Source organism: Callithrix jacchus, chromosome 10 (genome assembly GCF_049354715.1).
Source record: "Callithrix jacchus isolate 240 chromosome 10, calJac240_pri, whole genome shotgun sequence".
Taxonomy (NCBI): Eukaryota; Metazoa; Chordata; class Mammalia; order Primates; family Cebidae; genus Callithrix; species Callithrix jacchus.
Window position 1 is genome coordinate 83075679 of NC_133511.1, and position 268304 is coordinate 83343982.

The 268304-nt window shown below is 40.1% G+C and overlaps 3 protein-coding genes, 4 non-coding genes and 3 pseudogenes across 21 annotated transcripts; 4 read left to right on the forward strand and 6 right to left on the reverse strand.

The window, feature by feature from the left end:
- Window positions 1-12288: 12288 nt before the first annotated feature.
- RPS13 (ribosomal protein S13) lies at window positions 12289-15817 on the reverse strand. Its single transcript, XM_009007742.4, has 6 exons — window positions 15769-15817; window positions 15582-15630; window positions 15334-15412; window positions 13345-13514; window positions 12994-13094; window positions 12289-12367 (listed from the first exon to the last, which is right to left on the reverse strand). The coding sequence occupies exons 1-6, from the start codon at window positions 15789-15791 to the stop codon at window positions 12334-12336; spliced, it is 456 nt and encodes a 151-aa protein (XP_009005990.1). The 5' UTR covers window positions 15792-15817; the 3' UTR covers window positions 12289-12333.
- LOC118145880 (small nucleolar RNA SNORD14) lies at window positions 13664-13753 on the reverse strand. The gene has a single exon (XR_004731367.1). It is a non-coding gene; the product is annotated as a small nucleolar RNA SNORD14 (small nucleolar RNA).
- Window positions 15818-19772: 3955 nt separating the features above from the next.
- Window positions 19773-141458, reverse strand: PIK3C2A (phosphatidylinositol-4-phosphate 3-kinase catalytic subunit type 2 alpha). 3 transcript variants are annotated; one of them, XM_054241452.2, is made up of 34 exons: window positions 141320-141458; window positions 113170-113311; window positions 103852-104986; window positions 90027-90130; window positions 84162-84319; window positions 81671-81791; window positions 80819-80930; window positions 79193-79272; window positions 79003-79066; window positions 69386-69529; window positions 68050-68098; window positions 67755-67965; window positions 65242-65364; window positions 62969-63136; window positions 57891-58002; window positions 57394-57539; window positions 54719-54907; window positions 54153-54246; window positions 53569-53663; window positions 52762-52942; window positions 49913-50017; window positions 48367-48459; window positions 46224-46353; window positions 40367-40503; window positions 37927-38096; window positions 37186-37342; window positions 35675-35784; window positions 32538-32745; window positions 29880-30004; window positions 28118-28235; window positions 27955-28027; window positions 27503-27612; window positions 27290-27415; window positions 19773-23113 (listed from the first exon to the last, which is right to left on the reverse strand). In XM_054241452.2, exons 3-34 carry the CDS (start codon window positions 104914-104916, stop codon window positions 22931-22933), a joined length of 5061 nt encoding a protein of 1686 aa, XP_054097427.1. In that variant the 5' UTR covers window positions 104917-104986; window positions 113170-113311; window positions 141320-141458; the 3' UTR covers window positions 19773-22930. The 3 variants fall into 3 exon arrangements, with proteins under 3 accessions (XP_054097427.1, XP_002807364.1, XP_054097428.1); XM_002807318.6 differs by lacking the exon at window positions 113170-113311; XM_054241453.2 differs by lacking the exons at window positions 62969-63136; window positions 113170-113311.
- Window positions 43987-44054, reverse strand: LOC118145977 (U7 small nuclear RNA; annotated as a pseudogene).
- On the reverse strand, window positions 51224-51335 carry LOC118145904 (U6 spliceosomal RNA). The gene has a single exon (XR_004731389.1). It is a non-coding gene; the product is annotated as a U6 spliceosomal RNA (small nuclear RNA).
- Window positions 81903-82580, reverse strand: LOC100399953 (ribosomal protein L29 pseudogene; annotated as a pseudogene).
- Window positions 125189-125327, forward strand: LOC118146004 (small nucleolar RNA SNORA8). Its single transcript, XR_004731474.1, has one exon. It is a non-coding gene; the product is annotated as a small nucleolar RNA SNORA8 (small nucleolar RNA).
- On the forward strand, window positions 125371-125977 carry LOC118145833 (large ribosomal subunit protein eL29 pseudogene; annotated as a pseudogene).
- On the forward strand, window positions 131156-131263 carry LOC118145925 (U6 spliceosomal RNA). Its single transcript, XR_004731409.1, has one exon. It is a non-coding gene; the product is annotated as a U6 spliceosomal RNA (small nuclear RNA).
- Window positions 141459-195911: 54453 nt separating the features above from the next.
- NUCB2 (nucleobindin 2) lies at window positions 195912-255392 on the forward strand. 13 transcript variants are annotated; one of them, XM_078340700.1, is made up of 16 exons: window positions 195912-196001; window positions 200295-200414; window positions 202196-202350; window positions 205005-205102; window positions 214940-215080; window positions 215698-215805; window positions 220546-220672; window positions 228322-228425; window positions 229883-230068; window positions 230249-230339; window positions 231691-231749; window positions 231856-231948; window positions 235287-235376; window positions 253672-253842; window positions 254419-254500; window positions 255251-255392. In XM_078340700.1, exons 5-16 carry the CDS (start codon window positions 214940-214942, stop codon window positions 255256-255258), a joined length of 1260 nt encoding a protein of 419 aa, XP_078196826.1. In that variant the 5' UTR covers window positions 195912-196001; window positions 200295-200414; window positions 202196-202350; window positions 205005-205102; the 3' UTR covers window positions 255259-255392. The 13 variants fall into 13 exon arrangements, with proteins under 13 accessions (XP_078196826.1, XP_054097431.1, XP_035121808.1 ...); XM_054241456.2 differs by lacking the exon at window positions 205005-205102 and having other exon boundaries at window positions 195912-196021; XM_035265917.3 differs by lacking the exon at window positions 200295-200414 and having other exon boundaries at window positions 195912-196021.
- Window positions 255393-268304: the final 12912 nt, after the last annotated feature.

The window sequence follows — 268304 nt, forward strand, 5'->3', positions numbered from 1 at the left end:
CAATACAATAATAGCTGGAGATTTCAACCCCCATTTTCAGATTTCTGGACAGATCTTCCAGACAGAAAATAAACAAAGAAACATCAGACTTAATCTGCACTATAGACCTAATGGATCTAACATATTTACAAAACATTTTGCCCAATGACTGCAGAATACACATTCTTTTCCTCAGCACATGGATCATCCTTAAAGACAGACCATATGTTAGGTCACAAAACAAGTCTTAAAACATTGAAAAAATATTGGCTGAGTGCTGTGGCTCATGCCTGTAATCCCAGCACTTTGGAAGGCTGAGGTGGGCGGATTACTTGAGGTCAGGAGTTCAAGACCAGCCTGGCCAACATGGTGAACACTCATCTCTACAAAAATACAAAAATTAGTCAGGCGTGGTGGTGTGCATCTCTAATCCCAGCTGCTTAGGAGGCCAAGGTAGCAGAATCCCTCGAACCCAGGAGGCGGAAGTTGCAGTGAGCCAAGATTGCACCACTGCACTCCAGCCTGGGTGACAAGGCATCATTCTCTCTCAAAGAAAAAAATAGAAAAAAGAAAATTGAAATAATATCAAGCATATTCTCTGACCATAATGGAATAAAAATAAAAATAGAAATTAATAGCAAGAATAATTTTGGACACTATACAAATACACAGAAATTAAACAATGTTTCAGATGTCTTGGAGCACTGAAAAAAAAAAAAGAAAGAAAGTAAACAACATGCTCCTGAATGACCAGTGAGTGGTCAATGAAGAAATTAAGAAGGAAATTGAAAATTTTCTTTATCACTGAAAACAAATGATAAAGAAAACACAACATCCAAAACCTATGAGACACAGCAAAAGCAATACTAAGAGAGAATTTTACAGCTGTAAGTGCCTACATAAAAAAAAAAAAAGAAAAAATCTGATGCCTCTTAAGAACTAGAAAAGCAAGAGCAAACCAAACACAAAATTAGAAGAAGAAAAGAAATAATGCAGATTAGAGCAGAAATAAATAATGCAAAAGATCAATGAAACAAAGAGTTGGTTGTTTGAAAAGTTAAACAAAATTGACAAATCTTGAGCTAGACTAAGAAAAAAAGAGAGAAGGGGCAGGCATGGTGGCTCATGCCTATAATCCCAACACTTTGCAAGGCTGAGGTGGGTAGACTACTTACTTGAGGTCAGTACTTCGAGATCAACCTGGCCAACATAGAAAAAACCCATCTCTACTAAAATTACAAAAATTAGCCAGGTGTGATGGCATGTGCCTGTAGTCCCAGACACTCAGGTGGCTGAGGCACAAGAATTGCTTGAACCTGGGAGGTGGAGGTTGCAGTGAGCCAGTCACACCACTGCACTCCAGCCTGGGCAGCAGAGCAAGACTCTGTCTCAAAAAAAAAAAAAAAAAGTAAATAAATTAAAAATAAAAAGAGAGAATATCCAGATAAATAAAATCAGAAATGAAAAAGGAGACATTACAACTGACACTGAAGAAATTCATAGCTACTATGAGCAACTATATGCCAATAAATTGGAAAATCTAGAATAAATGGACAAATTCCTAGACAGATACAACCCATCAATATTGAACCAGGAAAAAAATCCAAAACCTGAAAGATTAATAACAAGATCAAAGCTGTAATAAAAAGTCCAGCAAAGAAAAGCCCAGGACCTGATGGCTTCACTGCTGAATTTTACCAAGCATTTAAAGAAGAACTAATACCAATCCTACTCAAAGTATTCCAAAAAATAGAAGGGAGGGAATATTTCCAATCTCATTCTATGAGGCTAGAATGATCCTAATACCAAAATAAGACAAGGATACATAAAAAAAATAAACTACTGGGTGTGGTGGCTCACGCCTGAAATCCCAGCACTCTGGGAGACCGAGGCAGGTGGATCATGAGGTCAGGAGTTCAAGACCAGCCTGGCATGGTGGCAGGTGCCTGTAATCCCAGGAGGCTGTACTGAAGGCCTCCTGTACTCAGGAGGCTGAAGCAGAGAATTGCTTGAACCCAGGAGTTGGAGATTGCAGTGAGCCGAGATTGTGCCACTGCACTCCAGTCTGAGCGACAGAGTAAGACTCCATCTCAAAAAATAAATAAATAAATACTACAAGCCAATATCTTTGATGAATATTAATGCAAATATCATCAAGAAAATACAGGCAAATTTAACAATACATTAGAAAGATCATTCATCACGGCCTAGTGGGATTTGTCCCTGGGGTGAAAGGATGGTTCAACATATGCAAATCAAACAACATGATATGTCATATCAACAGAATGAGAAATAACAATACGATCACTTCAACTGATGCTGAAACAGCATTTAATAAAATTTAACATCCCATCAAGATAAAAACCCTTAAAGAACTGGAATAGAAGGAATATATCTTAATATAATAAAAGCACTATGTGACCCACAGCTAATATCATACTAAGTGGGAAAAAACTGAAAGCCTTTCCTCTAAGAACACAACAAGGATGCCCACTTTCATCACTGTTCCTCAACATAGTGCTGGAAGTCCTAGCTAAAGCAGTCAGACAAGAGAAAGAAATAATGGGCATCCAAATTGGAATGAAAGAAATCAACTTAACTTTGTTTATAGATGATATAATCTTATATTTCAAAAAAACCTATTAGAAGTGACAGATTCAATAAATTTGCAAGATACAAAATCAACACACAAAAGTTAGTAGTATTTCTATATAGTAACAATGAACAATCTGAAAAAGAAAAGGTAACGCCACTTACAATAGCCACAAATAAAATCAAATACCTTGGAATTCATGTAACCAAAGAAGCTGAAGATCTCTATAATGAAAACCATAAAACACTGATGAAATAAACTAAAGACACCAAAAAATGGAAAAATATTTCATGTTCATGGATTGGAAGAATCAGTATTATTAAAATGTCCATACTACAAAGCAGTCTACAAATTCAATGCAATTCCTATCTGAACCCCCTCCTCAGTGAGTGAGAGTGTGAGTTCAGGCAATGCTTCTTGAACTTTAATGGGCATCAGAATTCCTTGCAGTTTATTAAAATACAGATTCCCTTCCCTTGATTTTGGGCATCTGTGTGAGGCCTGAGATTCTGCTTTTTTGGGGGAGACAGGGTCTCACTCTGTCACTCAAGCTGGAGTGCAGTAACATGATCACAGCTCACTGCAGCCTCCATCTCCCAAGGCTCAAACAATCCTCCTGCCTCAACCTCCTGAGTAGCTGGGACTACAAGCGTGCACCACCACGCCCAGCTAAACAATTCTGCATGTTTAATAAGTTACATTCCCACCAGGTGATTTTGTTGAAGGCAGTTCCAGACCACACTTTGAGAAATCCTGCTCTAAGAGAACATGTCAGGCATCTGGAAGTTCTGAGAGATGCAGAAGGGAGCAGGTGACCCGAGGTGCATATGTATAACATTTCTAGAAAAATATGCAGAAAACATTGTTAGCTTCTGAAAAGGAGGCTAGAGGGTCTGGTGTAAGGATAAGACTTGTTTTTACATTTTAAAAAACTTTATAGTTTTCCGCCTTAAGCATGTACAACTTTCTTAATTAAAAAACTAACTTTAGAAACATTTAGCACATTGCGCAAGAAAGAGTAGGTGCTCAATAAGTAAAAGTTCCTTTCTTTTTTGTCCTCTACCCAAACATTTGCCACCCTTTCTTTTCCTCATTTCCTCTCCACTAGCAGTATTCCCATTTATGCATTTGATTAATAAATATCAATGGAATACATATTGTGTGCTAGGCACTGTTCTAACAGTATAGCTACATACAAACAACAGACACAGTTCTTGTCTGCAGGGACCTTATATTCTAGTGCTCTCTCATCCTCACCTCAGCCCATTTTGATTCATGAATTCCTGCCTCCTTAGCTTTATACAGGACATGCCCTCATACAAACCTAAAGTACGCTTTTCTCCCCTCCTTCAGAACAGGACCCAAATTCTCCCTGAAGCTTCCCCTGACCCCCAGTGACAAACCTGCAGGAGGCTTGATGGGAGCTCTGGACCAGGCTCCTGCTGCCCCCTGGTGGGGCTCCCTGGTGGCTCAAGGGCCTGCTGCCTCTTCCTCACCTGGCATCTATGTACTCTTGGGTGGGCCAGGCCCAGGGGATCTGTGTACCCAGAGTACACTGGCTTCCCTGGACCCAGCTCACAGCTGCGATCTGTGTGTCCCTAACTCTGAACCAGACAGACTGTCCCTCTAAAGGCCACTGTCTTTGTAGAGGCAATCCAATCTGGTATGGGACTGTAAGTAGTGCCACTGCCTGGGGGTGCTGGTAGTCGGGGACGGAGTAGGGAAGTTGGGGAGGAGACACCGAGTAAAATAGCTTTAACAGAATTTGCTCATCCTTTCTTTTCTTTTTTCTTTTCTTTTTTTTTTTTTTTGAGAAAAAGTCTCTCTCTGTAGCCCAGGCTGGAGTGCAGTGGCATGATCTCGGCTCACTGCAACCTCCACCTCTTGGGTTCAAGCGATTCTCCTGCCTTAGCCTCTCAAGTAGGTAGGATTACAAGCATGAGCCACCAGGCCCGGCTAATTTTTGTATTTTTAGTAGAGGCAGGGTCTCACCATGTTGGCCAGGCTGGGCTCTAACTCTTGACCTCAAGTGATCAACCTCATATGCCCTCCCAAAGTGGTGGGATTATAGGCGTGAGTCACTGCACCTGGCCTTATCCTTTCTTTTATTCTTTGTTTTTATCTTGTGCCAAAAGCAATTCATACTCTTAAAGAAACATCAGAAAATAGAAACATGCAAAAGAACGATTCAAACAAATCCCGTAATCCCACCTACAGACAATTTGTGTTCACACCTGGAGCAAGAACAAAGAGGAAAGGGCAACTAGGCCAGGAGATAGGAGGCCTAGACTCCAGTCCTCACCATCCCTCCCATTGTGTGACCCTGAGCAAGCCCCTTTTCGGAGTCTAACTCGCATGTACACAAAATGAGGACTGAATTAAGTATGTTCTGGGTTTACTCCTCTGTGATTCTAAGTCAGTGGTCCCAATCCCAGATGCCTCTTAAAAATACAGATGCCTGGTTCCCCACTCTCAACCCACTCCCCATCCTAGCAGAACTCTCCTTTCCCAGACAGAGCTCAGGAATCACTATTTTATCATTATTTTCTTCTTCTTCCCTTTCTGGAGTAAAGGAATCAATTAAAAAAAAAAAAAATATATATATATATATATATATTTTTTTTTTTTTTTTTAGAGACGGAGTTTCGTTCTTATTACCCAGGCTGGAGTGCAATGGCAGGATCTCGGCTCACTGCAACCTCCGCCTCCTGGGTTCAAGCAATTCTCCTGCCTCAGCCTCCCGAGTAGCTGGGACAACAGGCAAGCGCCATCATGCCCATCTAATTTTTGTATTTTTAGTACAGACGGGGTTTCACCTTGTTGACCAGGATGGTCTCGATCTCTTGACCTTGTGATCCACCCACCTAGGCCTCCCAAAGTGCTGGGATTATAGGCGTGAGCCACCGCGCCCGGCTTAAAAAGTATTTTTTATTGGCCAGGCACAGTGGCTCACACCTGTAATCCCAGTACTTTGGAAGGCCGAGGTGGGTGGATCACCTAAGGTCAGGAGTTCAAGACCAGCCTGGGCAACGTGGTGAAATCTTGTCTCTACTAAAAATATGAAAATTAGCTGGGCATAGTGGCACACGAAACACAGTCTTGCTCTGTAGCCCAGACTGGAGTGCAGTGGTGTGATCATCACTCACTGCAGCCTTAATCTCCCAGGCTCAAGCAGTCCTCCCATTTCAGCTTCCTGAGTAGCTGGGACTACAGGCATGTGCTACCATGGGTGAATAATTTTTTAATTTTTTGTAGAGACAGAGTCTTACTGTGATGCCCAAGCTGGTCTCGAACTCCTGAACTCAAACGATCCTCCTACTTCAGCCTCCCAAAATGCTGGGATTACAGGCATGAAGAAGTCAGTATTTTAGGTTGGGCATGGTAGCTCATGCCTGTAATCCCAGCACTTTGGAGGCTGAAGTGGGAAGATCATTTGAGGCCAGGAGTTCGAGGCTAGCCTGGCCAACATGGTGAAACCCCCTCTCTAATTAGCCAGGCATGGAGGCATGCACCTGGAGTCCCAGCTATTTGGGAGGCTGAGGCAGGAGAATTGCTTGAACCCAGGAGGGGGAGGCTGCAGTTAGCTGAGATTGCACCACTGCACTCCAACCAGGCCAACAGAGTGAGACTCTGTCTCAAAAGACAAACAAAAATAAACAAAAACAAAAACAAAAGAAATCATTATTTTAGGCCTGGAGTGGTGGCTCACACCTGTAATCCCAGCACTTTGGGAGACTGAGGTAGCTGGATCACCTGAGATCAGGAGTTCAAGAGTAGCCTGGTCAACATGGTGAAATCCCATCTCTACTAAAAACACAAAAATTAGCCCAGCACGGTGGTTCACACCTATAGTCCCAGCAACTCAGGAGGCTGAGGCATGAGAATCACTTGAACCCAGGAGGCAGATGTTGCAGTGAGCTGAGACCATTCCACTGCACACCAGCCTGGGCAACAGAGCAAGACTTGGTCTCAAAAAAAAAAAAAGGAAATCAGTACTTTTAAGTCTTCTGGGAGTATCCCAATGAATGTCTCCTGGTCAAGAAGCATTGGTGGATATCTTTCTAGATATTTGTAGGTGCATAATTTTTTTACAAAAATGGAATTGTGTATATATTAATATTGAGGAATTTAAGCAGCCCACTAATCAGTTAGGCAGTTCCAACTTTGTACTATTACAAATATTGGAAAAACAGTAAAAGTGGGCTAAAAACAAATTAGAAATAATTAGGAAAACCCCTGAAAAGTTCAGTAAAAGGACAAAAATGCTTAAAAACTTAAAGCATTGAAAATCGCTTTATGAAGCATGAAAATGACTAACATTATTAAAAAAAAAAAAACCCCAGCAACTGGGAAATACTCATATTCAATCAAATCATTGTTTCAGTCAGAATGTTGTATTCACCAGAATGCTTTCAGAAAAATTGCTTTCAGTCCAATCATATGCCTCTGTGGGAGGCAGCCAGCAAGAGCTTCCTTCCAGCTCCCACGAAGTTCTTGGAAAAGGTTTGGGATCCCCACTGCTGGCAGTTCTAACCAGGAAATAAACATTAGACCAACTGCTGTGCACGCATCCAGCAAGGATCTGCCGATTATCTTATGTGCCAGGCCCTGTCCTGGGCACTGGAAATATGAGGCAACCAAGACAGTTTCTGCCATCCTCCCCCACAGGGGCTCACAGTTCAGTCTGATAGAGCAGACAGACACATCCACAGGTAATTCCACTGCAGGCTGAAATGAGAACTGGGAGGCATGGTCAATGGGGAGAGGCAAGTGAAATCTTCCACCCTGTCCCTCCAGCAGCCGTGGGGCCATAGAAACGCAGCCTCTCCCTCCTCAGCAACTTTCTCGTTACTTTTGCTGTGAAACACATTATCCCAAAAACCTAGTGGTTTAAAACAATCATTTGATTATGCTCAAGGATTCTGTAGGTCAAGAATTCAGAGCTGAGCGCAGTGAGTGGCTCATGCCTGTAATCCCAGCACTTTCTTTGGGAGGCCTAGGCAGGAGAATTGCTTGACCCCAGGAGTTTGAGACCAGCCTGGGCAACATAGTGTGACTCCTGTCACTAAAAAAAAATTTAGAGTACTACAGAAATGGCTTCTCTACTCCAAAATATCTGTAGTCTCAGCTGGGAAGATCCAGTGGCTGGGGTGACTCAAAGCTTCTGGAGGCAGGAATCACGTGGCGGTAACTTCACTCATGAGCCTGGTGGTTAGCGCTGGCTGTCACCTGACCTCCACCATGGCTATTTTCCAGATCACCCACACACGGCTGAGGCCTCCTCACAGCATGGCAGCCTCAGGGTGGGTTTCACAGCAGCTCAGGCCCCCAGACATGAGTGTCCCAGGCAACAAGGACTTTTCTGCCCTGGCCTCAGAATTCCTCAAATGTCAGTTCAGCTGAATCCTACTGGTTACAGCCAGCCATAAGCCTGCCACGTTGCTAGGGAGAGGAATTAGACACCACATCTTTATTGGAGAGCAGTAAGGTTCTAAGACAAGTGAGACAGATTTTTTTTGTGGTCATTTTTTTTCCTACAAACAGTATCTCTCTGTCCCAATCATAGCTCACTGAAGCCTCAAACTCTTGGGTTCAAGTGATCCTCTCACCTCAGCCTTTCAAATTTTGGCAAAAAAAAAAAAAAAAAATCCAGCTAACTTTTAAATTTTTTGTAGAGATGGGAATCTCACTATGTTGCCCAGTCTGGTCTCAGGAGGTCTTCCTGCCTTGGCCTTCCAAGGTGCTGGGATTATAGGTATGAGCCACTGCATCTGGCCTGTTGTGGTCATACAATCTACCACACCCAACGTGGACCCAGGCACACCATTTACTGCCAGGAGGGCAGGTCTGAGAGGGGCCCAGCTAGGTGCAATGGAGGAAAGATGGGAAAGAAGCTGGACTCTTCCGTCCTTAGGCAATTTCATGTGACCATGGCTTCACTTTCTGCTCCTCCATGATGACTTTTTTTTTTTTTTTTTAATAAGACCGAATCTCTCACTGTTGCACTGGCTGGATTGCAGTGGCACGATCTCAGCTCACTGCAACCTCCACCTCCCAGGTTCAAGCAATTCTTGTGCGTCAGCCTTCAGAGTAGCTAGGATTATAGGTATGAGCCACCATGGCTGGCTAATTTTTGTATTTTTAGTTGAAACCGTCTCTACTAAAAACACAAAAAATTAGCTGGGAGTGGTAGCAGGTGCCTGGAGTCCCAGCTACTCCAAAGGCTGAGACAGAACCCAGGAGGCAGATGTGGCAGTGAGCTGAGGTCAGGACATTGCACTCTAGCCTAGGCAATAAGAGCAAAACTCCATCTCAAAAAGAGAGTTGTGTAAAAATATTTGGTGTTTATTAGAGATTCAAGGGGGGATGCAGAATAGCAGATGCACACCTAAGTCTGGAGTTTAGGGAGGCTCTGCCCTGGTGGTACGAATTTGAGTGTAGTAGCCTTAAAGAGGGCATGGACAGTCATAGACTAGATGAAGTTACCACGAGTTAAGATGAACAGAAAAAAATGAAGTCCAAGGAGTGAGCCTTTTGTTAGGGACTGCTAGAGGTGGTGTTTCCCACATCCTCCAAAAGGGAGCAAACCAAGAATGAGGAAGACGGCAGATAAAGGAGAAATTTGATCTTGGAGGCAGAGAGAATCTTCGGACTGATGGCCCTGGAGGCCTCTCAAAGGTCAGGAGTTTGAGACCAGCCTGACCAATATGGTGAAACCCTGTCTCCACTAAAAATACAAAAATTAGCTGGACATGGTGGCACACACCTGTAATCCCAGTCAGGAGGCTGAGGCAGGAGAATCACTTGAACCTGGGAGGCGGAGGTTGCAGTGAGCCAAGATTGTGCCACTGTGCTCCCAGCTGAGTGACAGAGTAGGACTGTCTCAAAAAAAAAAAAAAAAAAAAAAAGGAATGAAGTACTGACACTTGCTGTGTTAATGAACCTCAAAAAACATCATGCTAAGTGAAAGACTGTGAGACACAGAAGGTCACATACTGTATGAATCCACTTGTATGAAATATTCAGAATAGGCAAATCCATAAAAACAGAAAGCAGATTGGTGACTGCTAGGGGTTAAGGGGAGTAAACAAAATGGTGATAAATGCTTAATGAGTATGGGCTTTTGTTTTTTTGAGACAGAGGTCTCACTATGATGCCCAGGCTGCTCTCAAACTCCTGGGCTCATGTGTTCCTCCCATCTTGGCCTCCCCAAATCCTAGGACTAAAGAATGTGGGGTTTTGCTTCAAGGTGATGAAATGTTTTGGAATTAGATAAAGGTGGTGGTTGTACAATATTATGAATGAACAAATGCCACTGAATTGTTCCTTTAAAATGGGGAATTTTGTAATGTGAATTTCATTTTTTTAAAAAAAATAATGTTACTTAGAAATAAGAAGGCATATTATATACCAGAGAAACAGCTACATATTTAAAGTGGTTGCCTTCATCTTCAGGAAGGTGGGGCTGCAAAAGGGAAGAGACTGTTTTTAGTTATGTCTATTTTTTTTTTTGAGACGGAGTCTCACTCTGTCACCCAGCCAGGAGTGCAGTGTTGCAATACTGGCTCACTGCAACCTCTACCTCCTGGGTTCTAGCAATTCTCCTGCCTCAGCCTCCAGAGTAGCTGGGATTACAGATGTGTGCCACCACGCCCGGCTAATTTTTTGTGTTTTTAGTAGTGATGGGGTTTTCTCATGTTGGCCAGGCTGGTCTCAGAACTCCTGACCTCAAGTGATCCGCCCACCTCAGCCTCCCAAAGTGTTGGGATTACAGGTGTGAGCCACTGTGCCCGGCTTTAGTTATGTCTCATAAAATGATACAATAGGCTGGGCACAGTGGCTCACACCTGTAATCCCAACAATTTGGGAGGCCGAGGTGGGCAGGTATCTTGGGAGTTTGAGACCAGCCTGGCAAAAATGACAAAACCCGTTTCTACTAAAAATAAGAAAATTTGCCATTCATGGTGGTGGGCACCTGTAACCTCAGCTACTCAGGAGGCTGAGGCACAAGAACTGCTTGAATGGGGGAGAAAGGTTGCAATGACCCAAGATCATGCCACTGCATTCCACAGCCTGGGCAAGAGTGAGACTGTCCAAAAAACAAAACCACAGATATGTCTAAGTTTAATAATAAGTCCAGTCTAGTGCCTTTGGAGATATGGAAGAATTAAAAAATTACCTGGGCATGGGACCTCATGCCTGTAATCCCAGCTACTTGGGAGGCTAAGGCAGGAGAATCACCTGAACATGGGAGGTGGAGGTTGCAGTGAGCCAAGATTGTACCATTGCACTCCAGCCTGTGCAACAAAAGCAAAACTCCATCTCAAAAAAAAAAAAAAAAAAAAAAAAAAAGATGGACACCTACCACTTGAAAAGATGATTTTTTCAAGGAAGATAATAGTTGTTGAAGGAAACCTACAAATTCTATGTTCTCACATGGATAGATTAGGACAAATGATGTACGTACATTGTCTCCAGCTGGGTCAAAGTAGATGTTACAAAGAAAAAGCTAATGGAAAGTTTTTTTTTTTTTTTTGAGACAGTCACCCAGGCTATAGTGCAGTGGCATGATCTCAGCCCACTGAAACCTGCACCTCTTGGATTCAAGGAGACTCAGCCTCCCAGAGTAGCTAGGATTACAGGCGCCTGCCACCACACCCAGCAAATTTTTATATTTTTAGTAATGATGGGGTTTTACAATGTTGGCCAGGCTGGTCTCAAACTCTGGACCTCAGGTGATCTGCCCGTCTGTAATCCCAAAGTGTTGGGATGACAGGTGTGAGCCACTGCAGGGTCTTTATTCTGAAGGATTGTGCCTCTGTAAACAAGCACCAGCTAGACATGCAGCTTAAGCATTTATTAGTCTCACAACCTTCAACCACTCCCTAGGGTTATCTGAGATTTTACTATTCAAGCAGCAGACCCATGCACCACATTAAGAATATAACATGGCCAGGGGAGGTGGCTCACACCTGTAACCCCAACACTTTGGGAGGCTGAGATGGGCAGATCACAAGGTCAGGAGTTCGAGATCAGCCTGGCCAACAGGGTGAAACTGTCTCTACTAAAAATATAAAACAAAAATCAATTAAATAAAACATAATACCAAGACAAGTTAAATTTTACTTTAACCCATCTAAAAAATTTTCAAATGCCAGGGACCCAAGCTCATTTCAGATATTCTTCCTAAACCCCCTGTGCTCCAGACGAGCTGTGCCTGCTTACTAACCCCTAGATCCCTTCATCTTTAACCCTCACCGTAAGATCCAGTATCTCTCCATAGCAAAGTTTCCCCTCCCTCCAGTGACACTTAGGCATCAGGTGGTGCAAAAGTAATTGCGGCTTTTGCATTTAAAAAACTGCAGTTTTGCAGCAACCTAATATTATTTCTGATGCTACAAGTGGTTAACATCTGCCAGGGATCTATCTCAGTCTTTAACATTAAATGTATCAAAAATACTTAGAAACATTTTTGCCATGACACCAAAACAAACAGAAAGGCATTCTTTTCTAGTGTCTTCCAGTTCTCCATGTTTATAGCAACCACCTATGAGGTTATAAGCTGCTCAACTGGTTTAAGGGGCCAGTTAACGGATGTGATAGACAGTATCTTACTGCTCCCTGGAATCATAACATCACTCACCTAAAACACTCACCCACCATCAAAAAGATCAACACATAGGAACCACTGATAGACACTGAAATACAAAACATGCTTTTAGTTAAACAATCATGTTTATTGCTTGAGCACATAGACAAATTTATGCGACCAGGGCAGAGGCTGTAGATGATTCACTAAAAAAGAAAAAAGGGGGGAGGAAAGAAAATCAGGATTAATACTGGTCCCTCCACATTCATTAACAGAATTTCCCCACTAATGGAGCTATTTCCAAACAGTTAATAAATCCAAACTACATAAAATGCACCAAATTACTGAATTGCTGAACCAGCTCATTGTGTTTAAGCATAATGAATGAAGACGCTCACTCAGACATCCAAGGAAGAACTGGCCAACATAAGGAAAAACCTTTCGGGTGGAAACTGCAAATGTCTGGCAATCAATCATAGTGAGCAATTCATGCAAAAATTAATTCAAACATCTGAGGGCAGAGATATGAAAGGAAAATTTACCTACTATCTAAGTGAGTCAAGGGCTTATTATTCATGGTCTAAATCTGGGGTCTGCAACTATGGCCCTGTGCTTGTCTTTAATACAGTTTCAGTGACACACAGCCACACCCATTTGATTATGTATTTCCTGTGGCTGCTTTCCCATTATCAGACCAGAGCTCAAAGAGCAGTTAACCAAATGGCCGCAAGGCGAAACATATTTACTACTAGGACTTTACTCTAAGATTTACTATTGGCTGACTCCTATTCTTGATAACAACAACAACAACAACAAAAAAGCTGATACTTACTATTTCCAATTGGGAGGGAGGACTCGCTTAGTCTTATAATACCGAGCCAAACGATGAATCCGGCTCTCTATCAGAATCAGACGGAATTTAGCATCCTTATCCTAAAAACAAAATTTGATGCAATTCAAGAAAACCACCCAAAATGACCAAACATTAATTTAATAAGAGAATGTAGAGCTACCATGCACTTTCTCTAATTAAAATCTCTTTGGGTAGAATTTTAACTTCAAAGCAACACTGAACTATACTAGTTTGTGTACTAACCCACCTTGGATAATTCAGACGCATTGTATTTTACTGAAAAAACTTAGTAAAAGCAGTCCTATTTAGCACCAGGTTTTATGAGCTTACCTTTCTGTTCCTCTCAAGATGCTTTCGAACAGCGACTGCTTTCTTAATTAAATGGTAAAGATCTTCAGGGAGATCAGGAGCAAGTCCCTTAGACTTAAGAATTCTTAAGATTTTATTGCCTGTCACAAAACGTACTTGTGCAACACCATGTGAATCTCTCAGGATCACACCTGAAAGGGGATAATGTTTAATTTTCAACAACAAACACAAACTAGGGAATATGATGATGTCAAGGCTCAGATATCAGGGCATAGTTTCCTATCTGGAAAAGAGGGTCTTTTATACAACATGGAAACCAACATGGGAATGCATATAAAGCTCCCTCAGACATCCAAGGAAGGTTTACCCAACACTAAGGAAAACCCTTCTGGTGGAAACTGCGAATGTTGGAAAACCATCATCACAGTGAGCTTGCTGGAATACAGATGACCAAAGGAATTCATGAGATTCCAGTATGTCTATCTGTTCTATAATTAAAAACAGCCACCAGGCACGGTGCCTGTAATCCCAGCACTTTGGGAGGCCAAGGTGGGTGGATCACCTGAGGTCAGGAGTTCGAGACCAGTCTGACCAATATGGTGAAACCCCGTCTTTAAAAAACAGCTAAGATTTTATTGAGAACTCTGATCAGTCTTCTAAAAACTTTACACATTATTTTAAACCTCTAATGAGTCCTGACTACTTACAATCTATGACATATTTTCTTTTGGTGTGTTATACCTCCATGAGACTACAAGCTCCAGGAGTGCAGACATTTTGCACCCCGTGCCCCCTTTTAATTAGTAGGGTCAGGTGCGGTGGCCCATGCCTCTAATCCCAGCACTCTGGGAGGCTGAGGCAGGCGGAGCACCAGAGGTCAAGAGTTCGAGACTAGCTTGGCCAACACAGTGAAACCCCATCTCTACTAAAAATGCAAAAATTAGGCAGGATGCGGTGGCTCACCCCTGTAATCCCAGCACTTTGGGAGGCCGAAGTGGGTGGATCACTTGAGGTTAGGAGTCTGAGACCAGCCTCAACATGGTGAAACACCTCTCTACTAAAAATACAAAAATTAGCTGGGCATGGTGATGTGGCCTGCAGTCCCAGATACTACGGAGCCTGAGTCAAGAGAATTAATTGCTTGCTCGAACCCAGAAGGTGGAGGTTGCAGTGGGCCAAGATCCTGCCAGTGCACTCCAGCCTGGGCCGCAGAGTGAGAATCCGTCTCCAAAAAATAAATAAATAAATAAATACACAAATTAGCCGGGAGTCTGTAATCCTGGCTACCAGGGAGGCTGAGGCAGGAGAATCGCTTGAACCCGGGAGGTGGAGGTTGCAGTGAGCCGAGAAAACGCCATTGCAGGCCGTGCTGATTTTTTTTTGGGGGGGGGGACAGTTTAAAAAAAAAAGGGGGGGTGTCTCGCTCTGTCACCCAGGAGTGCACTAGCTTCATCACAGCTCACTGCAGCCTGGGACTTCTTGGCTCAAGCGATCCTCCCACCTTTGCATCCCGAGTATCTGCGACTACAGGCACACTGCAGCTGGCTTTGTGTGTGTGTGTGGAGGGGAATTTAGTTGTATTCTCAGGCCCCAGAACCATCTTCAGAACCTAGCAGGCAAACATTTGCTGAACGAAGCCACTTGCAAGAAGTCACACGCAGCTGAGAGTCAAACCACCCCTAACTGTAAGGAACTGGGTCAAGCGCTCTGCTGAGCCAGTTCCAACTCCTCCACTTGATAGCTGTGTGATTTGGAGCTGTGGTTAGTATCCAGCTGCACTGTGCCTCTGTTTCCTTAACTGTACACTGGGGGGAAAGCTACGAAGATTTGCTTCAAAGTATTGACGTCAGAATTAAACGAAATCAATACATATAAAATGCTTACAATGATGCCCCTAGCATGATGCTGAGATCACAGTTCTGGCGATTTTTAAATAACTTTACCGTCGACTAGACCCTACAAGTCACAGGAGGGCAAGCGCAAGAGGCTACATTAGACACAAAGACTCACCGATTTGTGAAGGAGTCAGGCCCTTCTTGGCCAGTTTGTAAATCTGCTCCTTCACGTCGTCAGATGTCAACTTCAGCCACTGTTATGGAATTGAAAGCAGCCTCAGGATTAGAAACCAGGAATGGCGCCGAAGCACAGCGGCCTATCCAACCGCAACGCCGCTCCTCATATACGCCTCCTCGCCCCGGCGTCGCTTAACCCAAGACAAAGTAACACAGGCTTCTCCCCGGTCCCCGTGCGCTACTTACCGTGGGGACGCTGCGGCGATAGGGCAAAGCCGACTGGGACAGGCCCTTCCTAGGGAGAGAAGCAGTCGGGGTGAGGTGGCGGCCCGTGCCACAGCAGCCCAGAACATCATCCCCTCGGCCTGCTGCCCACACTCCCTCTCTTCCTCCCACCCGCGCCCCGCAATCCGGTTCGATGCCCCGAGCTCACCCGGGAGCATGCATACGACCCATGATGGCGGCGGTCACGCAGCGAAAAGAAAGCGAGGCTAGAAATGCCGCAGGAAGCCACCCAGCACGCAGGAAGTGACCTCACACGTCCCCGCTTCCTCGCACGCAGTAGGCGAAGTTACGCCTCTCAGCCACCGCCGTCTGTGTGACTACAACTCCCGAAATGCATTTCAGCGTCGCACACGCCTCCTCCATCGGCCGGGCCTCATCTCGGCGTGCATCTTTGGTCAGCCTTGTGGCCAGCGCAGGAATTTGAGGCTGACTTCTGCTTGCGTTGAAGTTCCCTGCTGCAGACGCCGAGATCTTCAAAGATTTGAGTGCTGCGCTGGGGGTGGGCATGGAACAGGTAGATCTGGAAGGATCAGCCATACACAGGTGTTTGTTCATTCGCCACTGCCGAGCTTTGTCCCGCCACTAGATTCCTCAGAGTCCGCCCTGCGCCTAATAAATTCACAGATACAATAGCATGTGATGAGGACCACACGGGAAACCATGGCAGCGGCTACCGCCCAGCCACCGTTTTCATTTCTCATCTCTTAATCCTACCCTTATCTGTCAGGAGAGAGTCACTGACGGTAAAGAGTTGAACCAGGTCCCCGCGGACGCCCGTACCCGGCCGCGCTCGAATTCCCCTGCTCAGGGCTTTGAGGCGCGCTGGGCTCGTCGGGGAGAAGGGTTGGGCAGAGGCTTGTTCTGAGCAGAGAACAAGTGAACCGAGCTGTGTTCCCAAGTGAGAGAGTTGACGGACAGGGAAGCGCCCTGGGAGCAATATTGCAAAGGCCTAGAGGATGAGAGATAAAATTAGGCAATTGAATTTCCTGGGGAAAGGGAACGGTCAAGGAAGAAGCTTTTTGTTTCCGTGTTTTTTTGAGGCGTGGTTTTGCTCCTCTTGCCCAGGCTGGAGTGCAATGGCGCGATGTCGGCTCACCGCAACCTCCGCCTTCCGGGTTCAAGCGATTCTCCTGCCTCAGCCTTCCGAGTAGCTGGAAATTACAGGCATGCGCCACTACGCCCTGGTAACTTTTTGTATTTTTAGTAGAGACGGGTTTCTCCATGTTGATCAGCCTGATCTCCAACTCCCGACCTCAGGTGATCCGCCCGCCTTGGCCTCCCAAAATGCTGGGATCACAGGCCTGAGCCACAGCACACGGCCTTTTGCCCATTTTTATTTTTTCTTGCTCTGTCAGACACCCAGGCTGGAGTTCAGTGACATGATCTTGGCTCACTGCAACTCTGCCTTTCGGGTTCAAGCGATCTTCGTGCCTCAGCCTCCTGAATAGCTGGGATCACCGGAGCCTGCCACCGCAACTGGCTTTTTTTTTTTTTTTTTGTAGGGGCAGGGTTTCCCCATGTTGGCCAGGCTGGTCTCGAACTCCTGACCTCAGGTGATCTGCCTGCCTCAGCCTCCCAAAGTGCTGGGATTACAGGCATGTAATCCTGCCCGGCCTTTGCCCATTTTTAAATTGGGCTTTTTGTTGAGTTGTAAAAATTGTTTATATATTCTGGATACTATTCCTTTTATCATGTACAATATTTGGAAATATTTTTTCCCATTCTGCGGGTTGTCTTTTACTTCCTTAATAGCATCCTTTGATGCACAAAAGATTTTAGTTTTACTGAAGTTCCAGTTTATCCATTTTTTTTTTTTGTGGCTCATGCTTTTAGTGTCCCATCTAAGAATCATCAAATCCAAGGTCACAAAGATGTATATACACCCATGTTTTTGTTTTCTTCTAAGAGTTTTATCGTTTTGGCTTTTTTTTTTCTTTCTCCAGAGACAAGGTCTCACTCTGCCACCCATGCTGGAGAGCAGTGATGCAATCTGGCTCATTGCAGCCTCTTAACTCCTGGGCTCAAGGGATCCTCCCACCTTGACCTCCCAAAGTACTAGGATTGCAGGTGTGAGCCACTGCGCCCAACCAGTTTAAGCTTTTATGTTTAGGTCTTTGATCCATTTTGAGTTAATTTTTATATGTGATGTAAGAGTCTTAACTCATGCTTTTACATGTGGTTATCCAGTTGTCCCAGCACCATTTGTTGGAAAAACCTTTTCTTTTTTTGAATGGTCAAAAAAAACCCACAACTTTTTTTATTTAAATAGTCTTGACAGTGTTGTGTGTCTGTCCTGGATCATGATTCAAACAAAAAGAACCAAATAGTAATTCTTGAAATGAAAAAATACAAGAAATACAAGAAAAATACAGCTAGGTGTGATGGCTCATGCCTGTAATCCTAACATTTTGGGAGGCCGAAGTGGGCAGATTGCTTGGGCCCAGGTATTTGAGAGTTCGAGATGAGCCTGGGCAACATGGCGAAACCCCATTTCTACAAAAATACAAAAAGCCAGATATGGTGGTGTGTGACTATAGTCCCAGCTATTTGAGAGGCTGAGGTGGGAGGACCACTTGAACCCAGCGAGGCTGAGCTGCAGTGACCCATGATTGTGCCACTATACTCCAACCTAGGCAAAAGATTGAGACCCCGTCTCAAAAAAATAAAATACAATAACCAAAACTTAAAACCTAATGGATAGGTTAAACAGTTGGAAGTAGTGAATTGGAAAATAAATTATTGAGAATGCAGGGACAAAAAAAGAGAGACATGAAGAGAAGACATGGAAGAGAGTGGAAAGGTCTATTACACATTACACATTTAATCAGAGTTCCAAAAGGTGGCAGACAAAATGTTTGAAACGATAATGGCTACCACGTATTCAGAACTGAAGAAAGCTACTGATCCACAAGTTTTTTTGTTTTTTGAGATGGAGTCTCGCTCTGTCACCCTGGAGTGTAGTGGCACAATCTTGACTCACTGCCAACCCCAATTCCTGGGTTCAAGCAATTCTCCTGCTTCAGCCCACCACCATGCTCAGCTAATTTTTATATTTTTAGTAGAGACAGGGGTTTCAACGTATTGGCCAGGCTGGTCTCAAACTCCTGACCTTGTGATCCACCTGCCTTGGCTTCCCAGAGTGCTGGGATTACAGGCATGAGCCACTGCACCCAGCTCTAATCCACAGTTTTAAGAATCTTAAATAGGATAAATTAGCTAAGATACCTATACCTAGGAACAACTTAATATAGAGCAAACAAGGTTAGTCCTAAGGTAATAACTATCAAAGCTCCGTGATGGATTCACTCATGGAGTTCATTACGCTGTTGTCTAATTTTGCATATGCTTAAGATTTGCATAATGAAGTTTTTCAAAAAAGGAAGGGTGAAACAATTAAGTTACTGCTTTCATGGTCTCCGGGCCCTTTCACCTGTTATCTTAGGGTCAGAGAACCACAGTTTCACACTGTTATCATTACAGGAGGAAGGTACTGTATTAGAAGAATCTACACAGTTCTGTAGATATGTCTATAACATAAGTGTTGCTGGACTACTTAATATCTTAAGTACCAAAGGCCAAGTACTCCACTCACAGAAGCATTTCCCTTCTAAAACATAGTGATGGGACTATAGCAAAGTGGTAGCAATCCAGACCTTCAAAGAGTAACACTCAGGCTAGGCACGGTGGCTCCCACCTGTAGCCCAGCATTTTGGGAGGCCGAGCGGGGCAGATCACTTGAGGTCAGGCATTTGAGACCAGCCTGGACAGCATGGCAAAACCCCATTTGTACTAAAGATACAAAATTAGTCAAGCATGGTGGTGCATGCCTGTAGTCCCAGCTACTCAGGAGGCTGAGGCAGGAGAATCGCTTGAACCTGGGAGGTCAAGGCTGCAGTGAGCTAAGATGGCACCCCTGCACTCCAGGCATGGGAGACAGAGTGAGACTCTGTCTCAAAAAAAAAGTAACATTAAGAAGTCAGAATCTCTATTTGGACATTTTTAGGGGCAACTGACAGGCTAGTTTTGAAATTCAAGATTACTGAACCTAATAAACTCCTGGGTGAGATGCAAGGAATATCAAGAATGAGCTCAGCAAAGTTTGGAACCAGAAATGTTAGTACCTCAATAAGGAATGAAATGATAGCAGAGTTCTTTTATTCCAGAAATATTTTAATACAATTGTAGTATAGTTATGAAGTCACATTCAATCCACTGAATATAATATTAATAAAAATATTATACATCTTTATTCACTACCTTAATATAATTAAAGTATTTGGTTCTTATAGATGAGACTAATTACCATATTCATTCATATATGCACTGCTAATCAAACAACATGGAAATAAATTTATGGATTATGATAGTGGGGTTTCAGTCCTTTTTGATGTGAAGTCTTAAGTTTCAAAAGTGAATGTTTTCTTTTGTAAATGCCATAATATATGAATCCTAGAAAGAACAGACAACTAATTTTAAGGCAAGATATTGAAACTTTTATACAACTTTAATTTGAAAAAAGAAATTATCAAAGATCATACATGCCTTAACATTTGGATACCTATAGATTCATATAAAGGCAGTAATAAAAATATCAGTGCAAGTTCTACATTGGGTTCCTCAGTAGAGAAAATAATAGGTTCTTCAAGTGAACCATTATCTTCAAATCCCAAAACATGGCAAGAAGAAAGAATTCTTCTGATGCAGGACTTAACATGTAGCATAATTTAGTCAATATAAGATTGTGATTATACATAAAAATTAGTGTCTTGGCCAGTAAAACTTTTGTTTTTCAGTTTTAATGTGAGCTTTTAAAAAAATGCTTAAAAATCCAACTGATTTAAAACTGATTGATAGTAGTAGTGCAAAGAGGCTCTCCTCTTTTTATTTTTATTTTTTGGTATGGGCTGAAGAGTAGCATTTAACAAAGAAATAATATATGTTAAACCATATGTAAAATGTATGTGTGTTTGAATAAGTAAAGAAGGCACAAGATGAGTTAAATTAAAACATTACCACTTGTTCTGAACTCTTAACTGTACAGCATTATAATACACACTTTTAGATATGAGTCCAGATTTCTTATCATTGACGTGACAGCACATTTTTTAGCTCTATTATTTGTGCCAAATGACACTGCCGTAACAGACTGCAAAAAGGCAGCACATGTTGAGTCCAATTAACAATGACCTCTATTAAGACAGTGTCTGCTGGTTTGTTTTTAAATTAAAATGGCTAAGACAACTGGTGGAATGGAATTAGGTCTCAAAAGCTGATGTGAAAATTGCTAGTACATTTGCATTTGCAAAGCTACTTACATACTTTAAGGAAATGTTATCGATCTGTGGAAAAAGCAAATGGTGGTGCTTTCATCTGCATTTTAATTAACTTATTAAATAGACAACACATTTTAACATTTAAAAAAAAGACATTCATATACCATACTCATGGGTTTAACTACAAATGGACCATTAGTGTTATGCACCAAAACTTTCAAGTTTTTCCCCCACCCCATCCCACTGATATATTATCAACTCTTCTATTTCTTCTTGGTAGGTATCACCATTTACATTAAACATTTGTGCAGTTCATAAAAATTCTGTTCTGGGCAACTGAATTGGCGATTGTCCTGCCCCTCTTCGTATTCTTTATTGCATATTTTTAGTTTTCTCACAGCAACCTGATAGGTACAATCTCTATTGCCATTTTTAAAGCATCTGAATTTCTATTCTAACCATGAGAGTTCTTATATATATGTATTTATCCCAACTAACCAAATTGTGTCTAAAGTTGATAACTAATAAAAATAATGAATTTTTTTATTATTTTTTTTTTGAGACAGAGTTTCACTCTTGTTGCCCAAGCTAGAGTTCAGTGGCATGATCTCGGCTCATTGCAATCTCTGCTTCCCAGGTTCGAGCAATTCTCGTCCCTCAGCCTCTCAAGTCGCTGGGATTACAGGCGCCCACTACCATGCCCAGCTAATTTTTGTATTTTTGGTAGAGATGGGGTTTCACCATGTTGGCCAGGCTAGTCTCCTGACCTCAGGTGATCCGCCTGCCTTGGCCTCCCAAAGTGCTGCGATTACAGGTGTGAGCCACCCATGCCCTGCCAAATCTTATTCTTAATGGTTACTGTAGAATACTTTCAATCCTGTCCCTTATGATTCTGAATCCCATTATATAAAGGAAAATAACTTTTCATGTGAATGTACAATGTTTATACATGTCAGTAAGACAGTTTACAAGACAAACTAGTCTACATAGACAAAAGGTCTATACTAAAGTTTAATCTGGACCCTAGAACTGTCAGGGGCCTCTTGTGAAGAGTCTGCCCTACTCAGGAATGGGCACATGGATGAACAGTTATTCTCTTGTATACTGAGGGAGTGGAGTATAGATGTAGGGAGGTAAAATTACCACTCCTGGAATAAATGTAGGATTATAATGGAATGATGGAATTTACTGTACAATCACATTGATGAGTCTTGTTCAGGGATTGGGCAAAAAAAATGTAAACAGCTTGACCATTTAAATAATTATTTCATACATCAGAATTAGAGAAAATGATTTTCTGTGGGAAAAACATTAGTACATGTACATGATTTCTTGTCTTTAGTAAGCTGAAAGTGAGTGAAAATTATGTACTAATTATTTATCAAATCAGGAAAAAAACCAGAAATGAAGTGCCAGGGAAGCATACAAAGTTAAGGCACCATTATTTACAACATCGGTGATTGGCACTTATTCTGAAAAAGGCTTTAAAGACATGAATAAAAAGCAACATTATGTTTTTACCTACTTCTGTAAACTACTTAGTAGTTCTTAACATAGCTGTCTATTATTTGTGCTTTGTTTTTCAGCTCCGTGAATAAGCAGCTGCGTTTTATGGTAACATCCTGCATCTTTCCTTTACTTTGGTGTTTGTGAACATTACACAGTGGTAAAGGCTATAAAAGGTGCACAACAGGAAAACACATATGCCCTGCCTCTTCATAGAAACCAATGCAAAATAGGTGGCTGAACTGACATAGTACTGTCTCAAAGTCATTTTCAGGAATTAGTATAAGGTTTAGGGTTTATAGCATTCTGCATAATGACTAAAACAGCAATGGCTTCCAAAAGTTCAAAAAGGTTAGTTATGTGACCGTTGGTCCAATAGATGTGTTCAAGTGCAGCAAGTATATTTAACTATATAAGTTCCATCCAAGTATAAAATACTATACAAAATTCACAAGTGTGTCTGGGTGTATGTGCATGTATGCATGCATGTTTATAACTGTCCTTGCTTCCAAAGCTGAGACATTCACTAGTTTACAAGTATGTTGCTGCAGTCAGCTGATACCATTTAACTGTCTCTTTGCTCAAGTTGAAATCTTTCAAAGGCAGAGTTACTCCACCCAAGAAAAAATTCTCCCGCAGAGATTCTGCACTCAGCACACTTAGTTGAAGTTCTCGCTGTCTTAGGGTTTCTTTGCTATACCCACTGTACACAAGCTACAACAAAGGAAAAAAGAAACAGTAAATTACAAATCAAAGTTTGTTTGGTTTCTTGGAACATTTCAAGTGAAAACGTGAGAATATTAGCTGAAAAGCGACCATAATGAATGACATTTATTATGACACATCTGGTAGGTTTTGTCTCAATACTTTAGAAGGACATTTTTTATTTCAGGAATCTTGGATTGTACTATTATTCCTGTGATTGTCTGACAGAGAGAGGTACAAAGCAGGACTAATCATTAGCTAAAAAATAAAAATTAGAGGCTGGGTGCAGTGGCTCATGCCTGTAATCCCAGCACTTTGGGAGGCAGAGGCGGGTGGATCACCTGAGGTTAGGAGTTCAAGACCAGCCTGGCCAAAATAGTGAGACTCGTCTCTACTAAAAATACAAAAATTAGCTGGGTATCGTGGCAGGCTCCTGTAATCCCAGCTACTCGGGAGGCTGAGGCAGGAGAATCACTTGAACCTGGGAGGCGGAGGTTGCAGTGAGCTGAGATCTCCCCACTGCACTCCAGTCTGGGCAACAAGAGCAAGACTCTGTCTCAAAAAAAAAACAATAAAAATTAAAGATAGAAACACAGTTTTTCTGAACTGAATGTGATGGAAAAGGGAAAAGAAATTACACTATACCATAAGATGATCTAATAGCTGGGGGAAAAAATGAATGGAAAGAAGCAAATTGGGAGGTAATTATAATTATTCTGCCAAAAAGGAAAGATTAAAATTTCCTTTTGTTGTCTTTTTTTCTGTTGGAGTTTTTATACCATGAAATAATTTGATTATTCATAATTAAATACAAAATCACCCAACAAAAAAATACAGTTTGCAGCAAGTCTGGAGTGTTACAAAGTTATTCTGTTTCAAACTCACATCACATTGAACACTTAGAATTTTAATTTTTCCAGAAAGCCTCATCATAAATTTTGAGAAATATCTCCTTAACCTAGTCCTCATTCTTTGGCTAAAATAACTTAAAATGGCCAGGCGCTGTGGGTCACGCCTGTAATCCCAGCACTTTGGGAGGCCAAGGCAGGTGGATCACCTGAGGTCAGGAGTTCGAGACCAGCCTAGCCAACGTGGGGAAACCCTGTCTCTACTGAAAATACAAAAATTAGCCAGGCATGGCAGTGGGTGCCTGTAATCCCAGCTACTTCGGAGGCAGAGGCAAGAGAATTGCTTGAACCTGAGAGGCAGAGGTTGCAGTGAGCCAAGATAGTACCATTGTACTCCAGCCTGGGCAACAAGAGGGAAACTTGGTCTCAGAAAAAAAAAAAAAAAACATACCCATTGGTCTTTACCAAGCATTGTATATGCTTTTAAAGAAGTCAAAGAAGGGCCGGGCGTGGTGGCTCACGCCTGTAATCCCAGCACTTTGGGAGGCTGAGGTGGGTGGATCACGAGGTCAAGAGATCGAGGTCAACATGGTGAAGCCCCGTCTCAACTAAAAATACAAAAAATTAGCTGGGCACGGTGGCACGTGCCTGTAATCCCAGCTACTCAGGAGGCTGAAGCAGGAGAATTGCCTGAACCCAAGAGGCGGAGGTTGTGGTGAGCCGAGATCGCGCCATTGCACTCCAGCCTGGGTAACAAGAGTGAAACTCTGTCTCGAAAAAAAAAAGAAGTCAAAGGATTGGCCAGACATGGTGGTTCACGCCTGGAATCCCAACACTGTGAGAGGCCAAGGCAAGTGGATCACCTAAGGTCAGGAGTTTGAGACCAACCTGGGCAACAAGGCAAAACCCCATCTCTATTAAAAACACAAGAAACAGCTGGGCATGGTAGCGCATGCCTGTAGTCCCACCTACGTGGGAGACTGAGGCACGAGAATCGCTTGAACTGGGAGGCAGAGGTGCAGTGAGCCAAGATTGCACCACTGTACTTGGCCTGGGTGACAGAGTGAGAATCTGTCAAAAAAAGAAAAGATAAAGAGGCCAAAGGATTTTCTGTAGGTTTTAATAAATTTATAACCTTAATGAGAAATCAGAATTACCTGCTTCCAATCTCTAATCAGACATTGTGTGGATATACAAAAGATGTGTTTATCCTAAAGAAGTAGTTTAGTAAGAGAGAAGTGGGGGGAACTTTACCATGTTTTAATAGGTACTAAGTTTACAAGTTGACTGAGTCACTCAACAAGGTCACAGTTATACTCCATGCAATTCAGTTGATACTTTGCTTATTGCTTTGATTTTTTTTTTTTTTTTTTTTTTAAAGAGGCAGTGTCTCACTCTGTTGCCCAGGCTAGAGTGCAGTGGCACAATCATGGTTTACTGTAACCTCAAACTCAAGGGCTTAAGCTATCCTCCAGCCTCAGCCTCCTGAATAGCTAGGACTACAGATGCATGCCATCATGCCAGGTTAATTTTTTAATGGTTTGTAGAACAGGGTCTCACTATGTTGGCCAGCCTAGTCTCAAATGCCCAGCCTCAAGCAATCCTCCTGCCTCGGCTTTCCAAAGTCCTGAGATGAGAGATACAAGCCACCACCTGTGGTCCTGCTTTCTTTTCTTTCTTTCTTTCTTTTTTTTTTTGAGACAGAGTCTGGCTCTGTTGCCCCTAGGTTGCAGTGCAGTGGTGCAATCACAGCTCACTGAAGCCTCAACCTCTGGGGCTCAAGTGATCCTCCCACCTCAGTCTCCTGAATAGCTGGGACAACAGGTGCATGCCACTATGCCGGGCTAATTTGTCATATTCTGTAGTGACAGTGTCTCACTATGTTACCCTGGCTGGTCTAATACTCTTGGGTTCAACCAGTCCTCCTGCCTTGGCCTCCCAAAGTGTTGGGAGTACAAGCATGAGCCACTGTACCTGGCCTGCTTTCAATTTTGAGTACCCTTAAGAGGGTTACTAAAAGAAGAAAACAGGCTGGGTGTGATGGTTCACACGTGTAATCCCAGCACTTTGGGAGGCTGAGGTAGGTGGATCACCTGAAGTCAGGAGTTCGAGACTAGCCTGGCCAAAACAGTAAACTCCAAGTCTACTAAAAATGCAAAAATTAGCCAGAAGTGGTGACGCTCACCTTTAGTCCCAGCTACTCTGGAGGCTGAGGCACAAGAATTATTTGAACCTAGGAGGTAGAGGTTGTGGTGAGTTGAAATTGCACCACTGCACTCCAGGCTAGGCAATAGAGCGAGACTCCATCCCCTCCAAAAAGAAAAAAAGAGGAAAACATCTGAAGGAGAATGGTTTTGAAACTATATCCTATCAAATTAATTAAGTTATGTACTAGATATTTTAAAAGAATGGGAAGGACATCTGAACTTTAATTATCTGAAAGGGCTACCACATGGAAGAGTAGTTCTGTATGGCCCCAACAGGTATAAGTGAGACCCCACAGATGGCATCAGAAAATCAAAATTTTAGCTTTGTATAAAAAATATTCTAAGAAGTAGAGCTATCAAAGACAAACCAAATAGCCTGGAAGTAATTGAGCACAGAGTAGACAACCACTTTTTGTGACTATTATAGAGGGGGGTTCACACACTGGCAAAGTAGTTGAATTATGGCTCCTAAGGTCTATGAGGGTGCTATTCTATATCATTTTGTTAAATACTATTGGACTGTTATTGGTGTACATTGTATAACAAATAGTTCAGCAACTGATACCTAACAATTTATTTTTGAGACAGGGTCTCACTCTGTTGGCCAGTCTGGAGTGCAGTGGCATGATCATGGCTCACTGTGCCCCTTGACCTCCTGCAGTCAAGCAATCCTCCTGCCGCCTAGGACTATAGGTGTGTGCCACCATGCCTAACTAATTTTTTTTATAGAGATGGAATTTCACCATGTTGCCCAGGCTGGTCTCAAATTCTTGAGCTCAAGTGATCTACCTGCCTTGGCCTCCGAAAGTGCTGGGATTACAGGCATGAACCATTTTGTCTGGCCTTAAAATGTTTTAAAATCTCAGAACAATGGACACGGGGAGTGGGGGGAACAACACACACTGGGCCCTGCTAGGGAATGGGATGGGGGAGGGATAGCATTAGGAAAAATAGCTAATGCGTGCTGGGCTTAATACCTAGGTGATAGGTTTATAAATGTGCAAACCGTGATGGCATGTTTAGCTATGTAACAAACCTGCACGTCCTGCACATGTGCCTCAGAACTTAAAAATGAAAATTAAAAAAAACTCAATAAACCAAGGAAACTTTTAGAAATGATTTTAACTTACCATTTCATTGAATGTCGGATTTCTCGTTTTTCGTGAAATTTTGGTTTTACGTTTGGATGTTTTGTGGATATCTGGAAGTAGGTACGTTTTGACATATGGATTTGGGTCAGCCCCATCTTCAGTAACCTAAAAAGAAAAGCAGTCCCTTAACAGTGATGCTTCCTACCAAGGTAAGGGTTTCCTTTACAACCATCATTCTTTGCAATCACTCACAAGATCTTTGATGTGCATCACCATGATGAAAAGAGTACCATTTCGGTAAGAGATGGATAATTTCACAGCTCCTCCTATTTGGCCTGGAGTAGGACTGAAGGGACCTGGATCTGAAAATACAAATAGTTTCATCTTTATTTATCTTGGTTGTAGGGATTCAAGCAAATCAAAGGATTTTGCTTTATTTTCAAGACCATCACATGTGGGGCAGACAGAAGGGAGGGGAAAAAAGAAGTAAACAACGTGGTTAGGTCATTGATTTATACTCCTTTAGTAATCACATCTATTAGGAAAGTTATATTTATTCAGAAATAGACTGGCTTAGAAAGAATATTCTCCTCTCATTCTCAGACTACAGCTAGTAAGCCCACTATCATTCTACCATACTCACTGAGAAGTTACAGACTTACAGATCATGAGTTACCAATAAAGAGGAAAAAAAAAAATCTCACCTGCAGACCTAGCTATTCCTTCAGCTTTCTCATCACGAAGTAAAGGGTGGAAGAAAGTACAAACAAGATCACACTAAGATTAAAGAGAAAACAATTCATTAATTTAAATATTATATAACACAAAAGATAAAGGATGTTATTAGTTCTTATTTAGTAAGTTCACCTCTGCTACATCGGTTGAAGCATTCATCAAACTCTGTAAATAACTGTTTAACTCAATTTTCCTTTTGGCTGCTACATCTTTTATGTGTGTTCTTCCTAGAACCATCCTATTAGGAAAGCTACAAAAGAAAAATAAAAACAAGTGGGATTTAAATAAGTGCAGTATTTCCTTAGAAATAAACTTTTTTATATATATACTTAAAGACAGAGTAAAGTCTTAATCCATTATGAAGTACTATTTTGTGGCTGGGCACAGCGGCTCATTCCTATAATCCTAGCACTTTGGGAGGCCAAGACAGGCGGATCATTTGAGGTCAGGAGTTCGAGACCAGGCTGGTCAATATGGTGAAACCCTGTCTATACTAAAAATACAAAAATTACCCGAGCATGCTGGGAGGTGCCTATAATCCCCCTACTCAGGAGGCTGAGGCAAAAGAATCACTTGAACCTGGCTAAGTCACTTGCACTCCAGCCTGAGTGACAGAGCAAAACTCTGTGTCAAAATAAAATAAATAAATTTTTGTGATTTCTCTTCAAAGTACTGGAGACAACATAGTTCAATTACCCATTATCCTTTTATGAGCTTGATAGAAAAGGTATATAGGTTGATTTCCTATATTTATTATTAGGTTGGTTCAAAAGTAACTGTGGTTTTTGACATTAAAAGTAATGGCAAAAACCACAGTTACTTTTGCATCTACCTAATACTTATTTTCTACTATTTCTTCTCAAGTTTAATCCCTCATAAATATTTTATCCATATCTGATCCCTAAAAAAAAAAAAAAAAATCACTACTCAATCAGCAGCAGCTATTATATACACAGTAAAATCTATAAACAATAACATAAGGCCTAAGTAAAGTGCTGAAAGGATAATCTTAATTGCACTTATTTTGGTAGCAGTGGAAAAATGAAACTGTACCTGGAAACAAAACTCTAATACCCACTTCACTTCCTCCTTACTTTTGAAATCTAATCTGAAGAAAATATGAACAACTCAACACAAGAAATCTACTGGTCATTGCGCTACATTAAAACTGAGGACTCCCAAACCATATCCGATACAAAACTAAGATTTTGATTGACAGTCTTGATGGTATTTGCTTCAGTTTTTTATCAGAGGATAAAATGCTCAGTATGTCCCATGATAAATTATTTCTGCATTGATTCTTTTGTGAGACAGGATCTCACTCTGTTGCCCAGGCTGTACTGCAGTGATGTGATCTTGGCTCCCAGCAACCTCCACCTTGTGGTATCAATCAGTCCTCTCACTTCAGCTCCTGAGCAGCTGGGATTACAGGCATGAGCCACCACACCCAGCTAATTTTTGTTTTTATAGATGGTGTTTGGCCATGGTGACCAGGCTAGGCTCAAACTCCTGGACTCAAGCTATCTCCCTACCTCGGCCTCCCAAAGTGCTAGGATTATGAGCATCTGCGCCACCATGCCCAGCCACATATGAATTTTTTCAAAACCAAGATTCCAAATTATTATCTTGTGTTGCTTACTATGGTAGAGACAGCAAAGTTCAAGCCTCAATAAAAGTTAGAAGTCTAGAAAATCATATTTTAATATCCTGATCATGTATTCATTCAACAAAAACTTACAGTTCCTTGTTTATGTCTACTTTTGTATTAGGTCCTTGTGATACAAAGGAAAATAAGCCACACATGGCCCATAATCTTAACACAAAGCTTTTCACCTACATTTGATAACAACTTGTTGCCTACAAAAAGGATTAATGTACAAGGATGGATACATACCCTGGTAACTTCCAAAGTGGAAAAATAATACTGAGCTTATTGTGAAGTTCCTGAAATTCGTCAAATGTTCGGAAGACGAAAGATGGTTCAATCTGTCCTTCCCTCAAAATTCGGACTACATAAATCTGAAAAGAAATCACACCACAAACACATAAAATTTATATTTAAAACATTATCTCCAGGCTGGGTGTGGTGGCTTACGCCTTTAATCTCAGCACTTTGGGTGGCCGAGATGGGTGTATCACCTGTCAGGAGTTTGAAACCAGCCTGGCCAACATGGTGAAACTCTATCTCTATTAAAAATATAAAAATTAGCTGGGCATGGTGTTGCATGCCTGTAATCCCAGCTACTCGGGAGGCTGAGGCAGGAGAATCACTTGAACGCAGGAGGTGGAGGTTGCAGTGAGCAAAGACGGTACCACTGTACCCTAGCCTGGGCAACAGAGTGAGACTCCGTCTCAAAACAAACAAACAAAACACAAAACCTTCTTTCCTATATTGATCTTAGCCAACAGACCAATAAAATCTCCTTTTCTAACAGAAAAGAAATGTATAGCTTGTTATATATAGTTCAAGTACTTTTATCTTGGTAATCTATATGTCATCAATAGGAAAAAGCAAATATAAGTCATTGTATTTATAGCACATGTAACTACATTTTTAAGAGTTATCATAACCACCCTGAGATATATAAACTAGAACTTAAAAGTGTAAGCTGGCCACAGTTACTCATGCCTATAATCCTAGCACTTTGAGGGGCCAAGAAGGCTTCAGCCCCAGAGAAGAGACCAGCCTGTGCACATAGTGAGGCTCTGTTTCTACAAAAAATACAAAAATTAGCCAGGTGTGGCAGGACACACCTGTAGCCCCAGCTAATCAGGAAGATGAGGTGGGAGGATCAATTCAGCCCAGGTGTCAAGGCTACAGTAAGCCAAGATTGCATCACTGTACTCCAGTCGGGGTAACAGAGTAAGACTGTATCTTAAAAAGTAAAAATAAAAATAGGCCAGGCATGGTGGCTTATGCCTGTATTGGGAGGCCGAGGCGAGTGGATCACTTGAGGCCACGAATTTGAGACCAGCCTGGGCAACATGGCAAAACCCCATCTCTATTAAAAATACAAAGATTAGATGGGCATGCTGGTGGGTACCTGTAATCCCAGCTACTCAGGAGCTGAAGCATAAGAATTGCTTGAACCTGGGAGGCACAGGTTGCAGGAGCCAAGATTGTGCCATTGCACTCCAGCCTGCATGACAGAGTGAGACTCTGCCTCAAAATAAAATAAAATAAAAATACAGCTGGGCGCTGTGGCTCACGCCTGTAATCCCAGCACTTTGGGAGGCTGAGGTGGGTGGATCACCTGAGGTCAGGAGTTTGAGACCAGCCTGGCCAACATGGTGAAACCTCATCTCTAAAATAAATAAGTAGTCAGTTGAAAAAAAGGCAAAAGGTTTGTGAGAGGGTGGTGAAGGAAAACTTGTTTTGCTGGCTATTTAAAAAAAATTTTTTTTTTGAGACAGAGTCTCACTCTGTTGCCTAGGCTGGAGTGCAATGGCACACTATCAACTCACTGCAACCTCCGCCTCTTGAGTTCAAGTGTTTCTCCTGCCTCAACCTCCCAAAAGTAGCTGGGACTACAACCACATGCCACCATACCCAGCTAATTTTCATATTTTTAGTAGAGACAGGGTTTCATCATGTTGGCCAGTGTGGTTTTGAACTCCTGACCTCAGGTGATCACCTGCCTTGGGCTCCCAAAGTGCTGGGATTACAGGTGTGAGCCATTGTGAGCAACATATTTAAACTTTTATAAACTTAACAATACTTTAAAGACTATAATACTGGTGTCAAGTCAGATCTATCTGTAGAAGGCCGGAAACAAATTTGGGGATCTATATATAAATTTAAAGGTATAAAAAAGATCTATATATTAAAATTAAAGGTAGTAGTATATTGGGGAGAGAATAGACTAGGCAATAAAATGGTGTTAGGATAACTTAATAAACATACAAAATAATACTAAAATTTATTAACAAAATAGATGAAAATTAAAACAATAGTGAAATAGCTTTTTAAAGTCTATCATTTTCCCAAAAGTTTAAAAACTGGCAGTTCTGGAAAGTATTATCCAACAAAAAAGTTAGCACAAGGGTGAAAAGTAACAACAAAAAAGAACATTATAGTCTCGAAGGCGAAAAAGCACGCTGAAGATCCTGTATCTGTTCAAAGACAATGTGTGTGTTTTGTATTACAGACTGGAATAGGAATTTTGACTTTTTACTTTATATACGTCTATACTGATTGAATTTGTTACAACAAGCACACTTTAAGTAAAAAAACTGACAAATGAACAAAAAACCAAATAAATAAAAATAAAAAAATTGAAGAATGAGAAAAATCAGAATAGCACCATCCTTTTAGTTTTATCTCTAAAAGAATATCACTTGGTCCTTATTGTTTGAAGCAAATACAGCAAGAATTAAATACCAAAAACATTTAGGGATGCTTCAGGTACATTTACTTATTTATGGACCATTCATGAAAGAAACAAGCATGAATAGAACAAATGCTTGGAATTTCAGCAGAGTCAGCAAGGGAAGTAGGAAGGACAACAATAATACATGCATGACTGTTTACAGATATTGAAATCAAACTTACATAATGTTTATCTGGGTTGTATTTCTTATGATATGTGAAAACAGAGACTTCCTTGATTCGACCATCTTGTCTAAAGGAGTATGTTTTAGGTGAAAATGAAAGGATGGGCTCATCATTAGAAGGAATACCAGAAAAACGAAGCTGAGCAAGGTTGTGAATGAAGAAGTTAAACTTCGTGGCAATGCTTCCCAAACTTGATTCAATAAGCCTACAAAGTAATCAGAAAATTCATTAATAATAAATGAGAGCAAATGGTAAATTCTTTCAATGTAATAAATGATGAAAACTACTTTCATTCCTTTAAAAATATTACCAGTTTGCCACTTTGCCAAGGATTCCCTTTGTTCCACAGGCCAAAGATTTGTTAAGATACATCTCACCCAAACATAATCATTTAGCCCAAGAAAGAAATTATGCTTGGTTTTCTTGAACCCTGTAAGGTCCCCAAGACTAATTAAAGAGCTATTTCAGATAGATGATAATTGGTATAATGCTAAAAAGATGACTTCAGGAATTTATTCCCTTTTAATAAAGGAGAAAGATGACAAATAGGTGTGAAAGAAAGTAATCCAAGGGCCGGGCATGGTGGCTCATGTCTGTAAATCCCAGCACTTTGGGATGCCGAGGTGGGCAGATTATATGATGCCAGGAGTTCGAGAACAGCCTGGCCAACAGGACTCTACTAAAAACAGAAAAATTAGCCAGGTGTGGTGATGCGCGCCTATAATCCCAGCTACTCCAGAGGCTGAGGCAAGAGAATTGCTTAAACCCATGAGGCAGAGATTGCAGTGAGATGAGATTGCGCCACTGCACTCCAGCCTTGGTGATGAAGCAAGACTGTCTCCAAAAAAAAAAAAATCACAAAAACAAAAGAAGAAAAAGTAATCCAAATTTTAAAAATTCTCTTCTATCAAACAGTAGAATTGCAGAATTCAGTGTCAGACTTCTTCAGGTAATCATATTTTCATTCAGTTGGGAAAAGAAGTTTTGACAGGTTGGAGAGTTTGGAAGGTAGGCCTGGATAGAACATTTTGGGCAAGCAAAGGAAACAAAAAGTCTCAGAAACAAGGAAGCAAGAAAGAAGGGGAGGTTCTAAAAGAGAAATGAGAGAATCACAAACACAGGCTTTTGCCTCACTAGGGACTGAATGTTTGTGTTCCCTGAAATTCATATGTTGAAGCCCCAACCAACACAGCGCCTGTATTTGGAGATAGGGCCTTTATGGAAGTAATTTAGGTTAAATGAAGTCAGAAACAGCAGAGCCCTAATCCAACAGGAGTGTCTTTCTTTTTTTTTTTTTTTTTGAGACGGAGTTTTGCTCGTTACCCAGGCTGGAGTGCAATGGCGCGATCTCGGCTCACCGCAACCTCCGCCTCCTGGGTTCAGGCAATTCTGCCTCAGCCTCCTGAGTAGCTGGGATTACAGGCACACGCCACCATGCCCAGCTAATTTTTTGTATTTTTAGTAGAGATGGAGTTTCACCATGTTGACCAGGATGGTCTCGATCTCTTGACCTTGTGATCCATGCGCCTCGGCCTCCCAAAGTGCTGGGATTACAGGCTTGAGCCACCGCATCCGGCCAGGAGTGTCCTTCTAAGAGGAGATGAGAGAGCCAGCTCTCCCCACCATGTGAGGACACATTGCAAAGGTGGCCATCTGCTGCAATCTAGCAAGGGAGCCCTCACCAGTGATGTAATTGGCTGGCACCCCGATTTTGGACCTCCTGGCCTCCAGAACTGTGAGAAAATAACTATCTGTTGTTTAAGCCACCAGTCTATAGTATTTTGTTATGGAAGTCTAAGCAGGTAGACAAATACATGCCTGCTTTGTAGTTTTGCCCAGAGGAGCCAATGAATCTCTTAAAAAACAACGAAAAGAAAACCCATCAATACCTAAATTGTCAGGATTAGTTTGAAAGGCTATAAAATTCAGATTCCTTCATGCATTTTCAGCCCAGACTCTTGAGACTTGGAAAGTCCAGTCAGTGTTTTTTTATACCTCTTCTCCACTGAGAGGAAGAAGGCAAGAGAAAAGGAGAGAAAAGAACATGAGCTCAGGTATCCCTCCCTGCTATGGTATGATGATGATGTGGCAGCAATAGTCAGTAACCAATTTGATCACCAGACCTTTAGAACATATTTGTCAGGAAGACCTGTTTTTTTTTTGTTTTTTTTTTTGAGACAGAAAACTCTCTCTTGTTGCCCAGGCTGGAGTGCAGTGTCATGATCTTGGCTCACTGCAACTTCTGCCTCCTGGATTCAAGCAATTCTCCTGCCTCAGTCTCCTGAGTAGCTGGAATTACAGGGATGTGCCACCAGGCCTGGCTAATTTTGTATTTTTAGTAGAGACAGGGTTTCTCCACGTTGGTCAGGCTGGTTTCGAGCTCCCAACTTCAGGTGATCCGCCCACCTAAGCCTCCCAAAGTGCTGGGATTACAGGCATGAGCCACCATGCCCAGCCAGAAGATCTGTTTTTAAAGCAATAACAAATTCAAGTACCAGTCATTGGTGTATGTGTTTCAAGTACTATGCCATATTCATAGTTTACTTGCAGCAGTGACCCAGAGTTTGCTGTATTAAGAACACCTAAGGTCTTCATGTAAATTGTTATAACAAAATGCTGAAAAATAGATTAGTACAGTTATCATTTTAGATAGAGACTTTAATTAGCTGAGCTTAGTGGTGCATGCCTATAGTACCAGCTACTCCAGAGGCTGAGAGAGGAGAATTACTTGAACCCAGGAGGCCGAGGTTGCAGGGAACCGAGATTGTGCTACTGCACTCTAGCCTGGACAAAAGAGCAAAACTCAGTCTCAAAATATAAAATTTAAAAAGACTTTAAAATGGTACATGGCAGCACTGTAGAAAAATACATTTTTATCATTGAAATTACATATTAAATAAACCTTGAGAAATTTTGAGACAAATGAGTATATTTTAAAAAATATTATTGCAAATCCTTTGTACTTATTCAATAAATAAACTTTTGACAGCCTATTATGTGCAAATACTATGAGTTAGAATTTGTTCCTATAAATCAGAATTTTGATTAATAGCATTGTATTTGTTTAAACTAAGGTAAAACAAATAAAAAAAAAACTGTATGTTCCTTCTGCAGTATACTTAAATATGCCTTACCTAGTAAAGAAAATTGTAGCTTCTGCATCTGTAGTTTGGGGTTGAAGTGCATCTCTAACATATTTCAAATCTTGAATACTTGTAAGTTCTGGTAACCCTGAAGGAATCATCTGTAGAAGAAAACAAAAATTTCTGTGAGTTAAATTTTTTAAAAAGTTTGTTCCCCACTCCTTCCTGCAGGTAAGTAATCAGAACTAAAGCAAACAAAAACAATCAGTTTTGAGGGGTTCAGTAGTATATTGGGGACTTAAGTGATTATCTTACACATAAGGAAATGGAGGGCAAGGAAGTTCAAGCAATTTGTTGGAGGTCACAAACCCAGTTTAACATGAGAGCCAGACCTCCTTTTGTCTAGGCTCTTTTTTTTTTTGTTGCCCAGGCTGGAGTGTAGTGGTGCAATCTTGGCTCACTGGATCCTCTGCCTGCTGGGTTCAAGCAATTCTCCTGCCTCAGCCTCCCGAGTAGCTGGGATTACAGGTGCGCGCCACCATGCCCGGTTAAATTTTTTGTATTTTTAGTAGAGATGGGGTTTCACCATGTTAGCCAGACTGGTCTTGAACTCCTGACTTCATGACCCATCTGCCTCGGCTTCCCAAAGTGCTAGGATTACAGGCGTGAGCCACCACGCCCAGCCTTTTTTTGGTATTTTTGATAGAGATGGGGTTTCACCATGTTGGCCAGATTGGTCTTGAACTCTTGATCTCAAGCAGTCCGCCTGCCTCAGCCTCCCAAAGTGCTGGCATTACAGGCATGAGCCACCGCACCTGGCCTCGGCCTCTGTTTTTACTTTTATAGATTTAGGGGGTACAAGTTCAATTTTGATACAGGTATGTATCACACAGCGGTAAAGTCTGGGCTTTTAGTGTATCACATGAATAGTATACATTGTACCCACTACAATAACTTCTCATCTCCCCCAACCCTCTTCCTACACTCCCAAGTCTCCAAAGTCTATTATTCTACTCTTTATGTTCATGTGTACATATTATTTAGCTCCCACTTATAAGTGAGAACACTGAATATTTAACTGAGTTATTTCACTTAAGATCATTGTAGCCTTATGTTTATTACCATATCAATTTTATTCATAATAATCATAGTGAGTTTTTGTTTTCTTTTTGCTTAACTATAATAAATATCCACTGAAGTACAGAATTCTTCATCATATAGCTGAGTGAATGTTCACAATTTGCACCCACATTAATACACAAAACATTCATTAGCATCTCAGATGCCCATCTCAAGGTCCAGTTACTAATTCTTTCCATCCCAAGGGCAGTCACTCTACTAACTTATTTTTTGTATTTTATACAAATGGAGTCAGACAGTAGGTACTCTTGTGTCTGGCTCATTTCACACAGCAGTAAGTTAAAAATTTTTGAGCAATAATGTATCTGACATTTGTGACTATATCAAATCTTATTCCAAAATCACAAAATAATCTTTTTTAGGTATGGAAACATAGATGCATTAATATAAAAACTATTTAAATGATTATGAAGAATAGTTACCAGTGAAAGGAGGTTAAGAAAAAGGTTTGTCTGCTTTCTTATCAAGTTGTAGGCCTGACAGCAGAGGTCCACAAACAACTGAAAACGAATGGTGGGCTTTTCACCCCCATTAATGACATATGCCATATCAGAAGTCAGCACAAAAGGAGCCCGATCCCTATTTAAAATGAAAGTACATACAAAATATTATTTACAGAAGATACTCCAGTAGTGCTATTGCATGATTATTAAACTATCTGAGGTACAGCGATTTCCAACTAGGAAACTTAATACCACACACTTTTGAATTTCTGTAATTCTTTAAAATAACATTTTTCAAGAAAGCTATCACATAATAATCTCTTTATTTAGAGAGAACTTATATATGAATTTCCTTATATATGAAAATAAGGTGGTATTTATAAATCCATATATCTAAAGAGAGATCAAACAGTAGTTACTAACATAGAAAACTACTTACTGTCATTATACACATGAAACCATTTCTAAGAGTTACTGCTAACTAGATGAAAAAAATTTTAGGTATTCTAATTCATTTCAACAAAGTTTATACAAACACTCATTCTTGTCTGCTATGTGGTAAGGGTCACATCTTTCAGCCTTTTTCATCCCAAGTTATGCTCAAATACAGCCACAAGAAAAAACACAGAATGACAAAAGGCAAGGGTTGGGACAAACCTTAATTTGTACAACAAGAAGTGCCTCTTTTCTTTGGCAACAGCAATAATAACAATATTATACCTTTTGAAGCTGCCAAACATCTGTGCATGTCCCAAAAACTTTCCAAAGTCAATGTGAAACATATGTCCTGTGCTTCGAAGCATTATATTGTCATTGTGCCGATCACAGATGCCTAAAACATAGGTGGCTACACAGCATCCAGCACAGGAATAGATAAAGTTCTCTGAAGCCTATAAAAAAATATATACAATTATTTTAGAAAATGAATTATTTTTAAAGGAGGCAGGGTTTATAAAGATTAAAGTAGTCTATCACTCTTTAAAAACACTATTGCAATTCACTCTCAATAGCATACAAACTGGGATATAGTAATAAAAGCTGACCTTTTCATATTTCAAAAACAAAAACACTCTTTTAAAGGTGGTTACTGCCCCTTCTCTAGCTTTTCTCTTTTAAAAGTCTGGGAGCCCTACCAGTCCATATTTAGGTATGTGCTGCCTTTGAACAGCTTTTAAGCATCATGTTTGTGGAATCCTGCACCTCACTGACTCTGATGCTTAGAGCTGGTGAGGTGCAGGATTCCACAACTATGATGGCAGAAGATTTTTGCTTTTTTTCCTTTCTGCCTGTAGTGAGGACATGTGTAAGGATAATCAGCTTTTATCTGAAAATATGCAAGAATACGAGTAATGTATTTTGTTTCCCATTTGGTGATTCCCTGTGTGCCATCTTAAATCCTGCCTCTCCTAGGGATTATTAAAATTACGAATATAATATCATATAGAAGGATACAGCAAGACGCAGACAATGAGGTTTCTCTTTAAAACACGTGTATTAGTTTATTTATATAAAAGACTATATTTCTGAGTGGTACATTCATTTGGCCTGACTTGCCCATGTAGTTAATTCTATTCCATAATTCCCCAGAAATCATTAACAATGATAATAATAGCAAGTGTTTATACAGCATTTAGTACAAACCAGGCACTTCTCTCTCTCTCTCTGTCTCTCTCTCTCTGTGTGTGTGTGTGTGTGTGTTGTGTGTGTGTGTGTGTATGATATGAACTCATTCTTTTTTATGGCTGCAAGCCTTTAAAAAAGTTATAGTTTTCAACCTTTGACATAAGAAACCAGCTAGCAATTGTTACTTTCAAAAAAATTCAAGTCTGCCCAGGCGCAGTGGCTCACACCTGTAATCCCAGCACTCTGGAGGCCGACGCAGGTGGATTACTTGAGGTCTGGAGTTTGATTGAGATCAGCCTGGCCAACATGGTGAAACCTCGTCTCTACTAAAATATATATTTAGAAACTCACAACAAATAAATGACTTAGGTATGAACATCATAACCACCGTACAGATGGAAAACTGAAACAGAGGTTGTTTGCCCAAGATCACATAATTGTTAAGTGGCAGAGGGAGGATTCAAATCCAGGGAATATGACTTCACTAAGTTATATTCCTTCTTACCTATTAAATGCATTAAAAAGCCAAATGCATAAAAGGTACTTAATATGCGCTATTAACAATTATTTCCTTACCAATAATCACAAAAGGGCCAACATTACTAAAACAAGTATTGGCTTCTGCTGCACTGCTTTTTTACCCCAGATCACAAATAAGTAAGAAAAGGGGGTGATTTCACAGTTCAAAAGATCAAAGGTCAAAATTCCCCTGCATTAGCTTTTAGGTCAACAGATGACACATGTATATCCATAAAGGTGATCCATTAATGAAACATAAACCAGGCAGCTCCATGACATTAAAACAGGAGTTTTCTTCTATCACCACTCAGTGTTCTTGGGTCTTTCTTAGGCCACATTAACATCATTAGAGGCCTTATGTCCTGAGAGATAGCCCCGTCTTCATATGTAATTAAAAATAATAGTAAAATAGAAAATTGATGTTTCCAATAAGAAAAAGAGCTATCAATTATACAATTTACACTATGCAGTGCTTTATATATATTAACTCACTTAATTTTCACAAAAATCCTAATGATGCATATGTTTACAGCCATAATATGTGCTATACCATAATATATACAGTATTTAATAGCAGAGGTCACTGAGGCACACAGATGTTAAATAATTTGCAGAAGGCCCTGTTGCTGTTGAGTGACTTGGGACCTAAATTCAAGCCCAAAGAGTTTGGCCCCTAATTTATGTTCTTAACTATCACATGACACAGCCCATTTTACTCATTTCCCTAACTTCTTCCAAGATCTTTGGGAAATATAACATTTTGGGTTAGAAAAATGCCTCTGTTTCACTGGCCTCTAAGTATGTGTTGGAATGCGTTTTTTCGGGTAAGTAAGCATCAGTTTCACTCAGATTCCTGCCATTAAATGCATTCTGTTTTACATTCTTTCCTATATGTAGAAAAAGATGCTCTTTTCCTGACTTAGACTAAATGACTATTTAGTTGGAAAATGAAAGCACTTAAAACCTTTGTAATATATTTTTGACAAAGTTTTTTAGAATGAGGAGACCTGCTAATTACCTTTTCATATTCTTCTTCAGAGGGATTGTATTTTCTTAGCCACTCTGCAAGTGGTTTATCTTTAAATGATCCTGTCACACCATATTCCACTTGGATTTTCCTGAGGGTATCGGAAGCGGGAACCAGCTCCACCATGCCTTCAATGACAAAATATTAAGCTATATAGAACTGTCTCCCCAAAGTAAGCTTTAAACATTTAAAAACTTATTACTTTTTAAATTTAAGTTCTGGAATACATGTGTAAAATATGCAGGTTTTTTACATAGTTATACATGTCATGTGGTTTGCTGTGCCTGTCAACCCATCATCTAGGTTTTAAGCCCTGCATGCATTAGGTATTTGTCCCAATGCTCTCCCTCCCCTTGTTCCCCACTCCCCAAACAGGCCCCAGTGTGTGATGGTCCCCTCCCTGCCACCATGTGTTCTCATTGTTCAATTCCAACTTATGAGTGTGCACATGAGGTGTTTGGTTTTCTGTTCCTGTGTTAGTTTGCTGAGAATGATGGTTTCCAGCTTCATCCATGTCCCTGCAAAGGAAATGAACTCATTCTTTTTTATGGCTGTAAGCCTTTTAAAAAGTTACGGTTTTCAATCTTTGACGTCAGAAACCAGCTAGCAATTGTTACTTTCAAAAAATTCAAGTCTGGCCATACAGAGTAGCTCATGCCTGTAATCCCAGCACTCTGGGAGGCTGAGGTGGGTGGATTGCTTGAGATCAAGAGTTCAAGACCAGCCTGGCCAACATGGTGAAAGCTTATCTCTACTAAAAATATAAAAATTAGCTGGGTGTGGTGGCAGGTGCCTGTAATCCCAGCTACTCAGGAGGCTGAGGCAGGAGAATTGCTTGAACCCAGGAGGCAGAGGTTGCAGTGAGCTGAGATCATGCTACTGCACTCCAGCCTGGCCAACAGAGCCAGACTCTGTCTCAAACAAACAAAAAAAATCAAGTCTTGCTGGGCACGATGGCTCATGTCTATAATCCCAGCACTTCTGGAGGCTGAGGCTCCAAAAAAAAGTGAGGGTGGATTACTTGAGCTCAGGAGTTTGAGACCAGCCTAGCCAACACAGTGAAACCCCACTGCTACTAAAAATACAAAACTTAACCAGGCATGGTGACACATATCTGCAGTCCCAGCTACTCAGGAGACTGATGCATGAGGATCACTTGAACCCAGGAGGCAGAGGTTGCAGTGAGTTGAGATTGAACCACTGCACTCCAGCCTGGGCAACTGAGTGAAACCTTATCTTTAAAAAAAAAAAAATCAAGTCTGGCCACCAATCAAAATTATTCTTTATTTTCAAAAGTATCCAACATGTAAACATCAATTTTGTATATTTGAGACTCTAATCTGTACAGCCATTTGCCAATCCCCAAAGGAAAACTAGCTGAGATCATAGGTGGCTGCCAGCATGCCCAGCTAATTTTTGTTTTTTTTTTTTTTTTTTTTTTTTTTGAGACGGAGTTTCGCTCTTGTTACCCAGGCTGGAGTGCAATGGCGCAATCTCGGCTCTCCGCAACCTCCGCCTCCTGGGTTAAGGCAATTTTCCTACCTCAGCCTCCTGAGTAGCTGGGATTACAGGCATGCGCCACCATGCCCAGCTAATTTTTTGTATTTTTAGTAGAGACGGGGTTTCACCATGATGACCAGGATGGTCTCGATCTCTTGACCTCGTGATCCACCCACCTCGGCCTTCCAAAGTGCTGAGATTACAGGCGTGAGCCACCAAGCCCAGCCTCTGACTAATTTTTTATACTTTTACTACAGGTGGGGTTTCACCATGTTGGCTAACCTGGTCTCGAACTTCTGGTCTCAAATGATCTATCCACCTGCCTTGGCCTCCCAAAGTGCTGATTTGGCACTTCTTGGTTGTACCACCAATTTTTTAGTTCACAGTAACATCCTTTTTCGGTGAGTACCTCCATCCTGATTCTGTGACTCAGCCAATTAATACATACAAAACATCAAGCCACGTGTAGTGGCTCATGCCGGTAATCCCAACACTTTGGGAGGCCAAGGTGGGCAGATCACCTGAGGCCAGGAGTTTGAGACCAGCCTGACTAACATGGAGAAACCCCATCTCTACTAAAAGTACAAAATTAGCTAAACATGGTGGCACATGTCTGTAATTGTAAACTGGGATTACTGGAATGCCTATAATCCCAGCTACTTGGGAGGCTGAGGCAGGAGAATCGCTTGAACCCAGGAGGTGGAGTTTGCAGTGAGCTACGATCATGCCACTGCATTCCAGCCTGGGCAACAAGAGCAAAACTCCATCACACACACACAAAAAAAAACAGTGGACCAAAATTCATAGGTCATTTAAAGTACTAACATCTAGATAAGAAAGTCCCAACCCTGAGGGATCCTATAATCAATCCAGTGAGGAAGATATAAAACATGCAGAAAGAAAAATTAAGTAAGGTAATATAAAATAAATGTCTGGTGAGTATTAAAGACAATTGCTGAGTTCAAAGGGAGAGATTATTACAGGCTGAGGTGTTTGTCAAAAACTTCACAGAGAATGTGACTGTGATTTCCTCTTCCTCAGGTGAAAAATAAGGATACAGTGAGATTGACACAGATGAAAAGCTTAGCAAAGGCAAGACACACAGTAAACAGTCAACCATTAGTTAGAAACAACATAAAGGGAATCTGATTGGATTCTCTTTTTGGAATTCCAAAATGAGAAGAGGAAGTTCAATTATGAACTTTATAAACCAAAGTTCGGTTTATTAAGAAAAAAAAAACTGAGATGATAGACTCGTACTGAGGAGCTGTTATTTTTGTTGTTGTTGTTGTAGTTTTTGAGACAGGGTCTTTCTGTCTCACAGGCTGGAGTAATGTGTGATCTCGGCTCACTGCAATCTCTGCTTCCTGGGCTCAGGTGATCTTCTAACCCAGTCAAAGAGTCTTCCTGATAAAACTTCCATCTTATATGATTTATATAAATAATAACCAGCAAGAATTCTTAAATTGACCTGACTTCCTTTTTGACAAGATAAAGTTTGCACATCCAAACTTGAGCAAGGAAAGTTATAAGGCTCCCATACTGTCCTGATAGACAAACTGAAGAAATGTGAAATAGTCGATAATACAATGAAGATGAGTAAGGAAAATGCTGCACTTGATTTAGCAATCACCTAAAGGGAGGTCCTTCCTTAATAGCGTGCCACAGGAGTTGGCTCTTGGCCCTTGTTTGGTAAACATTTTCCCCAATGACTTAGCAGAAGCTATAGAATATACGACTTTCAAATCTGTTCATGATACAAACTAAGAAGTTCAATGACAGATAATAAAAATCAGATTTTATTTTATTATAATATATATTTTAATAGGAGGTTCCTGGAAAAGACCAGAAAATCTGCTACACACATTTTTTTTTTTTTTGAGACAGAGTTTCGCCCAGTCTGGAGTGCAATGGCTTGGTCTCGGCTCACCACAACCTCAACCTTCTGGGTTCAAGTGATTCTCCTGACTCAGCCTCCTGAGTAGGTGGGATGACAGGCATGTGCCACCATGCCTGGCTACTTTTGTATTTTTAGTACAGACAGGGTTTCTCCATATTGGTCTCGAACTCCCAACCTCAGGTGATCCACCTGCCTCAGCCTCCCAAAGTGCTGGGATTACAGGAGTGACCCACCATACCCGGCCTCTGCTACACAAATTCTAAAAGAGCTGTAACACTCAAAAATCAAGTTTTAAAAAGAACTCAGCAAACTGAAAAGTAATGTATCAAATATAACAAAGTTAATACCTAACACCTTACACATGGGTCTAAGATACAGTACATAGCTGGGCACAGTGGTGCAAGCCTACATCCCTGCTACTTGGGAGGCTCAAGTGGAAGGATTGCTTGAGCTGAGTTTGAGGCCAGCATGGGCAACATAGTGAGACCCCTGTCTTTATGAAAAATTTTAAAAATTAACCGAGTATGGTGGCATGTCACTACAGGTGCATGCCATCATACCTAGCTAATTTTGGGAGGCTGAGGGAAGTGCATTGTTTGAGCCCAGGAGTTTGAGGCTGCAGTGAGCCGTGATCACACCACTGCACTCCAGTCTGAGTTACAGAGTAAGATTCCATCTCTGAAAAAATGGCCAAGACATGGCTTAGCAGGAGCTGGTATGATCATGGTACTGATTTTGTGAATAGTTTCACATGTGTGACACTATGTCCACCTTTATGTATTCTATAAAATCCAGGTACCATTTTTAGAGACAACAGATTACCTGTTGCAAGGAGAATAATAAGGTAATTTAAAGTAATCTTTCACAAATGGCTGAAGAATCTGGAATTCAGAATCTGAGGCCACAATATTGTTCAGAGTAAAGAAGGATTTAACTTAATTATATGACAGTCTCTGAGCAGAATTGGAACTAATGGGTAAAAGACAGCAGAACTTAGTCCCCATTATTCACCTGAATAGGAAAAAGAAATCTATAGCCATCAGAGCTATCCAGAATAAAATGAACTGCCTTGAAAAGCAATGAATTCCCTTCACTATAGGGATTTAAGCATAAATTGAATGGCAAATATTGAAGGCTGATTAAGATAATCTTTCAGGTGACTTCCTAGTGTCTATGCATAGAATCTGTGAAGCATTTCTCATTTCCATCAACAGCAGATGATCTTTCTCTCCTTTAAAACCTGACAGTATTGCTTTTATAACTCTCTTAGAGCTTTCAGCTTATTAAAGCATACTCTGATTACGTGTACATATTATTGCTTCCTTCTAAAATGTAAGTACCACATATTCTTAGCATTTTATAGATGGTGAATGAACATGTGTTGACTAAGAATAATGATGGCTGCTATTTATTAAGCACACAATACATATCAGATATCAGGATGTTTTACATTATTTCAAAACGTAGTCAATAAACATTAAGATAGAAATCTGCTATTAGTAGAAAGGAACTTTGCATGATTTTATGTTACAAAAATGAAATCACAGTTGGTTTAATTTAGATATGGCCTTATTTATTTATTTATTTATTTATCTATTTTGAGACAAGGTATCACTCACTGTGTTATTCAGATTGGAGTGCAGTAGCATCATCACGGTTTATTGAAGCCTTAACCTCTCAGGCTCAAGTAATCCTCCCACCCCATCCTCCAGAGTAGCTGAGACTACTTACTTCTTTTTGTAGAGACAGGGTCTCCCTATATTGCCCGGCTGGTCTCAACCTCCCAGACTCAAGTGATCCTCCTGTCTCAGCCAAAATTCTGGGATTACAGGTGAGAGCCACTGCACTCAGAGATACAGCCTTATTTTTAAGTTTAAAAGCTAAAGACCATAAAGTCCTCACTGGGTCAATTAATGGACACCTCTGGTTACTGCAAAGTGTTTATTTAGGGTACTCACTAAGTTATTTTATTTATTTATTTATTTATTTTGAGACAGAGTCTTGCTCTGTCACCCAGGCTGGAGTGCAGTGATTCAATCTTGGCTCACTGCAGCCTCTGCCTCCCAAGTTCAAGCTATTCTCCTGCCTCAGCCTCCCAAGTAAGTGGGATTACAGGGACACACCAACACACCCAGCTAATTTTTGCATTTTGAGTAGAGACAAGTTTCACCATGTTGCCCAGGCTGGTCTGAAACTCCTGACCTCATGTGATCCACCCGCCTCAGCCTCCCAAAGTCTTAGGATTACAGATGCTAGCCACCATGCCCAGTCACTAAGTTATTTTTAAGAGACTTAATTATGAGCAACTGAATCAATAAAGTAACACCAGATTAAAGTAAGAAACAGCTGTGATCCCAAAGTATCTGAATCAGGACCCTTAGGGCAGGTACACTTTAAGCTAAGTTCAAGGAAAAAAAAAAGATATCAAGACACAGCTAATAGACTTACCTCGATCTCTGCCAGTTGAGAGACATTTGAAAATTACCATCCTCAGATCTAGTCCTTCTTTAAGCCAGATCTTATCCATAATCTTTATCATCTGTAAAGCTAACATATCTTGCCGAAGATCTTCACCAACCTTGAAATCAAGGAAACAAAATGAAACTTGTACATTTCCAAAAGACTTAATAGACTACATACTATGAAAGCTGGCTGGACACGGTGGCTCACGCCTATAATCCCAGCACTTTGGGAGGCCGAAGTAGGTGGATCACCTGAGGTCAGGAGTTTGAGATCAGTCTGGCCAGCATGGCAAAACCCCACCTCTACTAAAAACACAAAAATTAGTTGGGCATGGTGGCACAGGCCTGTAAGATGAACAGAACTGCCTTATTATTTTTCTGCAGCATTCTAGGGAAAGATACTTAACCTCTTCATGTCTCGGTTCCCTGAAGTGTATACTTTAAATGCTTTACTTTTATGTTATGTGAATTATATTCAATTCTTTATTTTTATTTATTTTTTGAGACTGAGTCTCGCTCTATCGCCCAGGCTGGAGTGCAGAGGCAGGGTCTTGGCTCACTGCAACCTTGGCATCCCAAGTTTAAGCAATTCTCCTGCCTCAGCTTCCAGAGTAGCTGGGATTATAGCTGCCCGCCACCACACCAGGCTAATTTTTGTATTTTTAGTACAGATGGGGTTTCACCACATTGGCAAGGCTGATCTCAAACTCCAGATCTCAGGTGATCTGCCTGCCTCAGCCTCCCAAAGTGCTGGGATTACAGGTATGTGCCACTGTACCCAGCTTATATTCAACTTTTTAAAAAAGCAACATGGAGAATCTTTGTGATGATGAAATGTTCTGTATTTTGGCTGTATCAATGCCAACACCCTGATTGTGATACTACACTACAGTTATACAAGATGTTACTATGAAGCAGAGTACATAGGATTTCTCTGTACAGTTACAATTGCCTATGAATCTATAATTATCATATAATGAAAAGTTTACTTAAAAAAAATTAACTCTCCCAAAATGAATTATTTTTTAATAAAACCTGAACAAGTTTTCATTTTTTTTTAAACTGAATAAAATCATTTAAAAATGCAAACAATGAATACATTCTGAGACTAGCAAAGAAAATTATAGAACAGAGTAAGGAGAACTTGCCTAAAAAAATATTAAAACTTGGCCAGGCATGGTGGCTCACGCCTGTAAACCCAGCACTTTGGGAGGCTGAGGTGAGTGAATCACCTGAGGTCAGGAGTTTGACAACAGCCTGGCCAAGATGGTGAAACCATGTCTCTACTAAAAATACAAAAAAATTAGCCAGGTGTGGTGGCACATGTCTGAAACCCCAGCTACTTGGTAGGCTGAGGCAGGAGAATCACTTGAACCTGGGAGGCAGAGGTCGCAGTAAGCTGAGATCACGCCATTGTACTCCAGCCTGGGCAACAAGAGCAAAACTCCATCTCAAATAAATAAATTAATAAATACTTAACACATAAAATTCCTGTATTCAAAACAGATGTCACCAGTTTAGGAAAAGGCACCTACATCAATAAAACAAAATATAGAGTTCAAAACCAGATCTGAGTACACAGGAATTTATCACATATATCAAAGGTGGTTCAGAAGAAGCAATCTTTATGAACCTCCACATATCCAACACGTTGAATTAACTAAAATTCTTCTTCCTTTCAAAATATACAAATCATGATCAAAACACATAAAATTTTTGGCCAGGTACAGTGGCCCATGCCTGTAATCCCAGCACTTTGTGAGGCCGAGGTGGGCAGATCACCTGAGGTTAGGAGTTCAAGACCAGCCTGGCCAACACATGCATTTTTAGTCTCTATTACAAATACAAAAATTAGCCGGGCATGGTGGCAGGTGCCTGTAATCTCAGCTACTTGGAGGCTGAGGCAGGAGAACTGCTTGAACTCAGGAAGCGGAGGTTGCAGTGAGCCAAGACCGCACCACTGTACTCCAGCCTGAGTGTGAGAGCAAGACTCTGGCTCAAAAATAAAATAAAATAAAATAATTTTAAAAATATTAAATAAATAAAATCACCTTTGCAATTTTGAAAAGTAATTTGATAATACAATTTCTAAATTGCCATTAAAAAAAATAGTAACATTATTTACTCACCTTAAACATGACATTAATTTCTTCTCCCATAGGGTCAGCATTCACCATTGTGACTTTTAGGGGGACAGCATTGGAACTGAAGAAGGAACAGGACTGCAAATACATGTTAAGCATTAGAAAGATAACATAAATAAAAATTAATTTAGAAATTTTTTTGTCCCAGGCATCTCCCCTTTCACTTGTTCCTTTGTGTCTTGTTTTTAAATTTATTTTTAATTTTTATTTCTGTAAGAGACAGGGTCTTGCTCTGTTACTCAGGCTGGAATGCAGTGGTGCAATCATAGCTTCCCACAACCTTTAACTCCTGGGCTCAAGTTATCCTCCTGCCTCAGTCTCCTGAGTAACTGGGACTACAGTATGTACCATCGCACCCAACTAAACGCTTGTTTTTTTTGAATTACAGCAAATGAAATACCACGAGAATTGCTTTTTCATTTTATTTATTTTTTTGAGACAGAGTTTTGTTCTTGTTGCCTAGGCTGGAGTGCAGTAGTATGATCTTGGCTCACTGCAACCTCTGCCTACTGGGTTCAAGTGATTCTCCTCCCTCAGTCTCCTGAGTAGCTGGGATTACAGGTGCCTTCCATTATGCTCGGCTAATTGAGAATTAGCTCTCTGGCAGATAACAGATATACAATATACAAAAATACTTTTTGAAACTTAAAATATCATCTCACTAGGCAGAGAAGCAAAACCTTAAGACACAAACTTTTAAAGTTTGAGCTTTGTAAAAATCTCAATCCATCAACAGAACACAAAGTCTTGTGATACGCTTTTCCATCTTCTAAATCACTTTGATCTGAGATGAGATCTCCACTTCTTCTGTTTATGTACTATTTTAATTAGCCATAGAAGTACTGACAAAACTTTTAAAATTTCATTAGTAAAGATCAAATCTTACTTTTAAAATAAAAGTGACTAAAAAGCTAATTTAAGACAGTGAGACCAATTTAAAAAAATGAAGCCCAAGGCAGTAAATAATTTTATACTTTTTTTTTTTTTTTTTTTTCAGAAAGTGGTGGTTAGGTAAAAAATATGCTAAGATACATATGGATCCTGGTTAGGTAAAAAATATGCTAAGATACATATGGATCCTAATCACAACCATCCATGCTTATAATAAACCTCTACAGGTTTTTGTTTTGTTTTTGTTTGTTTTTTTTTGAGACAGAGTTTCGCTCTTGTTACCCAGGCTGGAGTGCAATGGCGCAATCTCAGCTCACTGCAACCTCCGCCTCCTGGGTTCAGGCAATTCTGCCTCAGCCTCCTGAGTAGCTGGGATTACAAGCATGTGCCACCATGCCCAGCTAATTTTTTGTATTTTTAGTAGAGATGGGGTTTCACCATGTCAACCAGGATGGTCTCGATCACTTGACCTCGTGATCCACCCGCCTTGGCCTACCAAAGTGCTGGGATTACAGGCTTGAGCCACCGCGCCCGGCACCTTTACAGGTTTTACCTTCATTTGCCTTAAGCATACCTGCCCACTGCCTTCTTCCTATTACTTTCAAATGTAATATGAACTTATAAGTATGATATGTGTCACCTTAATATTTAATTCTTTTGCCACTAGACTTGGCTTGAGAGGGAGACGGCATTTATTTTTCTGAAAAAAGGACTGTACTCGTTCCATACTTCTTTGGAGAACAACCTATAGAAAGAGATGTGATACTGTTAAGTACATAATGAAAATAAAGATCTATTTTTCAGACAAGTTATGCTGTGGATACAATTTATAAAATACTCAGTTGTCAAATGGTCAAAAAAAGGTTGTTGCTAAAGAGAGTTAATTTTTACTATAAAACTGGAATGGTCAAAGGCTATAAATATAGGGGGCAAACGTACATTTGGCCAACCAATGCATATAAAAATTTAAAGTTCACTAATAATCAAAGAAATAGAAACCAAACAAAAATGAATGCATCTTTTCATTTATCAGATTAAAATTTAAAACAACATCCAGTGTTAGGAAACAATTTCATAATCCATTGGTAGGGAAAGAGGTGTATGTAGGCGTAGTTTCTTTTGTAGAGGAATGTAACAACTATTATAACTAAAAATATATGTGGCTCTTGATTCAGCTATTTCATCTATAGGAATTTCCTGTAAAGAAATACTAGCAAAGAAGTAAAAATGTGCATACCAACCAAAGTTCATGGAAGCATTGTTTGGTAAAGGGAAAATAGGTAAACAATGTATATAGAGGTAACAGTTTATAATTAAGATTGTATGTAACATTTCCCCAAATTAATCTATAGTTCTTATCAAAATTCCAACTGCCTTTTTGCAGAAATGGACACACGGATCCTAAAATTCATGAAATTGCAAGTGTCCCCTGAACAGCCAAAATAATCTTGAAAAAGAATAAAGAATAAAAGAAAAGAATAAAGTAGGAGGACTCACATTGTCCAATTTCAAAACTTACTTTAAAACTATGGTAATCAAAAAAGTATAGGCTGGGTGTGATGGTTCACACCTGTAATCCCAGGATTGTGGGAGGCCAAAATGGGAGGACTGCTTGAGCCCAAGAGTTCAAGACCAGCCTGGGCAACATGGCAAAACCCTGTCCCTACAAGAAAAAACAAAAATAAAATTAGCCAGGCATGGTGGCAAACACCTGTGGTCCCAGCTACTTGGGAGGCTGAAGCGGGAGGATCACTTAAGCCCAAGAGGTTGGAGCTGTGGTGATCTGTGATCACACCACTGTTCTCGAACCTGGGCAACAGAGAGAGACCTCATCTCAAGGGGAAGAAAAAAAAAAATGTATAGCATATGGACAGACAAACAGATGAATGAAATAGAATTGAGAGTCTAGAAATAAACCCATATGTGTGGTCAACTAAATTTTTTTTATTAAAAAAATTTTTAATGGAACACTTTATGAATCTGTATGTCATCCTTGTGTAAGGGCCATGCTAATCTTCTCTGTATCATTCAAATTTCAGTATATGTGCTGCCGAAGCAAGCACAGCATCAACTAATACTTGACAAGTATGCCAAAACCATTCAAGAGGAAGGAGGGGGTCACTTTAACAAATGGTGCTAAGACAACTGGATAACCTAATTCAGAAGAATGAAGTTGAACCTCTACTTCATACCACATACTAAAATTAATTCAAAATGGATCAAAGCCCTAAACATAAGAGCTAAAACTAGAAACACTTCAAAGAAAACACAAGTGTACATATTTATGGTATTAGATTTGATGATGGATTCTTACATATGACACTAAAAGCATGAGCCACAAAAGAAAAAAATAGATAAACTGGACTTCATCAAACTTAAACATTTTTGTATTAATATATTAAAGGACGCTATCAATGAAGTAAAAAGACAACTGCAGAATGAAAAAAATACTTGCAAATAATGTATTTTATAAAGGTCTAGTATTGGAAATATATAAATAACTCTTACAACACAACAACAAAAAGACAGTCTAATTTAAAATGGGCAAAGGACTCTGAATAGATATTTCTCCAAATAAGAAATACAAATGGCCAACAAACACATGTGAATGTCCTCAGTATTATTAGTTACTAGGGAAATCCAAATCAAAACCACAATGAGATACTAACTTCACATCCACTAGAATGGCTATAATAAACAACAGAAAAAAACAATATGGGTGAGAATGTGGAGAACTGGAACCCTTCTGTATTGCTGGTGGGAATATAAAATGATATAGCTGCTACAGATAATAATTCTATGATTCCCCAAAAAGTTAAGCACAGAACTACCATATGACCTAGCAATGCCATTCCTAAGTGAAAAGAGTTGTTTAAACAAAAATTTATATATGAATATTCTAGCACCATTATTCTTAATAGTCAAAAAGTGGAAACAACTCAAATGTCCACCAATAGATGAACGGATAAACAAAATATGGACTATCCATACAATGAAACATTATTCAACCAAAAACGGCAGGTAATCAACATGCTAGAACATAGATGATCTCTGAAAACTTTATGCTAAGTGAAAGAAACTAGATAGAAAAGGCCATGAAGTGTCCAGAATATCCATATAGAAGTATAGAAGTATCCATATAGAAACAAAACGGTTTAGTGGCTGGGAGGAGGGGGAAATGGTAACATGCTTTCTTTTTGGTGTGATGAAAATACTATGGACTTTGATAGTGTAGGTAAATGAATTCAAAAAAATCAATTTTGATCAGAAAGGAATAAATAAGCATGGGAAAAATCATTGATTTTAATAGGTTGTGAAATATTTTCCTATGTATTTTAAACAATCTTTGAATTTATCTGCCCCAAATAGCATGGGTATAGTTAGAGTTCCATTGGGAGTCTACCAATAGAGTGGCTACTTAATTAGTCAGTACCATAAAGATCCTTCTTTAACATTAACACATTTATATTACCTTTTATGGGTACATACCTGTCTGGCTGATCCACTAGCCTGCCTTACTTTTTCTGCTGCTCCTCCTAACAGCTGTACAAGCTTCGCCTGCTTTAGAAGTTCTTTTCTAAGTCGTTTTCCTCCTACTGAGAGGAGAGCACCCAAAACGTGTTCGTATCGGGTACTAAAGTGTACATCATGCAGGGCATCTTTGAGAAGCCTAATACAGCAAAATATTTATGTTAGTCACTTCTGAGAACTGGGTGAATCAGTGAATCTCCCTGAAAAATAACAAGTCCAATTTTTTTTTCTGTTTATTTTTGAGACCAGGTCTGCCTCTGTCACCCAGGCTGGAGTCCAGTGGCGTGATCCTGGCTCACTGCAACCTTTACTTCCCTGGCTCGAGCAATCCTCCCACCTCAGCATCCCAACTAGCTGGGACCACAGGCACACACCACCCCACTTGGCTAATTTTTTGTATTTTTGGTAGAGATGAGGTTTCACCATGTTGCTCAGGCTGGTCTCAAAATACTGAGCTCAAGTGATCTACTAGCTCTGGCCTCCCAAAGTGCTGGGATTATAGGCATGAGCCACCACATCTCAATTTTTGATGACCAGAAATTTATTTTAAGCTATATAAGCAAATGAAAACCCACGCATTATTATAGAGCTATAAGATACCAAATTTTTGCAATAGAGAGTATATTTAGCTCCTTTAAAATATGCCTTCAATAAAACATCTGGTATTCACAATAAGTAGTGTGGCATGCCATTTATATATAGAGTATGCCAATTCTATAAATTTTAGGAATGGAAATACAGTAATTAATAAAATTTAAATCTTACCAATATAAATTGTGTGCTATCTGGATATTTCCCAATGCCCTGGACAGAAGGAAGTGCACTAATGAACTATTCAAGTAAATTTCATATTTCAAAGCCTACACATAAAAGAAGGTAAGAATTATTAATGGTCAAACCCATACTAAATTGTTCCAACAAAACTATCAAAAGAGAAACTATATAAAGCAAGTATTACTCTTACTGATGAAAGATGACACTTATAAAAATGAAACAGAAACAAATGAATTATGCCAAATTAGTGAAATCAAGCACAAAAGTATAGAATGAATAACTATCATTAGCTATGTTGAACTCACCAGTAAATAAGAATCAAGGAAAAGCTCAAGTCTAGTTTGTTCTAAAAAGTCTGAAAACTAAAAATATAGTTACCTACATACAATATTCAAATGGGGCAGATGACAATAGTGAGAAAAAATTCACACTAAATCCAAATGCAATGTCCATCAATGTTCCCACACTAAAAAACTACTTGTAATCTAAACAGAAGGGGGATACCTAGGTAAGTTCCCATCAAAAACTAGAGAGAAAGTGTAAAGGGAGGTTATCTAGTAAACAAAAAAACTCACTTGTACAAACTGTGGAAGAAGATCTGTTAGCTCATCATCACTAATAGCCTCAATCCAGGTCACGGCTAGAGATCTTACTTCCTGATCAGCAAATCTAGAAGAATACCACAAAACCTAGATTTGACAGTGAGTTCTTTCCAGTGAAACTATAGTTCCTGAAAACAATCTCAATCTGTTCCTGAAAAGGAACAGTAAGATATCTCTTTTATTCAAAAGCAACGTGTTTTTTTTCTTTTTGTAAGATGATAATCTTATTGTGCTATACAGATTCAATTTGGGGATTATTTAGGAATCTTAAATTTATGAAAATTAATTTCGGCCCACATCATAAAAATATAAATTATTCAAAATTTACAACCTAACCCATTCTTTAGGCTAGTTTTAAATGACATGAAATGCTTTATCGACAACTTCAATGCAGAAGATATGTTTGTATAAATATACATTAAAACTTTTGGATTATATTGAATTGCTTTCATGTTAAAAGGAAAGTAAATACTCCTGACAACATACTTTACTGGAAAAACTAATAATAAAACAAGAGCAAATAGATGTATTTTACTTACTTTGAATCAAGAAGTTCCAATGCTGTTAATGGGTACAATGGAGGCCACTGGTGAAGCAATGAGTAAGTTTTGGCAAGATTAGCCCACTTCCAGTTTGGGGTACTCGCTAATATTTTAGGAAGACAATTGGGGTATTTGAAGCAATAATAACGTTTCTCCCATAAAAAAGCTTTATCTTCTTTAGAAAGTCTGCATATATAATAGAATTAAATTACTTCTCAGTGACAGCATAATTATATAATCTCAATGATTAAAAATACAAAGAAGAAATTTATTTATTTGATATGGCTACTTCTTGGCAAAATCATTAATACTAATTTGGAATAGAAAAATACAATGTACGGCAAATGTCAGTAACTAATGCTAATCTGGGAATGGAAAGAAATGATTCTGTCTTGATAAAAGAAACTTAGTTATGAAAAGAAGGATAATTCAGTACAATAAAAATTTATTGCGCTCTAACTAGATGCCAGGCACTAGAAATCAGAGTTGAAAAAGCATATCCCACTCTAAGTGACAGCAAGGATTTCATCCATTTTATACAAATGAAATCAAATGCTCTGAAAAAAATGCTACTATAAAATTTTAGAACATATATAGTTCAACTGAGAAATATTCAAAATGAAAGAACTTGTTTTGAAGATCCTAATTGTTTTATTTAAGTTTAAACTCTAATGTTTATGTGAATGAAATATTTCACTATTTTACCATCCATCCATATATATATATACACATGCACTGAAATTTATTCATTTCATGTGGAGTAATGAAAAAATTCAAATACTGCAAAAGGTATATAATGAAGTATCTCTCCTTCCAATTGCCTTCCCAAGAGGCAACCACCTAAGCTTGTATGCTCCTTCAGAGACAGTCTATTCATACAGAGGCACACATGTGGGTATATGTAGATTCTCTTTTTTCCTTTATTTTCATGGTAATACACTGTATACATGATTTTACTCCTGGCTTTCTTCAGTTAACCTATTTCAAAAATTAGTATATACAGCTATAATCTCATTTTTATTTATTTTTAAATTTATTTATTTATTTATTTATTTTGATATGGAGTCTTGCTTATTGCCCAGGCTGGACTGCAGTGTCACCATCTCAGCTGGCTGCAACCCCGCCTCCCAGGTTCAAGCAATTCTCCTGCCTCAGCCTCCTGACTGAGCAGCTGGGATTACAGACGCACGCTACCATGACCAGCTACTTTTGTGTTTTTAGTAGAAATGGGGATTTCACCATGTTGGCCGGGCTGGTCTAACTCCTGACCTCGTGATCCGCCCATCTCAGCCTCCCAAAGTGCTGGAACTGCAGCTATGAGCTACTGAGCCCCGCCTGTAATCTCATTTTTAATAGTTGTTACATGGTTCTCTACCAGAAAAGTGTACCATAATTTAATCTGTATTGATGGACATTTCCAGTCAATTTTTCTTTTTTTTGAGATAGTGTATTACTCTGTTGCCCAGACTGGACTGTGTGATGAGATGATGGCTCACTGCAGCCTTGACCTCTCGGGCTTAAGCAATTCTTTCACCTCAGCCTCCCAAATAGCTGGGACTACAGACACACAACACTGTGCCTGGCTATTTTTATTTTTTTGTAGAGATGGGGTCTCACTATGCTGTCAGGCTTGGTCTCAAACTTGTGGGTTCAAGCAATCCTCCCACCTCAGCCTCCCAAAGCATTGAGATTACAAGAATGAGCCACCATGCCTAGCCTCCAAACAGATTTTCAATAATCCAAATAAATTATGCAATGAACATTTCTGTCTCCATAAGCAAATATAAAGAGTTTATCCTTTTTTGCGAACTGTTCCAGGAACAGAATTTGTATGTGATGAAGTCCAAAGATAGAGAAGTTTAGTTCCACATGTTAAAAACCTTCATGAATGTAAAAATACTGTGATTTTCATTTTAAAAATTAATTCAAAATTTGCAACACATGGTAATGAATTTTAAAAGTTAGTATCAACTAAATAAAAAGATTATTTTTAAGAATATATCAGAAGGATATACACATTATAACTTTGTAGATTTTGCCAAATTGCTCTCCAAAGGAAATGTAGCTTTTTGTAGTTCTGCAAATAGTATAATTTCTATTTTATGTATTCTTAAAAACACTTTTAATAAGGTATCTTAATTTTTGCCACTCTGATGTGTGTTAGATATCTTGAATTAATTTATATTTCCTTGATTACTGAGAAATTGAACATCTTTTCAGATTGTTTAAAAGCATTGTATTTCCTTTCTAAAAAATTGCTTGTTCATACTTTGTCTCGTCTCCTTGACTACTGAGTTGTTTTCTTATTAATAAGAAAAAGTTATTTACGGTTAAATAAAAAGTCTCTTGATATTTACTGTAAAATAGAGTTTCTAGTCTATTGTTTGCTGTTTGTTTAAGTAAAAACGTTTGACTTGACAAATTTCTAAACTTTTATGTAGTCATGTAGTCTTTTATATAATTTTAAAAACAAGTTAAATATTAGCTGGCCCTCAAGACAAAAAAACTTGTAGATTATTAAAAAAAAAGGAAACAAAGTAAGTTAAATAGAAACTTTCCACACCAAGAAAGCTGATAAGTCATGAACAGAATCAGGGCATTTAACACAAGCCTTAACTTGACTTTTACATTACAGGAGATACTTAGCTCAAAACAGAATAAACAGAGCATACCCAAGTGATGAGTCTTTATGAAGAATATCAAGAAGTTTCCCTTTTACATCATTCTCCAGTGTTTCTAAGTTATGTTGCTGTATAATGCTTCTGTCAACTTGAGGAGTTGTATAAATAATATCAAATGCAGGAGAAGGAAAATCAACCTTTAACAGAAGTTGATCAAATTAGTTTATACATTTGCCATATTAACTTTCTCTTTAATAGATTTTTCTTAACAATCGGGGTGTATTTACATTGAATATTAAATTAATGCTTCTTGTTGCAATTTATTACCATTGTTGGTAATTCTCAATACACATACATATTTATTGGGATGAGCACAGTACATATTTTACTGCTTCTCAGAAATATTGATAATATAACATAATTTAGATCCTGAGATTAAAACAAGATCAATTAGGTTTCTTTAACAAACCCAAATCATGGTATAGGCACACACATTTTATAAGGAAATGTGAATTTACACCTCTGTACATGTCAAGAAGTACCATTACCTGTAGCACTATTCTTTCCATGACATATCCTTTTTTGGGAACTGTTCCAGGAACAGAATTTGTATGTGATGAAGTCCAAAGATACAGAAGTTTAGTTCCACATGTTAAAAACCTTCATGAATGTAAAAAGAATACTGTGATTTTCATTTTAAAACTTAATTCAAAATTCACAACACATGGTAATGAATTTTAAAAGTTAGTATCAACTAAATAAAGATTATTTTTAAGAATCTATCAGACGATTCACTCTCCACATTGAAATCAAATTTTATAAATAGGAAGGTTAAGAATAGCTTTTGAAGATTTTCTACAAAGAAATACATCTCAAGGTGGTGATCTGGATTACAAAACTGCTTCCTGACTTTAACCATTAGATCAAAAATACATGCCAAACAAAACAAAACAAGTTTTTTTGTTTTTTTGTTAAAGATAGGCTCTTGCTGTCACCCAGGCTGGAATGCAGTAGCACAACTATGGCTCAGTGTAGCCTTGACCTCCCTGGGCTCAGGTGATCCTTCCACTTCAGCCTCCCAAGTAGCCAGGACTATAGGCATGTGCCACCATGCTCAGCTAATTGTTGTTTTTGTTTTTTTTTTTGTAGAGAAGGAGTTTTGCCATGTTGCCCAAACTGGTCTAGAACTCCTGAGGCTCAAGTGATCCACCTGCTCAGCTCCCCAAAGTGTTGAAATTACAGGCCATGCCCAGCCAGAGATGCCATGCCCAGCCAGAGATGAAAAGTTTCATCTGTCTCCTAGATTACAAGTCAGCCAACTTTCTCTATGCAGAGCCAGACAATATATACTTGGGGCTTTGAGGACCATACCATCTCTGCTGCAAGACTCCAATTCTGCTGTTATAGATGAGAAGTTTTATCTGTTTCCTAGACTAGGAGTCAGCCAATTTTTTCTATACAGAGTCAAACAGTAAATATATTGGGCTTTGTGGACCATACAGTCTCTGCCGTATGGCCTTTGTGGACCATATAGTATCTTGACCATACAGTCAAGACTCAATTCTGCTGTTGTAGTGCAAATTAGCCATGAACAACACATAAATGAATATGCATGCTATGCTCTAACAAACTGTATTTGTATTTATAAAAACAAGTAATGGGCTCAAGTATGCTGACTCTTGCCCTAGACTACTAATTTATGGCCTACTCAATCAAAACATTCTTTCAAAGATACTGACATATCTTTACACTTAAGAAATTTCTGAAAAATAATATATATAAAAGCAGAAAACTATAAACTTTGTCAATCTTTGTTCATTTTATTCAAACAGCAAATATCTTTTTTGTTTTTGTTGTTTCTGAGACAGAGTCTCACTGTGTTGCCTAGGCTGGAGTACAGTGGCACAATCTCTCAGTTCACTGCAACCTCTGTCTCCCAGGTTCAAGCAATTCGTCTGCCTCAGCCTCCTGAGTAGCTAGGATTATAGGCATGCACCACCACGCCTGGCTAATTTTTGTATTTTTAGTAGAGACGGGTTTCACCATGTTGACCAGGCTGGTCTTGAACTCCTGACCTTGTGATCAGCCCACCTCAGCCTCCCAGCGCTGAGATTACAGGCATGAGCCACCGCACCTGGCCCCAAACAGCAAAATATCTTTACCAAAATCAGACTCCAGTTTTAAGATTTTCTCTTGACAGATAAATAGGCTTTGAATCCTTGATACATTATAATCCATCATTTATTTATTTATATTTTTTAGGGACAGGGTCTCCCTCTGTTGTCTAGCTTGGAACGCAGTGGTGTGACCATAGCTGACTGCAGCCTTGAACTCCTGAGCTCAAACAATCCTCCCACCTCCCGAGTTGCTGGAATTACAGGTGTGAGCTACCATACCAGGTGGCTCAGAACCACCCATACCTCCGACTAGACTTAAGACAAATCCTGATCATATTATTTCATCTATAAATGCTATATCTCTAAAAAATAAAGTTTCCTATAATAAGTACAATACCATTATTACTCCTAAAATAATAATTACTTAAGATCATAAAATATCTAGTCACTATGTAAATTTCCCTAATTGTCCCATAAATGATTCACTTTTTAACAGTTGGTTTGCTTAAAACAAGATCCAAGCAAGGTCTGACACTTGCATCTAGATGTCCTTTTTTTTTTTTTTTTTTTTTGAGATGGAGTCTTGCTGTGTTGCCCAGGCTGGAGTGCAATGGTGCGATAAATTTGGATGTCTTTTTAACCATCTTTTAATTCAGGGTCAGCAAACTCCAACCTACCTTTACAAAGTTTATTTAAAAGCCAAGTGTAAATAAACAGGCCTTTACACCTGGCTTCATAAGTAAACTTTTACCAGACAAAGCCATGCTGATTTGTTTATGTACCGCCTATAACTGCTTTTGCATTTGTGATAGAGTCTATACGGTCTGCAAAGCCTAAACTACTTCTATCTGGAACCCTTTACAGAAAAAGTGTGTTAACTCTTGTTTAGTCTCCTCTTTTCTTCTCCACTTGCTATGTATTTGTTGATGATACTAGGCCTTTTCTTCTGCAGAATTTTCCATATCCTAATTTTTGCTGGTTATACTGTTCTGGTGTCATTTAACATGTCCTCCTGCATTTTCCATAAAGAAGTTAGACCTAGGGGCCTGACTTGATTCAGGTCTAGTTCTTTTGCAAGAATACTTACTATTTTGCAGTTGGTATTGTAAACTACTTCTTTTTTTTTGAGATGGAGTCTCGCTCTGTAGCCCAGGCTGGAGTGCAGTGGTGTGATCTCAGTTCACTGCAACCTCTGCCTCCCGGGTCCCGGTTCAAGCAATTCTCCTACCTCAGCCCCCCTCCCAAGTAGCTGGGATTACAGGCATGAGCCACCATGCCCAGCTAATTTTTGTATTTTTTAGTAGAGATGGGGTTTCACCATGTTGGCCAGTCTGCTCTTGAACTCCTGACCTCGTGATCCACCCACCTCGGCCTCCCAAAGTGCTGGGATTACAGGTGTGAGCCACCGTGCCTGACCTGTATACTACTTATTATAGCAAATAAAAAGATATACATTGTTTGGATTATCTCTCTCTCTCTGTGATGTTACTATTGATCAGTTTAGTTCAAGTGCTATCAGTTTAAGCCATCAATTATGAAGTTGCAGAAAAACTAATGGTTTTAAGAAGGCATTTTCACAGACTGTAAGGGTATAAAACAAAAAAACAGAAGGCACTCATGATCACTGCTTAGATCAATGGTTCTGAATTGGAAGTGATTTTCCTCCCAGCAAACATTGGCTAATTTGCAAACAATTTTGGTTGTAAACTGAGGTAGTACTACTGGCATCTAGTGGGTAGAAGCTAGAGATGCCACTAACATCCTACAAGTAATGCACAAAACAGTCTCCCCCAACAAAAAATAATTTGGCCTGAAATGTCAATACAGTCAAGATTGAGAAACCCTGGCCAAAATCTATTATTTCAACATGGGTTGCAAAATTATAATATTCTAATTCTATCATTCCTTCTGCATCTAATAGCTATAGATTTTTTCTTTCTTTCTTTCTTTCTTTTTTTTTTTGAGACGGAGTCCTGCTCTGTCGCCCAGGCTGGAGTACAGTGGTGCAATCTCGGCTGACCGCAATCTCCGCCTCCTGGGTTCAAGTGAATTTCCTGCCTCAGCCTCCCAAGTAGCTGGGACTACATGCATGAGCCATCACACAAGGCTAATTTTTTTGTAGTTTTAGTAGAGACAGGGTTTTGCCATATTGGCCAGAGTTGTCTCAAACTCCCGCCTCAGCCTCTCAAAGTGCTAGGATTAGAGGCATGAGCCACTGTGCCCGGCTGAAGATTTTCTGTAAAAAACTTTGTCATATCAATACTGCCAGGTGTGGTGGCTCACGCCTGTAAGCCCAGCATTTGGGAGGCGAAGGCAGGTGGATCACTTGAGGCCAGGATTTCAAACCAACCTGGCCAACATGGTGAAACCGTGTCTCTACCAAACACACAAAAATTAGCCAGACATGGTGGCAAATATTTGTAATCTCAGCTACTCTGGAATCTGAGGCTTGAGAATCATTTGAACCTAGGAGGCAGAGGTTGCAGTGAGCCAAGATCATGATACTGTACTCCAGCCTGGGTGACAGAGTGAGACTCTGTCTCAAAAAACAAAAATAAAAAATCATTTGCTAACACTCAGAAATAACTGTAAAGGAAAGACAGGTTAACTGCTTAATTATGTTTATGTACCAGTTTTCAGACAAATGAGTTAAGAACCCATTTGTGCTCGACATGGTAGGTCACGCCTATAGTCTGGGATTGGAAGGTGGGAAGATTGATCAGTTGAGGCCAGGAGTTTGAGACTAGCCTGGGCAAAATAGTGAGACCCCATCTCTACAAAAATAATAATTTTTTTTAAAGACCTCATTTGTTATTAAAGCTGACTGAAAGGGCTTTGAGTCATTTGGCTTCAATACAGTGACCATTAGGTCATATGAAGATTGCACCTTTAACAGAAATTATTTCATGAAGAATTTCAAAACTAGGATTACTAGTCATAACACATTATGTTAACTCAACTATATTATACACTTTGTTTCTCTACATTAGTATATAGTAATAATATCTCTTATTAATAATCATGTCTCTTAATCATCATCTCCCTTAATTTCTGAGTATTCCTTGAATGTGAAGTCCTAAAATCACCTAGATTATCTGCACTACTTAGCACCTATCGATTCTCCAAAATTGGAGAAGAGTAGGAATGAAATGGGAAAAGAAAAAATGAAGTTTTTTGATTAATATCAAGGGAACTTAGAAGACTGTGATATTATGTCAATAATATAGCACTTTATATAAACAACAGTCATTGGCTGCTGCTTTTCTCCATGGAACAGTAAGTGGCAAACAAAGCTGTGCATACCTATTCAGATATGTTCAGACTATAGCAGAATAACTTTGATTTCCTCTGATCTGTGTCTCTGAACTGACCTCCTTTCATCACATTAGAAAAATTGAAGCAGCTCATTTACTCGTCTATGTTCCTCCCCTCACCTCCTTGTCACCTAGCCAATTCTGATGTGCAGAAGTGTCCACAGTGACTCACCATTACAATTCAGTAATACTTACCGTTTAAAGTCAAAAAGAGGTAAAGAAACTTTGCCCAAAGCTTCTGGCCCCTTTCTCTGCTTATTAGAATCAGGGGAACTTCCACTGCTCTGATTTAAAATTCCAAAAAGAGTAAGGTGAAGAAGTGATTCTAATGGCAATTGTGATATCTGGATGGGAAAAATGATTCTATGGGGGAAAAATGTATTAATAGAACAAATTAGATTAAATGTGAAATTTAACACTTTAATGAGACTGACAATTTTAGGTATTTTATTTGATCTTTCAAATAATCTTTATTTGGTTTCTTTTTAAGATGGCATTTTTGCTCTGTTGCCCAGGCTGGAGTACAATGGCATGATCTCAGCTCACTGCAATGTCCACCTCCTGGGTTCAAGCGAGTCTTCTGCCTCAGCCTCCCAAATAACTGCGATTATAGGCACCTGCCACCAAGCCCAGCTAATTTTTGTATTTTTAGTAGAGAGGGGGTTTCATCAAATTGGCCAGGCTGGTGTTGAACTCCTGACCTCAGGTGATCCACTCCCCTCAGGATCCCAGTGTGCTAGCTAGGATTACAGGCGTGAGCCACTGCACCTGGCCTCAAATAATCTTTAGTACTGAGTAACCTTTAGCTAAATGTAAGTCTAGCTAACTTGTCCTATTAAATTTTTTAAATAAATTTTAGTAACAATAATATTTCAAAATATGACATTTCTTTCTTTAAAGTCTTGCAAATGCCTTTGAGATTTGTAGTGTTAATTTTCAGGCAAAATAATATTAGTCATTTTTATTTCCCTTTGGAAAAACTAGATGAATGTTTATGAGCATTTCTGTTTTGGGATGTAAGAATGCACACAAATAGACATATATAATAAGTATATACACAAACAGCCTTCCTTCCCCCTTCCTTTTCTCCTTCCCTTCCCTCCCATGTAAAAACAAAACAAAACAAAAAGCATATACACCAAGACATATGATTACTAATGCATTATTTTGTTTAAGTCTGAAAGAACACTTGAAGTCAACAGTAGTCACTGTGAGATAGCAAATGTTGAAAATAGAGTAACACTTTCCGCTTATATGAACTTTTGTATTATTTGATTGCTTTCAGATACGTATTATTTTATAATATAAAAGATAATAAAATAACAGGAAAACATTTAATAGATGTGGAACAAATAGTAAAAAGTTCCACAACTGCCTATCTGCCTAAATAATAAGTTCCCTTAATTTAAAAACATTAGGCCAAGGGCATGGTGGCTCACACCTGTAATCCCAGCACTTTGGGAGGCCGAGGCGGGTGGATCACCTGAGGTCTGGAGTTCAAGACCAGCCTGGCCAACATGAAGAAACCCTGTCTCTACAAAAAAAATTGGCCAGGCATGGTGATGCATGCCTGTAATCTCAGTTACTTGGGAGGCTGAGGCAGGAGAATTGGCTGAACCCAGGAAGTGGAGGTTACAGTGGGCTGAGATCGTACCACTGCACTCCAGCCTAGGTGACAGAGTGAGACTCCATCTCAATAAAATAAAATAAAATAACCACTATTTTTAAAATATGAATAGTACAAAATATCATCTTGTACATGGATTTAACATATTTTTTGGTTAAGTGTTGATTAATATAAGAGCCAGAATTGTTATATACTGTTACAGAATAAATACTAAAGTAAGCAATGCTATAAAATACCATCTTTTTATAACTTTCGTTACTTTCAGTAACTATAAATGTTTATCTTTAACTTGACAAAGTCTAAAACGAATTAATGGTATGTTTTTGCAATTTAATAATATGACAGCTTAAAAGGGTCTTTTCTTTGTTTTTTTGAGACAGAGTTTCACTCTTACTGCCCAGGCTGGAGTGCAATGGCACAATCTCAGCTCACTGCAACTTCTGCCTCCCGGGTTCAAGCGATTCTCCTGCCTCAGCCTCCCAAGTAGCTGGGATTACAGGCACCCACCACCATACCCAGCTAATTTTGTATTTTTAGTAGAGACGGGGTTTCTCCATGTTGGCCAGGTTGGTCTTGAATTCCCAGCCTCAGGTGATCCGCCCTCCTCAGCCTCCCAAAGTGCTGGGAATACAGGTGTGAGACACTACTTCCAGTGTATTTCAAAATTTTTAATGAGAATTTCAGTCTGTTCTATAAAATCATATCTAGAAGAGATCTTAAGACATAAGAAGTTAATGAATTTCAATGAAAATGGTAATAAAATTAAAGCTAGGATGCATATACTGGAAAAAGTAAAGAACAGGGCACACTGAAAGAATAAAAAGCCAGAAATTTCACTTACAGTTCATCCCATTTAATAAGATAGAAGAAATTCTTGTAAGTGCCAACCTTCTTTGACTGAATAGGTTTAAAAAGATCCTTTCCATTGTGAGACAGCGAACATATCAAGTAGTATTTTTCATAACTGAGAAAAGAAAGTTTAACTTGATTTCTATCTTGATAATACAAATTAGTTAACTAATACAAGTACACTAGCAGTTCTTTCTCCAAAGAGACTAATATCTGAAATAATCTGGTCACCTTTCATTTGAATTTTTAGAAATCCATCTGAAATTTAAACATTGCAAATTCTATGAAAATAGAAAAGAGGTTTGGCAAAGGGGATAAAAAGGGAAATGTATGTTCCTAGGTCCCAGTTTAAAGCATGGTCATAATAACACCAGCTGGATAATTTACTTCAGTTTTGTGCTCAGTTAGTTACTAGCTTCAGATTTTAGTTTAATGACACTGAATAATGTATTCGTTCATTTTTAGGTAGAAAGAGTACAAACATTACCTTCCCTTGGTGCATTTTCCTTTGCTAAACTACTGAAATAGAGTCAGCTAAGCATATTAATAATATATGTGCCTGACTCACATTGAGCTAATCTTCCTAGTCTATCAGGAGTCTTCAGTGTATGGGGACAGATGATATTGTATTCTTTCATTAGACAGCAGTGACTCAGCCACTAATTGCCAAGTACACAGCTGGTTGGATACAGACATATAATCTTGTAAAGTAGGAGTCTTAGATTCAAAAAAGTTGTATTCTACTTAATCTAACTTATCACTAGCCTTACATGTTAACCACTTTGTTCATATATACAATTTATTTATCAGCCTGAATTTATTTCAAATCAAATTTCACTGGTTCACATATTACCTAAACTGACTATTTGGTTATTTTTCTCAGCTTTATTCCATTTTCCCCTATTGAGCATTTTATTAATTTACTCTCTGTCTTTTTTCTTTTTCTTTTATTTATTTATTTTTTCTTCTGCCCCATTGTAACTGAGATATTAAGCAGCCTTTACTCTTCATCTTTATCATTGTTTTCTGTATTGTCTTCAACTGGGTAGTTGTTCACCTCATTAGTGTCCCTACATATATCTGTGTGTATCTATGTACAAATGTGTGTGTGTATGTGCCTATGGAGAATGTGGAGATTTTTATCCCTGTAATGAAATACCTTCAGATACCACCAGTAGAGTATCCATTTAAAAGCAAGTTCCAGGAGAGTACAGGTTTTTTGCTGCCTTGTACTACTGAATCCCCAGTACTAAGAACACTGCCCACGATGGTGCTCAATAAATATTAATTGAATAAATTAAAACATCACTTTCAAGTCACTAAATTATTATATTTTAATCTAAAACCCAATTTAAGCAGAGCTTATGTTTGATATTTCTTTGCTAGACTTTTAAAAATAGCATTAAGCTATTCTAAAACAATTTCACTATAATCCCAGCACTTTGTGAGGCCAAGGTGGGCAGATCACTTGATGTCAGGAGTTTGAGACCAGCTTGGCCAACAAGGTGAAATCTTGTCTCTACTAAAAATTCAAAACTTAGCAGGGCATGGTGGTGTGTGCCTGTAATCCCAGCTACTGGAGAGGGGAGCTGAGGCATGAGAATCGCTTGAACCCCGGAAGTGGAGGTTGCAGTGAGCTGAGATCGCACCACTGCACTCCATCCTGAGCAATAACGTAAGACTCTGTCTCAAAAAAAAGAATGAATGAGCAGCAGTCTTAAATTGCGTAATTTATTAACTGACATTTTCTCTGTTTTTCCGCTTTATTTTCCTGCTTTTTTTGCATGTAAGAGTGACACATTTTTTTACTGGAAGAGTTTCAAACACCACTGTAATTTTTATGACAACCACAAAGGTATTTGCTGCTTTCTTTATCAGTCATTTAAACATCAAGATAACAGTGGATGCTGACATTTTACAAGATCAGAATAGTTTCTAGGTAAAGCTGCACATATTTTCTTTTCTTTTCTTTTTTTTAAACCCAGGAAGGTCAGCAAAGGGGATGCACATATTTTCTTTTATGTTATTTTTCTTTTTTTGAGACAGGGTCTTGCTCTGTCACCCAGGCTGAAGTGCAGTGGCATGATCATAGCTCACTGCAGTCTTGATCTCCTGGCTCGAGCAATCCACCCACCTCAGCCATCTGAGTAGCTGGGACTACAGGGGCATACCACCACTGGCTAACTTTTTTTTGTTTGTTTTTTTGAGATGGAGTTTCACTCTTGTTGTCCAGTCTGAAGTGCAATGGTGCCATCTTGGCTCACAGCAACCTCCACCTCCCGGGTTCAAGCAATTCTTCTGCCTCAGCCTCCCAAGTAGCTGGAATTATAGGCAGGGGCCACCATGCCCAGATAATTTTGTATTTTTAGTAGAGATAGGGTTTCTCCATGTTGGTCAGGCTGGTCTCCAACTCCTGGGGTCGAGCAATCCTCCCACCATGGTCTCACAAAGCACTGAGAATACAGATGCAAGCCACCATGCCTGGCTGCTTAAACAGTTACTTACTTTGATACCCAATTACTTGAAATTCCATGAGCAGCAAAAATAGTAAACTGTAGCTGTTCTGTTGTAGACCATGCTTCCTTGACACTCCTGCTACTTGGAGCACAGTCTGTAGGACTCCTACCAGAATTTGCATGGAGTCTGAGAAGGTCATAAATTGCTGCAGTTAATTGGTCCATGCTTACTTGAACAGGATTTTCAGGATTCAGTGAGCCTAGATATATATATATATATTTAAAAGTTAATATATTCTCTTAAAAAGTGATTATTGCTAAAATTTAAAGACTTAAACACATACCCCTAGTTGAACTCTTGCTAGTGTCTTCTCCTTCAGACAAAGAAGTCACCTACATATGCACACAGACAATAGTCAGAAAATTGCCTATGACATAACATAAAATGTCATATACTATGTCAAAGAAACTCTTTCCAGGGGGAACCTCCCAAGTATCTACAGAATTAATAAAACAATAAATAAATAATGCAAAAAGAAAGGGTGAACCACAAACCAAGATTATTTTTAGTATTAAGATAATCAGAATAAAAATTACTGAAAAATATCACAGAAACACAATAAAATCTCCTTTGCTAATATTAATTTGAAATCTAGAAGTATGTACAGTACTTTTTTCCATTAGTTGTTCTAAAACAACATGATAAGAATATCCTTAAAGAAAAAAATCTAGAACTCTATTTATTACCATTTGGTGCCTCAAAAAAGTGCTTATAATTATCTAAACTGACTCCCCTCCCATCTACTGTCTGCTCCTTTATCCAGCATATGGGTAAAATAAATAGAAGCCTCAGACAAAATTAGGTCCATGGTAGTTGATTACCTCCAAGTAATTTCATATATATATATATATATATATATATATATATATATATATATATATTTTAGTTTCTAAAAAGAAGCACACAAGAAAGTAGAAAAAAAAGAAACCCTATCTCTATATACCATATGGATAGGATCTCTCTGAGAATGCATGTATCTTCTAGATATCGAGGGGGCACACCATCAACATAATTTTTCTATCCTTGATATTTATTGTGGCTTGTGAGAACCACCCCTTCTTTCATCCTTGCAATGAAAGACTTAAACATTCCTATAAAGCAAGTTAATTAAATCCCCTTGGAAATACCATGAGGGGCAACTTTTATTAAAAGTAACAGTATGACGTAAAAGAAAGGCCCCTAACTTGGCAGCTTCTGAGGCATTATAGCTGAAGCCCTTGATCTTTTCAATAGGGAGAGTATTATCCAAAGTAGAACTTCCCCTACTGGTAATCAGGACACTTCCACCCCAAGGGAGAAGTGATAGCTATTACCTTTCAGGTCCTCCAGGTTCAGTATCTAGCTTTAAACCCCAAACCAACTCATTAATGCCAGAGGTCTTCCTCTATACACAAAGGGTTCACAGTTTGACATCCGCCTGTTGCATATCAGCGCTCATAAAGCTCTTCCAAGGCAGCCCAACTTCTTACCAAGGAATCCCCACATAACCAAGTCAGTGATTCAACGCAAAAGTAAAAGCCAAAGTTAAAATGACAATATTTTGTCTAGCAGAAAGCAAAAATCTCTTGTTTAAGTACATATTTGCATGTAATAAAATGCTAGTTACCAAAAATACTCACATCAGTAGTTTTATTCCTGGGAAGATTAACTGCCCTCTTTAGCTTCTTAACTGATTCTGTAATGGCAAGGGTCTCAACACCATCTAAAGCACTACAGATTTTTCTTACAGCTTTAATTACTTGATCTACTGCTCGGTGCTGGTTCTTTAAAAATAAAAAATAAAATAAAAATAAGTAGTTGCAATTTTAAGGACCAATTCCAGAGACTAAGTCAGAAACTAGATATTTTAGATAGCCCTAACAGATACCCTCTACTCTTTTGTAATGAAAAAGAAAAGAAATAAGATAGCTTTTTCATTGCATAGTTTATTTTGAAGTGGGAAAGGCAAGGCCTGGTTAATTTTCACTTTGTCTGACACAATTATTCATTTGCAAATTGCCATTAATTTCATATTAGAATCAGAAGTAGAAGCATAAATTAGTAACAAATCACTAAAACTAGAGCTACTTTTTCTTATCCTCATTTGGAAATAATTTCCACATTAAAAATAACCCTTCTCTTCCTCCTGCAAAAGTTTGGTATCAAAAACCAGGTTCTTCAGAGGTTGATCACATATTAATAAAACTGAACAACATTTACCTGAGAAGTGCATAGCTCATTAAGAACATTCTTATATAATGTATGAATTCGTAAAACATTTATGCCAAACTTTTATGTCAAGTACTGTTAGAATGGGCTGAAACTCAGTACTATACCACGCCTTAAAAATTAAAATTTTTCCACCCTTAAGCCTTGGCTACTATAAACCTTCACCTTCAAACTTAAATGAAACCACCGAATTTTCTCAAATACCGAATTACCCTGCAGTCCTCGGGGCCTGTTTTCTAGCTCCCCATTTTTGCTTATTTGACTTGTATTTCCTGCTTCATTTTATTTCATCTTGATGCAAAAACCTTTCCAATTTTGAAGGTCATGCCATTCTCCTATATTACTTTGTATTACTCCTTTTTTTTCTTTTTGAGACAGAGTCTCATTCTGTTGCTCAGGCTGGAGTGCAGTGATATGATCTTGGCTCACTGCAACCTCTGCCTCCCAGGTTCAAGAAATTCTCCTGCCTCAGCCTCCTGACTAGCTGAGATTACAGGCATCTGCTACCATGCCTGGCTAATTTTGGTATTTTTTTTGTAGAGACAGAGTTTCGCCATGTTGGCTAGGCTGGTCTGGAACTCCTGAACTCAGGTGAAATGCCCACCTCAGCCTCCCAAAGTGCTGGGATGACAGGCGTGAGCCACTGTGCCTGGCCTACTTTACTCTTTAAGTGCCAGTTATCAATTTATTGTCTATCAGTTCCAAATCCACCCTTCCTCTGCTCTCCTTTCTGATACTAGAGCTAAATTCTATAAACATTTCTCTTTGCCAAGCTAGCGCATTGTTAGGTTTTGTCAACTGAACACACAGAAAGGACAATTCAAGGAAAGAGCATTAGGAAGATACCTCCCATTTGGGTTCCAGCTTTCTCATTTTTTTTTAAGTCTTAATTTTATTACTCAAAAAAAGCTTCACTTTTCATTTAGCTTTCTGACTCTGTGCTTGTGCCTTCAACATTTCCATAATGATTTTCTGCTCCTTGATAAGGAAAGCGCACTTGATCCTGTCACCAACACATTTGGCACACATGGAATCACCACAGGCCCTGCTGACATGTTTGTTTTGGACAATCTCATAAGAACTTTAGGTCTCACAGCACGAACCTCTCAAATTCTACCTGGATATATACCACATGCAGATTTTGCTGCTTTCCCAACCTTATTGGTACAAAGATACAGACAGTTTTGTTAGCGGCTATGTTGTAGGAAAGCCTATGAGGGTATGCCAAATGCCTCAGAAGAGGAAAAAGCAGCCAGCCTTCTGTTTTTGTGTTGTTTTTTTTTAATTCGGTGTGAGAGCTCAGTAGTCCTCAAAGACTACCTACCCCTAGCTGCATCCTCAGGCTATGTTCTGCCTGACAGCTCTAGCTAAAGTCCTCCAAGAGGTTTCTTTGCTACAGGCAACTATGTATTCCTGTGATAGCCATACTCTCTTCAAAAAGGCTAAATTTCAGTCTAAGGTTGGGGGATAGACCTTATCATAAGTCCTTAAAGTGGTTCACTATCCTTTCTTCCTCGGCCTAGAGGTGACACCTGCTTTTATGCACCTGCTAACTCTGGACCCTTTAGAGGAGGGCTGGCAAACTTTTCCTTTAAAAGGCCAGTTAGTAAATATTTTAGGCTTTGTGGGCCACACAGTCTCTGGCCCCAATTCAACCCTTCCATTAAAGTGTGAACACAGACACAGACAATACATAAACAAATGACCAAATGACTGTCACTATGGTCCAATGAAACTGCAAAAATAGAGAGCAGGTCAGATTTGGTGTGTGAGCCACAGTATGCCAATTCCTGCCTTAGAATCCTCTTTTATACCTTGAAACAATTAATTATCTTTTACTAATAATTATTTAAATTTTTCTTTTCTTTCCTTCTTTCTTTTTTTTTTTTTTTGAGACAGAGTTTTACTCTGTCACTCAGGCTGGAGTGCAGTGGTGCGATCTCGGCTCACTGCAACCTCCACCTCCTGGGTTCAAGTGATTCTCCTGCCTCAGTCTCCCGAGTAGCTGGGATTACAGGTATGTGCCACCATACCAGGCTAATTTTTATATTTTTATTAGAGACAAGGTTTTGCTATGTTGGGCTGGTCTCAAACCCCTGACCTCAGGTGATGTGTCTGCCTCGGCCTCCTAAAGTGCTAGGATTATAAGCATGAGCCACCAAGGCCAGTTTAAATTTCCCTTTTCAAATAACTAGTACAGTTTATGTCTCCTGACTGGCCCACATTGATACATCTCACTACTGTCATGGTCATTTCCCCCACTGTATGCCATATTTTGGCACTGGATATTCATCTAACTTTCTACCCTACATTCTGTAATAAAAGCCTCAGTTACAAAACATACATGTGGAAAATTCATAATCTATTCAACTTCCAAACTTTACCCTATTGGAACCTTAACCACAATATTATATCTGATTTCAACCCCCTTTGCTCCCAGTCCTCACACCCTCATTCCGACTAAACTCCCTTCTGTCTTCCCTGCCTCATTCCGACTAAACTCTCATCTGCTTCTTCTACCACGCAGCTGAGCACTTTCAGGAAAATCTTACAGATTCAACAGTCCTCAATTTCAGCAGGAACTTCCATGGCACCCAAAATTCCTTTAATTTGCCCTTGGTCAGCTCTCCTTCCCCTTCCCTAGAGGATATTAAACCAAACCATTATTACTTGCCTCAAAAGCCCTACTGCCATCCTAACTTCATTTTAGCAAAATGAATTAATATTTTATCTTCAGAAGACTAAAGGCTAGGAATAACCAAAAATTCTGCAACTTCCTAGCTGGGGCATAGTGGTATGTGACTGCATTCCTAGCTACTTGAGAAGCAGAGGTGGAATGATCTCTTGAGCCCAGGAGTTTGAAGCCAGCCTGGGCAAGACAGTGAGACCTCCATTTCTTTAAAAAAGATAAAATAAATAAACATTTTTTAAAAAGCTTCTGCAACTTCTTGATCGCCCCCTAAAATCCATCCAAAAGAAATTAAAACGTATATCCACAGGCTTATACATGAATTTTTATAACAGCATTATTCATGATAACCCAAAATTATAAAGTTTAAGTCCCAATGTTAATCATTTGGCAAAGAAACGAAATGTGAGGTAGCCTGGATTAGTATTCAGCAAGAAAAAAGAGAACTACAGATACCTACTACCACATGGATGAACCTCAAAAACAGTACGGTATGTTAAAGAAACCAGATGTAAAACCCTACATAGTGCATGATTCTGGACATTTCATGTCCAGAAGGCAAAGCTATAGAAATAGGAACCAGATTAGAAATTGTTTGGGGCTGGGACTGAGAGTGAGGATGGACTGCAAATCAGTGCAAGGAAACTTATTTGGGAGTGATGAGAATGTTCTAAAACTGGACTGTGGTGATAACTGTACAACTCTCTCCATTGGCTAAAAATCACTGAATTGTGTGCATATAATGGGTATATTTTATGATATATAAATTATACCTCAGTAAAGCTACAAAAATAAAGGGGGAGGGGAATAAGTATAAGAGAGTTACTTTTTTAGATAAGATGGTGAGTGAAGAACTCTCTGGTGACATTTGGGCATTGACCTTAAAAAAGTTTAAGATAAGCCATGCAAATGTCTCAGGGAAAAGCATTAGAGGGAACAACATGCATAAGGGTCCCCAGTGGGGACCATACTTGGCAGATAATCAAGCAGAAAAAAAAGAAAGGAAAGTTATAAGAAGCCAGATCAGAGAGATAGTGAGTCATACTGTGCAAAACCTTGAAGCTACAATGAGAGCTTTGAATTTTACTAAGTAAGACAGTACACAGAATTCTCAGTGAAGGACTGACATGATCTAACACTTTTTAAAGGATTTATAAACTTTATCTTTTCAAAGCCCTACCTTCTGGATTTGATTTTCTCTTTGTTTGCGTTCTGCTCTTTTCTTTCTTCTTCTTTTTTAAGACAGGTCTCAATCACCCAGACTGGACTGTAGTGACACAGTCTCGGCTCACTGCAACCTCTGCCTCCCAGTTTCAAGCAATTCTCCTACCTCGGCCTCCAAAGTAGCTGGGATTACAGGTACACACCACCACACCCATCTAGTTTCTTATTTTCTTTTTTTAATTTTATTGGCCAACTCACTGAGCATAGTTTTCTTATTTTCATTTTAAAAATAAAGTTTTTTACTTTTTAATAATTTTAAATTTATAGAAAGTTATAAAAATAATACAAAGTTCCCACACAATGTTGGAAAACTAGGCTAAGTAAATCTTATATAAACCACGTTACATTTGTCAAAGCTAAGACATTAACCTGGTATATTACTATTAAATTAATTTCAAACTTTATTCATATTTCACCAGTTTTTTCACTAATGAGGTTTTTATCTTCCAGAATATAATTCAGGATGTCATACTGCATCTAGTGACCTATTGTCAAAAGATCGGTTTGGTTGCCTGTGGAAGATATACTGTAGAAGGCAGGGGTAGTCAGACACGGTGGCTCATGCCTGTAATCCCAGCACTTTGGGAGGCTTAGGCAGATGGATCACGAGGTCGGGAGTTCAAGACCAGCCTGGTCAAGATGGTGAAACGCCATCTCTGCTAAAACTACAAAAATTAGCCAGGCATGGTGGTGGGCACCTGTAATCCCAGCTACTCGGGAAGCTGAGGCAGAGAATTACTTGAACTCAGGAGGTGGAGGGTGCAGTGAGCTGAGATTGCACCACTGCCCTCCAGCCTGGGTGACAGAGAGAGATTCTGCCTCAAAAAAAAAAAAAGAAAGCAGGGGTAGACACTGGGAGATTAGTAAGAAACTACTGCAAGTGATTAAAGTGCTCACATTCTAAATGTATTTTCAAGGTAGAGCTGACTGGAATTAGACTGAATGTGGAATGTATAAGACCTTTTACTTGAGACATCAAGGATGACTTCAGGGGTTTAGCCTGAGCAAATGGAGGACAAAGCCACCATTTATTAAAAAGGGAAGTACTGAGGTCAGGCTATTCATGTGTAAGAAAAGGAGTATATGAGATAATCTCTGCACCTTCCTCTCAGTTTGCTCTGAACCTAATCTTGCTCTTAAGAAATAAATTCTTAGGCCAGGCACGGTGGCTCACACCTGTAATCCCAGCACTTCGGGAGGCTGAGACGGGCAGATCACCTGAGGTGAAGCGTTCGAGACCAGCCTGACCAACATGGTGAAACCCCATTTCTACTAAAAATACAAAAATTAGCTGGGTGTGGTGGTAAGCACCTGTAATCCAAGCTACTTGTGACGCTGAGGCAGGAGAATCGCTTGAACCTAGGAGGCGGAGGCTGCAATGAGCCAAGATTGCACCACTGCATTCTAGCCTGGGCAACAGAGCAAGATTCCATCTCAAAATAAATAAATAAATAAATTCTTATAAAGAGAAAGGGAAGACGAATGGATGAATAGATATGAAGGATAATATTAAAACTTCAGTTTTGTACATCTTAAATTTGAGATATTTATTAATTAGACATTCACATAAAGATGTCAAGTAATAGATATTTGAGTCTGGAGTTACGGAAAAGGTTAAGGTTAGACATATAAATTTCAGAGTCAATCAGTATAAGGATATACTAAGATCAGCTAGGATGTGAATAGAGAGAGAAAAGGTCCTAGAACTGAGCCCTGGAGATATTCTATCGTTTAGCAGTCAGGAAGATAAGGAAGAAGCCACAAGTAAGAGCGAGATAGAGCAGCTAATAGAAATAAGGAAAGCAAGAAAGTGGTATCCCAGAGGCCAACTAAATATTTCAAAAAGAAAGACATGATCAACTATATAAAAAAATACAGACAAGGTTGAGAAGAATAAAGATGTGGTGGGTGCAGTAGGTCACATCTGTAATCCTAATACTTTGGGAGACCGAAGCAAGACCGTTTGAGCCGAGGAGTTCAAGACCAGTCCAGGCAACATAGGGAAACTGTGTCTCTACAAAAAATATAAAAATTAGCTAGGCATGGTGGCATGTACCTGCAGTCTCAGCTGCCCAGGAGGCTGAAGTGGGAGGATTCCCTGAGCCCAGGAGATTGAGACTGCAGTGATCTGTGATCATACCACTGCACTCCAGCCTGAGCGACAGAGTGACACCCTGTCATCCAACCATCCAACCACCCAACCATCTATCCATCCATCCATCAATTAGGAACTAACTACCGAATTCAGGATCATGGAAGTCCAACTGATTGAAGTGGGTATATAAGAGAATGGGAAGAGAGAAAATTGAAGCAGCAAAACCACTCAACTTTCATAAGTTTTGCTGCAAGGAGAATAGAGAAACGGTGTGGTTCCTGCAGGGCGGCAGGGCATTAATTTTTTTTTAAGATGGGTAACTCTGTTCTTCTTCATCTACAATGATTTTCCTGTTGACCTCACCCTGTCTTATGGCTGCAAAATACCATTTATATTCTGATGACTCCCAAGTTTATTATCTCTAGCCTGAATACTCCATACAAAACTCCAGATTCTAGTAAACTCCAGTTTACTAAAGATATTCAATAAATATATTTGAATAAATGCATTTATATGCTGGTAAGAATGTACTAGTAGATAAAAACATGGAAGCCATCCTATACTCACACTCTTTCCTCTTCTCTCACATCTCATCACCTATCAAAATCTTTTCAATTTTATTTCCTAAATATTGTTAATCAGTTCTCTCCTTTTTAACTTCTCCATGTTCTTTATCTTTCACTTGGACTACTATAAGAACCTTTTTAAATAGTCTCTCTGAAACCAATCCCAACCTGAAATCTAACTTCCACAATACAGCCAGAGTGATTTCAGAGCACAGGACTCAACAATTCACCCAACCCACCCTAGGCTAAAAACAACTTAAGTGGCTAAAGCAGGAGTCAGCCAACTTTTTCTGTACAGGGCCAAACAGTAACAGCTTATGTTTTGCAGAATATATGATCTCTGTTCCAACTACTCAACTCTAGTGTTGGAGCACAAATGTAAATGACAAGAGACAATACGTAAAAATAAAACGGGATGGGGCCAGGTGCAGTGGCTTGCCTCTGTAATTCCAGCACTTTGGGAGGCCAAGGTGAGTGAATCACTTGAGTTCAGTTCAAAACCACCTTGTCCAACATGGTGAAACCCTGTCTCTACCAAAAACAGAAAAATTAGTCAGTCATGGTGGCACACATCTGTAATCTCAGCTACTTGGGAGGCTGATGCCGGAGAATCATTTGAACCCAGGAGGCAGAGATTACAGTGAGTCAAGATCAGATCACTGAACTCCAGCCTGGGTGACAGGATGAGAATCTGTCTCAAAAAAACAGGGGTGTGGTTTCGTTAATTTTCTTTTATTTACAAATTAGAAAGTAGAATGGATATGGTCTCCTGACCTATCGGATAAAGCAAAATTCCTTAATATGGATGATAAGGATAATAATCACATAGCTATCTCCAATGTCATCTGCCAATCTACATTTCATACTTTGTACTCTATCACAGAATTGCTTATACTTCCATGTAACTATTACAGCGATCTGCTTTTGTTTATATACCCTTCCAAATTTTCTTCTGTCTAACTCATACTGTATAAGAGGGTTGGCTCAGGCAACACCCCTTCTAAGAGGCCTTCCTTGAACCCTTAACTTAGGTAAGGTGCCCTTCCTTGATCCCCCAAAGAACTCCAAGGCATACCTCTATAATACATTTTGCTATACTATATTGAAGTTTTATTTAAATCCCTCACCACTAATTTTTAAGTTCCTGATAGGTGGGGACTAGCTCATTCATTTTCATAACTCTAGTATTCAGCATATAGTAAGCATCCAATAAATGCTTTTAGAATTGAACTGAAAGTTCTTCTTAATAACAGAGCTGAAGTGACAATAAACATGTTAACTTCAGTATTACAGAAAATTTGAGATCAGTTAGGTCCAAAAACAAAACACGAAACATCAGTGTCAAGAATGTTTGACAATGAACATCAATGTCGAGAATATTTTGGCTGGGCACAGTGGCTCATGCCTGTAATCCCAGTACTTTGGATGGTCAAAGCAGGCGGATCACTTGAGGTCAGGAGTTTGAGAACAGCCTGGCCAACACAGTGAAACCCCATCTCTACTAAAAATGCAGCCTGGCCAACATGGTGAAACCTATCTCTACTAAAAATACAAAAATTAGCCATGTGGTGGCACATACCTGTAATCCCAGCTATTTAGGAGGCTGAGGCAGGAGAATTATTTGAACCTAGGATGCAGAGGTTGCAGCGTGCCACTGTGCTCCAGCCTGAGCAACACAGGGAGACTCAGTCTCAAAAAAAAAAAAGTCTTTAAGCTTTAAAGACTGCCCTGTTGGATTTCGGACTCACACGGGGCCTATAGCCCGTTGGTTCTGGCCAATCTCTCCCCTTTGGAATGGCTGTATTTACCCCATGCCTGTACCGCTCTTGTATACAGGAAGTAACTAACTTGCTTTTGATTTTATAGGCTTAATAGGTGGAAGGAATTTGCCTTGTCTCAGATGAGACTCTGGACTTGAACTTTTGGGTTAATGCTGGAATGAAGTAAGCGCTTAGGAGACTACTGGAAGGACATAATTGTGTTTTGAAATGTTAGGACATGAGATTTGGGAGGGGTCAGGGGCAAAATGATATGGTTTGGCTCTGTGTCCCCCCACCCCCCAACAAATCTCACCTTGAATTGTAATCCCCACATGTCAATGGCAGGACCAGGTGGAGATAACTGAATCATGGGGGTGGTTTCCCCAGTGTTGTTATCATGATAGTGAGTGAGTTTTCATGAGATCTGATGGTTTTATATGGGGTCTTGTTTGCTCAGCACTCATTCTCTCTCACTGCCCTATGAAGAGGTGCCTTCCTCCATGATTGTAAGTTTCCTGAGGCCCTCCAGTCATGCTGAACTGTAAGTCAGTTAAACCCATTTTCTTTATAAATTAAAAATATATATAGTCTTAAAAGTTCTAAAATATTTAATTCAATGCCAACACTAGCGTTTAAGAGAAAGAAGAAACAAAAATCTTTAAGTCATTATGCCAAAATGTGAATTAAAACTTACTTCAATTTGAAGAGCTAGTTCCACTTGGTTGTGATAAGAATCTAAGAGTTCTTCAACAGGGTGTCTGAAAGAAACAAGTTATTGTGGCTGAAGGATGCTACATGCAAAATTATTGTTTTAATCACCAAAATAGTATTTGTATCCAAAAACAAAGTCTGAAAACCTGCAATTAATAATTTAGATTACATACCTTGTCATGACTTCTCTGTAAGGTTTTTCTATTTGATACAGGTGCTTGTTTAAATCCACAGGTGTTTCATCATCTTCTGTCTAAACAAACACATATACACAAAAAAATCAAATCCACTCTTTGGTCTTTCTATTGTCTAAATATAGTTAAGTATATGATAAAATCTCAAAACTACAGTGTTTTTCTGAGAACTGAAGATAAAATTCTATCAGAATTAAATATTATTTCTGATTCAGAAATAAGTCAACATCCTGAAAAAAATATGCTAAATGGAAAACATAAATGCTTTCAAGTCTAGTTTCAGATATATAAATAGCTTTTAGAGAAAAAACTACTTCTGTTCTATATATATAGAGCGCTAAAAACACTTTTATGGCTGATAGCCAACTGAATATGGGGTAGAAAACAAATGGGGTAGAGGACATTTAATATTCTACATTATTTTTTCTAATGATAATTTTCCCCCCACTACTCGTCATGAACAAGGTACTCGTCTCTTCTACTATAATTCTACATTATGCGAGTGTAGTCAGTAACACATCATTCCTGGTCGGGTGCAGTGACTCATGCCTATAATCCTAGCACTTTGGGAGGCCCAGAAGGCCGAATCATTTGAGGCCAAGAGTTTGAGACCAGCCCGGCCAACACACTGAAAACCAGTCTTTACTAAAAATACAAAAATAAAAAAAATTAGCTGGTGGATTGGTGCATGCCTCTAGTTCCAGCTACTCCAGAGGCTGAGGCATGAGAATTGCTTGAGCCTGGGTGGCAGAGGTTGCAGTGAGCCAAGATCACACCATTGCACTTCAGCCTGGGCAACATAGGAAAACTCTAACTCCAAAAAAAGAAAAAAAAAATCATTCCTTAAGAAACTGAAAAGAAATGTTACCAATGACTGCCAAAATGTACTAAATTTTGTGAAATAGTCTTTACCCAATTGAAAGAAATTCTGCCTAATATAAAAGCAAAACTCAAGAAAAAAAGAAAGTAGACATCACTGATATTTCTCCATCAAAAATTCTACCAAATGAAGAATAACTTTCTTTAGAGATTAAAAATTAAATTATAAGTTCATCAAGTGTTCAAAGAGTAAAACAAAATGGCTAAATTTCCTGCATTCTATTTTGCTTTAACCTCAAAAAAAAAAAAAAAAAAAAAGCACTGAAAGCATTGTTGTTTTTTTTTAAAAGAGCATCCACCTACTGAAGTACTGAACTTCTAAAACAGAGAATTAGTTTTCATTTTGTGATGAATAATTTATTTTCCTCAGTTTGGTACAAAGGTCAATGTGGATTTTCTTTTCAACCCCGACCCATATTTAGTATTCAAAATTTTTCCTTCTTCCTCATTTTTCCTTAACTCACCCTCATGTTTTCATTCTTGTATAGCTATTACAAACCAAACTTTTAATTTCTCCACTTTGATTTTCAAATATGCCTCTACCTCTGAGGAATATGTTACCTAAACCTCCGTGATTGAAAATCTCTCCTCATTTGCTAGCAGGTTCCTGTTCATCATCCCATTCCAACCATGAAATCATGAAATATGTACAAGTTGAAAATTGGCTAATTACCAGAATTATTCAGATTCAAACAAATGCAATTCGTTTATAAGTTACACACTTACTGTTCGGGCCAGATTTTGACACATTGCATTGTAGGTCAAGAGTTGTAGTCTAATTTCTGTGTCCCATTTTCGACAGTTTTGAATATGCTCATGACTTCCAAGGCAATGATTACTGTTAAAATATATTAATTATTCACTATTATTTTATTCAAATTAGAAATTATAAAGGTGAGGGTAAAATCGAAATTGCACCTGCATCAGAAATTAAAGAGAATGGTAAAATATAGAGACAGTCTTAAAATCAAGTGTGAGCATTTAAACAGAGAAATTATTCTGTACAAGAAGAATCAATGTAAAAAAGAAAGAAGATGAAGACAAAGATGAAGAAGGAAGTAAGAAAAATAGGGACAGGGTATTTCTAGAAGCCTAGGAGAATAAAATCTGTAAAACAACTAGACTAAATGCTAGCTATAATAAATTACCTGGATAAGAAAAAGGTTCATACAATGATTATTTCAGGCAACTAAAAGGAAATCACAGCTGACTACTGTGCATAAAGTAACAGTGCATGCTGCAAAAGGAAAATAGAGTCTATAATGATGTGACTATTGACTCTTTATGGAAAGAACAACCCATTACATCGCTTATTAACCAACTGCCTGCAATTCCTCCTGTAAAAACTACAAGCTCCTTAAGGGAATACAATGTCTCACTTATCTCTGAAGCCCCACCACTGTCCTAGACATGATATCTTAGACATCGTATATTTCAATACAAGTTTACTGATTCAATAAATCAATTCAATAGTACCAAATGTATTTCTGCATTATAAATTTAAGTTGAAATTTTTCTAGATTAAACCATTAAAAATGAAATTTCCAAAGATGTTGCTCAGTAGTTAAATAAACTTACTTCTGCAGCACTTCCTCTTGACCGCAAACTTTCAGAACATAGCTGCCAACATCTACTTGATTCAAGTCATCATGTACCCAGCAAAGCGCTTGCATTATAATAATTTCTACAGTAGAACTCACTGTAAAAGAGTTAGTCATCATTCTCACTTGCTCATATGTACTTATTCAAGACTGTATTACTTATAATTTAAGACAGCACTATTCAATAGAAATATAATACAATCCACAAATGTAGGCCACATTTATAATTTCAAATTTTCTTTTTTTTTTTTTTTTTTAATCCTGCCTCAGGTTTATTTGTACAAATAGCACAGGAGGACCCCAGCCCCATGCAGATGGCAGCCCCAGGGGAGTTACACCAGTCCTTCTGTCCTCGCATTGGCAGACAAAGATATCTATTCTGAAGCCTTTGTAGGGGCCTGGGCACCTTTGAGAGCCTGAGCTGGAACTGAAACTGGAGCTGAAGCCTGGGCCTTGGTTTGATCCTTGGCCTTGGCCTTGACCTTGACCTTTGGCCGGCAGAGCCTGAGCCCCTTGGCAATGCGTGCCCGAGCACGCTTCCCAAGCTTGGGGTGGGCAATGTAGGCAAGTCGATCGAGCTTGCGGCTGACACCCTTTGGGATCTTGGGCTTAACCTCCTTGGGCTTTACGAGGGCCTTGATGGCCTCAGCTCGTGCACTCATGGCCTTGGCATTGTTGGCCTGCATCTTCTTTAGGCCCTTCTTGTTGTGCTTCTTGGCAAAGCGCATGTTCCTCAGGAACTTGGGGTCCACCCCCTTAAGAGACTCGTATCTTTGTGATCGGGGTTTCTTGATACCATTTCTGTGCCATTTTCGGGACTGGTTGTGTGTGGTGTGGTTCTTGGACTTGGCCATGTCTGCACCCAAGCCGCGGTTCCCGAAGCTCCTAGGACCGGAACTATAATTTCAAATTTTCTAATAGCCACATTGAAAAAAGTAAATGGAAAAAGGTAAAACTAATTTTAATATGTTTTATTTAACCTAATACAGTTGGCCCTCTATATATGTGGGTTCTGCACCTGTGGATTCAACAACCATGGAAAACACATTTGAAAAGAAAATAAGTGCACCTGTACCAAACACGTACACACTTTTTTCCTTGTCATTATTCATTAAACAATAAAGTACAGCAAATATTTACATTGCACTAGGTATTATAACTAGAGATGATTTAAAGTATATGGGAGTATTAATATTGTATTCCTGTATCAAAACATCAAGTTAACCCTTCTTTGATGCTTTAAAAAAAGATCACATGTACTCCATTAATATATATGTGTGTGTGTGTATGTACACCTACCATGTACCCATACAAGTGAAAATTTAAAAAATTAAACCAAAAATAAATAAGGTATACAGGAGGATTTGCATCGATTATATGATAATACTATGCCTTTTATATCAGGGATTTGAGCATCTTGGCATTTTGGTATCTGAAGGAGGTCCTGGAACCAATCCCCCACAGATGATATTTAGCAGTATCCAGCACACAGTGATTTAAAATAAATTATAAGAAAAAGATTCACCATTTTAAATGTTTGACATTTGCCTGGCAAATTTTCCAAAGAAAAATAAAAATACAGCAGGTAGGCTATATTTTTGAGATGGGGTCTAACTGTCACCTTCACTGCAGTGAGCAAAGATCAAGCCACTGCACTCTAGCCTGGATGGCAGAGTGAGAAGAGTAAGACTCTCTCAAAAAACAACAACAACCCACAAAACTTTTCCTTTAACAACTAAAAGAGTAATTGTTACAGTTAGCTAATGTTTTTCTGTTTCAGATTTATATTTTTTCAACCAGCCTTCAAAAGTACAAAGCTGGAAAGAATGTATCTGAATATTAGACACATTCCTAGTCATAACCATTAAAAAAAAAAAAGGCATAATTCTTAGGCCAAAGTACAGTAGAAATACAGGGATCTCATTCCTCAGCTGGAATCCCATTAAGATTACATACATTATGAAATACAATAAACTCTGCAAGGAAATAAAATTAGTTTTTAAAACTAAGAAAAAATATCCTACAGACTTAGACATCTCTAGATAGGATACTCATACCATTTTTGGAAGAAAGAATTAAACCAAAAGAGAATTATCTTCTCCTTAGAGAAACCTAGCAAGACATCTGGAATTTCAATTTCACTGACAGTTCTTTATATGCAAACATGCTTCCTGTCATAAAATGAAGAAGAAAAATAAAAAATTATATTGTAATGAGTTTTTCTATCTAATGCTTCTGGGTCTTGGGCCAAGAGCCACTGATTAACAAAAGTTACTTAGCACTTTTCAGAGAATTATGTATTTATAAAGGAAACCTGTTTCCCCATTAGTTCTAACCAGAAAACTATCCATATGAATGCCAAAAAGACACGATAACAAAATTGGTTTATTAAAAGAATGATAATATTGATATTTTAAACATTTCCCCCAACAGAGCAAAACAAGAGGCTTGGGAAACTATAAACCTACCATCGCAGGTAAAAGTAACTGGTAGCTGAAATCCTTCAATTTCAATGGAGACCTTCACACTAGCATTTTCTCCACATATGTTTCTTTGCAGTGTAACTGGACTTAACAAATAGCCTGGATTTGTGCGGTGATTGGTATATGGAAATTTGGTCTTCAATCTGTTCACAAGAAAGAAGAAGTTAAATTCTTTTTTAGAAAGCTTCATTTGAAGGCTCTGAACAAGGCTTTACATGTTTACAGCCACTCAGTTCTGTGTCTTTGTCCAACTCTAAAGTAGATCATGAACTGCAATGAATGAACTCCCGTTGAAACTCCAAATACCAGCATTTTCCTTTTAAATAAAAGAAACCCAAGGAAAAGGAAGAGATTACTGCCAGGATCTCTTTGATAACATTATCAACACCACCCAAGTACATGCTTGGATGAACGGCATTAAATGAGGTCTTCTGCTTCAAATTTTTTTGCCACACAGTATAATTACAAAAAACGGTACCTTTTAAATTATTGTATAGGCAATGTAGATCTAAAACTGTAATGGTCAAAAGGATAAAACGTTTGTTGCCTTAAAAATTTTTTTCTTCTAAGGTCCTTTTTCCTACAAATGTTATTTTTGGCTGCTAGATGATGAACAAAATATAGACAATGGGTTTTTTTACAATGCTATAAGACCTTTCTTCCCTCAAAGTGATCTCTAGAACTTAGGGAATTGAAAGAACTGCCTGTGAAGGTATTCACAGGAGCAACACAGTTTAAAATTAAATACATGAATGTGGTGTATTGCTCATCTCCAACCAGCAATGCTGTTATAAGACAAAAAGAGATCTAATAACTTCTTTATGCTTGTGAGCTCTTTTAACTGACTTTTTTCTAGAGGTTAGAAGACAGGTGCCAGTCTTCCCATCTGCTTTTCATAGGGCTATGAATAGAATGAATGCTAGAAGTATTGTATACTTGATTCTCTAGAGATTAAAATAATCAAGCCACAGAAGTAGAATAAAACAGCTTGAGCTGACAGAAAAAGGCTCTGGAGAGGTAGCAAATGTAACCATTAGTACACAGACTCTAGAGCTAGACTACCTTCGTTTGAATCCTGAATATACTACTTATTAGCTGTGTGAACGTATGAAAGTTATTAAATTTCCTTGTTGCTTCAGTTTTTTCTTCTATAATCTGGGGGTAATGCTACCATATATCTGATAGGGCTGTTGTGAGAATTATGTGAATTTAGTTCACAAAGCATTTAGAACAGTGCCTAGTACATGGTAAGTGCTTTAACCTTGTCAAACAGATGAGTTAGTGAAGGAATAAAACTGGCTTTTGCACAGAAATCTTAAGCAACACAAAGGATCCAATATTAAAAATATAATACACCTTTTCTTAGACTCAGGTATTCCTTTATAGCAATACAAACACTAAGACAGATGCTCACATCAAATCATAGAATTAATTGTACAAAATGTTAGAGAATGTTTTTACATCTAAGAAGCTTTCAATTTTTAGAAACCCTTAAGGATGACAAAAGTAAAAGCAGAAATTCTTGATGATAGCTCAGACAAGAATTTATTAGACAAAAATCCCAGTGATAAAACTTAGCTTTGCATTTCCCTTTCTTAAAATATAAGTCCTTTCTTTTATACAACAATATGAATGTAAATATGTCACTGAATTGTACACTTAAAAACAGTCAAAATGGTAAATTCTGTTATGTATATTTTATCACAACTTTAAAAATGTTTTTATAATGAGTCCTTTTTATATTTACTTGGCACCATGGAAGATACCAGGTCCAGAAAATTAGTATATTTCCTTTTTCTATAAAATTGACTTTCTAATCTCATGGTTTGTCTGCTTTATAAAAATTGACAAAAAACATAAAACACCTAAGATGTAACATTCCTTACAATTGAGGTTTTTTTGTAACAAAATGTTTAAACTTACAAAATCAAATTAAATTATTAAATGAATAACTGCTGTCTGAGTAAATTATTAACTTTAAATAAGACCAGATAAGGTATTTTTATGGATCCTCTAAGCCACACACAGTTTGGTGTTCTTAAGTAGCTACTTATAAAGAGTATCTTTTTTTAAACTCTAATTTATTTTCTCTAAAATTTCTATTTTCCTGTCACTCAAATAAAAGTCTTTATCTGTTTAATATGGCTCTGCAGTTCACAAAATTCAGTATCTCTATGCAAAAACAAAAATCCTTTATGGAGCCACGTGTGGTGGCTCACATCTGTAATCCTAGAATTTTGGGAGGCCGAGGCAGGTAGATCACAAGGTCAGGAGTTTGAGACCAGCCTGAGCAACATGGTGAAATCCCATCTCTACTAAAAATACAAAAAATTAGCTGGGCATGGTAGTATGGTCATTTAATCCCGGCTACTCAGGACGCTGAGGAAGGAGAATCACTTGAACCCAGGAGGCAGAGGTTGTGGTGAGCCAGGATTACACTACCGTACTCTAGCCTGGGAGAGGGAGTGAAACTCTGTCTCAAAAAAAAAAAAAAGGCCAGTCATGGTGGCTCAGGTCTGAAATCCCAGCACTTTGGGAGGCCGAGGTGGGCAGATCACCTGAGGTCGGGAGTTCAAGACCAGCCTGACCAACATGGAGAAACCCCATCTCTACTAAAAATACAAAATTAGCCAGGCATGGTGGCACATGCCTATAATCCCAGCTACTCAGGAGGCTGAGGCAGGAGAATTGCTTGAACCTGGGAGGCGGAGGTTGCGGTGAGCTCAGATAGCACCATTGCAGTCCAGCCTGGGCAACAAGAGTGAAACTCCATCTCAAAGAAAAAGAAAAATCCTTTATGGTTTATTTTTCTACTTTTGTGTGCTCAATCAGACTAAAATTCTGCACAGATAATCAGTCATGCAAAATCAGAAAATAAAAACAGATAAAAATGAGGGTTTTGAAAGATTTCAACTGAATTAACACTATTCTATAGGAAAGTACAGTCAGCACTCTTTAGAATAAAATTAACCAAAAGCAGAGCTGAAGTCCTTCAAAACATATAGGAAGTTCTTGGGGTCAAGATACTATTATAGGATATAAATATTATATATATTGAATATATGAATATTATATATATGAAGAAAAGAGACCAGAAAGCTATTCAGAAAGACAGGTATAGTGTGAGTTTCTCATTTTATCCTAAAGGACTACAAATAAAGTGGCAATAACTTCTACTGGTATTTAATACTATTAGAAGAACTTTCTCGACCCAGTGTGGTGGCTCACGCCTGTAATGCCAGCAATTTGTGAGGCCAAGGTGGGAGGATCACCTGAGGTGAGGCGTTCAAGACCAGCCTGGCCAACATGGTGAAACCACATCTCTACTAAAAATACAAAAAAATTCTCGGTGTGGTGGGACAAGCCTGCAGTCCTAGCTACTCGGATGGCTGAGGCAGAAGAATCGCTTGAACTCGGGAGGCGGAGGTTGCAGTGAACTGGGATCACACCACTGCACTCCAGGCTTGGGGACAAGAGCAAAACTTTGCCTTAAAAAAAAAAAAAAAAAGAAATTTTTCAGCACCTATAACTAGAAGATATAGCAAGCTTTGTCAATTACGGTAGGTGTAAAAGAAAAAAAAAAGGAAACAACATGTTATAGAATCTTAAGCTGAAAAAGGTCCTTGAAATCACTAGTCCAATTCTTTAATTTCACAGATGAGCAACAACAACAACAACAAAAACCAAGACCTAGACCTGGCACTAAATTCCAAGTCTGCTTTATATTTTACCTTAACTATAAACAAATATCATTCTGACAGCCTGACACTAATTTCATAGCTGAATTTAAATGAATAAAGAATATAAAAAGTAAACAATTGGCTTTCCAATTAAAAGCCTTAATACTTGAGTTTTTTTGAGACAGAGTTTTGCTCTTGTCACCCAGGCTGGAGTGCAATGGTGCAATCTCAACTCACTGCAACCTCTACCTTCTGAGTTCAAATGATCCTCCTGCCTCAGCCTCCCAAAGTAGCTGCAATTACAGGCACCCGCCACTATGCCCAGCTAATTTTTTTGTATTTTTAGTTGAGACAGGGTTTCACTGTGTTGGCCAGGCTGGTCTTGAACTCCTGACCTCAGGTGATCCACCTGACTTGTTTTCCCAAAGTGCTGGGACTACAGGTGTGAGCCACCATGCATGGCCACCTCAATACTTGTTTTAAAAATCCCCTGCAAAATGAACATATTAGAAAAAACAGAGCCACTAATCTCAAAGGACATCTCACCTCAATCTCCAAGGTCACCACAGGGAAACAAGAGAAGTTTCCAGAACATGGCTTCAAAAAACCTGTACTACTTCTTTCTGTTCTAATATCTGTTGCAATCATAGTCTACTAATGAAAATAAAATTACAAAAAGAACTCATTCTCTCTTTAGTCCATTTGTAGTTTCATATCACATAAGTGTGCTTGTGTGTGTGTGTGTGTGTGTGTGCGTGTAAATAAAAACAATCATTTTCAATTAGTGGCATAGTTTGTATAAATAGCTCTAAGATTCAAATGGGAGAAAAAGGTATGTCTCAGAGAGCCTAACTTTTCAACTTGCAAAGCTTAAATGTAGTAGTTACTTAACATGGCCTAACAGAAAAATACAAGGCCTGTTTGGGGAGAGTAACCTTTGCCAAGAAAAAATGACTCTACAGATAATATTTTTTTTCCTAAGGTATTCTGAAGAAAAGAAATGTTGGTTAAAAGGTAACATAAAGGAAGGCAGAGTTTTAATAAAATATCATCAATGGTCCAGAAAGTCTCATTAAATATTAAGTCCTTTAACATTAAAATAATGTACTCAAAATAATCAAAAATGATCTGGGAACCCCAAATCCTGCTATACTTAAAGTAGACCACACTGAAGACAATGCTGGATTCAGATAAAAAATCTCCCAGTGGTGATCTACTTCCCTTTTTTAGATAACAGATCTCTCATCCTCTTGGCCACAAGATTTGTTGTTCCACTCTTTTCTCCTGTGAAATTTTCCTGTCTGGCTAGCTAAGGGGACTCTTTTTTGTCTCTGCTACTGAGACCATTAAATTGCATGGAGGAAAGGCACAGGAAGAAAAGCGAAGAAAGAGAAGGAAAGGAAAGGGAGTGGACAAGGAGAATCGAAGGAAGGAGGGATGATTTATAGCAAGTGAATTCCTGAATCTTGCTGTTAATGAACTCTGCCCCATCCTTCCTCTTCTTGCTATTTGGATTTGTGAACCAAGACATGACCCTTTTTAAGGTCAAGATGGGTCTCTAACACTTGTAACAGAAATCATGACTAATATAGTGCTATAATGGGCATGCTTAACCAGAAGCAAAAGAGAGTTGGTTCTATTATTGATATTACTGAATAGCCAAGTAAACTTCGTTAGGTTACTTCTCTGAGTCTCAGTTTCCTCATCTATAATGAATATTAGACACATTTAAGATTGAGAATACTTTATACATGTGTTTGTCTAAACTTCAGAAAATATATCTGCTCTTGTAAACTTGCCTATTATAATATCAGTTCTTAAATATGTAGAACAGTATTTTGAATGCTAGAAAGTTTATAGCAAAATTAAGTCTCTCTAAAACAAAAGTAGGCATTTTTTAAGTGTACTGAAACTTACAGGTAGGTCATATTTTCACTGGTTATTATAGTATCAGTCTACGGTCTGACCTCAATTTTTTCTTCTAAACATTAAGAAACCTAAGAGAGAAGTTCAACTGTAGTTTGTGGTAACATTCCAATTAACTCTTTGACTTGAAATTTTAGCCACAAGAAGAAAATAATTAAAATTTTTAAAATTTTAGAATTATTAGCACTAGATTGGTTTGCAAGTCAATTTTTCAAACAAACATTTATAAAGAAAAATTCCTTACTTTGTAATGGATTGACAAAAAGCCGCCATCTCCTCATTCTGTACTTCAACTTCCTGAAGAAGAGAACTTGAAGTTGGCAAACTACTGGTCCCATTTGGGTCTTTCTGTAATTAAAAGTGTTTTTATTTTAAAAGTGGAAGATGCACAAAATGCTACACAGCAGCACAAACACATTTTTATGAAAATATGTACAAAGCTATGGAGGTTAAAAAAATATATCAATAACAAATGTTTAAATTGTGTATTTCCATCTTTGTAAAAGTAAGGTATATTAAGCCTTATTTTACTTCATTGGTTTTACTTGCTTAGTAGTAGAAACGGGCTGTATTGGTCAGTAAGAATGGAATGCTAAAAGCCTTTCCATTCAAAATATTCCTAAAATAAACACTTTAGAAATTTTACAGCTAAATGAAATTAAAAGACTACTCTGTTTTAAGAAAATGAAGAGATCAAGCCCATTTGGGACTCTTCTAATAAGCCAGAAATACTATATATTCAAGTAGGCCCCAAATTCCAAGAAAGCAGATGGTTCTTTATGTAAGAGAGAATGGGCATTTTCTAGGTTGATAAACTTATACAAATATACTCACAGTCTCTCAAAAGTTAAGTCTACATCTGGTCAAAAACTGTTTACAACTTTTAGGGATACCAATTCACCACCCAAGCATACAGCAGGGTCCATTAAGAGTGTTTTGATACTACATAAAAGTATTTGATTTGGTGCAAATTTCAAATATAAATTTCCTTTAAAATTAGAATTGGAACATTCTCAATTGAAAATTCAGTGAGAACGAAGTGCAAACCTTTCAAGAGCTGTAACAGATTTCAGTGACCATGGCGCGCGCGCGCACACACACACACACACACACACACACACAAATTTTTTTTGAGACAAGTACTCATTCTGTCACCCAGGCTCACTGCAGCCTTCACCTCCTGAAGTCAGGTGATCCAACTCAACCTCCCAAGTAGCTGGGACTACAGGCATGGGCCACCCCACCTGGCTAATTTTTCCATTTTCTGTAGATACAGGGTTTTGCCATGTTGCCCAGGCTGGTCTCAATCTCCTGGGCTAAAGCAATCTACCTGCTTCAGCACTCAAGATGATTCTGTGTCAGAAAATTAAACTGAAAATTTAGGGCAACAATTCCTTTATGAGTTTCCTTCTTTTAATATATGTCAGAGCCCTTTCTGCTAGAATATGATATACACATTTGGAGAAAAAAATAAATACCTTGAGTTCTACAAAACCCCAATTAAAAGTAACAAGTCTCTTGGGGAAAAGAGAGTTAAGGCAGACTACTGAATTATCAATGTAGCCAAGTATGGTATTGCATACTTGTCCCAGGTACCCAGAAGCTAAATTAAGAGGGTCACTGGAGCCCAGAAGTTTGAGGCCAGCGCAGGCAACATAGTGAGACCCCATCTCTAAAAATAAAAATAAAATAAATTTTTGTGTCAATATAACTCTGTAATCAAGGCCCTAACTAAAACAATAACATGTCCTTATAAAAATACTAGCACAGCTAAATGTCTGCTCCCATTTGCACCAAGCATTACATCCTCTGAAGCCTAAAACTCTGGGGCTCTTGTTTCTCATTTGAGATATGAGTTCTTTAGGGTATATGCTTCTAGTCAACACCAATTGCAATGAAGTTAGAAGTACAGTACCACTGTGGGAAGCTGAGGCAGGTAGATCATCTGAGGTCAGTATTTCAAGACCAGCCTGGCCAACATGGTAAAACCTCATCTCTACCAAAAATATAAAAATTAGCTGGGTGTGGTGACAGGAGCCTGTAATCCCAGCTACTCGGGAGGCTGAGGCAGGAGAATCACCTGAACCTAGGAGGCAGAGGTTGCAGTGAGCCAAGATAGCACCACTGCACTCCAGCCTGGGCAACGAGCAAAATTCTGTCTCAAAAAGTTATACAGAATTCTTAGTGTTTTCCTAATATCTTCATATAGTGCTTGAGGTTTCTCTAAGGTTGTAGGAAGTTTGTTTCTGATTATTTCAAAAAAGTTAATATGTTGGGAAAGATTATGTCTGAACTATTGCTACTTCCCCATTATACTGACAGCAGTCTCATAGTTACCAATCACATATCAATCAATTAGTATTACAGAAGCAACCACTGTGGCAAACAGACTATATTACTCTTAAGAATGGGGTTTTATATTTCCTAGCAAATCCTCTGGTTTCACACTCCAAATCTGCCACAATCTAATCCAATCTTATTTCCCAGAACTTCCCTAAAGATTTCTACGTTCCAGTTAGCTTGAATCATATCCTGTTCCTATAAAACACAAATTGAGCTATCCTGCCCCTGGACCTTTCCTTTCACCTTCCTCTTAAACTTCCCTTACCATATGTGTCAAAAATCTATTAATTTTTTAAGGTCCAACTGAATGCAACTTCATCTACAATGCCCTTCATGATTACTCATAATGAAGGAATTCTTCTCCCTGTACTTCTAAGTACTTAGTCTGAACCAAACATCGTATTGCTATATCCTGTTTTATATTTGTCCTAATGTGAAAACTCCTTGAGAACATGAATAGCATTTCGTCGAATTTTGTAGTTTTGTATCCAGTTTAGAAGCATTCAGTAACTAGTTCAGTGTGAACTTCTGGTTCCCCAAAAACAACTTAAAATTCACTTACATATGTAACAAAACCAGTGAATTTGTCATAGAAATCATAAAATCAAAAAAGCTCTATTAGGTAGGAACTACTATAACTTCCATTTTATGAAAAAAAATGAAGAACAGATTAATTAACTCACAAGGTCATATAGCTAATACAGGCAGAGTGTGAATTTCAACCCAGGCAGTCTGGTTTCAATGCCACATGTTTAATCACCATGTCAATCTGTCTCTCAAAATAATATCCTAAAAAAATTCCTAAAAACACAATGTGAAAAATAACATTGTGACCTTTGTGGGAGCAGTGCTGTGGAAAACCTGAAGCTTTGCTTGACCCAAGAATCATCTGTCCCTGAAGAACTGTTCTTCATGTTTTACTTACTTTAAAAACAGATTCTGAATCTCCTTAGATGGCATCTTAGGATTAAAAAATAATAATAATAGTTGCATTTTTTGCAGTGTCTCTCATGAATTAGGTCCTTCCTTTCATTCAAGTTACGAGTTTGAATTGACAAAAACTGAATATAATAATTACCTAGTCATACATCAAGGTAAGAATAGAATCTGGAAAGTTAACTCAATTGTTTTGTCCATAAAGGGTAAAAAATAGCTAGGCAGCCAATTTCACCTCAAACATTAACAGTTTCAGGTTTTTCCCTCTACTCTTTCTGGAATAAAAAATACATATATTTTACATCCATCCCCTTAACCCATATTCCAATTCCACCCCCAAACTCCACACAAACAAACCAAAGCATCAAATCTCTTTTCTCCATAGATCTTACAGACTTTTCTGCTGTGGCACTCAAGACTTTCTATTTTGTACTGCATTTATACGCAATCACATTTTGTCTCCCCTTTCTAGCCCAAGTTATTGAATGGTGAAGTCTACAAATGACTAATATTTGCAATCCTCACATTGTATACCCACACAAATTTTTTAACAAATAAAGGAGGTATATAAGGCCAGGTGTGGTGGCTCATGTCTGTAATCCCAGCACTTTGGGAAGCCGAGGTAGGTGGATCACAAGGTCAAGAGATTGAGATCATCCTGGCCAACATGGTGAAACCCTGTCTCTACTAAAAATACAAAAATTAGCTGGGCATGGTGGCACACACCTGTAGTCCCAGCTACTCAGAAGGCTGAGGCAGGAGAATCACTGGAACCCAGGAGGTGGAGGTTGCAGTGAGCAGAGATTGTGCCACCGCATTCCAGCCTGGCAACAGAAAAAGGGGGAGCGGTAGGAAAGGGGGAGGGGAAGGGGGAGGCAGCCTGGCAACAGAAAAAGGGGGAGGGGGAGGGGAGGAAAGAACGAAAGATATATGATAATAAGAAAACACTACCAATGTCATTAGCCAATATATGGAACAAAGAAAGAAGTTTGCAGGGGAAGATACAAAGTTCTCGTCTCATTCTGACGCCAGGCTAGAGTGCAATGGTGTGATCTCAGCTCACGCAACCTCCGCCTCCCGGGTTCAAGCAATTCCCCTGACTCAGCCTCCCAAGTAGCTGGGATTATAGGCACGTGCCACCAAGCCCAGCTAATTTTTTGTATTTTAGTAGAGATGGAGTTTTACCATGTTGGCCAGGATGATCTTGATCGCCTGACCTCATGATCCGCCCACCTCAGCCTCCCAAAGTGCTGGGATTACAGGCGTGAGCCACCATGCCCGGCCATTATGCTGTGTTTGAAAATCCATGTAGATGTTTAGGTCATCATTTAGAAATGTTCTACTCCAGAAATATTATATTCTAGAGCTAGGGACAAAGATTTAGGGATCATCCAATTTCTGTAATTTTTTACAGGGAACTCTCTCTCTGTCTGCTAACTGCCATCAGCATCCATCAGGATCACTGAGAGCAAATTCTCAGTCAAAGCGGTCTTTGCCTTAAGCTCCGTTAAGAGAAAACAGTCTCTTGGGAAGCTAAGGGAGACTTAAGGGCCTGTATCTGTGAGGCACAGAACTGGGACATCTCTTTATTTTCATATATATGGAATGGCTTATGCAATTATGAGCTGACAAGTCTCCTCATCCGCACTTGGCAAGCTTGAGACAAAGGAGGGCCAAGGACATAGTTGCAAAACTCAGGAAGGGCCAATGCTTCCGTTTTAGTCCAAAGGCAGGAAAAAAATTGATGATCCAGCTTAAAGGCAGTCAGGCAGGAGGAGTTTCTCCCTTACTCTTGGGCGGGTCATTCTTCAGGCTCTCAACTAATTGGATGAGGCCCATTCACATTAAGCAGAGAATTTGCTTTACCTAGCTGACCAATTCAAACATTAATCCGACCCCAAAACACTCTCATAGACATAAGCAGAATAATGTCTGATCAGATATCTGGACACCCCATAGCCTAGTCAAGCTGACACATAAAATTAACCATCACAGCATCTCAATCATAGACAGCCAAGGAGTCACATCACTGCAAGAGTCTAGATCAGGAGCTTTCAATCCAAGTACATTGGAACCTCAAGAATAAAGCACTGGCCAAGGGAAAACAAGTAAAGAGTTATTAAAGACAACCAAGAACAAAACTTTTGGATGAATGCCTATGTTTAGCTAGATAAAGAAAAAGGAGTCAAAAATCACAGGAAGAAAAATAGGAAGTAGATCTACCCAGGGAAACAGAATAGAGTTTCAAAAAAAGGATATGGTCAATTTTTAAAAAATAAGCAAAAGGGCTCGATGGTGAATATGGTCAAAGGATTGGCAATTCTGCAACATAATGGGAATAAGAGGAGGAGAGCAAGAGACTAGAAAGACAGTGAGTACAAATTCCTTTTTAAAGGGTAGTAACTTTAAGGTCAGGTGTGGCAGCTCATATCTGTAATCCCAGCACTTTGGGAGGAAGGTGGATAGCTCTAGTTCAGGAGGTGGAGACCAGCCTAGGCAATATGGTAAAACCCTGTCTCTACTCTATACAAAACTTAGCCAGGTATGATGGCGTGTGCCTATAGTCCCAGCTACTCAGGAGGTTGGGGTGGGAGGATGGCTTGAGCCCAGGAGACAGAGGTTGCAGTGAGCCAAGGTTATGCCACTGCACTCCAGCCTGGATGACAGATCAAGACCCTGCCTTTAAAAAAAAAAAAACAAACACACACACACACACACAGTAATAACTTTGGGGAGGACAAGAACAAACAGGAACAAGGAAAAAAGTGAAAGAGTTAAGTTTTGGAAAAGGGAAGGAACATCTCTTTCTTTCAAACCAGAAAGATGAGGAAAATGTGAGGTGGGCAGTTCATACATGGATGGTCTTGACCTCAGTTTAAAAGAAAAAAAATGGTACAGAGTTGGCAGAGGTGAATTTGGAGATTTAAGGAAAGTGGTGAAGGTTTAAAATAATTCACAAAAATTTATCAATGAATACTCTGAAAAGTAGTTACAAGAATATAAGGAAGCTTTATTCCTATACAAGTTCAAGGTTCATGCCATATTACCCTGAAATTATATGGAACCCAACACCAAATTTTCAGCAAATGTACTTTAAACATTAAACACATGTTGCTTGTCAGAAGGAAGTTGGTTATATCATTATTTTGACTTTTTTTTTCCCAAAGAAACTTACATGTACTGTTCAAATATACTCAGCCAGACCATGAAAATCACATTTTATTTAACTTTTCCCCTTCATTAAAATTAATAATAGACATTTTGCCAATGGGGATATGTTTAAAATGTTAATACAATTAACTTTTAGAAAGAGTTAACAACCACAGAACTTTACAAAGCCACTTCTATGAAAATAATTTGATCCATTACTAAAATTCTTTGAAATCTGCTCTAAGTAGTTAAATTCATACCTATTAACTAAAAGCCTGATTTAAACTTAAATTGTCAAAAGACAGTTTTAAGTAGCATGTCTTTTCCTGGTTTTGGTCACAAAAAAATTTGAACTAAAGTATTTAGATTATTATTAAGAAAACAAAGGACACTAGATGGAAACAGGAAGTAAACTTGCTGAGGGAGAAGAAAAATAAATACCCTCTGTGTTTTTACCACAAAGCATAAAATTCTTACAGAAAATGAACACTGAAGCATCTACGGTAATTATAAAGCATTGCAATATTACTTTCCAATAAAAAATATGAAGGAAAGGTTTGTATACAGAGATGAATGGTATGTGAAAAATTAAAAGCTCTGTGACAATGAATTGTGCCATGGATTTCCAAAGTCAGCCTATTACCAGTGTCAGTTTATCTCCCTACTTTGGTCTACATCAAACCAAACTTTATCTTCCTGTACACAAACAAAATGATGAAATCTTAGTACTAAGAAGAAGGCTTAGAACTTTTTCACATAAAAATCCTTTCTGAGCTGGGCTCAGTGGCTCACACCTATAATCCCATCACTTTGGGAGGGATCACCTAAGGTCAGTTCAAGACCAGCCTGATCATATGGTGAAATCCCATTTCTACTAAAAATACAAAAATTCACCGAGTGTGGTGGCAGGCACCTGTAATCCCAGCTACTTGGGAGGCTGAGAAAGAAGAATTGCTTGAACCCAGGACATAAAGGTTGAGGTGAGCCAAGATTGCGCCACTGCACTCCAGCCTGGGCAAGAGAGTGAGACTCCATCTCAAAAAAAAAAAAAAAAAAAAAATCCTTTCTGTAGCATTTATAAGAGGTAAATACCAAGCCTCTGAGTAAATGTCTCAAATAATTGTGTTTACAAGTCTTAAATTTAGCTAAAGCTGCCTAACATATTTTAAGTTCGGCCTAATGATTTCGATTTCTGCACATACAGGGAACTGTAACATACTAATTGGATGTGTAAACAAACTGTAACCTACTCTTGTGCCAATCACCAAGTTTCAGCCAATCAAGGGTGGCTAACTGTTCAAAACACATTCAAATAAGGCAAATGTCAAGCCATAACCAATCCAGCTGTTTCTGTACTTCATTTCCATTTTCGGTATGCCACTTTCCTTTTCTGACCATAAATCTTTCACCACATGGCTGCAATGGAGCCTCCCTGAAGCCATTCTGGTTCAGGGGCTACCCAATTTGTGATCTCTTCTTTGCTGAATTAAACTATGTTAAATTTGTCTAACATTCTTCTCTTAACACAACCTGAGAGCAACCATCATGAAATGTCTTTTTATAAGTTCCTTTGTAGTTATTTAACCATGAAACCTGCCTCCTGAATTTTCTTCCCCATTGGTTCTTGTTCTCCTTTTTGGGACAATGAACTTTAAAACTGAGCTACTAAAATGAATTCTCCATTCACAGAAAAAATATACATAAACAAATAGGACTTGTCTGGCCAGGCAAGGTGGCTCACGCCTATAATCCCAACAATTTGGGGGACTAAGGTGGGTGGATCACTTGAGGTCAGGAGTTCGAGACCAGCCTGGTCAATACAGTATAACCTCATCTCTACTAAAAATACAAAAGTTAGCCAGGCGTGGTAGCACACACCTGTAGTCCCAGCTACTCGAGAGTCTGAGCCAGGAGAATCACTTGAACCCGGGATGTGGAGATTGCAGTGTGCCAAGATTGTGCCACTGCACTCCACAGCCTGGGTGGCAGAGGGAACAAACAAACAAATAGGACTTGTTTAATTTTAAGCTTTTCTATGCAATATATTTTAACCTTCAGCCCTAACTACTAGTTATTTCTCTTTATTTTTTAGAGACACGGTCTGTAGCCCTGGCTGGAGTACAAAGGCCTTATCATCACAGCTCACTGAAGCCTCAAACTTCTGGGCTTAAGAGATCCTCCCACCAAAGCCTCTTGAGTAGCTGGAACTAGAGAAGAGCTGTAGTCCCAATGTGCATCACCACACATAAAGAACTTTTTTTTCCATAGACACAGGTCTCCCTACATTGCCCAGATTCGTCTCAAATTCTTGGCCTCAAGCAGTCCTCCCACCTTGGCCTCCCAAAGCACTCGGTTTATAGGCATGAGCCACCACACCCACCCTAGTACCAGTTGTTTCTATTACAATCTAACACCAATTGTCATCTAATGTAACACAAAATAGCATACTTAATATATTTAATATACTGTTTTATACGAGCACCATGACTTTCAGGTATTATACTTCCTGAATTGGTTTAAAAATGTATGTCCAAAATACAAAATCTTTAAAAATAAAAAAAAAAGAAAGAAAAGTCTACTTCCTCTTTCAAATGACGACTTCCCAAATTTTAACTATTATTTCTGAAAGGGATCTAGTCTAGCCAATTTTATTTCATAGGTGAAGAATTTTAGATTCAGTGATTTAACTCCGATTAATACTCTCTTCTTCAGGCAAAATACCTCCAACAGGGTTGGCATAGTGGCTCATGCCTATAATCCCAGCACTTTGGGAGGCCAAGACAGGCAGATGGCCTGAGGTCAGAAGTTCGAGACCAGCCTGGCCAACATAGTGAAAACCTGTCTCTTCTAAAAATAAAAAAATTAGCCAGGCGTAGTGACAGGCGCCTGTAATCCCAGCTACTCAGGAGGCTAAGGCAGGAGAATTGCCTGAACCCGGGAGGCAGAGGTTGCAGTGAGGCAAGATCGTGCCATTGCACTCCAGCCTGGGGAACAAGAGCAAAACTTAGTCTCAGGAAAAAAAAAAAAAAAAAAAAAAGAATACCTCCAACAGTTCCTTAAATGGCATAAGTTATAGACCTGAAAACTATAGTCTTCTCTTTTCAAGACATACTTTTGGCTAGGCACAATGGCTCACACCATAGGGGAGACCTCATCTTTACAAAAACTTAAAAAATTAGCTGGGTGTGGTGGAGTGCACCTGTAGTCAGTCCCAGCTACTCAGAAGGCTGAATTAGAAGAATCATTTGAGCCTGGGAGGTAGAGGCTACAGTAAGCCGTGATCACACTGCTGCACTCCAACCTGGGTCAAACAGTGTGAGATCCTGTCTCAAAATAGACATACTTCAGTTTCCTTACTGGTGGCCCCTCTTAGGATATACTCAAACAAAATTATTAGATGGGGTTTGATTAGAGTATAATGGAATGATGAACACTTCCTCAGTCATGCTGCAGTTAAATTCCCCTAAGACTGGCAAGCAGCCTAAGCCACGTCAATTCAGATAATTCAGATAGCATGCTATCAGTAAAGCTATTGACGTGCTACACTGTAGTAATCTAGCTCCAATCTCTGATTGATCAGCTGATCAAGTCATATTATTGCTTACCTAGTCTCTAACTCAGATCTCTCATAATCCATTTGCTTACTACTCTAATTCTTCCCCTATACTGTAAGATCTAGGAACATGTTTCTGCTAAAACTAATCCTGTCTGGAAGCCTAGTTAATTAATTTCTAGAGTCTGAGCCACTAGCAGCTCTCTGTAACAACCACGTGACTGAATACCCAGATCTTGCTAGGTAAACTTCTTTCTATCTTTAGGAAACTACCCATCCTCATTATTCCTCCAAGATATTTTTTTAAAGCACCCCAAATAAGGAAAATACCAAGATGGTACTGTGACAAATATTTTAGATAAGCAGGAAAAGATATATGTAGGGAGACTTACATGGGTGTCACACCTCTGCCCCACCAAAGGAAAGGGTGGAGAACACATGTGTTGAACTAGAAGTGACCAGTCTAAACTAAAAAGGTCAAGCTGAAGCAGGAAGTTGAGTTTTGCAATGAAAGCATTAGCAACCTATGCTTTGGGTTTTGAGCAGAAAAGAAACTGTTCCCAGGGTACTCTGTTTTTATACTTTGCTATTTGTCTTGTCATTTTCCCAACTTTATAGGCTCCTAAAGTATGAAGAAACTTTAAAGTTATCTAGTCAAGAGATCCCAAATGTGGGTCTAAGGGAGTAACACATTTGCTGCATCAGAGTCACTTAGGGTAAGTTTTAAAAAAACAGGTATCTTCCCCCTGAAATTTCATACTGTCTTTTGGCACCCCTTCCCCGAAATGAGGACTGAGTAGGCCTAAACTCCATAGGACACTGCGACATATAACTAAATTTGGGAAGCCATTTGAACCATATTTGAATATCTCATATGACAGGGAACTTACTCCTTCCAAAATAACATGTTGTATCACTGAAGGGCTGGCTGGGATCAGTGGCTCATGCCTGTAATTCCAGCACTTTGAGAGGTCGAGGCAGGCAGACCACCTGAGGTCGGGAGTTCAAGACCAGCTTGACGAACTTGGAGAAACCCCATCTCTACTAAAAACACAAAATTAGCTGGGTGTGGTGGTGCATGCCTGTAATCCCAGCTACTCAGGAGGCTATGGCAGAAGAATCACTTGAACCTGGAAGATAGAGGTTGCGGTGAGCTGAGATCACACCATTGCCCTCCAGCCTGGGCAACAAGAACGAAACTCTGTCTCAAAAAAAAAAAGGGACGGCTTTTAAAGTCAGATGGGTTTGAATGTCAGAACTTTGCTTCTTACAAACAGTTCCGTGGCCCTCTCTTTGACCTCCAACTTGTTATGGCAATTTTCAAATATACACGAAGTAGAATAATAGAATAAACACCCAGGTATCCATCATTGGCTTCAACAATTATCAACATAGAGCCAATCTTCTTTCATCTATAAGCCCTCCAAACCCCAATACCTAACTTGATTTTATTACATTTCATTTGTAAATGCTACAGTATATATCTCTAAATATAACTCATTTAATTATTTAATTAACTGCAATACCATTATTATACCAAAATATTAACAATAATTCCTTTTTTTTTTTGAGATGGAGTTTTGCTCTTGTTGCCCAGGCTGGAGTGCAATGGCGCAATCTCCCCTCACTGCAACCTTCATCTCCTGAATTCAAGCCATTCTCCTGCCTCAGCCTCCCGAGTAGCTGGGATTACAGGTGCCCGCCACCACACCCGGCTAATTTTTGTATTTTTAGTAGAGACGGGGGTTTCACCATGTTCGTCAGGCTGGTCTCGAACTCCTGACCTTGTGATCCGCCCGTTTTGGCTTTCCAAAGTGCTAGGATTACAGGTGTGAGCCACTGCACCCGGCCAATAATTTCTTTTAACTTCTTTACAACTTAGCTTCCTCAACTGTAAAACAGGGATAGGGATAGGTCATACTTTGGCCTCACAGGATTCTTGTGAGCATTCTGTCTCAGTGAGTTTTTTTTTTTTTTGAGACAGAGTTTCGCTCTTGCTACCTAGGCTGGAGTGCAATGGCGCGATCTCGGCTCACCGCAACCTCCGCCTCCTGGGTTCAGGCAATTCTCCTGCCTCAGCCTCCTGAGTAGCTGGGATTACAGGCACGCGCCACCATGCCCAGCTAATTTTTTGTATTTTTAGTAGAGACGGGGTTTCACCGTGTTGACCAGGATGGTCTCGATCTCTTGACCTCGTGATCCACCCGCCTCGGCCTTCCAAAGTGCTGGGATTACAGGCGTGAGCCACCACGCCCGGCCCTTCAGTGATTAAAAAGAAAAAGAAATGTAGAAGAAGTCTTTGGCTTTCGCCATGGTGGTAAAAAATAATAATAAATAAACAATTTGGTTTGAATATGTACAACATAAATAAAAATCATGTAAGTTCTTGGGTTCCGAATCCCAGTCTTGGAGCTTTGGACAGTAAATAACCCACCTACCCAGAAATCTCAACCTGCTTAAGATAATGACTACATTATATCTAGAATGGTAATGTCAGCTCAGCTGGGATAATCTATTTCTTTCAGTGCCTAAATGACTTTTCAACAATGGGAAGTTCAGAATTTAAGACATAATTAAATTAATCAAGGTTATTTACAAACATCTCTATTAACTTCAAGACAATCTATTTATTGTAGCTACAATGCATTCATTGTGGGGCTCTGCCTTCTACCAGTGCAAGGGTTGAGACCCAGCTTAGCTCCCTACAGAATAAGAGGCTTCCTTTTCTTTGATAGCAAGACTGCAACTTTTCATAGCCCCAGTCAGTCTTTAGGTTCTAGGCAGTTGCCCTTCCCAAACAATTATAAATAGCTGACATCTCAAATCCAGACTACATCTCAAATCCTGACTCTAGGCAGTAAACACAGAATTCATTTCTCTCATGATAAATCTATAAAATGGAGATTCACAGTTGGGGAGTTATTGCCCTATTTGAAATTGACCCAAATATGAATCCAGCAGTGACCTGGGCCCTGTAGGATGGGAAGATCAGGGGGACCACCCTAATGGGTTGTCTTCCCCCACTGCCCTTTTTTTTGGAGACAGGGTCTTGCTCTGTCACCCAGGCCGGAGTACAGTGGTGCACTCATGACTCATTGAAGTCTCAACCTCCTGGTCTCACATGATCCTCCCACCTCAGTGTCCCAAGTAGCTGGAACCACAGGAGTATGCCATCATACCTGGCTAATTTTTTTGTAATTGTGGTAGAGACAGGATCTCATTATGTTGCCAGGCTGCTCAAACTCCTGGGCTCAAGTGATCCTCCCTTAGTCTCTCAAAGAGCTGGGCTTATAAGCATGAGCCATCATGCTGTCTAAACCTTAACACCTATTTTTCTTCCTCCCAGACTTCTAAAATGGTTTTTTAAAGTCAACAATTCAACATAAACCCATCCAAATCATACAAAATCTGTTCCTCCTTCCCCATCTAAACTCTAGTTAACTCCCAATGACAAAATAGTAGTTTGGTACTGATCTAATTAGCGGAATGATATAATTCACACTAAAGTAAGAATGAGGCTTAAACATTCCCAGGATACACAGATATAAGAGCAAAACACAAATCTGCAATGATATTATTTCATTCTTCACTTTTATCAATACAAGCATTTAAAGTGACAGTCCTTTAAATTGCTCTTCTCTCTCTGCGGTTATTTTTTCCTTCATTGATTTATGGTTAAAAACGACAAAACAAAATGTGTGAGAATATCTGTAATGGGGCTAAAAACCAAAATTCTTTACTTCTGTTGAAAAAAATAAAAGGAATAAGGAAGAGAAAGAAGGGATCATGTGTAATGAGGAGACATGGAGAGATAATTTAAAATATCTTAAATGCCTCTCATTGACAGCCAGATCGTTCATTAGAGGCTTTTTACTTACAATCCTAGAAAAATATTAATAACAGGCAATTTTTCAATTGCCTAATCACATTTAATCCTTTGCCACACAAGCAAAGAATCAAAGCACACTTGAGAGCAAAGAAAAACAAAACGAAAAATAAAAAATATTCCTTTTTCTTAACAATTTACACACACAAACATGAACTCTGTGTTATACTAAGTTTGAGAAGTTAGTAAGAAAGACTATACCTGAAATATATGGCTCTGGACTTTTGCAAGCTGAGATGTTCGAATATTTAAAGACTGGCTTCTTGTTACAGTTGCCACAGAAAGGGATTTTCCATTCACCTTTCTTTCAAGATGACAATTTGCTGGGGATCTCTCTTCAAGAAGAACAGCATCCCAAGGATCCTTTTCAAGCAAACTTGAAACATTTTTCTCTTCTTCATGGTCTAATACCTCCACATTATCCACTTTAGGCTTACTTAGAGGATCCAAGTCTAACCAGTCAAATTTACTGATATCCTCAGACTTTGGAGATACCTGTAGATTGCTGACTTTTGAATCTGTTATCTCCAAATCAGTCCTTGCTTTTCCATTTTTTAAAAATTCTGATGTACTAGCTATTTTGTCAAATAGTTTTGCCATGTCAGGACTGACTACTGGACGACAGATAGGTAAGCTTCCTTGTGGATGAAAGGGTGTGGCAGATGTCAAAGGATATGAGAAATAGGGAGATTGTCCCGGAAGACTTAAATATATAGGTTCTGTAGATGGAAAAGTGGGCATTCTTGGATTGAAGCCATTCTGGAATGCAGCCTGTTTACTGTAAGTAGAAGGATAAATAGAAGGTAAAGCGTAAGTGGAAGGCCCAGATAATCCAGGTGGCCACTGTCCTCTCTGAATAGTAGGTCTAAAGTAGAGCTGTGCTGAAAAAGAAGGGCTCAGAACAGGAGTAACTGGCAATACAGGCGTTTTTCTAGTCTCGAAACTGTCATCCAGCAATAGTTTCTCAAGTTCAGCTTGAGTGAGCTTTTCTACATCAATATCTAATGTTCTTTTTTGGGAATCTGATTCAGGAAACACCATGAGATCATAATCCTGTTTGTTATAAACCTGTGTTTTTTGTCTGGTGCTACTTGACAACTCAAAGCCTCTCTGATTGTCAGTAACTTGTCTATCCTTTTGCAGTTTTGCTAAAGCCTCTGCTTCCATCTGTAATGCTTCTTCTTTGTCCACATCTTTTGCTCTTGTTGGTTCCAGATGTGAAGATGGACACTGTTTAACTCCACTGTTGCTGGATATCTGAGCCATGTCCTCTAAAAAGACCAAACCTTTTTTTCCCCAATCTATTTTTTTCTTGTAGCTTCCAAAATAGCAAGACCTATACATAAAAATAAACATAACACTCAATTAGATTTCTAAACATATTTTGTTTGCAACTTACCCCATATAAGTCTTAAAGCCACTTAGAAAAATATACTATAAAATAAACAAAATAAAACAGTTGGATGAAATCTTGGTGAAGGAACACAACACCTCATACAGTATGGGTTACAGAAGATATTCAGATATACATTACTTTACCCCATTTCCTGATCTAACTGGAAAGCTGACACAGTAAATGAAATTTAGATGCTTTCATTTTAGCAGCCACAATGGCTGCCATTAACCAGTGGTACTTCTGGGAGAATTCTTAATGTGAAATGACTTTGAAATACTAGTCACATATTTCAAAGAGTTCAGACAGGGTTTACCGTTATGCAAAAATAGAAAGTCAAATGGTTTTTGAACTTTTGCTATTTATCAAATTGCTCAAAAGTCAATTAGCAATAAAAACATCCAATACCTAGTCAATATAATAGGAAACTATTATTTTGTCAAAATACTTATGTGCAAAACTGATTAAAATTTTATAATCCTCCAGAAATATTAAAAATATATAATGTAACATGGATTTAAGTAATAGGACTAGAGTGTTAAGACTATTAGAAGTTCTGAGGTAATCTTCCAATCAAATTATAGCAGAATTGGTCATAGTTTTAATTACATTTCTATTCTGATTATCTGAAGTTAAATCAATAGTTATAATACCAAAGTTTCTCCTTTTCAAAATCCTTAAATATTTATTTCATGGAAAGACAAGAAGATAATTTTTAAACTTTCTCATAGATTAGCTTATAAAAATTTATACTCCTCTATTTAAGACACTTAATTCAGACCAAGATTACCCTGTGAAACAATAAAACCAACTGAAAGGTTGCTTAGCTGCTCTGTATCACAGGGCATGTTTCCTGCTTCTAATCAATATGATGCAAGGGTTAAATATGGGTCCCTTCCCTGGAGTCACGTCACCTTAGTTTAAGAAGGTATATGACCTTGGGCAAATGAAAACTTTTCTGTATGTCTTAGTTTCCTAATTTTTTAAATGAAAAACTATCAATCTGAATTAGTATACAGGCTAAATGAAATAATACATGTAAAAGTGCTTTTACTGGCCTTGAGCATTAGCACTAAATAAGTGGTACATATTATTAATCTAATCTGGTTTGTGATATATCTAATTTAAGTACCTAGAAAGAAAGAAAGCTCCTGTTTACATTCTATGGTCTTTCTAGCAAACACAATGCTTATCTACAGTATATGCTCAATATATGTGTGATGCAAGGAGGTAGGAAAAAACCCAAAATGAATTCAAATTAATATAATACAAATGAAAATCCTAAGTGTAGAGGTAATACTAAACAACAACAAAATTAGTGGATAGGACATGAAGAAAGAGGAATTCAAAGAATGTCCTTGGAATGTTCTTGGAGTATTACGTTGTAATTCCTTCATACAACTATTTTCCCTTCTGTGGTAGACTACAAAGCATGGGCACAATGTATATTTATCAAAAGAAAAAGCTGTAAATATTGAACTACTGCTAAATATGTACCAAATACTTAGAGGAAAGAACTAATTTCTACCACTTATTTTTGTTGTTGTTGTTTAGAGACGGGGGTCTCTCTATATTACTCAGGCTGCTCTTGAACTCCTGGCCTCGAGCAAGCCTCCTACCTCTGCTAGGATTATAGGCATGATTCACTGTGCCTGGCTCTCCTCCCATTTCAACACACATACTCTCACCCCATGGGATGTTATTTTGTTGCTCCTGCCATACAGAGGAGGGATCTATTTCTTTACTCTCTAGAGTTGAGTGGGCCTTGTGACTTGGCATTTACTAATAAAATGGAAAGAAGTGACACTGAGGGAATAGGAGTTCCAAATCTAGGTCCTAAGAGGCTTTACTACTTCAGCTCTTTGTCTCTTGAAATCCAGCCACTACCACGTGAATGCTCACTGAGGATAATAGAGGCCAACTAACAGCCAGCACCAACCACCAAATATGTAAGTGAAGCCACCATCTTAGACCATCCATTCACACACAGTTATGATGACCACAACTTATGAGTTTCCAAAGTTGAGACCAGAAGAAGAAATCACCCAGCTGAGCTAAGGCCAAATTGCTAACCCACAGAATCATTTTGGAACGGTCTGCTACAAAGCAATAGAAAACAGATAAACTTTTTCTTTTACTCTGAGAAAATAAAATGCAAGCCACTTTACTATTTAGCAAATTTCTGTTTCAACTTCTAGCACCACCACCACTACCACTGCTACCACCACCTCCACCACTGCTGCCGCCACCACCACCACCTTCCTTCACTTATCCTCCAACAACAAATGGTTTTCTTTTCCTTTCTAAGGCGACCTCAGCCAAGTATATCCTTAACCCCACTGAATTCCCCTCCACTTATCAATGATTACCTCCTTTGCATTGTTCATTTATTTACTTGTTTAGGATCCTATGCCACAAAAATACTTACATTTTCTCCATATTGAAGGGGGGCAGGGAAATACTAACATTCCTGTTTAGATTCCAGTAGCTTCGATTTTAATTTTCTTTTTTCACTGCCAAACTTCTCCAAAGAGTGACCTAGAAAATCTTTTCTTTACACATTCTGCCTTGGAAAAACTCTACTTGTCCTTCAGGGCCAATTCAAATACTGCCCTCTCTCTTTAGCTTTCCCTAAGCAGCTCTTATCAGAATTCATCTTTTTAGATCAACCAAAACATTTTTATCACAGCTTTCTCTTCTTCCATAGACCTTTTGCTGTTTTTGCCTATTCAACATCTTTGCTTCTGGTTGTAGAATGTACAGCCTCCGTTTTGGAGACTGATATCCCTTTATTCCACAAAGTTAAAATAGAACTGGCTATCTCTGCCCTTGTCCTCTATCCCCATCCACTCCAGAGGATCCAAATCTGGCCCATCAGAGTAAATTCCTGGACTTCTGCTGAAACTATTTGGAAATAAAATTTTTATTTAAGCTTACTAAACTCAGATATAAGCCTGGCCTTGCTGCGGCCATCTTTGTCACTACCTGAGGAGATACTGCCTAAGAATATGTCCAATCCAGAAGAAAACAGAGCTAAGGTAAAACGAAGAAGGACAGATTCTGGCTAATATTACATTAAGCATCTGGATCCAACCAAGGCTAGTCTTTCATTTATGTAAGCCAGTAAGTCTCCCTTTTAGCTTAAGCCAGTTTAAAATGAGTTTCTGCCATAACAAAAAATGTCCTGATTCACAAAGAACCTGTGAACCTATGTGTCTACCCAACAGACTAAAATAAGCTTAAGTGCAAAGGCCAACTTGTTCATTTTTGTAGTTCCCTACAACATTTAAAAGTACCTTGCTTAATGAATAAGAAACTTAATTTACTGAACATGTGGGGGTTTGTTTGTTTGTTTTAGATAGGATCTCATTCTGTTGTTCAGACTGGAGTGCAGTGTCACCCTCTCGGCTCATTGCAACCTCCGCCTCCTGGATTCAAGCAATTCTCCTACCTCAGCCTCCTGAGTAGCTCGGGCTACCACTGCACACCACCACACCTGGTAAATTTTTGTAATTTTAGTAGAGACTAAAAGGTTTAGTAGAGACCAATAGGGTTTTGCCATGTTGGCCAGGCTGGTCTTGAACTCCTGACGTCAAGTGATCCGCACACCTCAGCCTCCCAAAGTGCTAGAATTAGAGACGTGAGCCACTGCACCTGGCTGAACATACATTTTAACAAGGGGAAGGCTACTGGACGTTCTTAAGGCATTTCCAATGGCACAAGAGCATGGATATATGGTAGGAAAAATAAATCAAGTATAATCACTTGCTGTGGAACACCATAGTATACTGGCTGTTTTTCACAAAATCAGGTGTATTAAAACAAAATAACAGCCAGGCACAGTGGCTCATGCCTGTAATCCCAGCACTTTGGGAGGACAAGGCAGGCAGATCACCTGAGGTCAGGAGTTTGAGACCAGCCTGGCCAACATGGTGAAACCCCATCTCTACTAAAAATACAAAACTTAGCTGGGTGTGGTGGTACTCGCTGGTAATCCCAGCTACTCAGGAGGCTGAGGCAGGAGAATCACTTGAACCCAGGAGGCAGAGGTTGCAATGAGGCAAGGTAGCCACTGGACTCCAGCCTGGGCAACGAGTGAAACTCTGCCTCAAAAAATAAAAATAAAAATAATAGCATTTTACAAAGAGAAAGCCTACTTAGATAGACTTCATCTTCCACAATACCAACTTGTTATTTAAGTATTCTCCTTGTTGCTGTATTTGGTAATAAACAATACACGTTATTCTGAAAGAAGGATCTAGATTCTTTAAATGAGTTTGCAATAGTTTATTCACTGGAGAATACACTTGTTCTAAATATTTCAAATGATTGTTAACTCTCATTTACTGACAAAGGTATAAAATGAATCCAATTTGAAATATATTTTAATAGTAAGTATGGGTTTTTCTCACATCACCAATTTATTTCCTTGCTCTATTTCTAATACCAACACCCAAAGTAGTATATGCTAAAGTAAATTCAACTCTAAATAGTAAAAGTGAACTGACTGCTAGCACCTAAGTTACCAATTTTAGTTTTCCAAGAGGTTATCATGCATGCATACTCAAATGGCAAATGAAAGGACTTAACAGATTGTCCAAAAGTAACCCTGTGCTTCAGCTATTCTTCTGGGGCTGCTACATTGACATGCTCCATTAATTTTTTAAAATAAAACTTCATTTGATGACAAACATTTAGCAGGAAATAATTTCCTACATGATCATTCAAAATGAAGACTTCAATGCTAATGTTCCCCTAATTCAATCTGAAAAAGACAATATAACTAGTATTTGAATGAGGACTGCATATCATCTGCCAAAATTTTCCCAACATAAAGTAACCCAGTGAAGATCACAAGGCTTTTACTACTTTAAAATTCTTCAAAAGAGGGCAATTAAACTATTCAGTTAAACGTTTGGACACCATTTGCATACTCCAAAACAGAAGAATTAATTTAAAAGTTCTTGGCTTCTTCTGTGTTAGACATTCATTTACAATTTAAATTTAAATCCCAGAAAACAGAAAAAAGCAAGCTGGTGCTGCCACCCATCTAAATGTTTCCTGGTCTTAAAATTTCAAGACAACTAAGAAAATGAAAAAATAATTATTTGAGTTGAATAATACAGATATTTGTCCTCCAAAATGAAAATAAAACTTAAAGGAAAATAAATTATAGTACCTCCATGGAACTGATTTTTTTTGGGGGGGGGACAGTAATTTGAAGTTTTGTTTCACATATGAATTTTTATGAAGCATGTACATTTTATAGTATACTTAAGTAGAGGTTGAGCATTCCTTATCCACAATGCTTGGGATCTGAAGTATTTAGGATTTTAGATGTTTTTGTTTTCTAGAATATTTGCATTATACCTTTATTTACTTATTTATTTATTTAGAGATGGAGTCTCACTCTGTTGCCCAGGCTGGAGTGCAATGACACGATCTCTGCTCACTGCAACCTCCTCCTCCTGATTCAAGTGATACTCCTGCCTCAGCCTCCCGAGTAGCTGGTATTACAGATGCCTGCCAACATGCCTGGCTAATTTTGTACTTTTTTTTTTTTTAAGTAGTGATGGAGTTTCACCATGTTGGCCAGGCTGCTCTCGAACCCCTGACCTCAGGTGATCCACCCGCCTTGGCCTCCCAAAGTGTTGGGATTACAGGTGTGAGCCACCAAGCCCAGCAAAAACTGAGTATTATGCCACCATTAAAAATAAAATTGGCTGGATGTGGTGACTCACACCTGTAATCCCAGCACCTTAGGAGGCTGAGGTGGGCGGGCCACCGGAGGTCGGGTGTTCGAGACCAGTCTGACCAACATTGAGAAATTCCGTCTCTACTAAAAATACAAAATTAGTTAGGTGTGAGCACATGCCTGTAATCCCTGCTACTCAGGAGGCTGAGGCAGGAGAATTGCTTGAACTCGGGAGGCAGAAGTTGCAGTGAGCTGAGATTGTACCACTGTACTCCAGCCTGGGCAGCAAGAGCAAAACTCCATCTCAAAAAATAAATAAATAAAATAAAATCATGGGCTGGACAAGGTGACTCTTACACTTTTAGGAGGTAGAGGTGGGAGGATTGCTTGAGTCCAGGAGTACCAGACCAGCCTAGGCAGCATGACCAGACCCCATCTCTATTAAAAAAAAAAAAAAAAGATTATGGGCTGGGTGTGGCAGCTTAGGCTGGGAAACACAGCAAGACTCCTACCTCCAAAAAAATAGGGCCAGGCTCAGTGGTTCATGCCTGTCATCCCCACACTTTGGGAGGCCAAGGCAGATGGATCACAAGGTCAGGAGCTCGAGACCACCCTGGCCAACAAGGTGAAACCCCATCTCCACTAAAAATACAAAAATTAGCTGGGCATGGTGATCCTAACCCATAATCCTAGCTACTCAGGAGACTGAAGCAGAAGAATTGCTTGAACCCGGGAGGCAGAGGTTGCAGTGAGTTGAGATCGTGACACCGCACTCCAGCCTGGGGGACAGAGTGAGACTCTGTCTCAGAAAAAATAAAAAAATCGGGCCAGGTGCGGTGGCTCACACCTGTAATCCCAGCGCTATGGGAGGCCAAGGCAGGCAGATCACAAGGTCAGGAGTTCAAGACTAGCCTGGCCAACACAGTGAAACCCCATCTTTACTAAAAATACAAAAATTAGCTGGGCATGGTGGTGCACACCTGTAGTCCCAGCTATGGAGGAGGCTGAGGCTGGAGAATCACTTGAACCCCGGAAGCGGAGGTTTTGCTGAGCCAAGACTGTGCCACTGCACTACAGCCTGGGCAACAGAGAAAGAGTCTGTCTCAAAAAAAAAAAAATTATCTGGATATGTTGGTATATGCCTGTAGTCTCAGCTACTCAGCAAGCTGAGGTGGGAGAAACACTTGAGACCAGGTGTTCAAGGTTACAGTGATCTATGACTATGTCATACTGCACTCTAGCCTGAGGGACAGAATGAGACTCCATCTCTAAAAAATAAAACAAAAACCAAACCCAAATAAAATAATTGCAACTTCAGTAACCATGGAAAATATTTGATAAAACTATAGTAAATATCTGCATATCTCAATGTATATATATAGATACTATATGCCCAACATTGCTTTAAGAAATGTATTAACTAATTTAACCCTCACAAATTTTATAAAGTAGCTCCTATTAGTATCCCTAGTTTACAAATGAATAAATTTAAGCATACAAGTTATGTAATCTTCCCAGTCTCACAGCAGCTAGCAAGTGGTGAAATCAGGACTCAAATCCAGGCAGTACTAACTCTCCACAATACACTTTAATGTTATCTGGAATCAGTAAGTGTCTAAATTAGTATAATTTATCCACGATAAATATCAACTTTCATCTTCAATCATAGGGTTATTTTTTCTGCATTAATAAATTTGTTTCTTTTAATTCTATCATGAGGTAATTAATGCTGCCATTTAGTTATAACAGATACCAATTTATCAGTTAATTTATCATCACCAGATGACTAGTGAATCTGTAATTTCACTGAGGGCAAGAACTTTTTTTCATCTTCTACTCTCAAACTTCTAACGCAGTTGAATGAATACATAAATGACTAAAGAACATAAGACACCATTCATTTTATCAAAGAGAAGCTCAAATTCTGAAGCAGAAAAAACAGGCTAAAATAACTCATTTATTAATAATTCAAACTTTACTAAAAAATAACATGGTTGAATTTAAAATAAACAAATAGGGTAGGGGAGCAGATTATCTTAAAGCCTAAGAGGGAGATGGTAATAGAAAACTAAGTTAGTTGTTCCATCTGTGTTAAAAGGAGAAACCTCGGTACATGACAAGATAATATTCTATCTCTACTGATCCATGGAAGGAGAAATCCTCATCTGATGAAAGAAACCAAGTACTCTGGTATTAGGAACTGTAAAAATTTGTCACAAAGACAAAAATAAAAGAATGTCCAGGTATTTGGTGTGATTAGGTTAGAGTAACACTATCCAAAAGAAACAGAATACGGACAGGTGCGATGGCTCACGCCTGTAATTCCAGAACTTTAGGAGGCCAGGGCAGGTGGATCACCTGAGGACAGGAGTTTGAGACCAGCCTGGCCAGCACGGTGAAACCCTCTCTCTACTGAAAATACAAAAATTACCTAGGCAAAGTGGCAGGTGCCTGTAATCCCAGCTACTCCCAAGGCCGAGGCAGGAGAATTTCTTGAACTCAGGAGATGGAAGTTGCAGTGGGCCAAGATCCCACCACCACACTCCAGCCTGAGCAACAGAGTGAGCCTTCATCTCAAAAAAAAAAAAAAAGAAATCGAATGTTACATATAATTTAAAATTTTCTACAGCTACATTAATGAAATAAACAATATATTTAATCTACTATATCAAAAATATAGTCATTTTAACAGGTAATCAACATAAAAACATGAATGAAATATTTTATGGTTTCAAATAATGTGATGTCCTTGAAATCTGCTGTATATTATGCATTAGCACATCTCAATTTGAACTAGTTACATTTCAAGTGCTCAACAGCCAAAGGTGTCTAATGAACAGTACAAGGTTAGAGCTCATGAAGAAAGAAACAGGAACAAAAACCCTGGTGAACAAGTATCATTGTTTTCTGGGTCGTAAGAAAAAAATCTGTCTTCCTAACAGTCATCTCTTTCCACATGCCAGTAAAATATCGTAAATATTCTGGAGGAGAACAAAATTTTCTTTTTATTTTTTTAAGTCCCACAGATAACTTACTGTCTTCACTTACTTATTTTTTATTTACTTTTTTTGAGATGGAGTCTTGCTCTGTCACCCAGGCTTGAGTGCAGTGGAACAATCTCAGCTGACTGCAACCTCCACTTCCCTGTTCAAGCAATTCTCCTACCTTAGCCTCCAGAGTAGCTGGTATTACAGGCACTAGCCACAACACCTAGACGATATTTGTATTTTTAGTAGAGGCAGGTTTTCACCATGTTGGTCAGGCTGGTCTCAAACTCCTGACGTCAGGCGATCTGCCCTCCTTGGCCTCCCAAAATGCTGGGATTACAAATGTAAGCCACCAGACCTGGTCTATTTATTTATTTTCAAGACAGGGTCCGCAGGCTTAAGTGCAGTGGCTCAATCATAGCTCACTGTAACCTAGAACTCCTGGGTTCAAGCAATCCTTCTGCCTTAGCCTCTTAAGTAGCTGGCACTACAGGTAGGTACCACCACATCAAGCTAATTTTTAAATTTTTTGTAGAGACAGGGTCTCACCATGTTGCCCAGGCTGGTCTCAAACGCCTGGCTTAAAACAATCCTCTCACCTCAGCCTCCCAAAGCACTGGTATTAGCGGCATAAACCATCACACCTGGCCAACCTACAGTCTTTAAATGAGGTCTTATCCTTTATACATTTTAAATATTTCAAGTACATACTTTCTAATTACCTTAATATTCTAGATTTAGAAAATTGTTAACATTTTAGAGAGAAATGTGTTCACAATCAAAATCAAGGATAAGTTAGAAAAATATTAAATTTTTAAAAAAAGAGACAAGGTCTCACTCTGTCACTGAAGCTGAAATACAGTGACATCATCACAGCTCACTGTAATCTCAAACACCTAGAGGCTCAAGTGATCCTCCTGCCTCAGCTTCGTGAGTAGCTGAGATTACCAGTATAACCAGGCCCGGATAAAGTTTTAATCTTTTGTAGAGACAGGGTCTGGCTATTGCTCAGGCTGATCTCGAACTCCTAGCCCTAAGCGATCCTCTCTCCTCAGCCTCCCAAAGCACTGAGATTACAGTGTGAGCCATTGTCCTGGCTCTAAATAAGTGTGAAGAAATTGAATCATGAAAACAAAAGGCAACATAGAATTCCTTTGTAATTGCAGCATAAAGGCCTCTAAATATGACTCAAAATCTAGAAGCCATATGTGAAAAGATTCAAGCACATAAACATCTTTTAAAATAACTTGTTTGGCAAAAAAGCACCAATGAATGTATTCATTTCCTCAGTAAATATTTATTGGTACTATAAATACCTCAGTAAATATTTATGATACTAAGCATAAGGTACTGCTGTAGGCAATGAAAAACAAAAATAAAAATAACTGAACCAAGCCTGGGCAACATGGTGAATCCTTATCTCTATAAAAAAAAAATATATAAATCAGCAGGGTGAGGTGGCACATGTTACTCAGGATGCTGAGGTGTGAGGATCGCTTGAGCCCAGGGGGTCAAGGTTACAGTGAGCTATGATCATGCCACTCTACTCCACCCTGGGCCACAGAGCTAGACTTTATTTACATAGCTATAAATAAATAAAAACAATAGAACCATAAAAATGTCAATGGAAAGCAATAAATAGAGCAAAAATTTTTGCTACTCATATCACAAAGAACTAATCTTTCTAACACATTAAAAAGAACTACTAGGAAAAAAAAGACTGGGCGCAGTGGCTCATGCCTATAATCCCAGCACTTTGGGAAGCTGAGGCAGGTGGATCACTAATGTCAGGAGTTCAAGACCAGCCTGGCCAACATGGTGAAACCCTATCTCCATGGCTAAAAATACAAAAATTAGCCAGGTGTGGTGTGGTGGCACATGGCTGTGATCCCGGCTTCTAGGGATGCTGAGGCAGGCGAATCTCTTGAACCCGGGAGTTGGTGGTTGCAGTGAGCCAAGATCATGCCACTGCACTCCAGCCTGGGCAACAGAGCAAGACTACTCTGTCTCAAAAAAAAATACTTTATCCTAAGTATGTACATATAGGAAAAAAACACAGTAATGTACCACATGATATTCCAGCCAAGAGCAGACCATATATATGGCAGTGGGTCCTCAGGATTACAATGGGCCAGGTTCGGTGGCTCACACCTGTAGTCCCAGTACCCACTCTTTGGGAGGTCAAGGAGGGAGGAATGATTAAACCTAGCAGTTCAAGACCAACCTGAGCAACACAGTGAGAACCCTCTTAAAAAAAAAAAAACCCAGGCATGGTGGCACGTGCCTACAGTCCTAGCTACTCAATTTCAACTGTTCCGGAGGCTAAAGTAAGAGACTCACTTGAGACCATGAGTTTGAAGTCACAGTGAGTTATGATCATACCACTGCACCTCTAGCCTGACCACAGTGTAAAATCCTGTCTCCAAAAAGAAAAAAGTTTAGGCCGGGCTTGGTGGCTCACACCTGTAATCCCAACTTTGGGGAACCGAGGCAGGTAGATCACAAGACCAGCCTGGCCTACATGGTAAAACCCCGTCTCTACTGAAAATACAAAAATTAGGCATGTGTGGTGGTGGGCACCTGTAATCCCAGATACCTGGGAGGCTGAAACAGGAGAATTGCTTGAACCCAGAAGGCAGAGGTTGCAGTGAGCCGAGATTGTGCCACTGCACTACAGCCCAGGTGACAGAGCAAGACTCCACCTCAAAAAAAAGAAAAAAGATGATAATGGAGATGAAAAATTCCTATTACCTAGTATTTCCTATACTACACTTTTCATTGTTACTTAAGAGTATGCTCCTTCTACTTAAAAATAAAAAATTAAACATAAAACAGCCTTAAGTAGGTCTTCAGGAGGTATTTCATAAGATGGCATTGTTATCCTAGGAAATGACAGCTCCATGCATGTTACTGCCCCTGAGGACTTCCAGTGAAACAAGATGAGGAGGTGGAAAACAGCTATATTGATTATCCTGACCTTGTGTAGACCTAGGCTACGATATGTGTTTGTGTCTTAGTTTTTAACAAAAAAGTTTACAATGTTAAAAAGAATTAAAAATTTAAAAAATAAAAAATAGCCACTTATGGAATAAGGATATAAAGAAAGTATTTTTGTATACTTGTATAATATTCTTACATTATTACAAAAGAGTCAAAAGTTAAAAAAAATTTTAAGTTTATGAGGGGGAGGTGGGGAGGGATAGCCTGGGGAGAAATGCCAAATGTGGGTGAAGGGGAGAAGCAAAGCAAAGCACACTGCCATGTGCGTACCTACGCAACGGTCTTGCACGCTCTGCTCATGTACCCCAAAACCTAAAATCCAATAAAAAATTTTAAAAAAAAAATTTAAGTTTATAAAGCAAAAAGGTTACAGTAAGCTAAGGTTAATTTATTACTTAAGAAAGAAAAATGCTGGGAATGGTGGTTCATGCTTGTAATCCCAGCACTTTGGGTGGCCAACAGGGGAGGATCCTTAAGCCCAGGAGTTCAAGACCAGCCTGGGCAATGAGCAAGACTACCTCCCCTAACTACAAAAAATTTAAAAAATAACTAGCCAAGTGTGGTGGCTATATTCCCAGCTATATTCCCAGCTAATCAGGAGGCTGAGGTGGGAGGATCATTTGAGCCTGGGAATTCTAGGCTGCAGTGAGCTGTGATCACACCATTGCACTCCAGCTTGACCAACAAGTGAAACTGTCTAAAAAAGATCTTTAATTAAAAAGAAAAAAATACATATTTTTACAAATTTAGGATGGTATATATACAGTGTTTATAAAATCTACAACAGTATACAGTAATGTCCTAGGCCTTTGCATTTACTCACTAGTCACTCAATGACTCACCCAGGGCAATTCCCAGTCCTGCAAGCTTCACTCATAGTTAAGTGCCCTATACAGGTGCATTTTAAAATCTTTTATACCCTATTTTTACTGTAATTTTTCTTTGTTTAGATATGCAAATACCTACCAATTGTGACAATTGCCTACAGTACTAAGTACAGTAACTTGCTATAGTAGGTACAGTATTTAATATATTTAGTACAGTAATATGCCATAAGGTTTGTAGCCTAAGAGCAAAAGGCTATACTACATACCCTAGGTGTATAGTAGACTATATCATCAAGATTTGTGTAAGTACTTGCTATGATGTGCACACAATGACAAAATAGCCTACTGATGGATTTCTTAGAACATTCCCTGTCATTAAGCAACACATAACGGTATTAAAGAGTTTGGTACTATCCGAAGTTTTAGGCATCCACTGGGGGTCTTGGAACATATCCCACCAAGGATAATGAGGGATTACTGTAGTAAGATATTACAATCAGTGAGGGAAATGATTATACACTCTCACTGTTTTATGTATATACCAGTACATTTATTTTTTCTTTCTATTATATTAGAAAATCCTAATTCGATTATAACTTATCAGGAAGGCAACAATGTTTAGTCATCACCGTATCAGATACTTAACGGAAACTTATAGGCTCTATCTTCAAAATATTTCTGAACCTAAACATTTCTTCATTATGTTCTCAATACCATCCTAGACCAACTAATCATCTCGTTCTTTCCTGGATTATTGAAATAGCCTTCCCCAAACTGTCTCCCTGCTCTGTTTACAACCTCTCCACTCCCCTTCTTTACACTATCTTCATCACTGTAGCTGGAGTAATCTTGAAAAAACCTAGAACTCGTCACTCCTCTGCTCAGAATTTTCAATAGCTCCTAACTCATTCAGAGTACAGGTACAATCTTTACAATGGTCCACCAGGCACACTAATATTTGCCCCCCACCATTACCTCTCTCCTGTAACTCTATACTGCTTCTGTCACATTGGCCCCCTTGTTCCTCAAATACCTTATGCTCCCAACTCAGGGCCTTTGCTCTTCTGTTCCCTCTGACTAGACTGTTCTTCCCCTGAATCACTGAATAGCTTAATCCCTCACTTCCTTCAAGTCTTCATTGAGAAGGTGACACCTGTGTAAAGTCCTCCCTGATAACCAAGTTAAAGGTACAATTTTCTCCAATCCCAGTGCCTATCACCTTACCTTAATTTTCTCCTTGGCATTTACTACCATCCAGTATACTATATATTTACTTATTTATTTTGTTTATTGTCTGCATTTCGCCCTCTAGGCTGTAAATTCAATGAAGCTGGGATTTACTTTTCTGGTTTACTGCTATATTCCCAGCACTCTAGTCCTGGAACAACAAAGCTTTCATTCAAATATTTGTTAAACAAATAGGTAAAATTAAATCTAATATGGAACAAAAACATCACATTCAAAATGAGTATTTTAACCTAAAAGATACAATAGATTTTTAACCCACTCTTATTGTATTCATTTTTAAAGTATTTAGAAGCCATCTTAAATGTGCCAAATAATATGCTATCAATTTCTTCCTCTGAGGGAAGAAAATCCATATATGTATCTCAGAATTGTTCTTCAGACCCACATGGCCCTTTTTAGTCAGACCAAAACACATTCCTATTTTGAAGTACTTGTGAGAAATATAGTTCATGTCTGCTTAGGGATAGAAATACTGGCCTTGGCTGGGCATGGTGGCTCATGCCTATAATCCCAGCACTTTGGGAGGCCAAGGTGAGTGGACTGCTTGAGCCTAGGAGTTCAAGACCAGCCTGGACAACATAGTGAAACCCCACCTCTATTAAAAATACAAAAATTAGCTGGGCATGGTGGTGTGGGCCTGTAGTTCCAGCTACTCAGGAGTCTGAGGTGGGAAGATTGCTTGAGCCAGGTCAAGGCTCCCTGGTACCACTGCACTCCAGCCTGGGTGATAGAGCAGATCCTGTCTCAAAAAAAAAAAAGAAGAAATACTGGTCTTGGGCTCAACAGAGCAATTTGGCTATAGATAAATCTTTAGGCATTATCTATGTACCGCTGAAGACCTGCAGTCATGGAAGTAGCTGAGATTGCCCTGGGAGAATGTGTATAGTGAAGATAAAAAAGAAACAAGAAAGAATTCATGAGACCCATTAGTACATGAAGACTGGTATAAAATAAATACAAGGAATAGAGTATTCTTAGTAGGAAATGGTTAATATTGTCAGAAACTACAGAGAGATAAAGGACTGGAGAAAGCATTACATCTAAGAACTCAGTGATGTTTACAATAATAGCTTTACTGAGATATAACTCACTTAATATAAAATTTACCTTTTTAAAGTATACTATTCAGTTGTTTTTAGTATATTCAGGGGTGGGTGATCATCACTACTACCAAGTTTCAGAATACTTTCATCACCCCATAAAGAAACCCTGCAGCCATTAGGGGTTTCTAATTAGCAGAGTTTCACATTTCCCCTCCCTAATATCAGAGATTTTAAAAGACAACAGTTTTGGAGAAATATGAAAAACTAAAAGTAAGGAATTATAAATAACAAGGGTATATTATTCTTTCAAAGGGAACTAGGAAACAGGTAAACAGGAGGAGGTGGTATCAGGAATGGCTGTTTAAAATGGGAAAGCCATCAACATGCAATAGACTGAAGGGAGGATTCAGGGAAAACATCTGAGAGGCACAGAGAAGATATATACTCCTTCAGAAACTGGATACAGTTGAATAGGATACAATCAGAAACACAGATGGAAGGGTTTGACTTAGGAAGAAATGTCTTAGGGGAACTATGGTGATAAAAGGAAGACACTACCAAATCAATAACTAAAAACGAGGGACTGCTGGGAGCCAATGGTATGAAGAAGATTTGCTTTTTGCTAAATTTTGGTAGTTTTTAAATTTTTCATCATTTGCATGTTTTACTATTTCAAAGTAAAGATGATAAATACAGGGATTTAGGGCCAGGCACCAAGGCTCACACCTGTAATCCCAGTACTTTGGGATGCCAAGGCGGGTTGATCAATTGAGGTCAGGAGTTCGAGACCAGCCTTGGCCAACATGGTGAAACCCGATCTCTACTAAAAATATAAAAATTAGCCAGGCATGGTGGTGCATGCCTGTAATCTCAGCTACTAGGGAGTCTGAGGCAGGAGAATCACTTGAACCCGAGAAGAGGCGGTTGCAGCAACAGAGTGAGACTCTGTCTCAAAAAAACAAAGGAAAAAAAAAAAGAAATGTCACAGAGCAGAGGACACACAAACACATAATGAATTAAATTTCAGAAAGTGATAGCCCTTTAAGAGGAGAAAGAGAGAGGCCCATCAGTACAGCAGCACCAGGAGAAAATGTACTATTGACAGGGTAAGAAGAAACAAGCCAGACTCTTTAATTAAAAATTTAAGAAATTTTTAATGCCAAATACAGGCTAGCATGACAGATTAAAATTCCATGGAATGGTGAAGGCAAAGCTCATTAGTCTAAAGTGCTGAAATAAGAATTACAAAGAGCCCCAGACATGGAACCCATCTTTTCTAAATACACAGGTAGCACATTGAAAGCTGAAGACAGGTCAGAAGAACTGAAAGATCCCATTTGAAGTAGGCCTCCCTGAAGTACAAGGCAGTTATCTTCCAAAGGAGGGTTGGCAAGTGAGCAGACAGAAATCCATCTGAGGTACTCCAAGCTTTCAGCTACCAAAGGCCGTGGAGAGGCAAGGAGAGCTGAGAAAAAGCCCTCCAAGGTATTCCAGGCCTCCACAGAATGTAAAACAGCTGCCCTTCTGAGGCAAGGGTAAGAGGTCTCCTGAGACACAAAAAGGCAAGAAGCAGGACTAAAGAACAAAGAGAACCTCCCAGCAACCTAAAAAGCTGGCAACTCAGCCGGCAAAACAGATCTCTGAAATCATGTCAGTGCTTAGATCCCAAATCCTGTTGAGAAGAAAGTCGTAATTCTGCCCCGAAGTATTTGAACCCAGTGGTAAACTGAATCAAACTATAGCTGCAACAAAGTACAAGTTCATCTTACTTATAAATTAGACTGACTCAATTTAGTGGCCAGACAGAATAAATGGCATTTTGGAGGTAAATATTAAGTAAAAAATAAGTAAACCTCAGGTTCTCCTTTTGTTTTATAGAAGTTGTCTGGTATACAGACCAGGCACAGTTGCTCATTCCTGTAATTCCAGCACTTTTGGAGGCCAAGGAGAGTGGATCACCTGAGGTCAGGAGTTCAAGACCAGCCTCCCAATATAGTGAAACACCACCTCTATTAAAAAATACAAACACTAACCAGGTGTAGTGGCATGAGGGAGGCAGAGATTGCAGTGAACCGAGATCGTGCCACCGCACTCCAGCCTGGGCAACAGAGCAAGACTCCGTCTCAAATGTATATATGTATTAAATGATCTAGTAGAAAAGGCAAATAATATGTATGAAGTAATGAGGCATTTCAACAGAGTAATAGGAACTATAGAAAAGAAATACTGGAAAGGAAAAATATATTCAAAATCAATAATTAATTAGATGGGGACTTAGCAGAAGAAAGGACTGGTAAACCTGAGGACAGATCAATAGAAAATATCCAAACTGAAACGAAAAAAGAACAGGGAAAGGGATATAACAGCATGTCTAAATTCTATGGGACAATTTCAAATGGTCTAATGTAATGTATTGGAGTCCAAGAAGGAGAAGAGAGAGAATGAAACAGAAGAAATGTTTTAAAAGGAAATGGCCAAGAACTTTCCACAAGTGAAGAAAGACATCAGACAAAACCAAGAAGCTCAGTAAAGCCCACGCAGGATAAAAATCTACCAGAGGATTCACCTAATGAGGTTGTAATATAGTTTAAATGACTACTTGAAAGAAATGATGTCAGTTCTTATTAATATACAGAGTTATGTCAAATCCATCTATTTTCTAGAGAGTTTGTTCCTAAAGAAACCATGGAGGTAAGTTTTAATTTTACATCCTATCTAGTAAAGAACTTAGCCTTGCCCAAAGACAGGTGCCCTCTGCTCCTGAGAAGTAATCTATGTCATACCTGATAGGAGTGTCTTTCTGGGCAAGGCTGACTAACTAGAAAGGCCAACATGTGATTTAGAATGGAGACTTTGGGTCACCTGGTATCAGTCTGAATCCAACCTGGAGACTGAGTTCAACTATGTGGGCAATCCATCAATCAAACATGCCTATTAAATGAAGTCCTAATTTGAAAATCTGAAGGCCGAGAGCAGTGGCTCATGCCTGTAATTCCAGTACTTTGGGAGGCCCAGGCAGGCAGATCACAAAGTCAGGAGCTCGAGACCAGCCTAGCCAGTATGGTGAAAGCCTGTCTCTACTAAAAATACAAAAATTAGCCAGGCATAGTGGTACATTCCTGTAATCCCAGCTACTCAGGAGACTGAGGCAAGAGAATCACTTGAACCAGAGAAGCAGAAATTGCATTGAGCCAAGATCACACCATTGCACTCTAGCCTGGGACACAGAGCGAGACTGTCTCAAAAAATAAAAAATAAAAGAGAGAAAGAAAATCTGGACACTGAAGCACAGTGAGCTTCCCTGGATGGCAGTACTTCATGCATACTGTGACATATTGATATCGAGAGAGTAGTAACACATTCTGACTCAATGGGGAGAGAACAATAGATGCTTCAACATTTGAAACCCTCTTGAACTTTGGTCTATGGGCTCCTTGCCTTGATTTTAATCTGTATCCTTTTCTTGAAAAAAACTGTAACCATGATCATAATAGCTCTTAGCAGTGAGTTCTACTAGCATCTTTTTAGTAAGTATCAAACCTCCCCAGCTCCCAAAGACTTGCAGTTGGTGTCAGAAGTGAAAGTGGTCTTATGGAAGACTGTATGCTCAAACTTTGTAGTTTAGTTAATTCGGTGCAGATCTCCATAAAAGCTGTAGGTTCATTTAATGATGAAAGCTAGCTAAAAGTTCAGGCTTCGCTGGGTGTGGTGGCTCATGCCTATACTCCCCACACTTTGGGAGGTCAAGGGGAGCAGATTGCTTGAGTCCAGGAGTTTGAGACTGGCCTGGGCAACATAAGGAAACCCTGCTTCTACTAAGGAAAAAAAAAAAGAATACAAAAATTAGCCAGTGTGGTGGTACATGATTGTAGTCCCAGCTAGTCAGGAGGCTAAGGTGGGAGGAAAGCTTGAGCCCAGGAAGCAGAGGTTGCAGTGAGCTGAGATTGAACCACTGTACTCCAGCCAGGGTTACAGAGTGAGACCCTATCTCAATAAATAAATACATTAATTAATTAATAATTCGGGCTTAAAAAAATGCATGAATCCTCCTATTATTTGTTTAATCATGTGTTTACAGTTGACACGCTTGCTCTTTGGGGAATATTGCTGATATAGTAAAGTTATATTCTCCAAGCTAAATCCAACATTGTGGTTCAATCTAAATCAGAACAAGAGACTTCATTCAACAAGCTGAATAAGCTACATTACTATCCTATACATCTCCATCTCATATTTTATACAACTCTTTTAACATATGAAAAAAATAATAGCTCTTGGTCTAACAACTACAAAGAATCCCCACAAAAGAACTGTTTTGCTTTGTATTTTTGAGAGTCTTGCTCTAGCACCCAGGCTGGAGTGTAGTGGTGAGATCTCAGCTCACTACAGTCTCTGTTCCCAGGTTCAAGTGATTCTCATGCTTCAGCCTCCCAAGTAGCTCAGACTACCGGTGTATGCTATCACACTCAGCTAAATTTTGTACGTTTGGTAGAGACGGGGTTTCACCATGTAGGCCACAAAAGTCTCAAACTCCTGACCTCAAGTGATCTGCCCACCTCAGCCTCCTAAAGTGCTGGGATTACAGACATGAGCCACCATGCCTGGCTACAAACAACTGTTATCGAAACCTCATCACTCATCAGCCTTTTATAGCAAATACATTATTTGACTTTGAACATTCAGCCAATTATTATGTGGTAACTATGAAAACAACTATGGTTTTAATGTTCTCTCCAAAACTCATGTTGAAATTTAATTGCCATTGTGATAGTATTAAGAACTGGGACCTTGAAGAGACGATTAGGTCAGGAAGGCATAGTCCTCATGACCATAATTGTGGGAGTACACTCATACAATGTCATATTTGTGGGATTAATGCCATAGCTGTGGGAATGAGTTCCTAATTAAAGGATGAGTTGAGCCAGATTTCCTCTCTCTCTGTCATATGTGCTCACTTGCACTATGTTATGACACAGCAAGAAGGCCCTCATCAAATGCCAAGCAGATGCTAGTACTACCGTGCCCTTGGACTTCCCAGCCTCCAAAACTGTAAGCCAAATAAATTTATTTTCTTTATAAAGTATCCAATCTGTGGTATTCTGTTACAGTAGCAGAAAATGAACTAAGACATTCTTCCAATAAAAACTAATCCTGAAATAAGAGGTTTTTACCCATAGTTAGAAACTGAAATTCCCTGAAGATTTCCTTAGAAATCAGCTTTGTTATTCTACCAAGTTTTATATTTGAAAATTATTTTCTTGAATTAATTGCTTTAATTAAAAAAATAAAATTATTCTTAAATAAAGGCATTAACAGAAATTCAACTTAAAATTTGCTAAATATATTGCACTGCATGGTATCTGCACTCAGCTGTTTATTCCTGCTAGGGTGTTCAAAGGTCAGTGCTATAGAAATTCAGTATCTGGCATCGTTGGTTTTCTTGGCTTTGTGCTTGTTAAACCTGGTATTTCTATTGATACAGTATTTGAAAAAAATAAAAATAAAAAAATTGCTAAATATAGCTTCCGGTTCTAGGTGCTTCAGGAGCTGCAGCTTAAGGTGCAGACATGGCCAAGACCAAGAATCACATCAAACACAACCAGTCCCGAAACTGGCACATAAATGGTATTAAGAAACCCCAATCACAAAGATACGAATCTCTTAAGAGGGTAGACCCCAAGTTCCTGAGGAACATGCGCTTTGCCAAGAAGCACAAGAAGGAGGACCTAAAGAAGATGCAGACCAACAATGCCAAGGCCATGAGTGCACGTGCTGAGGCTATCAAGGCCCTCGTAAAGCCCAAGGAGGTTAAGCCCAAGATCCCAAAGGGTGTCAATGACAAGCTCGATTGACTTGCCTATACTGCCCACCCCAAGCTTGGGAAGCATGTTCTTTGCCCACATTGCTAAGGGGCTCAGGCTGTGCTGGCCAAAGGCCACGGCCAAAGATCAAACCAAGGCCCAGGCTGCAGTTCCAGCTTGAGTTCCAGCTCAGGCTCCCAAGGGTACCCAGGCCCCTACAAAGTCTTCAGAATAGATATATGTCTGCCAACATGAGGCCAGAAGGACTGTTGCGACCCCCAACCAGGGCTGCTGTCTGCATAGGGTTGGGGTCCTCCTGTGCTATGTGTACAAATACACCTGAGGCAGGAAAGGAAAAAAATAATGCTAAATAGGCATCACAAACTAACAGATGATGAGAACTCTGAGTTAGAATACAAAAGAAAAATTGAGATTTTTTTCCCCAGCCCTATTATTATTAATTAGTTATAACTTGAATAAAACAGTTCACCTCTCTGAGCTAAAGTATGTAAAGTTGTTAGATATTGGATGATAATTCTAGCTGGGCGTGGTGGCTCATGCCTATAATCCCAACATTTTGGGAGGCCGAGGTGGGCGATCACCTTACGTTGGGAGTTTGAGACCAGCCTGACCAACATGGAGAAACATCATCTCTACTAAAAATACTAAATTAGCCGGCATGATGGTGGACACCTGTAATCCCAGCCATTCAGAAGGCTGAGACAGGAGAATCACATGAACCTGGCAGGCAGAGGTTGCAGTAAACTGAGATGGTGCCACTGCACTCCAGCCTGGGCAACAAGAATGAAACTCCATCTCAAAAAAAAAAAAAGATTCATTCTAGCTCCTAGATTTCTATAATACTAATTTGACTTGTAAAGTTTCTTTTTTCCAAATTTACGGGATTTATTTATTTTTTGTTTTTTTTCCAAGATAGAGTCTTGCTCTATTGCCCAGGCTGGAGTACAGTGGCATGATCTCGGCTCACTGCAACCTCCGCCTCCCATTTTCAAGCGATTCTCCGGCCTCAGCCTCCCAAGTAGCTACAGGTGTCAACCACCATGCCTGGTTAATTTCTGTATTATTAGTAGAGAGGGGGTTTCACCATGTTGGCCAGCATGGTCTCAATCCCTAAATTTCATGATCTGGCTGTGATATATTTTTCTATAAAAATTAGAAACATGGCCAGTGTGGTGGCTCACACTGCAAACCCAGCACTGTGGGAGGCCAAGGCGGGCAGAGCACTTGAGGTCAAAAGTTCAAGACCAGTCTGACTAACATGGTGAAACTCCACCTCTACCAAAAAACACAAAAATTGGCCAGGTATGGTGGCATGCACCCGTAATCCCAGTTACTTAGGAGGCTAAAGTAGGCAGGTTGCTTGAACCCGGGAAGCAGAGGTTGCAGTGCGCCAAGATCCCGCCACTGCACTCCAGCCTGGGAAACAGAGTAAGATGCTAGCTCAGAAAAAAAGAAGAAAAAAAAAACAGCTATCACATTTGGAATTAAGAAAAGAAAGAAAACAATTAGAAACAAGTTAAAGGCCGGGCGCGGTGGCTCAAGCCTGTAATCCCAGCACTTTGGGAGGCCGAGGAGGGTGGATCACAAGGTCAAGAGATCGAGACCATCCTGGTCAACATGGTGAAACCCCCGTCTCTACTAAAAATACAAAAAATTAGCTGGGCATGGTGGCGCATGCCTGTAATCCCAGCTACTCAGGAGGCTGAGGCGGGAGAATTGCTTGAACCCAGAAGGCGGAGGTCGCGGTGAGCAGAGATCGCGCCATTGTACTCCAGCCTGGGTAACAAGAGTGAAACTCCGTCTCAAAAAAAAAAAAAGAAGCAAGTTAAATCACTAAACTTAACTTGTTTAAGAGAGATATCTCCAAAAATCAGAGATATCTCCAAAAAAAACTTAAAATCTCCATCTATCAATAAAAGCTTTTTAAAATTATTAAACTTAATATACCTCCAAGGAAGGAGGGCACTATACTCAATTTTAGGTATAATAGGAAGCCAAGGGCAAATTTCAGACAGAAAGTCATGTGATCTGCTTTACACTGCTCAAGATCCCTATTGTTCTGTGGGAAATAGGCGTAAGAAACAAAAATGAAAACTGGGAGACCAATTAACAGGTAGCTGAAAAAATCTAGAATAATGACTTGGACTAGGAACAGCAATGGAAATGTTAAGAAGTGATTTGACTCAAACAAGCAAACAAAATTATACATATAGACAGTAAAAGAAATTGGAGAAAAAAACAGTAATGTGAGAGAGAATGATTTGGTTGGGGAGGCTACTATTTTTAATAAGGTATCAGGGAAAAAAAATTGGAGCCACAACCTGGACATAAGAAAGAGTGAGCCATGGGAAAAATGAAGAGGAGAGTCTTCCCAAGCTTCATCACACATTTAAAGACAGGTGAGCCTGGCCGGGTGTGGTGGTTCACACCTATAATCCCAGCACTTTGGGAGGCTGAGGCTGGCAGATGGAACAGGTCAGGAGTTCAAGACCAACCTGACCAACATGGTGAAATCCTGTCTCTACTAAAAAACAAAAATTAGCCAGGTGTGGTAGCAAGAGCCTGTAATCCCAGCTATTCAGGTGGCTGAGGAAGGAGAATTGTGTGAACCTGCAAAGCGGAGGTTACAGGGAGCCGAGATCGCGTCACTACACTCCAGCCTGGGTGACAGAGCAAGACTCTGTCTCCAAAAAAAAGAAAGAAAGAAAAAAAGGTGAGCCTAACCTGGCTCCCACACCATTCTTCTTCTTCTTCTTCTTTTTTTTTTTTTTTTTTGAGACAGGGTCTTGCTCTATTGCCCAGGCTGGAGTGCAGTGGTATGATCTCGGCTCACTCCAACCTCCACCTTCCAGGCTCAAGTGATCCTTCCACCTTAGCCTCCCAAGTAGTTGGGACTACAGACACATGCTACCATGTCTGGCTAATTTTTGTAGAAACAGGGTTTCACCATGTTGCCCACACTGGTCTTGAACTTCTGGGGTCAAGAGATTCACCCGCCTCAGCTTCCCAAAGTGCTGGGACTACTGGCATGAGCCACCACACATGGCCCCCACTCCATTTTTATTTATTTGTTTATTTATTTTGAGATAAAATCTCGCTTTGTCGTCTAGGCTGGAGTTCAGTGGCTTGATCTCAGCTCACTGCAACCTCCACCTCCCGAGTTCAAGCAATTATCCTGCCTCAGCCTCCCGAGTAGCTGGGACTACAGACACATGCCACCACGCCTGGCCAATTTTTGTATTATTAGTAGAGACAGGGTTTCACCATATTAGCCAGGATGGTCTCGAACTCCTGACCTTGTGATCCACCCACCTCAGCCTCCCAAAGTGCTGGCATTAAAGGCGTAAGCCATTGCACCCAGCCAGCCCCCACTCCATTCTTTAGCCTCCATACTAAGTCTATTAAAACAACTATCCACTGCACAAGCACTACAACCACATTAATAAAGAACTTAATTCTATTTTGACAAAAAGCAATGGTTGCACTGCAGTTTAATATACATTAGTAGTCATTATCCCACCTTCAGGTCTTGGAAACAACATTCTACAAATAAGAGATTCACAACTAAGGAATCCAACCAGGACAATTTTCTACGTCTACCTATGTCTATCACTATACATATGAGGGAGGGGGACAAGTAAAGGGCATACAGTCACAGCAGGACGTTCCTATTGAAAGACATTTTGCTGACCAAGCAGTTTTTCATTTAACTCAGAATCCCAACAGTAGTACTGCTTTGTGGAGATAATTACTGAACTTTGATCTACATCATTGTTCATTCATTTGACATGAATCACTAAATAATCTTTGACGTCACCCCAATTCCAACATGACAGATAACAGTAAGGCTTCTGTGTTAAATGTTACGACATACACCTGCATTTAACATAGCTTAACGCAGAAAAAAGATAAAACTGAGTTGCAACTGAGAAACCCTCAATAGTGAATAATGATAAATAATGAAAAACTGACATGAATGCTTCTGGAATTTTTCCCCAAACTCCATCAATTTCTATGACTCAAAAAGTCTTGCTTTCACATGACATCAACATGTGGATAAAATTCTTAGTTTTGTAGAACAGTGATAACAGAGAAGAAAGAACCATGTAGCAGCAAGCAAATATCAGACTTCTCTGTTATAAACTTTCCGATTTTTTTTTTTTTTTTGAGACGGAGTCTTGCTCTGTCGCCCAGGCTGGAGTGCAGTGGCGCAATCTCCGCTCACTGCAACCTCCACCTTCAGGGTTCAAGCTGATTCTCCTGCCTCACCCTTGAGACTACAGGCACGTGCCACCACACCTGGCTGATTTTTCTATTTTTAGTAGAGCCAGGGTTTCACCATGTTGGCCAGGCTGGTCTTGAACTCCTGACCTCATGTGATCTGCCTACCTTGGCCTCCCAAAGTGCTGAGATTACAGGTGTGAGCCACCATGCCCGACCAACTTTGTGATTTTTCATTTACTATTATTATTTTTTTGAGATGGAGTCTCACTCTGTTGCCAAGCTAGAGTGTAGTGGAGCAATCATGGCTCACTGCAACCTCCACCTCCTAGGTTCAAGCAATTCTCCTACCTCAGCCTCCCGAGTAGCTAGGACTACAGGTGCATGCCACTATACCCAGCTAATTTTTGTATTTTTAGTAGAGATGAGGTTTCACCATATTGGCCAGGATGGCCTCAATCTCTTGACCTTATGATCCACCGGCCTCAACCTCTTAAGTGCTGGGATTACAGGCATGAGCCACCATGCCTGGCCCCACGTTAACATAGTGTAATTTTTGAAGCAAATTACTTGATCTCCCTTTGTCTTTAGTTTTCTCATCTGTAAAACACAGATAATATAGTGTTTTCAGAGTTAAAAGAAACTTATACAATAAAATGCTTAGCATATAATAGGGATTTTTAAAATACAGGCTTCCGTCCAATTATTTTTCTTTCTTTTTTTTATACCCAATGAAACCCATATTTTTCATTTTTTAAAATGTTAATATCACCCTGTCTTGACCATTATTGAAACAAACATCAATATGTTGCTACCATTAGCTGCACGGTGGCATGCACCTATAGTCCCACCTAATCTGGAGGCTATGGCAGAGGATCATTTGAGTCTGTCAGTCCAAGGTTGTACTGCATTGATTGCCTCTGTGAATAGCCATTGTACCCCAGACAGGACAACACAGCTAGACCTCATTTTTTTTTTTTTAAAAAAAGCCACCTTAGGCCAGGCATGGTGGCTCATGCCTGTAATCCCAGCACTTTGGGAGGCCAAGGTAGGTGGATCACTTGAGGTGGCCAATGAAGCACTGTCTCTACTAAAACTACAAAAATTAGCCAGGTGTGGTGGCAAGCACCTATAATCCCAGCTACTTGGGAGGCTGAGACAGGAGAATCACTTGAACCCGGGAGGCGGAGGTTGCCGTGAGCCAAGATTGCACCACTGCACTCCAGCCTCAGCAACAGAGCAAGACACCATCTTAAAAAAAAGAAAAAAGTGCTCGCTTCAGCAGCACATATACTGAAAAATTGAAACGATACAGAGAAGATTAGCATGGCCCCGGTGCAAGGATGAAATGCAAATTGGGAACCATTCCATAAAAAGTATAAAAAAGGAAAAGAAGCCATCTTATTATAAATAAACACATGAAGAGATACTCAATATCACTAGTGAACCTACTAGAATGGCTATAACTAAAAAAAAAAAGAAGAAGACAACAAGTGGTGGCAAGGATACTTTGCTGCTAGAGGAATGTAAAATGGTACAGCCACTTTGGAAAACACTTTAGTGTTTCTTCAAAAAATTAAATGTGGAATTACCACAACCTAGCAATTCCACTCCTAGATATATACCAAAAAGAACTGAAAACAGTATACTAATACTCAGAGAGCATTGTTTATAATAGCCAAAAGGTGAAAACAAATGTAGTATCCATCAATGAATGAAAATACAAAATGTGGTACATTAAATATGATTAAGTCATAAAAATGATACATTCTACAACACGTATAAACCTTGAAAACATTACACTAAGTGAAATAAGCCAGACACAAAAGGCCAAATATTACATGATTCCACTTACACGAAGTATCTATAATAGGTAAATTCACAGAGACAAAAATTAGAGGCCGGGTAAGGTGGCTCACGCCTGTAATTCCAGCACTTTGGGAGGCCAAGGCAGGTGGATAACGAAGTTAAGAGATTGAGAGCATCCTGGCCAACATGGTGAAACCCCATCTCTACTAAAAATACAAAAATTAGCTGGGCGCAATGGCACGCACCTATAGTCCCAGCTACTTGGGAGGCTGAGGCAGGAGAATCCCTTGAACCCAGGAAGCAGAGGTTGCAGTGAGCCGAGATCACACCACTCACTCCAGCCTGGTGACAGAGCAAAATTCCGTCTCAAAAAAAAAAAGTAGATTAGTGGTTACCAGGGGCTGGTTCAAGAAGGGAATGGATAGTCACTGCTTAACAGGTACAGAGTTTCTTCTATTTGGGATGGTGAACAAATTTGAAAGTACATAATGGTGATGGCTGCATAACATTGTGACTGCAATTAATACCACTGAAATGTACAGTTAAAATGAATTAAATGTTATATATAATTTACCACCATGAGAGTCATTAGAGGGCCAGGTGCAGTGGCTCACACCTGTAATCCCAGCACTTTGGGAGGCTAAGGTGGGAGGATCACCTGAGGTCAAGAGTTCGAAACCAGCCTGGCCAACATGGTGAAACCCCATCTCTAATAAAAATATGAAAATTAGCCAGCATGGTGGAGCCTGCCTGTAATCCCAGCTACTCGGGAGGCTGAGGCATGAGAATTGCTTGAACCTAGGCAGAGGAAGTTGCAGCCAGCTGAGATGATGGCACCACTGCACTCCAGCCTAGGTGACAGAGCAAGACTACATCTTAAAAAAAAAAAAAAAGTTATCATCTTGATCAAAATCTTCACACTGTTTCCCATTTTCAATAAACTTAATTCTAGAACCCTGCAGGTTTGACAATTAGCAAAAATTAGTAGTTTACGTAAATTAAAAAATAGGAGAAATTAGGTCCAGGGTTTAAGAGATTTCTCTATACTATAGTTACAAACTTTCTATAAATCATAACTTCACGATTTTTTAATAAACTCTCTAAAAAATAGTTTATTGATAAAAAGAGAAACCTTGTTGAATCTCAAAAGTGTTATGCTAAATGAAAGAAGCCAGATTCAAAAGGCTATACACTGGGTGATGTCAATTTATATGACATTTTGGGAAAGGAAAAACTATAGGAATAAAAACCAAATGAGCTGTTGCCAGGGAGTGAGGAGTGGGCAGAAGGGATTTACCTCAAAAGGGCATAATTATGAAAATTTTTGAAGTGACAAAAATATTCTTATAACTTAATTGCAGTGGTTACACAAATGTCACTGTTTTTCATAATTCATCTGTTTTATCAGAATTACATAGAACTATACACCTAAAACAGATAAATTTTACTATGTGTAAATTATACCTCAATAAGTTTGACTTGTCAAAAAGAATCCTTAACAACTGTAGTATCATGTAATGCATTTCAATACACACAGAATTCTAGCCTAATAAATATCATTATGAGATCTAGTCAGATAAAACTAGGCTATTTGGGCCAGGTGCAGTGGCTCACGCCTGCAATCCCAGCACTTTGGGAGGCAGAGGCGGGGCAGGGGGGATCACTTGAGGTCAGGAATGTAAGACCACCCTGGACAACATGGTGAAACCCTGTCTCTACTAAAAACACAAAAATTAGCAAGGCATGGTGACAGGTGCCTGTAATCCCAGCTACTCAGGAGGCTGAGACAGGAGAATCTCTTGAACCCAGGAGGTGGAGGTTGCAGTGAACCGAGACTGCATCATTACACTCCAGCCTAGGTAACAAGAGTGAAACTCCATCTCAAAAAAAAAAGGTCAGGCACAGTGGCTCACACCTGTAATCTCAGCACTTTGGGAGGCAGAGGCAGGCAGATCATGAGATCAAGGATTCAAGATCAGCATGATCAACATGGTGAAACCCCCATCTCTACTAAAAATACAAAAATTAGCCAGGCATGTGGTGCACGCCTGCAATTCCAGCTACTCAGGAGGCGGAGGCAGGAGAATCACTTGAACCTGGGAGGCAATGGTTACAGTGAGCCGAGATCCTGCCACTACTCCAACCTGGGCAACAGAGACTCCGTCTCCAAAAAAAAAAAACAGGCTGGGCATGGTGGCTAACATCTGTAATCCAAGCACTTTGGAGGCCAAGGTGGGCGGATCACCTGAGGTCGGTAGTTCAAGAACAGCCTGACCAACACAGTGAGACCCCGTCTTAAAAAAAAAAAAAAAAAAAAAACTAGGCTATTCCATATTCCAGGAGCCAAAGAGCACCTTTTCGCAACTCAGTTGTGTCAAGACATTTAATTATATTATGAATACATAGAAAGTAACAGTATATAAATCAATGTAGGTATGACACTTATAGCACTATGATTTTGTTTATAGGAATAATTAGTTCTCCACTGCTCACCTTGGGGTAAAGAAATACATGTTTCACATAATCCCCCAAACTGTAAATAAAACATAAAAAAAAAAATCTCCTGTTCCTTAATTAGACAAGCATTTTCTAAACTGTGTTTCTCCTTCCTATCAATATCCATGGTTTTTTCCCATCTCACCAGAAAGTACCTACATTGATGTCTTTCTCTTCTCATTCATTTCCCCCATCCCTTTATCCTGAAAGAGCATTTTGTCGTGTTTTTTCCTCTCATTGTACAGTAGAACTTTAATAATACTTAATTTCTTCCTATTTCTATTGGTATTTTCTGAAAGTAAACTGCCAATTTTTTTATTTTAAAAATATTTTAGTGACCTGTTACAATTAGGATTTCTCATACTGTAAAATTTAAAATCTATTTTCTGGCCAGGCACAGTGGCTCATAATCCAAGCCCCTTGGGAGGCCGAGGTGGGCAGATCACCTAAGGTTAGAATTTCAAGACCAGCTTGTCCAACATGGTGAAACCCCATCTCTACTAAAAAGACAAAAATTAGCCAGGCATGGTGGCACACGCCTGTCATCCCATCTACTCAGGAGATTGAGGTGGGAAAATCACTTGGACCCAGGAAGCGGAGGTAGCAGTGAGCCAAAACTGCACCACTGCACTACAGCCTGGACGACAGAGTAAGATTCAATCTCTAATTAATTAATTAATTAAAATAAAATCTACTTTTTTTAATAATACCACCTATTCCTTGCTCTTCTCACAGTCAAATTCCTTACCGAGTCTCTAATCATTTCACAACAGGAACCACCATTACATTGTTCCTCATTTATAGTCTCCTCTCCAGCCCTCTCAACCTTCCATTTTGCCACACTACTCAAGTCCCAATGAAATCATGGCACTGAGATTTCCTGAATCATCAAAATAATATAAAAGTTCTAACCATTGGTTTATAAACTCTTTACGGCAGATGTGTATTTATTCACATCTCTTCCTTCACCTCTATCCTGTCCCCATCATTTCAAATATGCCTTGAAGGCTGGGCGTGGTGGATCATGCCTGTAATCCCAACACTTTGGGAGGCTGAGGTGGGCAGCACCTAAAGTCAAGGGTTCGAGACCAGCCTGGCCAAAATGGCAAAAACTCCACTTCTACTAAAAATACAAAAATTAGCCAGGTGTGGTGGTGGGTGCCTGTAATCCCAGCTACTTGGGAGTCTGAGGCAGGAGAATCACTTGAACCTGGGAGGCAGAGGTTGCAGTGAGCCAAGATCATGCCACTGCACTTCAGCCTGGATTACAGAGGGAGATTCCATCTAAAAAATAAAAATAAGCCTTGAAAACCCTTCCCTAACCCTACATTTTATGTTCCTTTAGCTAAGTTTTCCCTTAAGTTATTTTCTGTGCATTGAAATAACACTATCCTTGACACCTCATCATCTTCTTCCTATAGTAAAGATTTACAATCTAAACTCTTTACTCAAAAATCTTGTCTAATTAATTATTACCTATTTTCTATTTGACTATATTATCCCTTACATCTTTTCTTTCCTGTTAACAGTTTGTTTTAAATAACTGAAGTACATTTTGCTACATGGTATATAGTCAGTCAGTCTCTCCTAGTTGGAATATAAACTTCCTAAAGGCAAGAAGTAACCATTTCTTTATTACACACTCCAAAAATCTGGTTTGTATCATGTATCTCAACATTCAAATGCCATATGAAGAGATGCAATGAAAAGAATACTGGGCTGGACATGGTGGCTTATGCCTGTAATCTCAGCACTTTGGGAGGCCAATATAGGCCCAGGGGTTCGAGACCAGCCTGGGCAATGTGGCAAAACCCCTTTTCTACAAAAAAACACAAAAATTAGCCAGGCGTAATAGTACGTGATTGTAGTCCCAGCTACTTGGGAGGTCAAGGTAGGAGGCTCACCTGAGCATGGGAGGCAGAAGTTGCAGTGGGCTAAGATGGAGCCACTGCACTGCAGCCTGAGTGACATAGCAAGAACCTCCCTCAAAAAAAAAAAAGGAACAGAACATTGGGCTTAGCATTATAAGACCTGAGTTCAACCAATGCTTCTAATGTATCATGCTAAGTAAGTCTCAACACCTTTGGGCCTCAGCAAAATGAGAATACTTGCTGTATTTACTTCACAGGTAATAAGATCTTGGAGGAGAAAAAAGTGTTAGCTAAGCTATAACCCTCAGTCAGTACAAGTGTAAAGATGTATTATTGTTAGTCATAATGCATTGAGTTTGGCTAAAAAACACTATTGTCTAAAATTAGCCACTAGTGTTTTTTAGCCAAACTCAATGCATAGCAAATTAACTGTGGCAACATTGAACATTATTTAGTCATATCAATAATGTAACTATTATATTGTAAGACTACCAGAAAGCCTTATGTTTAATAATAAGCATGTTAACACTCTTAATGCAATCTCAAGGTTAAAAGATAAATACTTGCTACTAAGCCAACAATAACTGCCTTCAAATCTATTAAAAGAGGATTTATAAATCCCATTTGGTTTGTACCCAAATAGCTACATTTAAAATTTTAAGAAATCCAAGAAGGAGTTTAAAATTGTATAAATGTACTTTTAGCTTCCTAAAATGTCCATATGCACTCTTTCATTGTGTTTTGAATCCATCATGTTAGAAAAACAGACTGCAGGCGGGGGCACAGTAGCTCATGCCTGTAATCCCAGCACTTTGGGAGGTCAAGATAGGAGGATCACTTGAGGCTGGGAGTTCAAGACCAGCCTGGTCAACATAGTGAGACACAATTTCTGTTTTTAAAAGAAAGAAAGAAGGAAAGAAAGAAAGAAAGAATGTACATACTGCAGAAAAAAGGATACAAAGTATACATTAATGAACAAAATAAAGATAAAAATATGATTTGGTTTGTACTATGTATCTAAACACTCAAATGCCATATGTAGAGAGGCAATGAAAAGAATACTGTGCTGGACATGGTGGCTTATGCCTGTAATCTCAGCACTTTGGGAGGCCAAGGCAGGCCCAGAGGTTTGAGACTACAGAGGCAGAGAAAACAAATAAGTTTCTTCTAGTCTCAACCAAAATCCTACGAACAACCTTAAAGATACTTACAGCAATATTTCCAAGTATGACTATAATTCTCATCAAAAGAATATCATATACAAGTACCATCAAAATGATTACAAATTGTAAATTACCAGTAATAAATTTCTCATAGGAGTTCCTTTTCCTTTTTTTTTGTTTTTTTGAGACCGAGTTTTGCTCTTGTTACCCAGGTTGGAGTGCAATGGTGCGATCTCGGCTCACTGCAACCTCCGCCTCCTGGGTTCAGGCAATTCTCCCACCTCAGCTTCTTGAGTAGCTGGGATTACAGGCACGCGCCACCATGCCCAGCTAATTTTTTGTATTTTTAGTAGAGATGGGGTTTCACCATGTTGACCAGGATGGTCTCCATCTCTTGACCTCGTGATTCACCTGCCTTGGCCTCCCAAAGTGCTGGGATTACAGGCGTTCCTTTTCCTTTTATAAGCAGGGAACCAAGAAAGAATAGCCTCTAGATTTTTTTTTTTTTTTTTTTTTTTTGAGACAGTGTCTCACTGTCACCCAGGCTGGAATGCAGTGGTGATCATAGCTCACTGCAGCCTCAAACTCCTGGGCTCAAGAGATCCTCCTGCCTTGATCCTCCAAAGCACTGGAATACAGGCATGCACTACCGCACCCAGCCTCTAGATCTATACTGTCCAATACAGTAGTTACTAGTTACGTGGAGCTATTAAGTGCCTGAAATGTGGCTGTTCCAAATTGAGATGTGTCAAGCGTAAAATATGCACCAGATTTAAAGATTTAGGGGAAAAAATAATGTAAAATATCCTACCTATGTGACTCCCATTTGTGGCTCACATATTTCTAATGTACAGCACTGCTTTATATATGTAGTCGAATCTTGAATAAGGAAAATGGATACCAGAAGTATTAAGCAGTTTTCTCAACATCTCACTGCTTGATAGAAGCAGAGCAGGGCCTAAACCTGATCACTTTAATCCATCCCGCCCTTATGAATAGACAGAATTAATCTTTTAAGACTCAACTTGAGCATCACCTTCTTTCTCAAACCCACTCATTCCCTTTCCACATCCCAGCCCAGGTGACCACATCCTTTTTAGCCTGCCCTTATAATTATACTGTTATAAAATGTGTGTTTCTCTTCCAAATGGATGAGAACTTTTTGACAGCAAGCACTGTCTCATTCATTTTTCTTATCCCTGGGAACCTTTGTAGTGCCAGGCACCCCTGCAGGCCCTCTGGCACTCTCAGAGTTTTGAGTGTTAATTTTTAGCCCTATGCAGGTACAACTACTCAAATGAAATCACCTATGTGATGCACGACCCAAAAACATTTACCTTTATCATTTACCTGTTTTAAATTATTTTTGGAATATGCTAAATTGATACAATGTATAGGCCAGGAATGGTGGCTCATGCCTGTAATCCCAGCACTTTGGGAGGCTGAGGCAGGTGGATCACATGAGGTCAGGAGTTCAAGACCACTCTGGCCAACATGGTGAAAGCCCATCTCTACTAAAATACAAAAATTAGCTGGGCATGGTGGTGTGCACCTGTAATCCCAGCTACTTGGGAGGCTGAGGCGGGAGGATTGCTTGAACCCAGGAGGCAGAGGTTTCAGTGAGCTGAGATAAACCACTGCACTTCAGCCTGGACGACAGAGTTAGACTGTCTCAAAAAAGAAAAAAAAAAGGGAATAATTCATACTATCAAACAAAGACAAGTTACAAAGCATGCTTTAAAAGTCCTTTGCACTGTTGTTACTCTGATGCTCTGATAAGAACTCTTGAGTTCTTAGGAAACTCAACACTCTCTTTAGGTATAAATTCACTTACTGAATGTGCTTACTAAATGCAAAACTTTGTGCTAGATTAAAGAAAGATTTCTGGACATGGAAATTGATGCAAGCAATCTTCAATTAATTGAAAATTTTAGAACTATTAATCACATACTTAGTATATAGCTATTTACTACAGAAAGTTAGTGTCTAAAATTCGTCAATGCAAACAACAACTTTTGTATTCTATAAAACAGAAAAAACTGCCAGGTGCAGTGGCTCAAGCCTTTAATCTCAGCACTTTGGGAGCCAAGACAGGCAGGTCACTTGAGGTCAGGAGTTTGAGACCAGCCTGGACAACATAGTGAAACCCAGTCTCTACTAAAAAAAATACAAAAATGAGCCACGTATGGCGGCACATGCCTGTAATCCCAGCTACTCAGGAGGCTAAGGCAGGAGAATTGCCTGAACTGGGAGGTGGAGGTTGCTGTAAGCTGAGATCGTGCCATCCAGCCTAGGCGACAAAATGAGATTCTGGCTCGGAAAAACAAAACAGAAAAAACTGTAAAACCTGTGGATGAAAACATTAAAACGTGTCATTTGCAAAGAAAACTGCAAGAAACACACATATAAAGCACAAATATAGCAAGAGACTTTGATAAGAAAAAAATCTGCTTTAGAATGTATTAATTTAGCCAAAATGTATGGAATTTGTGGAAGAAACTCCATATGTGCTTTGTACCTATATAAAATCAAAATTTGAGTTAACAAATCTCTCTATTCTCATTCAGTTACAATTGTTTTCAGTATGCAACCACTGTCTTGATATTAAACAAATATCTTGTATAAAAATAAATATAAAATTTGTATACCTCAACTGAGGTCCTTTGGTCTAATATGCTACCATGAATAAGAGCACCATCCCGTCCAGATAAGGTTAGATTATACCTAAAAAAAAAAAGCACCATTCTGCTGGGCAAGGTAGACCAGCCTGGGCAACATAGTGAAATCCCATGTCAATTAAAAAAACAAAAAAAAACAAGAGCACGAACCCCAACTATGGCAGAGCTGCTAAAGGAGTCTCTTGTGGAGACCTGAACCAAAAGCCAAGGAGGCAAAGGTACAAAGTCTCTCCTGGAATTAATTCCTGAACTTCTGGGCAGCCTTCACCCAGAAGTTTTTTTGTGTGTCTTCACCTTTTTACTATGTCTTCACCACTCCCCCACAAACAGCTTTCTTTCTCTTGCATCTCTTCTATGCTGTGGCCTTTGAAGCTACAATATATTTAAATATTTTCCCAACAGAGCCTTCCTGCCTGACACCCACCAGGAAAGATTTCAGGACATCTCTTCAACAACTAATCTTGTTCAAAGACGAAGATGTCCTTCGTTTCACTTAATTCAAACCCCCACTGTTCAGAATAAGAATATAATTATAACCTCAATTTCTATCAGGCCAGTATAGGAAAAGAACTACCACAGGCTCTCTCTTCCACGTTCTTTATCTCCAGACTTTTTTCCTCACTTAGTTTCTCCTTCTTATTTCCCTCCTTAATCCCTCCTCCCCGAAAAAAATAATTCCACAGCTGGAGAATCTCATTTTTAAAGCCAAAAATTCAGTGAGGAAAATAAGTATGTGCCTCTTTCTTCAATTATTTATTATTCCTCCGTCACTCGGGAAGAGTTAAGCAAGTATTTTTTTAATCTGACCGCCCTCACAGAAGGATGATGCGCTAAATAACACACTGAAATACGTCTTCCCGAAGCAAGTGGATTCGCGGCTAAAAGCAACGCGGTGGGAGTGGGGGGATCCGGGGAGAAGTAAAAGGATCCTTGGCCCCCGGAGCCAGAGATGGGACAGGAGGTGAAAGAAGGGGCCATCACTGAGAAGTACAACACACACACTTGCCAGAACGAACAATCTGCCGAGAGAATAGGACTGGCCACTGCGGCTCGAGCCCGGTCCCGTGGGACAAGACAGGGGGGCGAAGGGGGAGGAGGATGCCTGCCTTTCTTCTGTGGGACAAAACTAACTCCCAGGCGCACCTCCGCTCCAGACAAGAGGGGCCTGGTGGGGACGCGGGATCCTTGCACCCCCAGCGCAGCACTTGCCCACGGCCTGGTTGGAAGGAAGGCCCGGAGAGAGAGGAGTCGGGCTGGGCAGCGCCAAGAGCACGGGATGGAGGGTCAGAAGCGGGCACCCGAGGCACTGGGGGCCGCTACCAGGGACCCTTCCAGCACCGGAACCCCGGGGCCCCTCTCCACCCTTGCAGAACAGGATCCCGAATATCATCCCCAGCCGCCCCAACCGCTCCTCACCTCACACTGCGTGAGCCTCCGCCTCTACCACAACCTGAGCCGCCGAAGCGGACACAGTCCGAGCCATTTTTCCCTTCAGCTGGCTCAGCCGCCGCCGAATGCTACGGCCGACTCCACAGCCAGCCAAGCGCCGCACGTCACTTCCGGCCAGGGAAGAACCGCCTTCCCCGCCCAAGCTTGTTGTGGATTGGCTGGCGCGGAAGGCCTACCTGAGCTGGCGGGCGGGGCTTGGATGACCCGTGGGACGTGAGGTGGGGCGCTGGGGATCTGGGGCCTAAGGGCCCTGGGGGCCGGCGGCCGGGGGCCGGCTCCCTCCCGGGAATGCTGAGCGGTTTCTGGGCGCCTCTCCGTGCAGACCTCAGACCCGAGGAGAGGAGCGCCCCGGACACCCCAGCTGGCCACCTCTCGGTCTCGGCGTCCGAAGCCCAGCCAACCCGGCCGGGACACTGAAGTACCCTATTGTTCTCCTCCCCTTTGCCGGGACTCCGCAGCCTCCTCCATCTAGGTTGAGGTTCCCAGATTTGTGGCTTGGCCCCAGGGGGCGCGGAGATTACTTTGTGTTTGGAAGACTGAAAGGAACAGGCAATGCAGAAACTCGTCCACTCTAGCCAGCATTTACCGAGACCGCACGGTGGGTCAGGTGGTGCAGGGCCGGTAATTAGTAGCCTATCACGTGGGTTGTGTAAAATGCTTGATAACACATAAAACGCTTTCAGGTCAGCGTCTCATTTCATCCTCACAACAACCAGGTAAGGAAGATGTCCCCGTGATAATAACTCACAGCCAGACGGCTCCTTCTACATTACAAAGTATTTTCACATACAGTCTCCATGATGATACCTTCATACTGAGAATTGAATGAGATTATGCTTGTAAAGCATTTGGTCCTCATGTATTAGATTTAAAAATTACATAACCGGCCGGGCACAGTGGCTCACACCTGTAATACCAGCACTTTGGGAGGCCAAGGCGGGCGGATCGCAAGGTCAGTCGACAGGCCTGGCCGACATGGTGAAACCCCAGTCTCTACTAAAAATATACATATGTGCAAAAATTAGCCTGGTATGGTGGTGTGCGCCTGTAATCCCAGCTACTCGGGAGGCTGAAGCAGGAGAATTGCTTGAACCCAGGAGGCAGTAGTTGCAGTGAGCTGAGATCCGCCACTGCACTCCAGCCTGGGCAACAGAGGAAGACTCCATCTCAAAAAAAAAAAAAAAATTACATAACCATGGGTAGCAGATAGGAAAATTACCCCCATTTACAGATGGTGCTGCTGGGTAACAAAGATGCTCTGCCCTAAACATCTTCGTGCCCTTAACACAAAGATGTTAAGGGCAAAAGAACGATTCCTAAGATTGTCCTTTAAGTAGTAGAAGAAGGGAATCCCCATTATCCAGACGTTCACAATCTAATGTGGCAGACTTAGGCTGCAATTATCAGGCTAAATAAAAAGTAATCATCCTATATGTATACACACATAATGAGAAGGCTCTAACAGAAGTTGAAACTTCAGCAAATAATGGGAAAGAAAGAAATTGGTCTCATTTGGCTGGGAGGGGGCGTTGGAGAAAGGGGGCTAGGGCAGTGAGGACTGTGGAGTGGATGAATCCCTCATAGTGCTGTAATAAATATGCCTACACCTCCCTAGGGGTGGGAAGATTGGATGAAGTTTCTATTCTATGGGGAATTCTAGAAGCAAATATGTGATTATTTCTTATGGCTGTAGCGACCGGCTCTTATTGGAAGGCTAGGAGTAGGAAGGCCACACCCCCTTCCTACTCCTAGCCTTCCCCCAACCCCTCCCCACCTCCATGCACACACATTTCCAGGCAGGCTACACACTCTAGAAGAATGTCCCTTAGAAATCCACTTAGTTCCGTAGCATTGTGCTGTTTTATCTTCTGATCAAAGAAGGAATTTTAAAATTGGCAGCTGTTTCACAAGGTCAAAAAGGGGTGGAGAAAGTGATTTATCTCAGAGTAGTTTCCTACCTTCTGCCCCAGAACTGAGTGTGCCTTCAGAAAAGAAGGAAGAGGCCTTGGGAGAACACAGTCTTCAGGGAAAAGTAACTATTTGTCTCTCTTTCTTTTATTTTCTTCCTTTTCTTTCTCTTTCTTCCTTTCTTTTTTTTTTTTGATCCAGGGAAATAGACTGGATTTTTTTTTTCTAATTTTTTTTTTTAATGAAAAATATTTCCGCTGAGTCCCAGCAGCAGAGGGCCCTGGTCTTAAGTCACTTCCTTGTTGCAGTTCTGACTTCATTATTTTATTATAGCTTTTGGATGGCTGCTACACGGTAGGCTCTGATCAACTAAAAGGTTCTCAATAAAGTGAAGAGAAAGAAAAGGAGTTTGATGGTTTTCCAGATTCAATAAAAAGCAGCTTTCAAAATTGCCAGGTGTCAAGAACCTGAAAAGGTAGCCCTGTCTTAGCAAATGTCCTCTGTCAGCAATGGCTTGTAAAGATGAATGTGTAAACACTAGGAACACAGGCTTCTGGGAGACAGTACTAACTGGTGCTGCTGTCGTTTAGAACCAACTAGAACACAGCTGGCAACCATTTCTCCTCTTTCCCTTCTTCCACTGGCTTCACTTTTAAGTCCTAAAGTGGAAAAAAGGATTGAGGAACAGGCCTTACTTTTTTTTTTAAGACAGTGTTTTTTTCTCCTGGACCATTAAAAATAAATAAATAAAGACAGTGTTTTGCTCTTGTTGCCCAGGCTGGAGAACAATGGTGCCATCTGGGCTCACCGCAACCTCTGCCTCCCAGGTTCTAGCAATTCTCCTGCCTCAGCCTCCCAAGTAGCTGGGATTACAGGCATGCGCCACCATGCCTGGGTAATTTTTGTATTTTTAGTAGAGACAGGGGTTTTCCATGTTGGTCAGGCTGGTCTGGAACTCCTTGGCCTCCCAAAGTGCTGGGATTACAGGCGGAGGCCTTATATTTTTAAATGTTTCAATCATAACTTCCCACAGACAACTTCCTAGTACCACAAATATTCCCCAGCCTCTTCCAGTACCACAACAGAAATGGGCAATCTGTTTTTGTTTTTTTTTTTTTTTAACCACAGATAAAATATAGTTGCTTATAATGATTGAGCATTTGCTAAGGCTGGGTCCTGTTCTTAGTGTTTTTTGAGTCTTATCTCATTGATTTCCTCCAACAACCTTCCTAAAAGGTATAATTATTATATCCTAATTTTATAGCTGAGAAATTTGAGGAATAGAGAGGAAAGTAACTTGCCCAATGCTAGTTACAACAGCTACTAAATAGTAGATTTGGGATCCAATACTGGGTCTGCCTGCACAACCCATGCTCTTTTAATCTCACAGTTCCCCCAACAGGGCAAGGAGATTTTAACATCTACAAAAGGTCATTAATGAGTGTAAGAGTTAGGTTTTTCTTTCCTTCCCCAGTGCTATATCCCCACCCAAGTAGGACTCTGCTGGGTACTATACCAAACTATTTATTTATTTATTTATGTTTTTTGAGACAGAATTTGACTCTGTTGCCTAGCCTGGAGTTCAGTAGGGCAATCTCAGCTCGTTACAACTTTCATCTCCTGAGTTCAAGCCTCCAGAGTCTGGGATTACAGGTGCACACCATCACACCTGGCTAATTTTTTGCATTTTTAGTAGAGATGGAGTTTCACCATATTGGTCTGGAACTCCTGGCCTCAAGCAATTGTCCCATCTCAACCTCCCAAAGTGCTGGGATTATAGGCATGAGCCCAGCCCCAATTATTTAATCCCAATTATGAAAAGTAGTTTGAAGGAAAACTACAGTGTTCTTTGATTTAGAATAGAGGGCAGGAAGGCCTTCCCTGAGAAAGTGACATTGAGCTGAGATTTAAAGGATAAGTAGAAATTGAGGATGGGGGGGAAACCATACCAGGCAGAGGGAACAGTGTGTGCAAAGACACTGAGAAAGGAGCATGGCTCAGCTAAGGAACTGAGAGGCCAGTGTTGTTGTTATACTGAAAAGAAGGAGGGAGTATCTTTGTTATTAAAAAAATATATATTTTTCTAGACATGGGGTCTCACTATGTAGTCCAGGCTAGTCCCAAACTCCTGGCCTCAAGCAATCCTCCTGCCTGCCTCAACCTCCCAAAGTGCTAGGATTATAGGTGTGAGCCACTGTGTCTGGCCAGAAGCATCTTGGGTATTGTAGTGAGAAAGGAAGATAATGCCAGGCCTGGGAGACTGTATTAAGAATTTAGGTCTTTATCTTAAGAATGAAGAGAAAGATTTTAAGCCTTCAAATGTTCAAAGTTGCATTTTTAAAAGATTTCAAAGTGCTAGGAGGAGAAAGAATTAGAAGGGTCTAGAGAATTTGGGTAGCCCAGTCTGGAGTTTGTTGCAACTAAGTAGGGAAATGATGATGATGCCTTGAACTTTGGATAACACACAATAAATGTGTGGTTGGGCATGGTGGCTCACGTCTATAATCTCAGCACTTTGGGAGGCCAAGGCAGGTGGACACCTGAGGTCAGGAGTTCAAGACCAGCCTGGCCAACATGGTGAAACCCTATCTCTACTAAAAATACAAAATCAGCCAGGGGTGGTGCACATACCTTTAATCCAAGCTACTCTGGAAGCTGAGGGAGGAGAATCACTTGAACCCAGGAGGTGGAGGTTGCAGTGAGTCAAGATTGAGGCATTACACTCCAACCTGGGCAAAAAGAGCAAAACTCTGTCAAAAAACAAACAACAACAGAAAAAAAAACCTGATAAATGTGAAGCTGACTGAGCCAGGGTTCCTGTCTTTACAGACAGTCCAGTAGGGGGAAGCAACTTAGAAATAAAATAGTGTATTGTGCTATGAGCATTACTAGAAGTAATTCCAAATAACTCTGGAAGCTCGGAGAAAAGATAGAGGGAAGATGGAGGGTGTATTAGTTATCTATTGCTGCATATCAAATTACCCCAAAATTTAGCAGCTTAAAGTAATACACATTAACTAGATCACAATCTCTACAGTTTCTGTGGGACAGGCATGTTGGCATGGCATAGGTGGCTGTTTCTGACTTAAGATCTCTCACACGATTGCAGTCAAGCTGTCAGCTGCCAATCTCATCTGAGGGCTTGAATGGGGGGAGATCCACTTCCAAGTTCACTCATGTGGTCGTTAGAAGGCCTTGATCTCTCCCAACATAGGCAGCCCTCTCCCTAAGGCTTCCTCACAACATGGCAACTGACTTTTCCCAATTTGAGTGACCAAGAAAGAGAGCAAGAGAACCAAGAGTACATGAAAGAAAGTGCCCATGGAGAGAAGCCACAGTCTTTTTGTAACCTAATCTCAGAAATGGTCTTATCTCTGTCATACTCTGTTTATTAGAGTTTAGTCAATAAATTCAGTCCACATTCAAGAAAAGGGAAATACACAAAGGTAAGGAATACACAAGGGTGTGAAGAGCAGGAGGTGGGTATCACTGGGTTTTATTTTAGTGGCTGCCTACCACAGAAGGTTCCACAGAGGAGGCAGTACTTGAAGTAGTTGTATTGGAGTAGATACAGCAAACCACCATGGTACATGGCACATGTATACCTGTGTAACAGACCTGCACATTCTGCACATGTATCCCAGAACTTAAAGTAAAATTAAAAAAAAATAAAGAAGTGGGGAAGAGCTAGCTTAGTGATTTTGGTATGAAGTGTATTTAGTCTGCACAAAACTAAAGTTAATGTCTATGTTTTTCTCTTCTCACAGCTTCCCCACCCAGTCTCTCCCCCTTTAACCCTTACTCATGTAACTTCCCTCTCTCCCTTAACCTTACACCTTCTCCAGCTTCTGCCTTCTTCCCAGTTTCCTACTATAATGAAACTCAAAAGAACTACCTATACTTGCTGACCCTACTTTCTTACTCTATTGGGATTTTTGTCTTCTCTGTATACTGAAATGTCTCTTATCAAGTCACTAATGACCCACATCTTGCCCAAGTCCAGTCAAGTCTCTGTCCTCATCTTTCCAGACCACTCAGCCGTGTTTGACTTTAGTTACCATTCCTTCCTGGAAGCACTTTGTTCTCAAGGCTTTTATGACACTAGGTCCCCCTAGTTTTCCTTCTACCTCCCTGCTTACCACTTAGTTCCTTCCTTTCTATCAGACCTCCAAAGGTAGAAGAGCTCTAAGACTTCATCTTCAGTTTTTTTTCTTTGATTTTATGATTCAACTAGGTGAGTTCACCAAGATCCATGGTTTTAAATACCATTCCTAGGTCAATCATTCTGAAATTTTATAACTCCAGCCCCTGACTTGTCTATTCCATCTGGATGTTTGATAAAAAACTCATAATTAAAATGACCACAAATTGAGAACTGCCAATTTATCAGCCTGTATCTCTTACCCACTTCTCTATCCCCTCATCACCCCCAAGATTTACCCTGCTAAATAATTGGCACCATCAGCCCAGCTACATAGGCCAGAAGGTCAGGAGTCATCTTTGATTCCTCTTATTCTCCCATATGCCAGTCAATACTTCCTACTGGCTGTCTCAAAATACATCCTAAAGCCAAACCTGACCCTACTTGCTCTAAAATACATCCTAAAGCCAAACCTGACCCTAGTGGCTCTATCTCTGAAATACATCCTAAAGCCAAACCTGACCCTACTTGACAGAGTTTAGCTCTGTCACCCAGGCTGGAATGCAGTGGCACGATCTTGGCTCCTGCAACCTCCACCTCCTGGGTTTAAGCGATTCTCCTGCCTCAGCCTTCTGAGTAGCTTGGATTACAGGCGCATGCCACCACACCCAGCAAATTTTTTGTATTTTTAGTAGAGATGGGTTTTCGCCATGTTAGCCAGGATGGTCTTGATCTTCTGTCCTTGTGTTCTCTCTGCCTCAGCCTCCCAAAGTGCTGGGATTACAGGCATGAACCACCACACCTGGCCTGAAGTATTTTTTTAATTCAGTTGTGAGTTACTATATAAAACCTAAAATTAAGTTAGAAAAATTCCAACGAACTTTCAACTGTTTCTTTTAAGTGCTTTTAAAAAGGATGTCTATTTTGTGCATCATAAAAGTATAATGTGTAGGCTGTGACTCACAAGAGGAATAGCTAACCTACTCTTTTCCTCTCTTCCTCTTTCCTCCCCAGAAATATCATAAAGAAACAGGTAATAGGTACTTGGAAGAGCAGCTAACATTTGCTGAGAGCTTGCTATGTGCTAGATATTTATTTTATTTTGAGACAGAGTCTCATTCTGTTGCCCAGGCTAAAGTGCAGTGGCGTGATCATGGCTCACTGCAGCCTTGACTTCCCCAGGCTCTCCCACCTCAGCCTCTCAAGTAGCTGGGACTACAGGTGCCCACCACCACACCCAGCTGATTTTTGTATTTTTTTGTAGAGTTGGAGTTTTGCCATGTTGCCCAGGCTGGTCTCGAACTCCTGGACTCAAGTGATCTTCCCACCTCAGTCTCCCAAAGTGCTGGGATCGTAGGCATGAACCACTGTGCCTGGCCAACATTTAATAGATTAACTTATTTAACCTTCAGAACAACCTTATGAGGGATGATTATAATTCCCATATAACAGATGTGAGGCACAGAGAGGTTAAGTGACTTGCCTGCATCACGTGGTTAATGAGTGGTAGAGCAGGGCAGGCTGACTTCAGTGTCTGAGCTCTTAATCATCTTACCCATGCTGCCCTGGGAAATGCATGTAGTGAGTCTGAATGTTTGTCACCACATTAGTCCTTTGGGACTACAGAGGAGAGTAAATAAGGAAAAATACATAGGGTTGTAGAGGTAAGTGTCAAATCTAATCAAGTCCAAATCCCAGAGGTTTTCCTTTTTTATGCTATGGACCCTTTTGGCAGTCAGGGAGTCCGTAGACCTTCTGCTCAGAATAATGTTTTTACATACAAACTAAAATAGAATTGGAAGCCAATCATAGTGAAATACAGTTTCACTTGGCCAACATGGTGAAACCCCATCTCTACCAAAAATATAAAAAATTAGCCAAGTGTGGTGGTGTGCACCTGTAATCCCAGCCACTCAGGAGGCTGAGGCAGGAAAATCACTTGAACCCAGGAGGAAGAGGTTGCAGTGAGCTGAGATCATGCCACTGTACTCCAGCCTAAGCAAAAGAGCAAGACACCATCCCCCCCCCAAAAAAAAAGAAAAAGAAAGCAATATAGGGGATATCTGTTAGTGACAAAGTCACAGATACAGCTAATACTACTATGATTTGTGGCCTACATTAGTAAGGGAAAGAATTGCTAAATTTCTGTTTGATATTAGTGAAAATAAAGAGGATTTTTTTTCTTCCCTTTCAAGTTCATAGGCCTCTTGAATTTCATCCATGGATTTCTTTGGGGAAGGGGGTTTTGGGGGAGAGAGGTATATATACCCTCAGGTTATTAATCCCTGCCACCAAACCCAGGAGCAGTTTCTGGGTGTACTGTAGTGACCTGGTGTATGAACAAGAAGTAGACCCAGGCAATTGACCAGGAATTACTGGGAAAAGAAATTCAATGGTGTGAACTGGTCACTCTTTCCCATAAACCTGATGATTGAAAAAGGACAATGAGTGGCTGGGCACGGTAACTCATGCCTGTAATCCCAGCACTTTAGGAGGCTGAGGCGGGCAGATCACAAGGTCAGGAGTTCGAGACGAGCCTGACCAACATGGTGAAACCCCATCTCTACTAAAAATATAAAAATTAGCCGGGCATGGTGGTGCACACCTGTAATCCCAGCTACTCAGAAGGCTGAAGCAGGAGAATTACTTGAATTCAGTAGGTGGAGCTTGCAGTGAGCCGAGATTATGCCACTGCACTCCAGCCTAGGAGACAAGAAATGAGAGAAACTCTGTCTCAAAAAAAGAAAGAAAGAAAAAGGACAATGAAAAAATGAGTGAAGTAAAATTTGTTTCTGTGATATCTGAGGTAATCCTTTAGATGTGTTTCTAACATTTCCTCAAATGAAGTAAATTATTACACAAAATTCTAAAGTTAAAGCAAATTTGGAAAAAAAACAGTTACACATGGATAGAAGTCTATTTTTGGCATTCTGAGTGTCTGCACCTTTGGAAAAATGAGAGGCAGGATCCCTGGGTAGGATCAGCACATTAATAGTAGCAAGCTGTCCTCATTCTGCACCCAGTTCTGCCTCAGCAGCTTCAAACATGCTGGGCTGACAACAATCTGGAGGTTGCAGAAGAACAATTTCAGAGCATGTATTGGACAACCCAAGGTGCTGAGAAATGTACTGAAGCTCTATAGTGATGGAGGCATGAATCAGCAGCATGCAGATAGAAACATAAATGTGACATCATTTGTAATTGCAGTCTGAATGAGTTAGAACAAATTTGGAATATTCTTACGTGGAAGCTACATCTGAATACTACCAGGAAGATTTGTAATAATGACAATGATAATATGAATGGAATGTTTACTCTTTGTCAGGCACTGTTAGAAGTACAGTATTTTACATGCATTAACATATTTAATTCTTAGAGTAAACTTATGAAATAAGTGTTGTTAATATCTCCATTTTACAAGCAAGAAGACTGAAGTACAGAGAGGTAGAAGCAAATTCTTTTTTTAAAAATGACACTTATCTGGGCCTGCATGGCACCCAGCAGCCAGGGGGGAAGAAAGAAGACACTTATTCTAAGATAGAGTAGAAGTATATATATTTTTCTTTTTTAAAATACTTTTTTTTGTACAGAACAGTTGAAATGTAAGAAGTATATTCTTTTATTTTGTTTTTTGAGACAGAGTCTTGCTCTGTTGCCCAGGGTGGAGTGCAGTGGTGCAATCTCAGCTCACTGTAGCCTCCACTTCCCAGGTTCAAGCAATTCAAGCAGTTCTTGCTGCCTCAGCCTCCCAAGTAGCTGAGATTACAGGTGCCCGCCTGTATGCCCAGCTAATTTTTTTTTCAAGGGTGTGTGTGTGTGTGTGTGTGTGTGTGTTTTGAGGCAGAGTTTCACTCTTGTTGCCCAGGCTTGAGTGCAATGGCATGATCTCAGCTCACTGCAACCTCTGCCTCCCGGGTTCAAGCAATTCTCCAACCTCAGCCTCCCAAATAGCTGGGATTATAGGCATGTATCACCATGCCTGGCTAATTTTGTATTTTTAGTAGAGATGGGGTTTCTCCATGTTGGTCAGGCTGTTCTTGAACTCCCGACCTCAGGTGATCCACCAGCCTCAGTCTCCCAAAGTGCTGGGATTACAGGCGTGAGCCACTGTGCCTGGCCTAGAAGTATATTCTTGACTGTATTAGTTAAATGCTATATTGACTGTATGGTAGCTGCTGTAAAAATAAACTTTGAAACTTCCATGGCTTAACACACTGGAGTTTATTTCTCTCCACCTAAGCCCAATAAGAGGTTGGGTGTTGAGAAACTCAATGATGAAACTCTGCTGTCTTCAGGATATCAGAATCACTCTGAGGTTTCTTGTACCTTCATTTGAAGGTTAAATGCATCAAATTCCACTGGCCAGAACTACTTGCCTATGGCTAATTAAAGGGGAATCTGGGAAAGGTAGCTGAACTCTAGTCCCACGGGGAGAAAAATGGTTTCATTACCAGCTAGCTAGTCTTTGTCATGCCAGCGGATCAGATAACTTGATTGGTTCAAGCAGAGAGCTTCCTTTTTTTTTCAAAATGTGCTCCTTAACAAACTGAAACAACTTTTGGATGAGCTTAGTTCATGGTCTTTGTTAAGAAGGGAAAGTCTTTTGTTTTTATGTTGTGGATATGGTATTATTACCATCCAGTCCTTCTGTTTAATTGTTATCAGAAAGCATGGCTTGAGAACAACTCTTTTTACATTCAAATATTGTTTTTGGCAACTGTTCTCCAACATTGTATTGATTTATTGCCAAAAAATTTATAATAGCACACAAATAAGGTGCTTATCTGGTAAGTAAATTTCTTTTTCTTTTTTTTCTTTTTTTTGAGATGGAGTTTCACTCTTGTTGCCCAGGCTAGAGTGCAATGGTGCAATCTTGGCTCACCACAACTTCCACCTCCCAGGTTCAAGTGATTCTCCTGCTTCCGCCTCCTGAGTAGCTGGGATTGCAGGCGCCCGCCACCACCCCTGGCTAATTTTGTACTTTTAGTAGAGATGGGGTTTCTCCATGTTGGTCAGGCTGGTCATGAATTCCTGACCTCAGGCGATCTGCCCACCTCGACCTCCCAAAGTAAATACATTTCTTAACTAATTTATTAAGATATTCTCTTGACTTCTGGGAACTAGAATGATCTTGACTACTTTTGTGTGGAAGAACTTTGGGGCCTAAGACATTACTTGTCCATGTGTTTAAATGAGTCCAGATCTATTTTCTGAAGAAAGTCTTGTCTTGCACATATAATTTCTTAGGCCCATTTCCAAATGGCAATGGGATGGCCTTCTTTTTTGGGCTATCACACTGTTAGATGCCTCACTGCTCTGAAAGAATGTCAGTCCTTCCTTCAGCTCCATTGAGTGCAAAATCAACTATTACTCAGCAGCAAAATAATTTCTATACTAGTTTCTTACCAGAAAAATAACTTTGAACTTTCTCTGCACTTTATTTATCAAAAGCTCAAGTGAAAAAAATAATATTAATTGGGGATTACTTGAAGAATAAGTAATCCATCCACTTCTCTAAACAATCTAAATGTTATCCATGATTTATGACTACTAGAATAAGCTATGTACCTGGATTGCCTCTGTCTCTTGTAGAATTTCTTGTGCTGAGTTGCATTTTGGTTTTACACACCAAAGCTGGTTGTAAGAGATGGCCCTAGGAATCTTGCTGTTGTAGTTATTATAAGAATATTGTTGAGGACTTTGACCATTATGTTATAGAGTGACTCATAATTAGGGAAAATTTCTCTCGGATCTTATTACCAGGAAGCTATATTTCTCTTAAGAGCTACTTTATTTTTAGCAAAGGGAAAGTAAATTTCATCATTGTTCAGATTTCCCTATTGCTTTGTCCCTGGAAGCTCAGGATCAAATTTATAGCCCAGGTCTAGCTGTTGTCTAGAACTATATAACATGCACTTTTGTGTGTCATCATAACAGTTGGTTTTAGCTTATTTTCCTTCTCCTGCTTGCCTTCACTTCTTTCCTCCACACCAATGATTTAACCCATTAATGTATTTTATATTATATTTCTATTAATTGCTTTGAAGCCTTTAGAAACATAGGAACTGGATGTTTGAGCACGTACTTGCATGTATATGCTTAGATATAAAGTAATGCTCAAATATTTGGAAAAAAAAGATGTTTAGATACATGTTCCCTTAAATATTATTGTTGCATATTTTTCATTAAAATTTTTGCACTGGAATTAATGTTTGTTTCTTTTTTTTTTTTTTCAAGATGGAGTTTCACTCTTGTTGCCCAGGCTGGAGTGCAAGGGTGCCATCTCGGCTCACTGCAACCTCCATCTCCCGGGTTCAAGCGATTCTCCTGCCTTAGCCTCCGAAGTATCTGGGATTATAGGCATGTGCCACCACACCCGACTAATTTTGTATTTTTTGTAAAGATGGGTTTTCTCCATGTTGGTCAGGCTGGTCTTAAACTCCCAATCACAGGTAATCCATTCACCTTGGCCTCCCAAAGTGTTGGGATTACAGCATGAGCCACTGTGCCCAGCCTTGTTTCTTTCTTTATATTCTACTGCTTCTGTCCTCCAACCCATGCTGCAAACCACAACCACCCTTGCTTTTTCTTAAACCATTCCCCACTCCTGCTCTTCATTGCCAAATCATCGTCCAAGGGCCTCATCACTAGCTGCTCTGACAGCATGGAATGTTCTTTCCTGACAGACTCCTTTTTATCAGTTCCTTGTCAGCTACACAGAGAAACTTTCTAACCCTCATCCTCTCTAAAGCTGACTCTTGTCTCCTGCCCATGCTACCTCATATATAAACAGCACCCTGCTTACTTTCTTCACTATATTCTGCCATAATTATCTTAATTCCTTTGGTGGTTATATGTCTACTCAACTAGAGGGTGAACTCCATGAGGGTGAGTACCATACTGTTTGCTTTTTTTTTTTTTTTTTTTTTTAATGAGATGAAGTTTCACTCTTGTTGCCCAGGCTAGAGTGCAGTGGCACAATTTCAGCTCACAGCAACCTTTGCCTCCTGGGTTCAAGCAATTCTCCTGCCTCAGCCTCCTGAGTAGCTGGGATTACAGGTGCATACCACCATGCCCAGCTACATTTTTTGGTATTTTTAGTAGAGATAGGTTTCTCCGTGTTGGTCAGACTGGTCTCAAACTCCCAACCTCAAGTGATCAGCCCACTTCAGCCTCCCAAAGTGCTGCTGGGATTACAGGCTCAAGCCACCACCACACACCTGGCCTGCTTTTTTTTTTTTTTTTTAGAGACAGAGTCTCACTGTATCACTCAGGCTGGTCTTCCCCCCATCTCCCCACACCCCACCCCACCCCCACCCTGCCCTGGAATGGAGTCTTGCTCTGTTGCCCAGGCTGGAGTGCAGTGGCGCAATCTTAGTTCATTGCAACCTCTGCCTCCTGGGTTCAAGCGATTCTCCATCTTCAGTCTCTCAAGTAGCTGGGACTACAGGTGCTCACCACCATGGTGAGCTAATTTTTATGTTTTTAGTAGAGACGGGTTTCACCATGTTGGCCAGGCTGGTCTTGAACTCCTGACCTTGTGATCTTCCCACTTCAGCCTCCCAAAGTCCTGGGATTACAGGCATGAGCCACTGTGCCTGGCCTCAGGCTGGTCTTTAACTCCTGTCTTCAACCATCCTCCTGCCCTACTTAGCCTCTTGAGTAGCTGGGATAAAGGCATGCGCCACTGTGCCTAGCAATCCAGGTCTTAAGATGCATCAGTAAATTGTTGCACCTATCAACTGCAGAAAACCTCCTCTAACTCGTCTATACCCTAAGGAATATTCCCTTTGCGAAACTCCTGAATTTACTCTTGTCTGGTCTGAACACAGTCATTTACATATTTAAAGGCCTCGATACCTCTTTGTTTCATGTTTCTTTTTTTTTTTTGAGACGGAGTTTCGCTCTTGTTACCCAGGCTGGAGTGCAATGGCGCAATCTCGGCTCACTGCAACCTCCGCCTCCTGAGTTCAGGCAATTCTCCTGCCTCAGCCTCCTGAGTAGCTGGGATTACAGACACGCACCACCATGCCCAGCTAATTTTTGTATTTTTAGTAGAGACGGGGTTTCACCGTCTTGACCAGGATGGTCTCGATCTGTTGACCTCGTGATCCACCCGCCTTGGCCTCCCAAAGTGCTGGGATTACAGGCGTGAGCCACCACGCCCGGCCTGTTTCATGTTTCAAGATGGATTTCCTCAATTACTTTCTAAGTTTGAAATTATTTGGCTAATAGATTATTAGAGGAATACCGAAGGTACAGGCAGTAGAATCTGGATATCAGCAAGAGATTTAAATAGTTCCATATTTATGAGGGTGTGAGAACCTTTATATTAAGTCAGAACCCCAGAGTTAGTATAAAGATTATTGTAAGCAGAACACATTTGAGATTCAATAGATTCATAAAGAATCCTTCTCAGAGCTTCCCTTATCTGACTAAAAGCAGCAACTTCGGAGAAATGAGGCTACCATGAATCTGCCCTCCGAGAAAGTTGTATGGCCCTGAAGAAGGCAGAAAGACCACATAGTTATATGGCCAAATACTATCATAAACTTTAACTCCCATTTATTCTTTTAAAAACCCACTTGTATTTCCTTTAAAAACCTATTCGTTATTCCTATAGGAGTCTTTTATTCCACCTCCTTCCCCTACTATGTTAGATATATAAGCTACAAGTTCTAACCACCTGTTTGTGTTACTCAACACTGAACAATCCAACACTTACGTGCATTGCATGCATAAAGTCTCTTATTAATTTGGCTTTTGTCAGTTTAATTTGCAGGCCTCCAGTAATTGAATAGAAGAGGGCAGAAGAGGCCAGGTGCAGTGGCTCATGCCTGTAATCCCAGCACTTTGGGAGGCTGAGGTGGGCAAATGACAAGGTCAGGAGTTCGAGACTAGCGTGGGCGACATGGGGAAACCCCATCTCTACTAAAAATATAAAAATTTGCCGGGCATGATAGTGCATGCCTGGAGTCCCAGCTACTCGTGAGGCTGAGGCAGGAGAATCGCTTGAACCCAGGAAATGGAGGCTCTAGTGAGCCTAGATCACACCACTGCACTCCAGCCTGGGTGACAGAGCAAGACTCTGTCTCAAAAAAAAGAAGAAGAAGAAGAAGAAGAGGGTAGAAGTTTTGTTTTGTTTTTGTTTTTGTTTTTTTAAATAAGGGCAATGGTGAAAGAAGAACAAGAAGAGGTGGTAGCAAGGTAACTTACATTTATTGAGAGCCGGTTAGATTAGGCAAAACAAGTCATAGGAAGATATATTTCACCTCCTTTTTTTTTTCTTTTTTTTTTTTGACATAGGGTCTCTGTCACCCAGGCTGGAGTATAGTGACACAATCACAGCTTGTTCTCCCAAAGTGCTGAGATTATAGGCATGAGCCACCATACCTGGCCTCACCTCCCTTTTTTTAAACAATGGGTAGAGAGTTTCCTTGAGACATTATTCACTCAACAAAATGTTTTGAGTGTTTCATGTGCTAGGTATCCTAAGAACTAGGGATAGAGCTTGAATAAGACTTGGTTCCTGTTCTCATGGTATTGACAGTTTAGCAGAGGCCAGGAGGAATACATCTGAAAAAAAAGTTCCGTCAGGCCTGAATCAGAGGTTTTAGCCCTGAACAGAAGCCACTTTCAGAGGTGGAAAAGGAAGTAAATGGGGCCGGGCACAGTGGCTCAAGCCTGTAATCCCAGCACTTTGGGAGGCCGAGGCGGGTGGATCACGAGGTCAAGAGATCGAGACCATCTTGGTCAACATGGTGAAACCCCGTCTCTACTAAAAATATAAAAAATTAGCTGGGCATGATGGTGCGTGCCTTTCATCCCAGCTACTCAGGAGGTTGAGGCAGGAGAATTGCCTGAACCCAGGAGGCGGAGGTTGTGGTGAGCCGAGATCGCGCCATTGCCCTCCAGCCTGGGTAACAAGAGCAAAACTCCGTCTCAAAAAAAAAAAAAAAAAAAGGAAGTAAATGAACATTCACAGAGGACTTACTATATGTCATATACCATGCTAATCACTATATACAGCATGCATGGCTAAGCACAGTGGCTCACACCTGTAATCCCAGTACTTTGGGAGGCTGAGGCTGGTGGATCAGTTGAGGCCAGGGGTTCTAGACCAGCCTGGCCAACATGGTAAAACCTTGTCTTTACTAAAAAAAAGTACAAAAACTAGCCAGGCATGGTGGCACATGCCTATAATCCCAACCACTTGGGAGGCTGAGGCAGGAGGATTTCTTGAACCTGGGAGGCAGACATTGCAGTGAGCTGAGATTATGCCACTGTCCTCCAGCCTGGATGACAGAGTGAGACTATGTCTCAAAAACAAAACAAAGCCATAGATCCTGAGGGGAGGAACAAGGCAGTTATTGGCCTCCTCCAGGGTCCTTAGTATTGCTATCCACACAGGAGACATTCAGCACCCAAGTGATTACTGATATAATTCAAAAGACTCGATGGTAATGAATCACCAGAGCAAGATGATGTCTGAGTAGCTGGGACTATAGGCAGTTGCCACCACACACAGCTATTTTTTAAAAATGTTTTTGTAGAGATAGGGGTCTCTTCATCTTGCCCAGGCTGGTCTCAAACTCCTCAGCTCAAGCAATCCTCCTACCGCAGCCTTCCAAGTAGCTAGGACTCATGTGTTATTTTATTTTATTTTATTTTTTTTGAGACAGGGTGTCAATCCTGTCTCCCAGGCTGGAGTGCAATGAAGCAATCTCTGCTGACTGCAGCCTCTGCCCCCCAGTTCAAGCAATCTTCCTGCCTCAGCTTCCCAAGTAGCTGAGATTACAGATGCACGCCACCACACCCGGTGAACTTTTGTATTTGTTGTAAAGACAAAACATGGTTTTGCCAGGTTGCCCACGTTGGTCTCGAACCCCAGGACTCAAGCGATCCACCCTCCTCGGCCTCCCAAAGTGCTGGGATTACAGGTGTGAGCCAAGGTGCCCGCCTCTGAATTGATTTTTAAAGCCGCATTTTACTTTTGCTCCAGCAGGGGGAGCCAGGTCCATGTTGATTAAAGGCAAAATAAAAAATCCAAAACAAAACGGAAGAAAGAAAAAGAACAAACAAAAATGGGAGGTTCAGGCGAAAAGATCCCTTTTTCAAATAAAATGCCTTCCAATTTCCAAAGTATTGTATTTTCACCTTCCTTTAGAATCTCTAGGCAGCTCTTTCCTCTCTGAGACTTTAGGGGATAAATCTGAAGTTGAGACAGGTCACAATAGAAAATTTTCAGTTTTTTGAGTCCCTTTCAAGGCACAGAATGTCAATCTGTGTAAAGATTATTTGAAGCTGAAGACTCAGCTTAAATTTACCCATTTATGGGCCCTGCGTGGTGGCTCATGCCTGTTGATCCCAGCACTTTGGGAGGCTGAGGCAGGCAGATTACCTGAGGTCAGGAGTTTGAGACCAGCCTGGCCAACATGGTGAAACCCCATCTCTACTAAAAATACAAAAATTAGCCAGGCGTGGTGGCATGTGCCTGTAATCTCAGCTACTTGGGAGGCTGAGGCAGGAGAATCGCTTGAACCCAGGTGGCGGAGGTTGCAGTGACCTGAGATCGTGCCACTGCACTCCAGCCTAGGTAACAGAATGAGACTGTCTCAAAAAAAAAAAAAAAAAAATTATGATAAAAGAAACATAACATAAAAATTACCATCTTAATCACTTTTCAGTGTACAGTTCAGTGATATTAAAGACATTCATATCATTCTTCAGCCATCGCCACCATCTATCTCCAGAACTCTTTTCATCTTGCAAAACTGAAAGTCTGTACTCATTAAATAACTCCCATTTCCCCCTCCCACCTAGTCCCTGGCAACCACAACTCTACTTTCTGTCTCTATTGATTTGACTACTCTAGGTACATCACATAAGTGGAATCATACAGTATTTGCCTTTTTGTGACCGACTTATTTCACTTGGCATTATGTCCTTAAGGTTCATCCATGTTGTAGCATGTATGAGAATTTCTTTCTTTTTTAAGACTAAATAATATGCCATTGCCTATAAATACCAAATTTTGTTTATCCATTTACCTATTGGTGGACACTGGTTGTCTTCCACCTTTTGGCTAACATGAGTAATATTGCTATGAACACGGATATACAACATTTTTTTTTATAGACCTTGTTTTCAGTTCTTTTGGGTATATACCCAGAAGTGGAATTGCTGGATTGTATAATAATTCTATTTTTAATGCTTTGAGGAACCACTACCCTGTTTTCCATAGTGGAAAATGGCTGCACCATTTTACATTCCCACCAACAGAAAATAAGGGTTCCAAATTTTTTTTTTTTTTTTTTTTTTGAGACAGAGTTTTTTGCTCTTGTTGCCCAGGCTGGAGTGCAATGGCACAGTCTCGGCTCACTGCAACCTTCGACTCCTGGGTTTAAGCGATTCTTCTGCCTCAGCCTCCTCAGTAGCTTGGATTACAGGCATGTGCCACCACACCCAGCTAATTTTCTATTTTTAGTAGAGATGGGGTTTCTCCATGTTGGTCAGGCTGATCTTGAACTCCCGACCTCAGGTAATCCGCTCACCTTGGCCTCCCAAACTGGTGGGATTACAGGCGTGAGCCACCATGCCCAGTCCAAATTTTTCTACATAATTATCAAAACTTACTGCTTTCTATTTTTTTTCTTTTTATAGTAGCTATCCTAATGGGTATCAGGTGGTATCTCATTGTGGTTTTGTGGTTTCTTTTTTAGTCAACATGAAATCTGCATAAGGTTAAAAAGTCAAATAAGTCTACAAGTTTTGTAATGTCCTCGGCCCTATCCTATCCTCTTTGTCCCCCAATCCTGCTCCCCACAGACAGCCATTATCAACACTTTTAGTTGTCCTTCTGGTCCATGAGCCCACATTCTTAAGTAATATGCTAATCATGTTATTTTACTTTATACATATTATTTTTGAGACAGTCTCACTCTGTCGCCCAGGCTGGAATGCAGTAGTATGATCTTGGCTCACTGCAACATCTGCTCCTGGGTTCAAGCAATTCTCTTGCCTCAGCCTTCCAAGCAGCTGGAATTACAAGCATGTACTATCATGACCAGCTAATTTTTGTATTTTTAGTAGAGATGGAGTTTCACCATGTTGGCTAGGCTGATGTGGAACTCCTGGCCTCAAGTGATCCACCCACCTCAGCCTCCCAAAGTTTTGGGATTACAGGCATGAGCCGCCACACCCAGCCTGTTTTATTTTTTGAGACAAAGTCTCACTCTGTCACCTAGGCTGGAGTGCAGTGGTACAATCTTGGCTCACTGCAACCTTTGCCACCGGGGTTGAAGTGATACTTGTGCCTCAGCCTCCCGAGTTGCTGGGACTACAGGCAGGTACCACCACACCAAGCTACTTTTTGCATTTTTAATAGAGACGGGATTTCCACCTGCCTCAACTTCCCAAAGTGCTGGGATTACAGGCATGAGCCACTGCACCTGACCTAGCAATTTATCTTAATTTACCTTCTAAAATTATTATTATTTTCTAATTGTGGCAGACAACGATTTAGCATCCTTTGATCGCTCTGTTCCACTCTTCCCTTTTTTCCAATATAGTTATGTAAACATGTTTAGTTAATTCAATATGACTAAGTATCATTTACTGCTGAGCCATGTATTGTACATAAATTGTTTCCTTAACATTTGTTTTCTCCAAATTTAATAATTGCCTCATTTTTAAATTTGCTTAATTTTTTTTCTTTTTTCTTTTCTTTTTTTTTTTTTTGAGATGGTGTTTCACTCTTGTTGCCCAGGCTGGAGTACAATGGTGCAATCTTGGCTCACTGCAACCTCCGCCTCCCAGGTTCAAGCAATTCTCCTGCCTCAGCCTCCCTAGTAGCTGGGATACAGATGCCTGCCACCAGACCCAGCTAATTTTTTGTATTTTTAGTAGAGATGGGGTTTCACTATGTTGGCCAGGCTTGTCTCAAACTCCTGACTTCAGGTGCTCCATCTGCCTCAGCCTCCCAAAGTGCTGATATTACAGGCCTGAGCCACTGTGCCTGGCTTAATTTTCTGTTTATCTATTGCTAATTCTTCCCATAAACTTCAACAGCTTCTCACTGCAGGCTTTTAGAGTCAAACATATCAGACAGCTTGTTTTCCTGGAGATGCTCTATCTTGGAGCTCTGTCCTCAGGCTCCTTTAATGTGGATAGGTTGTTTTCTAAGCCTCCTACATAGTTGTCATCTAGGGACTTCTGTAACTTTTACAAACTATAAGCAAAAGTTCACATGAGAAGCATTGTCTGATATTAGCTTTGGATGGGTCCTCCTTGGGTTCTTATATATACCAGCCTCCATTCCTTTGGTATTATACTAATCCTTCCACAGCCCAGGTTCTCTGCACAAGGCCACTGCTGCCCGGGGCTCTAAGAGTTACATAGGGTAATAAAACAGGTGAGGAAACAACAGGAAACTGCAGTAGGCTCATTACAAAAAAGTTAGTAAAATACATGTGGAAAATAATTTCAATCCTCTTGTATTCTCATAACCAAAGGTAACCTCTCTTAACATTTTTGTCTATTTCCTCCCCCTGGCTTTTTAAAAATTAAGCCTAGGTTTGTATATGTGTGTATGTGTTGTGATCATATTATATATACAATTTTTTATAGTTTTGTAGGCTTTTTTTGGGGGGGTGGAGACTTCTCTGTCACCCAGGCTGGAGTGCAGTGGCGTGACCTCAGTTCATTGTGACCTCCACTTCCCGGGTTCAAGTGATTCACCTGCCTCAGCCTCCTGAGTAGCTGGGATTACTGGCATACACCACCACCCCCAGATAATTTTTGTATTTTTAATAGAGATGGGGTTTCACCATGTTGGCCAGACTGGTCTTGAACTCCTGACCTCAGGTGATCCATCTGCCTAGACTCTCAGTGTTGGGATTACATGCGTGAGATACTGCACCCAGCCTTATTTTGTTTTAGGAGACAGAGTCTTGCTCTGTGGCCCAGGCCGGAATGCAATGGGGTCATCATAGCTCACTGCAGCCTCAACCTTCTTGACTCAAGTGACCCTCCTGCTTCAGCCTCCCAAGTAGCTGGGATTATAGGCATCTGCCACTGAGCCCAGATAATTTTATTTTTTATTTTTTGTAGAGATGGGGTCTTGCTATGTTGCTCAGGCTGGTCTCAATCCCTTGGCTTCACATGATCTGGCCACCTCAGCCTCCCAAAGTGCTAGGATTACAGACGTGAGCCACCACACCCAGCCTATGTCTTACATATTTAATAACAATGTCATATTAAGTGTTTTTTCTAGGGGTTTATAAATTATTCAAAACATCTTTTTAAATGCCTGCCTAATAGCTCACCCAGTTAAAATATCATAATTAATATATATTCTATTATTGTACCTCTAGGTTTTTACCAATTTTCTACCATTACAAATGATGTTTTGGTAAATACTTTGTCATAAAACTTTTTTTTTCTTAAGACAGATTCTCACCCTATTGCTCAGGCTGGAGTGCAGTGGCATGATCTTGACTCACTGCAACCTCTGCCTCCCAGGTTCAAGCAATTCTCATGCCTCAGCTTCCCGAGAAGCTGGGATTGCAGGCACCTGCCACCCCGCCCAGCTAATTTTTATGTCTTTAGTAGAGATGGGGTTTCATCATGTTGACCAGGCTGGTCTTGAACTCCTGAAGTCAAATCATCCACCCACCTTGGCCTTCCAAAGTGCTGGGCTTACAGGCATAAGCCACCGTGCCCAGACATCATAAAACTTCTTACATATTTGGGATTCTGTCCTTTATACAGGATTATACAAAGTCAAAGGATATGAACATTTTTAAGGATATGAAATATAATGTTTCTTCAAGGATGCATACTTACAGACTGAAATTCTTATACCTAAATGATCATGATGTATTTCATACTCTTTAGTGGCTTCATTCGAATGCAGCCATCTTTGATGGGAAATGATTAAATTGCTACCCATCCAGATTTAATACATATGGTTCACAACAGAAAGAGGAAGCCTCTTAAGTGAACTTTCTCTGTTTCTCCAAGATGTAAAATCTTAAAAGATGCCCAGGTTAAAATGGTTTAGAAATGCTACAGGTAAAATCCAAAATATGTTTATCAGCCCTCTTAGGTACAAAGTGCTCTGTCCTCTGACATACCACAAAGAAAACAGCCTATGCTCTGGGCATATCTTTATTCTCTCTCTCTCAGGAGTTCATCACCACAACAGCACATGTGGAACTTTCAATACATATAGAACCTTGAGGGTGTGCTAAGATGTTCTTGATCAGAATCCTGATTCAGTTATTTCCTTGGATATTAAACCCTTCACCTCTCAGGCTATATTGCTGGTCCTAACAAAGGGCTGGAATCCTCCTTATGTAAAAAACTTTCCCTCTTGATTGCCCTCAACAAAGTGAACAGTGAATCTCTTTAACAGCTAGCTTCTTGGTTGAGTGTGGTGGTTCATGCCTAGATTCCCAGCATATTGGAAGGCCGAGCCAGGAGGGTCACTTGAGCCCAGGAGTTCAAGACCAGCCCAGGCAACATAGCAAGACCCTATCTCTACTATAAAAATAAAATAAAATAAAATAAGCTGGGCAAAGTGGTGTGTGCCTATAGTCCCAGCTACTCGAGAAGCTGAGACAAGAGGATTTCTTGAGCCCAGAAATTCAAGGCTGCAGTGAGCTATGATGGTACCACTGCTTTCTAGCCTGGGCAACTGGGCAAGACCCTGTCTCAAAAATAAATTGATGAAAATTAAAATTTAAAAAAGAATTAACTAATGTGGCCAGGTACAGTGGCTCATGCCTGTTATTCCAGAACTTTGGGATGCTGAGGCTGGCAGATTGTTTCAGCCCAGGAGTTCAAGACCAGCCCGGGCAACATGGCAAAACCCCATCTCTACAAAAAATACAAAAATTAGCCAGGCATAGTGGTGCATGCCTGTAGTCCCAGCTACTGAGGAGGCTGAGGTGGGAGGATTGCTTGAGCCTGGGCAGCAGAGGTTACAGTGAGCTGAGATCATGCCACTGCACTCCAGCCTGGGAGACAGAGCCAGACCTTGTCTCAAAAAAAAAAAAAACCCAAAAAATCAACTTATATACATGGAAAATGAAACAAATTATATTAAGAACAAAGGCAAAAACATAACCAAAACTTATCACTTCTTATTTTTGCTACAATTCACTGTGATCTATGTTTTGAGGTTGTTTATATCTACCAGATCTGTATGGTAGAAATCCTATTTAATGGCGTCCAATAACTGCACATCTCCCAATTCTGCACTTAGTGACATGGCAAGATGGGTAATGGTGGAAGTATTTACCCCTGCAAATGTTACAAATCAGAACTTTCCCACTCTTCCTCCCAGACAATCAATTCTTAACTCTGAACTAGTACTTCATGCATTGGGTCACGCCTGTTATCCTGGCACTTTGGAAGGCCAAGGCGGGTGGATCACCTGAGGTCAGGAGTTCAAGACCAGCCTGACCAACATGGTGAAACACCACACATGCTGAGCATGGTGGCATGTACCTGTAATTCCAGCTACGAGGGAGGCTGAGGCAGGAGAATTACTTGAACCTGGGAGGCAGAGGTTGCAGTGAGCCAAGATTGTGCCATTATACTCCAGCATGAGTGACAGAGCAAGACTGCATCTCAAAACAAACCAACAAAATGGCCAGGTGCTGTGGCTCATGCCCATAATCCCAGCACTTTGGGAGGCTGACGTGGGCAGATCACCTGAGGCCAGGAGTTCAAGACCAGCCTGGCCAACATGGTGAAACCCCATCTCTACTAAAAACACAAAAATTAGCCAGGGATAGTGGCACACACCTGTAATCCCAGCTACTAGGGAAGCTGAGGTAGGAGAATTGCTTGAATCAAGCAGGTGGAGATTGCAGTGAACCAAGATCACACCACTGCACTCTAGCCTGGGCAACAAAGCGAGACTCCGTCTCAAAAAAAAAAAAAAAAAAAAAAGATCATATGAGTGGTGTGTGGTTATATCACATTGTTTGGGGGTTACTAGGAGATGTGCCCCAACCTGAGAAAATGAGAGACATCGGGTTGCTCTTAGATCACATTAAGCTATCTAGAGAAATACAGTGTCGTTGAGCAGGTGTAAACATGCCAGGTTTACTTGGTGACCTGAGGAGGACCTAGCCTCCTAGGTAAGTCAACAGAAAGAAAGAGAAATGAGGGCAGCAGCTTTCAAGTATGTCAATCCTATGACAGTGATGTCTCTCTCTTGATGACTGGATTAGCATTTAGCATTTGGCTCCTCTGTATATTGGACAGCCCAAGTCTGTCTCTGAGGCCCTGGTCATGCTGGTGACTTTCAAAGGAAAGGACAGATCAAGTCAGACTTGCTTTAGACAGTGTTATAGGTAGAATTATATCCCCACTGACATATCATATTTTGAAGTCTATCCCTCAGTACCTCAGAAAGTCACTGTATTTGGACATAGGACCTTTAAAGAGGTGATTAAGTGAAAATGAATTGGTTAGGGGCCCTAATTCAAACTAACTGATGATCTCATACGAAGAGGAGATTAGGACATGCAGGGAGACACTAGGGATGCACACACAGAGAAAGGGTGAGGACACGACAACAAACCAGCCATGTGAGGACACATCTTAGCAGGGCATGGAGGCTTACACCTGGAGCCCCAGGACTTTGGGAAGCTGAGGTGGGTTGATCATTTGAGCCCAGGAGTTCAAGACCAGCCTGGGCAACATGGTGAAACCCTGTCTCTACAAAAAGTACAAAAACTTAGCTGGGCATGGTGGTGCATGCCTGTGGTCCCAGCTACCCCAGAAGTGGAGGTGGGAGGATCACCTGAGTCTGGGAATTCAAGGCTGCAGTGAGCTGAAATCACACAATTGCACTCCAGCCTGGGCATGGAAGTGAGGCCTTGTCTCAAAAGAAAGAGAAAAGGAAGAAAGCGGCCATCTGCAAGGCAAGGACAGGGGCCTCGGAAGAAACCAAACCTGTTGATAACTTGATCTTGACTTCCAGGCTCCAGAATTTCAGCAAAATAAATTTCTGCTGTTTAAGCCACTTAAGTTTGTGGAATTTTGTTATAGCAGTCCTACTAGAGTAATACAGACAGTACCAAGAAAAATCACCTGAGGGGTCTTATTACAATGTAGATTTGGATTCATTAGTTCTAGGAGAGAACCTGAGATGCCTCTTTTTTTTTTTTTTGAGACAGAGTCTTGCCCTGTCACCCAGGCTGGAGTGCAGTGGTGAGATCACTGCAACCCCTGCCTCAGCCTCCCGAGTAGCTGGGACTACAGGCATCTGCCACCACACCTGGCTAATTTTTCTATTTTTGGTAGAGATGGGGTTTCAGTATGTTGCCCAAGTTAATCTCAGACTGTTAACCTCAAGTGATCTGTCCACCTTGGCCTCCCAAAGCACTGGGACTACAGGCATGAGCCACTGCTCACAGCCTAAAATGCCAAATTTCTAACTAGCTCTCAGTTGATACTGACACTGCTGGGCCACACTTTGAGCAGCAATGCTGCACACAACCATCATCATTTCCAGTTACACTTCTACTTTTCTTTCTTTCTTCCTTCCTTCCTCCCTCCCTCCCTTCCTTCCTTCCTCTCTCTCTTTCCTCCCTCTGTCCTTCCTTCCTCTTTCTTTCCTCCCTCCCTCCCTTCCTCTTTCCTCCCTCTCTCCTTCCTTCCTCTTTTTTTCTTTCCTCCCTCCCTCCCTCTTTCCTTCCTCTTCCCTTCCCTCCCTCCTTTCTTTTTCTTTTTTCTTTCTTTCTCTTCCCTTCCCTTCCTTTACCTCCCTCCTCTCTTTCTTTCTTTCTCTTCCCTTCCCTTCCTTTCCCTCCCTCCATCTTTCTTTCTCTCTTTCTTCCCTTCCCTTCTTTTCCCTCCCTCCTCTCTCTCTTTCTTTCCCTTCCTTTCCTTCCCTCCCCGCTCTGTCCTTTCTTTCTTTCCTTCCTTCCTTCTTTCCCTCCCCTTCCCTTCCTGCCCTCCTTCCTCTCTTTCTTTCTTTCTCTTTCCTTCCTTTCCCTCCTCCCTTCCCTCCCTTCCTCCCTTCCTTCCATCCTTCCTTCCTTCTTTCCTTCCTGTCACCCAGGATGGAGTGCATAGTCTAATCATAGCTTACTGCAACCTTGAACTCTTGGGCTGAAGCAATCCTCTCTGGCCTTGGCCTCCCACAGTGCTGGGATCACAGGCGTGAGCCATTGTGCCTGGCCATACCTCTGTTTTCAACAAAGCTTGATTCATAATATTTATCATCCCCTCTATTTTGAAGGTCATAAATTTCCAATTCAGACCCTAATGCTCGCTGTTTAGGCACTCTATATCTAGGGACTTAGAGCAAGCCTTTGAGTTGTTTCCTTCTTTGTCCCTTTATACCTAGACAAGGGTCAGGATAGGGCAGTAATAGGTGTCCAAATCTCCTTCTCTCTGGGCCAGGGCAGGATCAGCACTGGCTAAATGGCTCCTTAAGCCAGGTGTACTGCCTGAGGTAGACTGAAGCTGAGAGAGAAAGAGGAGTGGTTAAGCGCAGGTCCCCGGGGAGGCTCAAAGGCAAAGCTGACGCAGCTGAATCAAAACTGGCCAGTGTAGTCAGGCATGGTGGCATGCACCTGTATTCCCAGCTACTTGGGAGGCTGAGGCCAGAAGATCTCTTGAGCTCAGGAGTTCAAGGCTGCAGTGAGCTGTGATTGAGCCACTGCACTCCAGTCTGGGAGACAGAGTGAGACTCCATCTCTTAAAAAAAAAGAAAAACTGGTAGGTGAACTTACTGGGCAGGAGCTAGATGAGTGGGAAGAGAGCCTGAGAGGAGAATGAGTGATTGCTTTAGCACCAGGTGACCTCAACCTATTTGGTTTAGAGAGGCAGAGTCTGATAGACCCTGACCTGGAAGCTAGCATAGTGGTGTCATTGCTGCTGTTACAGGTGAAGATGAAGTTGAATAGATAGCATTTATAAGCTATATTCAGACTTGAATTTGCTGGAATAAGGGACAGGCAATTCAGGGCATTTGAGAGCATCTTATTTTTGAAAAGTTATATTTGCTCATCTGAAAAAATAAGAGATAAATGAAAATGGATTGGCTGAGTGTGGTGGCTCACACCTATAATCCCAGCACTTTGGAAGGCCAAGGCAGGCAGATCAGTTGAGGTTAGGAGTTTGAAACCAGCCTGGCCAACATGGCAAAACCCCGTCTCTACTAAAAAATACAAAAATTAGCCAGGTGTCATGGCACGTGCTTTTAATCCCAGCTACTTGGGAGGCTGAGGCAGGAGAACTGCTTGAACCTGGGAGGCAGAGGTTGCAGTGAGCTGAGATCACACCACTGCACTCCAGCCTAGAGCAAGAGAGTGACACTGTCTCAAAAAAAAAGAAAGAAAGGAAGGAAGGAAGGAAGAAAATAAATGAATGTATTCTGTGAAACTTAATTATAGACAAGATTAAAATTCATCTATGGTCTTTAGATGAATGATATTATATGAGAATAAAGTACAATGTGTCAGAGGAAACTAAATTACCACGGTGCTAATAAACTAATCACTTAATTACAAATATAAACTCCTTCACGTCCTCAAAATTTGCCCTTGTGGTTTTTCTTCTCACAAAGGAAATCCTGTTATAATTCTTAAATCCAAATAAAGGCATTTTAATATCCCCTTTTTCTGCAAGCTAAATGTCTTGTTGAATTATAGAACAGAAAATTTTCATCTCAGAAAGTTTTACTTCATTTTTATATTCCCCCAAATAATGTTTAAAGCTCTTCAAAGTTTCGATTATTACAAAATACTTAAGATAAAAGCTTGTAATCCCTCAAAGCAAATCACAACAAATACAAGGGCTTTCTTTTCTTCAGAGGGAACTATCTAAATAAGGAAGGAAACTTGTGTAATAAGCTAAGCACAATATTGTTGGCTGCTTCATAATAACCAACAGGTACATAATGGCTTGAGGTCTAGCAAGCAGCAGAGCATAATTCTTGTCACATAGTCTTTGATTTCAACTAGATGCCTGACTATGATGAACCACTTTATCAACATTAGCCTCCATTTTCTTCTCTGTAAAATGAGGGAATTGACTAGTTGGTGTCTAGTCCCCATGTTTCATTGATTCAGTAGAAGCCTGCTTTTGATTTTGAGAGCATCAAAAAGTATTTACCATAGAAAAGATAAGAGCATTCAGAGCAGGGTGCGGTGGCTCATGCCTATAATCCCAGCACTTTGGGAGGCTGAGGTGGACAGGTCACAAGGTCAGGAGTTTGAGACCAGCCTGGCCAATATGGTGAAGCCCCATCTCTACTAACAATACAAAAAATCAGCCGGATGTGGTGGTACACGCCTGTAGTCCCAGCTATTTAGGAGGCTGAGGCAGAAGAATTGTTTGAACCTGGGAGGCAGACGTTGCTGGGAGCTGAGACCGTGCCACTGTACTCCAGCCTGGGTGACAGAGCAAGACTCCATTTCAAAAAAAAAAAAGGCTGGGCATGGTGGCTCATTCCTGTAATCCCAGCACTTTGGGAGGCCGAGGCGGGTGGATCACGAGGTCAAGAGATCGAGACCATCCTGGCCAACATGGTGAAACCCCATCTCTACTAAAAATACAAAAATTAGTTGGGCATGGTGGCATGCACCTGTAGTCTCAGCTACTTGGGAGGCTGAGGCAGGAGAATCGCTTGAACCCAGGAGGCAGAGGTTGCAGTGAGCCAAGATCGCGCCACTGCACTCCAGCCTGGCAACCAAGCAAGACTCCGTCTCAAAAAAAAATAGAGCATCCAAAAGTAAGAGGGGACCCAAGAGGTGAAGCAATTCACCCCTGGTTACACAGAAGCAGAGCTAAGATTAAACCTCAAGATGTCTGACTTCCAGGACAGGGACACTTTCCACAATGTCATGAGGTTTTGAAATTCTTTCCAGAGATGAGCTTTCCTGCTCTATATATGAAACCATAGCCAAATAAACCACATAAAACATTGAGCTAACATAACTTCTTCTTTTTTTTTTGAGACAGAGTCTCACTCTGTCACCCAAGCTGGAGTGCAGTGGCATGATCTCAGCTCACTGTAACCTCTGCCTCTTGGGTTCAAGTGACTCTCCTGCCTCAGCCTCCCTAGTACCAGGATTAATTTTTGTACTTCTGGTTAGAGACAGGGTTTCATTATGTTTGCCAGGCTGGTCATAACATAACTTCTATGGAAATGGTTATTTCTCTGGGTGGTTTAATATAAGTCATAAGTAACTGATTGTGGTCAGAAGAGTGGATGTAATTATTCTAGGGAACCACATGAAAGCAGGTCAAGTTGTCACACACAACAAAAATGCCTGTTTTCAAGAACAAACAGTACTGATCCTCTTGGTATATGAATGACCTGTGAGCAGGGACCATGCCTGGCCCATCTATGTAGTTACCAAGGAAGATATTTTGCACTTTGGAGAACATCTCTTGAGTGCAGGGCCTGGGAGCAGGACTGAGGCAAAGGAGTTGGCTCAAGCATTAAGGAGGGGCATCTCCAGAGGGCAAGGCAGGCCTGGAAAAACATTTTACAATAGTCCAGACATAAATCAGTCCTGTGCATAGGCATGTGACTAGAAATGTCAGGTATCCTCAACCATAGTTCCTCACAACTTGGGGATGCGGAAGGGAATGGTAGAGAAAAACGAACCCCATCTGTGTTTTCTAAATATATCATATCCCTCCCCACCCTTCTTCCTTTGAGAAAGTTTTAAAGTTATTATGTATTTAACATTAGTATATCTGAACATATTACTTGAAAAGGGATAAACTACATGACAAAATGACTCATATTTTAAAATTCCTATGATGTCTATATTTATGTAATATTTATATAATGCTTAGCAGTGCCAGGCACTGTTATAAGTACTTGCAAATAAATATTAAGTCATTTAATTCTTTTAAGAACTCTATTATAAGTAACCTATTATCTAAATTTTACAGAAGAGGAAACTGAGGCACACAGAGATTAAGTAACTTGCCTGAAGACATATGGCTAGTGAGGAACAGAGCCCAGGCAGTTTGCTCCTGAGTCTATGCTCCTAACCACCAAGCTTCACTTTCTCCTTGAGAAGGGACTACAAAGGAAGTGATAAGAGGGGGCATTTCTCCCTTTGGCTGCTCAGGTTTTTTTGTTTGTTTGTTTGTTTGTTTTTTAGACAGGAGTCTCTTCATCTCTGTCACCCAGGCTGGAGTGCAGTAGTGCAATCTCAGCTCACTGCAACCTGCACCTCCCAGGTTCAAGTGATTCTCCTGCCTCATCTACTTGAGAAGCTGGGACTGCAGGTGCGGGCCACCACATCCGGCTAATTTTTTTTTCAGTAGAGACAGATGTGTCTCTACGGATGTGTCTCTTTTTTTTTCACTATGTTGGCCAGGCTGGTCTCAAACTCCTGACCTCAGGTGATCCCCCACTTGGGTCTCCCAAATGTTGAGATTACAGGTTTGAGCCACTGCACCTGGCCATTGGCTGCTCAACTTCTAAATTCACTTCTTAGATTAGGAGAATCTTGGTGAGACTTGAGAGAGGCAGAGTCACTTCCCACTCTACAAGCTGAAAATAGCAGACACTCATTTTCCACGCACATGCCAGGTTTAGCCAGTCTGGTGTACTAAACAGTTTAAATCCGAAACTAATGACAAAAGGAGGGCCCTTTTATTTATCGCTTGAACCCGGGAGGCGGAGGTTGCAGTGAGCCCAGAAAATCCTCTCTGGAGGCAGTGGTAGCTGCAGAGGCCTTGGTGCCAGAACAGGTTTAGGCAGCACAGAGAGAATAGTTAAGAGGGTGGGTTGGAGGCAGAAGCCTGGCTTTAAGTCCTGGCTCTGACCCTTGAGCAAGATGCCTTACCTCTCTTTGCTTCAAACATCCCATCTGTAAAATGATGGTGCTTAAGGAGATGATAATTGCAGACCTTTGTTGGGAGATAACCCTGTTCCAGGTGCCACGTTTTACCTCTGTCCTACGGGATAATTCTCACAACAGTCGGAGCAATAATATGGGTACTTTTCTTGCTCTCATTTTACAGAGGAGGAAATTGATGCACAGAGAAGGTACAGGAACATGCTACCATAAAGTGAGGGAGTTTAAGTAGGCACAATTTCAATTAACTAATAAAAAACATCTAAAGAATGTTCACTATTATCAGGCATTTGAAGTATCTTGACTTCAGCAAGCTACACAGCAAAAGCCTCTGTGGACCAGTTGGTAGAGTTAGCCTGGCTTCTGTGCGTTGCATTATAAGAAACAAATCCAGCTGGGTGCTGTGGCTCATGCCTGTAATCCCAGCACTTTGGGAGGCCAGGACGGGTGGATCACTTGAGGTCAGGAGTTTGAGACCAACATGGAGAAATCTCGTCTCTACTAAAAATACAAAATTAGCTGGGTGTGGTGCCACATGCCTATAGTCCCAGCTACTCAGGAGGCTGAGGAAGGAGAATCACTTGAACCCAGGAGACCGAGGTTGCAGTGAGCCAAGATCATGTCATTGGTACTTCAGCCCGGGCAACGAGAGCGAAACTCCGTCTCAGCAAAAAAAAAAAAAAAAAAAAAGGAAGAAGAAACAAATCCATCCATCAAAATGTAATTAGAAGTGAAAAGGATACAGAAAAAAAAAAATTAAGTTTCCTTCTTATCTCTCCTTCGCTCAGTACTCTTCACCATTAAAGCAACTGTCACTCAATTTTTCCCTCACTCTCAACTTTGAACTCAACTATTTTATGTAGCTGAAGACCCTTCTGCCCCAGCCTTTCCTTCAGTCTCTGTTCAACATTCTCTCCAGCAAGAAAATTTCAGACTTGGAGAAACAGATTCCTCATTCTCCATCTGAATCTCTTTACTCTTTGCCTTGATTCTGCAATATGAAAGTCTAGGAACCCGCTGGGCATGGTGGCTCACACCTGTAATCCCAGCACTTTGGGAGGCTGAGGTGGGAGGGTCACCTGAGGTCAGGAGTTTGAGATCATCCTAGCCAATGTGTCGAAACCCCGTCTCTACTAAAAATACAAAAATTAACCAGGCATAGTGGCTTGCAACTGTAGTCCCAGCTATTTGGGAGGCTGAGGCACGAGAATCACTTGAACCCAGGAGGCGGAGGTTGCAGTGAGCCAAGATCGTGCCACTGCCCTCCAGCAGTGTGCTGTATGCTGAGATGACACCATTGCCCTCCAGCCTGGGCAACAGAGCAAGACTCCATATCAAACAAACAAACAAATAAATAAATAAATAAAAAGTCTAGGAACCAACCTGGAAAAACTGAACTCTCATTAGAGGGTTTGAGAGTTAATGTATTCATGTAAAAGGTTTGAACACATAATGTATTAATGTAAAGGTCTAAATATTAATACATTAATAATTTTTGTAGTCATCACCCAGCAAGGCTGGAACTAAAGGCATGAGTCACTGTGCTGAGCTGTTTGTGGTTCTTTTTTGTTTTCTGGAGATGAATCTCACTGTGTCACCCAGGCTGAAGTGCAGTGGTGCCATCTTAGCTCACTGCAACCTCTGCCTGCTGAGTTCAAGCGCTTCTCCTGCCTCAGCCTCCTGAGTAGCTGGGAGTATAGTTTCAGGCCACCACACCTGGCTAATCTTTGTATTTGTAGTAGAGACGAGGTTTCACCATGTTGGCCAGACTGGTCTTGAACTCTTGACTTCAAGTGATCTGTCCACCTCTGCCTCCCAAAGTGCTGGGATTACAGGCATGAGCCACCATGCCCGGCCTTATTTACAGTTTTTTTTTTTTCCCCTGATACGTAGTTTCACTCTCGTTGCCCAGTCTGGAGTGCAATGGTGTCATCTCAGCACACTGCAACCTCCGCCTCCTGGATTCAAGTGATTCTCCTGCCTCAGCCTCCCGAGTAGCTGGGATTACGGGTGCTTGCCACCATGTCCCGCATGGGTGGGGTTTCGCCATGTTAGGCTGGTCTCCAACTCCTGAAATCAGGTGATCCACCTGCGTTGGCCTTCCAAAGTGCTGGGATTACAGGCGTAACCCACCGTGCCCGGCCCTGTTTGTAGTTCTTGAATTGAGGATATATGAAGCATTAAGGGAGAGAGAGTTTCACAGAAATCTAATACCAACCATCCTTCAGAATGCAAGGTTAGTTTATCATTCCTTTTTACTTACTACCCCATTCATGAGATTATTGCAACTCTCTTTGTTTCTCTGTGTCTTTTTTTTGGTTTTTTTGAGAGGGAGTCTTGCTCTGTCACCCAGGCTGGAGTGCAGAGTAGCATCTCAGCCACTGCAACCTCTGCCTCCCAGGTTCCAGCGATTCTCTTGAGTTGCTGGGACTTCAGGTGTGTGCCACCACACCCAGCTAATTTTTGTATTTTTAGTAGAGATGGAGTTTCACCATATTGGCCAGGCTGGTCTTGAACTCCTGACCTCGTGATCTGCCCACCTCAGCCTCCTAAAGTGCTGGGATTACAGGTGTGAGCCACTGCACCCAGCTCTCTGTGTCTTTTCATATTTCCCCCTGCTGCCAACTGATGAATCTTGTAATATTTCACCAAATTTCAAATTTCAGACACAGAGAGCCAAATTGCTTTAGGTAACTTCTATTTTATGCCTATTAATCAGAGCTGTGACCACTGAATGATCTCATAGGTCACAGGCCTATGGGTTTGTAGTTCTTTTAAAATTTACTTTAATTTTTAAAAATTTTCTTTTTAAATTTTTGAGATAGGGTCTCTCTCTGTTGCCCAGGCAGAAGTGCAGTCATGCGATATCAGCTCCCTGAAACATCCACCTCCCAGGTTCAAGTGATTCTCCCACCACAGGCTCCTAAGTACAGGTACGTACCACCATGCCCTGTAAATTTTTGTATTTTTTGGCAGAGACAGTGTTTCACCATGTTTGCCAGGCTGGTCTCAAACTCCTGACCTCAAGTGATCCACCCACCTCAGCCTCCCAAAGTGCTGGGATTACAAGCGTGAGCCACCGTGACCTGCCTAATTTTTTTAAAAATTTCTTTTTTTTATAGAGATGGGGTCTTGATACCAGTCTGGTCTTGAACTCCTGGGCTCAATCAATTCTCCTACCTCTGCCTCGCAAAGTGCTGGGACTACAGGCATGAGCCACTGTGGCGGGCCAGATTGTAGTTCTTGAGTCAAGTAGTATGGCTTGCTCAAGTGTAGTGATCTCTATGCAGTATCCTTGCCTCCCTTAGCAGAGGATTGTGGATGAAGCAGCTTCCTTAGAAAAAGACAGTGGGTATGAAGCTAGGGCTGTAAGCGATTCCTTGCTTAGCAAGGGCTGTGTGGAATCTCTTCTAAAGAGGTGGCTCCAGGGATCATACCTCCATCTCTTCTCAGTGGTAGCAATGACAGCAGGTTCAGAGGTAGGCACCCAGTGTCCAGTGTTGGGGGATGGCCGATGTAAGTTGTGGTGTCTGGGCCCAGTAGCAGCTGTACCATCTTCATCAGATTGCTCTATGATGTGATTTTTTTTTTTTTTTGAGACGGAGTTTCACTGTTGTTACCCAGACTAGAGTGCAATGGCGCTATCTCGGCTCACCGCAACCTCCACCTTCTGGGTTCAAGCAATTCTCCTGCCTCAGCCTCCCGAGTAGCTGGGACTACAGGTGCACACCACCATGCCCAGCTAATTTTTGTATTTTTAGTAGAGACTGCGTTTCACCTTGCTGACTAGGATGGTCTCGATCTCTTGACCTCGTGATCCACCTGTCTTGGCCTCCCAAAGTGCTGGGATTACAGGCGTGAGCCACCGTGCCCGGCCTCTAGGATGTGATTTTGAGCTTGGTCTCTAGCTGCAAAACCTTCAATCCTGATTCTCCTGTCCTTGAAATTCTGTGAACCACTTCTTTTCTGCTTAGCTCAATTGATTTGTGTTGTTTGTGAGAACATTGACTCATTTAGGGAATATGTTGTAGACGGCTTCCACGGGTTAAAAGGTAATTTTGCTGGTCTTGTCGGTGCCCTCCACCCCCTGCCCAAGTCCATGGATCTAAGTAACCTGGCCAAGTTCACACAGCAGGTGGCAAAGCTGGTCATCACTAAAACCTCCAACAGAATTCCTAATTCTTAGCACAGTTGGCCTCCCTGTGAAAAATCTTGGGGACATCTAACCCAGCCTTACACTTGGGAGTCACCTCACAGTTTCCTTAACTTGTCGTGTATGCTTGCCTTTAATTCTTAGTTTCTTGAATTTATGGGATCTCAAATTCCATTTAATGAATCTAAAATCCAACCAGTTAGGGGAGAGGTGGTTAGAGGCATCACACAAATGGAGAAGTTGGCCTTAGGTGGGCACTTGAATGAAGTATCCACGGTTAATGGGAAGACACGGTGTATAGGTAGAGAGACAGGTAGGTCAATGAGTAGATTTTATTGAGGAGAAGATGTGGAAATTCTCTTTGTTTCCTATACTTTTCTCAGTGAAATGAAGAGCAATGTTATCCGCTGAGAGTGAGAGGGAGTATTAGAGGTTGAGAACAAGAAGGAATGAAATGGTCTATTAAGGAGTGTGGGACAGTGAATTGGATTAGGGAAATTAGAGTGGCTGGATATCATTGTGGGCCCTCTTGGGGATTCTGGCCAGATGTTTATTCTTATTTATTTATTTGAGACAGTATCACTCTGTTGCCCAGGCTGGAGTACAGTGGTATAATCATAGTTCATTGTAGCCTCCAACTCTTGGGCTCAAGAGATCCTCCCTGCCTCAGCCTCCTGAATAGCTGGGACTGCAGATATGGACCAACATGCCCAGATAATTTTTTAAAATTTCTTGTAGAGATGGGCGCTCACCATGTTACCCAGGCTGGTCTTGAACTCCTGACCTCAAGCAATCCTCCTGCCTTGGCCTCCTAAAGTGCTGGGATTACAATCATGAGCCACTGTACTCTGCTGATCATACATTTAAAATTAGATCAGTTAGCATGATTGTCTATTTTTTTTCAGTCATTTTCATGTAAGGTAATAATTCAAGGTATTAAGGAACCAAGAAACTAAGATGCTGGATGGATCATCCATGTGTATGTGTATTTGTATTCACAAATAGGACCATGTGTGTGTTTCTACTTCTTTCTTCATTTAACAATATATATTAAAGATTATTATTATTTGAGATGGAGTTTCGCTCTTGTTGCCCAGGCTGGAGTGCAATGGCGTGATCTCAGCTCATCGCAACTTCTGCCTGCTAGGTTCAAGTGATTCTCCTGCCTCAGCCTCCCGAGTAGCTGGGAGTACAGGCATGTGCCACCATGCCCAGCTACTTTTTTGTATTTTTAGTGGAGACAGGGTTTCTCCATGTTGGTCAGGCTGATCTTGAGCTCCCAACCTCAGGTGATTTGCCCCCGCTTGGCCTCCCAAAGTGCTGGGATTACAGGCGTGAGTTGCTGTGCATGGCCTATATTGAAGATTATTACATATCAGAGCTATCTTACATTTTTACTGGTTGTAGAGTATATGGGTGTGCTTATCCCTGGGAGCATGAAAAAAATTAGTTGGTCCGAACTTACTTTTCTCACACATACATGAAGTGACTAGTGTAGGGCCTGACACATAGTAAGCATTCATATCTTTTTGAAATCCTCAACACACATATTTATCTAACCCTTCTGGGGATCATGCCTTTAAAGTCAAGTCAGCATCTGCTCTCACAGAAAGCAACAGCTTGGTGTCTTTCCAGTTAAGAGTTTTCCCAATTCTTGGCAGGAACAACAAGGTCTACTCACTCTTGCAAATGGAGGTTTACCCGGGCTCACAAATGGGGCCTTGTCCTTCCCTCAAAGATAAAGGAATGTTCTGAGGGCCTAGGTCTATACTCCAGCTGCTGCCTTTCTTGATCATAGTATCTCATATTAACCCAAAGCCTATAGATTCTCTTACTAACACAGGGAAAAGGCAAAGTCAGATCCCATAGAACTTTCATAATTTTAAGGAACTAAGTTTTCTGGGCTGACATAATCATGCTGCCTTCCAACTTACCTGACTCCTGGAATCGCTTCCAAGTCTGAGTGCCAGCAGTTGCTTCAGCCCATTCTTTCTGGCTGAGTGACTGCTGAGTCTTTGGAGATTTGAGTCACTGGACTTCTAGGAAGCTATGGCCGCCTCCAAGTAGTCCTTTGGAGGCTATATACTCCCTACTGGCCAATGCACTCCATGATGAGGCTTTGGCCACCAGGGCTTACTAGGCATCTTCCAGGGTAGACCTCAATACCTGTTGCCCTCAGGAACCCTGTAGAAGTCATGTGTGCTCTTAGCTTGCCTATTTCCTTGTCAGATGAGTGTGACAAACACTAGAAATAGTGCAAATACCAAAGGGGAGGTAAGGCCGTGATCTTACAATGGTTAGTACTCTGCAATGTGAAGGAGAGGTAAGGAACATACAAGGCATTGCTGATAAATAAGTCTGCTCAACCCAAAGAGATCACTGAAGAATCCCTATGTTTAGGCAATAGGAGGTGGAAGAGGAGACAGGAGGAAAGGTCAGGAAGGAAAGAAGAAGTTGAGACAACCTGGACTGGGCACTGTGGCTCATGCCTGTAATCTCAGCACTTTGGGAGGCTAGGGCAGGTGGATCACTTGAGGTCAGGAGTTTGAGACCAGCCTGGCTAACATGGTGAAACCCCATCTGTACTAAATGTATAAAAATTAGCTGGGCTTGGTGATGGGTACCTGTAATCCAGGCTACTTGGGAGGCTGAGGCATGAGAATCGCTTGAACCTGGAGGTGGAGGTTGCAGTGAGTGAGATCATGCCACTGCACTCCAGCCTGGGCAACACAGTGAGGCTGTCTTTAAAAAAGAAAAATGGCCAAGCACTGTGGCTCACACCTGTAATCCCAGCACTTTGGAATTCTGAGGCAGGAGGATCACCTGAGGTCAGGAGTTCAAGACCAGTCTGGCCAATATATAGTGAAACCCTGTCTCTCAAAAAAAAAAAAAGGCAAAAAAAAGTTTGAGAAAACCCTATGAGGGAAGACAAGGGAGTAGAGAGTGCTGAAGAGAGACTGTCCAATAGCATCAAATGCTGCCAAGAGGCTAAGAAGGATAAGGATTGCACAAGGGCTGGGTTTAAGTGAGAAATTACCAAGATTATCTTCCTATACAGGGGAAGGCTTTGGGATAAGTCAGTCAGGGAAGACTTCCTGCAGAGGAATGATTCTGACAGCCTTGACAAATGTGAAGAATATACTTTGAGAGAAGAGTGAGAAAAGTGAGAGGATCTTAGACAAAAAGGTAAGTTTAGGGAAAGAGAAGGAAAACTGAGCAAACGTGGCATATAAGCACTAGATTTGACTGCAATGGAAGGTGCTGGGGACAATAAGAAAAAAAATGGAACTTGTGAGATTGGGAAGGGAGATGGCAGCTATTAGATAATTTTCAAGGCTCTCAGCTGGTCATGGTGGCTCACTCCTGTAATCCCAGCATTTAGGGAGGCGGAAGTGGGAAGATCACGAGGTCAGGAGTAAACCATCCTGGACAATATGGTGAAACCCTGTCTCTACTAAAAAGTCAGCTGGGCATGGTGGTGCTTGTCTGGAGTCCCAGCCACTTGGAAGGCTGAGGCATGAGAATCACTTGAACCTGGGAGGCAGAGGTTGCAGCGAGCCGAGATTGTGCCACTGCACTCCAGCCTGGGTGACAGAGTAAGTGAGACTCAGTTTAAAAAAAAAAAATAATAACTAGAGTAGTCTCACTCTGTCACCCAGGCTGGAATGCAGTGGTGTGATCTCGGCTGGGAGTAGCTGGGATTACAGGTGCCCACCACCACTCCCAGCTAATTTTTGTATTTTAGTAGAGATGGGGTTTCACCATGTTGGCCAGGCTGGTTTCAAACTTGTGACCTCAGGTGACCTTCCTGTCTCGTCCTCCCAAAGTGCTGAAATTACAGATGTAAGCCATCACACCAGGCCAACTTTAAAATTTTTTTTTAAACTTTTTGACTGTTTTGTATTAACACTTAGCTTAAAACACAAACACATTGTACATCTATACAAAAGTATTTTATTTATATATTTTTTTTTTTCTGAGACAAGAGTTTCGCTCTTGTTGCCCAGGCTGGAGTGCAATGGTGTGATTTCAGCTTGCTGCAACCTCCACCTCCCATGTTTGACTAATTCTCCTGCCTTAGCCTCCTGAGTAGCTGGGAATACAGGAATGTGCCACCACGCCCAGCTAATTTTGTTTTTTTTTTTTTTTTTAGTAAAGATGGGTAGACCATGTTGGTCAGGCTGGTTTCAAACTCCTGACCTCAGGTGATCTGACCGCCTTGGCCTCCCAAAGTGCTGGGATTACAGGCGTGAGTCACCTTTCCTGGCCCAATATATTCTTAATCTATAATCTTTTTTTCTATTAAAACTTTTTTTCATTTTGTAAACTGTTTCGTTAAAAATGAAGACGCACACACATTAGCTCATGCCTACACAGGGTCAACATAATCAATATCATTCTACATCTTGTCACACTGAAAGGTCTTCAGGGGCAATAACATGCACGGAGCATCATCTTTTATGATAACACTGTCTCTTATAGAATATCTTCTGAAGGACCTGCCTGATGCTGTTTTACTTTTTTATTTTATAAGTAGAAGTATTAGGCTGGTGCAAAAGTGATTGCTGGTTTTGCCATTACCCTTTTTTTTTTTAGACAGAATTTTGTTCTTGTTGCCTAGGCTGGAGTGCAATGGTGCAATCTTGGCTCACTGCAACCTCTGCCTCCCAGGGTTCAAGCCATTCTCCTGCCTTAGCCTCCCATGTAGCTAGGATTACAGGCTTGTGCCACCATGCCCAGCTAATTTTGCATTTTTAGTAGAGACGGATTTAACTATGTTGGTTAGGCTGGTCTTGAACTCCTGACCTCAGGTGATCCACCTACCTCAGCCTCCCAATGTTCTAAGATTATGGGCATGAGCCACTGCACCTGAATTTTTTGCCATTATTTTAATTGCAAAAACGGCAGTCACTTTTGTACTAACCTTAGTACACTCTAAAGTAATGATGAAAAGTATAATTCAGCCAAGTGCCTTGGCTCACACCTGTAATCCCAGCATTTTGGGAGGCAGAGGCAGGCAGATCTCCTAAGGTCAGGAGTTCAAATCCAGCCTGGCCAACATGGTAAAACCTTGTTTCTACTTAAAAATATAGAAATTAAGGCCAGGCCTGTTGGCTCATACTTGTAATCCCAGCACTTTAGGAGGCCGAAGTGGGTGGATAACAAGGTCAGGAATTTGAGACCAGCCTGACCAACATAATGAAACTCTGTCTACACTAAAAATACAAAAATTAGCCAGGCATGGTGGTGCACACCTGTAGTCCCAGTTACTCGGGAGGCTGAGACAGGAGAATCACTTGAACTCGGAAGGTGGAGGTTGCAGTGAGCTGAGATTGCGCCACTGCACTCCAGCCTGGGTGACTGACTGAGCGAGACTCCATCTTGGAAAACAAAAAAGAAAAATTAGTCGGTATGGTGGTGCATGCCTGTAGTCCCAGCTATTCTGGAGGCTGAGGCAGGAGAATCACTTGAACCCAAGAGGTAGAGTTTCCAGTGAGCTGAGATTGACCCACTGCCCTCCAGCCTGGGCAACAAAGAGATACTCTGTGTTACAAAAGAAAATACATGCAAAAATTAGCATGTGGTCCTAGCTACTTGGGAGACTGAGATGGGAGGATCGCTTGAACCCAGAAACTTAAGGCTCTAGTGAGCTGTGATTGCACCATTGCACTACGGCCTAGGTGTCAAAGTGAGACCCTGTCTCTCTCTCTCTCTCTCTCTCTCTCTCTCTCTCTCTCTCTCTCTCTTCCCCCCCCTCCCCCCGCCTCAGACGTATAGTACAGGAAACACTAGGCAATAGGAATTTTTCAGCTCCATTTTAAAATCACGGGACCATCATTGTATATGTTTAGGAGAATCGTTTGAATCCAGGAGGCAAAGGTTGCAGGGAGCTGAGATCAGACCACTGCACTCCAGCCTGGGCAACAAGAGTGAAACTCTGTCTCAAAAAAAATAAAAGAAAAAGAACAATTATAACAATATGTCAGCATTGCTACTCTTGGGCTTTGGGGTCATTATTAAGAAAAATAAGACTTACTGAATACAAGCCCTGTGATACTGTGACAGTCAATTTGATAACTGAGATGACTGTTAAGTGACGAATGGGTAGTGTATACAGCATGGATATACTAAACAAAGGGATGATTCACATCTGGAGTGGGACAGAGCAGGATAGCTGAGATTTCATCACACTACTCAGAACGGCATGCAATTTAAAACTTATGAATTGTTTATTTCTTGAATTTTTCCATTTAATCTTTTTGGACTGTAGTTGACGGCCGGTAACTGAAACCCAGGAAAGTAAAACTTCATATAAGCAGGTGACTACTGTGTTGACATAACAACTATGCTTGATCTTGACTAAGACATCAGCTCAACAAAGAACAGCTTGCAACAGAACTAAATCACTCCAGACTAACCTAATTCAGAACCAAAGGCTGTGGGAGATCGAGGCAGGAGGATCACCAAGCCCGGGAGTTCAAAAGCAGCCCAGGCAATACAAAGAGATCCCCCATCTGTACAAAAAATAAAATCAGGCAGGCATGGTGGCGCACGCCTACAGTCCTGGATATTCCAGAGGAGGTGGGAGGATCGCTTGAGCCTGGGAGGTCAAGTTTGTAGTGTGCCTTGATCAGGCCACTGCACTCCAGACTGGGTGACAGAGAGAGAGAGGAGACTGTCTTGGGGGTGGGGGAGGGAAAGCTTGATTTAGGATGGCTTAGACCCCAGAATATGCTAGCTCATTCCCGTATTCACTCACTCATTAATTTATTCACCAAGTATGTATTTACTGTAAGTCTACTGTGTTCCAAGCACTGTGGTAAGTGCTGAGGATGATCTGGACATGGGAGGATTTCCTAGAAGTTTGTACCACCCTGGTGACCAAATGTAGGACTCAGTGTCTCTTCCTGTTGTAGTCAGCACGTCCAGACTAGTGTCATCAGATAAAGTCACATAGATTTTTCCCATGACATCATATTCTACTTCATTTTCATATGGCAACTTTTGTTGTGAAAGAGAAGGGCCTTCTAAGAAAAGGAGCAGTTTGAGCCAAGGCATGCAGGCAGTAAAGAGAACAGGGTGTTTCAAGGACAAATGTTGATGATGTTATGGATCTTTTGAAGATATGGTTTATACCACTTGGTGGGTAATACAATTTCTTCTAAACCTGACCCTACAATATCTGACACCAAGGATTTGTGTGGGTTTTTTGTTCTTTTTATTTATTTAATTTTTCTGTAGAGATGCAGTCTCACTATGTTGCCCAGGCTGGTCTTGAACTGCTGGCCACAAGTCATCTTCCTGCTCTGGCCTCTCAAAGTGTTGGAATTGCAGGTATGCTTTATCATACCTGGCCAACACCAACAATGTTTAACAACAAACCTTAGACTTGTGTCAATATCAGTAAATTTTCTTGGAAAGTATTTTATGAGTCAAATTTTACTGATTCAATTTAATTCCATGATTAATGCATGCACTATAAAGCTCTTGAATATACTCTGGGGCAGCAAAACTCTACCTCCTTCCTCTTTGGGTCCTGGCTGGGCCTGAAATCACATTGACATAAGACAAATTAACAGGAGAAAAGCATAGAAACCTCATAAAGAAATGAAGACACAAAGAAGCAGTGAGAGTCAATCACTTATATACTGAATTGGACTTTGGACAAAGAGTAGTAACTGTGAAAATGTGATAAGGCAAAAGAGCTTGGACTAGGGTAGGTCATTGGCTAGAGAAGTGACTAGGAAGAGAATTTAGTTTTAAAAGGCTTGTTTTAACTTGATAACATTTGTGCACTGTGGAAAAACAAACAAACAAAAAAACAATAAAAGGTTTGTTTGTACCGAATTTTCTTCCTCTCCTTGATAGTAAGAATGTCTGTTGCTTTACAGGGAGGGCATTGTTCACACAGGAGCTTCCTCTCTTGCTTTTGAGAAACAAAATGAAGGTCAGATTGATTGGTTTGTATTTGCTGGTTTTTTAAAATAAATCTTTCATTCAAAATAGTCAATATGCCAGGGAGCAGCATAGTTTAGGGTGGCATATTCTTAATGCTTTCAATCCCATGGGGGCAAAATACTCTCAGAAGTCAAGGGTGGTAGAATCAGAACATTCTTGGGGTTAAAACAGCAGTGTATCAATATCCCACTGCTTCTATCCTGTCACAATGAATTTCCCAAGGTCTACACAGCTTCTTATGTCATAGATTACCTTGCCCTCCTACAACGTATTTCCCAACATTACTCACCTCTTTGTTATATGTAATTCCCCAAACCAGTGTCACAAACTTGAATGCCCACAAGTACTAGGTGGATAATATGAGTAAAGCTAACTGAGAACTGTGGTAAACTAAGGGTACCTGCCTCATCCAAAAAAAGGAAACTGTTAGTGTGCTCCAACCAGCTGTTGCCAGGTAGGAATGCAGACCAATGGTTGTCAGAACTCCAGCATTTTAAAAAAGAAGCCAGAACTCCTGATTTTTATTAAGGAAATTCCAAATTTGGCAAGTAACTGGGGAAGAAACACACAAAATGCTGTGTGCAGGCCAGCAAAACGTGTCTATGGGCCAGATCCCACCCCTGGGCAGCAGTTTGTGATCTTTGTCCTAAAGATTTTGTACTTTTCTATGTTATCATGCTTGAAGGAATGAATGACTGTTCCATTCCCTTATGACATCACTGATTACTGACTTCCCAAATATGGACCCAACCCTCTTCCTGTTGTGTACCTCCCACTGGTGATTTCAGAGTTTGACCATCCCTTTAAGATGTCAAGTTTTTGAAATGTCCTGAGCCCTGTCTTTGTGATGTCATAAACTGTAGAACAGTCTTCCCCTCCACTCTTGAGGGTTGTTTGGCTACACCCTTTATGACATCATGAATTACTTGGAATAACAATTCATTCCTCCATACCATTGCAAGCCTGCAGTGAGGGAGAAGATACAATTTTTACAGCATTACCAAAAAGGATAAAGTTGTTTGGTCAAGTTCGTGATGTCATAAGAGAATGCCTGCATCAGTAGTGATTTTAAAAAAATCATAGCCGAACATGATAGTGTGCCCTTAGTCCCAGCTACTTGGGAGGCTGAGGCAGGATGATCCCTTGATCCTAGAAGTTTGAGGCTATAGTGCACAATAATTGCATCTGTGAATAGCCACTGTATTCCACAACCTGGGCAATATAGTAACACTCAGTCTAAAAAAAAAAGTAATAAAAGTTGATGTTTATATGTGATTTAGATTGCTTTAGAATGAATAAAATTGTAAACTCAGTTTTCCAAGTATTTCAGTTTTTTTTTTTTTTTTGAGACTCTGGTCCCTGGGCTGGAGTGCAGTGGCACAATTCATAGCTCACTGCAGCCTAAACCTGGGCTCAAGTGATCCTCTCACTTCAGCCTCCTGGGTAGCTGGGACTATAGGCATGCACCACCATGTCCAGCTAATTTTTTGATTAGCTGAGGCCTCACTTTGTTGTCCAGTCTATCCTCGAACTCTTAAGCTTCAGCAATCCCCCTGCCTCAGCCTCCCAAAGTGTTAGAATTGCAGGCCTGAGCTACTGCACTTAGCCCAACTTTTATCATAGTGAAGAATTATAGGAGTTCTCTGAAAAGCCTACTCACTATATATACTATCTATTCCTTGGGGGTGGTGAGAGTTTTTTTTTTTTTTTAAACTTTATGGAATGAAAATTCAGAGGTTAGCAAACAAGATTTATGTAACTGAGCTGATCATTGCAGTCTCTCTAAGGTATTTTCTTGGATGAAAAAAATTATAAGTGTAGCATTCAGTATTTATTTGATAACGTTCCTCACTGCAGTATGACTGAACTTATAACTTATTTATTTATTTTTGTTTGTTTTTTTGAGACGGAGTCTCACTCTGTTGCCCAGATTGTAGTGCAATGGCACAATCTCCACTTACTGCAATCTCCACCTCCTAGGTTCAAGTGATTCTCCTGCCTCAGGCTCACAAGTAGCTGGGGTTACAGGCACCTGCCATCATGCCCAGATAATTTTTGTAGAGACGGAGTTTTGCCATTTTGGGCAGGCTGGTCTTGAACTCCTGACCTCAGGTGAACCACCTGCCTTGGCCTCCCAAAGTGCTAGGATTGTAGGCATGAGCCACTGCTCCTGGCCATAACTTATTTATTTTCACTACATGTTTATAATCCAAGGAATATATGCTTCAGGATTCCTCCTACTGTTTTTCTAATGTATTGTTCCTTTTATTTGTCTATTTTTAAAATTTGTTTGTTTGATAAGATTGCTAGTAGGATTATCATCCTTAGAATATTATAAATCTTTTATTATTATTTTTTTGAGACAGAATCTCACTCTGTTGCCCAGTCTGGAGTACAGTGGCACCATCTCCACTCACTGCAACCTTCACCTCCTGGGTTCAAGTGATTTTCCTGCATCAACCTACCAAGTAGCTGAGATTACAGGCACACACCATCATGCCTGGCTAATTTTAGTATTTTTAGTAGAGATGGGGGTTTCACCATGTTGGCCAGGCTGGTCTCAAACTCCCGACCTCAAGTGACCCACCTGCCTTGGCCTCCCAAAGTCAACACTTTGGGTGTGAGCCACCACACCTGGCCACCTTCTTCTTCTTCTTCTTTTTTTTTTGAGACAGTGGCTCTGTTAACTGTTACCCAGGCTGGAGAGCAGTGGCACAATCTAGGGTCACTGCAAAATCAAGCAATTCTCTTGCCTCAGCTTCCCGAGTAGCTGGGACTACCAGTGCCTGCCACCATGCCCAGCTAATTTTGGTGTTTTTAGTAGAGATGTGGTTTTACTATATTGTCCAGGCTGGTCTCCAATGCCTGACCTCAAGTGATCCACCCGCCTTGGCCTCCTAAGGTGCTGGGATAAAGGCATACACCACCGCGCCAGGCAGGCCCCATTCTCTTTCCAAAGGAAAAAAAAAGAAAAGAAAAGAAAATTAAATCCCTTTGCCAAAACACTATGAGCAAAAAAAAAAAAAAAAAACCCAACAATATGAGTACCTAAGATAATCAGATGGCTTTCATGCATTTAACTAATATGTATGGATTGCCTACTATACGCATCAGACACTGTGCTAGGCTCCAAGTATAAACAAATCAAATATGGTTTATGCTCTCATCAGTTTTATGATCCAGTGAAGGACACAGACAAAAGCAATTAAGGAAAAAAGTACATATACACACATACAAAATTAAAGTAATAGGAGGGAGGAGAGGAAAGTTACTTTATATTACATGGTTTGAGTGGCTTTTTTGAAGCAGTGGCATTTGACTTCCAATGAATGAGAAGAATCCAACTATGCAAACTGTTGGGGGAATGGTGGTCTGCTGAAAGGGGCACAGCTTGGGCAAAGGCCATAGGTGCAAAGAGTTTCAAAGATCAGAAAAACCAACATGGCTAAAGTATAGTGATAGAGAAGGAGAATAGTGAGGAATGAGGCTGGACAGAAAGATAGGGGAGACATCATGCAGAGCATTGACAGGCATGGTAAAAGGTTTAGGTGAGAACATACTATTTTAAAGTAGAGTAGTGCTATGCTTTTTGTTTGTTTGTTTTTAGATGAAGGCTCACTCTGTTGCCCAGGCTGGAGTGCAATGGCGAAATCTCGACTCATTGTAACCTCCACCTTCTGGGTTCAAGCGATTCTTCTGCCTCAGCCTCCCAAGTAGCTAGGACTATAGGCGTGTGCCACCACACCCAGCTAAATTTTGTATTTTTAGTAGAGACAGGGTTTCATCATATTGGTCAGGCTGGTCTCGAACTCCTGACCTTGTGATCCACCCACCTCAGCCTCCCAAAGTGCTGGGATTACAGGTGTGAGCCACCGCACCTGGCGAGTACTTCTATGTTTTAAAGCATTGCTTCAATTGCTGTGTGAAGAATGGATCGTAGAGTGCCAAAATGACAGTAGGACAGTAATTTGGTGGCTATTTGAAGTATTCCATTGAGAAATGATGATAACTGAGACTGGGCTGTTAAACAGAGGGAGCAGGAGAGAGAGAGAAAGAGAAAGAGAGAGAGATTATGGGCCTTAGAGATGGAATCAACAGAACTGCTGATGCCGATCAAGTAGATATGTGGTATGAAGGAAAACAAAGAATCAGAGATGACTCATGGGGTTTTAGCTTGAGCAACTGAATGCATACCAATTATCGAAATGAGAAGGATAGAGAGAGTACAGAGCAGATTGTCTGGGAAGCATATGCTAGGTTAGAGTTAGGTGTGCCGAAGGCTTATCAGGGGAATAATACCTGTGCAGGAAAAGGGACTGAAGCAGAATTGTGCGGAGCTCACAGATAATGATGTAAACCTGACAAAGTCTCTGCCAGCTCAATGGAGGGGTTCCTGAGCAAAAATTGCCAGTTGGAGGGGTTCTGCGTTAGACTAGACCCATGAACTACCTTGCTCATTCATTGGCTGGAAACCTGCCCAAGAAAAGTATGACTTAACTATATGCCAAGAAGAGTGTGACTTTGGCTCTAGAGCTGGGGTAGATCCTAAAGCCAGTAACTGCTAGAGACTCTCAGCTAACCACACTCCTAAGGCTGGGCAGCAGGTCCTTTCTTGAAAGCGGATCTGAGCAGCACATCTCCGTCTCCAACAACAGGCATGAAAAGATCAGTAATTTAGTGTTAGACAAAAGAGGGACTCAGATAGTTAATTAGATCATTCATTCATCAAATATTTGTTGACCTTTCACAATAGGCCATCCAATGAAAATGCAAATAGAGATAGTCTAAATTTCCTAAGATATGTTTGGGCCAGAGATATTTGAGAATTTGCATATACTGTATATGGTACATATATAGTTATAGACTGGCTTGCACCACCAAATGAAAGAGGAGATTGTTCTTCACCTGGAGAAGTGTTACTTCTCTAGAGATTGTTTGGAGGCAATTTGGGTTGTCACATTGACTGCAGGGACAAAAGAGACACAACTGCACTTAGGGAGTAGAATCTAGGAATGTAAAACATTGTGCAATGTACGGGAAATCCTGTTCAATGAAGAAATGTACCACATAAAATGCCAATAGTGTCCCTGTGAAAAAAAACTGGCTATAGACAGAGAAGAGGTCCCAGAACCAACCCTTGGGACATTATATCTTTTAGAAGTTGGGTAACGGAGAAGAAGATGGCAAAGGAGCCTGAAAAGGATTATCTATAAAGGTAGAAAGAAAACTAGAAGAGAGTGGTGTCAGATGCTAAGAGAGGAAAGTATTTTGAGAGAGGAGTCAGAACCCAGGAGGCAGAGGTTGCAGTGAGCCAAAATTGCGCCACTGCAGTCCAGCTTGGGTGACAGAGTGAGACTCTATCTCAAAAAAAAAAAAAAAAAAAAAAAAAAAAAAAAAAAGTAAGAGGGAAGAGGGAAGCAGAATGCTTACTGCCAAGAGATTGTAAGTAGTCAGAATCCATAAAACTCAGGGTAAACTTTTCTTGGGAGCCAAGACTTACTGTCTTACTGTTTTTTTGTTTTGTTTTGTTTTTAAATTAAGGTCAAGATCAGGGATCAACAAACAATGGCCCTTGGGTCAAATCAACCCATTACTTGCCATTACTTGTTTTTGTTGAAAGTCTTATTGGATCACATCCACTTTCAACATCTGTCCGTCTTGTATATGTGTTATCTATTGTCTCAGGCTGTTTTTGTACTACAATGGCAGAGATGAATAGACATGACAGAAACTGTATGGCCTTTGGCGTCTTACAGAAAAAAAAATTACTAACCTCTGGACTAGATAATTCACCCAGTATCATATTTTCAGTATTCTCAGTGCAGAAATTCTTTACCTTCATCAAATCCTCTAATCCATGGCTTCTCAATCTTTAATGTGCATAGAAATCACTGCAGGAACTTATTAAAATGCAAATTATAGCCAGAGGTCTAGTGTTGAACACCTGTAATCCCAGCAACTTGGGAGGCTGAGGCAGGATGATCACTTGCTTGAGCCCAGAAGGTCAGGGTTACAGTGAGCTATGATCGCACCACTGCACTCCAGCCTGAGTGACAGAGACCCGGTCTCTGAAATACAAAACAAAACAAAATGTTTTAAAATGTAACCAGGTGTGTTGGCTCAGGCCTGTAATCCCAGCATTTTGGGAGGCTTAGGTAGGTGGATCTCTTGAGCCCAGGAGTTTGACACCAGCTAGAGCTATATGGCAAACCCCATCTCTACTGAAAATACAAAAAATTAGCTGAGTGTGGTGGCAGAATCTGTAGTCCCAGCTACTTGGAAGGCTAAGGTGAGAGAATCACCAAAGCCTGGGAAGGTGAGGCTGCAGTGAACTGTAACGGCACCACTGCACTCCAGCCTGGGTAACAGGAGTAAGACCCTATCTCCAAAAAATAAAATAAACACAAAGTTTGATTCAGTAGATCTACAAGAAAGCCTGAAATTCTGTTTTCTGACAACCGCTGAGGGGTACCAATAAGGCTGTTTCCTGAATCCATTTGATCCCTTCATTTCCCCACCCCACACCCCATTAACCAGCTTAATTTCTCTGGTTCATCAGTAGAATCACTTCCATACAAATATCAACTTCCTTGCCTTTCTTTCCCTCTGCTGCTCTCACCTGACAGAAACCCAACCTTGGATGAACCCAACATATACCTTCTTCTTGTCCATGCCTGTGCAGCTCTACATTGCAGGAGAAAAATCAATCGACTCATGTCTTGAAATTCACGGTCATCAATCTCAGACAAACCCTAAGTACTGCCCAGCAACTTTTCACTTTCTCTCTCCCACACCCATAATTACCATTCCATACCTTTACTTGCTCCTCAAACCTCCCATTCTTCCTTCACACTCATTTTCGCAGGTGACCCTGAATCAGCTTTGTTGAGAACCTCTTTGTATCAGTTAAGCAACTCTTGTTTTAAAACAGGATTTCTCAACACTATTGACATTGAGGTCGAGCAAGGCTTTGTTGTGGGGGATTGTTCTGTGTATACAGGATGTTAGCAGAATCCCTGGTCTCTATGCACCAGATGTCACTAACACCCATTGCCAGTTGACAACCAAAAATATCTCCAGACATTGCCAGATATCCATTGAAGAGTACAGTCTCCCCTGATAGAGAACCACTGGTTTAAATCCACAGAAACCAATTCCAGCTGGAGATATATTGAGAGGATAATGGAATAACTCACAGACAGACCTTGAGTAGTATACAAATCCCTGGGGCTGGAGATCTTCGGCCTTCTTTCTAGAAGTTGTCATTAGGTTATTTCCTTCTGTCTTTGGGTGTTCCTGATTTTCAAATTCTCAAGTTTCAAATTCTCAGTAGGAAGAATCTAAGTCCTGTTTAGGTCAGGTGTTCACTCCTATATCCTGGAGAATAGGGTCTGTGACTAGAATAAAGCTAGGAAGCGGTATTCAATAGGAAAAAAGTAATAGCCACCATACTCCCTTTGTATTCTGTGTCTACATTCTGCTAAAGTGACATAGAACTGACTACAAAGACTTCAGTAAATTGGAGTTTATTTTTCTATGATAAAGAAATACATCTGGAGGTGGCAGCTTTTGGCCTGTATTCAGCTGCTAAGTAATCACAGCCTCTCTGCATTCCTCAGCTCTGACTTTTCATCTTCCAGCTTATTGCCTCAGGTTGAAAGACAGCTAGCACACTTTCTGACATCATGAACCATGACCATATTCAGAAATAGGAAACAGGTCATGCATTGTGGCTTACACCTGCAATTCCAGGGCTTTGAGAGGCCAGGGCAGGAAGATCACTTGAGACCAGGAGTGCGAAACAAGCCTGGGCAACATAGCAAGACCCCCATCTCTACCCTCTCCAAAAAAAAAATTAGCTGAACATGACAATGAGACTCCATCTCTACCAAAAAAAATTAATTAAATACAGAAATTAGCCAGGTGTGGTGGTGTGCACTTGTAGTCCTAGCTACTAAGGAAACTGAGGTGGGAAGATCACTTGAGCACAGGGGCTTGAGGTTACAGTGAGCTGTGATTGGCCACTGCCCTCTGGACTGGATAAGAAAGCGAGACCCCATCTGTATATGAAAAAAAAAGAAGGGAGTGGGTGCAGTGGCTCAGACCTGTAATCCCAGCACTTTAGGAGTCCGAGGAGGGCAGATCACATGAGGTCAGGAGTTCGAGACCAGCCTGGCCAACATAGTGAACACTGTCTCTACTAAATATACAAAATAAACTGGGTGTGGTGGTGGGCACCTGTAATCCCAGCTACTTGGGAGGCTGAGGCAGGAGAATCACTTGAACCTGGGAGGTGGAGGTTGCAGTGAGCCGAGACTGCACCACTGCACTCCAGCCTGGGCAACAAAGCAAGAGTGACTCAAAAAAAAAAATTGGTATAAATAGGAATGCAGAACTGCCTCTGAGTTGCTGCTCTGGGCACACTGCCTACAGGGTAGCCCTGCTTTGCAAGGAGCAGTACATCTTCTGCTGCTGTGCACTGGCATTTCAGTAAAAGTTGCTGTTTAACACCACCAGCTCACCCTTGAATTCTTTCCTGGGTAATGCCAAGAACCCTCAATTTCCTGTTCTGCATCAGTCTCATGCTCCCAAAAGTTCACCCAATTTTTTTTTTTTCGAGTGGGAGTTTTGCTCTTGTTGCCCAGGCTGGAGTGCAATGGCACAATTTTAGCTCACTGCAACCTCCACCTCAACTGGTCTTGGACATTTGACCTCAGGTGATCTGCAGGCCTTGACTCCAAAAAGTGCTGAGATTACAGGTGTAAACCACCACACCTGGCTGAGTTCTCCCAATTAATGTCAAACAGTGCAGACACCCTGTTGTCATAGCACACCACAGCCCAGAACTGGTTTCCAGCTATTCTCCTGCCTCAGCCTCCTGAGTATGTGGGACTACAGGTGTATGCCACTGGGTCCAACACAAGTGAGGTTTTTGTTTGTTTTGTTTTGCTTGGTTTTGTTTTGTTTAGATGGGGTCTTGCTCTGTTTCCCAGGCTGGAGTGCAGTGGTGCAATCTCAGCTCACTGCAACCTCCACCTCCTGGATTCAAGCAATCCTTCTACCTCAGCCTCCCAAATAGCTAGGATTACAAACATGTGTCACCACACTCAGCTATTTTTAGCAGAGACAGGGTTTCACCATGTTAGTATTTTTAATGGAGATGGGGTTTCACCATATTGGCCAGGCTGGTCCCAAACTTTTGACCGCAAGTGATCTGCCTGCCTCAGCCTCCCAAAGTGCTGGGATTACAGGTGTGAGCCACCTGCCTGGCCTAGTCAAAATTTTAACACCTAATTCAGGCACCGAGTGTTCATCTGTGCTAGATAATAGGTAATAAACATGCACAAGGTAGTATCTGCCTTCAATGTGTTTACAGTCTGTGTTTTGCTGTGTTGGGATGTGGTATAGACTCCTGATCTGACCTCACCAATGGTTACTAATGATATATAACCAATAAGTAGATAACAAAATTTTCCATGTTTTTCAAATTGAAGTTTAGTTTTCCTACACCACTAACCTGAATATTCTCCTGAATATCCTTTCTTCTCTAGTGCCTTTACTCTTCAATTGATCCATTAGAGCCAAATATGACTATTTTCTTTACATTTGCCTTTGCTCTTAACCCTTTAGCAGAGGCAGAGCCACAGCATTCTTGGACTTTCATGATAAGGCAGATAGATTAAGGTCTTGATTTAAATAAAATGGACAAGTGTCTTCTTCTCCTGAGCCTCAAAAGAGGAGTTTAACCTTGAGGTACTGATCTAAGTATGTGGATGAGAAGTGTTAGTAAAGGTAACTGAGGCCAGGTGTGGTGGTTCATGCCTCTAATACCAGCACTTTGGGAGGCTGAGGCGGGCAGATTGCTTGTGCCCAGGAGTTTGAGACCAGCCTGGATAACATGGCAAAAACCCATCTCTACAAAAAATGCCAAAAAATTAGCCAGGCGTGGTGGTGTGTGCTTGTAGTCCCAGCTACTTGGGAGGCTGAGGTGGGAGGATTGCTTGAGTCTGCGAGGTTGAGGCTGCAGTGAGCTGAGATTGCGTCACTGCCCTCCAATCTGGGCAACAGAGGGAGACCCTGTCTCTATATACATACATACATACATACATACAATTGGCTTGATATCCAGAGACCTAAGTTATAGTCCCAGTTCAGCCACTAATCTGAGAATGGTTAACATTTATTGAAAATTTACAATGTGCCAGTCACTTTTTAAATTAATTTGCTATGCTGTAAGTAGGAGCATATTATTATTATTTTCATTTTACAGACAAGTACATGGAGGCACAGAGCACTTAAATAACTGGCAAATCATACAGTTAGGGACACAGAGTCCAGCTGTGCCACAGAGACAGTCTGGCTGGTAGTACTTCCTGATAACAGAAGCTTTTCATTGCTAACATAATATGTGGCAGGTTGTGTACTATGTGTTTTTGTTGTTTGTTTTTTTGAGACAGGGTCTCATTCTGTGGCACAATGATCATGGTTCACTGCAACCTCGACCTCCTGAGCTCAAATAATCCTCCCGCCTCTGCCTCCTGAGTAGCTGGGACTACAGTTTTAAAAATTTTCTTTAGACTGAAACATCATTGTGGTAAAGATAAAAAAGAAAAAATATTCTGGTAGAGATGGGATCTCACTGTCGTCCAGGTTGGTCTCAAAATTTTGATCTCAAGCCATCCTCCTGCCTTGGCCTCCGGAAGTGCTAGGATTACAGGGTGAGTCACCATGCCTGGCCTGTACTGTTTTTCTGGCAATGTTATCTCATTCAATCTTTGTGAATAACCGTAAGGTAGATATAATACCAGTTTTTCAGGTGAAAAAACTAATTGGCAGAATGAAACTCTGAAAACACCTGTGGCTCCAAAAGCTTCTGGAAACCTCGAGATACACATGTGCATTTTGAGCCTCAGTTTCCCTATCTTTAAAATGAGCAGTTTGGAGTAGATGTCTGTTCTCTGGGGGAGGATGCAGAGGAAAGTGCTGTCTGTGGATGGGGGAGAGAGAAGGAGGGGTAATTACAGTCAAACCACAGTGACAGAGAGTCCAGCATAACCGGGGTGTATGCGGTTACAAATGCCGGTAAGATTGCTGCCAAGGCGGAGGACGGGAGTGTCAGAGCCGAGCGAGGCCTGTGGGCGAGAATGGGCCTGACAGCCCTTCTCCGACCCGCGTGGGCGCTGCAGGCGCAGGCCAGCGGCCAAGGGAGAGGCGATCCCTGCGGCTCTGCTTGGGTCTCGAGACAACACCTCACCCGCCCAAGTCCTGCTCCACAGGCTTCTCCGGGAAAGCTAGGGAAGGAAGAGGCGCGGCCTCCCCAGCCCGCATCTCAGAGCGCCACGTCCCTCCTGGCTCAGCCTCCCCTCAAGCTCCATGGCTTTTGCGCTCCCCATCGCCCGCCTCCAGGTTCGCTGGCGTGGCCTCGTCCCCGCTCCCCCCAATCGGCGTCCTCGCGATCCCGAGCCGGACCAATCAGCGGCCGTGGGGGCTGGGAACTGTCGCCATGGCAGCCAGGAGGCGGGCGCGCGCGGCGGGAGGAGGGGCAGAGTGGAACGGTGGGCTAGGGGCCCGAGCACAGGTCTGTGCGCTGGAAGCTAGCAGACGGCGCAACCTCGCGCTCCGAGACCCGGCCAGGTAAGGCCGGTGGCTGCGAGGTGGGTGCGAAGCAGCGTGGCAGGAGGTTGAAGGTGGCAGGTGGTGGGGAGCGGTCCAGAGATAAGGCTCAAGTCTTCGCCTGCCTTGCCAGGGCAGTAAGGATGGCGGGGGCCGTGCAGTGGGCGGGCACCGGAGGGAAGGGGGCTCCCATCCCGAGCCCGAGGCGCGGGGTTCTCTCTGCTCCACTCGCAGCAGTGCACCCAAGCTTTCTTTGGGGTCGAGGGGGGTGGCTTGCTCTTGGCGGGGAGCAGGAGAGGGTAATACTGAACCGAGACCCAGGCGGGGTCCCGCCGGGTCTGGGCAGGTCGTTGGGCGAGGGGGTGCCCACTAGTGAGGAGGGACACCTACCAATTCCAGGCGATGCTCGCCTGCGCCGCAGAGCAAAGCTAGGCCCGGGGATCCTGCTCTTCTCCTGTCTGGTTAAGCTGGCAACCTCTGTCACTTAGGAGAAAGTTAGTGCCAGTTCTGATATCCTTTTCCCTTAAGTGACAAATTGGGTGCGGGATGAGCCTTTTTGGTTTTAGGAGATGAGAAAGAGAGTACTTCCTCCTTGCACCTGCTAAGTGGTAACTCCGTGAGAAAATGCGGTTATTGTGGTTGGTGTTGGCAACGGTCTTAGATGGCAATTATTTTACAGTATCAAAGGGCTAGGAGAGAGAGGGAAAGGGAGTGAGAAAGAGAGAATATAAAGGAATGAGAATGAACGGGAACTATTATTATGATTTTTGGGAGACAGAACCTCTTGAAATTCTGTGTCCACTAAACTCCTAAATTGAATAATGTACATTTAATGCAATGAATAAGCTAGTGCTACCATCTAAGCCTACTACTAAGGCTCTGTTAAATCCATGGACGAATATGAACACTAAAAGATATTACCTTGGTTTAAAAATAAGGGCAGGTTAAATGCAAATATTTCTGATAGCGAATTTTGTTTGAGGGAGATTGTGGACTTTCCCTATAGGAAAGTTTAAAGAATTGATGAGATAGATGCTTTAAGGAATGTTCTTATGTTTTGAAACTTGAACAAACAAATATTTCAACAAATCTTCCTCAGCTAATAGGGTCAAAAATTGAAATAAAATTCGGGAAACGTAGAATTAGAAATGAAATCTCAAATAACATCACTCTCATTATTAGGATGAACCTGGAAACTTCCATTTCTCATTGTGGTCTTCGAGCTCTTCAGGATCTGACCTACCTTTGTAGTAAGGGGTCAAAAACATTTTTTTAACTAGACAATTATAGAAATTTAAAGGAGTCAAAAATTCATTTCTGTTTCCATGTATTTACTTATGCCCTTCTCTGTCTATCCAAATTTTACTCAACTTCTTTTTTTGAGACAGAGTTTCACTCTTGTTGCCTAGGCTGGAGTGCAATGGCATGATCTTACCTCACTGCAACCTCTGCCTCCCGGGGTCAAGTGATTCTCCTGCCTCAGCCAATCGAGTAGCTGGGATTACAGGGGCCCACCACCACACCCAGCTAATTTTTTTTTGTATTTTTAGTAGAGACAGGATTTCACTATATTGGCCCAGGCTGGTCTCAAACTCCTGACCTCTGGTGATCCACCTGCCTTGGCCTCCCAAAGTTCTGGGATTACAGGCGTGAGCCACCATACCTGGTCAACCTCTCTTCTATATTGAATCTATCTGTGTTGTGTTTACCTTTCTTTGCTCTCCCAAGGTATATATTATTCATATCACATATTTTGTATATATCCTTTCAGCATGCTTTTTGCCAAGTTGGTTTGTCCTCTGTGAATAACAGTGGAGATAATATGCACAATTAAAACAATTAGGGTACTTTTCAAAACACAATTAATTATGGGCACTAATATCAATAATATCCATTCAGATGTCTTTTTTGTTTTGGGATGTGTTATGAATCTCTGTACACATACTAAACTAATTTTGTGTTACTTAGAATAATATTGAAATTGCTTTTCACTTCCTAAGGATGCTTTTGAAGATGGGGGTTTACAAAATACCATTTTGAGTATTGGATAGCTGGCAGAATCAAGTGCAGGATTTATAAATGTATTGAAAATAATCCTTTAGTCTGGTCACAGTGGCTAATGCCTGTAATCCCAGCACTTTGGGAGGCTGAGGTGGGTGGATCACTTGAATCCAGGAGTTTGAGACCAGTCTGGCCAACACAGTGAAACTCTGTCTCTACTAAAAATACAAAAATTAGCTGGGCATGGTGGCACACATCCATAATTCCAGCTACTTGGGAGCCTGAGGCAGGAGAATGGTTTGAACCCGGGAGGCAGAGGTTTCACTTAGCGGAGATCATACCACTGTACTCCAGCCTGGGCAAGAGAGCAAGACTCCATCAAAAAAAAAATCCTTTAAATGATAATCTTTGAAGTATTGTGAATAATTAAGTTGATTATATTTGGCATAACAGATTATTAACTTTTTCTATATAATTAAAGGTCTCAAAAGGGACAGTTTATTATTTTTATGCTTAATATATGCAATTAGTTTATAAACTTTAAAAAACAGGTTCCTGGGCTGGGCCCGGTGGCTCACACCTGTAGTTCCAGCACTTTGGGAGGCCGAGGCAGGTGGCTCACCTGAGGTCAGGAGTTTGAGACCAGCCTGGCCAACAGTAAAACCCCGTCTCTACTTAAAATACAAAAATTAGTCGGATATGGTGGCAGGTGCCTGTAATCCCAGTTACTCGGGAGGCTGAAGCAGGGGAATCACTTGAACCTGGGAAATGGAGGTTGCAGTGAGCTGAGATCACGCCCTTGCACTCCAGTCTGGGCAACAAAAGGGAAACTTGGTATCAAAACAAAACAGAACAAGACAAAAAAAAAAAAAAAAAAAAAAAAAAGCAGGCTCCTAACAATTTCAAATAATTTATTCAAGGAAAAACCTCAATCACTTTATTTTCAATCAAAAAAATGTTTTATAACTCTGATGTGGTAAAAAATATACTTACTTAGAATTTCATGGCCAGATTCCAGTTTTGGCTCTGTCAAGTGATCTTGTCCGGTCAGTTAACTTCCTTCTGTATTTATAACCTTTTATAAAAGTAGGGCTGAATTAGGTTACGGTAGTCCACCTTTGTCCTAGAAGCATATGTTCCAAGGGTCTCAATGGATGCCTGAAACTACAGATAGTACCAAGCCTTATATACTCTGTTTTTTGCTATACATATATAATAATAAAATATATATAATAATACACTGTAATGAAAGTTCTATGAATGTGATCTTTCAAAATATCTTATACCTCAGGTAACTGAAACTGTAGAAAGCTATATTGAAGATTAGGGAGGACTACATATCTCCAAGATCATTTCTGATCTTAGAATTCTTTGATTCTAAAATTGTAAAGCAGCCTAATAGAAGTTCAGATAGCAGTTACTTGGTTTTATTTTTGGCAGAGCTACTTTTTTTTTTGACAGGACCTCACTCTGTTGCCCAGGCTGACTGGACTGCAGTGGTGTGATCATGGCTCACTGCAGCCTGGAACTGCCGGGCTCAGGTGATCCTCCTACCTCAGCCTCCTGAATAGCTAGGACTACAGGTGCATGCCACCACACCTTGCTAATTTTCAAATATTTATTTTATAGATAAGAGGCCTTGCCATGTTGCCCAGGCTGGTCTCAAATTTCTAGGCTCAAGTGATCTGCCTGCCTGGGCTGTGAGCCACTGCACCCAGCCCAGGAGCCTGTTTTTTAAAGTTTATAAACTAATTGCATATATTTAACATAAAAATAACAAATTTTTCCTTTTCAGACCTTTAATTGTATAGAAAAAGTTAATATCAAGAGATTATTTTGGATACATTTCTTTCATTGGTTTATAACTGCATCAGGACTTTGGTTCTGGCAATGTTCAGAGAAGAGCCCTAATGTGGCCTTTGAAAAATGACTTTAAGCCTGGGCATGGTGGCTCCTGCCAGTAATCCTAGGACTTTGGAGGGTCAAGGCAGGCAGATCACTTGAGCTCAGGGGTTTGAGACCAGCGTGGGCAACATAGTGAAATCCCATCTCTACGAAAAATATAAAAACTAGCCAGATGTGGTGGTGTGTGCTTGTAGTCCCAGCTACTCAGGAGGCTCAGGTAGAAGGATGGCTTGAGCCTGGGAGTTGGACGTTGTAATGAGCCAAGATTGCGACACCACAATCCAGCCTGGGTGAGAGACTCAGACCCTGTCTCAAAAAAAAAAAAAAAAAAAAAGATTTTTAAAGTTGTGTGTCAAACTGGTCGTCCCTTTTGTTTTGTTTTATTTTGTTAATTTTTTTCTTTTCTAGACAGGGGCTTTCTCTGTTGCCCAGGCTGGAGTACAGTGGTGTGAATGGCTTACTGCAGCCTCGACCTCCTGGGCTCAAGCAATCCTTCCACCTCAGCTTCCTGAGTAGCTGGGACTACAGGTACACACTACCACACCCAGATAATTTTTTGATTTTTTTGTAGAGGCCAGGTTTCACCATGTTGCCCAGGCTTGTTTCAAACTCCTGGGCTCAAGCAATCCACCTGCCTTAGCCTTTCAAAGTGCTGGGGTTATAGGTATGAGCCACCACACCCAGCCTGGTCTTGCTTTTTAAGTTCTACCACTTCGGGTATTTACAGAATAGATTTTCATATTTCTCTATGTTTTATTTTCAAGACAAGAAGGGCATTAATATTTATTGAGCAATTGCCATTGTCATGTACTGTGCTAGTTACTTTATATTCATTCTTATTTTCCTCCCATCAATGAACCTGTGAAGAAGTATGAGTTCAATTTTATAGGTAGGAAAATCAAGACTCAGAGGCAAGTAGCTTGCGAGTAAATGGGAGAAGTTAGGATTTAATTGCTGTTTGTGTGTCTATTTTTTACCATGTTGTGTCAATAAAAGTCATATACTTTTCCAAAATACAACATGCATATCATTACTCTCCTGCATAGATTATTTTATGTTAAATATACCATATAAAAAAAGAAATATGGCCAGGCGCGGTGGCTCACGCCTGTAATCCCAGCACTTTGGAGGCTGAGGTGGGTGGATCATGAGGTCAAGAGATCGAGACCATCCTGGCCAACATGGTGAAACCCTGTCTGTACTAAAAATACAAAAAATTGGCCAGGCGTGGTAGCACATGCCTGTAATCCCAGCTACTTGGGAGGCTGAGACAGGAGAATCACTTGAACCCAGGAGGTGGAGGTTGTGGTGAGCCGAGAATGCATGCACCATTGCACTCCAGCCTGGGCAACAAGAGTGAAACTCCATCTCAAAAAAAAAAAAAAAAAAAAAAAAAAAAGAAAAGAAAAGAAATACATGTGTTCTTGACATTTGAAAATATTTTATTTGCCTTTTTTTTTTTAAACAGACTACTTAGAAATAACTGCTATGTTCACTAATGAGTTTACACATGAGCTGCTTTGTATTTTACATGTTACTTGATGGGGTTTCAAGAAAGAATTTTGAGATATTTCATCTATTACTGATCTCTGACAAACTGGGAACAAAGTTAATTTTTTTAAAGTGGTGGTAAGAGTAAAGAAAAATTCCAGTTAAGGATTTAACAGGAAAAGTTGCCCTATATTTTGAAGTCTCATTGCTGAAAAAATAAGCTTTTAATCTGAATTCCTATTAGTTATTCAAGAGGGGAGGAATACAGTAAAATTTGGGCATAATAAATCAGTATCTTTTTTTTATTTCCAAGACAGAGTCTCGCTTTGTTGTCCAGGCTGGAGTGCAGTGGCATCATTTTGGTTCACTGCAACCTCCACTTACCGGATTCAAGTGATTCTTGTGCCTAAACCTCTTGAGTAGCTGGAACTACAGATACCTGCCACTACATCTAGCTAATTTTGTATTTTTTTTTTTTAGGAGAGACAGGGTTTCACTATGTTGGGCAGGCTGATCTTGAATTCCTGACCTCAGGGGATCTGTCTACTTTGGACTCCCAAACTGCTGGGATTACAGGCATGAGCCACCTCTCCCAGCCAGTATCTTCTGGTTTTTGATTCTGTTATTTCATGTATCTTTCTCCCCTCCTTACTGGAATATGATATAATTTAGTCTCCTTACACATCATAAAAATTTGGCACTTGTCACATTATGTGACGAATGCATACACTATCATGTACCATCACCACTGTAAAAAGGCTAACTTCTATAATTTTGTGTCTTTTATTTATTTTTATTTGTTATTTGTTTATATTTAGAACCTGTTACGAGTCAGTTTTTAGTGAGAAAACACTGGGCTAGGAGCCAAGACCCATCTCTTCACTATTTTGGTATTGTGCAAGTCATCTTATCTCTTTGGATCTCACTTGACTCATCTGTAAAAAGGAGATAAAAATTAGTTACCTGCCTGAACGTAAGTACTCAGTTAAGAATTGCATTTGGTTGCAAAGCAAAATGACTACCACTACCACCACCACCAAAATACAAAAAAGGAAAAACCAAAAATTGACTTAAAAATGGCTTAAACATGCAATATTTATTTTCTTAAAGCACTGGAAATAGCACTCTAGGATGGGTATAGTGGCTTTATAGAGTCATCAGAGACTTAAGCTTCTTTCAGTTCTTTTATCAATGATTCCCTAAAATGTTCTTGTAGTACTGGTTCTTGTAAGGCCAAGATAGCTGCCAGAGCTCTAGCCTTCACTGCCACGTTCCAGGCAGCAAAGCATAGACAAAGAAGGATGCATCCTCTTCCTTTAAGGAGAACTCCTGAACCAAGTCTGAGGCTATAAGGAAGCAGGGAAATGTAGCTGAATGCATGGCTGCCCTCTATAAAATTGGGCTTTTGTTACTGAGGAGAAAGGAAAGATTTGGCGCTGGGCAGGGTGGCTCATGCCTGTAATCCTAGCACTTTGGGAGGCCGAGGTGGGTGGATCACCTGAGGTAAGGAGTTCAAGACCAGCCTGGCCATCATGGTGAAACCCCATCTTTAAAAATAAATAAATAAATAAATGAAAATAAAGAAAGGAAAGATTTGGATAAACAAATAGAAGTCTCTGCTACAATATGAATCTTTTTATCTTTCAACTCTGAAATCTGTAAGCCATGATAACCACTTATAGAAGCTTCTGTAATTTGCCATGGCAGAGATTTAAGTCTGACTGTTAACTACAGAAGGAAATAATCTTCATCTAATAAACTGTGTTTCTGTTTTTACTTTTAGTCCTTAATTCATTATAGAAACCTTTCTGTCCTGTTTGTGGATTTGTTCTGGTTATTTAAAAGAATTACCCATAAATGCTCAATAGACGTTTGTTGTACATTTATGGTTGTGTTAAAAAGAGCTAACATTTATTGAGCTACTTGCTGTAAAGAAGGCACTAAATGACAGAGATACGTTATCCCAAGGGCATCACATAACTAATCATCAGGAAGTAAATTTATGTTGAAAGTAAATGTAATTCATCTCAAGATGCATTTCACTAACACTTGCCTTTCTTGATAGTTTGTTCTTTTTGTTCTTTTTTTTTTTGAGATGGAATCTTGCTCTGTCACCAGGCTAGAGTGTAGTGGCGTAATCTTGGCTTACTGCAAGCTCTGCCTTCTGGGTTCAAGTGATTCTCCTGCCTCAGCCTCCAAGTAGCTGGGACTACAGGCATGCACCACCACGCCTAGCTAATTTTTGTATTTTTTAGTAGAGATGGGGTTTCTTGTTGGCCAGGTTGGTCTCCATCTCTTGACCTTGTGATCCGCCCACCTCAGCCTCCCAAAAGTGCTGGGATTACAGGCATGAGCCACCATGCCCAGCCCCTTCCTTTTTTTTTTTTTTTTAACCACTTAACTGTTAGTTGTCTTGAAATTTTCTCTTTGCACATAGGTTTTGCAAGAAAAAAAAAAGATATTTACTGCTAGTTCTTGCTTAACTTATTTAGCCACACCAATATTTTATTTCCTTCCAGACTTCCTTCTTTTTTTTTTTTTTTTGAGGTAGAGTCTTGCTCTTTCACCCAGGCTGGAGGACAATGGTGCAATCTTGGCTTGCTGCAACCTCTGCCTCCCAGGTTCAAATGATTCTCCTGCCTCAGCCTCCCAAGTAGCTGGGATCACAGGAACACATGACCACACCCAGCTAATTTTTGTATTTTTAATAGAGACAGGGTCTCACCATGTTGGCCAGGCTGATCTTGAACTCCTGACTTCAAGTGATCTGCCAGCCTTGGCCTCCCAAAGGCTGAGATTACAGGCATGAGCCATTGCACCCGCCCCATTTCAGACTTTTCTTTGTGAATATTATAAAAATATACCCTATACTTGGCATGCAAAATGATTCATTTGTCATTTTTATTTCATAAAGTAAACTGAAATAAATAGCATCGAGAAAAAGAAATTCAGGGAATGAAATTAGAGTGAGAAAGAGTCTAAAGATTCAGTCAATCTTTAAGAGTTTCTAGAAGGGAGATAGGGAACAAGTTAAAATTTTATTTCTGCACAGTATGTTTGTAGTTTTGAAAGTTTTTACATTTTTTTGGTTGTATTATGTAGGCACAAAGTACAGTAATTCTTTTGCTGTTAGTGCTTCAGTTTCCTTTTTTCTGATCTAGACTCGTTCACCTCAAATAAACCAAAGAATCAGGGGCCTTGTGACCATAAAAACAGCCCAGTTTCAGCTGGGCGCAGTGGCTCACACCTGTAATCCCAGCAGTTTGGGAGGCTGAGGCAGGCAGATCATGAGGTCAGGAGTTCGAGACCAGTCTGACCAATATAATGAAAGCCTGTCTTAACTAAAAATACAAAAAATTAGCTGGGTATGGTGGTGTGCACCTGTGATCCCAGTCACTTGGGAAGCTGAGGCAGGAGAATTGCGTGAACCCTGGAGGTTGCAGTGAGCCGAGACTGCACCATTGCACTCTGGCCTCGGCAACAGAGCAAGACTCTGTCTCAAAAAAAAAAAAAAAAAAAAAGCCCAGTTTTGTTTTTAAGATATATTTAACATTATAAACCTCATGACTCAGAATGTCTGTTTGGTGAATACCATTTTCATGACTTTTCATTTTTTTTTATTTACAGAAAAGGATCATGCTATACATTGTTTTAGAAGCAGCATTTTAAAAATTGCAATTGTATTTAATAGCTTATCTTCCTTACTAGATTGAAGCCCTGTCAGGGTAAGGACTATGTCGATCTCACTTACCTTTGTCTTCTAACATAATATATGGTACCATAGTTGGTAACTAATACATAAATATTAGTTCAGTTTAGTTTTTAGAAATAAAGTCTTAATACATACATAGATACATACTTATAATAACTTAAAGGAAACATTCTTCAATTCAACTTTTAATTGAAAAGGAAGAGGGGCAAAAGAGGACAGCTGAGGAAGGTGGAAAAAGATACCTAAAGGAGGAACAGAAACTACTGTCAAGGAAAGAGAACGTTTTCAGTTTTCTATACTCTTTTCACCTCTGTTATCTGTGATAATTATTTTTAACCACTTACAGGATATCTTGCTCAACAGTCAAAACAGGAAACCATCATACACACACACACACACACATACACAACAAGCAAACCTAAGTCTGTGTAACTACTGGTATAAGGCAGTAGCTAAGAAATCTGCCTCTGTGTTTGAATGGAAATTTTATTTTTGAGACATGTTCTCACTCTGTCACCCTGGCTAGAGTGCTGTGGAGTAACTACGGCTCACTGCAGCTTCAACCTGCCAGGCTCAAGTGATCCTCCCACTTCATCCCCCACCAAGTAGCTGGGACTACAGGCATGTGCCACCATGCCAAACTAATTTTTGTATTTTTTTGTGGAGACGGGGTTTCAACATGTTGCTCAGGCTGCTTTTGAACTCCTGGCTCAAGGAATCCGCCCTCCTTGTCCTCACAAAGTGCTGAGATTATAGGCATGAACCATCGTGACCAGCAGAATAGAAATTTTGACTTGGTTGAGATAGGGGAAGAAAGATTAGCTTTCTTTTAGGACTTGAAAATTTAGGGAAATTATATCTACTGAATACTAAGGGAACTTTTAAAAACTCTGCCTACTTTGTAATTTTGCCTGAGGGTCAGTACCTCCCATTCTGTCTTGAGATGACTACATGATATAGAATTTCATACCATCCTACTTTAGAAAGTAAATTACCAGCCCCTCCTAGTTTGGATACTGTTTCAGCCTAGTTCAGCCCAGTATCTCTTCTTCAGGTCTGTATCTTTCTTAGGAAAGAAGAGGGTGATAAAGGAAAGAAGAAGGCCATTCTTACTGACCTGATAGTGGTAGAAAAGTAGGTTAGGCCCCCCTCTTCTTCCCTAGGCCTGTCCTTATCACTCATCTCTCTTTCTTTTATATGGATATTTGTATATTTTCCTGTTCATGAAAATCTGTAAATCTAGTAAACTTGCTGTTATTCCTTTAATGCAGACACATTTGACATCTTGGCATTTAAAGAGATTTTTGTGTAATTACTTTTCTGCCTAATGTGCTAGAATACTTACCATTCCTTTTTAAAAAAATAATAACAGTTGATGGTTACTGAGGCATTATTAAGAAGCAGAGTAAATGTTTAAATTAATTGTCCTAATTATGTCTAGAATAAACACTAAGATATTAGAAACTAGTAGAGGAGGAAGAGTATATTAAAAACATTCTCCATCAATCAAAAATAAATAAAAAAGGTGAGAAAGGAGAGGAAATAAATGTCAAAGAGGCAGAATGAATAGAAAGCCCTCCAGCCTGAGCAACATAATGAAATCCCATCTCTGCCAAAAAAAAAAAGAAAAATGACCATTCATGGTGGTTTGCTTGTGGTCCCAGCTGAGGTAGGAGGATCTTTGGAGCCCAGGAAATCAAACTTGCAGTGAGCTGTGAGCTCACCACTGTACTTCAGCCTAGGTGGCAGAATGAGAACCTATCTCAAAAAAGCAAAAAAGCCATATGATTTAAAACTCAAGATATGGTATTAAGGCCGGGCACAGTGGCTCATGCCTGTAATCCCAGCACTTTGGGAGGCAGAGGCGGGCAGATTGGTTGAAGTTAGGAGTTCAAGACCAGCCCCAACATGATGAAACCCCGTCACTATTAAAAATACAAAAAATTAGTCAGGCGTGGTGGTGCATGCCTGTATTCCTAGCTACTCAGGAGGCTGAGGCAGGAGAATTGCCTGAACCTGGAGGTGAAGGTTTCAGTGTGCCAAGATTGCACCACTGCATTCCAGCTTGGGCTACAGAGTGAAACTCCATCTCAAAAAAACAAAACAAAACAGGTATGTTATTAAGTAGGCTTTCAGGGCCAGGTTTGGTGGCTCACTCCTGTGATCTCAGCACTTTCAGAGGCTGAGGTGGGCAGATCACTTGAGGTCAGGAGTCCGAGACCAGCCTGGCCAACATGGTAAAACCCTGTCTCTACTAGAAATACAAAAATTAGCCGGGCCGGCTGGTACACGCCTGTAATCCCAGCTACTTGGGCGGCTGAGGCTGGAGAATTACTTGAATCTGGGAGGCGGAGGTTGCTGTGAGCCGAGATTGCAACACTGCACTCTAACGTGGGCAGTAGAGTGAAACTCTGTCTAAAAAAGAAAAAAAACAGAGCTGGAAGAAATCACCATTCCTCTCCCAGGTAGGGAGAACAATGTTATATGGAAAAACACAAAAGGTAACAATTTAAGAAAGTGTTTAAAAAGATGCAGTCTACAGATGTAAAGAAGTCCTTGGAATACCTTAATCAGTTTATTTCATTTATTCTCTTTGTGTGCATACAAATGATGTGAAAAAAATCTATGATATGCCTAAAAATACTTTCAGCAAACATAAAATAGAATCGTAACTGATAAAGCACAGTGGTGTAGGTTAGTTGGCAGCCTTTTTTCTATATGGTATATAGTGGTGTGTCTTGATATCAGTATAATCTTTTACTCTACCCTGGGGTTTCTGTCACCCAGGCTGGAGTGCAGTGGCACAATCATAACTCCCTGCAGCCTAGAACTCCTGGATTCAAGCAATCTTCTCACCTCCGCTTCCTGAGTAGCTGGGATTATAGATGCGAGCCACTGCACCCAGCCCAATGGAATCTTAAAGTCTATTTTTATTTATTTGTTTTTTAAGACAGTCTTGCTCTGTTGCCAAGGCTGGAGTGCAATGGTGTAATCTTGGCTCACTGCAACCTTCGCCTCCCAGTTTCAAGCAATTGTCCTGCCACAGCCTCCTGAGTTGCTGGGACTACAGGCATGCACCACCATGCCGGGCTAATTTTAGTATTTTTAGTAGAGACGGGGTTTCGCCATGTTGGCCAGGCTGGTCGAAAACTCCTGACCTCAGGTGATCCACCCACCTCAGCCTCCCAAAGTGCTGGGATTACAGGCATGAGCTACCTCTCCCAGCCCTTCCCTTAAAGTATATTTAATAACGTATCTTTTTTTTTTTTTTTTCCCAGTGGTGCAATCTCAGGTCACTGCAACCTTCAACTCCCAGGTTCAGGCAATTCTTCTGCCTTAGCCTCCTGAGTAGCTAGGACTACAGGTGTGTCCCACCATGCTCGGCTAATTTTTTGTATTTTTAGTAGAAATTGGGTTTCATCACATTGGCCAGGCTGGTCTTGAACTCCTAACCTCAACCAGTCTGTCTGCCTTGGCCTTCGAAAGTACTGGCATTACAGGCATGAACCACCATGCTTGGCCTCTTCAAGCCCTTTTGCCAGAGGTTTTCTTCCAAGCCCCCTATACTAATTTTACAAGCTTAGTGCTGGTGCTTTCTTCATCTTATCAGAAGATGATGACAGGAAGTTTTCAGATTCGTATTCTTTCCTCACACTCTCCTTAAATGATTTGTTGATGAAGTCCTGGAGGGCTGGCCTTCATGAATCACACCAACTTGTGTTACTTTTCAGGCAACCTATTCTTTATTCAGATACACACTCAAAAACTAAACTAATAAACATACTTGTCAGGTTATGTAGGACTCTTCAACATTCACGTCAGATTTAGCTGCTCTTCCTTTAGCTCAGCCGTCATCCATCAACCCCCCACTTCTTAAAAATACTTAATATCTTGGGGGAAATTATTTTTTAATTTAATGTTTAATATGGCAACAACTTTTGGCCGAAGGCATTTACAGCAATGTTACAGTGATTTCTTATTTTGTAACCATTCTTTTATATTAATCTCTTTACTACCTTTAGCATTAATGTAGATTTTGAGGCATATAAAAGAACACCAGGATCTTGTCAGCATTTCCTGTTGTCTAAACTCAGCTTGGTTTTTTCCTTAAACTATACTTTGCTGGAAGTTATACAGCAATGTATTTTTAGGAAGTTCATGACAAATTGACATTTGCATGAGTCCATCAATTTAGCCTCATGTTTCTTGAGATTTTTATGTTTATTGGAGGCATTGGTTTCTGCTGTCTTCGTTTGCATTATTTGGCTGCTGATAGGTAATCCTGTTGTGTTCCACTAACAAAATGTAACATGGCTTTATCTACTTGCAGGTATCTTCTTGTCTAAAGTCAGGTAAAGCACTTAGTTTTTACTTTATAAGAAAAAGTAAAATTGCTGTTATTCCTCTAACATCAAGTATTTGTTTCACTAATATCAGCTGCTTTGTTTCTATGCTTACAAAATAAGTTTTCATTTTAATGCCAAAGCACAGCTTAATCTTTATGAAGATATTTACAATGACAAGAAGTTCCACAATGCAAAAACTCAATCTGAAGTTATGACAATAATAATAAATATAATAAAATTCATGCATGCACATATAACTAAGACTATGTTGCTGTTGCCATGTGGCCAATCACAATTTTAATATTCCATGAATTGAGGCTGGTTGTAGTAGCTCATGCCTTTAATCCCAGCACTTTGGGAGGCTGAGGCAAGAGGATCACTTGAACCCAAGAGTTTGAGACCAGCCTGGGCAACATGGTGAGACCCTGTCCAAAAAGTAATTTTAAAAATTACTAATATGGTTGGGATATAAAGGTCACTCATGAGATAAAAGATTAAATCTACCATAAAGCTAGAAAATCTTAAATTTGTACATGCGTAATATTTGAATAAAAATTAACAGAATTATAAGGAAAACAGACAAAATCATGATGTAAGATTTTCACATGCTTTTCTAGTGATTGTAGAACAAACAAAAATCATTAAGAATATAAAAAAGTGGGATAATTTGAAAAATTATAAACATTACTAGTGTAGAAAGTTAATAGTGGTTCATAAATTGTATTTTTTCAAATTTTTACATTTCATAAGCTTAGATTTTTTGCTCTATTTTTACTCCTTTTTTAAAAAATTGAAATATGATTCACATATCATACAATTCTCTCTTTTATAATGTACAATTCACTGGTTTTTAGTATATTCATAAGGTTATTATGCAAGCATCTCAACTATCTAATTTCAGAATATTTTCATCACCCCAAAAGGAACCCTGTACCCATTTAGCACTGATTTCTCATTTTTCCCTCCCCACTGCCAGCAGCCTTCAATCACCTGTAATCTGTTTTCTTTCTCTGTGGATTTGCCTGTTTTTGACATTTATATGAATTGAATCATATAATATGTGTCCTCTTGCTTCTGGCTGTATTTATTATTAATTAGTTCTGTTGTATTTGATTTTTAAACAAACAGATTTCTCCTTAAAAATATCAGTATTTTGGGCCAGGTGCCGTGGCTCACACTTGTAATCTCAATACTTTGGGGAGCCGAGATGGGTGGATCACCTTAGGTCAGGAGTTCAAGACCAGCTTGGCCAACATGGTGAAACTAAAATACAAATACAAACACTAAAAATGCAAAATTGGCCAGGCGTGGTGGCCTATGCCTGTAATTCCAGCTACTCTGCAGGCTGAGGCAGGAGAATCGCTTGAACCCAGGAGGCAGAGATTGCAGCGAGCCAAGATTGTGCTATTACACTCCAACCTGGGTGGCAGAGTGAGACTTAAAGTGAGACTCAAAAAAAAAAAAAAAATCTTTTGTCCTTTAAAATTTTCAAGAAGTGAAAGTTTTTGGCTTTGAAATGGCAGTCACAATTCATTTTCCTCTTTCTTGCAAAAGTTAAGTATAAATCTAGCTTGAATGAAATGTAAGTCTGACACTCTCTAAAACTGAAATCAAGGAAGAGGTTTGTTTCTACTTCCACAGAAACAAGTTCTAAATTTGATTAGAGGGGATAATGTTCCATATTTTGTTTCCAAAGTGTGAAACTTTCCTGGATTTATGTACTGGCTTTACTCATTTTTACTGTATCTAGATGTAAACTTTCTTTGCTAGTTGATTTTCCTTGTTGCTAATCTTTGTATCTCAGCACTCAGGCCTGCTACTTGCTTTACCAATATAATTTTAAGCTGGCTGAATAGCAGTATTTAGTTTAAAGGCATTTACAAGTTGTATAATTTAATCATTTTAAATGAATGGCGTGAGTACAAGCACCCTTTTTTTTTTTTTTTTTAGTATTTCTGATGAGGTGACAGAAAGATCTGTACTCAAAAGAATAAATACATAATAGAATCTAAGTACTTAATACTGAGGTCAAGTTAAATTTTCTTATTTAAATTTTTTTTTTATTTTTATAAATGAGAGAACTGAGGTGGGAAAAGTTAATTGATGAGCCTGTGATCACATAGCAAGTAAGTGTTGTAGCTGGAATTACAATATAGACCTAAATTTATTTCTGCCTTACTGCTTAGTATAAAACCCACTTTTTATTTCTATTTTTTCCCACTTTCTGTTTTTTAAAGATCCAAGTTTACCTTTGAGATGGGCTTTCCCTTTGTCTATCATTGTAGGTGAGGTTGGTAAATAATAGAGCAAAGGAGGCAGTATGTTCTAGGGCAGTGGTTTTCAAATGTTGGCATGTATCAGAATCCCCTATAGGGCTTGTTAAAACACAGATTGAGGCCCCCTATACCCAGAGTCTCTGATTTAGAAAATATGGAATAGACCTTGAGAAATCACATTTCTAACAAATTCCCAGGTGATGCCAATGCTGCTGGCCCATGGACCACACTTTGAGAACCACTCCTGAAAAGGCAGCAAAGGCTTTGGAGTCAGTCATTCCCACGTCTACACTCTGGCTCTGTGACTGACTACTGTGTGAACTAGAAGTGATATGTCTCAGTTGTTTGTACTTTGAAATGGAGATAATAATATTGATTTCAGAGTCATTTTAAGAGTTAATGCGTTAATATTTTTTAAAAGTTTAGCATGGTACTTGGTACATAGTAAACATTCAGTAGATGGTTTCTGTTGTTATTTATAATAAGCATGGGAATCAATTAAATCTTTAGGAACCATAAATTCAGTTAGTGTTTTAAAGTAGTTTCTCAGAAACTTTTTGTGACTTTGTCACATCAAGATGTTGTTAGTCTCTGGAAGCAGTGGCTTACATCTGTAATTTCAGCACTTTGGGAGGCTGAGGCAGGCGGATCAGGAGTTTGAGACCAGCCTGGCCAACATGGTGAAACCCTGTCTCTACTAAAAATACAAAACTTAGCGGGGCTTGGTGGCGGGTGCCTGTAGTCTCAGCTACTAGGGAGGCTGAAGCAGGAGAATCACTTGAACCTGGAAGGAAGAGGTTGCTGTGAGCCAAGATCACTGCCACTGCACTCCAGCCTGGGTGACAGAGCAAGACTCTGTCTCAAAAAAAAAAAAAAAAAAAGAAGATGTTGTCAGTTGTCAGGACATACACACACACCCACACACACCCTCATGCATACAAACACATTCTCTTGACTTGCCCTCTTATTATGGTAGACTTGGCAGAAGAGGAAGAGAGCAGCAGAAGTGACACAAACACATGGAAGAATATGGAAAAATTAGAACCCTCATATATAGGTGGTGAGAATGTATGGTGTAGCTGCTTTGGGAAATAGTTTGGCATTTCCTCAAAAAGTTAAAACATAGAGTTATGAAACTGACTCAGCAATTCTACTCCTAGTTATTTATATAACCAAAAGAATCGAAAACATGTTAACACAACTTGAACACAAATGTTTACTGAAGTGTTATTCAAAACTGCCTGAAAGAAACAATCCAAATGTCCATCGGTTTATGAATGGATAAACAAATATGGTGTATCTGTACTATAGAACATCTATTTAGCTATAAAAAGGAATAAAGTTGGCCAGGCACGGTGACTCACACCTGTAATCCTAGCACTTTGGGAGGTCGAGGTGGGTGGATCACCTGAGGTCAGGAGTTCAAAACCCACCTGAGTAACATGGTAAAACCCTGTCTCTACTAAAAATACAAAAATTAGCCAGACGTGGTGGTACACACCTATAGTCCCAGCTACTCGGGAGGCTGAGGCAGGAGAATCGCTTACACCCAGGAAGCAGAGGCTGCAGTGAGCTGAGATTGTGCTATTGCACTCCAGCCTGAATCACAGAGTGAGACCCTGTCTTGATACTTGTTACAGTGTGGTTGGGCCTGAAAACATACTGTTAAGTGAAAAAAGCCAGACACAAAAGGCTACATATCATAAAATTCCATTTATATGAAATGTCCAAAATAGGCAGATCTATACAGATAGAAAGTAGATTAGTGGTGGCCAGGGGATGGAAAAAAAGAACAGTGAGTGACTGCTAATGGGTATGGGATTTCTTTTGGAGATGATAAAAATGTTTTAAAATTAGATAGTAGAGATGGTTGCACAGTCTTGTGAATATTCTGGAAAACACTGAATAGTATAATTTAAAACATTTTATGGCTTATGAGTTATACCTCAAAAAACCCAAAATGCACACCTCCATATGTGAAGGCATGAAGCATGAATGAGTAATAAACCTTTTTTGTTATTAAAAATAATTGTGGGGAAGAGGAGCAGTTTCACAGTGAGAAAGACATTCGGTGAAGTATACTATCCTACTAGAGATTTTAGTACCCTAGAGAAGAGTGAATCTCAGGTTTTAGTACACATAGGAACCCCCTGGAAAGCTTGTTAAAACAGGTTCCTGGTCCCCACCCCAGAGGTTTTGGGTACAGCCTGAGAATTTGCATTTCTGATGGGTTTTCAGATGATCTGATTTTCTAAGATTGAGAACTAAACTTTGCATAGCATCTTTATAGGTTAGACATATCCTCTACTTAAATGGGTAAATTTTATGACATGTGTAATATATCTCAATAAAGATGCTAAAGCATTGCTATAAAGATAGTAAAATGTGAGTTTTAGTGTTTGTTAATGGCAAGACAGTGCTCCATAAGGGAATTGGTTTAATTATTAATTTCTTCATTTGTACAATGTGTCACTGTCGTGTGTATGTAGTATGTACCAGCTAGGGTTGTGGTGAAAATGAGGTTATGCGTTCTTTTCCAAATGATGTTCTGTGGGTAAACATGTTATCTTTAAAAAAAAAAAGGCCATGACTACATTGAAGGTTTTGTAATTAACCAAATGTTTTCTTACACTATAAAAACAGTTTAAACTTTAAAATATTGTTTTCTGTCTTTTTAATTTTGGCTAAAAAACATTTCTCCCTTGATTTTCTTTAGTGATCTCTTTTAAGCATTATTTTTGAGATGTTATCTATTTCCCTTTCCTATAAATTTTTTGTTGTATTAAACCTCTTGAGATTAAATGTGTGTGTGTGTGTGTGTGTGTGTGTGTGTGTGTGTGTGTGTGTTTTTGAGACAGAATTTCGCTCTTGTTGCTCAGGCTGGAGTGCAATGGCATGATCTTGGCTCACCGCAACCTCCGCCTCCCGGATTCAAGTAATTCTCTTGCCTCAGCCTCCTGAGTAGCTGGGATGACAGGCTCATGCCACCACGCCCAGATAATTTTTGTATTTTTAGTAGAGGTAGGGTTTCACCATGTTGGCCAGGATGGTCTTGAACTCTTGACCTTGTGATCCACCCGCCTTGGCCTTCCAAAGTGCTGGGATTATAAGCAAGAGTCACCACACCCAGCCCCAATTAAATATATTATTAATGTGACATATGGAATGCATGTCTATAGTATTAAAACATTTTTTCATGACTTTACCATAATTGTTCCTTTATTTTAGATGAGGTGGAGGACTCTCCTGCGACAGTATTGCTTTCTCTTGATTACATGTCTACTTACTGCTCTTGAAGCTGTGCCTATAGACATAGACAAGACAAAAGTACAAAATATTCCTGTGGAAAGTGCAAAGATAGAACCACCAGTAAGTGAAATGAAGTGAAATGGGAGGAATTATAACTAAATGAAATGAATTATAATTATAACTAAATGAGGTGAAATTATAACAAAATGAAATGGGAGGAATTATCACAAAAATATTGGTAATATTTATTACTTATAAAATTGTACACTTGGGAACTATTTCTGAAATAGCAGTGAAAGGGTGTTGGACAAGCATATGCTGTTTACTATTAGACAATATTTATGTAATATAGTTAGTATATTAGCTAGAAGATTTAATCATAATACATTTCCAACGCAGAACTAACTAGCCAAGAAAATGCTGTATTATATTCAAAGCAGAAACAGATAACAATGGGGAGAAACCAAAATGGTAAAATCTTCTGAAGTATATAGAAAATCTACTGGACTAGAGAGTGTTGTAAAAAAAAAAAAAATCTACCTTTATGTAACAATAAAAGACGATATTGGTTCTGATATTAAACCATTTCAGAAATATAACTTTTCACTTTGTTGAAACTATCAAAGTAAATATGTCTCAATGCCATTTTGCTAGAAATTATTTTTCAGGATTGACCTTTTTAGATTCAGATAAGAAAAAACCTGCAGAAGCATTACTGTTTGTTTCTTAATTTGAAGGATACTGGACTTTATTATGATGAATATCTCAAGCAAGTGATTGATGTGCTGGAAACAGATAAACACTTCAGAGAAAAGCTCCAGAAAGCAGACATAGAGGAAATAAAGGTACATGCAATTAAGTAATATATATATATATATTAATTTAAATTTTTTTTAAAGATGAGGTCACTCCATATAATACAGGCTGGCCTTGAACTCCTGGGCTCAAGCGATCCTCCCACCTCAGCCTCTCCAGTAGCTGGAACTACAGGTGCATGCCACCATACTCGGCTTAAGCATTTAACATACATTTGCACATGCCAGGCACTGAGCTAAGTACTAGAAATACAAAGATGAGATTTATTTCCAGCCCTTAAGGAACCCTCAAGGGAAAATCATCCAGAAATAGATTGCGGGATGGATTATACAATGAGTATATAATCTAGAAATACAGAAGACAGACACATAATCTAATATGAAACAATGGGGCAAGGTGGGAAGTCATTCTTCCTGATAGAGATTATGCCAGAGCTTAAAGATGTAACTGAGAAAAGGAGAGGGACTGGGAGGCATCCCAGGCAAAGGTGCAAGGGTACAGAGGCAAGAGGTATATGGGAAACTGGAAGCATTAACTGTTGCAAGAAGTATATGGGAAACTGGAAGCATTAACTGTTGCAAGAACCCAGAATGGGAAGTGGAGGCTTTAGTGGCCGAAAGATGAGGTTTGGAAAGAGTCGCAGCTTCAGTGACAGAGGGCCTGTGTATCATGGTAAGGAGTTTGGGTCATTATCTGAGAACAGCAGGAATTTATTCAAAGGTTTGGAATAGGTGAGATCCTGGTGTTTTAATCAGTCCCAGATTAACAGAAGAGATAATGGGTTATGTATTATATCAATCAGAGAGGTTTAACCATTTGCCCTGGTACTAAGAACCCTACTTGCTATAATTTCAGCCAGAGTCGGCTCTTTAGTACTGATAATAAGAAAGGGAGTTGTAAAGATCTGACATGAGAGATTTTGTGAAGTCTTTCCTTAAAAGGAAATGAGTAAGTTTAGCTGGGTTTGTCTTAGACTCAGTGAGTAAAAACAATCCAGTTAATTTTAAAATTTCAATAAGATAATTTTGTTTGCTTATGTTACTTTTATTTGTTTATTTTTTACTTTTCTAAAAACTTTACGCTGCCTTTTTCTAGAATCAGAATAAGAAAACCGTTTGAAAGACTCAAACAAACCTTTTATTTTAGTTTCTGTTCCTGGTGTCAACTTCTTTGAAAGACTGATTCCCGTTAGCTTGTGGTATCTGTTAGTGCTCAGGTCTGGCGTTTAGTTCGCAGCTCTCCTCCTGGAAGTTATGAGCTTTTCTGGGGAAAAGGTAATAGTGTTATGCTAATAATCCTCTGGAATTGTCTTTGAGGATAATCTTGCCCTTCTGAAGGATTAATTCGATCTGTGGAACAAATTTCCTATGGTGAATATGTCTGATGTAGAACTCTTAATGTCTTGCATCAGGAGTAAACGCATTATTTGGGGTAACATAGAAAATGTGAATCATGGAAGATACCACAGAGATATTCAGGCAAAAGAAGAAAATAAGCTTCCTGGATGGGTGCAGGGAATACTTTTATAACTATCTTCTTTCACTTTCAATTCCTGTTTCCTATGAAGTTTTGGGGGAACCAATATGAAGTTAAATAGTTTTATAATAAAAAAGAAATGAGGAGCTGGGTGCAGCAGCTTACACCAGTAATCCCAGCACTTTGGGAGACTGAAGCAGGAGGATGGCTTCTGGCCAGTAGTTTGAGACTAGCCTGAGCAATATAGCGAGACCCTGTCACTACAAAAACTTAAAATTTTAAATTAATTAATTTAATTAAAATTAACCTTCAAAGTGAAAAAAAATTGTCTGAGGCCAGGCGCAGTGGCACATACCTCTAATCCCAACAGTTTGGGAGGCTAAGGCAGGAGGATCAATTGAGCCCAGGAGTTCAAGAGCAGCCTAGGCAACATAATGAAACCCCAGTCTCTACCAAAAATAGATAAAATTAGCTGGGTGTGGTAGTATGTGCCTACAGTCCCAGCTGCTCAGAAAGCTGAGGTGGGAAGATCACTTGACCCCAGAAGTGTGAGGTTGCAATAAGGCATTATTGTATGACTGTACTCTAGCCTACATGAGATGGGAGACCTCATCTCTTAAAAAGGAAAAAAAAAAAATGAGTAAAACTAGACAATAAAACCCAAACTAATAGAATCATCACAAATAACCAAGCAAAGATTCTTGTCTCATAAAAAAGTTAAGAGTTTTCTCTTTCTTTTTTTTGGGGGGACAGGGGAGGGACAGGGTCACCTAAGCTGGAGTACAGTGACGTGATCTTGGCTTACTGCTACCCCTGCCTCCCAGGCTCAAGTGATCCTCCCACCTCAGCCTGCCAAGTAGCTGGGATTACAGGCGTGGGATGCTATGTATTTTAGTAGAGATAGGGTTTTGCCATGTTGTCCAGGCTGGTCTCAAACTCCTTACCTCAAGTGATCCCCCTGCCTTGGCCTCCCAAAGTGCTGGGATTACAGGTGTGAGCAACTGTGCCCGGCCTCTCTTTCCTTTTTAGCTAAGCATTTTGAAAGAAGAATACTGCATTTCTTCACTTCCCAACATTCCCTAACTGGAAAGGGTATGGTTCCGCCCTCACTGTTCTATTGAATATCCCTTCATGGAGGGTGTCCATGACTTCTTAATTGCCAAATCCAGTGAACACCCTAACACCTTTGATTCCTCATCCTACTAGGCTCCTTTATTTTATCTTAATAGTTTTCAGATTTCAGGGTTTGTTAAAACATATTTCTGGTTTCTGCCTTCAGGCTGTCCAATTCAGTAACTCAAGGGCCTGCATTTCTAAAATTCCCTGGTGATGCTGATGCTTCCAGTTAGGGACTATATTTTGACAACCATTGTTTTATCTAATAATAGTGACTATTATCTCCTTGAAATATACTGCTCTTTTTGTTTCTATAACAGTATATTCTCCTAGTTTTCCTACTAATCATTCATCTATGAAAAAAGTAACCAAAGGAGACCTAAAAAAGATGAATTTTGAAAGGCTTTTATATATGGAATGACTAATGCTTATGGAGGCCAACTGACTTTTAATTTAATTTAAATGTTCTTTTTTGCTCTGATGGTACTGACCTGCTTAACTTTTTAAAAACTAACAGGCTGGATGCGGTGGCTCATGCCTGTAATCCCAGCAGTTTGGGAGGCTGAGGTGGCTAGATTGCTTGAGCTCAGAAGTTCAAGACCAGCCTGGGCAACATGACAAAACTCTCTCTCTACAAAAAATACAAAAATTAGTCAGGCATGTTGGTATGCATCTGTAGTCCCAGCTACTCAGGAGTTTGAGGTGGGAGGACTGCTTGTGCCTGGGAGGCTGAGGTTGCAGTGAGCCATGATCATGCTACTGCACTCCAGCCTGGGTGACAGACCAGGATCCTGTCTCAAAATAAATAAAATAAAACTTTGTTGACATATAATTCATATACCATAACATTTATCTTTTTAAAGTGTAAAATTCGTTTTTTTTGTTTGTTTGTTTGTCTGTTTGCTTTTTTGTTTTTTGGGATGGAGTCTTCCTCTGTCGTCCAGGGGTTTTACCATGTTGGCCAGACTGGTCTCAAACTCCATTGCTCAAGTAATCCACCCACCTCAGCCTCCCAAAGTCCTGGGATAACAGGCATGAGCCACCACACCCAGCCATTTCAGTAGTTTTTTCATATACCCACAGAGTCATGCAATCATCATCACTATCTAATTTTAGAATATTTTCATTGTCTCCAAAAGAAACTGTGTGCCCATTAAGCTGTAACTCCTAATTGTACCTTTCCCCCAACCACAACGAATCTACTTTTTATCTCTATGGATTTGCCTGTTCTGGACATTGCATATACATGGACTCATACAATACATATAATATGTGGTTTATTGTATCTGGTTTCTCTGACTTACCATAATGTTTTACAGGTTCGTTCATGTTGCAGCATATGTCAGGATTTTATACTTTCCTATGGCCAAATAATATACCATTGTATAGATATATTATATTTTGTTTATCCATTCATTAGTTGATGGACATTTAGGTTTCTGCTTTTTTGGCTAGTATGAATATGCAGCTATGAACATTATGTTTAAGTTATTGTGTTAACATGCTTTCAGTTCTTTCAGGTGTATATCTAGGAATGGAATTGTTGGGCCATGGTACCTCTATGTTTAACTTTTTGAGGAACTGCCAAACTGTTTTCTGAAGTGGCTATACCATTTTACAATTTAACCTTTTGAGTTTCTGCCTTGTGCTTTAATGATGCTTTTCTAAATTACATAGTTTTTCAGACATCTTGATTTTAGAATTAAAGCTAATCTTTTTTTTTTTTTTTTAAGACAGAGTCTCCCTCCTGTCACCCAGGCTGGAGTGCAGTGATACAATCTTGGCTCACTGCAACCTCTGCCTCCTGGGTTCAAGTGATTCTCCTGTCCCAGCCTCCCAAGTAGCTGGGATTACAGGCATGCATTACCACACTAAGCTAATTTTTGCATTTTTAGTAGAGACGGTATTGTGCCACATTGGCCAGGCTGGTCTCGGACTCCTAACCTCAGGTGATCGCCTGCCTCAGCCTTCCAAAGTGCTGGGATTACAAGGGTGAGCTGCTGTGCCCAACCCTGAAGCTAATACCTTTTGAAAGAAATTCTTGTTATAATATTAAATTTATCTAACTTAGTCAAAAGCATTTATCACTAATGTATTATAACCCTATTTTTAAGCTGTTGCATTTGTCTCAAAATGGAATGTAATAGGTAAAACTAATTTATTAATTTTGTTTACAGAGTGGGAGGCTAAGCAAAGAGCTGGATTTAGTAAGTCACCATGTGAGGACAAAACTCGATGAACTGAAAAGGCAAGAAGTAGGAAGGTTAAGAATGCTAATTAAAGCTAAGTTGGATTCCCTTCAAGGTAAGTGCTAAATAAAAGGTAGGATTTTTTTTTTTCTTTTTTCTCTTTGAAATGGGTCTTGCCCTGTCACTCAGACTGGAGGGCAGTGGCACAATCACAGTTCACTACCGCCTTGGCCACCTGGGTTCACGTGATCCTCAGCCTCCTGAGTGGCTGAGACCACAGGTGTGTGCCAGCACGCCTCACTAATTTTTATATTAGTTGTAGAGACAGAGTCTTGCTGTGTTGCCCAGACTGGTCTTGAACTCCTGGGCTCAAGCACTCCTCCTACCTTTGCCAAAGAGCTGAGATTACAGGCATGAGCCACTGGGCCTGGCTAGAAAATTTTAATATTTGGTTGTTGAGGTCAATTTATATTAGCACGTGCCATCTATGTCTTTCTAGTCAAAATTTTATGTTGGTATTGATTTGGCTTCTCTTAATTTTTGGAATTTAATGTTTTGAATAGATGATACATTTTATATCATTCAAAAATTAGTGCAATTAGCCATAATTATAGCAATGAAAAGTAATGAATTAAACAACTGATTTAAAGGAGGAAAAATATTAAGGGAAAGCAGAGAAAGAAAATCTAATTAGAATAATTTTCTTATATGGAATAGAAAATTTTTCAGAGATCTAGCCCCAAGAAGAAAACACCAGATCCAGACCATTTCTTTTCTTTCTTTTTTTAAAGAAAATATTTTAGGAGACGAGTCTTGCTCTGTCACCCAGGCTGGAGTGCAGTGGCATGATCATAGCTCACTGCAGCCTTGAATTTATGGGGCTCAGGCAGTCCTCCCACTTCAGCCTCCCAAGTAGCTAAGAGTACAGGCATACACCACCATGCCCTGCTAATTTTTTTTTAAATTTTATTTTTTAAAGACATGATCTCACTGTGTTGCCCAAGCTGGTCTCAAACTTTTGGCCTTAAGCAATCCTGAGTTGCTGGGATAACATATGCAAGCCACCTTGCCTGACTCTCAGAATGAGATAGTTTCATAAAGGAAACTATCTGTCTGCTCTTTAATGATTTGAGTGATTCTGTGAAACCATTAAAGAGCAGATTGTCAATTCTATTTAATCTATTCCAGAGCATAGAAAAAGAAGGAAAGCTTCCACATTCTTGTTAATGTATTGATGCCAAAATCAAAATTATTATGTCTCCAAAGAATTTATCTCATAACAGAGTTGGATTTATTTCAGGAATATAAGATTGACTTAATATTAGGAAATCTAATATTATAAATTATCATATAAATAGTCCTAAGGAGAAAAAAGTCTTTAAAATTTTGTTGTACAAAAATAAAACCAAAAAACCGTAAAGTCAAAGGACAAATGATAAATTGGAATAAATATTTGAATCCTGTATTCTTTTATTTTTAGACTATGAGAAGATTAAATAGCTGTGAAATAGAATTTCTGAAATGCAAGGATGTCTTAAAGTTATCTCATAAGTCATATGGCTATCTCCATGTATGCAGAAAATCCATTTGACAAAATTGAATACCAATTCATGATTTAAAGTAATAAAATACTTCCAGGGTGAAGATAAGAAAAAGAAAGATAAAAAAAAAGTAATAAAACACTAATTAATAGATACTTCTGTAACACAATTAGCTATATCCAATTCAGTTACATCATACTAAGTGGGAAAGCACAAGTATGTAGCCTGACTGAAATTAGAAACAAGACAGTGTTGCCTACTGTAACCACCACTAAATAACATTGCCTACTGTAACCACCACTAAATAACATTGCTTTGGAGGTACTACTCAAAACGTTTATTTTTTTTATTTTTTATTTTAATTTTTAATTTTTTTTTTGAGATGAGATTTCGTTCTGTCACCTAGGCTGGAGCATAGTGGCAAAATCTTGGCTCACTGCAATCTCCATCTCCCGGGTTCAAATGATTCTCCTGCTTTAGCATCCAGAGTAGCTTACAGGCTCCCACCACCACACCTGGCTAATTTTTTATTTTTTTAGAGACAGAGTTTCACCATGTTGGTCAGGCTGATCTTGAACTGCTGACCTCAGGTGATCCACCCGCCTCAGCCTCCCAAAGTGCTGGGATTACAGGCATGAGCCACTGTGCCCGGCCTAGCCAAATTAAAAAAAATTGGAGGTAAAGTACTTGGAAAGGAGGTGATAAAATCATCTTTTTTCACAGATGATATGGTGATTGTATATATGGAACACCCAAAATAATTAATGGAAAAACTTACTATAAACAATAGGAAAATTGAGCCCCTTAATAGGAAAATTATGGTAAACTTAATCGATAGTAATCAATATTTTCCATATGTACACAACAGTTAGAAGGTAGAATTGAAGAAAAGGACTCCATTTACAATAGCAACAAAGATTAAATGCCCAGAATAAACTTATTCAGATATGTGCAGAACTGACAGACAAAAACTTTAAAATACTCATGAAGAATGCAAAAGTATACTTACACAAGTGGGAAGACACAATAACTTTTTGATACAAAGACTCAATGTTATATCAGTTTTCTCTAGGTTAATGTATAATTTAAATATAATTACAATAAAAATATATACATTTATTTTTCTGGCACTAGGCAAGTGAAAATTTTTTTTATTTAGTTTTTTTTTTTCCAGAAGATTTAGAATTGACCAAGTGAATTTTTTAAAGCTCATATGAAAAAGGACATAAGTAGGCTGAGCACAGTGGCTAACGCCTGTAATCTTAGCACTTTGGGAAGCCAAGGTGGGCAGATCACCTGAGGTCAGGAGTTCGAGACCAGCCTGGCCAACATGGTAAAACCCCGTCTCTACTAAAAATACAAAAATTAGCTGGGAGTGGTGACGCATGCCTGTAATCCCAGCTACTTGGGAGGCTGAGGCAGGAGAATCGCTTGAATCCAGGAGGCAGAAGTTGCAGTGAGCTGAAATCACTCTACTCCACTCCAGCCTGGGTGACAGAGTGAGACTCAGTCTCAAAAAAGAAAAGAAAAGAAAAAGGACACAAGTAAGAAAACTTAGATACCTCTGAAAAAGAACAATGAAGGACTAGATATTAGAAACTGGACCTTTAATATATATTAAATCTTTAATATTAAAGATCAAATTATGTCATTAAGCCTCAGTCATTAAAACTGTATGACTTAGAAAGACCAATGAAACACAATAGAAATTCCAGAAGTAAGTTAAATATATAACAGAATTTAGTTTAATATAAAGGTGGTATCTCGTTATTAGTGGGATGAAGATAGGTTTTTATTTTTTATTATTATTATTTAGTTTTTTTAGACAGGTCTCACTCTGTCACCAAGGTTGGAGTGCAGTGGTGCAATCATAGCTCATTGCAGCCTGACCCCTGGGCTCAAGAGATTCTCACACTTCAGCCTTCTGAGTAACTAGGACTACAGTAGTGTGCCATCATGCCTGGCTAATTTTTTTTTTTTCTGTAGAGACAAGGTCTCACTGTGTTCCCCAGGCTGGTGTGAGGGAACTCCTGGCCTCAAGTGATCTTCCTGCCTTGGCTTCCCAAAGTGCAGGGATTATAGGTGTATGCCACCACACCCAACAGATTATTAACTAAATAGTGTTGGTATAACTGGCTAGCCATTTGGGAAAAGGTGTAGTGAAGCGATGTTTCTTATATCCTATATCAGAATAATTGTAAATGAATTTTAAGTGTAGAAAATAAAAATCATAAAAGTACTATGTGACAGCATAGGTGAACTTCTTGCATTGCCTTGTAATAAACTTTCTAATTATGAGTCAAAATCAAAGAGCAGATTTAGCCAGTGGGAGAGCTTTCAAACTGGTTCATGTGTCCTTGTGATATGCTCCCATAGGCTGGTTGTCTGGGTGGTTTTTTGTCATTGATAAGCATCTGAACATTTAACTCCTGGAATAGTAGTTCTAAAACTTCAGATTGCGTGAGAATCACCTAGAAATCTTGTTAGAAATACAGATTACTAGATCTGACCTCCAGAGATTCTGGCTCTGGGAAAGAGTATAGTAATCTACATTTTAAACATATAGTCTTAGAAAACAAATACCAAATACACATCATCCCGAAATTAAGGATATCTATGAGAAGTAAATTGAGACATGCCATACTACTTGAGGTAATTCCATTCTTGAAGCCAGGCCTAAGATGTGTGGAGATTTCTCTGCCCAGGACAACTTCCATCCCCTCAGTCTTAACAGTATCTTCTTTATTCCAGGATGGGTACTAAATTTTATTACATAAAGGAAACAGTCTAGGCTGAGCATGGTGGCTCATGCCTGTAATCCCAGCACTTTGGGAGGCTGAGGTGCGTGGATCACCTGAGGTCAGGACTTTGAGACCAGCCTGGCCAACATGGTGAAACGTGTCTCTACTAAAAGTACAGAAATTAGCCAGCTGTGGTGGCCTCCAAGTAGCTGGGACTACAGGCACGTGCCACCACACCTGGATAATTTTTGAATCTGGGAGGGGGAGGTTGCAGTAAGCTGAGATCGTGCCACTGTACCCCACTTGAAACCAGGAGGTGGAGGTTGCAGTGAGCTGAGATGGTGCCAGTGCACCCCATCCTGGGTAACAGAGTGAGACTCCATCTCAAGGAAAAACAAAACAGTCTGATATAACTTAGAAACTAAGGAATATTTTTTTATTGATTCAGTATAAATTGAAATATAATTTGAGGAAGGGCTTAAACAGTCTTAATTTTGGGGAGGAGGGTAATTTTTAAAGTAGGCAGTTTTTTTTTTCTTTTTATTGAGGTGGGGTCTTGCTATGTTACCCAGGCTGGTATTGAACTCCTGAGCTCAAGTGATCCACCCACCAATGTCTCCCAAAGTGCTGAGTTTACAGGCATGAGCCACCACACCTGGCCCATTCACATGGTTCAAACATAGAAAATATGGAGCAAAATCTACCTGATATTTTTGTATCCTGTCAATTTCCATTGTCTTCTAACGTCATCCTCCTTGAGTTTATCTATCTATTTATTTATTTGTAAGTTAAATTGAGAAGAGGTTTTGCTATGTTGTCCAGGCTGGTCTTGAACTCCTGTTCCTGGCCTCAAGTGACCCTCCTGTCTCAGCCTCCTAAAGTACTGGGATTATAGGCATGAGCCACTGTACCTGATTCTTGAGTTTCTTTATTTGTATATATGCAAATACAAATAATTTTTTAAATTGTTCCTCTCTTTTTATGTGAAAGGAAATATATACTTTTGTGGATTGTTTTTCTTTTAATAATATATATTGAATATCTTTCTGTGTTAGTACATAAAGACTATCTCATTGTTTTTACAACTGCATAGCACTCCATTATATGGATATACTATAATTTATTTAGCCAGGCCCCTATCAATTGATATTTAGGTTATTTCTAGTGAACTGTCCTGTACCTATATCACTGTGTATCCCTATAAGATTGTCTTTAGGATAATTCTCCTTACAGTGAAATTTCCAAATCAAATTATATATAGAATATATATATATATGTTTGTAATTTTGATAGATATTGCCACATTTGCCTCCATAGAGGTTGTATTAGTATACATACCCACCATCAATAAATCCTCACAGCTTTACTAATGGCATGTGTCATCAAACTGTAGGAGTTTTCCAGTTCTGTTAGATAGCATAGCAGTGCAGTTTTAATATACATTTCTCTTAGAGTGAGCTTAAGGGTCTTTTTATATATTTCACTGTCTGGTTATGTTTTTTTAAGGCTAAGTCTTAAAACAAGCCTTTTCTTCATAAATAGAACTGCTAGTACAGTGCCACACTTAGAATTCAGTGAAAACTTGGTTGAACTAGATTTAGTAGTTCTTCACTTCCTGGCATAATGTTATGTTCCAGAATCAACTTGTACCTACCCTGCCCCAGCTCTGGAATGAGCCGTTTCTCTGAGGAGATACATATATATATATATGTGTGTGTGTGTGTGTGCGCGCGAGCATGCGTGCATGCGTGCACACATGAACCCACTAAGAAAAAAAAATATATTTGTTTTTATATATTATTTATGTTTAATATGTATTAAACATGTATTATATAACATATATATTATTTTTTTGAGACAGAGTCTCGCTCTGTCACCGGACTGGAGTGCAGTGGTGTAATCTCAGCTCACTGCAACCTCTGCCTCCCGGGTTTGAGCGATTCTCTTGCCTCAGCCTCCTGAGTAGCTGGGCCTACAGGCATGTGCCACCAAGCCAAGCTAATTTTTGTATTTTTAGTAGAGATGAGGTTTCATGTTGGCCAGGATGATCTCCATCTCTTGATCATGTGATCTGACTTCCTTGGCCTCGAAAAGTGCTGGGATTATAGGCATGAGCCACTGCACCTGGCCAATGGGCAACTATATTTTGGATCATGAGCTGGCACTAGGTATGCTCCTTGCTACTAGAATGTATTTTCTTGGCACTTTAATCCCACGGAGTTAGAAAATATGTATGTTTATACACATAGACATGCATATACACATATATACACACATACATATTCATATACATATGAAATATTTGCATATACCTGTTAAATGCACATATTTTAGAAATGTTGAGTTCACACAGATAGTTCCAATTCCCATTCATCTCTACCAATTTCTTTCTTGCCTTTCACCATTCCATATTTGTATATTCCTTCTTCCTAAATGAAAGCTGATTTCCAACAACTTCAACACATGTACCCATTTTGCTGAATTCTATAAGGGCTCATATTGGGTTGTTTCTGGTGAGCTGTTTTATATGTGTATCCGCTATGTATCCATTACAGTCTCCACTGTGTAATACAACTGAAACAATCCAGCATCACTTTACCCATTTCACTATAGCAAATTGTAACTTGTTTTTTAAAAATTAAAACAAAATTGGTATTTCCTTAAAAGTAAGTCATAATTCAAAGGAATTTACCTACATTAGATTTTTATTGTTTCATAAAGGATTCATTGGCACAATATGCAGGGAATTCTTTCATGTAAACTTTAGAGCATTTACTTTTAGAAATTCTACTTTAACCTTTGATAGTGACACTATATTAGAGTTTATCTAATTAAAAGCAGGATATTTAATAGTTTTGAGATATTCAAAAAGGGTTTGTTATTAATTATGCTGATAATTATAACTAGTCATTTTAGCTATAACATTAAAGTATTCAAAAGGCCAAGCATGGTGGCTCTGCCTGTAATCTCAGCACTTACAGAGGCTGTGCTGGGAGGATCACTTGAGGCCAGAAATTCAAGACCAGCCTGGGCAATCTCTACCAAAAAATTAAAAAAAAAAAATGACCCAGGCATAGTGGCACATGCCTGTTGTCCTAGCTACTTGGGAAGCTGAGGTGGGAGGATTGCTTGAGCCCAGGAGGTTAAAAAATGCAGTGAGCCATGATTGTACCATTGCCCTCCAGCTTGGGTGACAGAGCAGGACCATGTCTCAAAAAAAAAAAAAAAAAAAGAGAGAATTTAAAAAAATATACATATTAAATTGTATTCCATTGTATTCCACTCTAGGTTCAAGGACACTACCTTGGCCTAGAATAACATATGCAGTATTCATAAAGTAGACATAAACCTTTATTCTAAAACTTTGAATTTCCCTATAAAATCTTAATAGGTATAAATATGAAATGTTTTTCTTATCTATTATTTATAATGTTTCTAGCTTCTAGTAATTGATCATTTACAGTTTTCTCATTTACTTTCAGATATAGGCATGGACCACCAAGCTCTTCTAAAACAATTTGATCACCTAAACCACCTGAATCCTGACAAGTTTGAATCCACAGATTTAGATATGCTAATCAAAGCGGTGAGAATAACTCCAGAAAGCATTGTGTTTATTGTGCCTTTGAGGTTATGTTATTTGAAAAATAAACTCAATGAAATGGAAATTAACTTCTATATATTCTGTAGAAGATCTTTAAAGGAAGGTAGCTTAACCTTTATTAATATAGATATTAATAGGGACATACAGGTCTAAAATCTCTTATCCACAATTCCTAAATCCAAAAGCTGTAGAAACTGAAATCTGGCTTGAATGAACCAATTACAGTAATACCATTTACAGTTTTTATTTAGCCTACTTAGTGTGAGTATTTATAGATTTTGCTTAAGAAGTACTAGTCTGTTTGATTACAGATGCTACAGGGATATTCTATAACATGGCATATGTGCCATATTCCCTTTCTTTAAGGTAGAAAATTCTGAAGCACATCTGGCCTCGGGGATTTTAGATAAGAGTTTGTGGACCTCTCACATTACATGTGAAGAGAGTTAGTTCCAACGTGGCAGGTATTAGCTTACTTAAATGGTTAGAAGCCATTTAAATTTTCTAAACTGTCTAGATTTGATGTAGTTCCTTTCTTCTTCTTTTTTTTGAAATCAACTTATATATTACTTGCTTATGATGAGCTTCCTAAAGTTGGGGCTGGCTTTGAACTTTTAATTTCTTTGAATACCTACATCTCTGGTAATAATAATGACTAAAATTGCCAGGCATGGTGGCTTATGCCTGTAATCCCAGCACTTTGGGAGGCCGCGGTGGGTGGATCACCTTAGGTCAGGAGTTTGAGACCAGCCTGGCCAACATGGTCAAACCCCATCTCTACTAAAAATGTAAAAATTAGCCAGGCATGGTAGTGAGCACCTGTAATCCCAGCTACTCGGGAGGTTTCAGGAGGCTGAGTTGGGAGAATCGCTTGAATCCAGGAGATGGAAGTGGCAGTGAGCCAAAATCGTGCCACTGCACTCCAGCCCGGGTGACAGGTGAAACTCGTCTCATAAAAAATAAAAAAATAAAAATAAACTTGACTAAAATTAAATGGTAGAATTAAAAAAGAGGAGTCCAGGCCAGGCATGGTGGCTTGTGCCTGTAACCTAGCACTTTGGGAGGCCGAGGTGGGTGGATCACGATGTCAGGAGTTCAAGACCAGCCTGACCAATATGGTGAAACCCCACTGCTACTGAAAATAGCCAGGTGTGGTGGTGCATGCCTGTAGTCCCAGTTACTTGGAAGGCTGAGGCAGGAGAATCGTTTGAACCTGGGAGGTGCTGAAGTTGCAGTGAGCCAAGATCACGCAACTGCACTCCAGCCTGGATGACAGAGCAAGACTCCATCTCAAAAAAAAAAAAAAAAGAGGAGTCCATTATATTTTTGCCCTCCTGTACCTCCTCTATTCAAGAATTTGCTATATTCAAGAATGGCTTTATTTACACATTTTGCAAATGCATGTTTTTATTTAACTTAAATGCATTATCGCATCTCAGGCAACAAATGATCTGGAACACTATGACAAGACTCGACATGAAGAATTTAAAAAATATGAAATGATGAAGGAGCATGAAAGGAGAGAATATTTAAAAACATTGAATGAAGAAAAGAGGAAAGAAGAAGAATCTAAATTTGAAGAAATGAAGAAAAAGCATGAAAATCACCCTAAAGTTAATCATCCAGTAAGAACTGTGACTTTATGAAACCATTTTTAGATAAAGATACTGCTTTGTATTAGCAGAATTTTATCATGTTATTAGTACTTAATTCTTAATTCTCCAGAGTTCCTCAAATTTATATTTTGAGTCTGTACAGATATATTATATTTTGTTTTGAACAATTTTTTTTAAATTGATTCACAGGGAAGCAAAGATCAACTAAAAGAGGTATGGGAAGAGACTGATGGATTGGATCCTAATGACTTTGACCCCAAGACATTTTTCAAATTACATGGTAACAGATTTAATACAAATATATTTGATATTTGTATCTATTTGATACAAATAGATAAAATTTGATAACAGATTTGATACAAATATATTTGATATATGTTTGATATTTATATCTGCTGTTTGAAAAAATATTTGCTTTCCTCTTAATTTCTGGCAAGGTCTGCTATTGAGTTCTAGTGAGACCGAGTCTCACTCTGTCACCCAAGCTTACTGCTTGTAAGAGTGCAGTGGCACAATCTCAGCTTACTGCAACCTCTGCCTCCTGGGTTCAAGCAATTTTCCTGCCTCAGCCTCCCGAGTAGCTGGGACTACAAGCCTATGCCACTACACCTGGATAATTTTTGTATTTTTGGTAGAGATGGGGTTTCACCATGTTGGCCAGGCTGGTCTTGAAGTCCTCACCTCATGATCCACCCACCTTGGCCTCCCAAAGTGTTGGGATTACAGGTGTGAGCCACTGCACCTGGCCATAGTTAGAGTTTTTGTAGGGTAATATGATAGTTTTTTTTTTTTTCTTTTGAGATGGAGCCTCACTCTGTCACCAGACTGGAGTGCAGTGGTGCGATCTCGGCTCACTGCAACTTCTACCTCCCAGGTTCAAGTGATTCTCCTGCCTCAGCCTCCCAAGTAGCTGGGACTACGGGCATACACCACTAAATCCAGCTAATTTTTATATTTTTAGTAGAGATGGGGTTTCACCGTGTTGGCCAGGATGGTCTTGATCTCCTGACCTCATGATCCACCCACCTCGGCCTCCCAAAGTGCTGGGATGACAGGTGTCAGCCACCTTGCCCGGCTAATATGATAGTCTTATTGCTCACCTTCAGTCTAAAATATTTTAGGTTCTTTATCCCTGCTTTTACTGTTGAGTCATTATATGAATTATTGCAAAGTTCTCTGTAAACTGAAAACTGTAAACTGTGACTAGCTAGATTATATCTAATAGGCTTTATTAAATTTTATTAAATTTTTATTTTTAATTTTTTATTATAATTTTATTTAGTTATAATTATAAATAATTTTTATTATTTAAATTTTTGTTTTTATTATTAAATTTAATAGGCTATATTAAATTTTACTTCTACTCATAGAATATTGGTTTACTTTATATTTTTGGAAAAAAATGATCACGATATACTTTCCTCACAAATGATTATGCATTGCAAATAAATACAGCATATTTATCAATTGAGCTGATCTAAAGCTTCATGAAAAAGAAGAAATGCTTTTCTGCAGTCTACCGATGCTTCACATCTGTACTACTGTAAACCTTTTATAAATTGTTGAATTTTAATTATTTATTTTCTAAGGTATTAATATCTATTTTTGCATCTGTAACTTTTAAACTTTAGATGTCAATAGTGATGGATTCCTAGATGAACAAGAATTGGAAGCCCTATTTACTAAAGAGGTAAATGAGTTTATTAAGTATTCAGTGTTCTTGTTCTCTTTTTTTCTTCTATTACTTCCTTTCCTTTCATGGAAAGTAATTAAAATTAAAAAAAATTTTTTTTTAGTTGGAGAAAGTATATGACCCTAAAAATGAAGAGGATGATATGGTAGAAATGGAAGAAGAAAGGCTTAGAATGAGGGAACATGTAATGAATGAGGTATGTTTTAAAAGTTTAAGATAATATATTATTTCTATATTGCAATAAATCTTACTTTAAGATGGAAAATATACTGAATGTACTGGAATGGAGTTTGCTTTTTTTTTTTTTTTTTTTTTTTAGACAGGGTCTTGCTCTGTTGCACTGGAGTGCAGTAATACAATCATGGCTCATTGTAACCTCAGTCTCCTGGGCTCAAGCAGTCATGTCTCAGCGTCCTGAGACTGAGGAAGGACCACAGGCTCAAGTCGCCATGGCTTTTTTTTTTTTTTTTGAGATGGAGTCTCTGTCGCCCACATTGGAGTGCAGTGGCATGATCTTGGCTCACCGCAACCTCTGCCTCCCAGGTTCAAGTGATTCTCCTGCCTCAGCCTTTTGAGGAGCTGGCATTACAGGCACCCACCATCATACCTGGCTAATTTTGTATTTTTAGTAGAGACAAGATTTCACCATGTTGGCCAGGCTGGTCTTGAACTCCTGACCTCAGGTAGTCCATCCGCTTCGGTCTCCCAGAGTGCTGGGATTATAGGTGGGACTACAGGTGTGAGCCATCAGCCTTTTTCTGGTTTGTTTTTGAAACACAGTCTCACTCTGTCACCCAGGCTGGAGTGCAGTGGCTCTGTCTTGGCTTACTGCAGCCTCTGCCTCCCGGGTTCAAGCAATTCTCCTGCCTCAGCCTCCTGAGTACCTGGGATTGCAAGCATGTACCACCACGCCTGGCTGATTTTTTAATTTTTAGTAGAGATGGGGTTTCACCACGTTTGCTAGGCTGGTATTGAACTCCTGACCTCAAGTGATCCGCCCACCTCAGTCTTCCAGAGTGCTAGATGGGATTACAGGCATGAGCCACTGCACCAGGCAGATTTTTTTTTTTTTAAGAGACAGGTTTTGCCATGTTGCCCAGGCTGCCGGCTAACTGTTTATGTTTTTGTAGGGACAAGGTTTTGCTATGTTGCCCAGGCTGGAGTTTGCATTTTTGATCCAGATTATTATACTAGATGCCTTTAGTATGAATAAAATAATTTGTCACTACTTTAAAACATTCTAAAAGATAAAGATGCTACTGCATATCAGGTATAAAACGTTTTTTTGAGCTGAGTGCGGTGGCTCATGCCTGTAATCCCAGCACTTTCGGAGGTCGTGACAGGTGGATCACTTCAAGTCAGGAGTCCGAGAACAGTCTCAAACTGGTCTCAAACGGCAAACATCATGAAGCCCCGTCTCTACTAAAAATACAAAAATTAGCCAGGTGTGGTGGTGCATACCTATAATCCCAGCTACTTGGGAGGCTGAGTCATGAAAATCACTTGAACCCAGGAGGCGGAGGTTGCGGTGAGCCAAGATTGCACCACTGAACTCCAGCCTGGGTGACAGCAAGACTTCATCTCAAAATGAAACCAAAGTAAACCTTTTCTTCGATACTGAAAAACAAAAAACAACCTCTGGTTACTGGCTTATTGCTCTGTTCTTCTTCAAAGAGTTGTCTATTCTTCCTCTTCCTGTTTTTCTTCTTTCATGTTCATCTTAATCTGTGCTGAACATGCTGTAGCCTCCATCATTCCATTTAAAAATCCTCCCATCGGATGACCTCTTGTCAAATCCATCTTACGTGACCCCTTAGCAGCATTTGATATAGCTGATGCCTCTCTTTCTTGAAATGCTTCCTTCACTTGGCTTTTGGAAAACCACACCTGCTCAGTTTCTTCATAACCTCACTCTCTCTTCTTTGCTGGTTCTTCCTCCTGTTTCCAAGTTCTACATGTTGCATTGCCCTGGGCCTGTCCCTTGGCCTTATTCTCCTTTCTAGCTTCATTCTTTGCTTAGGTGATAGTATGGAATCTCATGTCTCTATGTATGCTCTATATCAGCATGTTTGCTGATGAGTTCAACATTTTTATCTTCAGCTCTCTCCCTTCCCTGAGTACCAGGCTTATATCTGCTTTACAGTTCTCTGTGCATATTTAATACACATCTTTTCCAGACCCAGATCTGTTCCTTCCCCAGCCTTCTTTATTTCAGCAAGTGAATCATTTATCTAGTTGCTGAGGCTAAGTCATCCTTGACTTCTTTCCTCTTGTTTTACATTTCCTCTATAAGTTCTATTTGATCTATCTTTCAAACAGATGCAGAATTTGACCACTTCCCCCATGTTCCACTACTATTTAATACCAATAAAGTCCAAGCAAGTCTCCTAACTGGCATCTCTGCTTCTATTCCTTACCCCGCTATAGACACTTCTCTATAAACAGGCAGAGTAAGCTCCTAAAAGCATAAATCAGGTCTTGTGCTCTCTTGCACAGAAATACTTCAATAGCTTGCATTTTTCCTTGTGATATGATCCCAAATCCCTCCTGTTTCCAAAAGATTCGTGACTTTATCCTTGCCTTGCTCTCTAATCCCATGTTCTGTGACTCTCTCTCTCTCCACTGGCCACACTGGCCTTTTGATGTTTACCTCTTATCAAGCCTGTTCCCATTTTAGGGCATTTGGACTTTATCTTTTTTTTCTGGAATATACCTTCTCAAGATCATCACAAGGTCTTACTTCCGCCAAGTCTGTGCTTAAATGTCCATGGTCCATCTAATGACCACCTCATTTAAATATTTGCCCTTCTCTGCAGTTCTTGCTCTGCCTCTCCTCCCTCTAAGCAAACAACTCTGATATAGGCATCATTTGCAGGGTAATTGAATCCTACTATTTTGCTTCACTGATTTTCATCTGAATTTTTGAGCTGTAAGTGCTAAATTTGGATCTCCATTGACTGCTGGCATCCCAACTATCAAGTGAATTTTTTTGACCATTATAGAGTACACCTTTGTAATGAAATTTGCCACAGGCTGTCACAGCTATGCAAGAGAATTTGGAGAGGTTGTCAACTTTAGTTTTGATTTAGGTAATTGTTTTTTAAAAAAATGTTGAGAGAGTTTTAATTTAACCTCCTTTATTCTTGGCTAAAACAGTCCTCTTTCTGGCTTGGTTATTTTTCTTACTCAAGAACTTGGCTTCAAGAGGGATTATACATATTATGGTAAAGGAGGAAGATAACACCAGCCACCTAACCACTCAGATCAGCTGACTGAAACTTAGTGGTCATTAGGTATATAGATATCTCATATTTTCCAATTTGCATTCTATATAAGAGAAAGGTATTTATTCTGTAATTCTAGTGTAATGTTGAGTACTCTGTTTTTTATTTTTTCCTCTAGTTTCTGTGGATGTTAGGTGAGTCCTAATTGCTGTGTGTTTATGTAATAGTATCTATTACAAGACACTTGCTAGTGTCTAAGTAATATGAGAAAGATTTACTTTATATTATGTATACATTTTCTCTTAATCAGGTTGATACTAACAAAGACCGATTGGTGACTCTGGAGGAGTTTTTGAAAGCCACAGAAAAAAAAGAATTCTTGGAGCCAGATAGCTGGGAGGTAATAGAACCTACTCTAAATGAGATGTATGGTTCAACAAAGTCTACATCAGTCTTTTCTACTTTTAACTTTTATTCCCCATTATGTTTTCATGTATAGTCTTAAGTATCTTGGGTTTTTTTTCTGTAAATGTCACTATAAAATAATGAACTTGATTTCTTAGAAAGCTTGTAGCAATTTTGTTTCTTGTTTATAATCACACTGCATAACATTAGAAATCTTTTAAAAATTATACTTCTTTCAAAGTATAAAATAGGATTCAGTATTGAATATTAGAAATGTAGATACAGTGAAAGAATAAATTATAATTCACTCATAATTTTATTACTCAGAGGTAGACTCTTAAGTTATGCATTGTATTATGTTAATTTGGAATAGTATGCAATTTATATATATAGTATATGCACATGTAGCATACAGTATGTAAACAATGTATTTAGTTTTAAATTCATACATATACATTCATATTTATGTATTTAAAAAATGGCTTCATACTATATAAATGACTTTGTACTTTTTAAAATTTAACAATATTTCACAAACACTTTTTAAATGTCATTCTTCAAAAACATGATTTTAAAAATGAGTACTTAACATGAAGTTATATGGCTGTAGCAAAATTTATAAATCCATTTCTCCAGATTTAGACATTTTGAGTAAATTCCAGTATTTTACTGTAATGACACTATGATGACTATCCATGTCTTCACACATTTTTGGTCAATCTATAGTGATTTCCCTAGGATTAACTCCCAGGAATAGAACTATTCTTCACATTTATGAACATTTAAAAAATTTTTCATTGTATCTCACCAAGTTGCTCCAGAAAAGTATATCAATTTGTAACACAGTCAACTGTGTATAAATGAGTGCACAGACAGCTTGAAAAAAATAGCTGAGAGGCACCAACCAAAATAGACTGAAGAAAGAACATAGTCTTTTTCTACATAAAAACTAAAAAGATTACTATTTAAATTAAAATTTTAATTGTCCAGAAAATAGTTTGAGAAAGGGTCAGCAACTATTCTAGTCTACCCAGGACTAAGGAATTTCCAAGGATGTGGAACTTTTCATTGCTAAAACCAGACATTTCTGGGCAAATTGGGATATTTGATCCCTTTGATTTGATGTCAGAAAAGTCATCCTCTTTTTGTATTGAAGTTTTTTTTTGTTTTTTGAGATGGAGTCTCAATCTGTTACCAGGCTTGAGTGTAGTGGTGCGATCTCGGCTCACTGCAACCTCTGCCTCCCGGGTTCAAGTGATTCCTCTGCCTCAGTGTCCCGAGTAGTTGGGACTACAGGTGCACACCACCATGCCCGGCTAATTTTTTGTATTTTAGTAAAGATGGGGTTTCACTATGTTGGCCAGGATGGTCTCCATCTCCTGACCTTGTGATCTGTCCACCTCAGCCTCCCAAAGTGCTAGGATTACAGGTATGAGCCACTGTACTTGGCCTTGTATTGAGTTTTTGTCTGGAAATGTGTCTTGAAATGTGTCTGGACTTTGGTGAAGAAGAATGCTAAGATTATTTGAATATACATCCCCTTTAGTGCATCTGGCAGACTAGAACATAGATAATTACATACTTTTAAAATTTTGACATAATTTCAGATTTAACTACATTTGCTTTATCTTTCTGTTATTCCTCCCTCTGTTTTTAATCTGTATGTGTGTGTATATATAACATATAAAAGTAATATATGTATGTATATGTATATATAAACATATATGTACATATGCACACATATATATATAAAGTTTTGAATTGCTTAGGAGTAAATTGCACATCATAAAACTTTAACCTAAAATACTTGAGTGTATATTTCTTGCAAACAGGATTTACCTTATATAATCACAGTAAAATTATCAGTACTACACACATGGGACTCTTTCCTGATCTCTAGACTTAATGAAATTTTGTCAGTTTTCCCAATAATATCCTTTATAACAAAAGCAAATCCAAGATGATATATTGAATTCAGTTGTAATGTCTTTCTAGTCTCCTTTGATCTGAAACAGTTTTTCAAGAGGACAGACTGTTATGTTGTATAATGTCCCTTGAATACCACAGAAGAGGATGCTTAGTGTATCCTATCAGAAGACACATGTTGATGATCCCCATAACTGGTAATGGTAGCTTTGATAATTTTGTTAAGGTGATGTCTACCATATTTCCATATTTTTCTATGGAAAGTTACTGTTTTACCTTTTGTATTTTAAAAAGTATCTTGTCTAGCCCACCATAGTGACAGAAACAGAAGGCAGCTTTTGTTCTTTTTTTTTTTTATTTTATAAATATAGACAGGGTCTCACTGTATTGCCCAGGTTGGTCATGAACTCCTAAGCTCAAGCAGTTCTCCTGCTTCAACCTCCCAAAATGTGTGAGCCACTGTGTCTGGACAGAGTCAGCTTTTTTTAAAAAAAAATAATTTTACAGAAAAAATTAAAAAGGCAGGGTCTCGCTCTGTCACCCAGGCTGGAGTGCAGTGATGTGATCTCACCTCACTGCAGCCTTTGCCCCCACCCCCACAACCCACCTGGGCTCAAGTGATCCTCCCATGTCAGGCTCCTGAGTTGCTGAGACCACAGGTGTGTACCACCACTTCTGGATCTTTTTTTGGTATTTTACTAGAGGCAGGACCTCTCCACATTGCCTGGGCTGGTCTTGAACTCCTGAGCTCAAGCAATCTGCCTGCCTTGTCCTCCCAAAGTACTGGGATTAGAGATATGAGTCACCATGCCCAGACAGAAGTCAGCTTCAAAAAAAAATAATTCAACATCATATCAAAATCACATATTTGTAAACCTTATTTTAACAGCTATGGAAGTATATAAACCTTTTTTAGACATTTAGATTACTTCATTTTTGACTGCTATTTTAAAAAGAAAATGCTGCTACAAATATATTTTTGTATAAAGCTTTTTGTGTGATTAGGGTTGTTTTATAGGGTAGCTTCTCAGTGTAGTATCACCAGGACCCAGGGAATATTTTTAAGGCTGTTTTTAAGGCTTGAACGTCCCAATATACTAAAAGTAAGGAAGTCCCTAAAAGAGTGTTACAGACATGTCACAAGGACACGAAACCCAGTTTGAAGAAACTCCCACTGGCCAAATATGGGACAGTTTGAACATGAAAATAATCAGGATAAGGATTAGAGCTTGTTTAATAAAACAAGAAGCCACGAGTCTGCACTGATATAAGTAGAGAGAGAGAGAGAAGGGTGAATTTTTTTACAAAATTGCTTTTCAAAAGAATTATACCAATTTATATTTCCACTATTAAAAAACGTGTACTCTTTAAACTTATCAGAGCTGGGCATGGTGGTGCCCACCTGTAGGCCCAGCTACTTAGGAGGCAGGAGGACTGCTTGAGCCCAGGAGTTTGAGACCAGTCTGGGCAATGTAGCAAGACCCCATCTCTAAAATCTTGTGGGCTTATACTTTGAGAAAATATGAATGTATTATTATGTCCATTGATGATTCTAGCTAGAATTATTACTGTAATGGTTGACTAATGGAGATTTTTTTTTCTTTTTTTTTTTTTTTTTTGTTTGAGACGGAGTCACTCTGTCACCCAGGCTGGAGATCAATGGCATGATCTCAGCTCACTGCAACCTCCGCCTCCTGGGTTCAAGCCATTCCCCTGCCTCAGCCTCCCAGGTAGCTGAACTACAGGCATACACAATCATGCCCGGCTAATTTTGGTATTTTTCATTGATATGGGGTTTCACCATGCTGGCCGGGCTGGTCTTGAACTCCTGACCTCAAGTGATCTGCCCACCTTGGCCTCCCAAAGTGTTGGGATTACAGATGTGAGCCACCACACCTGGCCAACAAATGGTGATTTTCTAATCTGATCATCCCTTCTACATTTGTCAGTTGGCTTTCTACTACAAGGAAGAGCTATTCCTTCCCCTGACCTTCTATTTATCAGTGTAGACTCATGTCTTCTTTTTTTATTCAGTAAGTTCTAATCCTTACCATCATTATTTCCATGCTCGAAATGTCCCAGACTTGGCCAGTGGCAGTTTCTTCAGACTGGCTTTTGTGTCCTTCTGACATGTCTGAATCATTCTTTGGAAACTTCCTTACTTTTAGTATATCAGGATGTTCAAGGCTTATCTTACCCTTTTCCTGACCCAATCTGGAATGAACCATTTTTCGGAGAAGCCCTAGTTCCTTTTAGTGGAGATTGATACTGCAGACCAAGATCTGGGCCCTGGGTGTGCTCCTTGCTACTGCAGTGAGATTGCTTCTAAGGTCTTGTCAGATGACAGAGCTTGGGAATTAAAATAATATGTATATGTAATATAGATGTGTATATGTATATGTATATATATATACACACACATATACATATACAACACCTGTGCACATTTATATTCATTTTTATATATCTATCAATATATATTAAAACTCATATGTTTATACTGGTATCTCTAATTGCAATCCCAATACCTCTGATTTTTTTTTTAATTTTTTAAAGTTCAAGGATACGTGTGCAGGTTTGTTATATAGTTTATATATATAAACTTGTGTCATGGGGGTTTGTTGTACAGATTGTTTTGTTACCCAGGTATTAAGCCCTCATACCCATTAGTTATTTTTCCTGATCCTCCTCTTCCTCCTGCCCTCCATCCTCCCATAGGCCCCAGTATGTGTTCTTCCCCTCTATGTGTCCATGTGTTCTCATCATTTATCTTCCACTTATAAGTGAGAACATGCAGTATTTGGTTTTCTGTTCCTGTATTAGTGTTTGCTAAAGATACTGGCATCCAGCTTCATCTGTGTTCCTGCAGAGGACATGATCTCGTTCATTTTTATGGCAGCATAGTATTCCATGGTATATATGTACCACATTTCTTTAATCATTTAGGTTGATTCTATGTCTTTGCTATTGTGAAGAGTGCTGCAATGAACATATGTGCAACAACTTTGATTTCAACAGAGCAGTCTGTCTTTTGCCATATTTCATGCAAAACCTAACTCCCTTTTCCTTAAAAATATTTCATTTATTTGCTCAATCCTAGAATGTACAAGGAGTTTCGGAATACTAATCCATGCCTCTGTAAAATAAGAGTTTAAAATTTGTTTAGATTTTGTTGTTGGGGCCGCCACAGTGGCTCACGCCTGTAATCCCAGCACTTTGGGAGGCCAGGGTGGGCGAATCACCTGAAGTCAGGAGTCTGAGACCTGGCCAACATGGTGAAGCCCTGTTTCTATTACAAAAATTAGCTGGGAGTGGTGGCACACTCCTGTAATCCCAGCTACTTGACAGACTCAGGCAGGAGAATTGCTTTAACCTGGTAGACAGAGGTTGCAGTGAGCCAAGATCTCACCCCTGTACTCCAGCCTTGGTAACAGCAAGACTCTGTCTCAAAAAAAAAAAAAAATTATTGTTGTTGTTATTTTTAACTCAAGGGCATGTTGTCCAAATACTATGATCAAAAATTACTTGGATTAGTTCATTTTTTTCCTCGCCATTCTGTGGGTTATCTCATCAATTTAAAATAAAAAATACTATTTATTGACTTCTGTTTTTCTCTTCAAGTTTTAGGATTTTTCTGTCTTGTGGATTTTGATTTTATTTTCTTGAATATGTGAAACATTAACACATTTCTAAAAATTGAATCTATATTAAAAAGGTGTATTCAGACAAGTTTTTTCATTATTTTTTGTAATTAAATTTTGTGCATGCACATTCATAGTATATATATATATATTTAAGGGGTAGGTGAGATATTTTGGTACAGGCATGCAATGTGTAATAATTACATAGTGGAAAATTGGGTATCCATCCCATCAAGCATTTATCTTTTATGTTACAAACAATCCAATTATGCTCTTTTAGTTATTTTTAAATGTACAATTAAATTGTTATTGACTATAGTCCCCCAGTTATACTATAAAATACTAGGTTTTATTCATTCTTTTTTTTTTGGTACCCCTTAACCGTCCCTACTGCTCCCCGACTCCACACCTTTTCCAGCCTCTGGTAACCATCCTTCTATTCTCTATCTCCATGAATTCAGTTGTTTAGATTTTTAAAACCCACAGATAAGTAGGAACATGTGATATTTGCCTTTCTGTGCCTGGCTTATTTCACTTAACATAATGACCTCCAGTTCCATCCATGTTGTTGCAAATGACAGTCTCATTCTTTTTTTTATGGCTGAAATAATACTCTGTTGTGTATAAGTACCACATTTTCTTCATCCATTCGTCTGTTGATGGACGCTTAGCTATTGTGAACAGTACTACAATGAATATGGAAATGCAGATATTTCTTTGATATATTAATTTCCTTTCTTGGGGGTATATACCCAGCATTGAGATTGCTGCATCATATGGTAACTCTATTTTTAATTTTTTGAGAAACTTCTGCACTGTTCTCCATAGTGGTTGTATTAATTTACATTCTTACCAACAGTGTATGAGGGTTCCCTTTTTTCCATATCCTTGCCAACATTTGTTATTGCCTGTCTTTTAGATAAAAGCCATTTTAACTGAGGTGCGATGGTATCTCATTGTAGTTTTTTTTATTTGTTTGTTTGTTTGTTTTGAGACAAAGTCTTGCTCTGTTGCCCAAGCTGGAGTACAGCGGCGTGATCTCGGCTCGTTGCAAACGCCGCCTCTTGAGTTCAAGTGATTCTCCTGCCTCAGCCTCCCTAGTAGCTGGGACTACAGGCATGCACCAACATGCCTGCTAATTTTTGTATTTTTAGTAGAGACAAGGTGTCACCACGTTGGCCAGGCTGGTCTCGAACTCCTAACCTCAAGTGATCCGCCCACCTCAGCCTCCCAAAGTGCTAGGATTACAGGCGTTAGCCACTGTTCCCATCCCATATTGTCTATCTTTGAGAACAATCCAACAATCCATGTGCTAAGGAGAAAAATGTGTGTTCTTATTTTTTTATTTTTTTTTATTATTTATTTATTTTTTATTGCATTTTAAGTTTTGGGGTACATGTGCAGAGCATGCAATACAGTTGCATAGGTACACACATGGCAGTGTGTTTTGTTTGCTTTCTCCCCTTCACCCACATTTGGCATTTCTCCCCAGGCTATCCCTCCCCACCTCCCCCTCCCACTGGCCCTCCCCTTTTCCCCCCAATAGACCCCAGTGTTTAGTACTCCCCTCTCTGTGTCCATGTGTTCTCATTTTTAATCACCCGCCTATGAGTGAGAATATGCGGTGTTTCATTTTCTGTTCTTGTGTCAGTTTGCTGAGAATGATGTTCTCCAGATTCATCCATGTCCCTACAAACGACACAAACTCATCATTTCTGATTGCTGCATAATATTCCATGGTGTATATGTGCCACATTTTCCCAATCCAGTCTATCATCAATGGGCATTTGGGTTGATTCCAGATCTTTGCTATTGTAAACAGTGCTGCAATGAACATTCGTGTGCATGTGTCCTTATAGTAGAAAGATTTATAGTCCTTTGGATATATAATGGGATTGCTGGGTCAAATGGAATTTCTATTTCCAAGGCCTTGAGAAATCACCACACTGTCTTCCACAATGGTTGGACTAATTTACACTCCCACCAACAGTGTAAAAGTGTTCCTTTTTCTCCACATCCTCTCCAGCATCTGTTGTTCCCAGATTTTTTAATGATCGCCATTCTAACTGGCGTGAGATGGTATCTCAATGTGGTTTTGATTTGCATCTCTCTGATGACCAGTGACGATGAGCATTTTTTCATATGATTGTTGGCCTCATATATGTCTTCTTTCATAAAGTGTCTGTTCATATCCTTTGCCCACTTTTGAATGGGCTTGTTTGTTTTTTTCCTGTAAATCTGTTTGAGTTCTTTGTAAATTCTGGATATCAGCCCTTTGTCAGATGGGTAAACTGCAAAAATGTTTTCCCATTCTGTTGGTTGCCAATTCACACTAGAGACTGTTTCTTTTGCTGTGCAGAAGCTGTGGAGTTTCATTAGGTCCATTTGTCTATTTTGGCTTTTGTTGCCAATGCTTTTGGTGTTTTGTTCATGAAGTACTTGCCTACTCCTATGTCCTGGATGGTTTTGCCTAGATTTCCTTCTAGGGTTTTTATGGTGCCAGGTCTTATGTTTAAGTCTTTAATCCATTTGGAGTTAATTTTGGTGTAAGGTGTCAGGAAGGGGTCTGGTTTCTGCTTTCTGCACATGGCTAGCCAGTTTTCCCAGCACCATTTGTTGAACAGGGAATCCTTTCCCCATTGCTTGTTTTTGTTGGGTTTATCAAAGATTGTATGGTTGTAGCTATGTTGTGTTGCCTCTGATGCCTCTGTTCTGTTCTATTGGTCTATATCTCTGTTTTGGTACCAGTACCATGCTGTTTTGATTACTGTAGCCTTGTAGTATAGTTTGAAATCCGGTAGTGTGATGCCCCCCGCTGTGTTCCTTTTGCTTAGAATTGACTTGGCTATGCGGGCTCTCTTTTGGTTCCATATGAAGTTCATGGTGGTTTTTTCCAGTTCTGTGAAGAAAGTCAATGGTAGCTTGATGGGTATAGCATTGATTCTGTAAATTACTTTGGGCAGTATAGCCATTTTTACGATATTAATTCTTCCGAACCATGAACATGGAATGTTTCTCCATCTGTTTGTGTCCTCTCTGATTTCGTTGAGCAGTGGTTTGTAGTTTTCCCTGAAAAGGTCCCTTACGTTCTTTGTGAGTTGTATTCCAAGGTATTTTATTCTTTTTGTAGCAATTGTGAATGGCAGTTCGTTCTTGATTTGGCTCTCTTTAAGTCTGTTATTGGTGTAGAGGAAGGCTTGTGATTTTTGCACGTTGATTTTATATCCTGAGACTTTGCTGAAGTTGCTTATCAGTTTCAGGAGTTTTGGGGCTGAGGTGATGGGGTCTTCTAGGTATACTATCATGTCATCTGCAAATAGAGACAATTTGGCTTCCACCTTTCCTATTTGAATACCCTTTATTTCTTTTTCTTGCCTGATTGCTGTGGCTAGAACTTCCAGTACTATATTGAATAGGAGTGGTGACAGAGGGCATCCTTGTCTAGTGCCGGATTTCAAAGGGAATGCTTCCAGTTTTTGCCCATTCAGTATGATATTGGCTGTTGGTTTGTCATAAATAGCTTTTATTACTTTGAGATATGTTCCATCGATACCGAGTTTATTGAGAGTTTTTAGCATAAAGGGCTGTTGAATTTTGTCAAAGGCCTTCTCTGCATCAATTGAGATAATCATGTGGTTTTTGTTTTTGGTTCTGTTTATGTGGTGAATTACGTTTATAGACTTGCATATGTTGAACCAGCCTTGCATCCCCGGGATGAATCCTACGTGATCATGATGAATAAGTTTTTTGATTTGCTGTTGCAGTCGGCTTGCCAATATTTTATTGAAGATTTTTGCATCTATGTTCATCATGGATATTGGCCTGAAGTTTTCTTTTCTTGTTGGGTCTCTGCCGGGTTTTGGTATCAGGATGATATTGGTCTCATAGAATGATTTGGGAAGGATTCCTTCTTTTTGGATTATTTGGAATAGTTTCAGAAGAAATGGTACCAGCTCCTCTTTGTGTGTCTGGTATAATTCGGCTGTGAACCCGTCTGGACCTGGGCTTTTTTTGTGTGGTAGGCTCTTAATTGCTGCCTTGACTTCTGCCCTTGTTATTGGTCTATTCATAGTTTCAGCTTCCTCCTGGTTTAGGCTTGGGAGGACACAGGAGTCCAGGAATTTATCCATTTCTTCCAGGTTTACTAGTTTATGTGCATAGAGTTGTTTGTAATATTCTCTGATGATGGTTTGAATTTCTGTGGAATCTGTGGTGATTTCCCCTTTATCATTTTTTATTGCATCTATTTGGTTGTTCTCTCTTTTCTTTTTAATCAGTCTGGCTAGTGGTCTGTCTATTTTGTTGATCTTTTCAAAAAACCAGCTCTTGGATTTATTGATTTTTTGGAGGGTTTTTCGTGTCTCAATCTCCTTCAGTTCAGCTCTGATCTTAGTTATTTCTTGTCTTCTGCTGGGTTTTGAGTTTTTTTGATCTTGCTCCTCTAGCTCTTTCAATTTTGATGATAGGGTGTCAATTTTGGATCTCTCCATTCTTCTCATATGGGCACTTATTGCTATATACTTTCCTCTAGAGACTGCTTTAAATGTGTCCCAGAGATTCTGGCATGTTGTGTCTTCGTTCTCATTGGTTTTGAAGAACTTCTTTATTTCTGCCTTCATTTCGTTGTTCATCCAGTCAACATGCAAGAGCCAGTTGTTCAGTTTCCATGAAGCTGTGCGGTTCTGGGTTGGTTTCTGAATTCTGAGTTCTAACTTGATTGCACTATGGTCTGAGAGGCTGTTTGTTATGATTTCAGTTGTTTTGCATTTGCTGAGCAGTGCTTTACTTCCAATTATGTGGTCAGTTTTAGAGTAGGTGTGATGTGGTGGTGAGATGAATGTGTATTCTGTGGATTTGGGGTGGAGAGTTCTGTAAATGTCTATCAGGTTTGCTTGCTCCAGGTCTGAGTTCAAGCCCTGGATATCCTTGTTGATTTTCTGTCTGGTTGATCTGTCTAATATTGACAGTGGAGTGTTAAAGTCTCCCACTATTATTGTGTGGGAGTCTAAGTCTCTTCGTAAGTCATTAAGAACTTGCCTTATGTATCTGGGTGCTCCTGTATTGGGTCCATATATGTTTAGGATCATTAGCTCTTCTTGTTGTATCGATCCTTTTACCATTATGTAATGGCCTTCTTTGTCTCTTTTGATCTTTGTTGCTTTAAAGTCTATTTTATCAGAGATGAGAATTGCAACTCATGCTTTCTTTTGCTCTCCATTTGCTTGGTAAATCTTCCTCCATCCCTTTATTTTGAGCCTTTGTGTTTCCTTGCATGTGAGATGGGTTTCCTGGATACAGCACACTGATGGGTTTTGGAGTTTTATCCAATTTGCCAGTCTGTGTGTTTTGATTGGTGCATTTAGTCCATTTACATTTTGGGTTAATATTGTTATGTGTGAATTTGATACTGCCATTTTGATGCTAGCTGGCTGTTTTGCCTGTTAGTTGATGTAGATTCTTCATTATGTTGATGCTCTTTAGCATTTAGTGTGATTTTGGAATGGCTGGTACTGGTTGTCCCTTTCTATGTGTAGTGCCTCTTTCAGGAGCTCTTGTAAAGCAGGCCTGGTGGTGACAAAATCTCTGAGTACTTGCTTGTTTGCAAAGGATTTTATTTTTCCTTCACTTCTGAAGCTCAGTTTGGCTGGATATGAAATTCCGGGTTGAAAGTTCTTTTCTTTAAGGATGTTGAATATTGGCCCCCACTCTCTTCTGGCTTGTAGAGTTTCTGCCGAGAGATCTGCTGTGAGTCTGATGGGCTTTCCTTTGTGGGTGACCCAACCTTTCTCCCTGGCTGCCCTTAGTATTTTCTTCTTTGTTTCAACCTGGTTGAATCTGACGATTATGTGCCTTGGGGTTGCTCTTCTTGCGGAATATCTTTGTGGTGTTCTCTGTATTTCCTGCAATTGAGTGTTGGCCTGTCTTGCTAGGTGGGGGAAATTTTCCTGGATAATGTCCTGAAGAGTATTTTCCAGCTTGGATTTATTCTCTTCGTCACATTCTGGTACACCTATCAAATGTAGGTGGGTCTCTTCACATAGTCCCACATTTCTTGGAGACTTTGTTCATTCCTTTTTGCGCTTTTTTCTCTGATCTTGGTTTCTCATTTTATTTCATTGAGTTGATCTTCGACTTCAGATATTCTTTCTTCTGCTTGGTCAATTCGGCTATTGAAACTTGTGCATGCTTCGCGAAGTTCTCGTATTGTGTTTTTCAGCTCCTTTAATTCATTCATATTCCTCTCTAAGGTATCCATTCTTGTTATCATTTCCTCAAATCTTTTTTCAAGGTTCTTAGTTTCTTTGCATTGATTTAAAACATGTTCTTTTAGCTCACAAAAGTTTCTCATTATCCACCTTCTGAAGTCTAATTCCGTCATTTCGTCACAGTCATTCTCCATCCAGCTTTGTTCCCTTGCTGGTGAGGAGTTTTGGTCCTTTCTAGGCGGCGAAGTGTTCTGGTTTCGGGTGTTTTCCTCCTTTTTGCGCTGGTTTCTTCCCATCTTTGTGGATTTATCCACCTGTCGTCTGTGAAGTTGCTGACTTTTCGATTGGGTCTCTGAGTGGACACCCAGATTGTTGATGATGAAGTATTTGTTACTTGGTTTTCCTTCTACCAGTCTAGCCCCTTCACTGTATGACTGCTGAGGTCCACTCCAGGCCCTGCTTGTCTGGGGTGCACCTATAGCAGCTGCAGAACAGTGAGAGATGCTACCAGTTTCTTTTTCTGCTATCTTTGTCCCAGAGTGATGCCTGCCAAATGTCAGTCTTTTGAATATAGAGGGGTCAGGGAGCTGCTTGAGGAGATAGTCTGTACTTTGTAGGAGCTCAAGTTCTGAGCTGTGAGCTCTGTTGTTCATTCAGGGCTGTTAGGCTGCTATGTTTAATTCTGCTACAACATAACTCATAAAAAAAACCCTTTTTTTCTCAGACGCTCTGTCTGGGGGGGATTGGGGCTTTCCTTGTGTGTGTCCGCCTCACTGTCCTGCCCAGCTAGGAGGCAGTCTAGTCACTATTTGCCTGCCGAGGCTCCGCCCTGCTGGTGTGAGGTTCGCCCTGTTGCTGCAGGCTCTGTCCTTCTGCTGCGGTCTCCGCCCTGTTGCCACGGGCTACGCCCTGCGGCGGAGTCTCTCTGTTGTACCGGGTTGCCTCGGCAATGGCAGGCTGCGTCAGCAATGGGCGTGTACCTCAGTAGGGGCTGATTGCCTCGGTAATGGCGGATGCCACTCCCCCACGGAGCTACACTTTAAGAAAACCTCCTCACCGGGAGCGTTTGGAATCACCGTTTTGTTTGTCGCACTGTGCTACCCCAAATGCTGTGTCCCTGGGATTTCCTGGGCTGGCTCACTGTCCAAGTCTCGTTCAGTCTCAAGTTCAGCCCGCTCAGGTCTCAGTTTGCCAGTTCAACAGGGCACCCATAACAGTGCGCTTTTGTATGGAGCGCTGTGGAGCGCCTCTGCACTCCGGCACGGGCTGGAGCTGCACCGGCTGCCGGCTATACCAGCCAAGACCTCTGCCTGGCATCCCGCGTCTCTTTTATACCTGGGAATTTCCCCATTCTGTGGGCAACTAAGATCCGTCTGGAAATGCGTCCCTGACTCACCCTCTCCGCACATCCAGCGAGAGCTTCAATCCTGGGTTGTTCTCACGGCGCCATCTTCGGATTTAATCATTTTTTATTTTTTTTTTAAGGCAGGATCTCACTCTGTTGCCCAGGCAGGAGTGCAATGGCGCAATCTCAGTTCACTATAACCTCCACTGCCCCAATTCAAGCGATTCTCTCACTTCAGCCTCTGGAGTAGGTTGGATTACAGGCACCTGCCATCATGCCCAGCTAATTTTTCTATTTTTAATAGAGAAAGGGTTTCACCATGTTGGCCAGGCTGGTATCAAACTCCTGACATCAAGTGATCCACCCACCTCAGCCTCCCAAGGTGCTGGGATTACAGGCGTGAGCCTCCACACCTGGCAAAAAAATGTGTATTCTATAGCTGCTAGATGAATTGTTTGTTAAATATATGTTAGATCCATTTGATCTATACTCCAGATTATGTCCAATGTTTCTTTGTTGATTTTCTGTGTAAAGCTGAAAGTGTAATGATAAAAGCTGAAGTCTTCAGCTATTATTGTATTGAGGTCTGTCTTTAGCTCTAATAATATTTGCTTAATATATTTGGGTGCTCTAGTGTTGGGTGTGTATATGTTTGCAATCATTATATCTTCTTGCTGAATGGACCCATTTATCATTGTCTTTGTCTCCGTTTCTTCTTGACCTCTGTTTTGTATTGCTCCTGCTCCTCCTGCTCTTTTTTGGTTTCCATTGGCATGGAATATCTTTTTCCATCTCTTTATTTTCAGTCTCCGCGTCTTTATAGGTGAAGTGTGTTTCTTTTAGGCTTGTTTCTTTGGTTCTTGTTTTTTCATCTATTCAGACACTCTATGTCTTGATTGGAAAGTGTAGTTGGTTTACATTCAAAGTTATTATTATTGATAAGTAGGGACTTACTCCTGCCATTTTGTTATTTTCCTGGTTGTTTTGCTGTCTTCCTTTTTTTCCTTCCTGTCTTCCTTTTAGTGAAGCTGATTTTCTCTTGTGGCATGCTCTAATTTCTTGCTTTTTGTGTGTGTATATCCATTGTGTGTTTTTAGATTTGAGAGTACCATGAGGCCTGCAAATAATATAACCCATTATTTTTAACTGATGATAACACTGATTGCATAAACAAAAGGCAAAATTAATAAATACTTTACACTTTAACTTCATCCTCCTGCTTTCTAACTTTTCATTGTTACTTTTTACATCTTATTTTATTGTCTTGAAAAGTTGTAGTTATCTTATTTGTTTTTAGTTATTATTTTTGATTGGTTCCTTGTTTAGTCTTTCTACTTAAGTCAAGAGAGGTTTATATACCACAATTATGGTGTTACACTATTCAGTGTTTTTCTGTGTGCTTACTGTTACCAGTGAGTTTTATACCATCAGATGATTTCTTTGTTCTCATTAACATCCTTTTCTTGGGCCGGGCGTGGTGGCTCAGGCCTGTAATCCCAGCACTTTGGGAGGCCGAGGCAGGTGGGTCGTGAGGTCAAGAGATCGAGACCATCCTGGTCAACATGGTGAAACCCCATCTCTACTAAAAATACAGAAAATTAGCTGGGCATGGTGGCATGTGCCTGTAATCCCAGCTACTCAGGAGGCTGAGGCAGGAGAATTGCCTGAACCCAGGAGGCGGAGGTAGCAGTGAGCCGAGATTGCACCATTGCACTCCAGCCTGGGTAACAAGAGCAAAACTCCGTCTCAAAAAAAAAAAAAAGAAAGAAAAGAAAAAAAATCCTTTTCTTTCAGATTAAAGAACTACCTTCCATATTTCTTATAGGACAGGTCTGATGTTGATGCACTCCCTCAGCTTTTGTTTGTCTGAGAAGGTCTTTATTTCTTTTTCATGCTTAAAGAATATTTTCAGTGAATATACTATTCTAGGGAAAATGTGGGTTTTTTTTTTTTTTTTTCCATCAGTACTTCAAATATGTCATGCCAGTCTCTCTTGGCCCGTAAGGTTTCCACTGAAAAATCTGCTGCCCAAGGCAGAGTCTTGCTCTGTTACTCAGGCTGGAGGGCTATGTTATGATCTTGGCTTACTGCAACCTCTGTCTCCCAGGTTCAAGCAATTCTTGTGCCTTAGGCTGCCAAGTAGCTAGGATTATGGGTGTGTGCCACCACACATGGCTAATTTTTATGGTTTTAGTAGAGATGGGGTTTTTCTGTGTTGGCCAGGCTGATCTTGATCTCCTGGCCTAAAGTGATTTGCCTACCTCTGCCTCCCAAAGTGCTGAGATTACAGGTGCGAGCCACCACACCCAACTTGATGCAAGTACCCCTGTGGCCATCACCACTGGAACTGTGCTGGGTTAGCCCTGAAGCCAGCATGGCACTGGGCCTTGCCCAAGGCCCTTATTTTCATGGCGGTGAGTTCCCCTAGACCCTGGGTATGTCCAGAGATGCTGTCCTTTCTTTGTACTTGACCTTGCGAGTTTGATTATTAAATGCCTTGAGATTATCTGACATGGGTTAAATCTGCTTGATGTTCTATAACTTTCTTGCACTTGAATGTTGAAATATTTCCATTGTTATCCCTTTGAATAAACTTTCTACCCTTATCTCTTTCTCTGCCTCCTCTTTTAGGTCAATAAAACTCTTAGATTTGCCCTTTTGAAGCGTGCTCTCATAGTTTTTCATTCTCTTTCCTTTTGAGTCCTCTAACTGTATTTTCAAATAGCCTGTCTTCAAGCTCAGTAATTCTTTGTTCTGCTTAATCAGTTCTGCTATTAAGAGACCCTGATACATTCTTCAGCACGTTCACTGCATTTTTTAACTCTAGTTCTGCTTTGTTCTTTGTAATTCTTTTGATCTCTTTGTTAAATGTATCTGATAGAATTCTGAATTCCTTCTCTATGTTGTTATCTTGAATTTGAGTTTCCTCAACACAGCTGTTTTGAATTCTGTATCTGAAAGGTCATATAGCTCTGATTCCCCAGGATTGGAACCTGGTGCCTTATTTAATTCATTTGGTGAGGACATGTTTTCCTGGGTGGTGGTGATGTGTGCAGATGTTTGTCAGTGTCTGGGCATTGAAGAGTTAGTTATTGTAATCTTCGCAGCCTGGGCTTGTTTGTGCATGTCCTTCTTTGAAAAGCTTTCCAGATATTCCATGGGATTTAGGCCCCAAGTCCAGTAATTCTGTGATTTTTACAGACTCATAGAAGTACCATCTTTGTGGTCTTGGATAAGATCCAGAAGAATTCTCTAGAACACAGCAGAGACTCTTGTTCTTTTCCCTTACTTTCTTCCAAACAAATGAAGTCTCTCTCTTTCTCTGTGCTGAGCCACCTGGAACTGGAGGTGTTTTGATGCAAGTACCCCTGTGGCCATCAGCACTGGAACTGTGCTGGGTCAGTCCTGAAGCCAACATGGCACTAGGCCTTGTCCAAGGCCCTTTCCTTCATGGTGGCGAGTTCCTCCAGACCCTGGGTATGTCCAGAGATGCTGTCTGGAAGCCAGGGATTCTAATAAAAATCCTAGTGATTTACCTGAAGTTCTGTTTTACTGTGGCTAAGCTGACACTCAAACCACAATACAAAGGCCTTCCTGCTCTTCACTTCCCTTTCCACAGGCAGAGGACCCTCTCCCTGTGGCCATCACCACCACCACCTCTGGTCCACATGGGCTTCTCCCAGCCACTGCTGATATCTGCCAAAAGCCCAAGTGCTTTTCTGTCACCTTGTGGTAAATGCTGCCAGGCCTGGGACTCACCCTTCAGGGAAGTGGGCTCCCCTCTGGTCCAAAGCGAGTCCAGAAATGCTATGAGCCAAGGCCTGGACTCGGGGACCCCAAAAGCCTGCTTGTTGTTCTACCCTACCATGGCCAAGCTTGTAACTAGCGTGCAAGACAAAATTGCCTTGACTTTCCCTCTGCTTTCTTCAAACAGGGGCCTGTCACCATAGCCACTACAGCTGGGATATGCTGAGTCACCCCAAAGCCAGCATGTCTCAGAGTCCAAGACCCAGAGCATACTCCCTGGGTCTCGCCACTGTTTATTCAGGGCCCAAGGGCTCTTTACTCAGCAAGTGATGAAGCCTGCCAGGACTGCCTTTTTAAGGCAGCAGTTTTCCTTTTCGGTTAGGGTATGTCTGGAAATGTCATCTGGGAGCTAGGGCCTCGAATTGGGGCCTCACAACTCTGCCGGGTGCCTTATCCTACTGTGGCTTAGCTGGTATCCAGGATGCAAGACAAAGCCCTCTTTACTTTTTGTTTTCCTTTCCCCAAGAAAGGAGTCACGTTCATAGCTACAAGCTGTACCACCTGAGGTTCAGGGAGGGGTAGCACAAGCTTTCCCTTAGCCTCACCAGCTGGTGTCTCCCCTGGTTACCTGTTACTCTAGTTTAGTGGCTCTAAGCCCAGCCCAGCACTAGGAGTTGCCTAGGAATTATAGTCCTCCTTTCCTAGACTGCCTTTCAAATTTACCTAGGACCGCTGAGCATTTAACCCACATGGTGAGGGTTGCTAGGAAATTCAGTATCCACTGCTGGGATGGGTGATGGTTCAGATGCTCCCTCCATCATGGGCACTGGTGAAGCCCAGCACAGCTTTATTCTCTGCTGTGACAGGGCAGCACTGAGTTCAATGTAAAGTGCCTCCATCGCTATGCTCCTTCCCCAGAGTGCACAGACTCTCTGTGCTGCGTGTCTGCTGTGAGGGGATTGGGGAGAGGTGGCATAGGTGATTCAGGACTGTCTCTCTTGCCCTTGTCAATGCCTTTGTCAGTGATATGAAGTTGAAACCAGGTACTATGAGTGCTCACCTGATGTTTGCTTCTTGTGCTTTTCGGTGTGCAGACAGCTGTTAAAATTTGTGTTTCAGTGAGAGTTGGGGGGAATGACAAATGTTATTTCTTTTCACACGTTCTCTTTGTCACTTCTGCCCAGTTCTCACTCTTTGCCTTTAGTTACCATTCCTCGAAGAGAATCTCTGAATTTCTCTTCCTGTTTTTCTGTTTGCTCAAATGAGTACATAAATATATATTACTTATTTCCCTTTCCTTCTTACCCCACAGGCGTAATCCTGTTGATACCCTTTTATACTTTGCTAACTATAGAATTCTAAAGCTAAATAAGACTTTATTGTTGTAGTGTTAAGATTATTCTTTTTTCATTTTTTTTCTTTTAGACATTAGATCAGCAACAGTTCTTCACAGAGGAAGAACTAAAAGAATATGAAAATATTATTGCTTTACAAGAAAATGAACTTAAGAAGAAGGCAGATGAGCTTCAGAAACAAAAAGAAGAGCTACAGCGTCAGCATGATCAACTGGAGGCTCAGAAGCTGGAATATCATCAGGTGGCATTTTGTCAAAAGATTATGGCATTAAAAAAGATTTCAGGGGCTTTGTTAAAAGCCTGTGTTTTTGTAACATATTTCATTGTACTGTAGCTATAGTATTTTAAATTGTAATACTTTAAAACTGTTTTGTGGAATATTAATCTAAATTTTATTTCATTTAACTTTATTTTGAGATAACCTGTCTCCCAGGCTGGAGTATAGGGGTATGATCATAGCTCACTGCAGCCTCAAACTCCTGGGCTCAAGTGATCCTCCCACCTCAGCCTCCCCAGTAGCTAGGACTACAGGTGCATGCCAGTGTGCCTGGCTAATGTTAATATTTTTTTGTGGAAACCAGGTCTCACTATGTTGCCCAGGCTGATATCAAACTTCTGGCCTCAGGTGATCCTCCAACCTCAGCCTCTGAAAGTGCTGGGACTATTGGCATGAGCCACTGCACCTGGTCAAATCTAAAGTTTATAGTTTGCATATCTTTGTTTTAGAAAACAATTTTCAGTTACTATGTTGGGCTTTGTCAAAGGTCACACATATGATAGAAAATCAAATTATACCTTTTCTTTTTCCATTCACCAGGTCATACAGCAGATGGAACAAAAAAAATTACAACAAGGAATTCCTCCATCAGGGCCAGCTGGAGAATTGAAGTTTGAGCCACGTATGTAATTCTGTTTGATTAGTTATTTAGGAAAATAAATTATTGTATCAATTGAAGTCCACATTTATTACAAATATAATTTCAAATCATTAAGATGATATGTTTTTTGTGTTTTTTTGTAGTATTAGAGCAATTTTAGATCACAGAAAAATGAAAATGCCTCCAAAAGTTTTATGTAGCAGCAAATTTTAAGTGCTATACCATTTATATATGTAGAATATATGTGTGTGTATACATATATATATATATCTTTTTTTGAGACAGAGTTTTTCTCTTGTTTCCCAAGATGGTGTGCAATGGTGCAATCTTGGCTCACTGCACCCTCCCCCTTCTGGGTTCAAGAGATTCTCCTGCCTCAGCCTCCTGAGTAGCTGGGATTACAGGTGCCTGCCACTGGGCCTGGCTAATTTTTGTATTTTTACTAGAGATGGGGTTTCACCATGTTAGTCAGGCTGGTCTGGAAAACCTACCTTGGCCTCCCAAAGTGCCGGGATTACAGGTATGAGGCACTGTGCCCAGCCATATCATTTATATAATTTGATAACCATATTTATGGTTAATTGATTTGTTTCAACATTATTTGTAATTCTTTCTAATTATAGTAATCTTACCAGAGAACATGTTTTTAAAAACTGTAATCTATGATTAGCTAAGCATATTTTTAAAAACAAATATCTCTGTATATGAAAGAACATTCAGAATAAAGGAAGATACTTTTAAAATAAGAACATATTTTTTTTTTTCCAACAGACATTTAAAGTCTGAAGTCCGCCAGAACTTGGAAGAAAGCTGTTAACTCAACATCTATTTCACCTTTTTAGCTCCCTTTCTTTTTCTCTGCTTAATAAATATTTTAAAAGCATATTTGGAATAAAGGAAAATACTTTTTAAATGAGAACACTTTTTCTTGGACACAGATATTAAAGGATTGAAGTCTTTCACAACCAGGAAGAATACAAACTCACTATCTGCTCTCTGCTCTCACTCTCACACAGCTCTTCTATTTCTTCCGTTCTCCTTTAGTGATTTAATTGACTTTATGCCATAAGATAGTGTAACTATTAGCAACTATTTAAGTGAGAAAACCCTGCCTATTGCTTTTAAATTAGATTGCTCTCACTTACTCATAAACATAGATATTCTTTATGGGTGCTTTTCATTCCTTCTTGTAATAAATGGCTCTTTGATATTAACAATTATGAAAAGTCCATAGCATTTCCCTGTGTTTCCTGGTGAGCTTCTTCTACTTTTGGCAACCTCAATTGTTACAAATTCTTCACCTGAATAACCTTTGTTATCACTTTAGGTCATTTTTTATTCTTTTTTATTTTGCTCTATACTTTATCATTTGAGATTAGGTTCTATTATATACAGCAGAAAAACCAAAGATAACAGTAGTTTAAACGAAATAGGAGTTTTTTTTCTTACATAAAAGAAGTCTAGGAGTAGGTGGTGTCCAAGTTCCTATCTTTCTGCTCTATCCTCAGTGCATGAGTTTTATCCTCAGGTTACCTCACTCTCACTGTTCAAGTTTGCTCCTGGAGGGAGGGGGGAAGGCAAGAAATTGGACTTTCTCTACTTGAATTAGCTTCCCTGAGGCCATTTTCCAGAACCAGCAGCACATGAACTTATGTTTCAGCCAGAACTGGGTCACACTGATGGCCACACCTAGCTGCTAGGGAGGCTTAGAAGTCCATGTGGCAATGTGACCAGCTAAAAGTTGGATTCTTTTACTAAGGAAGGAGGGAAGAGGGTTACACCGATAGGTAGACAGCTTTCAATTTTAACCTCAGTCAGCCTTGTTGGCTACCTAAATTTCTGTGTATGTTCTTCTTCTGAGATAGAAAACACACTCCTCTCTCCCCTAAGAGAAACCACCAGAAATCCAGCCCATTATTGCATCTTAGATGAAAGATCATGATATCTGGGGATAGTCCCCCCCCCCCCCGTCATGTTAGGGTGCGGCTCCTTGTGTTCTGGCCACCTACAAACTAAAAGACAAATTTTCTGCCCCAAGAGCACCAGATGCATAATGCAAAGGTGCAGGAAAACTGACCTTTTTAATTTTTTAGAGACAGGGTCTCACTCTCTTATCCAGTCTAGAGTATAGAGGTGCCATCATAGCTCACTGCAGCCTTGAACTCCTGGGCTCAAGTGATTCTTCCACCTCAGTCTCCCTAGTAGCTAAGACTACAGGCACATGCCACGAACACCTGGCAAATTTAAACTTTTTTTTGGAGAGATAGAGTCTTGCCATGTTGCTCAGGCTGGTCTTAAACTCCTGGTCTCAAGCAATCTTCTTGCCTCAGCCTCCCAAAGCACTGGGATTATTTGTGTGAGCCACCATGCCCAGGCACTCTAAAATTGACTTTTTAGAAAAGGAGAGAATTAGAAATACAGCAGTCACTGATCCATAGCAATTTGAAAGTATCACTTAGCAAAAATGAATAAATCTCCCTGCTATAGTCCATGAATATATTCCTTGGTTTGCCCATCAGGCAACACCTGATTCACCTTTCTAAGAGGAATTCCTTTATCAAATGTCCTCGGGGGCCTTGGTTTTGCTTTCTGGGAGGTTTTTATTGTATATTAATTTTCAGATACAATGCATGGGCATTGGAAAGTATACTCTTCTTGGAGCTGGGCAGCCTTAGCAGTTTACTTCCTATAATTGTGAGTCTGGGGGCAGGCTTGGGAATTAGAGTATAGATCAGTAACAGCTACAGGCTGTTGCAGGCCACGTTTCGGTTTTTGTTATTGTTTTGTTCTGTTTCTTGGCCAAGTGGATTCCTAAAAATTTAGTAAGTTTTTGGACTGTTGTCTTCAATCATTTCCATGGACAGTTTTAACAAAGCTAAAAGGCACTGTTTTTAACAAACAACTTCGTCATTTACTTGCTGACCTCTGTGCGCTCTTCATCCCCTTTGTTCTTACAGGAATGGTACCTCCTTGTGATGATCCTTTGAGACTGTAGGCTTGGATGGGATGGCAACAGTCTTAATCTGATCTCTTCCACTATTTGGCAGAAAATTCTTAAGGGAAGCTTCTTGAGAAAGGTTGATAAAGTTTTAGTAGCTCCCTCAGAGCCTTTACTTATAGATGTTTCAGTTTGGAGTACAGTAGTAGTTGACTTTCAATTCTTCAGGGCTTCAGATTTGGGACTTGGTCAATTTATATGACAAATGAAGAGCAATTCTCTCAACAAACCTATTTTCCTTTGCATCACTGCAGACTTGTTAACCTTAGCCCACATCATATTTATCTTGCAGGGCTTTGCTAAAGTCACATTTCTCTTGTAGGGCTTTTGCTGAGGTCAGAATTCTCTTGTAGGGCTTTGCTGAAAAGAGGCAAGAAGCTGCCAACACATGCTAACACTCTGAAGTTCTACCACCTTCATCTCTGTGGCAGGAAGTCTCAACCTCACCTTGACCTTTGTTGGCAAGAAGTCTCACTGCTCAAAGCCCTACCTCCAACTAAGCCAACCCCAGATTTAGGGCCTTTGACTTGCTGCGCCTTCTAGCTACAAATTATGTATAGGTCAAGATTCTTGGCTATAGGCAATGAAATCTTCTTTAGCTATTAAACAAAAGGGGATTGATGAAGAAGTATAGGTAGGACACAAGCTATGGGAGGGCTGAAGAAACAGACCTAGGCTGAGCTGCTAGGAACTACATCAGAAGAGCGGGCTGCCAAAGGAGCTGCTGCTTTTAGAACAATTGAGAAGCCGCCTGCTGGATTAGGAAGCTGCCTGCTGGACTAGGAAGCTGTGAATAGTTGCCAGTTCCAGAGCCACACCACCTCTGCCCTGCTCTATGCCAGCAAAAATAGATATATCTCTTCCTGCCTCTGTCCCCATGTAACTTGGTTCTGAGTAAAAGTCTCAAGTGAGTGAATCTGACTGACTGGACCAATCATATCTGAAACCCTAGCTGCAAGGGAGGTTGGGAAATACAGTGTTCAACTTTCCTACCTCTGTGTGTTAGGAATGCATGTTAAAAGCTACCCTAGGCTGGGCATGATGGCTCACACCTATAATCCCAGCACTCTGGGAAGCTGAGGTGGGTGGATCACCTAAGGTCAGGAAGTCTCAACCTCACCTTGACCTTTGTTGGTCAAGGCCTAGCCAACCTGGTGAAACCCCATCTCTACTAAAAAAAATTAGCTGGGTGTGGTGGCACACACCTGTAGTCCTAGTTACTCAGGAGGCTGGGGCAGGAGAATCGCTTGAGCCTGGGAGGCGGAGGTTGCAGTGAGCCAAGATCATGCCACTGTACTCCAGCCTAGGCCACAGAGTGATACTCCATCTCAAAAAAAAAAAAAAACTTACCCTAGCACCTCAGAAGTTTATATTGTTTCACTTAATATTAATAATTTTTAACCTCTTAGTTAAAAACCTTTTATAAATTTTTAGATAATCATTGCATATTCCTCCAAACAGACTTCAGATTTTTTTCTTAATGGATCCCAAAATTAAAAATAGCAGTTTAGGAAAGTTATTCTTATATACAGCTTAAAACAACCTACAAAGCCAGGCATAGTGGTTCATGCCTATAATCCCAGCACTTTGGGAGGCTGAGGCAGGCTGATTACATGAGTCAGGAGTTTGAGACCAGCCTGGCCAAACTAATGAAACCACATCTCTACTAAAAATAAAAAAATCAGCTGGGCGTGGTGGCACATACCTGTAATCCCAGCTACTCGGGAGGCTGAGGCAGGAGAATTGCTTGAGCCCGGGAGACGGAGGTTGCAGTGAGCTGAGATCACACCACTGCATGGCAGCCTGGCCGACAGAGTGAGACTCTGTCTCAAAAAAAAAACAGAACCCACTCAATGTAGTAATAGGGCTTACAATGCTTTTTAAAGAAATAGAATAGAATATTGCTTAAATTGTAAGTGATATAGAAAAATGGTTTGGAATATCCTTTTGTTGATGACTACTATCTGTGACGTGAAACTGATAAGACATTCTTTTGGGTAAATGTTTTTAGATGGTTAACTGTGGATAAATAAGGAATTAATTGGAAGACATAATTTCTTGAAATGCTTTTTTGGCATGAGTAAATGAGGGATATTAATGTAGAAATATTTCAGTTTCCAGCAAACTAACATAATTTATATTATTCAGAAAAGAATTACTAAGCCTAAAATGATGGATTAAGGAATTACAGTTTTTGTGAGTACTGGGCATTTATGAATGAATATTATTTCTAAGAAAGGTGCAAACACTATTCTTTTCAGTTCTGTTATAAAGTAGTGGTCCTGTGTTTATACCCTTCTTCGTATTTCTTTAGTTATTAAGTGCCTTTGGTTTAGCTGACTTAGTGGAATTTATTAGGAATTTGAAGTTTTGTTTCACATACGAATTTTCATGAAGCATGTACATTTTATAGTATACTTAAGTAGAGGTTGAGCATTCCTTATCTATAATACTTGAGACTTGAAGTGTTTTGAAGTTCAGATTTCTTTGTTTTATAGAATATTTGCATTATACATTCATTCATTCATGCATGCATGCATGCATTTATTTATTTGAGATGGAGTCTCACTCTGTTGCCCAGGCTGGAGTGCAGTGCATGATCTTGGCTCACTGCAACCCCCACCTCCCAGGCTCAAGCGATTCTTCTGCCTCAGCCTCCCAAGTAGCTGGTATTACAGGTGCCCGCCACCATGCCTGGCTAATTTTTGTATTTTTAGTAGAGACGGGGTTTCACCATGTTGGCCAGGCTGGTCTCAATCCTCAAGCAATCTGCCTGCCTTGGCCTCCCAAAGTGCTGGGATTACAAGCATGAGCTACTGCGCCCAGCCTGCATTATACTTTTATTGGTTGAGCATCCCAAATCCAAAAATTAGACATCTGAAATGAGTATTTTCTTTGAGCATTATGTGGGCACTCAAAAAGTTTTAGATTTTGGAGCATTTCGGGTTTCAGAATTTTGGATTTGAACTGCTCAAACTGTAAATACAATTAAAATTAGATTTTGAAAGATTATCATTCTCTAGAATAATTATCACTAAAGACAACTACAATTTAGAAGTAGTGGTAAGGGCCCAGCATGGTGGCTTATGCCTATAATCCCAGCATTATGGGAGGCCAAGGTGGACGGATCACCTGAGGTTGGGAGTTTGAGACAAGCCTGACCAACATGGAGAAACCACATCTCTACTAAAGATGCAAAATTATCCAGGTGTGGTGACACATGCCTGTAATCTCAGCTACTCAGGAGGTTGAGGCAGGAGAATTGCCTGAACCCGGGAGATGGAGGTTTGCAGTCAGCTGAGATCCCACCATCGCACTCCAGCCTGGGCAATAGGAGCAACACTCCATCTCACAAAAAAAGTAGTGGTAAAAAAATACTCTGAGACATAGATATATGTTTTTTATGCCCAGATTTGTTTACAACAGCATTATTTTATGTGCATTGAACATATTTGTGCTACAAATATGTTTATGTTTTATGTCTTATATTTGTATACAAGTAAATGCAAATATTTCTCATGAGGAAAAATATAAAGAAAATTTTTTGATGGCTTTTTTTCTCTCTTAGAGATGGGTCTCTCTCTGTCATCCAGGTTGGATGACAGCGGTGCCTCAGCTGGAGTGCAGCAGTGCCATTGTAACTCACTGTAGTTTTGAACTTCTGGGCTTAAGCAATCTTCTTCTCTCAGCTTCCTGAGTAGCTGGGACTCCAGGTGTGTGCTTCCATGCCTGGCTAATTTTTAAATTTTTGTAGAGATGTGGTCTTTCTATGTTGCCCAGGCTGGTTTCAAACTCCTGGCCTCAAGCTGTCCTCCTGCCTCAGCCCCCTAAGTTGCTGGGATTACAGACATGAGCCACTGTGCCTGGCTGTTTCTGTGATTTTTAAGAGAGGGGTTAGATAATCTGTTAACTTAGAATAAAGTTTCGACAACCCTGATTCTGGTTAGTGCATAAGTTTTCATCTCTGTTTTATAGCCATGCAGTACAATCAAGAAAAAATTGAAAAAGAGGCAGAGTTAGATGATGAGCTTCATCGTTGTCATGCAGGATTTTTATCCCCTGAAGAATCTGCTAGAGAAGTCCTTCACCCTTAACCACTGGTGCCTCAACTTAATAGTTTTAAAATTCATTTATTTCTGATGGAAGTGGGAGACTAAAGTGTGTTAGGTAAAATACAATACTTAGTTTTTCATTCCTTATGAGTGACAAATGGGAAAAGTGCAATGGCTCACTGCAGTCTCCGCCTCCCTGTTTCAAGTGATTCTCCTGCCTCAGCCTCCCAAGTAGCTGGGTTTACAGGTGCCTGCCACCACACCCAGCTAATTTTTTGTATTTTTAGTAGAGATGGGATTTCGCCATGTTGGTCAGTCTGGTCTCAAACTCTTGACCTCAGGTGATCTGTCTGCCTCAGCCTCCCAAATTGCTGGGATTACAGGCGTGAGCCACTGCATCTGGTTTTTTCCTTGATTTTTAAAAAGACGTAGTATTAGTAGAATTCTAATCTTTCTCTACCCACTTTTTAATTCATTAGGTATGAATTAGTTACCAGTTCTTTAAAAGTCTCAGAATTGAGCCAGAACAAGCAGCATCAGCAAGTGGTGAAGACACCAAATTGAAAAATTTGCATGCATTGTTTCTAGCACTGCCAACCTGTTTATTGAGACAAGCAAAGCAAAATAAAACCAATCAAACTTTTGATTTAGTTTTAGGATTTAGATTTTTTTCAAATATTGCCTATAGAATTATGTAGAAAAACAGTTACATTTCATGTTTATAGATGTATATTTCACAGCAGAGCTTCTAGTTTATATTTTCACTGATGTCAGCCATGCTCTTGATGATCCGGAATGACCCTGTAGTAGTTTGATTGTCAGCTGGTCCTTGACAGTGCACCTTCCTCTCTGTGTTCCACCCTTCTGGTTGCCATCAAAGCTCTGCATGCCTGTGTCAACAGTTTTGTTTTACTAATTGTTTATAATCAATTGCAGTTAATAGTTTAAGTTTTGCTGGGAAAATTTGCTTACCTCTTTTTATTATTTTATAATTAGTAATATATTTCCCAAGCCTTTCCAGATTTATGAATATATACCTCAGAATTAAAGTGTTACATTTATTTTATAATTCCTATAATTTTGGTTATTCCATGGAATTTTTGTTTTTATTTTATTTTATTTTACTTTTGAGACAGAGTCTCTATCTTTCACTCAGACTGGAATGGAGTGGCACGATCTCGGCTCACTGCAACCTCCACCTCTTGGGTTCAAGCAATTCTCCTGTCTCAGTCTCCTGAGTAGCTGGAACTACAGGTACTTGCCACCATGGCTGGTTAATTTTTGTGTTTTTAGGAGAGACCGGGTTTCACCATGTTGGCCAGGCTGGTCTTGAACTCCCGACCTCAGGTGATCCACCTGCCTCAGCCTCCCAAAGTGCTGGGATTACAGGCGTGAACTACTGGCCTATTTTTATTTTTATTTTTGAGATGGATACTCACTCTGCCACCCAGGCTGGAGTGCAGTGATGCAATGTTGCCTCACTGCAGCCTCCACCTCCAGGGTTCAAGTGATTCTCTTGCCTCAGTTCTCTGAGCGGTTGGGACTCCAGGCATGTGCCACCAGGCCTGGCTAATTTTTGTTTTTAGTAGAGATGGGATTTCCCCATGTTGGTCAGGCAGGTCTTGAACTTTTGACCTCAGGTGATCCACCTGTCTTGGCCTCCCAAAGTGTGGGGATTACAGGTGTGAGCCACTGCACCTGGCTACATGGAATTTTTAGATGAGTAATGATTTATGGGTTGGGGATGGTGGCCCATGACGATAATCCCAGCACTTTGGGAGGCCAAGGCAGGCGGATCACAAGGTCAAGAGATCAAGACCATCCTGGCCAACATGGTGAAACTCCTTCTGTACTGAAAATATAAAAATTAGCTGAGTGTAGTGGTGCACGTCTGTAGTCCCAGCTACTCTGGAGGCTGAGGCAGGAGAATCGTTTGAACCCAGGAGGCAGAGGTTGCAGTGAGCTGAAACTGTGCCACTACACTCCAGCCTGGTGGCAGAGTGAGACTCCATCTCAAAAAAAAAAAAAGAGTAATGATTTATTTTCCACATGATTTCAAAGTTATGACTTGTCCAAGTGATTTAAAAGTGAGAGAGAAAAAATAAAATTGCATCTAGTTATCTTTGCTATCTCACATGAATCACTGTATTTAACATGTTATTTCTGTCCAATTTTAGTTCATTTTAAATGCGCATTTTTAGTAATGTTACAGTATGTGTCATTTGATTAAATCCCTGCCCTTGCTTTAGCTTTTCTGTGCATGGAGTATGAGGCACATATACAGTCTGTGCTATGTTGTATTTGTTTTGTACCGCATTGCTTGGCCTATTTCATTGTCCTTGCTGACCTTCCATTGTTAGGTGATTTGGAGTTGCTTTACTTTTTAATTTTACCCTTTCTGTTTCTGATGGGATAACTTTCTAAATATTTCCTTATTAAAGTAGTGATGTATAGATGATTTCCTTTTTAAAACCTATTTATCATGTCCTTTAATGTTTTAAACATTTTTATGGAGGCATTTATTGAAGCATTTTTATCAAACATGACCATTTAAAATCTCTATCAACTTTGTGTAGTGACTCTTTCTTGTTCTATGACATTAAGTAATATATCTTAGAGTTTTCATCTTGTTTTCTAACTAAATCTCAGTCCTAATCCTGTATCATTTTTATTTCTTTTGATACGTGTGTGTATTTATTCTCTTTGATGTTCATAGTGTTTCATTGAGATTCAAGGTTGATTTTGGCGGGGGGAAAGCACCTTTGCAAAAAAGTCAGTTTTTCTAGAGCTAGTTAGGCAGTTAGGCCCTCGTTCCTGGTGTGGTTTCAACCAAGGAGAATGCTTGTATCTCTGCAGGGGAATTTATTTGTTTATTTATTTATTTATTTAACTGAGTTTTGCCCTTGTCACCCATGCTGGAGTGCAATGGCTTTATCTCAATTCACTGCATCCTCCACCTTCTGGGTTCAAGTGACTGTCTTGGCTCAGCCTCCTGGAGTAGCTGGAATTACAGGTGCCCACCAGAGCATGCCTGGCTAATTTTTCTATTTTTAGTAGAGACAGGGTTTCACCATGTTGGCACAGTGGCTCTAGAATGCCTCAGCTGATCCACCCACCTTGGCCTCCCAAAGTACTGGGGTTACAGGCATGAGCCACTGCACCCAGCCATCTGCAGAGGAATTTCTGACCCATAGGGTGGTTTCATGGGTTCCTGGCTCCTTACATCTCATACAGTGAACCAGCATCTGGGGCAAATACATAGCAGTTGGATGCTCTGATGAATATCCCTGTTCAGTTCTTTGACTTTTTTGTATCCTCCTTAAATAATAATTTTAAACATAAGCGGAAGCCCATCTACAGTACTTTATAGATTTCAGCAGGTATTATGCATCTTACAGGTAATACAGGAAGAAATATCTTTGATAAGGAAAGACTAGGGCTTAAATTCAGCAATCTCTGGTTAGGAGAAAAGTAGCATAGTTTATTACTTCTCCACTGATTTTGACTGGATGACCTGAGTTTTAATCAAGTTCTTTCCTCTTTATGTGGACTCTCCCATTTTCCCAGTTTGTATTGACTTTCCTACTATTGTATTTGTAATGCACCTCCTTAGTCACTGGAGAAAGCTCTGAGGGATATAGGCTGTCCTAGCACTATTTTCAGTCTTCACGTTTCATAACCACCAGCTTTATGGGACGCTATTATCAGGCTTTAAAAACAAATTCTTCCCTTCCCTCACAACCCCAAGCTATTCATCTTTCTCTAGGGGAGCCTTTTGTATTACTAATTAAGACTAGGTTTCTATATTAAAACAGGGTTATTTTCTTTTTCTTTTTCTTTTTTTTTTTTGAGATGGAGTCTTGCTCTGTCACCTGGCTGGAGTGCAACGATCTGGATTCACTGCAACCTCTGTCTCCCGGGTTCAAGCAATTCCCAAAACAGGGTTATTTTCTAAAAGATTTATATAAATGACAAAACAAAGGCTAAGTATTTTTGTAAGGACAACAATTTGAAATCAGTTAATGCCTAGAGTGACTGTTTCAGTCTTCTGTGATGGCCCTGGTGACTTCTTGATAGTTCTGTCTGAGCCCCTCTGTCCAGTTCCAGCACTGGAAGGTGGACGGAGCCCCATTTCAGTGGCAGTGAAAGGGGAGTTAATCTTTCCTGAAGCTGTCTGATAGCTATTAGCACACATGAAAATTAGAAACCTTGCAACTTTAGAAATAGAATCTGTGTACTAAATGCTGTCTGTGTACCAATTTGTATAGCTTTTAATTGAAAGACCTTATTTTTGAATGGAAAATGTGTGTAAGCTTGTGACTAAAATAGTTCTGGATGGAAGGCCATTCAGTATCTTCTGGAAAAACTGTTTTCTGGAACTAAAACATGAAAACAACAACAACAACAAAAAAAAAACCGTATCTATTATTGCTTTTTCTTTTAATGAAGAAAACTAGTGCTGCATAATCCACATTTTACCAATATTAATTATGTCTTAAAACCATTTAAAAATGATGGTTTACATATCCTATTTTAAAGTCAAAAATTTAAAGACCTTTTCAATTTGAGTGTTGAAGTAAAATTGTAACCTTTTGGCTGGGCGCTGTGGCTCAAACACCTGTAATCCCAGCACTTTGGGAGGCTGAGGCGGGTGGATCACCTGAGGTCGGGAGTTCTAGACCAGCCTGACCAATATGGAGAAACCCCATTTCTACTACTAAAAATACAAAACTAGCTGGGCGTGGTGGCACATGCCTGTCATTCCAGCTACTCAGGAAGCTGAGGCAGGAGAATCGCTTGAATCCAGGAGGCGGAGATTGCGGTGAGCCAAGATTGAGCCATTGCACTCCAGCCTGGGCAACAAGAGCGAAATTCTGTCTCAAAAAAAAAGTAATATTTTATAAATATGTGGCTGAAGATGTTAATTTTAAATTTTGGAAAAAGTTCTTAGATTTAATTTTTCTGGCCTTATTTATATATTTGGCTTATTTTTAAACTATAAATACATAATTGGATTTTAATGTGATAGAGAATTAGAAAAACAGAGACTTTATATAATTTTGTTACATTTGAATTCATTTTATGAATATATATTGTAAGAATTCTTCCAGTGCAATATTTTTTGGAAAATATTATTCTGGTCATTTTTTGTGTAAGTTTATTTCTAATTACATTAAAGATAACATTAGAAAAATATGTAATATTTGTTGTAATTTTCTGGGGAAAAAGAGATTTGACAATGTTAATAGAATGAATTATTTGTAAAACACTAACAATAGAGAGCCATAAAGCCTGAGTAAGGGCCTCAGATATTGTCTTCCAATGAAGGAACCACTTCTCCAGCATGGCTAGTAAGTGGTTATCCACCTCCTGCTTCAAGTCTTCCAGTAATAGCATTGAAGTGAAAATCACAGTGGTTTCCAGGCTTAAAAGAGATACAAAAAATACCGGTACCTGGGTCCCATCTCCAGGTGATTCTAATATGAAGACAAGTTTGGCAACTAGTAAATCATGTGGAAAAGCACCTCAATCTTTTTCAACACTAGAGAATCTATAAAGAAGAGGAAACCTGGCTGATTTTATGAAGAGTCTAATAAGCATTTAGATGCCATTGACAGCATTTACAGCCACACTCCCCACCCTTCAGTGTTGTATAATAAATAAGAAATATTTCCATTTAAATTCAAGAACCATTTAGTAAGATAGCACATTGACAGAGTCCATGATGATGGTGTAGTGGAAAGTCCTGGACTGGGTGTTAGGATTTTTAGCTTCCCAACTTTAAATAATTTCAGACTTACAAAAAACTTGTAAAAATAGTATAAAGAATTCCCATATGCCCTTCACCTAGCTTCCTCAAATATTAACATGTTATATAGCTATAGTAAAAGTATTACAAGAAATTAACATTGATACAATTCTATAAGCCTGCAAATTTTGCCAGTTATCCTACTATGAATTTTTTCTGGGCTAAGATCCAATCTGGGATCAAACATTGCATTCAGTTTTGTATGTGTTTGTTTGAAAAAAAGTCAAATCATTGCAACAATAGTACAATGAATTTGTGAACCCCCAAAATTTGAGACTGGTCTCAGTTAATTTAGAAAGTTTATTTTGCCAAAGTTGAGGAGGTGCCCGTGACACTGCCTCAGGAAGTCCTGATGACATGTGCCCGAGTGGTTGGGGCACAGCTTGGTTTTACACGTTTAGGGAGACATGAGACCTCAATCAATATATGTAAGAAGTGCTTTGGTTTGGCCTGGAAGGCCGGACAACTTGAAGCATAGGCAGGAAGGCTCTAAGCTTGGCGGGAACTTCCAGGTCACAGACAGGTGATAAACAAAAGGGTTAACCATCTTCTTTTGAGTTTCTACCTTTCTAAATGAGGCAAATCAGATCTGCATCTATCTCAGTGAGCAGAGGAGTGACTGAATAGAATTGTAGGCAGCTTTGCCCTAAGCAGTTGCCAGCTTGAGTTTTCCTTAGTGATTCTGGAGGCCCAAAATATTTTCCTTTCACAAATTCTGGTATATCTTGCTTTCACTTTTTCTGTACAATCATTTGTTTGATGGAAGCATTTCAGAATTAAGCTGCAAACATTGTGATTTTGCAGGAGAGTTGCTTCAACATGAGAGATGGAGGTTGTAGTGAGCCGAGATCACACCACTGCACTCCAGCCTGGGTGACAAGAGTGAGCCTCCATCTCAAATAATAATAATAATAATAATGTTCAAATAGATGTGATATTGGTAAAAACGAAAACACATAGATACAA

Bases quoted from the DNA above. Each gene is read 5' to 3' on its own strand.
- RPS13 (XM_009007742.4), bottom strand. From the start codon at position 15,791: ATGGGTCGTATGCATGCTCCCGG. The intron at 15,631-15,768 runs GTGAGCTCGGGG...TTCTCTCCCTAG, and splicing joins GGTCGTATGCATGCTCCCGG to GAAGGGCCTGTCCCAGTCGG. The intron at 12,368-12,993 runs GTAAGTATCAGC...TTTCTTTTTTAG, and splicing joins CTCCCTCCCAATTGGAAATA to TGAATCATCTACAGCCTCTG.
- PIK3C2A (XM_002807318.6), bottom strand. From the start codon at position 104,916: ATGGCTCAGATATCCAGCAACAGTGGAGTTAAACAGTGTCCATCTTCA. The intron at 79,273-80,818 runs GTAAGTGTGTAA...GTGTTTGTTTAG, and splicing joins GTCAAAATCTGGCCCGAACA to ACAGAAGATGATGAAACACC. The intron at 79,067-79,192 runs GTATGTAATCTA...TGTTTCTTTCAG, and splicing joins TACAGAGAAGTCATGACAAG to ACACCCTGTTGAAGAACTCT.
- NUCB2 (XM_054241456.2), top strand. From the start codon at position 214,940: ATGAGGTGGAGGACTCTCCTGCGACAGTATTGCTTTCTCTTGATTACA. The intron at 215,806-220,545 runs GTACATGCAATT...TTTTGTTTACAG, and splicing joins CAGACATAGAGGAAATAAAG to AGTGGGAGGCTAAGCAAAGA. The intron at 230,340-231,690 runs GTAACAGATTTA...TTTAAACTTTAG, and splicing joins GACATTTTTCAAATTACATG to ATGTCAATAGTGATGGATTC.